Here is a 234,930-nt window from a genome sequence, read left to right as displayed (position 1 = left end):
TTCTTCCAGCCCTGAGACCTGCGTTCTGCCTCAGCTGTTCTCAGGGAAGGTGGAGTGGTTTGGGCTTGCAGCCTGTGCCCTCTTCTAGGCCCCAGAACTTCCAGAGCTTCAAGTCCTCCTGTCCCAGGGTCTCTCCGGGGCCAGGAAGCCCAGCACTCAGAGCTCACCCTTGGCGTTGGCTCAATCAGAAGGGCCACTGTGTGTCTAAACTGGAAGGTCCCCCATCCCTGGATGCTACTGATCCCCAAAGGAGCAGAGTGAGGCCGAGAGAAGGCAAGGAGCACATCCTTGGTCACAAGCAAGCCAGGGACCAGGACCCTCCCCACGGGATGAACCGCCTCATGTGAGCACCCCAGGGAGCCTCTCATGGGAGCACTGGGGACAGCTGGGGATGGGGGCCCCCCACCGTGCCCCGTCTCCATCATCATTGGCATCGACTCTGGCTCTGCCATTCTTCCTCCTCAGCGTGCCCTGGCTTTTCCCTCTCACGTTCCCTCAGAGGCAGCGCAGTGCCAGTAAAAAGGAGGACGCCAGGGCCTGGCTGCCGCATGAGCCGGGGTAAGCGTTTATTCCCACTCTGCTTCAGTCCCCTGGCTGTGGAATGGGGTTGCTAATAATACCTTCCCATAAGGCTGCGGGGAGGCTGTAAAGGGCTTAGCGCAGGGCCTGGCACATAATGAGCGCTCAGCAAACGCTGTTCTTCCTTCGCTCGTGCGTTCATTCACTCGTTCACTCATTCATTCGTTCTGTCCTGCCTGTTTCCGAAGGGATTTGAGAGGACTCACAGGGGAAAACATAGATGGGATAGGCCTTTAAGGTAGGGTTAAAGGCCACAAGGCTGGGCTGGAGGAGGAGATGGTTGACCAGACCCTTGGGACGAGCAGCTATTGTATCTGGACACCACTTCCTGCCGTCTGGTCCAGAGGTGATGCTGTCGGTATCAAGCTCTCCTTTTCTGCCAGAAGGAAACATACCAGCTTTTCAGGACAGTGGAAGGTTTTCTGGTTCGAATTCTTCAATGACACTAAGCAATGCAGTGAGCAGAGCCTCCCCCTTATCCCCCACCCCTCCCGGGCTTTCATCTTTTTTAACCAACCCCTGAGAAACTTGGCCTCCCCTTACCCTTTCCTGCTCCAACCGCTAGAGGACTGGGACCCTGGGGAACAGAACTGCTGCCCCAAAGCATGTCCTCAGCTGTCCCAGGAGAAGGTGTTCGGTGGCCGGGGAGGGGGCAGAGCCGGCAGGCTGGCAGCTTCCAGCCCCCGTGGGAACTCTGGGAAAGGTGAGTTCCCACGGGGCCAGCCATTGAGACACGAAGGGCCTTCCCGCTGATGCGGAGTCAGCCCCCGTCTGGGGGCTGCTTCCCAGCAGCTCGAGCAGTAAGTACCCAGGGAGGGGACCTATGAATGGTCCCTGAGAAATCCCAGAGCTGCCCACACACTTCCCCTTCTCTCAAATGCTGAGAGGATTCTTCTGCAGGCAGGCAAGGGAAAGGTGAGCTGAGGGAGGGGCTCTGTGCTGAGTCACTAGGAAGGTTAGGGGACCCTGTGGAGCAGGGTCTCATTTGTATTCTCCGGGCCCCCTACAGGGAGTATATTTCTAGGTGTGGCCTGAGCCCATCTGCACAGACTTAGGCGTTGAAGCTCCCCCCACCCCTCCCCACGCACGCACATGCGTGCACACTGCTGCCCAGCTCGGGGGACACTGGGAGTCTCTGTCGCCCTGTGAGCTCTGCCTCATTTGCAAAGGACTCCCCGAGTCCTGAAGTCTCACCCACTTCTTAGCTTGAGGATTCCACCTGAGTGACACCTGCACTCCCCTTCCTAAACCAGGGTTCCTGGGTGTCTTCCCAGCAGCCTCTGGGCTGCCATCCTTAGCTGTGGCCTTTGAGTGGTGGGAGGAACTGTCCTGCTTTGTCCCTCACTGCAGAGAGCCAGCGATGAGCCCATTGCAGCACACACCCACTCTGGGAACCACTGTCCCCTGGGGCCCTGGGGTGCAGCTGCCCCCCAACCCCTCACCCCCTGCTCCTCGAGTCAGCGGCAGGTGGCAGAGGAGCCTGCCCAACAGTGGGCCTCAGGGCTCTCCTGCTTGGTTGGGAAAAGCCTTTGGTGGCAAAATGTAACAGGCCAGTGTGGGATGACTTGCCCACAGTGAGGTCTGCCCATGCCCCCGGTCACGGGAACAGTTTGCCCAGAGGGATTTTTGAGGGCTGATGCCACACGTGAATGTGAGGGAAGTCCCAACCAGCCCTTGGATCCACTCGATGAAGCTGGCGTCACGAGGCCGGCGGTAATGCACGGGACCAGGGCCTGAGCTGGGATGAGGTCGGATTTGGGCCTGGGTGTCGGGTGCAGTTGCCGTCCCTCCTCTTCAGCCCTACTCAGTCCTTGTCTCCTCTTGCCTGGACTGTGGCCTCCTCACAGGCCTCCCTTTGCAGGCCTCGCCCCTGTCATTGCCCCCTAACTCTTGCTGCATTGCTTCCTGAAGGATCAAGAAGACAATGCCCTGAGCGCTGATGGAGGGCCAGGCGTGTTCCTGGTGCCTAAGTCTCCCGTGGCCCCCCATCGCTGACGAGACACAGGAGACTCGCAAGGCCAGGCCTTGCAGTGGGCCTCGCCATGTTCCCAGCCACCCCTCTCCCCCTCCGTTAAGAGAACCCCTGTCTCCACCAAAGTCTTTGGGCTCTTCAGGCTCCAGGCCTCTACTTCCCCAAATTCGAGGTGGAGCCCAAACCCACCTCTTCCCCAAGGCTTTGCCTGACTGTCCCACTGCAACCCAGAACATTCTCTGAACACTGGGAGCCTGGGGTAGTGTCTCAGCTCAGTTCTGACTGCAATTACTAGTTCAAAGTCACTTTTCTGAGCTTCCCTCCCCTACTCAGTTCCTGGAAATGAGTCCCTCCCTGCAGGACGCCTGGGAGTGCTGGGAATGAGTGACGTCGGGTAGTCTGGCCCTCCCAGTGTCCATTCATCTATTCTGTGATGACGTCACCTGGACTTTCTGTTGGGTATGTGGTCCAGCTGAGGCTGACCTCACTTTCTCTGGTGTCTGTGAGGCCTGGCCAGTGCAAATATTCCACAGTCACAAGGATGGACAGGTGACCCAAGCCAGGCCCACGGGAATCATACTTGGGACTTTAGCTAGAGTTGCCGCTGATAGAAGAAAAGCTGATGGGGGTTGAATTGTGCACCACCCCCCAAAGGTGCATTCAAGCCCTAACCCACTTCAAATGGGGCAGCATTTGGAAATAGGCTATTTGCAGATGTAAGCAAGTTTAAAAAAGCTCTGTTGGATTAGGGTACCCCTAACCCAATGACTGGCGACTTAACAAAAGGAGGGACATTTGGACACAGAAACATGCTGGGAACAGGCCACAGGATGACAGAGGCTGAGACGGGAGGGACGCCCCTACCAGCCAAGGAACAGTAAGGACTGCCAGGAGCCGCCAGGAGCCAGACGGAGGACAGGACAGTCCCTCCCTTGGGGCCTCCAGAAGGAGCCGACCCTGCCAACGCTGATTTCAGACCTTGGCCTCTGTGGCTGGGAGAGAGTAACTTGCAGTGATATTAAGTCACCCAAGGTTGTGGCGATTTGTTACGGCCGTCACAGGAAGCCCAAGGGAGAGACCGTGCCTGAGACTGGAGCCAACACTGGAAACCAGGGCCACGGACACGGACTCCGGGCACCACCCCACCTGGGCCCAGCAGTGGCTGAGGCAAGAGGGCTGCTTCATTTCATGCGCCAGTATATGCTCGATTTTACTTCGGTTGCTTCAGCTGAGTTTGTGTCTCTTGCAACTGAGAGAGACCCGACGCACAAAGAGACAGTGGATGTAGAATGCGTGACACAGCGCCCCGCCAACTGGAAACCTGTGTAGTTATTAGTAGTGATGTTCCACTCACAGCCAGACAGAGCGCTCTCAAGAGCAAGGAGCACTCTGCCCGAGTCACAGCCTGGGTTCCCAGAAGCCGGCTCTGAGACAGAGTTTGCCTGTAGGATGTTTCTTAGGGAGTGGCCTTTGAATCAAGTCCTGTGGACAAAGCATCAAGGGCTGAGCAGAGGGAAGCCCAGCAGGGATGCCCAGCGACCCCCTGTGCCAGCCCCACGGGGGTTCTGGAACCAGAACTGCTCTCTGGGGTCATCCCATGTCTGACCTCTGTGCTCTTGAATCCATCTGGCACTGAACCCCTGGGCTGCACCAGGAAACTGAGATCTTGGGACAGGTGGCTCCCTGCGACTGAGGCCATCCCTGAAGGAACAGACAGTGACTGGCCCTCCAGCAGCTGGGGCAACAAGTGCTTCACCAAAGGGGACTGGAGAGGGCCATTGCAGTGCCCACCACACTCGGGACATAACTGACAGCACCCAAGAACCCGTTCATTGCTGGAAACACTCATTCATTCACTCCAGGTGGGTGGGGCAGAGGCGGTGGCCTGGGGCCTTGTTGATGGAGTCCTTCGGCAGGGGGTCCGGGTGGGAGTTGCGGGCGGGATGAGAGCAGGACAGAAACGCTCCTGTGGGCTCGGGATGTGGTCAGGCTGGCTGCGATGGGGGCTGCTGGTGTGGCCTTGCCCAGTGCCTGGCACTGAGTGGGTCCAAGTCAGTGGTGAATGACCAGGGCACTGTGGGTGACCACTTAAATCCCTTCTCTTTAGGCCCCTGGGTCTAAATTTCTCTTAGGTCGATTTCTTCCTGTGTAGGGTGGTGGTGTCTGGGGGCTGGCTAAACCTTTAAAGCCCCCTTTCCCGAATCTTTCCTGTCCCACCCGCCCTCGCCTGCAAGCAGCTCTTCTACAGCTGGGATGTCCCACATGTCCCAGCCCCAAAGAGGGGACTCTTGCCCATGCTCCCAGGCCCAGGGCCTAGTGTTCAGTGCTGGCCCTGGGCTCAGCCCCTCCTGAAAAGCCCGGCGCCCCCTCTTATCAGATGAGAAACCAGAACTAAGAGAGAGGAAGCTGGTTGTTCAAAGTAACAGTCAGTGGTTGAGCCAGGAAGCGGGACCCACTTCTCCGTCCTCAGCCTTCCTGTGCGCACTGCAAACCCCAGCCTGAGCCACAGCCCTCGTCAGGGAGCAACCTGGCCCCAGGCCTGCAGCCGCTCTGCGCACGGGGCTGCCCTCGGGGCAGCTACCCCTCCCAGGGCTTCTCCAGGAAGTGGAGGCACAGCCCTAGGGCCCTCGGAGGTCACTCTCCTGCCCCTGCCCTCCATCACAGGTGAAGGGAGAGTCGAGATCCCTCAGGTGAGACCTTCCTGAGTTGTCAGCGGGGGGTTGGAACCCAGGCTGGTTGTCCTGTTTTCCCTAAAATTGTTCCCATCTCTGAGTTTACATAAAGCCTCGAGCTCTGTTTTGTTTTTCTTATTTTCAGATGGTCTTAACAGAGAACAACTCAAGAATTGGTTTTATTATACCACCTGGTCCACAAACTTCTTAAGGGCAGGTTGCTGGCAGCAGGGGAGAGCATCTGTGCTGGGGAAGGTAAGTCCCTTCTCCTGTGAGTCTCCTGTACCCCACTCTCTGTAACCCAGACTGCTGTCCAGGAAAGGGGGTCTGTCAGATGAAGGTCATTTTGCTCTGTGAGCACCTGGCTGACTTGAATGTGCAGAGAAGGGTCTAGAAGAAGTCAGACAGGAGGAGATGGGGAAGTGAGTGGCCCCCTAATGGAGGGAGGAGGCTGGAGAAGTCACCCATGGAGGGCAAGGGTGGGGGCGGGGAGAGGTCTGGGACTTTGGCTGTGACAGAGGCGGTGGTGGGGGGAGGTCAGGTGAAAGCCTCCCAACAGTAGAGGGAATGAAGGGCATTTGAAGAACTGAGTGTGCCCTGTTCAGATGCAAGCCATCTGTCTTTCTGTCCTCCACATCCATTCAGCAGTAAAGGCCTCCTCCCACCCGCCACCGCTGCCTCCACACCTCCAAGAATGGAAAGGGCTTCAGATGGAAACAGGCAAGGACAGACGCCATACCTGGCTAACAGAGTGGTGGGGAGAGAGACCGTTGAGGCTGAGGGACCCCAGAACCTTGCCCTCACTCAGGGAGCTGCAGAAATCTGGGGAGGGCCATGGAGTCCCTGGAACCTGGTGTATGGCTTCACACTGAGCTTGCATAGACCTCTGGGGGCAGGGAAACGGCAGCTCACACCAGGTTCCACCTGCATTTTCTAATTTGCTCTTTTCCACATTTCTCTGTGAGAACTATTATTATCCCCATTTTCCCCCAGAAGCACCGGGGGCCCGGAGAGGTCAAGTAACTCACGTGAGACTGCCTGCAGTTCATGGTCAAACTAGGATTGGCCCCAGTCCGTGCCCCCAGAGTCCAGCCTCGTTATGACTCAGCTGCACTACCCAACCTCACCCCAACCCCAGCTGAGTACTGGGCTCACTCCAGTGCCCAGTGCATGTGGGGGGAACAAAGTTCCATAGATCTGGGTTCAAATCCTGCTCTGACACTAACTCTGTTACTCTAGCTAGCTCACACTCTCTGATCTTAAGTTTCCTCACCTATAAAGTGAGGGTCCAGATATAGACATTTGCTAGATGCTGAATGAGTGTGGATAATGTCATCATTATATATATAGCCCTTCCCCCAGGAAGGACTTGTCCTGCTGAGGGGTCACACCCTTCCTGCCCTTGCCTTTCCCTCCCTGGCTCTGTGATAACTTGCTTTTAAGTTCACCCTGGCTTTTATTACAAGCCCTGTCCTTTGAGGAGTTAGGGTCCTACCCATGGGAGGGGCAGCCCTGGCTGGGACCCTGGGAAGGACCTGTGACCACACAAGGCTCCAGGCAAAGCCTTTGGGATGAGGACTGTGGCCGGAAATGGGTGGGATGGTGGCATGTGCTAGTGGCCGGTTATTTGGTTCCCAGCTTAAATGGAGAGCTGCAGAGACCTCCCACCTAACCGCAGGCAAAGGGCCTGTGCTTTTCCCTGCTCTTATGTCCCCCAGTTCCCAGTGTCTGGATGGTGTTCCTGGATCTGAGGAATGATGGATTACTGCCTGAAGGGACTGAAAAATGCATTCTGGGTCCCCTTTCCCTCCCTGCTCCTCTGTCTGGGCTGTAGGAATCCAGGCCCTGGCTCGCTTCCTTCTGCCTTGTGATCTGCCCTAAGCAGCCACCAGCCCTGCAGTGCAGGGTGGTCCTGGGCTCAGGGACTGGCAGGGTTCAGGTGGCCTGGGGCCCACTTCCAACTCTAGGAGGCATCATTACCCATTTTACAAATGAGACCTTCCTTTGCTGAGATCCATGCAGCTTGTCAGCAGGCCGCTGGGGTTTGAGCCTGGGGACTGGCTGATGCCTAAGGCCTCCTGAAGGATCTAGAAATGAGGAAGCACCGGGGAGGAAGGGAGAAGAAATATCTGGTTCTGCCTGTAAGCAGATTAGGCCAATCACATTTCTTGGGTAGTGTCTGTAAATGCCTTTTAGCAGCACTGGAAGAACATTAGTACAAATAATAATAGTGCTTCTGTTGGGCTTACTTTGTGCCAGGCGCATCTACTAACTCATTAAAGTGGATTAGTTCTAGGCTTGAGAGTAGGAAAACAGCCCCTCCCTCAGCAGCATGGGGTGGCTGTGCCCATTGCTGTGGCCTGGCCTCTCTCCACCCCCTTTCCTGAGCCCGGGAGAGTTCAGGGTGCCCTCTGCTCCCCACTCCCCCAGCTCCCCACTGCTGGGTCTGTAACGGGCTATGTCACCCTCATTAACAAGAAAAAGAAGTCACCTTCCACCATGGGGCCTTGTCAGCCAGCCAGGCCCCTGTCTGTCTCCCCTCTCTGCTGTCACACTCCCCGCCGGCGTCCAGGTCATGACCCCACTCACCTTGGCAGTGGCTCTTTGCCAGCTTCTAGGCACCCACCTGGGGAGATTCCAACACCCAGGTGGTCAGTTTATCCAAATTGTTGGAGAGGTGTCCTGACCTCTCCAACCCTGTGGCTTCTCTGCAGCAAGCCACCAACCTGGCCCGCATCGGGGTCTTGACTCTACCTGGAAGGGCTCTATTCTTAAAAATACCCCTTCAGACCACAACTTCCCACATGTCCACTCCCTCTACCACCCCTTCTCCCTCCCCTGCACAGTCACCCGCGCTGTTCCTGCCCCACCTACACTGCCAGCACCCGGCCGAGACACGGGGATGGATGCCAGGCTTTTCTCACTTCTGAACGTTGGTACACAGGTTCTAAGTAAAATATTAGTGCGTTGAATCACAAGCATCACATTATTAAAAGTACATCCTGACCAAAAGAGTTTATTCACGTAAAGTGACATGGTTTAATACTGTCAACTTTTATACTAGAACTCATGTTAATATATCAAGAGAGAAAAAACAACTTGGCCATTTAGATGGACGCCAAAAATGTATTTTATAAAGCTCAGCTTCTGTGCCTGCTTTAAAAAAAAAAAAAAAACTCTTAGTAAAATTGAAACAGAAGGATCTTTCTTTAATGTGGCTTTAAAATATCAAACCAACAGACAGAAGCACATGTGATGCTGAACACCAGGGGTGTTCCCATGAAAGTCAGGTACAAGAAGAGCGCGCCAGGATCTGCCGATGCTGTTTAGCATTATTCTGAAACGGACAACCAAAACTAGTGATTAGAGGCCATTGCCGAGGGGCGATGGCACCCCGATAGCAATAAGCCATCAAGAGCCAAGATCTTAGTTTTAAGGCCATTCTCCACTAAAAGGAACTAGAGCTAATGGCTGATCCCAGGGCTAGAGCAGAGAAAATACAAAATGAGATTAAAACATCTTTTATGCCTAAAAGTAAAGAAGTAGTGAAATAATAATGGGGACACCTGAAATCAACACAGGAGTCTACCTACAGGCTAAATCTGGGACATTCTGAACATGAACATAAATAGCTATGGTAACAGATTACAACCCTTCGATTAAAGTAAGAATCCATGAGTCCATATTGACATGAATGAATGAATGAATGAGTGAAAGAAAGAGGAAGGAATACTCTTCATTACAGCAGAATGCCAACTAGTAAGCGTAGAATGAGTGATGGAAGTAGACATTCACCACTTGGCAACTATCTTAGTTGTGGTTGAATAAGGCTGGAGGCATCAAAGCATGTGAAGGCTGGTGGGTGGAGATTTGATGAGGAACAGGATATTGCTGTAGTCTTGAAGTATCTCCCCACCACAAACTTACCAAAAACAAAGGAAAAGACGGTGAGTTCCTGGTGGAGCAATCTGGCAGGCACCAGGTGGACAGGTCAATATTGCTTGCCCAGATGTGCTATCCTAAGCAGACCACAGCATCCCTTCTGTGGTTTTCTTGCCAAGAAGGCACAGCCTGAGAGTGGGCACAAGGAAATATTGGGTGGATCCAGGTTGGGGGGCATCCTACAGAGTGAATGGCCTATACTCTTTAAGACTGTCAAGGTCGTGAAAGACGGGGCAAGACTGAGGACCTGTTCCAGATTGAAGGAAATGAATGAGGCATGACAATGAACTGTATCCCGGCTGGGATCCTGGACCAGAAAGGCCAACGAGGCATTGCTGGAGCAGTCGGAGAAGTTTGGGTGGGGTCCATGGACTGAGTGACAGCATTAAACTGATTCTGATTTCCTAATTTGGAGGGTTGAATGATAGTAATAATGGTGAGGAGAGGGTGTTGTTTTGGAGAAATACAAACTAGAGTATTTAGGGACCATGGGCCATGCAGTCTACACCCTGTTTTCAAATGGTCCAGAAAAAAAATAAAATAAAGGCATATCTGTACATACGTACATATGGAGAGACACAGAGACGCAAGTAGAGAGCGGTGCCACAGCGCGGTGAAACATTACCAGAGAATCCGCGCAGAGGGGATGGAGAAGTTCTTTGGTACTGTTCTTGAAATGTTTCCATACATTTGAAGTTATTTCAAAGGAAATTATTAGTGAATAACCCTAGCGCCCCAATTTCTCTGCAGGTAGCTCTCTGCCAGCAGGGCTCGGGGGTTCTTTGACTTCCGGTTGACTGCCCCTTGCGTTCCTGAGACAGGATTTCCAAAGTCTTACCACTGGCCTCAGTCCCCCAAGTGTGTCTCCCTCCCCGTTTGTCAGATGACCTAACCCGTTTTTTTAGAGAAAATACAGGGTAGGGGCAAAAGTAGGTGTACAGTTGTGAGTATGTGAAATACAGTATTTACTTGTGTGTTATTATTCATTAATTATTGTATTATTTTCCATAAGAACAACTGTGCATCTACTTTTGCCTCACCCTGCTTCAGCCATCTGAGGGTCTCTCCAAATCCCCCTGAATTATCTCCCCATTCATCCTTAGCCTTTGTTTTCAACACACTGCGCCGTGGCTCACCTGCCCAGTGACAGCGTGTGGGCCTGCCCTCGCTGCACGCACTGGGTGGGGGGCCACGTCCCAGCCTTTTTCAGCCACCGAGGCACCCCTCCTGGAGGCCCTCGTCTTTGGCTCTAGTCTGGTTAGGTTGTGACACAGCTGTCATCTGAGACTTCTCTTCACCACTCACCTGTTTATAGAGTCCTGATTTCCCAGATCTTCCCCTTTCCCCTTGCTTTCAGGGAACTACATCAACTAACAGCTCCCAGGGAAGTGATTCGTAGAAGGCAAACTTTGAGATTTTTGCATATCTGAAGATTTTGCATATTGAGATTTTATATACACAGGGGCTAGCACAAATAACGCCCCCTTTTTACTGCAAAATCATAAGCATGTAATTGTGTAACATAACAATATCACATCCAAGTGCACCACATGACATTTTAGGTGAAATGTTGAAGTTAAAACTATAAATTGTTACACCCATATCATTACCCTCCCGACCACATTCAAGGGGGCCTTACTTCGGCCGGACCCTGTGTATATATTTTCCATATATATTTTCCCTGGCAGTTATCAATTTGACTGATTATAGGTTGACCATTTTCCTCCATAATTTAAAAAACATAGCTCCATTGTCTTCCTGCTTTCAACATCACTGTTGAGAAATCTGATTTCATGCCAATTCCTGATCCTTTGCCTGTGGCCAGCTTTCTCCCCACTCTGGACGTTTTGGGGTTCTCCCCTTACCTCCACTCTGAAATTCACAAAGACGTTCCTGGGTGAACGTCTTTCTTCACGTGTTGCGTCAGGCACCAGGAGGGTTCTTCCATGGTGGTCACCCCTGTCATTAGCCCCAGGAAATTTTTCTTGTTATTATTTATTATTTCTTTGATTACCTCTCCCTTCCAACTACTCCACTGTCTTCTTCTTTCTGGAATTATTTCCAGGCAGATGTTAGAATTCTTGGATCCATTCTCTAGTTTTCTTATCCTGTTATTTTTCCTCTTTTTAAATTGTTTGCCTTTTTATTTGGTTTTCTGGGCAAGTTTCTCAACTTTACCTTCCAACTTTTCTATTGGATTTTTAAAGTTTTTCTATCACATTCATTTCAAAGAGGTCTTTGTTTTCCCATGGCACCTTTCTTATCACATCATCTTGTTCTCATGTCATGGATGCAGTGGCTTCTCTCGTCTCGCTGCACATTGTAGGTCGTCTTTTACCTCAGTCCCCTTGCGCCCCCTCACTAGTCTGATTTCTCTCAAGTGTGTCAGAGGCAGCGGCAGGCTCAGAATGCCTGGCTCCAGGCTCCCAGACTGAGGCCTCTCTTTTTGACAACTCCCTGCACCCCTTTATCCCATTCCCTTCCTCCAAACCTACCCATCGTGTGCTCAGTTCCCTAGCAACCTGCTGTCGCTGCTCAAGGAAACACGGAGGGGACCCGGTCCTGGGAGCAGGCACCTCAGCCCTTGGTCTCTGCATCTGCGGCAGGCAGGGCTCTGTGGGAAGCATGGGTTTCAGAGGACTTGCTGGTGACTGAGAAGGAGCAATGAAGGGACTACTTCGGGTGTGAGGGACCTGGCGTTCCCTGCCTAAGAGCTCCTCCTCTCCTCGGGGAACCAGGTCTCCGGGGTAGACAGTGTGTAGCCGCTGCCTTGAGCCAGCTTAAGGGAGCCAAATGTCAGGGTTTCAGGAATCTCGTGAGCTGGGTGATGTCACATCGGTAGCTTGAAGTCTGCCATGGTAAGAGAACGTGTATCATGGAAACTGGCAAACGCTACACATTCGAGATTTTTCGTTTTCAGAACTTATTAAGCATTTACCAGCATGCCACTGGCTGTCAGCGTCCGCAGTTCAGGGCACCCGCACCTGGGGGTGGCTCAGAGGGAAGGACAAGAGCTGGAGTTGGGCCCTACGGAGCCCTGGGGGGGATCCACGCTCTGAGGCGGGGTTTGCTGTGGACCTCTGCTGCTTGTTGTCCTAATGAATTGATTTTATTTATGTACCTGGGATCATGGCTCGTAATGCAAATAAGGGCAACCCGTGTTCAAATTACTAGCTTTGGGACACTTTTTTAAAAAATCCTCACCCAAGGATATGTTTGTCGATTTTATAGAGAGAGGAGGGGGGTGGGGGGCAGGGGGGGGAGAGAGAGAAATGTTTATATCCACTTATTTCTGCTTTCACTGATCGATTCATATACGTGCCCTGACTGGGGAGCAAACCCACAGCCCTTTCAGTGTACGGGACAATGCTCCACCAACTGAGCCACCCAGCCGGGGCTAGCTTTGTGACTTTTTAAAAATACAAATATATAACCACTGTGTCCACATAGCACGATGCCAGGGAGCCAACCACAGGTACTAGGGCTCCTGATTGTTTGCAGGAAGCAAGTGGGCCCCTTCCAGGAGAGGCAAACCGAGGACACTTTTGGCCACTAAACCCTCACTGGGGCCGGCAGCCTGGCAGCACCCGCCCCGTCAGTCTTGGAGCTTTGTGCCTCCTCTTCTCCCCCTTGGATGCCCCCGTAGCATGCATGGAAGGCCGGGCTGGCCTGGGTTCACCTGAGCCTGGATGTGCGCTCACCCTCGAGGTGGAAGAGGAGTTTGGGGATCTAAGAGAGAAAGTAGAAGTCTGTGCCCCCCGCCCATTCATGCCCTCTGCTCCGTCCCCTGTTGCTGCCCTCCCACCAGTCACCTCAGTGCCAGCCTCTGCTGCCCAGCCAGACCGGGCGCGCTCCCTGGGGACAGCGCCATGTGGAAGGAAGAATCAGGGAAATAGGTGACGAAGCATCGCCTCTGAGCCCCTCACCAGCTGTGTCCCCTGGCTGACTGGCCCATAGGGAAAGGCCCAAGGGTACCCTGGGCGCGGGGGTCCCCAGGGCTGGGGTGGGAACAGATTCTAGGCATAGTGGGCCAGCGTTTGCCTGCCTGCACTGCTCTGACCTGGCGTCTCTCGGTGCTTGGCTTTCCCATATGTGAAATGGAACTAATCGCCCTCAAAACACCTCTGCAAGGTACTAATTACTGTCTGCAGGAGACTTTGAGATCTCTGGGAGGAATATAACAGTACTAATAATGGATAATAACACTCTGTCCTTCTCCGCGGCCTTTCATCCACGGATCTCAAAGCCTTTTACACACCTTAATTAATTCCACAACACCCAGTACAGGAGGCTGATGGTCATTAGCCCTATTTTACTGGTGGGGAAACCGAGAGAAGCCAGGAGGCTGGCTTGAGGCCACGTAATAAGTTGGCAGCCCCGTGAGGGTTGGAACTCAGAGCCCCAGCCCCTGGGCGGGGCTCAGACAGCGTGGGCTTCTGTCCATCCTGGCAGTGGGCAAGGAGGCTGATGGGGAGCAGCAGAGCCTCCCAGCCGGCCGTGGCCCCAGAGTGGATGCCGAGGGGACCCTGGGCTACTGGGCTCTGGGGAAATGTGGGAATACATGGGGAGGCCCGTAGGCATGGGCTTTGGCCTAGCGATTTGGGAAGAAAAGTAACATTTATAGGCTACCTGGTGTGTGCTGGCCGCTGTACAAGGCACCTTTGTAGTATTTGGTCTCATTCTACCTGTGAGGTGGGGCATGACGTTGCCAGGTGAGGAAACAGGCTCATTGAAGAAGCCAGTTTTATTTGTTTATTCTTTTATTTATTCATGTATTTACTTATTCCCACCCGCTGCGGACCCAGCAACTTGCTTTTGCCTTCATCGTCACTAGCACAGTGCACACGTCATCCAGGCCGCGCTAGGTGGTACTAGCCACCATTTTAGAGATGGGGAAACTGAGGCACACAGGGGAAAAGCGACTTGCTCAAGGGTGTGACCGTGGACAACCTCTCCCTTCCCCCACCCCTCAAGTCCCGAGCGCCTGGCCTTGACTTCCTCTCAACCCCAGCGGGCAGGTGAGGCTGAATGAGATCATGTCAGGAAGGACTTTGAAGCGCTGGAGGCGGCAGCCCAGGTCGGCCCAGGGGAAGATGAAAAGCCTACTGTCCTGGGCTCTGTGTCATCCCACAGGAAGTTCTCAGAAGAATGGAAACAGCAGGGGCACCTGGGCTGACAGGGATCACCTGGGGACAGTAGCCTTGCAGCTTCCCTTCAGGCCTCTGGTGTAGCCTCCTATGTCCTGCCTTGGGGGTGGAGGGTCTCTCTAGGGAGGCCCAGGCCTCCCGGGCCTGAGGGCTGAGCCGTGTGCCTCCCCGCTCATACGGTGCAGGGAGGGTTTGCGGCCCAAGCAGCTACTGCCTCTGTCCTGGCCCCGTTCTCCAAGGGGGTCCCTTGGAGACCTCTGAGATCCCTTCCAGCTTGGACAGTCCCCACTACCCCAAAGCCTGATTCAGAGCCATACTCCCCAGAATCCTGTCTGCTCTGAATGATTGCCCCGTGTGAGCTTTAAGAGTTCATGACAAAGCAGATTCACCCCAGTGACAGCAGTAGGACTTGCGGGGCTGAGCAGGGGACAGGGCAGGAGACCTGGCTCCTGCCCCTGCCCCTCACGGACGTGCTGTGTGGTCTGGACAAGGGCCTCCCTTCTCCTTGCCTCAGTTTCCCGTTGATAAAAGCAGCAGTAGGCACACCAGGAAAGAAACGCATGGCAGGACGGATGGAAGGGCAGCTTGTGTCTTGGTGGGCAGGAGAGTGTGCAGAGAAGTCACAGAATCCGGCAGGGGTGGGGTGCAGGGGGCGGGGCGGGCAGAGAAGGGTGGAGTGATCTGCGGGTGAAAATGCTAAAAGCTCCATTAGTGGTTTTGCTCACAGCCTTAACCCTGAGAGAAATACTACCTCATATTTGTATAGCTTCAGCAAAATGCTCTCTCTCCTGTGCTCTGTCTTTGAATGCCCCTCCGCACCTGTGGCAGAGGTAGATGGGCACTCCCAATTTACAGATGAGAAAACGGAGGCTCAGAAAGGTGGAATAATCTGCTTGAGGACCCATGGGGAGCAAGGGGCAAGCCCGAGCCTCCAACCCAGGTCTCTCTCGGGGACACAATTCCTTAGAAGGTTCTGCTGGAGCCAGTGCCAGGCAGGTCTGTCCCAGGGCTTACGGGCCGAGATCACAGAGACCTTTCCCTCCTTCCAAGGCCCCTTGCGGTGGGGGCCTGGGCCTTTGGGAGGAATCTTGGATGGTGAGTCCAGGGTGCGGCCAGCAGTGGGCGGGAGGTGCTGGAGGCTGCTACTGGTGGGGCAGGGTGGGGCAGGGCGGGCACCGGGAACAGTGTGACCTGGACAGCCTGACCTTGGCTAATTGAGTGAGGCCTGCAGAGGTGGCAGCAGCAGGGAGGCCTCTGGCTGCCTGGGGGGCTGTCTCGAAGAGGCTGGGGGCTTCCCAGGCCTGCCCCACTGGGCGCCCTTTGGCCACTGCTGGGCAGCTTCCAGGAGGTGGTGTTCTTTCTCCCTCCCAGCCGCTCTCCACCTGAGAGCCTGCTCAGGCCTGTCCTCCTCACAAAGCACAGTAGCAACTCCCTGGGGCAGAAAATGTCTCTTCTGAAAGCAAGACAAGAGTTTAATTAAGCCCTAAATGCAGAGTTGAGCCTGAAATTAGGGTGGTGAAGGGAGGGGGAGAAGGCAATCGAGGACAGGGGGGCTTCAGCCCAGCCCTGCCGCAGCTGAGCAAAACAACCCTGCAAGCAAACATTACAGAGCCCGAGGGCTCGGTTACAAAACATGTCTGACCTAGAAAGGGGAGAATGCCTTGTTCCCTTCCCTCTGAACTTGAGCTTTGGGTAGGTATCGGGGTCCATGGAGGATTTGGAAAGTGGAAAGAGGGACCCCAGGAAGTCTAGACAGGCCGCCTCTGAGACTCTCCAGAGTCTCTGGGGGGGGCTGGTGGGGGTCTTGCTGCAAGTGGAGCTGGGGAGGTGGGAACCCTCCCTACCCTGGAGAGCTGGCTGGGCTCCAGGTGTGCCAGTCAGACCTCATGCACAGGTGTTCCAGCTCCTCCCTAGCTGGGGCTCCTGCCTAGTGCCCAGCTTGGCTTGCCCAGGTGGGCAAAGCTCACTCTGCAACCCAAGGAGGAAGGTAGCAGCCAGCTCTGATGTGCCTGCCTGTCTGGGCACCTGGCTTTAAAGGGACGAAACAGCTGAAACTTGCTTTACAAATGGCTGTGGGCATTCGGGCAGCCAGCAGCTCGGAGGGGGCACTGCGTTCAACCCCTCTCCCCTCTCCCCAGGTTTCCCCAGATTGCTACTAGGAGTCAAACCGCAGCCTCCGCCTTCACCTGGCAATCGAGCCTCCTTCACCCTGCAACTTGGGTTTGCTCTTACTTTGCCAGGAACTAAAGGCAAGGAGAGATGGGCGGGCGGGCGTGTTATTGCTTGTCTTGAGGCAGAGAGGCTGTTTCGACAGAGCCCGAGTGCGTGTAAAAGTGCACGCGTGTAGCTTTGAGAGAACAAGCTGGCCTGGCCCACTAAGGGCCAGGTGCTGCTGGAGGTTCTTTGACTTTAAGGGACAATCCACTAAAGAGGTCAAAGTGGGAGCCTTTGTTAGTGGCTGTCAGAAGTGCCGCTAGGGTTCAGGTACTAAATGGATTCCATTTGCTCTTCCTAACATGGGTCTTATACCTTGATGGCTCCCCCTCCCTGAGGCAGATGGGAAATCCCTGGACAGCTTCCTCAATAGTGAACCAAAGGTGTCACTGGGGCGTGGTTACCAGTAGGCAGAGGGTCAGGAGAGGCCCCCTCACCCATCTGCGCTTATCCCGCCTCCACAGCATGTGTGTCACGGTTCTGGAGACCTGAAGTCCAAAGTCAAGGTGTGTGTGTCGGCAGGGCCTCTTCTCGTTTCGGTGGCCACGGCGTCCTTAGCCACATCCCCCAACTTCTGCCTCTGCCTTCACGTCGCCTTCTCTGCTGTGCATATGATCTTCTCTGCCTCATTCTTAGAAGGATGCTTGCCAATGAATTTAGGGTCCCCCTAAAATTCAGGCGACCTGGGATGAACTTTTGTTGAGAGATCTTTCACTTTGTTACACCTGGAAAGACCCTTTTTCCAAGTAAGATCTCATTCACAGGTTCCAGGGGATTGGGAGGTGGACATGCCTTTTTCAGGCCCACCAGTCAACAGCCTACACCACCCAATGGCCAGTCCGCTGTGGCCTGGATACCTCCAACGGTGGGAAGCTCACTAGATCTTGAGTTGGCTCGGTTCACGTCCAGATACCTTTAATTATTTCAAAGTTCTTACTTGGGTAGAGATGAAATTCTACTCAGAATGAAGCTCTACCCACTGGCCCTGGTTCTGGCCTACAGAGCCCATAAAACCGTTTGACTAAATAAACTCTCTCTTCTCCCTACCCTCTGCCTTCGATTATAAAATGAGAAAAAAAGACGAGCCAGCCTAGTCCTGATACCCAGCTGGTGCACCAGCCCTGGAGTCAGGAGACCTTGACTCTCTGGTGGCTGTTTCCTTACCAGAATGCCAGAGGGCTGGCTGAATCACTGTTTCCATGGGATGCTTCTGGGAAACGCATCCTGAATATTCACAATTTGCACTGGTACATTCAAAGCTCGGAGAAGTCCTGAGCAAAGAGACCTACTTAAGTCAGGTACACAGTGAAAACACCATCCTTTTCATGGACGTCCACCTTCTCTTCTCACCCCACAGAACTTCCGTGCGGCTCTGGAAACGCAGTCTCTAGGATGCCTGGGTGTCTCTTCCGGCTTCCACCATCCACTGAGGGCAAACCAAACGGTGGAGTTCAGAGTTTTGAGTCCCAGCTCCAGTTGTTGCTAAGCGTTTTGCTGGAGGTAACAAGTGACCCATTACAAAAACGTGGAAAAGGAGAAGCCCCTCCCCATAGTTACAGACAGCTGGCCCCAGGCGTGGCTGTGAGCTGTGGCCTCCTCCCAGGGGCCTGGGCCTCCCTGGCCCCTGCCTGGCACTGCAGCCACGCGGTAGGAGGAAGCCGGAGGATGCGGGGGTGGAAAGGTCCTTTCTGCTGCTCTATCTGGCCTGACCCCCTGGGATCCAGACCTCACCTTGACCTCAGGGTCCACCTTCTCAGCCCTCCCTCGTTAGGCAACGCTACCTCTGAGCCTGGCTCTTCCAGAGGCTTTTGCTGAAGGTTCCAACTAAATCTCTTACCTTTGCTGGGAGAGGAAAAAAAATCTCATCGTAGTGGGATCTTATGAAACGGGAGCAAGAGAATACATGGATCTCCCGAGGGAAGGACCGCGCTGCCGGGAGGAGGACAGACCCTGAAGGCCATGTTGCAAGAGGAGAGCCTGAGGATGGGTCGGGGCGCGGGTGTGGGCTTCAGCCGGGACCAAGAGAAAGACTGAAGCCTCGACATGAACATTAAACAAGGCGAATGGAGTGAACTGAAGAGGCCACCACGTTTATGCCCCCGTCCCCAACTGAAATTACACCTGGGCTGCCATCCTCTCCTGTCTTTGAGACCCCCGGAAGGGTGCCCAGCTCAGATCCTCCTTGCTCCGAGCTGGTTACCTGTCAGTTTCGTCAGTGGGTGCAGGTCCCCTGTGCTCTCAGACACAGCTGCCGGGCTGCTGGTCACACAGGGCCCGTGCGGCAGGCACTGTGCTGGCGGCCTTCACACTTACATTATTTAATCCTCACAAGCTCCGAATTTCACACGTAAACACAGCGAAGCTCAGGAAGGTTAAGTATCTCACCAAAAGTCAAGAAGCAACTCAAGGAGCAGGACCAGCTCAGTCTGGCCCCCAGGCCCACCCCGCAGCTTTCGCCATCACTCAGCAATGCAGGCAGCCTCCTGGTCCCCGCAGCGTGGGCAGCCCTCCCCTTTCATCTGACAGGAGTCTCTCCATCCCTCCCACTCGAGGGGGGTGGATCTACTCCCCACCCCAGCCCAGGAGACATTGCCCGTCCTCCAGCACAGGTAGTGGTGGCTCTCCAGGTCTTGGGGTGGGGAATGTTTGCCTTCTGTTAATGAAAAGACATAGATGTGATAATAAGTAAATGCCCCACCCAGTGCAGTAATCGGTGTCCCCAACAATAGGGCTCTGTTTGCTCTGGGCTGTAGGCACTGCTCAGGAGCCCCTGGGCACGCCATCCAGGGAGGGGCCCCAGGCGCACTTACAGGGAGAAAGGCAAGCCTTCCTGCCTTAAGCTCTCAGTGTTCACCGGGGAAGTGGGGTTCTTACAGGCCTGCCTCAGGGTACCCCTGACCAGAGTGGGCGAAAGGCGCCAGGGGCTCCGGGGCTCTGGGCCATGGAAGTGGTGCCCTGCACTTGGCATCAGGGCACTGGAGCCTGGTCCCCCTCCGCCTCTGCCGCGTGGCTGACCCAAAGCGAGCCTGTTTCCCTCTGTGAGCCTCTGTATGACGGGGTTTGAAACAAAGGCTCGCCCGTGCTCCTTCCTGCTCTGACAAGCCAGGACCCTGCTCACGGAACCGCTCTATGCTTTAAGCACACGGCCCTTGCCAGTGGGAGCCGATCTCAGAGCTCCAAGACCCCAAGCTCTTCCTCTGGGAAGCACCTGGACATGCATTCCTGCCTCGGCTTCCCCTCCTCTTCTTTCGCATCTTCTCCAGCTCTCGTGTGTATGGAACGTCCCGGCGTGTGAGACATTTTCAGAAACAGTTTCCCATGTGAGCCTATGAGACAGGCACGGGAAGGAGTGCGGTGCATTCAGCATGAACCACAGGCCACGGCCCTCCCCTGTTGTCTCACTGAAGCTTCCCCACAGCTGCAGAAATCCTTTCGGGAGCAGGGCAGAGTACGATAAATAGATGAGGCAGGGATATTTAGGTCAGTGCGTATGCGCACAACCTTCCCATGGCCTCATCAGTGACGGCCCAGGTCCCTGGCTCTCAGGCAGCAGAACCAGGGTGGGGACCCGGGACTTAGGCCTCTTTGACCCAAGCCCATGGCCCTTCCTGTGCATTGAGCTATGCCACATCAGCACCCTTCACTCCACTTGGCAAATGAATGAATTGCACATATAGAGGTAAAGTGACTTTGTCAAGGTTTTGCAGCTCTGAGTGGCAGGTCAGGAATCCAAGCCCATCTTTTGCCTGCAAACTTAGGGCTATTTCTAGAAACATCACAGCTGCCCCAGACGACAAGTGGAGTCCCCGCCGCCCCCTCCTTCCTTCCTTCCTTCCTTCTCTCCAGGAACACCCCTTACCTTCTAAGTGCTTCTGTGTCCCAGGCAGGAAATCGCATGATGTGTTCACTTGTGCAGATAACGGAGCCACCACTTCCAGGTTGTCTGTGTCTTCAAAGGCTTGCGGGGGGTGCAGATCCCACGTGGCAGCCCGTGTGCCCAGGGGCCCCCAGCAGCTGATCCACGGGGTATCAGGGTAGGGCACGCTGACAGCCTGGGGGTGCTCAGGTGGGTCACGGGCAGCACCTGGCCCACTCTGGATGTCTTATACTGGAAGTGCTGGCTGGGACTGTGCAGGTCTGCCCTTTCTACCTGAGCGTAGCCCAGACAGAGTGCTGGGAATTGCCCAGGTACGAGCATCCCCATCCCTGGTCCGCCGAGGTCCCTCCCTGCCTCTCTCCTCTCCGTCTCCACTCTGGGCTCTTCCTGCTCTCTCCCACCCTCTACCCTGCCATTGGGGTGGTCAGCTTAATGCTAGATTTTTCAAATCCAGGCTGCAGCCCATTACACAGGGTTTGGCACAAATAATGCCCCTTTTTTATGACAAAATCTTTGATTACAAAAGCATAAGCACGTAATTGTGTAACATAACAGTATCACACTCAAGCACACCCTATGACATTTTAGGTGGAATGTTTAAATTAAGACTATAAATTATTATCCTACCAACCACACTCAAGCAGGTGTTACTTCTGCCAGACCCTGTATATGTCCCTGGAGTCGTGGAAACAAAATATGATTCCCCCCCCTCCAGGATAGCACTCCAAATCATTCGGGAAACTCACACTTATAAGCATAGTTCCGATCATGTCTTCTCTGTCTTAAGAAATTATTAATGCAGGAGCCATATTTGCTTTGGGTTGCTCTCCCTGTCACACAGCAGGGTGAGGAAGAAGTGGGTTCACACATGCGAGTGCACGAAACGCGGAGTGTATTCTTGTATCATTTAGTGTGCCGTTTGTCAGTTCATGTACCATTTTCCATACACACAACTGTAAGCCTACTTTCTCCCACCACGTGCATCACAATTCAGATCTTGCTCTCTCTCATAAACACACATGTACACAGGAACGTGTGTGGAAAATACAATTTCTCCCCCTTGCTGAAATGATTGAAATCAAAACTCAAACATTATATCATTTTATCCCTGTGTTCTTCAGCATGCATCTAAAAATGTGGGTGTTATCTTCTGTAAGCACAGGGAAATGTGCACGGAAATGTGTATTTCTAAGAGAAATTCACAGGTACAGGCGAAGCTCTCATCTCATCACTGTTCCTGCCTCCTTTTCTCACTCCTCGGGTTGGTATGTATTAGCATCACCTCTGGAATGGAACCCCGAACCTTCCGGAGATTTCCATGCCAGTGCCGAACTCACAGAATTGTCTGGACTCCCGTATGGCTTCTGAATCCTCTTTACAACACCCACCAAGTCACACCCTCTTTTTGAACAGATCCCCCAAACTTTCCGCGATATTTTCAGGCAGCATTTATTGCCTTCCTCCAGCTGAGGTCAACTCTGCCTCCCTCAACATCAGCATCCACCCTTAGCCTTGCCCTTCGGGGCCAGACCAAATAAGCCTCACTCTTTCCGCACAGGGAATGCCTTCAGAGATTCGGAGGCAGCTCAGGACCACCTTCTCCTCACCGCCCACTCCACAGACTGTGAATCGGAGACCACTTCCCCGCTCTCAGTCAATCCCATCGATGTATTCTTGCTCCCGCATTTGCATACTTTTCCTGAACCTGGACCCTTCCTACAGCTGCCTTCTCAGCATCCTCCCCCACCTCCACCTGTCAAGGGTCCATCAGGCTCCGGAGGCCAATGTCACTGCCACCACGTTTCCGAGGCCTTTCCTGATGGGCGCCATCTGGTATGTTCTTGCCCTCTGCATTAACCAGAGAACCCTGGTGGCTGCCTTGTGGCATTTGCTGTGTTCTGACTTGTTCTAAAATTATTTGAGAATCTTTTTCATCCTTCACCAGATTCCAAATTCTTTAAAGAGTCACTTCCTTACCTGTCTTGGTTTCTCTTGAAACATCAAGAAAATAGTAGGCGCTCTTTGTGTGCGCACTGCTCACTAGTCAAGACCCTCTTAGTTATAAGTGAACCCAGCTCAAACTGGCTTGAAAAGAAAAGGGAATTTCTTGCCATACAGTGGAAAGCTTAGGGCACAACCACTTCCGGGACCAGGGGGTTCAGGTGATCAAGCAACATCCTTAGCAGCTTCTTGTTCTCCATTGCTGGGCCCTGGTTCCTTATGGGTTGGCTTTCTTCCTTGTAGCCTCTCTCTAAGACAGTAGCAAAGAGGTAGTCCCTCATTTGAAAAAAGAGTGTTTCTTTTCCAAGGGTTGCGGCCAAAGCTTAGGTCTGACTCTCCAAGGCCATCTGACTCTCCAATCTCGGGCTGTCTGTGTAGTCCTGAACCAATCGGTGTCAGCAGCCAAGGAAGTGAGGTGTCCTGTTTGGCCAGCACTGGATCACAGGTCCTTGTGTCCATCCCTAGAGCTCAAGCATACGGCTGACCCATGGCACATGGGATAGGAAAGTGGAGGTTCCCCAAAACCAAATCAGGGTGCTCTTACCAGAAGAAGGGGGGATGGGTGGTGGGCCAGCCAAAAGACAGACAGACTCAGTAGAGAAGAAAGGCAAAAGGCCCGCCAAGTGGGAGTCTAGAGAACTGGGGACACCCTGCCCTGCATGGCAGGTTGCTGTGGCCTTAATTAAGTCTGTTACCTAATTAACCTGAATCTCATCTTCTTTATCTGGAAAACAGGGCCACTTGCCAGAGCCCTGGCTACTGCCTAGGCTGTTGGGAGGGTCAGGTGAACTCCTGTGCCAGCCACGTGTCTGTGTGTAGACACAGCTTCTGATGGTTCGAAGCCATGCCAGTAGGACGACTTGTTAACACCTTCTGTACCGGGGAGTCTAGGGCCGAAACGTGCATGTTCAAATCCCAGGTCCGGTGCTTTTGCTGCACCGCCTTGTGCGGGTTTACTGCGGACCCCCCCCCCCCCACACACACACCAACCTGACTTCAGTGTTCTTCATCTGTTGAATGGGGGTAATACTTGTAATTACTTCATGAAGTTCTTGGGAATGTTAACTGGGTTCATATGTATGACTCAGGTGAAACACTGCCTGGCCCAAGAGAAGCCCTGTAAAAGGTTTTCATAGGTGTCCCCATCGTTACTTGCCTCCTGCCCCCACTGTTCTGTGTGCTACCCTTTATTCTTCTCAACAAGCAGTAAGCTGCCTGAGGCCAGGGCCCTTTCAGGCTTCAGGCTTCTCTTAGGCTCTCTGCTCCTCAGTAAGTGCTTGGAAAAACCCTGGGGCTCGGTTGATGGGTGGCTGTGACAGTCTGGCAAGGTCCCGGCTGCAGCCAGATTAGAATTAGCTAGAGCCCACCTGGAGCCTCTGGCCGAGGAATGGAGCAGGCAGGGGAGAGCTCATTCCAGGGCCTGAGTAGCCCTTCCCCCTGGACTTTCAGAACAGGAGGGAGAGAGAGGCATTTCCGAGTGGGCCTTGCAGGCGGCTGGCAGGAGACCCATCCTGAATGGAGGAGTAGCGGGAGAAGAGTTCCCCGCAGGACTGCTGTGCCCCCCTGGCCTGATGACAGACCCTAGGTTCAGTCCATCCTCTTGGTGGCAGATGAGGAAGCAGAGTTCTTGGGATGTCAAAAGACATAGCCCAGGCCTCACAGCCAGCCAGAGCGGGGCCATCCTTGGCCCCGTCTCCCACCTCCAAGCCCAACCCTCTCCTTGGGCAGATCTTACACCCAGAAGGGGGGAGCGAGGGAAGCTGTCCTGTTCCCCCTCTCCGGACCCGGGTAACTTCTGTTCTGACTCATAAAGATATTTCTGAATAGCAGCACTAGCCACTTTATCTGTGGAATGTATCCGGCTTAAAAAAATGAAAAACAAAAAACTGGGGAAGTACCGTGTTCCTGCCTGAGTCTTTCTAGGGCAGTGGAAGTGGGTGGCCAGAAAGGCCTCATTTGCATATGCTTTCTGAGAAGTCTTCCACGAACCGCAATATAATTCTGAATGTGGTCTAAGGGGACAAGATGGTTTTTGTTGTTGTTTGCTTATTCTTTTTGAATTGAGGGTAACACACAGTCAATACAGTGCCCTCATCTTACGGCCGAGCTTGATGAATTTTTTACCAGGCGTAGCCAGCAGCTGCATGCAAACCACTCCGTCCCAATGCCACTATTACAATGGCCTCTGGAGCAATCATCTCTTAACTTCCCTCTTTGCCTTCTCCTCATGGGCATATGGTCCATACGTGAAATGGGAATCGTGGCACCTGTCACATCTCAGAATATGTAAGCTGGGAGGGTCCCCGTTGGAATCTAAGGGGAGCTGAGGAGGGGGTGAACATTGCTTGTTTGCCCAGCTGTCTTCTTCAGATGCTCATCTCTTTGGACCAGTGATTCTCAGCGTTTTCTTCTGCCCCCACACCTGAGGGGTACAACCCCTCCCGCTGGGATTAGTGGCTCAGCATATGGGTGATGTTTAAAGGGAGGGGAGGTGCAGTTTGAGGAAGCCATGCAGGTTATTTTGATGTTCATCCCTCCCTGGGATGCCATGTGAGACTCACTGATTGGCTGTGCTTCCTCCATCCTGAAATGCCACCCATGAGAAGATACATGGGGGTTTAATAGCATCCACGCTGGCTAGTCCCCATTTGCTGAGTGTGAGCCCTCCCCACCCCCACTGACCACACCCTTCCTTGCCCTGCTCTGTGCTCTGAGAGGCTGGCCCCCATGGACTGCCTATGGCCAGAGATGGGGGAGGAGAGGGGAGAGTGGGGCCTGGCATCCCCAGCCTCTTCAGTGTTCTCTCTGGCAGTGGCTGCTTCTTTCCCTCCTGCTGTGTGGCCTTCCTCCAGGGCCCAGTGCACACTCAGCTCTGATATCGCTGTCTCCGCCCCCTTCTGCCCCTAGAGGTGAGTGGTCACCCTTTCCAGCTGCTACTGGGCTCCCGGTGTCACAAGATCCTTGTCTCAGTCCTTCCCACACCTCTCTATGGAGATTCTCCATCAAAGCCTCTCTCTCGGAATTATTGTGTTGAAGTCTGTTTCCTGATGGGCTCCTGTCTGAGCCAGAGATTTTTGGACAAACAGAACACTTCCATATTAAACAGTCATTGATTATAAGGTGTACCTGGCTTTCTGACACGTTAAAACCTCACACAATGTACGGCTTACTACACAGAAATGATGGCAGACTCGCTACGGTGTTGTGGGGAGAGGACTGTTTATCATTAAGAGTGGGCTTCTCACCTGTCAGGGCTGGGAAGGCGGGCGACCAGCCCAGCACTGGGTGCAAAGTCAGGTGAGTTGGGTCTGAGTTTGGGCTCTGACGCCCACAGGCTGGGGAATCTTGAGTAGGCTGCCTGGCCACTGTGCTCCTCAGCCTCCTCTGGCAACCCGGAGTCACCCCAGCTGCCACCCCATAGCCAGGGTGTTGCGTGTGAACACAGGTGAGGCCACACGTGCGGAAGGGCTTCATGAACTGTCCAGCCCTCAGAAGGGTGGGCCACAGCAATCCAGAGGGGGCAGATGTTCTGGGATTTAAGTCAGGAGCCAGACTCTGGGCTGGAGGGACAAAGGGGAAAGCTGGCGAACGCCAGGCAGGGAGGTCCCAGAGGCGGGGAGACAAAACGAGAAGGCAGCCAGACTACACTTTCTTCCCCACCCTAGCTTACCACAGCCCCCTCCCCTCACTTGTTGTGACCTTTCCTTAGGTTGGGTGATGGTGGTAGGCTGTTTATTCAGCAGGGAATTCAGGAGCAGCTCTGAGTGTGTGACAAAGCCATGGGCCAGATGAAGTCCATGCTTTCTGGAGACCAGTACAGGAAACAAAGACATTCCAGTAGGAGGCGGGTCTCGCAGTGTTCTGGGTGAAAGCAAGAGCCTGCTGACACAGAGGCCCAGCTGCTCTTCCAGCTGGGTCACTAGCCCACTAGCCAGTTGTCACAGCCAAGTCCCTTAATCTCACTTTCCTGATCTGCAGTCAGGGAATAATACCTACCCCAAAGGTTAGTTGGGAAGACCGCACGAGACCATCCCTGTAAAGAGTTCGGCCTGGTGCCTGACTCGGTAAGCGCTCAGTAAAGGCTGGCCTCTGTTCCTCTCACTGTGCTATTGCAAAGGGAGCCAGAGGACCCTTTCTGACTGGGTAATGCTGGAATGATTCCCCGCGGAAGGAGCAGTGAACTGGGCTTGGAGGCTGAACTCGCGGTTTGGCAGGCACGGTGCGGCCGAGGCACCGGCAGGACCAGCAGGGTCAGTGCCCGCAGCACCCGGCCCTGTGTGTCTAGCACTCGGGGGACTGAAAGGTGCAGGCAGGCAGCGGAAGGCTGTACAGGTTCTGCAGCAGCGGAAGGCCGGGATCAAAGCGCTCCGAAAGAGGCCGGGGCGCACCGGAGGGAGGCTAGCGACTTGCATCAGCACAGATTCCGTGATGCTCCGCAGACATCTCGGGGCTGCTGGGCTTTACGGGAACCCACAAGAAAGGAAAGGGCCGGGGAGCAGGCGGGGTAGGGGCGGGGGCGGGCTAGGGCTAGGGCGCGACGGAGTGCTCCCCGCCCGCGCGCTCCCGGCGGCGCCTGCCGGGGCTTGGGCGCGCCCCAGACGGCGGAGGCCGAGGAGGAGGCTCGCGCTCCCTCTCCCCCTCCTCCTTTCCCCACCGCGTTACTGGAAGGACTGTGTGGGAGAGACCCAGAAGCACCCGGATTTTCGAACGCGGTTGGGGGAGGGCCGGGCAGCCACTGCTGCTCAAAGGAAAACTAAAAGTGCACCTCGTTCGCCTCTTCGACAGGCGGCTGCTCCCGGGAGAGCCCTGGATGTCGGAATCGCGCCACCCTTCGGCGCCCCCAAGACTTAGCCGAGTCGGCCGGCGGCCAGTGAGGCGCGGGAAAGGACTGAGAGGCGCATGAAAAAGTGTCACTATTCTCCTGCGCTTCCTCCCTCACGGTCCCCACCCCCAGTTTTCTGGGTTTTGCCGCTGCCGCTGGGGAAAAGGCTGATGGGTTTTGCGTCAAAGAACTGCATTTACTCAGTCCTGCTGGGAGAGGCACGCAAACACCCTGGCAGACAGGACTTAGGGATTTTTAACACGTCCATATGCACACCCCTGAGCCCCCGTGGCCAACGTGCGCAACCGCCTGCCCCACACCCCTCGCTGGGCTTTCAGAGTTGGGGACCCTGCCCGGCGGGTGGCGGTGCGGGCTCCAGGAGTGTAGCCAGCTTCGCCTCGCCGCGCGCGTCCTTGGGGATGGCGCTCAGGACAGAATGTGTTTTATAACTGTAAACAATGACCCCGAGTATTGTTTGGGATTACCGTATCTTGGGGCCATTGGGGCGGCCAGATGCCGCCAGCCGTCCCGGAAACGCCAGCGCTTTATATAGAGCCCCGGGAAAGCTTTGAGTTCCCGGCTCTATTTTTCTTTCCTAGCAACACCCCCACTTTACAGATAAGGAAACCGAGGACCGGAACTGTGATGTGTTATGCTGCACAGGGTATCACAGTCTTCACGAATCTTCCCTTTTGGTCCTCAAGAGGATCCTATCGGAATACGAATGGCGCTACTTATGAGCTGGGTAAAGACAGAGTAAGGCAAGAGCCTGGACCAGAGCCCACCTTCCTCGACTCCTAGTACAGCGCTCCTCCGGATCACTTCTGCAGATCGATTTAAGTTCCAGGAGGACGAGGACCCTAATAGGTTACCTGGCCCAATCCCTTCATTTTAGAGGGAGAAACTGAGGCCCAGGCAGGTCAAGAGGCTCCCCTAAAGTCTCACAGCTCATAAGTAGTACAACCTGGCATGGGCGCTCCAAGGTCTTTTCACCCCCTACCTCGACACGCCCGGCTCAGTGAGGCAGGAAGACCTAGGAGTCTGAGCTACTTGCTCCTTGAACTTCGCTCTAAAACAGATGAAGACAATGTTGGGCCACACCCTCTCCAGGGCTTCCCTCCTTCCTCGGTGTTTTTTTTTTTTTTTTTTTTGGTCACTCTGGAGTCTGCTTATAACGCTCAATTGCTGCTATTAGACGTGTCCTAATTGCTCGGAATAGAGGGCGGCCCGAATGTCTTGGCTGGTTAATTTCGTCTTTGAGGATACTCTGTAGAAATTACTTGTAGGGCCGGGAAAAAGAAGATGGGGTGGGGGCCGGGGGAGGAAGCAGGGGGATAACCAGTCACTGAGGGGAAAATGGGCAGGCCAGCTCCGCCCGGCGGCGCCGCGCCTCGCCAAGGCTCGGCCGCAGGGCGGCGCGACTACCCTGCGTGCCCCGGGCGCCCGCTGCCCCCGGCGGCGCCGCGGAGGGCGCGGACTAGCACGCGGCCGCGCCCTCCCTGCGCCCGGCTCTCGGCCCCGCGGTGGCGCCGCGCGGAACCGTCCGTCTCGCTCTTCAGGACTGTGATTATTCTCTAAAGCACTGCGCGGAGGCCCTAGGGGCCGCGCCCCTTCCCAGGGCTTGGGGGAAGGGGCCTGAGGCGCGCTCGGGAGCCGGCGAGGGAATCCCTCTCCCTCCACGTCACCCGAAAGCCAGGGAACCCGCACTCGCGTCCTCTAACGCAAATGACCATCTTTGGCATCGTGCGCCAATGGAACAGACCAAGGGCGCTGGGCCCGGGGGGGTGGGTGGGGGCGGACCAGGGCTGCCTCGGCTCCCCCAGACCGCGGCGGCCGGCTGCTCCCTCCTCCGCCACCACCTTCCTTCCTCGCGCGGAGGGTGATGCTGGCGTCAGCGTGGCCCCGAGCCCGGGCAGGGAGTGGAGTGCTGCGCCCGCCCCCTCCCGCGCCTCTTCTTCCTCCTCCTCCTCCTCCCGGGCCGCCTCCCCGCGCGCTCCTCCCTTCAAGGTGGAGTCTGGGGTTGACGTGAGAGAATCCACATGATACCGAGCAGGAGAATAAAGAGTGTGGAGTTGAACTCGTGCCATTGTAGTGACTCATCTCAGGCACTGCGCGAGGGCTCCGAGCGAACTGCGAGCCAGCGAGCGGCGCTCCGCGCGGAGAGAGGGAGCGAGAGACGCGGACCGGCGTGGCGGGCCGGTCGGGGAGCGGGCGCTGGGCAGGGGTGCAGGTCCGGGCGCCGGAGCCGCGGCACGGGGAGCGGGGCTGCAGCTCTCTCAGCTCGAACCCCACGGGCTGCGGGACAGGCGCAGGCTGCGGCTCCTCCTAGTCAAGTGTCCGAGCCGCTCCGAAACTCCAGCGGCGCGTCGGCCACAGGAAGTTTATTTTCAGCTCCTTTTCTAAAAGGAGGAAATAGAAGTTTCTCCAAGCGGGCAGCCTTTCTTTTCATCTTTTTTTTTTTTTTTTTGCCTTGCCCGAAATCGGGGGCCCGCAGACCTGGCAGGCGTGACTTGCCGGGCTCCCATTCTTTTTTAATTTCCAATTTTTGATTGAGCCGGCAGTCCCGGCTCGGCTCCGGCTGCGCGCGGGGGCGGGAGGGCGCGCGCAGGGGAGGGACCGAGGGACGCGCCGACTTTTTAGAGGGAGGGACTGGGTGGACGACCGGTCCCGCGGCGCTAGTAGGGCAGGAGAGAAGTGCAACGCTCGGCGCTCAGGGGACACTGCTCCCTTGTGTTGTCGCGCCCGCCGCCGTGGGGGACAAGCCGGGAGCAGAGACTAGAACCCAGGCGCGGCCCGCAGAGAGCGAGCGCGCAGCAGCCGGTGCGCGGCCGCGGCGAGGGCGGGGAAAGAAAAACACCCTGTTTCCTCTCGGGCCCCCACCGCGGATCATGTACCAGGATTATCCCGGGAACTTTGACACCTCGTCCCGGGGCAGCAGCGGCTCTCCTGCGCACGCCGAGTCCTACTCTAGCGGCGGCGGCGGCCAGCAGGTAGGTGAGGGCCCCGGGAGCCCCTGGTGGCGCGGGCGGACCCCCTCCTGCCTTCCACTCCCTGTCACTGCCTCTTTTGCTTTCTTTTCCCTTTCTTGGCTTGGCGAGAAAATTCCACGGGCCACCATTGTAAGTTCTGGATTTTCGTCTTATCCTGCCCATCCTCATCACTTTTCTGGTTTTACCACTGGAGCGAGGAGTGGGCTGCAAAGCCAACAAGCGCTTCCTTTCACACTACCTCTCATCCAGACAACGCTACTTGAGCACCAAGCCTGTTACCTCCTCTCCCAGGAATCCTTTGCCCCTTTCCCCCTCTTTCCTTGGTGGACCAAAAAAAAAAAAAAAAAATGTTTGCACCGTCCTCCAGACATCCAGGGACCCTATTCCCACGGGAAAACCCTCTGTTTCTCCACCAATCTTAGTTAATTTCTGAAAGACGTTGGGGACTCGGAAACATGGTTGGCTCCTTCCAAGTACAGTAATCGGGAGTGAGGGTGCGGGTTCCTGCTCAGGGAGTCAGGTGCGAAGGTCAGAAAGGAGGAGGTCAGCTTTGATTGGTTCCCGGTGGCGCCAGTGTGCCCCACTCCCATCCATCTCCTGTTAGGGTCAGAGCAGGAGCCTGCCCTGCTCTCTGAAGAGGCGCCTTGAGGGTCTGGAGGTACCTGGGGCAAGGACGCCTACAGAGAGAAGTGGGGGGGGAAAGAGACTTCGCTTCGGCTCCTGGGCGGTTTAGAAGCAGGAAAACAACTTGTTTCTAAAGCAGCCAGACTGGTTTGCACTGGAGGGGTTGTGTGTGTGATGTGTGTATAAACACCAGAAAGGTGCTTGTGGGGTGCCTGCACAGCCCCCCCACCCCGATGCCCCCAGACCTGTGAGAGCGCTGGCATAACAAAGCCACCACAACCTGAAGCCTGCCGGTCAGGATCTGCGGAGTCTAGCCGGTTTGGCTGCAGCAAGAGTTGCTCTGGTGAGGCCACTGCCTCTGGTAAGGCCACTGCCACTGCCTCTGGGGCCTTAGCCTCTGGAACCCAGCCAGCCAGCCAAAAGGGGCTGGGGTGAGCATCCAGGGACAGATGGACCTCGCCAGAGAATAAAATGGATACATAGTTCTCTTTGGGACCACAGTGATTCCCCATGGCTGGTGAGCCCCCAGCCATCTTCCCCAATGTCCCCCTAAGCACTCCCGGTAGAGAGCCTAGCCTGTGGGTGGGGGGTGCAGTCAGTGCACCCTCAGTAAAGAGCACCACGGTGATGAGTTGAAAATCCTGTCTTGAAAGCGTTTGATATTATTTGCTTCTCAGCCCTGTTAGTGGTTTGTATGGAATCAAAACATCATTAGGCAAGGGGTTGGAGTCACTTATACCCATTCCTTCACTCTCCAATTCAACAGATGCCCAAATGTCCCTCTCCCTCCCAAGTCAGGAAGGGATCTTTTGATTTCTCGTTTGGGCTTTGGCTGCTGTTTCTGTGGCAGTCATCACTGAAATATGACAATCTTGCCACCTGGCTTTGCTCAGACCCTGGGGCCTGGATGGGAAGTCGGACCGGACATCAGCGCCCCGATTGAATAATCTGTGTCACTAGGGCTTTGAGCCCAGGATGTGAGCGGAGGCAATTCCCTGTTTTGGAAGAAAATCAGACAGGAAACCAGTGCTAGGAAGAAGGAAAGAGAACTCAGTCCAGCAGAGTGTAATGGGGCCTCATTACCGAAGCAAAAAGCAGCTGTTGGCTAATTCCTAGCATGCTGTAACACATGAGGATTTTGCAATTAAGACTAACTAGTGCATGGGGTTCTTGAATATACGCCTGCCCCTTGGCCCAGCAGCTTGAGTGAGGTGCCCTTCAAACCAGAGGGACTGACAAGGTAATGCCACTGCAGACACGTTTTTCAGCCCCTCCTCTCCTGGGGGGGAGGTGGGAGGTTCCCATCATCTCTTGCCTTGGAGCAAAGCTGTTCTGTGGTCCTAAGGACTGACTCTTTGAGAGGCTTTTGTTACGTAACAAGTCTGTGCTATGACCCCACCCAATCTCAAGGTAACTTTGTTACATGTTAGATAAAACCTATAACCACTTTTTTTCTCTCAGCTTCCTTTATGGGGAGACTGCTGGCAATTAGAGATGGGCCTTCCTCCTTTCTGGCATCTCAATGGACCAATCACTGTAAACCACTGTTCTCTGGTTTTTCCTTGGGCAAGTGAATATTATTTTTTCCTGATCTCTTTGTTTGTGAGGTCTCCTGTTCCTGATGTTTGTTGCTGTTTATTCAACCCAGAACTTTCCTCTTGAGCTTCATAAAGCTTGATCTTAATATGGTCATGAGGTCCGGTGACTTGGGGGGTGGTGGGGGGGGGGGTGAGGTAACTTTTTGTTAAAACCTCTGCTCTTGTATAGAGCAGGAACTTGAAGCATGAGAAATATTTCCTGTTCCAGTTAGAGTTTGAATCTCAGAGGTTGGTCATTGGTGATTTTGTTTTGTCAGTAATGTTGCACATACCTCCCCCTCCTGGCTTTTTCTTTGTGTTGTTGTTGTTTTCTCTCTCTCCTGACTTTCCTAGGAAAACACCTCCCAGATATAGGCCCTGCCTGGCTGCTTGACTATTACGGTTTCAGGGCCTGGGCATTACGCAATCCAGCCAGTTACACAAACACAGGTCATTTCATAACTTGTTTTCATCAGCTGGGCCCCCTTTTAATGAAAGAAACAAAACAAAACAAAACAAAAACAAGACCCAGAACTTTTCCAAGGCTGCCATTTATCTGTTCCTTAGATAACTTGTGAAAATAAATCAAGGGGGACAGGTCTTTTATGGAATCAGGGAATAGCAGACTACCTCTCTTCTTTAGCAGCCACCCTTCCCAAAAGACAGACGCACACACAGAATTTCCCGGAGTGAACTTTTGCCAACTGTACCAGTCTGGGACATTCCTTGCATCAAAGAACTTTTACCAGAAATGACTGTGATTCCCAAGTCAGCCCTAATCATACCTCTCTAGTGCCCCCTACGGGACATTTGTAGAAGAACCATCTGGGGAATGTATTTTTCCAGCTCCGAAGATTTAACTTGGTGAGTTTTTGGAATTCTTAGGATTTTTTAATTTTGAGTTCAGGACAAATAAATGGCATATATTTAACAGCACTTAACTAGGAACTGCTTGACTTTGAGATGCAATTTAAAAAAATGTTTTCTTTTGTTCTAAATCAGGGGTTGCAACCCGCAGCCCACGGTTCGCATGCAGCCCAGGATGGCTGTGAATGCAGCCCAACACAAAATCGTAATTTACTTAAAACACTGAGATTTTTTTTTTTTTGCGTTAGTGTTTGCATGTTTGATGTGTGGCCCAAGACAACTCTTCTTCTTCCACTGTGGCCCAGAGCTGCCAAAAGTTTGGACACCCTTGTTCTAAATAAACCCTGGTGGAAGAGGAGTGCTTCTTTTTCTTTCCCCAGTTTGATGTCTGTCTGTTCATCAGGCTGCTGGCACGACGTCTTCAGATTCCCAGGGCTTGGTGTGTTTGTGTTCCCAGGAGACTGGGAATTGGTTTGGTGGGCGTGGTCTTCAGAATTGGCGGGAAGGTGGGAGGTATATATCGAGGGTCTGGTGCCCTTTCCTTTTTTTGGCCTTGATCTGACAGATGTCGTAGATTAGGATCAAACAAAATGTCATCCCAGGAATTTGTCTGTTCTGCTGACTCTTGATGGTGGAAGTTAGCGCCACTTTTTCATCAAAGTGAGCGGGGTGAAACAGCAGTCTTGTGTCGTGTGACTGGGGTTGGATTTTCCTTTCCAACCCCCTGCGTGGATTTCCATGGCCTGACTTCTGCCTGCCTTACTCTTCAAGGTGAGTGTAGAGTTAGGAGCCTCGTTTGTTTTTTTTTTTCCTCTTGTCTATCTTAACACAAACATACCAGCACTTAATGCACTCATATCACTGTTGCCCCTTCATAATTGCTGAGACTAAATGTTTGAATGCTGAGAGAACTCGCCAGGTTCAGAAGGGTTTTACAACACCCCTCTTTTGGAATTGCCTTTGGCAAATTCTTTGGAAAATCCTTCCTGCTAACAAATCTTTGTCCTTTGAGGGTAAGTTTGATATTTGGAAATTATCAAGAGATTCGACAAATAAGGAGCCACGTCTGAAATGGAAGGTGTGGGTGGTCCGGCCGGGCCCACGGCAGAGTGGGACCGCGAGTCCTGTTGGGCTCAGCGGCAGGGAGGGCAGGCGCCAGGATAGGGCTCACCAAAGCAGGCGACTTTGTCATCTATACCTTAGGGGTTTTTTTTCCCTCTTTGTTAAACAGGAATAAAAAAATACTGGTTTTGAGAATTCAGGAAGCTGACTTTCTGGTCTGTTCATTGAAAGAAAGAAAGAAAAATGGCATTACTACTTAGTGAATATGTCTCATTCATGTTGCGTATAATATCTTTTGGTGCCACACCATTTCAAAATGATGGCAGCGGCCCTGATTGAGGCAAGTATATCTGTTCCAAAACCCAGTTAGTAATGCTATCCCTCTTCAAGGCACGGGGCTGGAGAGGGAGGATAGGAGTTCTCTTGGCCAGCACTGTCTCACCTGTCACATGGCGGTGACTTGGCCACGCTCACCCTGTCGTGGTTGTAGGGGAGAGGGCATGGGCTTCCCATTGAGTGAAGGTACATCTGAGGATGCGGGGGGGCAGATGGGGCCCAAGGAGGCACAGGGAGAATCCCCTGTATTCTGGAGTGGGGTTTCTGGCCAGAGTGGCTCTGAGAGGACAGAAGTAGGACTCCGAGGGAGTAACTCTGTATCAGCTGCTTTCTTCTGCTCCTTTTTCTCTTCTTCCTGATTTCTTCAGCCTGGCCAATAGGTAAAAAAGGATAGGCTGGTTCTTTCAGGTGAACCGGAAAAAAGAGGAAGTTGAAAGGAGGCGGGTTACCTGAGACAGTGTCCTGTACTGTAAAATTTGGGGAAGTCGTAAGTTATTAGTAACTGTTTCCATTGTGACACGGTGGCTTTCCTCAGGCAGGAATAAAAGGTCAAAGTGATGTTCAGGGCTGAGTCTGTGAAGACTGGTTGAATTCTACATAGAAGGCTTTGGAGAATATCCCGAGTTCAGGAAAAATAGAGAACATTTGAGTCCAACTGGGCCTCACCAGGGAATTCTGGGGCATATGAGGGAACATTTGCACTTACCCTGTCCTCTTCCCCTGGACCGGACTTCGGGGATATTGGAATTTTCCTTTTCCTGTGCTGGGAATCTTAAAAAAGGCGGGGGGTGGGGGGTGGTTCTTAAGAGAAAGAATCCAGTCCCTTCCCAGACGTGCACAATCATACCCGCCTGTCTGTGGAGATGGCACTGGCATTCATGGGGCTCACGGCTTGTGTGGCTCATTCTAGAATCGGTCTGTTGGGAAAACATCTGGCCAAGGGGATAGGCCAAGAACACCGACCCCACTTCCATATCATTTCTGCCCAGCTCAGGAGTCGCCAGGCTAAGGCCTGCCCTCTCCGTGCCTGCAGGCAATGGGTGCCCAAACCCTGCTTCTGAGGCCCTTCTGTGGAAGGCCGTGGTTAGAACCCTCATTTCTGAACCCAGAGCCCTGGTGTAAAGTTCAGAAAGGTCACTTTCCCAAATCAGCAACTGCTGGGCTGCAGAGACCTCCTACCTGACGAAGTCAGGTGTCCCAGGGGCCCTGTGTTCTGAGCTGCCTCTTACAGGCAGTGGGAAGAGGGCATGCATACTTACTGAGCAGCCCGCGGCAGCCTTAAACACAGGGGGCAGCAGAGCAGAGGAGGTTCTGACGCCCAGAGACCCACAGCAAGGCCAGTGAAGGTTTGGATTTCAGCGTCAGGGTCTGAAGATTCATGAGCGAGAGCCCCTCCCTGCCGTGACCCCTTGGGTTAGAGCAATGTGTCAGGTCTGAGTTTTGGCTTCCGTGTTTCCTCTTTGTTCTTCTTCCCCAAACCTGAGCAATGGAGATGCAAATGGTCCTCCAGAATAGGAGTCACCAAACTGTGGCCCACATTTTTTTTATAAATAAGGTTTAATGGAGCCCAGGCCTGCCTCTTTGTTTACATGTTGTCTGGCTGCTTTCACGCTACAATGGCAGGCTTGAGTAGCGGCGACAGAGATGGTATAGCCCACAAAGCCTAAAATATTTACTATCTGGCCTTTTACAGCAAAAGTTTGCCACACTCTCCTCTAAGAGGTCAGTGGGGGCCAGCGTGTCCTTTTATGGGCATTCTTGCCCACCCAGAAATCGGCAGGATGGCACAGTTAAATACAGCGTTTGGAGGCCTTGCCAGGTTGGAATGCCGCCCAGCTGTCCAGCATCTTTGGTCCTGTCCCTAGAAGTGGAGCTTCCAGGGGGGCTGGAGAGCCCCAGCAGAGTCAGGCGAGGTCCTGGGTCACCTCCCCTGCCCCGCACTCACAGCACACACCTGGTACTGCAGCAGGGATCAGACTGCCCTGAGCCTGCCGCTGGGAAGCCTTATCTTAGCTTCTGTTCAGTGTTAACCTGTTTATAGAGGACCATGATTTGTCCCCAGCGTGACATTTGACTGAGTCTTGGGTCTGTTGGCAGAGAGGAATGCCAGGCTGACTTCTGGGACCACAAATTCCTAGCCTCACCTCTCTTACCCCGGTGTCGTCGCTCTGTGAATAATACCTTCACTTAAACTTGTGTGTGTGTCTCAGAGAGACTCCTCTTGGAGACAAAGGCCTCTTTATCAGAGCCCCATTCCCCTCTGGGGATGGGACATTGTTTGCCCTGCCGTTCACAGCCAGTGTGTTATCCAGATGGCTTCACCTCCCTCTCAAACAAGTTGTACACACATTCAGAGGCAGTCATTACCTGCTGTCTTGCTTTTATTGCTGTCTTGTTTTGTCTAGACCAAGCCATTGCTGCAAGGAGTCTGGCTGCTGGCCGGGGAACACTTCTGCAGCCTGCCATCTCAGAGTGAGGGCGCTGGGGGGCCCTGTGAAGGGCCGAGCGGCACCCACTCATTCCTAAGGGATCTCAGTGTCCAAGCCTTGCTTCAGATTTTTTGCTTGCTTTCCCCAGACTGAAACGGGAGCTCATTTGTTGGTTGGAACGAGGAGTGGATTTCTTGGGTGCTCTCCTGAAAGGGAAGCCGACAGAGGCGAAGGGTCCCGTGACCACTGCGCTGGATGCTCAGCTGTTCTTCAGAACCAGAGCCTGACTTGGGGAGAGAAATGGAGTAAAGGCGTGGGGTGCTCCCGGGAGTGGGAAGCTGGGTCCTGCCTGGAGCCACCTCGCGCAGAGGACGATGGTGCATAACGAGGTGGTGGCGGTGGTGGCGGTACCGCCTTCCATTTGTCTGGAGCCGCATTTCTCAACCCTGGCTGCACATTAGAGATCTCCTCAGGTGGTTTTCCTTTCTTTTTTTTAAAATACCTTATCAGAACCGCACCCCAAACCAGTTATTTTAGCACTCTAATGGGGAGGCTGGCTCCAGCACTGGTGTTTTTAAAAAGCTCCTCAGACGATGCTAATGCACAGCCAGGGCTGAGAACCACTAGTGTGCTTTTTTAATAGCCTGTGATTACAGGTAGCTACTAATTTAATCCTCAGGACAGTGTGGGGAGTTTGGTGTTAGTAGTCCCATTTACAGGCGGGGAAACTGAGTCCTCAGTGACCTGCCAAGGCCTCGAACCCAGGCCTCTCGACTCCAACTGCAGCCCCTCCTCACCGCCCGCCCCCACCCTCGCCCCTCACCATCCAGCAGTCAAACGACTGTGTGGGCCTTAGTGCTGCTGCGCATGTTCTCAGGACTCTGCCTCTGCGAAGCCTCACCCTCATTGTCTGTTTTTCCTCCTTGAAGATCATTTCCCAATAGAATCCTTCACCCCCGCCCCCCATACACCTTCTTTTCAGTCAGTTCCTGATAAAAAGCCCAGTTGTCCGTACCTTCTGACATGACACAACCCCTTGCACTGGGCAGCGCTCCTCGAGGAATCCCAGAATTCATTGCACTGTAGCATCACAGAATCCCGGGATGTATCGTAGCGGGTAGCAATCCTCACAGAATTCCCAGAATCCCTTGCGCTGGGTAGCATTCCTCACAGAATTCCCAGAATCCCTTGCGCTGGGTAGCGTTCCTCACGGGATCCCAGAATCCTTTGCGCTGGGTCACTCTCTTCACTGAAGGCCTTTGGCCTGGGGCCCCGAGGCCCTCTGGGTGGTGAGGTAGCCGCGTTCTGCCCCAGACTAGGTCAGGCAGCTGGGAGGGGAGTGAGCGAGGAAGGGTCGCAGGGACCTAGTGTCACCACCAGGGGCAAAGACAGTGGCGGTAGCAGCTGCCATTGCTGCCAATACTTCTAATCCGCGTCGGTGTGACTGTCCAGAACGGGGCGTTGCTGCGGTGTCCATGCGCACGATGGCGGGATTTCATCTGGGGTCACACAGGCCTGTGGGGCCTCCTGGGTGACAGGGAAGGTCTGCAGGGCCCCTTGGCTGTGACGGCCGGATGCTCTGTCTGAGGGTGCTGGGGGCAGGATTCTGGGGGGAAAGGGAAGGAGTGCTCCAGAAGCTTGTGTAGCGAGGGCCCTGTGTGAGAGTGCTGGCCTGTGTCGCGCTAACCTGGGTTTGAATCCTGACCCTGCTGCTTATGAGCAGTGTGGCCCGGGAGAAGTTCCTCTCTTTACGCCCCAATTCCTGCCTCTAGAGTGGAGATAATGGTAGCTCTTGTCTGAGGGGGAGAACGAATGAGTAATCCAGGTAAAGCACTACCATGTGCCTGTCACTTACTAAATGCTCAGTAAGAGTTAGTTATTATTATTTCCTTTATTTTACCCACCAGATTAGAGAAGAAAGGATTTGCAGACTCTTTGTGGGAATAGGAACCTTCTCAGTCTGAGACTTTCGTTCGGGGAGCTTTCCCATGGAAGCTGTAAGGCGTGGGGTCCGTCTTTCCTCCCTCCTTCTCTCACGGTCTAGTAGCTCCCCTGAAGAACCGTGCAGTCCAGCTGCCGAGGAGCATGGCCCAGTCTAGCTTTTGTAGTCTGCCGTCATCTTACATTTGAAGTAGAATGCTTCCTGCAGCGTGGTCTGGGCATAAATGGAGAGGCGGGGGGAGAAAACTCTGAGCTGCCAGCACCGAAGTTTCCCACCGATGCCTCTGCGGACACAGAGAGAGAGCGTAGATAGGTAGAGACACAGCATGTCCGTCCCAAACAAGATCAGGGTGAAGGGCGAGGAGGAGGTCAAGGACAGCAAGGGGAAGTCTGGCAGCAAATGCTACCACCTTTTAGTCTCGCAGGCTGGAGGCCACTGTTTCATGGACCTGATCTCACTGTGATCGCATCATTCTGATCCTGTTTGAAAAGTAACAAAGGCAGGCGCCCTAAGCTTCCTGATGATCTTTGTTGCTCCAAAGCTGTTGGTGTGCGGGTTTCCACAAGGGGTCCTGAGCTGGTGTATTCTGGAGAATAACTGGCAAGTGGCTCTGGGGCTCAGGCGGGAGGCCTGCCCTCCTGCAGATGTGGACACAGCTGGCCTGGAGGGATGCAGTGCGGGCCTGCTGAGTGTGAGCGGCTAAGGACCACATCTGGCCTGGAAGTCACTTGGGATAGGACCACGTTCTCACTAAGCCACCTAGGGATGGAGCCCCCAGGCCTTCATTCATGAAGCCAGTCTGACATGGGGCCCCAGGAATAGTTAAGATTCCCCTGATTCTTGGAGGTGCAGGACTTGTCCAGGGAAGACCACCAGCGTCCTGACCTTGGTGCTCCAGGCACCGACCCTGCTTTCTGCTGGGCTTTGCCTCCTGTCTCTGCTCGTCCTGTTCTATGCAGTATTTCTTGGCTCAATCCAATTTCCTCCTCCTTTCAGAAATTCCGGGTAGATATGCCTGGTTCGGGCAGTGCCTTCATCCCCACCATCAACGCCATCACGACCAGCCAGGACCTGCAGTGGATGGTGCAGCCCACAGTGATCACCTCCATGTCCAACCCGTACACACGCTCGCACCCGTACAGCCCCCTGCCTGGCCTGGCCTCTGTCCCTGGGCATATGGCCCTACCAAGACCTGGCGTGATCAAGACCATCGGCACCACCGTGGGTCGCAGGAGGAGAGATGAGCAGGTAACAGCTCAGATCAGCATAAAAAAGCCACATCGGTGGCTTTCAGGGCCTCATGACACAGTGTGTTTTCTGTAGACTGGTGGGGACCAGGGTCAATGGTCTGGGGCCACTGGAAAGAGGAGGGAACTAGGGGCCAGGAGCACATGACTCTCATCGTTGGAGGCAGAGCTGGAGACCTGAGCTGGTCAGGTCCAGCTCTGTCATCTCACCTGTGTCCCTTAGAACCTCTGAGCCTCAGTGTCCTCAGCTACAGACTGGGGGCTACGGTCCCTGCCAGCCAAGGCTTGTCGCCACTTGAATGCGATCAGGCATGGAAAGCACATTGTAAGTGGTGAGGGGTCAGCAGATGGGAAGGACTGTTAGGACCTGCCTACTGCAGTGTCCTTCTCTGACCCTTGGCAGAGTGGCCACAGGACAAGCAGCCAATAAACTTTGGCTAGGAGCTTATGAGCCCGTAACTGTTTTCCAATATCTGGGACAAACAAGCCACCTAGTAGACGAAGGGTCCCACTCTAGGCCGGTGCCACCCACAGCACTCTACATTCCACCTCGGCGGCCCAGGCCTCCAGCTCCAAGAGGAGCCTGATCCACGTGCCTGGAATGTGTGTTCTAGAAGTGCCGTGACTGGGGTCCTTGGAGCCTGCTCAGCTGATGTCACTGACTGGGGGTAAGGGTGGGAGGTCCGACGTCAGCCTTGTTTTGTCACAGGGCTCCGCTGGGAGGAGTCAGCCTGGTGGGAGGGACACCAGAAGATGGTGGGGCTTGTGCTCTCCCCAGCACCCACCCAACACTCAGAAGGCCCATTGTCTGCATCGACAGTGAGCTAGGGCAGCATCAGGCCCGCTGACTCTAGATAGAGACCTCGGCATCGTGCATGATTCCAGAAGGGAGGGAGTGGGCTGTCAGAGGGAATTTGTCCTTTACAAATGGGCTTCCTTCAGGGAGCCCGGTGCCCAGCTTTACAGTCTCTCACAAGCGGAATTCTCCCTCGTGTGTAAGCAGCTGCTGGGCACCGCCAGGCTCAGGAGAGGGGCTCTGTGGGGCTAGGAGGACACCGAAGCAAGATATGCTGAACCCTCCTCATTCTTTTCTGGGCCTAGCTCACCGCAAATTCAGAAGTTTATATATGGAAGGGATTTTGGAGACCAGTTTTTAAAATTTTCCCTCTGCACCCATTTTACAGATGAGGAAACTGAAGCCCAGAAAGGGGAGGGGCCGTGGCCAGGGTCACACAGTGAGTGAGCAGCAGAGCCAGGGCCGGAATCCACCTCCTTTGACCTCCAGCCCTGTGGTTTTCCCACTGCGCCTAGGGCGTGCCCGAAGACAATCTGTCTGGAAAACTTCCTTCCTTTTTTGAGAGGGGGAGAGAGAGCCAGGAGCATTTTATTTTGCGTCATTGTCAATTAAGAGTTCAGACCATCATCCGGCAGCTTGAAGGAAGCCTGGGCGGTAGGGGAGCACCCTCCACAGGCTCTTTGGTTCCTAGCCATAGGGTCTTTTCCCTGAAGCTTACTTCTGCCTTCCTGACCTGCACCCAGGGGGAGGGGCCAGTACCAGGAGCCAGCCTGGTGCCTCGCTGCCCTCCTCCAGGGCCTGCCCCAAGCCTCTCTCTGAGGCCTGTGGCAGGGAGGGGTGGGTGTGTGTGGCTTGTGGGTGGGTGCACGGTGGTGCTGACACATTTAAGCTGTAACCATGTTGATGGCACCGCCCCTGAACACTTCCTATGCCGACAGCTCCCATGAATTGCCCCAGACCTCACCAGATAGACAAGAGACTTCTAGGCCAATAGGGAGGCCAGAGTGGACTGTGGCCAGCCTTCCATCGGTGGGGGTGAGGGGCTGGCTGGGCCTGCGGGGGAGGCCTGAACCCAGAACAGCAGTGGGGCCTTCAGACCTTCTTGGTAACTCCGTGGGGCTCCGGGTTAGGAGCAGCAAGCACTCATGGCCTCGGCCAAGGGGCCTCATGACCTCAACCAGGCAGATGAGCCCGCACAGCACAGGCGGTCCAGGTCTGTGGACTCTGGTCTCCAGTCCACTTGGGCTCTATCAGGACTCAGGAAAAGCAGCAGAGAGGAGACCTTTGACTTGCATCTTCATTGTAGCACTTTCGAGTTTAGAGAGGGCTGTCATACTGTGTGTCATCTGATCGTCACACTTTGTGGAAGGCAGGGCAGGTCCTATTGGTCCCATTTTGTAAATGGGAAACCTGAGGCCCAGAAGGTTTGGTGGTTGGTTTGGGGCCACACCGAAAGCTCTCAGCAGAGAGAATGTGGGGCCTCTGGCTCTCCGGGGGAAACGGAGGGTCCCAGAGGCTGGGACAGAGTTGGGACTTGGTGGGGGGAGTGGAGCCAGGACTGGACTGTGAGATCAGGTTTTCGGAAGGAGCCTGTGGGACCACAGGGATGTCACCTGCTGGGCTGCTCGGTGTGTCCCAGTGGGAGGCCGCTGCAGGGCATGAGAATCACAGTGAGGGAGAGGCTGGTGAGAGAGAGGAGCTGGGCCTGGTTCTTCATCTCAGTGAGGTGGGGGCAGTGGAAGAGGTGAGGGAGCCTGGTCAGGATGTCCTGGGAGTGAAGGCGGTCCCTGGGGCCGACACAGATGGTGGGTGCACAGCCCCACGGAACCCTGGGAGTCAGGGACCTGACTACCAGGAAGCCCTGGAGGTCTCCCAAGCCTGCCTGGCTTCCCGCCTCCCTCCAGGCCCCACACCTTGACTGCTGGGGCTGGACCTGAAAGCTGGGAAGGTGGGTGAGCTTGTGTGCACTCGGGTAGCCTTGGAGAGACTTCGTGTCTGAGCGGTCAGTGGTCAACTGGCACATTTTCACGCCAGGGTTCATGGGATGTAGGTACAGGGCTCTGGCCCGCGGGGCTGCAGGCGACCTCAGTGTAGACGGGGATGGGCTTGTCCTCCCTGAGGCTGTGCCGTGCTTTCCTGTTCAGGACACCACAGCAACATTCCCAGGGACGCCAACATGGGCCCGCCAAGGGAGCAGCTCCCTCCCCACAGGGTGGCCAGGAGCATCTCTCGGTGGGACAGCGTCTCTGGTCGCCTCCAAGAGTGGCTTTGGCTTTCATGCCCAAGGGTTCCTAGAGTGTAGGACCCAGGTCTTACTCCCCTCAGAGTCTCCCAAGCCCCCACCAGTGCACTTAGCACATGGCTGTGCCATTGGTGTCTGGTAGCTGAATGGGATGGTCTTTCCTTTTGAGTTGCTTTCTGCCGTGGCCTACAGCCAACTCCTGTGTCACCTCTGCCTGCAAGGGGCATTGGGTCACTTCCTAGAAGTGCTGTGTAAACCGAGCATCAGCACTGCTTAGTGGAGCCGAGTTCTTGCCCTGTGACATGAGTCAGGCCCCTAACCGGCCTTGTTGTAAGAAGCTGGATTGTAAGCTTTGCAGGGGATTTTTGTTCATTCGGTTCTCTGATAAATCTTGAACCCCACAAACTGTGCCTGGCATGTAGAAGGTGCTAGTTTGCTGAATGAGCAGATGTGGTGGGCAGCAGCAGTTAACGTGCCCAAGGGCTCTCTCTCCTTTGGCGTGTCCTGCCCAGCCTAGCACTGTGCCAGGACACTGCCGGGTCCTGGGCTTGAACCGTGAGCGGCTGGCACTGCAGGGCTGGCAGAGGAAGTTGGAAGTTGGGTGGCATCCTTGACCCCCCTCCCTCTGGCAACAGAACACCCCCCACCCCACCCCGGGTGGTTCTTGTTCTGGGCCCAACTACTTAGCCAAATGGGGATAATGAGGCTTGCCCAGCAGGCTGCGTGATGAGGAGGAGTCATTAGCCCAGGTGTGGAAGAAGCTGCTTTAGTGGGTGGGGCCAGGCCCGGCTGGCACGAGGGGACTCGGGGCTGACATGACGAATGCTGAAGCCATGATGCCTGGGCCGGTGTGTCCCTCCCCCATTGCTGCCCTGTTCTCCCTTCAGGCATGGGTAGTATCAGCTGCAAGTGTCCCCCCAAGTGGGCAGACAGCAGCGAGCTGCGTGTGCAGGGACCTCTGAGCCTGGCCAGGCTCCTCCTGCCTTCCTGCCTCCCTCCCCTCCCCAGTCCCAGACGGGCTTCCTGCCCTACTTTAAATGCAGCTGAAAACACAAAAAGCTGGTGAAGCATTTACTGAACCTCATCGTGATCCTCTGCCCTGGCCTCTAGCTGTCCCCTGAAGAGGAGGAGAAGCGTCGAATCCGGAGGGAAAGGAACAAGCTGGCTGCAGCCAAGTGCAGGAACCGACGTCGGGAGCTGACGGAGAAGCTGCAGGCGGTGAGGAGATCTGTGTGGGGTGGGGACACTTCTCGGGGGGCCCAAGCAAGAGCCCCAGGGCCCCTGGCCCGTCCACCTTCTCCTTTCCCACTAGTGGCCTATAGCTGAGGCAGTAGAGATACACATACCTTCCCTTGAGCACGTGGGACAGCATTGGCCTGGTTAAAGTAAAGAAGGGGACGGAGGCAGCTGGCCTTTGTCACCAGCCTCTACACAGAGGGGAGAGCTGGACAACCTCATGGGGCCCAGTGCCCTTTTCACTCAGTGCCTGTGCTGCCCCTGCTCTCAGACCTGCTGGGGCCCGGGTGAGGGATGGCAAGCAGTGCTGGCAGTGCCAGGCCCAGGAGCCACGGCAGGCCGAGACCTGCCCCTCCAGGGCTGCTTCCCAAGGTTCCAGCCGCCCTCCTGCCTACCACCGGCAGGAGTGGCCCAGCCGAGCTTCAGGGGCCTAGTTTGGGCAGGGGAGGACCTGCTCTCTGGGCTCCTTCATCTCATAGGGGACTTGGTGCCCTCTGGGTCTCACAGCGATGGGTCACATGTCAGCCCACAGGTGCTCTCTTGGGGTTTTCTCAGAGCCTTCTTGGGCAGGAGGATTCTCTGCCTCAGCTCTGAGCCCGAATCTGTGGCCTTGGTACCTCATTCTGCACTTGTGAGTCACTCTTCCCTGCTGCCTCGTGGCCCACACCTGGGGGCCCATGCCTCTGCCCGAATGTTTGAGCTTCCAATGCCACGTAACTCCCTCCAGAGCCCAGTTCTGCAGGATGGGCCATCGCACGAGTGAAGGAAGCCCAGAGCTGGGACCGGCTCTCCTGGGTAGAGGGTCTTTAAAGGAGGAGGTGAGGGAGACTCTGTTGGTGGTCCTTACAGTGAGCAACCAGCATGAGGCTTCTGAGATCACAGACTACCTGGCACATCCCGTCACTTCTTTTATTGAATCCTCTCAGGCCCCGGTCCTCTGCCTCAGCTTCCTTTTGTCCAGCCTGGGCCCCTCGAGCTTGGGTCTCGCAGGTGCGCTGCATGAACTCTGCGCTGCCCGTCCTAGTGTCCCGTGGGGGTGTTAGTTAAAAGCGGGGAGGGGGAGTGGGAGTTCTCTGCCACCAGGTGAGGCGGATCCATTTATGGTCAGCACTCGATGGGGAGACTCCCCCAGGAGAGCCCTCTTCACTGCCAACCTTTCAAGGAGCCAGGCCCTCTGGGTCTACCCTGGGCGCTCCTTACCGCCAGCCCCAGAATAGCCCGCCCTCCGTGGCCCCTCTGCTTTCCTCCCCTCCCTCCCCACGAAGCCTCACACCCTACTCCCCCGCCTCCCCACCCCCAGCCCAGCCACGCAGGCCCCTGAGCCACATCCTCCACAGGAAACCTCTCATAAGCTCATGACGCTCATCAGACCCTTGAGATGGATGGAAACTTTTTTTCACTCCGAAATAGGCTGCACTCCACGTAGTGAAGCTCTGGCCCCACAGTGGCTCAGGCCTGAACGGGAACCTGTGTTAGGGAAAAAGTGGGGAGGAGGAGGCTGGTGGCACATACCTTCTCGCCTTCCATGACTGCCCCACCACGTGCGTGCGTGCGCTGCCTCTCTGGCTTTGTGTGAAAGCCAGAGCTGAGGTCGTGCCGTTGGGCCCTACTGTCCTCACAGGCTCGCTCAGGCCACCAGGCTCCTCAGCCGTTAAGCCCAGGGGCCGAGCTGAACGCTCTGCAGGGTTCTCTGAGTCCCAAAACACATGCTGTGGAAATCAGAGTGCAGAAGGGAAGAGGGGCTGTGATGACCCGACTGGGGCTGGCTGAATACGGCCTACGAGCCAGGCCGTGTTGGAGGCTCACGTGTCTAGATGGTCTCCGCCACCGTGCAGCTTGCAGTTCAGGGTGTCTATCCCCAGACAGGCCCTGGAGCCAGGTCACTGAGGTCACATCTGAGGTCAGCAGACTACCCACCTGTTGGCTCTGTGACTTCGGGCAAATTACTACACTTCTCTGAACCTGTTTCCTTATCTGCAAAATGGGTGGATGATAATACCCGCTTCAAAAAACTGCTAGAGGATTGACTGAGATAAGGCCCTGAAGTGCTTATCACCGCACCTGGCACAAAGTAAGCGCTCGGCCGTGGCAGCCACAGTGGTCACTTCACCTTTCCTCCAGGCCACCCGGCCTCCTTTCTCAGTCTGGAGCTTCGTCTATCAAAGGAATCGGGAGCCTCCAGATGACTCACAACCAGTGGGGTTTGTGGCCGGGCATGAACTGGCCATTTTTGCCATCGGTCCCCTGAAGACATTGCTGAATTTCCCCTTCTCGTCGGATTTGAACCACCACCACCACCACCACCCACTCCAAGCAGGTCCCTGGCAGGTTGCTGTCCCTTACATGCCTCTGTTTCTCCCACAGGAGACGGAGGAACTGGAGGAGGAAAAGTCAGGCCTGCAGAAGGAGATCGCCGAGCTGCAGAAGGAGAAGGAGAAGCTGGAGTTCATGCTGGTGGCCCATGGGCCCGTGTGCAAGATCAGCCCCGAGGAGCGCCGATCGCCCCCAGCCCCCGGGCTGCAGCCTCTGCGCAGTGGGGGTGGTGGTGTGGGCGCCGTGGTGGTGAAGCAGGAGCCCCTGGAAGAGGACAGCCCCTCGCCCTCATCGGCGGGGCTGGACAAGGCCCAGCGCTCTGTCATCAAGCCCATCAGCATTGCGGGGAGCTTCTATGGGGAGGAGCCCCTGCACACCCCCATCGTGGTGACCTCCACGCCTGCCATCACTCCGGGTACCTCGAACCTCGTCTTCACCTACCCCAGCGTCCTGGAGCAGGAGTCGCCAGCGTCGCCCTCCGAGTCCTGCTCCAAGGCTCACCGCAGAAGCAGTAGCAGTGGGGACCAGTCTTCAGACTCCTTGAACTCCCCAACTCTGCTGGCTCTGTAACCCAGCTGCCAGGGGCTCCTCGTCCTGCCTCCTTCCCAGGGACCAGCACCTTCGAGAGCTCCAGGGCTGCGAGGGCACGAGGGGGATTCTGCTGGAGAGCTGCTGGCTCTGCGGAGACCTAGGTGGGATTTGGCAGTGAGGCACTGGAGGGCTGGGATGATCTCTCTCGAAGTCATGAAAACTCCTCCCTCGTTCGTCTTGCAAAGCCAATCCTGTTTCTTGAAAACCTCGGAGAACTTAGTTTAGTGGACTTGGGCATCCCTGGCTTCTAAAGAGCCCGAAGCCGGTGCGGACCACTCCTGTCCCCTTGTTACGAAACGTCTCCGGAGTGATGGTATCATTCCCTGCCCCACCAAGCATGCGCGGTGCCTTTGATTTCACCTTCCCTCCAACTGCCCCTTCCATCCCCCAGTGTCAATTTCACTTCCTCTTGGTTTTTATGAAATTTGCCATGACATTTCATCTGGGTGGTCTGAACATGAAAACTCTCCATTTCTGGAGATGGGGCGGCCGGTGGCCCCTTGCTGGGGCTGACTTGTCCGGGAGGGGACAGTCAATGTGCAATACAGAACCTTCCCTCTCCTGGCACCGCCCGCTCCACTCCACTCCATCTCCAGAAGCACCCACAGAGCTCCCGGCCGGAGCTCTCCAGGAGACACTGCCATCTCTGGGAGGTGCAGAGAGAGGACCTTTCCTCCCCCATCCTCGGAGACCGCTCTTGGAGGAGCAGCTTGGCCAGAAGACAGGGTGTGAGTGAGACAGCCGGGGCACAGGTTGTGTTTGCCAAACACCTAATTAACAGGCCAGGAATAGTGCCAACAAGCCACACGGTGTTCCAGCCGGCTTCCCTTCACCTGGAGTCTTGAGCGGGACGTCTCCTGTAATTACTGCCTCGCCATTCTATCCGGGACCCTTCTCTCCAGACCAGGGAGGTGTCCCTCCCTAAGAACCACACAGCACTCCACTGTCCCTGCCAGCCCCGCCCTCCCCCACCCTTGCTCTCAGGGTGACGCCACCCACAGAGATTTAATGAGCGTGAGCCTGGACCCTCCCCAGGTTGCTGCCAGGTGGCCCCTCCCCAAGCTTCTAAGGCACCTTTGCTGTGGATGGGAAGGTGGAGGAGGGAGGCCCACGGAGTGGGATTCACCTCACACCAGCCCTGGTACCTGGCTTGCCCTTTCCTGGCTGCGCACCTCTCTGAAGTGCCCATTGCCAACTGGTGGATCAAGTGCTTTCTCTTTATACTCCGTAACCTCCTCGGCCCAGTATGCTCTGTGGGCCCAGCAGCTGGCCCGGAGCTGTTCCTACGGCTCTCGGCTTATCCACCATTCCTGGGGCTGCTGAAATGGGAGCTGAGATGTGATGTTTCCAGCTGTCCCCTCCCCACAGGGGGAGGGTGGGGAAGAGCTCCTCCTGGCCCCAAACAGCAGAGCTCAGCAGAGCTCAGCAGAGCTCAGCACAGCCCTTGCCTACCACCCCTGTGAGCCTGTTCCTCTCCAGGCCCAGCTCCTCCAATCCTCCAGAGTCGGCCTGCGCTGGGAGAGTGCTCTGTTGGGATTCAGCTCTGGAGACTGTTGTATGATAATGGAAAACTCTAGCTGTTGTTTAAATCAAACCCAGTGGGAGCTAAGGGAGAGAGCAGTGACTGCTTCAAGCTCACCTGTTCTTTTCACACCGAGGCCTCTGCGCTGCTCCCTGATCAATGCCCGCGGGCTCCACATCACGCACGAGACACAGAATGCAACGGCCTGTGCTTAAAGCACACCGCCACTGTGACTGGGAGTGACGTGTGGAAGGAGAGGTGATTAAAAGAAAAAAAAGGGATTTTGTCCCAAAGTACTCTTTAAATGTCATTTCCTACATTCCTCGGCTGTGATGCTGCCTTCCCAGTTTTCCAGCGGTTCTGGGAGAGGCGTGCCTGATAAGAATGGGCAGGTGGGTTTCTGGCTTCAGGTTAATCCAAGAAGCAGAAGTCAGCCAGGAGTGGCAGGAGATGGGCAAAGAAAACTGGGGTGCTCTCAGCTCTGAAGAGCTTAATCATCTCAAGCGGTGTTTGTGGCCAAGTGGGAACTATTTGCATATATGTATGTATGTTAAGTAAAGCTGCTGCCTGCTGTCTCATTTCTAAAAGCCCCTTTGTGCCCTAGTTTGCATGGCACTGATTCCAAGGCAGGGCACAATTTGCCACTTGGGGCCAGGCTGGTCATTTCCTGTGACAGAGTTGGCTTTAGTTTGGACTTCAGGCCGTGTTGGCTTTGGGACCAGCAGAAGGCAACAAACACCCCAGCCACCTCGGAGGCCTTTAGGGGCCTCCCAGCAGCGTTCCCATTTGGGACCCTCTGGCTCTGTCCTAGGAGGTGGTAGGAGGTTATTTGGGGAAGGCCGGCTGTTAACACCCAAGTCGCAAGCATGTCCTTAGTTACTTGCTCTGGCTTGCTCTCTTGAGTTTGTGTGCACACCCCCCACCCCTCGCTCTCGAATCACCAGGCCTGCTGCTTCTCCCTCCGTGACTCCAGCTAAGGGAACAGCTGCTGTGGGGGGGCTTTGCACTTGGCTGGGAACCGCTGTGCTTCCCCTGTGACCCTAGCCGTGAGGCAGCTGGGGTGGACTCCAGCTGGGCTGCGGGCAGCTCTGGGACAGCATAGGGCAGGCACTCCTTGACAAGCTAGTGTGAAATGCACTCTTGGCCACCTGGTGGCCTCTCTGGGAGCAGACCTCTTCCTGGCCAGGTGGAGGAGGACAGCTGCCGACACAGGAAAGAGAGGGGGTCCCAGGTGAAGCTTAGGACATTGCTAGAGCCAGCTCTGAGCAGAGAACACACTGGGGAGGTTTACAGAAAGAAGAAAAATTGTTCTGCCTGTGGAAAAGGCCGGGTGTGTCCACCGTGGCCAGTTGCACAGGCTTCTCAAAGCCGAGCGCCATCAGAAGCTGCTGCTTCCCTTCCTCAGGCTTTGGGGAAAGGCGTTTCCTCTCTGCTCCCACTTGGCTCCAAGTGTAAGGGTGGGCTCAACGCCACACATAGCATTGGGACCTCTCTCCCCTGTCCTTGACGGACCATCAGTGCTCCTTGCAACCTCACCATGTAACTTTCAGGTTGATTTCCTTCCTGATCAGATAGCTATGTGGCCCCTTTAAGAAGGAAAAGAATAAGCACCTACTATGTGCCAGGCACTGTGTTAGGCACTTTTATATACACCCTCTTTAGGATGAGACTAAGGGAAGAGGGCATCCCTTACTAAAGGTCCCCCCAAACATGGATAAACAAAAACTTGGTGGTGAGAAGGTCTGTCTGCAAAAATCCAAGGCAAGGTTGTCTTCAGTCTGAGGTTGGTTCTCAAAGAGCCATCCCCTACAACACCCTTCCACCTCCAGATTTCTTTTCTCTCTACCCCATGATGTACTCCTTTGCCCTCCTCCGATGGTCGGGGGTGGGAGGTAACCTGAGTCCTTGTAGAATTTGTGGACCAATAGGACATGTGGTGTGTGTAACTGTCTTTTAAAAATGTAAGTAAAGGGGTCTTGCTACTTTCTGCTTGTTGAGTCTTTGGCATTCATCTTAAAAGCCAGCATCTCACTATTTATTGACAGGTTGGGGTGTGTGTGTGCGTGTGTGTGTGTGCATTTCCAGGTGTGCCCGTGTCCTGCAGCTCTTAAAAAGAAGCCCAGTCATCCCACCACTAATTTGACATCTTCTCATGCTTGTAGTGTTTTGGCCGAACATCAACAAAGGGTTTTAATTTTCCAGTTTCAGGAGGGGCTGGGTCGAATTTTGAGAAGGGTCTGGGAAGGGGAGGGGGAGAAGAAATTGATGTTTATTTTATTATTTATTTTAAATGTTTACATCTTTGTGTTGTACCAAGCCTGAATAGAAACAGATAGCATTAAAGTACTCAGTTCCTCTCTCCCTCTCTTTTCTTCCTTATTTTTTTTTAAAAATTTAGGCTAATGATGCTTTTTTGTTCCTAAAATGATATGTGAGTTGTGCTGTATAAACTGTGTAAAAAGGTTCTGTTTTTAAAGGTGGATCGTCATTCCCCTGGAGACGGGGGTCCCCAAGAAGTCTGCATTGGAAGAGAACGTAACAAAAGATCCTGCCCTGTTCCTTAAAACCTATTTTGTCTGTATGATTAAAAAGTTTATTCTAGTTATTTTAGTTTGTGGTTACTTGGTGTCAAAGAAGAAAATAGTCACCTTTGTATGAAGAGTAGCTGTTGGGGGTCCTTGCTGCCGTGGGAGATGTACATAGAGTGTTTCGGTGTGTAGTGGAAAGTGAAGGCGTTGTGCATCTGTATCTGAGACAAGTCAGTGATGTAGAGTGAAGTCTGCTGTGAGATCCCAGAGGCCAACAACTGGGGTTCCTACAGCCCGATGGGGAATTTAACTACCTTCCTGAGCATCTTCTCTCTTTCTTTTTTATTTTTATTTTTAAATATTGGTGAAATGGACCCATGGGAAAGGCTTTTAAATAGGCCTCTGCAGGCAGGACCGTGAGCTCAGAAGTTTTTGTGTAATTGTGCAAATCGAGTAGCCCTGCTCCGAGGCATCCCTGGCGGTTCCCTCGTTCCGTGTCACTGTACTGCAAGCCTGCGGGGTTTGCACTAGGAAAGCTTGTTAGAAAAAGCTGCTGCTATGGAAGAAAGGACGTGTTGAGACTTGTTTTTCCTTTGCTTTTTTTTTTTTGTTAGCTTTTCCACTTTGAGTAGCATTTTGTAGAATAAAATGAATTAAGACTGAAGAGCTTCTTATGGTTGGTTTATTCCATCTTTTCTTCTCATCTCTCCTGTCACTTTTCCTTCTAGCCTTTTCTACCTTTGGCTTTCTGGGCAGAGTTGGTGTCTCTGGCGGGTGAGGGTGCAGGGAATGGTTTGCCTGCCGCCCCTTTCTGCAAACCCATGAGCTGGGCCCCTGGGAGGGGCTTAGAGCTGTCCCAACTCCTCTCGTGCCTTCTTCCTCCCAGTCCTGTTCCCTACTCTCAGGGCCTGATTCTCAGCCAGCTGCCAACTACCACCAACCTGTGAGCCAACAAAAGTTCAAGGTGCTGTCCCTTCCTGGGGGTATTTTGTTTTAACAGGTTGTCTCTGGAAGCCCAAGAATCTTCAAAGAACCAATAAAGGTATCACTCAAATGGTCCAGGTGGTCAAAGGAGATTATGCCTAGGAAAGAACCCTGAAAACGAAGAAGGCGTGCAAATAAGTAGACAATCACATCCCCAGATTTCCTTTCTGGATAAACACAGGTTGCTAGGTGTAGAACACGCAGAAGTACCAGCCAGCCCCCATTGTCCTGTCAACCAGGAAACCCGGGGTAAACGGGATATTCTGAGTGTGCTTGCCTTGTGTAAGTGGTAGGGAGGCACACCTGTCATTAGTTAATGCTCCTTCGTGGTTGGCAGCTGGCTGAGATTAGCCCCCGGCCTGACACCACTTGCTCCAGATCTGTTCGCACAAGCTCAGCGGGCTCGGAGTTCGGGCCTCATCCTCTGGGAGACCCAAGGACTCCTGTGCTAGACCGTGAGTCAGAGGGGCCCTGACTGCTAGGCTTCCCCCACTGCTCACTGGCTGCTGAGGTTGGGAGAAAGCCATTTAACCTCTCTGTGCCTTAGTTTTCTTGTCTATTAAGGGGGAGGGTAACGATGGCATCAGAAGCACCCACATTGGAAGGGTTACAATATCTCCTCCTGTCCCTTTTGAGGTCCTGGAGCAGTAGGGGACAGGGTACTCAGAAGTCTCAGCCCGGGCCCCTCCTAGTGACCACTTCCGCCTGAGAGACGACACAGAAAAGAGTCTGGTGTGTCTCAGTGGTACCTGTGCTTTCCTAAGCAACTCCCGTGCCTCCCTGTGGTGTAAGTGTCCGGGAGGCAGGTGCCCGTGCTGTTCGCCCTGGCCTCCGTGAGCCCGGGGGTCTCTGCTGTGCAGAGAAGCCGGTATTCCTGTGTCTGCTCTTGCCTCTCGTGCTGAGGCACTCCCACAACATTTTCCACCTTCCAGTAACACTTCGAAATCTGCTTTGTCTGAATTCCCACCTCTTCAACCCCGCAGCAGCTGGAGCGAGGTCGATGATCACCAGGTGCTGATTAGATCGAGGTATAAGCAGCCCTGCTTTCCGCAGCTGTTTGTGCCTTAAAGGCAACTAGACAGCTCTTTAGTCTTTTCTTGAGAAAAAACAATAAAGGGCCACCTTTGCTGGGCTCGCAAACCTAACCGGCTCCAACAGGAACTTTTGCAGCCACCTCTCAGTCTGAGCTGTCATGGTTCAAGCCCGTTCAGGAACCTGGGCTGGTGGCAAACTCTGTTGATTACGTTTCCAACAGAGTTGGAGTTTCAGAGGTTACGCAGAATCCAGTCCCTCAGGAAAGAGGTCTTGGTAAGGGATTCCCAGGACTCTCCGTTTTTGCTGAGCCTAGGGGACCCCCAGTGAACACAGCTTTGTCACCAGGCTGTCTTTGTTCCTTGCACTGCCACCACGTAAGGGGAAAGGAAATTGCTCCTGGAGTTGGTGTTTTCCAAGACATTCGTCTCTTGGGCGACTGAATGCGATGATGTATATGAAGGCGTGTAAAAAGGGGTGAGGTGCTAAAAAACGAGGAAGCTTAGGTGGTTAAACCCGACAGACCGTGGTTATAAAGCTGACTGATGCAACTTGATTATAGTACAGCCCTTGGGCTCTGGGTTCCAGAGCCACATGTGGAACGGTAGGGTGTGATTTCCCTTCGGGCTCTGCGTGTCTGAAGGATGGATGGGGAACTTATACGTGGGCAGCCCAGCCTCTGCTCCGGGTCAGCTGCACGCCGGCCTGGACGCTCCTCTGACACCTGCCCTTGCTCTCACTGACAGAGTGCATGCCTCCTCCGACAAGAAGACAGAAGGACAGTTTCCTGAGAAGCCGTGAGCGCTCAGGACAAGTCCACTCACCCTTCTTTACATGTAGCCAGCCTTAGCCCTTGCAGAGTCTGCCCGCTGTGGAGAGGAACTGGAGCCCACGACTCTGCCTTTTGGCCCAGATCCTCCTCCTCCCTCTTCACTGGGCCCTGGTGGACAGATGGCCCAGCAAAGCTGTGGGGCGTCCATCTGTCCGCAGTCTGCGAGTTGTCTCTGGAAAGTTCCACTTGTTTAAAGGAAGAATAATGAAAACCTGCTTCAGGCTCCACCTCTGGAACTAGAAAGTCCTTAATCGCACTGAACACCTCCCCAAGGCCTTGTGGCAGCCAGAGGAGAAAACAAACCAAAATACAAATACTCAGCAGTGGTTGGCCTGGTTGGGGATAGGTTCAGCGAGGTGCGTCTGAGGACACCTGGAGAACGTGGCCCTACTCGTACCTGGGGGACCCATTCTTTATCCGAAGGCGGAGTTCAGGGGACTGTGGGGCCTTAGATCTGGGAGCTCTTCTGCAATGCAGTACTGCCTTGTCCTGCCGGGCATCTAGAAAGTGCTCGGTGTTATTTAGGTGATATGTATTTTTTTTATTGAGGTGAAATTCACATAAGAGTAATGATTTTAAAGTGAAAAATACGGTGACATTTAGTACTGCATTCACGGTGTTGTACAGCCACCACCTCTACCTAGTTCCAGAACATTTTCATCACCCCAGAAGGAAACCCTGACCCATGAAGCAGGCACTCACTCCCCTTCCCTTCCCCCTTCCCCAAGTCCCTGGCAACCACCGACAGACACTTAGGTAGTATTTTTGAGGATCCGGCAGTTCTATTTTCTGAACTAAAAACAATCATGAAATGTTAGCATGGAAAATAAACTAATGGCTAGGAATAGCAATACAGTTGCTCCTTATTTTAGTGCTGCGTAGATTTCATACGCCTTCACATTTGTGGTCTCATTCAGAAGCATAAGAGACAAATGTTGCTGAGCGTGCTGGCAATTATCAGCTCTGGGAGAAATTCCTTTTCCCTTACGCAGCGGCGTGTCTGGTACCCTGGCAGCTACAGTCACCACCTCGATCCGCTGCGTGAGGCCTGTGTTTGTTTCTCCAATAAAGATGGAATAACCCTGAAAAGACAGACGTTGTTCACGGATGAAAACAGACACCTTTTTTCACATTGCAAACACAGAACTGCATTTAAATTAATTTTTAAAATGAATGTGTAGACAAAGATCATCACCATCATATTCTTATGGTTTTGGGGGTGTGTGTGGAAATAGCTCATTCATTCAAAAATGTTTTTGTGTCCCTGCTAAGCACACAACACCCTGTAAGGTACTATGGGGGACACAGTTGTATAAGACACTATTTATGTAAGTGTTATTTATATAAAGGTGTCTCTGCTTCACAGTCAGATGTTTTCATTTAAAATATCAATTAGGTACACACCAGAAGCTTCCCTCCAGGAGCTCACAATCTGATAGGAGTGGAAGTACTGAGAAGAAAGACATTTACGGTAGAAGGCGGTGCGTGCTCTGGCCTGAGGCAGGTTTGGGGGGGTTGGAGGAGATTCCACGGTGGCAGGGGCCCTGGGCTGGAAGAGGAGCAGACGTCTGTATGAGATAGGGCAGAGAGCGAGCAGGCTGGGGAGGGGACAGTTTGCGCAAAGACCTGGTGGGAGAGGAAAGTGTGGAGCACCTTTGGGGACCAGGAAGGAGCCCCAGTGTCTGGTGCCTGGGCTGATTTTAGGGGATGTGGAAGTATAACCTGAGATTGTGGGGGGCTTCACGACAGGCCTGAATCTTTCCGTCAGCTGGTTGTTCAGCTCAACACAGTACCTGTTTGTGCCAGGCCTTGTCTTCCTGCCTGAGAGACAGCGTGGACACGCATGCACACACGCACACACACACACATGCGCGTGCACACACACTACCTGCCATCTGCTCAGGGGGTGAGATCGGTTAATTCCAAGTGCACTGAGGCTCTCAGAGAAGATTGTAATAAGGTGTTGCGGAGAAAATAAAGGGGCTCTATGGAAAATAACCGCAGGGTGATCTGAAAATAAAGTCCCAACTGGACAGCTCATGCTGTGTAGTCCCGCCTCAGGCATATACCTTTTCAGTAAAAGGTTTATCTTTGCCTTAAGCAAGTCCTGTCCACGATTTCTGTAAATCTCGGTTAACACACTTTTGAAATACCAGAAGTAATACCCTCGAAGGGGCTGTTAAGCCTCAAGAGAGCACCTAGTCTTGTTAACTTTCCTATAATCCAATCTCACCTTGCTTTCTCCTGCCTCCACGTTTGCTCCCTCCTTTATTTCAAAACGCACAAAAGAAGTTGCAAAACTGTTATTCTCGGGAGCCTTTGAGCTCTTCTCCCTGGCACATGTCATCAGTTTGGCTCGAATAGACTCATAAAAATTCTCTACAGGTTTGAATGTTTCTTACGTCAACTGTGTTGTTGGCGCAGGTACCACTGAGACTTTTCTTAAAATGGGGAGATTTACTTTGAGGTGTTGGGAGCTGCAGAGGGTTATGGAATGGGTGGGAGGTGGGTGATGTGGCTAGAGTCACATGGGGAAGACTCCTGCAGGGTGCGGTGGAGGGTGTGGAGGAGGGGTCAAGGTCAGGGCATCCCAGGGAAGATCCAGAGCTGGAAGGGAAGATCCAGGACAAGAGGCTGCTCCCAGGAGTCCAAGCTGACTGGTTCCAGGCAGAGAAACTTGGAGGCAGAGGAGGAGCTGGGTCCAGGTAGGGAGGCCCGGGTCCTGAGTTTGGTTTCAGGCATATGGTGAGGAGCCGGCTGGATCTGCAGGTGTGTGTTCCGCTGCAGGGCAGTGGCGGGCCTGCAGCCTGGAGCAAGGGCAGGAATTTCCCTCTGGAGGAAATCACAGACGGTTGCAGATGGGTGCCGCCGTGAGTTCATGTTCCCAGCCGGGCCGGGCCTCGGCCCTCTTTCCCTGGCCAGCTGTCTCTCTGGTTCCCCAGAAGGGGTGTGCAGACTGCTTCCTCTCTCTCAAACTTTCCCTCAACCCCCTCGCCTCCTACTTCGCAGACAATGGAGGCTACCAGAAGGGGATCTCCTCAACCTGCCCTTGCTAAATCCTCAGGGACCCTTCGCAGTCAGTTTCCTCCTCCTCTTCTCCTGCCACTGACCTCCGGCTTGCCGAGGGCCCCTTCCCAACAGCATTAAAGGAGATCCAGGGTCGCCCATCTTAAAATTGACAGGAACCCTCCCTCAACCCCACACCCCATCTCAGCCTCCCAGGCAAGAGTCTCAGAGGAGTTATCTTTTCTTGCTGTACCACTTCCTCACCCCCCACTCTTCCCCTCAACCCACTCAAGTCTGCTTCCACCCACACTGCCCTGAGACAACTTCCTCTTGACCAAGACCTGCAGACACATCTCAGCCTGCCTGCCCTTGACCGTGGCACAGCAGCCGGCACTGCTCACCGCTCCCGCTCTGAAATGCGCTTTTCTCTGGCTTCCCTCTTCCTTCCCTTGACTCTCATCTCTCTGTCACCACCACCAAGCCCTGTCTCACCCCTCCATATGTTTTATGTCTGCATGTTCTACCCAGCCCCAGCGTCCCTCACCTGGACATGTACCGCCACCTCCAGTCCTCACCCTGCAGCCTGGTTGCGTGTGTTCCTGGCGAATTTCCTGCTGCTGCAGGTTCTGGGGTCCAGGGGTCATAGCAGGAATTAACTGTTTAGACTGCAACAGGCCCTAGCCCCTGCTTCTTGTTGTCCAGTGCATTTTCTCTAAAAGCTTAGCAGGATCCTGGTCAAGATGGGGAGTATGAAAATGTTGTGTTCACCTGCTCCCATGACCACATGAAAACTACAACTGAATTACAGAACCATCATTAAGAACCACCTGAGACCTGGATGGCATGGCTCAGTGTGTTGGGTGTTGTCTTGCAGGGTAAAGGGTCGCCGGTTTGATTCCTGGTCAGGGCACACGCCTGGGCTGTGGGTTCAGTCTCCAGTCGGGGTGCGTACGAGAGGCAACTGATTGATGTTTGTCTCCCACATCGATGTCTCTCTCCCTCTCTTTCTCCCTCCCTTCCCCTCTCTCTAAAAATGAATAAATAAAAATGAAAAAATAAAGAACCACCTGAAGACTGGCTGTGCAGAAGCCCCGTTACAAGGATATAAAGCAGCAGCCATGTCAAGACTAGACCTTGTGCCTTTTATCAGCAACGTCAGAAAACAATGCTGCAGGCACTTGGCTGGCAAGAGCATAAGGTCAGCCCCAAATAAAAGTTAAAATAGTGGGAAAAAATCTTAGCAGGCTTTAAATCTATCTGCTCCCAATTTATTTCTCATCTAAAAGCCACAGCTAAAGGTCTAGATTTGGACACTGCAGGGGAACCCAGAAGGGCTTGAGAAGGAGAAATTCAAACCCTCCCTGTGCCTAGCCACACCAAACCGCCAAGGTGCGAAGTCTTCTAGAGAGATGCACGAGGGGATCTTCTCCCAGAGCCTGAGAAGGCCCACGTCGAAGGTGCCTTCACTCCCTGGAACTCCAACTGCAAGACCAACGACTGGGATGCGCACCCGACTTCCCTCCATTCCTGCTTCACCTCTCGTCTCCTCCCCACTCTCCTCCGGACCAAAGGTCAGGGCTTTCTAGTCTGTTCTCTCCTTTAGGTAACGCTCTGCAACCCATCTGTCAGGCCTGCTTCTCGACATCTTAAAGAGGAAGTTAAAGATATCCAGAATGTCCTTTTTCTTAGCAAAGACTGCCCTTCAATGCCGTTGTCTGCCTGAAAAATCTTATTTCGGTTGTCAGAAGCTACATATTACTATCTCCTTCTTTGCACGTGTCTGCGTGATAATCTTCACTCCACTTCCACGGCGAGCAGATGATTGCATTAACCAGGAAGAAGGTCACACGGGCAGAAATGCAAAAGAGAAACACAAGTTATCCTGCTTTTCAAAATAGGATCTTATATCATTAAAGACTTCCCACTTTGCTTAGGGTAAGTCCGAAATGTGTAAGAGGGCCTGAGCCCCGCTCATCTCCCAGCCTCAAACTTTCACAGCAACTGCCATGGATTTCTCAGTTCCTTCAACACACTTTGCTCGGGACCTTCCTAAAATCTTTATGTAGTCTGGAAAGCTCTTCCCTTTCTGTTTCATTGAAAACTCCTATTCATTCCTCAGGTTTTAATTTAAATAAAGGCCACCGTATTAGGGAGGATCTCCCCGAGCCCACACCATCCCTCAGAGAACACTGTGGCCTTGAGACTGTCGATGGGCTGAGTGCCTCTGGAACAGGCCTGCCCGGAACATCCTTAGAGCATCCTGGTCTCTAATCTAGATTAAAAAGATAAGTTTCTAAAATGAAAATCTGCTTGAAACCCTTTGGAGTTTCCTCTTTTCACTGAGGTTCAGGTCAAGGTCCTTTACGTAGCTCCCAAGGCCCTGTGTTGACCTGCCCCACCCACCCCCACGTTCAGCGCTGACCTAGACTACACCGTCTTTCAGTGCATTACGGGGGCCAGCCTTTGCCTACAAGTCTTCAGGTGTGCTATTTCTGGTACAGACAACTCTCATTTACCCTTTGGCTCTTAGTTGAGAGCTGCACAGATTGATTGATCGATGGATTGAATTGAACAATTCATTCATCCTCTTCTGCGTACCAGGAACTGAGCTGAGGAGAAGTGCTGAGGAGACGAAGCGAATGAGACAGGCCGAGCCCCTAGTCTCCTCCATGTTACTTTCCTGGCCGCTCTCACCCCAAGGCTGGGAGGGCTATGTGTCTCTCCTCTGGTCTTCTCTCGGAAAAGCCCCAAACGCTGACTTAGCATGCTGTTGTAATGATCGATTGCTTGTCCATCTCCCCTGGTCATCCATGAGCTCTTTGTTAAAGGAACTGTGAACCATCAAAGTCCTTTGCTCAGAGTAGTTACAAGAAATAGGAAATGGCAGAGAATGGATGAGCTGGACCACAAGAGGCTATGGCCCGGGGCACGGGGCAACTGTGGCCCAGGGCGAAGAGACGGAGGCAAAGACAAAAGAAGAGGCCCCTGCTCCTCCTCCTCCCTCAGGGAGTTACAGAAAGCGTGGTCTGTGAAGTGTGCCTGGAGCCAGACACAAAAGGTCACATGTTGTATGACTCTGTTTATTCCATTACTGGAATAAATAAACCCAAAGAGACAGAAGGCAGGCTGCTGATTGCTGGAGGCTAAGAGGAGGGAGGGAGGGGGAAAGACAGGTGAATGGGTGTGAGCTTTTCTTTTGGGGTGATGAAAATGTTTTAGAACTTGGTTGAGGTGGTGGTTGTACAACATTGTGAATGTACTGAATGCCACAGAATTGTACACTTTCCAATGATTACTTTTTTGTTATGTGAATTTCACCTCAATAAGGGAGGGAGGGAGGGAAGATATGGGGAAGGGAGGGAGAAGGAAGGATGGAAGGAAGAGGAGAAGGACATAGAGCTAGAGGGAGGGGCTGTGAGTATCTTTTCTTTGCCTCTGTCCGTCCTGAGCAAGACCCCTCAGACTCTGGCTGAGATCTGCTTTGGCAGGAGAAAGGGCCTCCCAGAGCCACCTGGTTCTCCTCCAGGGACATAGAAGCTCACAACACCAGGACACTGGCCTCTGCAGGCACCTGGGCACTGTGTAAGAGTATCACACCTTCTCAGACACGGGGACTGGATGGCAGAATTAGTCAGCCATTCAAGGCTTTAAATCCCCTCTGAGTCACTCATTAGGTAGGTTCCCCTGGACAAGTCACTGAACTTCCCTGAACTTCCTACTTTTCATCGGCAGAATGAGATACAGACACCCGCTCTGTACGGTTGTTGTAGGCATCATGTGAGCTGATGTACTCCAGGTGACTCAAACCCAGTCAGCCCTGCATCACGGTTAATGCCGTCCTTCTGCAGGCATCCTTCCGTGTTACAACACGGGGGAGGTGGACCCAGAGAGTGGAAGCAGCTAATTCAAGGCCACCCAGCTGGCTCGGGGCAGGCCCGCGCTTCCTCTGCAATCATTTCTACCTGCGTGGTCAGGCCTTTTCTGCGAGTCCCTAACTGATCAGAGGAGTTGATAGCCTGCACGTCACACCCTAACAGCTACCCCCACCCCTCTTCGGCAATGGAATTAAAAAACCACAGGTTGCTACTATTTCCCAGCCCTGCCACTAATTTATGCGAACAGGCACCGAGTGGTTAAGTTACCTGCCCAAATTTACACAGCAAGTAAGTGGCCAAGCCAGGTCAGGAAACTGCCTATTTGCATCCTCTGCACATTTCTTCTGTGAGGTAGTTTATTGTCTGTTCTTTTGAATTTGCAGGGTGCATGGGCGCTCAGGCAGCATTATCTGGCGGAAAGTGTGAGGGGGAGCCGCTCCAGGACTCCTAGAAGAACATGGGCCAGGCTGGGCCAAGCCTGGGGTAGGGATATGCCCGTCTCCCCCCACCGCCCCCCGCCAGGCTGGCAGTGAATGCTTCCAGGGGCACACCAAGTTCCAAGCAGGAGGTGAGCCACCATGAGGTTGCGATGGGAAGACAGGTGCCCCTTTATTCACAAACGAGCACAGTCCTGGGAGACTTTCTGGAGCGGGGGCTCAGTCTGGTTTCTTCTAACCCTCAGGGAGCTATGGCAGACAGTTTTGCAGCTTGGGGCACCCCATGGACAGCGCTGGGATGCTAGCATCTATTCCCTCCATCTGCAAACCCAGATTCTGGCTTCCAGGTGCTTAGAAGTCCCAAGGAAGATGCAGGCCAGTTGCAAAGGACAGATGGCCAGGACTCAGCCAGCTAGTTACTGGATGCAGGTGGCTGGTCAGCATCCATGGCCGACGCAAGGCTTGCCTTGACCCAGCCCAACAACTCATTTTGGTCACTGGGGCAAAGGGGACTATAGCCCACGAGGCCCAGGCAGATCTCTGGCTGGCTGCCCAAGTCCATGGGCATGCCCCGGTTACCTCTCAGGGAGGGCAGATACTGACGGCCTCGGAGTGCTCAGCCCTCAGCACCTGGAGCTCCGGAAGAAGCTTCTGGTGTCAGACCCTCAGCTTGTGTGGTCTGGGGCCATCACATACTCCACATCCCTGCCTCTTGACCCCTTCTCCCAACTCTACCCTAGTCTGTAAGGAGGTAGAGACACTGAGCAACAACTGTCTCTCCATCCAATATGGCACCTGGAGGGGAATGCAGGGCATGAAGAGAATCTGAAATGGTTCCTATTTCAAGCGAACCTAGGCTCTTGGTGTGAGGAAGTGTGAATATCACGGAGCCCATTCGTCCCACATTCTTAGCATTCCAGGGGTTGAATTTTCTCTATAACATTCCAAAGGCAGAATGGTTACCCAATCATTGCTTGAATCCCTCCAGTGACAGGGAGCTTACCATCCTACAAAGCAGTTCCAGGCAGTTCTCACGGCGGGAGAGTTCATCCTTGCACTGGTCCTTCCCCACACCATGTCCCGTCTGCTTCCTGCTTCTTCCACCCGTGGTCCCCACAGAAGATGGCCAGTCCCTGTTCCTCACGGCTTTCCGAGATTAGAAGACAGTGAATGGGTCTCTTTCTCCAAGAGAGGACACCACGGGATTTAGCTGGAGGAAAGAAACCCACGGGCCCAGGGCAACCGTGTGGCGGCTCTCTAGGCTGTTCGGATGGCGGCCACATAGCCATGCGAGCTGGGGGACCTCACCCACTGTGGAGCCTTTCTGGGTCCCTGGAGCCTGGAGAGAGGGGCACAGGGTCCTGGAGAAAACACTGTCCTGAGAATCTGACCACCAGGCTCCAGTCCTGATGTGATCACTTCCTGGTTGGGATCCTTCAGACAAGTTGCTTGAACTTTCTGAGCTTTTTAGTTTTCTACTCCATAAAATGAGCAGATATCTGATTGCGCTGTTAGACGGGACAGCTGGCACATATGGGAAAAGGCTTCGTCGACCAAAAAAGCTCTACAAATAATTAACCAATTCAAGTGGCTGTGGAGCTGGGAGGCCTTGGGTCTGGGCCTTCCGAGTAGACGTAGGAAGTGAGAGTGAGTAAGTGAGCGTCTGTGGCAGAGTGCCTTTTAAGAGGGCTTTGGCTCTCCCTCAAGCCATGTGGCTGGTCCTTGGCACCCTAAGCGGCTCCCCACTGCAGGTCAGGGTCTGGAGCGATAGCCGGGCGGGAGGTGCCCCGCGGGGTCCCCTGGCTTCCAGCCGGTTCTCCCCTCTCAGGAGGCCCCAGGGCTGCCGTCCAGAGCTGCACCTGCAGACTCTGCACATCACAGCTGCCTTCACTCCCTGCCCAGCCTTTAAACACAGGTTAATTCTAATCCCCCAATTAGAATGGGTTTTATTGAGAGAAGTGCGGAGGGCCTGGGAGTCAGGAAACCCAGCCTAATGGCAGTGGGGGACTTAGGAAGTGAGGATCTCATCTAATCCAACCCCCTCGTGGACAGGACAGATGAGGCCGTGGGGGTGGAGTGGTGGCTGGGCTGAGCTTGCTGCACTGGGGTCTCCTATGTCCAAAGCCAGGGCTCTTCCTGGCAGCTGGCTGCTCTCGGAAGACTCTGTGCACCCAGCCCACGCCCGTGACCCCACCCTGGCTCTCTGGCAGGCCTGCGTCCCGTGGCCGGGCAGAGGTGGCTGCTGCTTTCAACCTCCCTCTGTCACGGGAGCAGAAAGGCTGGGGCCTCCACAAACAGCAGCGTGTCGCCACCCGCCTAACCCCAATCTGCTTTATCCTGAGTTAGCAGAAGCTCCCGGGGGATGTACTTCCCAGGTGGGGCCACGCGAGCAGCCCTGTCCTTCCTCAGGTCACATGGTGCCCTAAAGGTGACGGTGCTGCAAACAAGGGGGGACCCTGGAGGAAGGGGAGCAAGGTCTGGATTATCCTGAGGTGAGGCTGGGGGTCAGGCAGCCTGTCTCCGTGGGATGCATCCCTGCCCTAGGGGGAAGGCCCCATTCCTGGGTCAGCACCCCGAGCTGGCAGGGATGTTTGCCCAGCTGTGGTCAGACACGGGTGCTGGGCAGAGCCACGCTGGTGGCTTCCTTTCTTCACCCATCCTCTCAGCATAGGCTCCCCAGCTATAAAGCAGGAACAAGTCTCATCCCTTACCTGCCCGAGGGGACAGGGAGCAGGAGTGAGATAATGTCTGCCCGGCTCAGCCCTCCATGGAGGGAGGCAGCCTCTAAACATAATGTATTTTACTGCCTAGAGCTCAGCCTGGCTCCCTTCTGGGGGCCTCTACTGCACCCTGTCCCCCAAAGACAGGCTGCAGGTCCCATAGGCCAGTCCTAGGCATGGCTGAGGGAGCTTCTGCTGAGCACCCAGCTCCCTGGGGCCCGAGGCCCTGGGCCTGGATTCATTCCTCGCAGCCCATTGTTCAGGGTTCAAGGAGCCGCCACCCGCCCTTGGCATTCTGGTTCAACCAGGAGTCTGGGCGGCTGGGTGTGGCTGGGGACTAATGAGCAGGGCGCGCCCCCAGGAGTTGTTAGGAGCAGGGTGACAGCTGTGGGCAGGTCCCCACCCACGGCCGAGGGTGGGCCCAGTTACACAACAGTCACCTGTGCTAGGGGCACAGCGTGGCGCCTCGCCTGCTGTTTATTTTTAAAAAACAAATATTCAGCTTTGGTGGTGCGGGCAGGAAATATTTTCAAATATTTAAAGAGACACCATGCTAACACCTTTTGAAATCTCCAGATCTATTGTATTAGGAAAGCTGCTGCAAGTTTGAAGGATTCTCACCAATTGCAAAAAGGGTAGAATGCCCAAACCTTGACTGGCTTCACGTCTCCCTCAGCTGACCCTTCCCTGTGGTTCTCGAAAGGAAGAGCCTTTGCCCGCCCCTGGGTGTACCTGGAGGCTTGTGTTCTGGCCCTGCTGTTGGCTTGGGAGGGTTCCAGTTCAGAAAAAACAAGGGCAGGTGGGCCCGAGAAGGAAACTGTGATGGGAAAGTGTGCACCTGCTCCGCAGGTGGAGGCTACGGGGTCTGGCCACCCAGAGTGAGAGTGGACCTCCACGTGGAGTGGAGCCGGAAGAGGCTGTTCCTCTAGGACCTTGTCAATATCATGCGTGTCTTGGACACAGGGAGGGCGTCTGCTAATGCCCCATCATTTCCTTCGTCTGACAGCCTTGCAGTTCACTGGGGCAGGCCCTGGGGATACGGAAGGGCCGAGCAGTCCTTGGGAGAGCTCTCACCAACACGATTTCCCATCTAGCGCCTCTCTTTTGTGCCCAAGGCCCCATCCAGCTGCCCAAGACACCACACCTCCAGTCTTTATCGGGCTGCTGGGAACCCCATTGCCTCTGCTGAGAACCCCAGGAATGAAATGCACACGTTTTCCCTGTCCACCCCCCGCCCCTCATCGGTCCATGGCTCCAGACACAATGGCCCCTTCAGACTCCAGGACACGCTGAGCTCATTCTTCTTGCCTGGGCAGCCCACCAAACTGCTCTCCGTACCTCTGTTTCCCCAGTGCAGTGCAGAAAGTTAAATCCCACCTTCCCTCTTCTGGGAGTCTTCTTCAGCCCAGCTCTTAAAATCTGTCTCAGTGGAGGGGGTGTTGGAAAGAGGTTAATTGTTAGGGCAGGGAGCAGCGCAGTGAGGGGTCAGGGTGGAAAATCTGGAAGTAGGCTCAGTTTTGCGAGGAGGATGGTTATAGACTGTGGTGGAAGGGGTGATGTAAGGGGGGTGCGCGGGGGCTACACCTAATTTAGTGGGAGACCTTGAGCAAGACTATGGCCCATCCAGAGCCTCAATTACCCGTTTACAAACTGGGTATTGTGAGGACCACACGACATGCCCTTACGAAAGTTTTTAACACGGACCCGACCCACAGGAGACGCTTAGTAAACTCCAGTTCTCTTCCCTTTTCCCAGGAGGCAGCAATCTGCTACAAAGGCGGGAGAGCCTGTAAGTGCCCCTAAACCGCTTACTCCCCCCAGAGCACTCGTAGAACCCCGAGGAGGTAGAAGGCCTAATCAGCAAGGGCGCTGGGGACTGGGAAAACTGGGTGTTGACAAATCGCCCAGCTCCGTGGTCACCATGCCTGTCTCTTAATGAGCCTGAGTTCACAACAGCATGATTCATGATCTGCTGCTTCTTAATGATGTCCTTTCTGTTTGCCTTCCTCCCGCCTGGGCCCAGCAGTTGCGGCCACTCCATTCCACCGTCCACATCACACCTCAGCCACGCAGCAGGCCTGGGGTCAGCCCCCAGGCTCCCCAGCCCTGCCTGAACCTGGACCAGCAGAGCTTGAAGGGAGTCCTAGCCAGCGGCGAGGAACTCGGTGTAGAAAGCCCTGAGCTAGCCCCCCCCACACTTCTGTTAAGAGATACAGGACTTGGTAAAGGCCCTACAGTGTGTTATCGGTGGGGTTTAGGTTAGCAGGCTGAGGCCTCCCCGTGCAGGGCTTCCTCGTGCTCCCTCACCTACTTCCTTCCCTCAGTTCCACTGCACAGGACACGCACCTGAGACAGGGCCTTCCGCTCCTCGTATGTACCAGCCTCTAGGGGCTGGCTGGGCTTGTGGGCCAGGGTGTCAGAAATGGGTTCATGGAGAGAGGTCTCCTGAACCTTCCTGCTCCATCCCTGTTTGTCCTCTGGGGAGCCCAGGTAGGCAGGGACTGAGGTGGAAAGGGTCCTGATGTTCCTTGGCCCTGGAGCCAGGCACCCTACAGAGAGGCCTTGCACAGCCACACCCGTGCGCTCTTACTTCTCCACTACCTCCCAGGCCCACGCTTCATAAGTCACCGCCACGCCGCCGCGGTGGGTAGAGAAGATGCTGGCTGAGTGCTGAGGTATAGCAACAATGGAAGTAGAGAGCAAGATCAACCTCTAGAGAATTCAAGACCCCTCCTCCCTCCAGACTCCACTTTCTCCTGAATGTTTGCAGAGAGCAAGATGTTGGGCGTTGTAGTCAGACATACAGAACGACTTTGTCCTCTGCCTGGGACAAAGGGGAGGAGGGCCAGACCTGCATCCTTGTCAGGGAGGTTCACATGATGAGCACAGCCCAAAGGGCTTCAGGGCCCAGGGTCCCCACAGGCCAGCCGTCCCCTGAGCCCGGCTTGCAGCCCCCAGAGGGCAGGATGTGGGCTGGCCTGGGCACCCTGACCAGCTGTCCTTGGCTGAATAAGGTGGTATGTGGGTCCAGGGCGTGGGGTGGGAAGGGGGTAGAGACACAAGAAACCAGGCTCTTCAGGGTAGAATTCATCAGGGAGTCCTTCCGGAACTTTTTCTTCCAGTCGCTCAGGCCATGTTAGCATGTGAGAACTTCTCCTCTTCAAAGCCTGTTGTGGTGCCTGCAGAGAAAGCCAGGACCCTGCCGGGACCCTGCCGGGACGGACTCACTGCCAACAGTCAGACGGAGCCAGGGCCAGGTGCCCTGAGAGCAGGGTCATGGCAGCGCTTGCCTCATTTTCTTTTAGATGGGATTGTGTGGTGGTAACACGAGCCTAACCTGAGCTTTACCTCGGCTCTTCTACTTGAAGAAACTCCGTAACTTATATCAGAAATTGTTTGTGTGTGAAGCCTCATATGTAAGGTTTGTTAGGTTGTATGTGGTGGCATATTTTGTTTTTAAAATTGTGGTCAAGGACACATTAACATAGAAATTAGCGTCTTAACTGTTTCGAAGTGCGCAGTGCAGTCGCCTTAAGTATCTTTGCGCTGCTGTGCGAGCGTCTCCAGAACTTGTTCGTTCTTCTCGCAAAACTGCAACTGCACCGGTTAAACACAAGGTTCCCCCTCTTCCCCTTTCTCCAAGATCCAGTGTATTTTGACAGATGCATGCACCGATGTAGCTACATCTCCAATTAAGATATAGCGTATTTCCATCACTAACTTACCTTACCCCCCTTTCTGCTTTTTAAAAAAAGTATTACTAATTATAATTATAATGCTGCACATTAGAGTCTCAGAACTTTTCCGTCGATCCCCGCCTCCTACCCCGAGGCAACTACTGTTCTGATTTCTATCATCATAGATCAGTTATGCCTGTTCTAGGACTTCATTTAAATAATACTGTACTGAAAGCACTCGTTCGTGCTAACTTCTTCCGGCATCAGGTTGCTGAGCTTCACCCAGGTAGCACCTGTGAGCAGTTAGTTCCTTTCTATGGCTGAGTAGTGTTCCATGGAACGAAGGGACCCCAGTTTGTTCATTCACCCACGTCTAGACGGACACTTGGGGTGTTTCCAGTTTTTGCTATTGTGAGTACAACTGCTGTGAACATTTTTGGATGAGAGTTTTTGTGCCCCTATCATATGTTTTCATTTCTCTTGAGTAAATAGTTGGGAATGGAATTGGTGAATCACAGGGTAGCTCTATATTTAACTTTGTAAGAAACTGCCAAATAGTTTCCCACCATGGTTGTATCATTTTACACGCCCACAGATGACGTCTGCGTTGCAGTTACTCCAGGTCCTCGCCAACTTTTGGTGTTGTTGGTCTTTTCAGTTTAGCCATTCCAGTGGGTGTGAAGTGTTCCTGCACTGTGGTTTTCATTTGCATCTTCTGATGAACACGGTGACATTGAGCAATTTCCACTTATTTATTGGTCGTTTGCAATCTTCTTTTATGACATGCCTGCTCAAGTCTTTTGCTCCCTCTCATTTTTTGTGGGTTTTTTTTTGTCTTTTGTTATTGATCTGTTGGTATTTTTTAATATATTCTGGATATTAGAACTTTATCAGATCAACATTTCGTGAAAATTTCTTTGTAGACTGGCTTGCCTAGTTTCTTCACAGCGCCTTTTGCTTTTTCAAAAAATTTTGATGAAGTCCAACTTATCAATCTTTTTTCAAAAAATCGTCCCTGCTTTTTATGACCTGTGTAAGAAACCTGGCTGAGCAGTGTAAGAAATGTTTGCCTTCGGCAAGGTCTGAAAATTTTCTCCTCTGTCCTCTTTTAGAAGTTTGAGGTTGTATGTCTAGGTTTATAATCCATCTCAAAATAATTTTCAAGTATGACGTGAGGTAAGGGTCAATGCTCTCCTTTTTATATATGAATCTCCAGTTGCTGTAGCACCACGTAAAATGAGAAAAACTCTCCTTCTGCCATTGAATTTCCTTGGTGCCTTTGTTTATAACCAATTAAGCACGTATGTGGGGCCCTATTCCCCTGATCCCATTGTCTATTTTTATGTCAGTACGATACTGTTTGATTACTGTAGGTTTATAGGAAGTCCTAAATCAGGTAGTGAGAATCCTCCAGGGGGAGCATGTTTTTGAAACACCAACTCATTTCCCCCAGTATTTATCCTTTGCCCTTTGACCCTCAAGCAGCTTTCTCCTGAATGCTGAGGGGAAGTGAGCACAATCCCAAAATGCAGGGTTTTGAAAACCAAGTCTTAGGGGAACAGAGACACAACGTTTGGGGAAAACAGCATGATAGCCAGCAGCTCCCCCTCCCCTTCCAGTCAACAGCCCTGCTCAGACTAGGGAAAAATCCCCTGGGCTGAGTGGAAGGAATTAAGAGTGACGCTGCTCCCCTACACCCAGACTCAGGAGCCATCGGGGCCTCAGGGGACGTGCGGCAGCCTGGCAGAGCCTCCCCTCTCTCTGACGGCCCAGGAGTGGGAGTGCGAATCCTGGACCCTCCCCATGGCCCTGAGAGAGCTGTGCCCTGAAGGGGCCGTGGGGACAGAACAATGGCCGTCCCAGCGGAGGTATGGACAAGTGGCCCTTAGGAAGGTCACCCCAGTGCTTTGGCTCCCTGTAAACCTCCCAGAAAAAAAAAACAAAAACAGTCCTGAAGCTAAGAAAGGAGGGCAGGGGAACCATGAATTGACCGTGATTAATATCCTCCTGCTCTGGTGATGGGGGGGAGGGGGGAGGGGTCTGAGCTGAGTATTAGGAAAGGAAGTTATCTCTCTTCAATACCTGAGTTTATTGCTTAAGTTTTATTCTGGCTTTATATGCAGCTTCTAACAAATGACACCAGAATGACTAAGCCTAATGTTAGCAAGGAGTTTAGATGCGGAGAGGACCCATCCTTTCTGGTGGGTGCGGAGCTGGCAGGGAGGAACCAGGGGGCACCCCGTCCAGCTGGTTTGTCCTCCTCGCTTATGTTCCAGCCACCATGTTCAGGATTCATCCTCAGATGTCCTTCTGAGTTCTAGTCCCTCTGTCCCGGGATGCCACGATGCAGTCTTTCCGTTCTCATTCACGCTCTTGTCTCGAGCAATTCCAAGGGCATTACCCCGGGCCCTGAGTGACACCTTTGGTATCCTCGTGGAGCGAAGCTTGGGGGCGAACCCCATTTTCTGCGTGGGAGTGAGTGTCCGAGGAGGTGAGGCTCCGAGTGAGGACACCGTCCCGTCTCGGTTGCAGAGCACATTAAGGTGGGGCTGCCTCGTGCTTCACAGGCCTGGCGTTATTTTTCGTGCCGTCCCTGCCCTGACTACGCCCATTTTAGGTATGGGGAAACTGATGTTCAGCCCTACTTACTAAGTGCCGGGAGTCTAGATTGCGTGTTGTGTTGCTTATGTTAGCAGGTTCAGCTTGCACCTGAACTCCAAGAATGTAAAATAGACATTTCAAAATGCATTGAATGAATACATTCCTTTGCTGTGATCCCATTTCCACTAAACGTTCAGAAATGAGGCACATGGAAAGTGGAAAACAGACCAAAAATATTTGTTGACTGGCACTGTGGATCAGGGTGCACGGGAGAGTGTGAGCACACCCACCCACTGCACACCCTGCAGGTTGGGCCTTGGACTAGGGCTCTTGGAAAGCAGCCAAGGCTGAGCTGCCAAGTTCAGGGTTACTCTGGGCCTGGCGGTGTGGGGGTGCTTGGGTCAGAGTAACAATGCTCTGGAGCTCAGTGAGAGGCCCTGCACCCACAGTTCAGCCAGCCCAGAAGGGTGTTGTGTTGTCACCCCGCCCTGGGAAGGCCATCCTCACTCAGGGGTTGGAAGCAGGGTCACAGGACTTTGAGCTCATTGCTAAATAAAGCTGAGGGTCCTTCCCTTAGCAAGGACCCCAGCACGTGTCAAAGCACCCAGCTCAAGGGAGCGCTGAACTTGTTCACCTCCCAACAGTCGGGCCATGACGCTCGTGGGCCTCTTACTCATCCTGAAGTCATCAGTCTTGTTTCCAGGAGAGTGAGTAATTCAGGGAGGGCGGGGGAGGGGCAGAGGACTCCAGGGTGGGGTGGGATGATGTTGAAGACGCAGTGTGTCCCAGAATGAGCCCTCATCCCTCTTACTCCAAAGCTGGAAATGCTACTCTTTTTGAGAAGGGACGTATTCTTAATCTGCCCCAAAATGTGTGTGTGTAGAATGGCGGCAGTTTAAGGAGGCGGGAAACCAGAGCAACTTTTCCCTTTGTTCCCAGGTAGCTGAGGACGTGCAGACACCCAGAGCAGGCATGCCAGTGGGGTGCCTTTTGGACTGTGTCTGACACAGTGTTGCACTTGTCGCTGCCAGGGGAACTGAAGCTTGGCGAGGTCATATGAGTCGCTCGTGTCCCACCAGGGGACATAGCAGAGCTGGGATTAGAACCCAGGTCTCTCGCCTAGTCCAGCATCTCAACCTCTGGACTGTGAGAGCATCCTCTCACCAGAGGGCTTTGCCAATCTTTGGACTTGTTTTCTCTTCACGATCAGCTTTCCATGGCTGGGCTCCTGCTTTCCTATACCACGCTCTCAGAGGTCTTGGCGGTGGGTGCCCCTGGTGAGGTTCCACCCCAGGTCAGTTTCCCCTCCTCCTGCCCCAGGGCTTGGCTGCCTTCAAGGTACAACTTTTCCCATGTCAGTAACAGGGGGGAGAGCCAGGAGACCACACAGAAAATGGAGAGCCGGTGAGCTGGTCAGCCAAGACTGTGAGCGGTGACCGAAGGTCCTTCTGGCTGAAGCCTGAGGAGTTAAGCACAGTACCCAGGCATTTCAGCTGCCATCGGCCGAGCCCTCCCCTCCACTCCCTGCCCCGGTGCCCGAGTTTCTGATGTTTCCCAGCACACTCCTCCCCAGAGAACAGTTGGAATACACTCTTAGTTTTCTGGAAGAGGAAACCCTGCAGGAAATCCCTGGAAAAGGAGCTCCCACATTGTGGGCACCTACTCTGTTCCCAGACTTTGTGCTGTGTTTTACATTTAGAATCTGCTTGGATCTTCATCCCGCCAACCCCCCCCCACCCCCCCACCGTGAGGTAGATAGTATCATCCTCCTTACATGATGAGGAAACCGAAGCTTCAGAACTTATGTAACTTGAGCTACATCACCAACTAGTAAGTGAAGGAAGCAAAATTTGAATCTAGATCTGATAGCTCAGCGCTCATTCTACTGAATCATCTTGCCTTAGAAAGTCTACAGCAGCGTGGGGAATGTATCCGAACCGCTTCTTCACTGACGCTGGCTTCGGGTCTCGATCAAAGAGAAGGGCATTGCCAAGGGAGAATAACTTCTTGAGATCAGAGCCTCCTATCAGCTGAACTATTGAAAATGTCTACAGTGAAGTCCTGATGTGATTGAATTTGGAGATAGGGTCTTTAAAGAGGTAATTAAGTTAAAATGAGGTCATAAGGGCCCTTTTTCGAGGTGGCTGGTGTCCTTTATGAGAAATCAGCACACAGATTCAGAGGGGAGACTGTGTACAGACACAGGGAGGAGGCAACCTTCTGTAAACCAAGGAGAGAGACTTAAAGAAGAACATCCATGCAGACCCCTTGATCTTGGACTTCTTGCCTCTAGAACTGTGAGAAGATGAACTTCTGGGTTTAAGCCACCCAGTCTGTGGCAGCCCCAGCACATTCATTCCGAGTCCATTCTAAAAACCATCTCTGTGTCCCTAGCCTCTGCACACAGCAGGCGTGAATCCACGCGTGTTGACAGGCTGAAGAGCCGTGAACACCGTGCGCCTCCAATAGGCAGAGAGAATTCACAGTGTGATCGTTGCAACCAGCCCCAGCCCGCCTGTTGAAACTTCCTGTTTCTGAGGAACAGAGGCTTTTGCAGATCCCAGAGGACATCCAGTAAACCCAGCAACTCTTACCAAATAATTCTGGTTTTGATGAACTCAGCGGGTATGAATCAGAAGTGGGCAGAGTGGCGTTTCCCTTGAAATATATACCTAAGGTTGTATGTTAGAATGAGAAGCTAAGATGTGTCTGGGAATTTATTGCCAGCAGGGAAATACTGGCAATGTTGGCACCCTCAGCCACGCGGAAGTGGTCTTTCCTCCTTCTGCGCTACTGGGAGCCGCTGCGGGCTTGGGCAGGACTTGTTCCCGAAGGAGAAGCAACCCCTTGGTATCCAGGGCCCAGCCTCATGTCTCTCACCAGGGTCTCTTATTTTACAAACAAAATGCCAGCGATGAGGGTCACTCCTGGGAACCCTTGTCATCTCGGTGGGCTATGGCCTAGAAGGGGGATCTGGCTCCAGTTTCCCCAGGAGGAAGCCCTCATCGGTTTGGGATGGACAGAGCACAGAGCTGGGAGCCCCCCTGCCCCTGACTCAGGGAGCCAGGGGTCCTGCGATGGGATCAGCCAGGGCATGGGGGAGAGCGCTGAGACGGGGCGGGCCATTTGTATCCAGGGAAGCTCAGCTGTGCTGCAGGGCATCTGGTGGAACTGGCCACGGCCAAGGAGGAGCTGTAAAAAGTCCTGGAAAGTGATTTCAAGCAGGGGGTCCTCAGGAGGCCTGGTGGTAGCTGAATTTGGAAATGGCCCTGGCTTCTGAGTATGTCTGGGCCCCTGTTGGCTGAGAAGCCTGGGCAAGCTCCTTTTCACCTGTCTGCTGGGGGAAACTGGATGGAGCTCCGAGGGTCACGGGAGGGCGGAGTGGGGTGGTGATGTGTGATAAAACCTGCAGCCCAGCATGAGCTCCACCACCAGAGCTGGTCCTGTCTTTTGAGTGAGCCAGTCCCCAAAGGATCAGTCACTTGCCGGCTCTGCATGAAGAGGCTCCTCTCCCCAGAGGGTCTCCAACCCTGACGTCTGGGGTGTGTACCTTCTGGTGGCCTCGCAGCCTGGAGGATGGCAGCTCTGCCCCTTTAGGGTCTGGCTTCATCTACCTCCTCAATCTCATTTTTCGCCACCTCTTGCTTCACCCTCTCAAGAACTACTTACAGTTCCCCAAATCTCACCCCCCAACCCCCACCAAGCTCCGTGTTTTCAAGCACGATGCTCCTTCCTCTGCCCAAACTCCCTTCCCTTCTCTTGTGTGGCTCTTGCCTACTCCTCCCACTCGATTTATCCCCCGCCCCCTCCCTTGAGGAGGCATTCCCTCTGCGTGGAGCCCTGCCTGCTGGCCTGCAGTCACGTCCTGCCAGGCCCCTGCACACCTACACTCCACAGTGGAGCCATCTTTCCCTTCCAGGCCATTGTTTCCCAGGTCCTGTGAGTTCCCGCTCCCTCCCGGGCACCTGATCTCACGTCTGAAACGTAACAGCTCAAAAAACATGTGTTGAAAGAACTAATGACTTACTCAATGAATGACTTCTCCTGGATATGGGGGGCCACTCTCACAAATGAGTCACAGGGCCCGAGCCAGTGTGCCTTGCCCCCACCCACTGACCGGGGTGAAAGATGACGTCCTGAGTTACCCTTAATTCTCAGAATCACCCATGCCGTCCTCTTTCTTCTCCTTTTGCTCCTATCTGCTTCTCATCCCCCTCCCCCTCCTTCCTTTTCTTCCTCCTCTGGGGGCGGCACATCTAAATAAGGCAATGCTGTCTCCCGCCCCCTTCTCTGTATGCGGTCACCATTGTCACCCAGCTAGGTCCCTTGGGTAATGGTGAGATAGCATCAAGAGCTGGATCCCCAGAGAGGAAGTGGGACAGATAAGGGTCTGGGATGCCTTGAGCTGGACTGACAGGGAGACCTTGATGCTAGTGTGGGATCTGGGAGGATGGGCGGGGGAGGGGTTTTCCCTGAGAAGGCCTGGGCCAGGCAGAAGGGGCATGGGGTGTGGGGACTTGGTGGAAAGTTTTTGGCCTCTCAAAGCCTCCACATTCCAAGACACCCCTGGTTCTGGCATGGGTGGGGAGGGGTACCACCCTGACCCATAGGACTCACACCTGGCTGCCTCTGGTCCTGTGGGAAGGGCAACTGTTTCCCCCAACCCGACTCAGAGGGTCAGGCAAGAGCCCGGCGGTGACGACTCCAGCCTCCAGCCACTGCCCCTTTTATCTTGTTTTTCTCCCCGTTTGCTCCCCTTTCCTTTCCAAAGACTCCCTTCCTCTCATTAAATGTCTTAGCGGTATTTCTGACATAAGTGACGAGGGTCTGGCCCTTCAGACCACTGCCATTTTCCTGCTGTGCACTTGTCCTCGAGAACAAAAAAATAAATTAGGGCTCTGCTTCTGGAAAATTGATGTCTGTGGGGCCATGAGGAGAACAGAGGTGATATTTGTGACTCCTAAAAAAAATTCCACAAATGAGTGAATAGAAGGCAGCTTCTGGGGCTGGAGAAGAATCGCACTATAAAGAATAAAAGGATTGCCGCCTCAGGTATCTGTCTGGTGGGAAAGGTATGGCGTGAAAGAACCCCAAACGTTGGCTGGTAAATAAGTAAAAGTAAATAAACCAAGGGAGGCAGACAAATCAAAGGATGTTTCTTGGTATGTTCTCAATGGGCAGAGAGTGCTGGTTGGGCACCGAGCGGTGCCTCCGGGGGCCTCCCTTCTCTCTTGGCTCCCCAGTCACCTCCTGGTTGGTATCCTCACTGGGCTGTGAGGCCTGATGGGCAGGGCTGTGTGTATCTTTTCTCTCTCGGTCCCCAGTGCTAGCGTAGAACCCAGCACAGCACGTAGGCTGATCCTGTAACTTACCGTCCAAGCTGGGGCACTTCAAGAGTGAAAGGAGGCTATTAATAATGATGTCGGGACAAGAGCTGTAATCTGGGACTAATGAATTCACGAGTGAACGACAAATGAATGATTCTTAGGAAGACCGAGGCTGTTGGCACCGAGGCTCCCGTGACTTCCCACATCTGTTGATGCCACTGTCAAATAGAAAGTCCCCTTGTGTACACACTGCGTTTAAAGTCCATCTTCATTCTCCTCCTGCAGACGAGGGCTCTCACTACAGAGGGAAAAGCTGGGCTGAGCCCACAGAGGGCCCTCCCCGAGGTGCCCTGCTTGCCTGGGCACCAGGCACTGTGCTAGGCATTTAATTGTTCTTTATCACATTTAATCCTCACATCAGCCTTGCAAAGTAGATGCTCTTGTTACCTTTTGCAGGTGAGTCAATGGAGGCTGAGGGGAGTTAAATAATGTGCCCGATGTCACACAGCTACCAATATCCGAGCCGCAACCCATGCCCCAGACTGCCAGACACTGAAGTGTGTGGTTTTGCTCCTCCCCAAACTTGCTTTTGTGTGGCCTTCTCTCGGGGAGACAACTTAGAACAGAGGCCTAGGGGTAGAGGAATCCCACTTAAAACAGCACACCTGTTGGCCCTGCTCTGTGCCCCAGTAATCTCAATTGATTGGCTGAAGAGGAGCTATCTGGGCTGGAGCCAGGGCACTGTCCCATTGGGAACAGAGACTTTGCTCCCCCAGGCCAATCCTATGTCTGATTGCAGGGTAGCCTCCTGGAGGGCGTGGTGGCCAGGCCAGGAAGGGGAGAAGTGGGCTGTTCATAGGTTGCAAGCCCTCCAATGTCCCCACGGGAAAGAAGTCCAAGACTTCCAGGTTGTGCCTGGGCCCTCACCGATTGTGAGAGGGGGTTGAGAAGGAGACGGCAAATCCGGACTCTGGGCCAATGCTGCATCTCCTGCCTCCTGCCCCCTCCCCACCCCTTGGAGGGCTGTGGGATTTCCTGATATTTGGCCATTTTCCCAGAAAGGCCACCTGTGGCCCGGTTCCAGCCCATCAGGAGAGCAGGCCCTGGCTCAGGGTGGACCATAGCGCACTCGAGAGCCCGGCAGGGGCCTGGCCAGGCTAAAATGAGGAGGGGAAGCAATGCCAGGATCTCCCCTCTCTCATAAGATTCCCACGTCCTTGAGGGGAGAGGGCTCTTGCTCAGTTACTCGGGGTGGATGGGGGGAGTGAGAGGAGGTGGGCCTAGGCCAGCCTGGGCACTCCCCACGTTCCTCCTCTACCTGCCCACCTCTGCCTGCCCACCTCTGCCTGCAGCTCTCAGGGCTGCCCGCCCAGTGCCATCTTTGAGACTGCCAGCCAAGCATAGCTAACTGGCGCCCTCTAGTGCCTGCCTCTCATGCCCCAGTCAGCCCTCTGGGAATATCACATGCCACTGCCCTGAGGCAGGCCATGTGGACAGTCCCCCAAATCTACCACTTGTCTTCTAAACCAGGACACTTCTGGGAGGGACAGGGGATCTGCTGATAAGAATACTGGGACAACAGCATCCGAAAGGACTGTCCCAGGCAAGTTGGGCATCTGGTCACCCCACCCAGGCCAGAAGCACCCCCTCCCCACAGTCACCACCAGAACCATCTCTGGGAGCCACCTCATTAAGTAAACGAGGTAACACATGTGAGACAGCACGAGGCCTCGGAGGGCCGGTGATCAATGAACACCTGTTGGCTACATTTGGTGGGGTAGTAATCATCTAGCTCCGGGGCCCCTTTCCAGCTGGGCGGACTGGGGAAACTCCTGGCAAGAGCAGGGAGGACTCTGAAGTTCTGGAGTCTGGCGCCTCGTAAAAGGGCTGGCCGTGGGGCTTGGCATGTAGAATAGTGGCCGATAGAATGAACCCAAGACATCCCTCCAATTGTGATCCGGGTCTTGCTGGGGAGTCCAGGGGAAACCCGACCCTCCAGCAAGAAGAGGCCATTCTGACAAGGCGCCTTTCCACGCCGGATTTGCAGATGGGCCCTCCCTCTCGTCACCTGTCCCCCTTGCACCAGCTTCAGCGACGACCTCTGCTCTGCTGGCGTCCTTGGTGACTAACACAGGTAAGTGTGTGCGCTGACACGTGTCCTGGTCTCCATTCCCCCCTCCCCCCTCCATTTCCTCATCACTCCCTCCTGGCTTCTGACGACCAGGCCTCAGGGAGCTGTGATAGCTGCTCACTCCCCAGGGCTCTCTGACGTGGGCCGGGGAGCGGTGGCAGGCAGCTGTGACCCCAGCACCAGGCGTACCAGGTGGGGCCCCACGACCCAGCATGGGGACCTGAGTCTTCCCCTTGGGGAGCAGACTGCTGCAGAGGAAACAGCCACACAGGCAAATAAATCTCATGGAAAGCCCCAGGGTCAGAGCCAGGGCAGGGGGACTGAAGCAGGCTGTGGAGTGCAGAAGAGGGAAGTCTGGGGACGATCCCATATGAGGGGAACATAGGGCTTGGCTTGGGGGCTGCCAGGGGAGGCATCTGGGATGGCACTGCCTGTGTGTCTGGGTAGGTGTGACTCAGAGACATAGAAGCGACTTTGGCAAAGTCAGGGAGATTTGGGTGCTGGGTTCTCCTTGGTGTAGGAATGACAGAGCAGATCTGGTGCCTTGTGTGGGAAAGGGAAGAAAGATTCCAGTTGGATTTTGTGTTCCCCAAACCAGTTTGCCCACACCCTTGGCACCTGTGCCCCGTGAACGACCTGTTTGGAGCCATGCGTGTCTGGGCCTGAGAGGCCGCCACACCTACGCGAGGCCAGCGGTCTCTCCAGCAGCCACGGGGTCACCAGCCACAGCTGGAGTGGAGGGAAGGCCGACCTCTGCCTGCTGTACTACACTTAAAAGGCAAAGGAATGTCCCCCTGCTCCTCACACAGCCCCCACCCCAGCCAGAGGGCAGCCACAATCCTTGGTGAGTCTGCTGTGGTCTCTGCCCCGTGCTGACTCCAGTCCAGGTATCTTTCTCTGCTCCACCTTTTCCCTCCTCGGGGCCCTGGATCTAACGTCAGGCTTTCTTCTGCTCACTGTAGCTTTGCACAACCAGCAACACACACAGGCTTTGGGTCTGGAGCAAAAAAACCTGGGTGTGAGATCAGGCTCTGCCATTTACCAGCTATGTGGCCTTGGGCAGGTCACACTCTTGAGCCTCAGTTATCTCATCTGTAAACTGGGCATAATAACACTCAATGGTCCGTATCTCGTGGGGTTGTCATGCTGTTCAGGTGAGGTGATGCAGGTGCAAACACTTGGCGAAGGGCCCCGCCAGTGCACGGGATTGTCATTGCGTGTCTCATACCACACGCAACCCAAACAGAACCCTCACCCCAGAACAGAAACGCATGAACCGAGGGCTGCTGAAGTGCCTGGCACTGCTCCTTTACTTTCTGTTGAGACTACTGTGTGCCAGGCACTGTTCTAGGCACACAGGCTGTATCTGGATGTCTAAGGCCCAAGATCCCTGCTGTCTTGGAGCTCACATTCTAGGGGAGGAATGCCTCTGCCCCCCAATCTGCCCAGAATACCCCCTGACCTGTCTCCTGCATCCACAGACCTAGCCTGAAAGGCCCAGCAACATTGGCCACTAGAAATATCTTCTGCACTACCTCACAGTCACCTGATGTGGCAGAAGCCCTTGAGTGGAAAAACAAGATCATTCTGACCCTTGCTAGAACACTACTCACGGCATCACATTGAATCATGGTCTAATTGCCCATTTTCCAGATGAGGAACTTGGGGTCCAGAAGAGTCAACTGCCTTGCCCTAGGTTTTGCAACTGGTCACTAACACAATTACCCAGTCAGTCAACAAACAGTGAGCTCCTGCTCTGTGCCACCCACTGTCCTGGGCACGGGGGCCAAGGCTCTGCCTTGGCGGGACCTACATTCTGTTAGGAGGTGAACAAAAGAAATAGGTGAGCGAGTAAGCTCATTTCGGGCAGTGCTGAGTTCTGGGCAGAAAACCAGATAGGATAATGGGAAGGGGGTGACTGGGGATTAGGGTGGTCCAGGAGGCCACATGAGGAGGGCGCACTCCAGCAGAGAAACCGAGATGAGGACTTAAGGACTCCGAAGAACCCCTCCCTACACTTACAAGGCAAAGCAGTGCGTCTGCATGGCTGCCCAGTGGAGAAAAGAAACAGCAGAGGGGGAAGGGGCTGTGAGCCCCCTTGGAAGGCAAGGCTCTCTGAGCCTAGAGCTGGGTAACCGTGGAGTGAGGAGCAAGTGGTTCTCCTTATTTCACAGAGCTCCAGGGGGCTGGGGCTGCTTTTTTTTAGACTTGATCTTTTAGAGTAGTGTTAGGTTCACAGCAAAGTTGAGGAGAAAGTACAGAGAGTTCCCATCTAGCCTATGGTTTCACTCATACCCCCTGTCCCACACAGGTAAAGCCCCCTCCCCCCATCAACATCCAGCCCAGAGTGGTCCACCCCAGAGTGGTCCATTCGTTACAGTCTGTGAACCTGCGTTGCCAGGTCACTATGTCCTGGCGTCTGTAGTTTTCACTAGGGTTCACCTCGGTGTTCACGCTGTGGGTTTGGACAGATGTGTGGTGCCCTGTGTCCACCTCACAGTGTCACACAGAATAGCGTCACTGCCCTAGAAATGCCCTGTGCTGCACCTCGTCATTCACCAGCTCTCCCCTAGTCCCTGATCTTCCCCCGTCTTCACGCTTCGGCCTTTTCTAGGGTGTTACATAGTTGGAATCATGCCACGTGGAGCCTTTTCCGATTGGCTTTTTCCGATTAGTGCTTTGTGTTTAAGGTTCCTCTCTGTCTTTTCATGACTTGATAGCTCATTTCTTTCCAGCCTGAATGAAATTCCATTGTCTGGCCATAGGGGCTGCTTTTGTTTAGATTTTTTTTTAATTTGGACCTTTTATCTAGCTTTTCCTGCAGCAATTTCAGCCTGTGAGTGCTTTCATTCCCCAGTAATAGGCAGTGGGGAGGGGGAAGGAGCAGGGAGGAGCAGGGGTGTGGGTGGTACTGGCAGGTGGCCCAACTGGGAAAGTGTCCTCTCTGGGCCCCAGGCTGCACTACCCCTGGCACCCAGCAGGTGGCCACACCACCCTGTTCTGGCCAACTTCTAGCTGGCAATGACTCTGCAGGACGGGATTCTTGGGACATCCTGGGAGGGTACAAGGTAGAAATGGTTCCCTGTGGGCCACCCCTCTCTCAATTTCTCTAGGCAACTTGGGCAGCTGAGCTACGTGGTTTGGGGAAAGGAGAGGGCCTGGAGCATTTTGCCATTTTTGTTCTTCAAGGAGAGAAGTTGTAGTACCTGGGCCTCACACAGTGCTGTCTTCGGGAAGCCTGGAGACTTCCCAAAGTCTGGTCCTCACAGTGGGATCTGACGCCAGGGAGGTAGTTCCCTGTGTGAATAGTGCTGTTTACAAGCGGTAGCCTCCCGGGTGAGGAGAGGACAGGGTGCTGTATACTGTGCTCTTGGAACGAGCCGCCTAGGGGGACACCGCTGCTGCTGAAGGAGGCGGCGCCCTTTTGTGGGCGAGGATGGGCCTGGGCAGCGGTGATGGGACATGCAGACTGCGGTCTGTGCCTGCCATGGAATATTGTTCAGCCCTAAAAAGGAATGGGATTCTGATGCATGCTACAAAAGGAATGAACCTTGAAAACATTCTGCCAGCTAAAATGAGCCCGTCACCAAAGGGCGAGTATTGTGTGGCTCCACATTTGTGAGGTACTGGAATGGTTGAGTTCGTGAGACAGAAGTAGAATGGTGGTTGCCAGGGGCTGGGGGGTGGGGAACAGGCGTTGGTGTTTAATGGGAAAGGAGCTCATTGGGGAAGATGAGCGCATTCTAGAGGTGGATGGTGGTGACAGTTGTACACGTGAGTGTACTCGATGCCACTGAACTGCGTACTTAAGCATGGTTAGAATGGTGAATTTTATGTTGTGTATTTTACTACCATAAAAACGCCGTTAAGACATTGATTGGACCAGGATCACAAAGCCCATATTGTCTCTCCCTGGCTGCTCACACGACCTCCCTCCACAACGGTCAGCCAGGATGGTGCGGCTCCCACCCAACACTTCAGGGTGGAGGTCTCACTACCTCGGAAGAAACTTGAAACTCAGATGGCAAGATCTGTGTTGGTGCTTAATTGCTAAACCTCAGCTTCCTCTTATATAAACTGGGGGAGCCCTGGCTGGTGTGGCTCAGTGGACTGAGCATCAGCCCTGCGAACCGAAAGGTCACCAGTTCGATTCCCAGTCAGGGCACAGGCCTGGGTTGCGGGCCAGGGCACAGGTCACTGTTTCTTTCACACATCCGTTTCTCTCCCTCTCTTTCTCCCCACCTTCCTTCCCCCTCTCTAAAAATAAATAAATAAAATCTTTAAAAAAATAAATAAAATAAAATGGGGGAAATAATCCTCGACCTACCCCACCTTGCAGAAGTGTCACAGGATCAGTGAGGTGGCCCACATGACAGTACTGTGTAAACCGAAAGGCATTCTCTACAGATAAGGAATCGTGGACATTATCACCCTAACTGCCTCGCTAGGACAGTGACTCCGTTTGGGGACAGCTCTGGTTGTCGGAAAGTTCAGGCAGAATTAGGAAGGGTCAAAGGTCGCCGTTGGTGTCACTTCACCTCTACATCTGTCTTAGAATGTCTGTCCCCTTTTAGCAACGTCACACCCCACCCCAGCCCCTTGTTACCACACACGCCGACCTGCCCGTATTGTATTCCTTTGGAGCTGCGTGAGGGAACACCTCCTTGTCCCCTGAGTCTCCTTTACTCTCAAACTGCCATCACACTCACAACCAGAGGTGCAGGGATTTCTGTCCGTTCTCCACATGCCCTTCCCCTAGCAATTCTGCGACACCAGCTGGGTGTCCTACAAGTCAACTCAATTCTGACACTGTCTACCTGGAGGTATGTCAGATCCCACAGGTTAAGGGCTCAGTCCCACAAGACTGTCCCCTTTCCCAACTTCAGATGTCAATTGCAAGTCCAGGTTGTCACCTATGCTGTTGACTAACGGCTGTAATCACAGGTTCCCAGGATCCCCATCTTGGGTTTGATTAGTTTGCTACAGCAGCTCACAGAACTTGGGAATACCATTCACTGACTGTTTACCAGGTTATTATAAAGGCTATAACTCAGGGACGGCCGGATGGAAGCGATGCACAGGCCGGGTGTGTGGGCGGCGTGAGGGATGTCCGTGCCCTCTCTGAGCACTTCCGCCCACCTGCATGCTCTCCGGACCCTGTGATTTGAGGGTTTTCTGCAGGCCTCCTCACTTAGGCCCTGATGGATCACTGCCGCCAGCTCCAGCCCCTCCTCTCTGGAGCGCAGGGTCCTTTCTGGATCTGGAAATTCCAAGCTTCTAAGGATGGCTCCATCTTTCTGGGGACTGGCTTCCATCCAGGAACCCACCGAGAGTCACTTCATCAGAACAAACGACACTGCTACCACCCAGGAAAGTCCAAGGGTTTAGGAACTCTGTCAGGAACTGGGGCCAGAGACCAACTCTTAGAACAATAGATGCTCCTTGTGCTCTTATCATTTAGGAAATTACAAGGGTTTTTTGTTGTTGTTTGTCTGTTTGTTTTAGGAGCTCTGTGCCAGGAACCGGGGGCAGAGAACAATTCTTTATTATCTCACAGACATTAACGTGCCACCTCCTCCAGAAAGCCTTTCCAGGTGCTCGCTGCCTCTTTCTCACCAGGCCAGACAGGGTTTCACTGCTGTGCGATGCCACGGATTCATGGGTGAAACGATAGAGACCCAGGTTTGAATTCTGCCATGACCTACTATGCATTTGACCTGGGCAAACACTTAACTTCTCTGGGCCTCAGCGTCTGTCTATAAATCAATGGGCAATGAATTATTTCACAGGACGGTAATAAAGATGAAATGATGTAGTGTGAGGACATGGAGGTGCTCCCTAAGTAATAGTTGACTTCCCGTGAACGCTCCCAGCCCTTTATCTGAGCTTCAGCCTTGCATCATGGGTATTTTTCTGTCCATTCATCCATTCTTTCATTCGACAAATATTTCATTGAGTTTGAAGGCAATCAATGCTAGGACGGAAACTAACGCAAGATAAAGGAAGGAAGGGAAAGTGGGTTGCATTGCCAGTTTATTTAGGACGGTGAGGAACGGTCTCACTGATATGGCATCATTTAGGCAGAGAAGTGAGGGAGTGAGCCCTGTAGATACCAGAAAACATTACTGAGCCCAGAGAAAGTCCCTGAGGCAGGAACTTGCTGGGGCATTTGAGGAACAGCAAAGAAGCCGAGATGGCCAGATCAGAGTGAGCCAGAGAGGGAGGGAGGAAGAGCAGAGAAGTGGGAGGGGCCCCAGCACAGGGGCCTGTGTAGACTGGTCAGGACTCTCTCTGTGTGTTGTCGAGGCAGGGAACCAGTGGAGAGTGCTGAGCAGGAGTGAAAGAACGGACGGAGGTGTGAAAAGGGTCCCTTTGGCTGCTGTGTCCTACTACTGATGGCAGGGTAGCGAGGGTAGAAACAGGGAGGCTGAGTAGTAGGATGTTACAGTAATCCAGGCAAGAGACTTGGTGGCCTGGAGAAGGAAGGCAAAGGAGGGTAGAAAGGATGGTCGGATTCTGAATATCTGATGTGAAGGTGGAGCCGAGAGTACTTGCTGGGGAGTGAGGGAAGGTGCTGGTGCCCAGGTTTGTGCCCGGGAGCTGGGAGGATGGTTTTTGCTGCTGAGATAAGGAAAGCCACAGGAAAAGCAGGTGTGGGCAGAGCAGAGGGGAAATTAGGGATTTCCTTTGGTACTTACCTCATTATTTACCATTTCTCCTGCTCTTTGTTTCAACTGATTGAAATTGCCCTCTTGGATTATTTTCCTTCAGCCTTTGAGAACTTCGTTTAGCATTTATTATTATTTTTTTTGTAGTGAAGATCCGCTAATGGTGAATTTTTAAAGTTTTAATTTATCTGGAAACATCTTTATTTTACCTTTATTTTTGAAGGATCTTTTTGCTGGATATAGAATTCCAGGTTGAACCTGTTTACTTTCAGAACTTTAGAGATGTTGGTCTATAGGTTTTTGGCCTCTATTGTTTTTTTTTTCTTTCCAGCTTTATTACAGCAGAATTGACAAATTGTTGATATCTAAAGTGTACAACATGATGATTTGATATATGTTTCCCTTGTGAAATGATTCCCCCCCTCAAGTTAATTAGCGTATCCATCACCTCATATAATTTACCTTTTTTGGGTGTGGGGAGGGGGAGAACATTTAAGTCCTCCTCTCTTAGAAAATCCCAATGACAATACGGTGTTACCAGCTGCTGTCTCCATGCTTGCTGCACATTGGTTCCTCACACCATATTCATCTAATAGCTAAACTTCATACTTTTTCTTATTTTTTACCAATCTCTCCCTCCCTGGCAACACTTCCTATTTATACTCTCTGTTTCTATGAGTTCACCACTCCCTTCTTAAGAGTTCACATATAAGTGGTAACATGTCGTATTGGTTGGCCAAAAAGTCCATTCAGTTTTTTCCATTAAATAAAAGTCACATTTTTCATTTTCACCAATAACTTTTTGATTTGGATATTTTCAGTATGTTGGCTTATCTCCCACTATTGGCTTCTAGTGGGTAGAGGCCAGGGGTGCTGCTAAACATCTTCCAATGCATAAGGCAGCCCCATAGCAAAGAATTCTTTGGCCAACATGTCAATAGTACCAAGAAACTTCACAAACCACTTTCGTCAGGTTTGACCAGTCTCAGCACCTTCTCCATACACTGCACAAGCCTTTTTTTGTGTGTTTCAGTTGTGTATTTACCTTTCTTGAAATAATAAAGCATAGCAACACTGAAAATGGTGCATATATTCTTCCATCTTCAATATTAAAATGGCTGTACAAAAGTTCACCAATTTTGATGAAGTTTTTTTTAATACACACTGATATGACAGCTGTCACAGTATAATCTAACAAAATTGTTTCAAATGAAGTTAAAGACAACCAAGCACTACTAGAGCCATCTTGCAGAAAAAAAAACAGATGAACATTTTGGCCAGCCCAGTGTTTATCTTTCTCTGTCTGACTTATTTTCACTCAGCATAATGCTCTCCAGCTTCATCCATGTTGTTGCAAATGACAAGATTTTCTTCTTTGTAAAGTCTGCACAATATTCTGTCATATATACACCACACGTTCTTTACCCACTCACCTGTTGGTAGGCACTGCAGCTGTGTCCGCGGCTTGTCTACTGGGGAATGCTACAGTGAACACGGGGGTGCAGATGTCTCCTCGGGGTGATGGATTTGTTGCCTTCAGAAAAATACCCAGAAGTGCGGTTGCTGAATCACATGGTAGCTCTATTTTTAATTTCTCGAGAAACGTCGATACTGTTTTCCATAATGGCTGTACCAACTGATGTGCCCACCCCCAGTGTACAGGGTTCCTTTTCGCCCCATCCTTACCTTCACGTGGTGTTTGGTTTTTGATGACAGCCATCCCAACGCATTTGGAATAATATCTCACCGTGGTTCTGGTGCCTAATCTGATGGTGAGTGTGGTCAAACACCTTTTTCACGCACCTGTTGTCCGTCTGTACGTCTCCTTTGGAAAAATGTCTATTCGGGTCTTTTGCTCCTTTTTTAAATTGGGTTATTTGTGGGTTTTTTTCTATTTAGTTGTATGAAATTCTTGTATATTTTGTATTAACCCCTTAGCAGATACTGGCCTTTCTTGTTTCTGATGAGAAGACATGTGAGCTGTTTTTAACTTCCTATATGTACCTTTTTTTCTGGCTACTTTCAAGATCTTCTCTTTACCTTTGGTTTTCAGCAGTTTGACTAAAATGTACTTTTTCTTTGTATTTGTTCTACTTGGGGGTATACCGGGCTTCTTGGATCTGTTGGTGTGCATCTTTCACCAAGTTTGGGGGAAATTTTGGCTATTATTTCTTCAAAAAAATTTTTTCTGTCCAATTGTCTCTTCCTATCTCTTCTGCGTTTCCAGTCACCTATGTTACACATCTTGACAATTGTTTCTTGGGCTTCTGAGGCTTGGTTAACTTTTTCCCATTTTTTTTCTTTGTTCTTCAGATTGGACACTTTCTACTTATCTAATTTCAAGGTCATTAACTCTTTGCCCGATTATCTCCATTCTGTTACACCTCTCCAGCAAATTGTTAAAAATTTCAAACCTTGTCTTATTTAGTTCTAGAATTTCTATAAAGCTTTTTAAAAATAAAGTTTATTTCTCTGCTGTTATTTTCTGTCTTTTCATTTGTTACAACATGTAATTCCTTTCTTCATGAAGCATAGTTATAACAGCTACTTTAATAGTATGATCTGCTAATTCTAACGTCTGGGTCATCTCAACATCAGTCTCTGTTGGTTGTCTTCTCTTGAGTATGAATCACATTTTCCATTTTCTTCATGTGCCAAGTAATTTTGGGGTATTCTGGACATTGTGATCATTAAGTTGTGAAGACTTGGGATTCTATTACAGAGCTTCCTCAAAAAAGGCTAATTTGTTTCTTTGTTTTAGCAGGCAATTAACTTGATTGGGTCAGACTGTAAACTGTCTCTTGGGCCACAGTTCAAACCTCAGTTCAGTTCTTCTGTTCTTATTTGGCCTCATCAGCCTGCCTCACGCATGCGTGGTTCAGGAATTGGCCAGAGATCTGGGCGGAGTTTGCATACAGCCTGTGGTTCTTCCTTCCTGGATCTCTCCTGGATTCCTCCCCTCACTTTGCAAGGCTTGAGACACAGGTGTCTTCTAGTCTATTGTGGACCATTGCTGCCTTTGTTTCGCTTAGCTGAGAAAACTAATAAATAACTACATAATTTGAGATAATAAGTGTAGAATGTTCTGAGTATCACTGGAAGGATACTCAACAAACTGAAGACAGTGTTTCACTGGTGTGTGGGGGGTTGGGGAGGGGAGAGTGGAGGCTGGTCAAGTGGGAAGAGGAGGGAGAGAAACTTGCATTTCACTTACAATGAGAAGGTTCTACATTCTTTTTTTCCTTTGAATTTTGTAACCTGTCCATATATTACCTAATCCAAAAAAACTAGAAAAACTCATGAGGTTTTGAAACATTTGCTGATTTATTACTGACATTTGACTTCAAGGCAAACCAACCCTAGGCTTAAGTTACACGAGCCATACAACTTCCTAGCTTTTAATACCCATTCAGGGCACTCACCGTGAATAAGAGTGGGCATAAATGGCCTTTTGACAGAGCAAGTTCCAGCGTGAAAGGCTGGAAAGTCATTCTATAATTCTGCCCCAGCTCCAGTTCTTGTAAAATGATGTCTAAACAACCCGCTCCAGCCCTGAGTTGAGCCACAAGAGGGTACTCCTGCCACACAGGGACTGATGCCATGGTGTCTCCCAGGAGGGCCAGCTGCTCCTGGGGGCCAGTTCCTGCAGGGAGACCGGCTCAGCACAGCTCTGCCACAGGCCACGCCATTTTCTTTTTTTGTTTTTTGGCAGTTCCTTCAGTCTGCAGGTAATAGTAAATAAACCTGTTCCACAGGTTAAGTAATTCAGGAATCTGAAGGGAGAAGGTATGGACCACACAGATAATTTGAGGCACCTAGACAGTGTTGAGCGAAAGGCACCAAGGGGCTGGGATGGAAGGATCTAGGGAACAGATCTGGTCAAGGGCAGACTCTAGAGGCGCAAAGGGTGCAGAACCTCTGGCTCAGTCCCGGGTGAGGGGAGCAGTGTGGTCAATGTGGAAGTGCCAAGATGGGGGCTGTCACGATGGAGAGGCATGTCCACGGGTGGCAGGACACTCGGGGGAATGACCTCTCTCGAGACGATAGGCAGTGTCTTTCTGAGGGAAGGCTGGGGTCTGCCTGTGCCTCCTGCGGCAGCCTCAGCCACCCAGGAATGGGGCCGTCACCTTGTTCCCATCAGAACTGCCTTTGGTTGCTCTGAGTCCCACCAGATAAAATCAATCAGAGACAGGATTTGGCCTGGAGAGCAGGGACGTGCCCATTGTGTTTCTAACCCCGTAGCTTGAGCTTTCAAACTTTTTCCACCAATGTCACATCATAATTCAGTGCATGCACACATTTATATATGTATACATGTATACACACATACATATATACACACATATACATACACACATATGTGTATACCATATACAGATATATGAATACACACATATATTCACACCTCAGTGAAACAAAACTTTAATGAACATTTGTACTAATTACTTGTGATGTACTCTGATATTTTTTACTGGGTTTTTTAAACACTAGTTACAACCCACCAAATGATGTCAGAACTCACTCATGGGTTCTAGCCAGTAGTTTAGAAAACACCACTGGAGCCATACAAGCCAGTCAGCTCTGGTCTGATTCTCACAAGGTGGCAAACCGCGTAGGGTCCCAAGAAATCTCCTACCGCACTGGTTATCTGGACTTCTCTCTCCGTTCCCACAGCCTCGCATATAGGAGCTTCAGAGCACATTTCTGTAAACATGCTCTTTGTTCCCTTCGACCGGGCCTCACGCTCACCTCCCTGCACACGGAGAGCCACAGTGCTGAGCTGGCCCCTTCACTCCTCGTTCCTCTGGTGTGCTGCGCCCAGCACTCCAGCTTCCCCACTCCGACCTTGTGGGAGGTCCCTGAGGGTAAAATAGTTCAGTCAGAGAATGTCAGGGATGAAAGAGACCTTGAGAAACATTTAATACCACCACCCTCTTGATGCATCACAGTCTCCAGTCTCTGCTCGCCATCCTCCAGAGACAGAGAGCTGTTTACTGAGGCAGCCTCTTTCACCTTTGGACAGTAATTAACCCAAAACTTGTCTTCCTAGGGCTTCCATTTCTTAGTTTTCGTTTCAAAATTAGTGAGTCAGTGTGTGTTCTTGGACAAATACCTGGCACCCGGTAAGCACTGCATAAGACCTCTCCCTAGTGTTAGTAGTGGTGCTTGTGCTGGTGCTATTAACAGTGGTAACTCATTCCAGCCTTTTCCCACGTGATGGCCCTCTGTATGCGTAAAGGAGGGAATCACATTGCCTGGGTCTTCTCTTTTCTCCGCTAAACCCCCCAGTTCCGTCAGTCCTACCTGGCACCGTGGGGCATCCTGCCCCTGCACACCCAGCTCGCTGTCCTGGTACAGGCGAGTCTCTGACAGATGAGCGCTCCTCCGACAGGGCAAGCCTGCAGAATCGGACACTGGACTCCTCCTCGTGCAGGGCACCAGGGCTGCAAACAGAGACTCCCCCACACAACCCTGGCGACCCGAGTGCTTGGTGGCTAGTAACGCTGCCCAAGGTTATTAATAACTAACATCAGAGCAGAGAGACGCCTGCAAGCCCAAATGAAAGAGGAGTGGGAAGGGTGGTGGGAAATTAACAAGCTGGCATCCTGGAAGGAATGGGGCCTGCAGGAGTGTGGTAGCCCACCCAGGAGGAGCTCAATGCCCAACGGCTGCACCAGCTGTCTCAGATTCAAATAGCTACAGGGAGGCAGAGGGATGGCAGGGCCGGGGTGAGCTGGGTGACATGTGCTCCATGGGAGGGAGGAAGCCTTCACTCTGTGCAGGCGTGTGGGCCCTCATATTTCGAGATCATCCATGTTTTCAAAAGAAGCCAGAAATATGAAGTTTTAATTATAGAATGATCCCATTTTAAAATGTCAACTAATTCAAAAGTTTTTGAAAATGTGGCGTGAAGCCATAGTGTCCAGGCTACAGAAACCAAACACCGTGATCCTCAGTTCTCCTTTTGAGCCTCTGTCCTGCGGGGCTGGGGTTGGGTAGGGCCTGGTGATGGGCCCACCCACCGTCTCAGCCCAGTCTCGCCTTCTCAAATCGCTGCAGCTACCGGGGCGAAATTCAGGAGAACAGCTCTGTTCTCTGAGCAGCCAAGGGGCTTGCCCGAGTCTCCCACACTTTTTGGGCCGGAGGTAGACAGCTACTGAGCCTGAAGTGCCGCGGGGAGGAAGGCTTTGACTGGAATCCCCACCCTTCTCAGGGGACCCTTGTAAAGCGTCTCCCTGCCCGTTGGAGGAGAGGAAAACGGGCTTTGTCTGGCTTCCTTCCTGACTTCAGGCTCTCCTTCCCAATGCTGGTTTGCTTACGTCCTTGCAAAGCAGTGAACCTAAAAATGCTTTGTGTGTTTTCGGATATAAAACATGCAATGTTCATGCTAATCATAAAATTTTAGACTCATTACGGATCCACTGTGATTCTAAAAGCCTAGAATCATAGATTTTTAGAGCAGGCAAGGGGCCTTTCAACCAGTTAGCCAGTCAAATCAGGTAAACTGAGGCAGAGAGTAATTTGCCTGAAGTCTTGTTGCTGGGACAGTGGCCCCTCAGTTTCAGATAACCCTCCCAGGGCCTTGGAAAGACCAACCATAACCGCCCCTCACCCCAACCCATCCACTCACATACTTCACAGGGGGCCTGCCCGACTCACCTCAGAGAGGTGTTTCATGCAAAATAGGCCAGTGGCATAAAATATTAATAAAAATTAAACATTTTATTTATATATATTAATAAAAATATTAGTAAAGCCCCCATAAAATGATATGAATGCCCAAAAGTTTTAAAAATTCTTCACGAATTGCATGCCTTGAAACCGGGCAGGCCAGGTGATCCGTGAGCGGTGCCCGCTGAAGGACGTAACTTCAGCTAGTGACCAGAAACCGCTGTATTACTCTGTCAGGGCTGGTTTTCATGCATGTGAGCTGTACAACGCGCAGTTTCTGAAACACATCTTTCACAGACAAGGAGCTGCCCGGCCCTCCCCTGAACAGGTTTTGCTGTTCTCCCGATTGGGCGAAGCCTGCTCTGGCCTCCCCAGGTTCTTGGGGCTGATGGCTGGCTGCCTTCCCAGCAGCCACTGCTCCTTTCTCCCGTGCGAGTAGAATCCCGATTTTGTCCAGATATTGATCAACAACATGCTCGAGGAAGGTGGTACCTGCCCTGGGAGGTGAGTCATCCTTGGTCTGGGCCAGTCGTGGAGAACCCATCTCCTTTGCCAACGATCGGTTTAGGAGTGGTGATGGTGTGACCCAGTTCTGCCTAGTAGACCTGAGGTGGAGTCGTCTGGAGACCTCTGGGAAAGATTTCCTCCGACAAAAATGGAAAGAACACACGAAAGTTGCATTTCCTTCCTATCTTTGGGTTTCATTGTGTAAAAGTAGGCTGCTTGGAGACGTGGCAGCCATTTTGCAACCACGAAGGAAAGCAAAGAGAATCATGGAGAACGCCTATGATACAAGGCGGGACCCCCCTGCAAAACAACAACAACAACAACAACAACTAGAATTTATTTATAAAAAATTGTGTATTTACTCCTACATGTTTAAACTTCAGTCACCTTCAAAGTCCTCTCCATCCGATGCACTACACCTATGAAGACGTTTTTCCGCTGCTCAAAACAGTCTTTGAACTTCGTCGATTTTGATGCCTTTTAGTACTTATGCTGTTTTTTTTGTTTCACCTCTTCCACATGGGCAAGATGTTTCCCTTTGAGGACTTTTTCCATCAGGGAAACAAAAATGTCACTTGGGGTGAGATCGGGTGAATAGGAAGGGTGGGGCACTGAGGTCATGCCGTTTTTGGTCAAAAATTGCTGAACACTCAGTGTGGTATGGACAGGTGTGCTCATATTGGGTTCCCCCTCGTATGCCAGGCTGAAACCTGTGCTTCGTGGTGACAATAAAGGGAGAAGGGACAAAGACATAGGCACAGAAGAAGCATGTAGAGCTGGACCTCTCAGCAGGTCAGGACCCACACCGGGGTGACGTTGGGCTCCCCGTCCTCAGCCCCCGAGCTCCTTCTCCTCTACTATGGATGTGCACTGGGAGTGGGACCAAAGGGCACCCAGAGGAGTGTCCTGTGCACACTGAGGGGAGTGTGTAGGACACACCCGCCTGCGCCGTGGGCCACAGCAAGTGTGCCCTGGAGAAGACATGAATGGTTCACTGTGCCCCACAGATACGTATGGAGTTGTGTGATAATGTGGAATGTCCCTTGGAAATTAAGCCCTTCGTTAATCCACTCAGTCATTTTATGAATTTACAAAATGCTGACTTTGGGCCACACCTGAGCCACTTCTAGGAAGAGCAATCATGTTCAAAAATAATTAGGAGCCCAAACAGGACAAATCAAATACCAGGTGAAGGGACCAGGCAGCCAGGGCTTGGGGGTTCAGAGAGGGAAATGGCCCCTGGGACTCAGGTGGTCAGGAAGGGCTTTGTGGAGGTGAAGGGTAAGAAGAGGGAGTCAGGTGGTGGAGGTTTGGAGCCTGGAAGATAGAACAGAGTCTCTCAGATACAAAAAGGAGCCTTCACCTTACTGCTTCCTTGCACCGATGGGAAGAATATAATGTCTAAGTCTTAATCTATCTTCTAATGCATGGTTTCATTCATTTCAACACATTTTTATTGATCAGCTACTATGTGCTCATATGTACGGGCAGCTGGGGCTATAGAGAGGCAGATCCCACAAGGAGCCCCATGTCTGGGTTGAGACAGACCTGTGATCAGCCAAAGACCAGGGACAAGTGCTGTTACAGAAGGAGGGAGACCCAGGGTGCCACTGGGCCCGGTCAGAGGAGGGAGGGACACCATACAGGGTGGGAAAAATGGCAAGGTGGTTTTTCAGGGGCACAGATTAAAATCTATCTTGGGGTTCTAGAGATCCATCAGGCTGGGGAGGCTGCTGACCTGCTGATTAACTCACCCCCATTCAACTTCCTAGTAAAGTTCAGGCCCCTGGAAGGAGGTCACCCTTGTCTCTCTGTGTGGATGACCCCCAGGATTAGTCCAGATGGTTCTGGTCTCTCACCCCAGAGGAAAGGGCTGAGGAAGGAGAGCCTCGGCTTTGCCACCCTGAACAGATTCTCTTGCTTTGCCGTATGGACATCTGTAGGAAGATGCTCACTGTCCTAGGGTGAGGAAGGGTGTGACAGGTCAGTGTGGGTCCGTCTTCCTTGCATGTTCCTTTGTAGGCAGAGCTCGAATGTTGCTGGGAGGAGGAGTGCAGCTGTTCGGTGGCCCTGAGCTACTTCCGGAGCGTGCCACCTGCTCATTGGAGACTATCAACACTGACATCTCCAATGGGTGGAGGTGGCTCCACCTGAGCTCAGCTGGTGGGAAAGGAAACTGGGGGGTTGGGAAGGAAACTCCCTGAGTGTGGCATTCAGTCCGCCCAGCACAAAGAGATGAGGCCCTGCTGAGTGGCCAAACTGGGGAGGCAGGGTCCATCGGGGCACAGCTGCTTCTCTGGCCATTGTTGGGGGTCAGCCCGGCCCGTTCCTGCCCAGCATCATTGTGCTGGAGGGACAGAAGGGACCAGGAAGTGGCCAGAGTTGTCTGAGGCGCTGCAGTGAGGTGGAGACTGGGCGGCGAGCTGGTCTGGGCGTCAGAGAGCAGGTGCTAGACTCTGTAGGCTTTGGAGCATCTGCAGCCACGGGGACGTGTTTGTTCTCCCCAGGATGGGTCATTACAGGTCTGCCAACAATGTCTATTTCCATTCAACAAATACCTTTTGGGTGACACCCAGAGGGGCACACAAGGAGCTTCTGCTTTAGAGGAGTTTGCTGCCTGTAATAGATGGCCAGCTGGGGAGCTGACAGAGACCAGAAGTGCCCTAGAGCTTCAGAGGAGGGTGAGGTCACAGCTGGTGGGAGGGGACTGGAGACAGGCTCCAGTAGTGAGCATTCCAGAGTCCCTGCCAGGGTCCAGGTGCCACGCTGAGTACTTCACACACCTGACTTCAATGCATACTCACCTCTCTAAGGTATGGATCATCCTTTTCTTTTACAGACTGGGCAACAGGCTCAGAGGACATGGCGTGACCTGCCCAGGGGTACACAGCTGCCAAGTGGCCAAGCAGAGGTTAAGGTTGGGCGTCTCTGACTCCAAAGGGCATACCCGCACCTTTTGCTTGGCCACTGCAGGAGACAGGTGAAGTTTGAGATGAATCTGGAGGGAGGGGAGGAACTTGTCAGATGAAGGCAGGAGGAAGGCATCGCAGGCTGAAGGCACAGCCTGGGCAAAGATGGAGAGGCAGTGTGGAGGCAGAAATGTGTGCTTAGCTCAAAGGGAGTCTTAGGGTGAGGCCAGAAGGAAAGTGTTCAGCATACTGTGAAAGGCCGTGAGAGCCTTGTGCCCCTTGTGGAGGCCATGGGACTCGTCTGTGGAGGGAATGAAGAAAAGATGATGGAGAGAAGGTGTGATGACAGCAGAGGGCAGAGCCAGCCCTGAGAGTGGGGGAAGGAGGGTGTGCTGGGGGTGTGGGCTGGATGCAGAAGGAGAAGGCATGGAGTTGCCTCCCTCGTGTGGGCAGAGGATCTTCTTGGAGAAGAGCCACCCAGAGATGCTTGTCCAGCGCTGAAGGTGCAGCTGGCTGCCCTCAGGGAGGAGCCCAGCAGCACCCACCACCCCCAGGTGGAGAGCGAGGGGAAGAAAGGAGCTTGTGCATGGTCAAGGTGAGAAACGACCCTCTGTTGATTTGGTTGGGGGGACAAAGGAGGGGCAGTTCTGGTGAGGACCACCACACCGTCGACACGCAGATATTTCCCACAGATCCAGCCTGGCTGTGATGTGTGGTGAGTCGGTGTCTCTTAGGGCTGTAGAGACTCTTGAGGGAATGGGTTTCTACAGGATGATATCTGCGTTTGCTTGTCCCATGGGGCCCAGGCCCTGTGCCCTGGGCCAGGGTCTGAGCCCCGGGCCAGACTGAAGCAGCCATGCCCACACCCTGGTCAGACTCGCCAGGCCAGTCCCTTCCCTGGCAGCTCGCGGCTGACCCCCATGCCTCTGTTCTGACTCCTCCAATCAGCGCACTCCACTTTTTTTAATACCTGGTTCAAGGGCTGCCTCCTCCAGGCAGCTTTCCCTCAGGGGCTCACCCCTCGGCAGCTCTGTGTGTACTAATATGGTCTTTCCTGTACTTGTAGTCTCTAGATTTTATTTTTCATGTACGCTCATCTTATCTCCCCAAAGAGATGATAAGGCCTTTGAGGGTAGAGATTGTATCTTCTATCTGTTCTGTCTTCCACATAACACCTCAAATTGGGTCACAGAGGCCCAACACTCCCAGAGTGCCAAAGGAGGGGGAATTCCCTTCCACCCACTCTGGGAGTGTGACCCCAAGACCTGCTCAGAGGATGTGGAGAGATGCAGGTGTGGAGGAGGGCCAGGGAGGCGCTGAAGCTTGCCTCCCCTGTGATAATTCTCTTAAGTGATGCTCAGCTGGGAGGGATCTTGGTGAAGATCCAACCTTGTTTCTCCACTGAGGGGCAAAGAGAAGTCCCAGGTGGGGCTCAGGTGCCCAGGTACATGGCTGAGATAAGGCTCTGAGGAATATCACTAAGATGAGTGATGAGCCCCTTGGCTAAAACCCAGTGTCCAGGCCTCTGGTCCTTAACTTCTCAGCTGCATCCCCAGTTTGGAAAGGCTCTTCTCTCCATGACACAAACTCGCCATTGTTGGCTTGCTCTCTACCCACCCTCCTTCCGAGCTCCCTAGGCAGACTCACCTAGCATGGCTGGGGTGACCGCCACAAATGACTGTCATGTGGCTCGAGCTCAGAATGCTCTTTTGCATGTCGGATCCTTCTGTCCTTGGCATCTCTCAAGCTCCTGCCCTAAAGGCACCTCATGCTCAATATCTCCAAACTGGAATTTATGACTTCCCTCCACATGCTTCCCAAGAGACCTCAACCCTGCCCAGTTGTCCCTACTCAGTCCAGGAACCACGGCCCCAGCCTGGGCCCAGGCCAGACCCCAAGGTGCTATCTTGTCTTCCCTCTCACACATAAGCCATCCGTTTTACTCCCTAAAGATCGGGGTGACCAAAGGCTCGTTCGGTGTTTTCCATACAAGGGCTCTAGTAGTGCTTAGCTGTCTTTAACTTCATTCAAAGCAATTTGTTAGATTGTACTGTGACAGCTGTCATATCAGTGTGCATTAAAAAAAACTTTTCAAAATTGGTGAATTTTTGTGTAGCCATTCTAATATTGAAGATGGAAGAAGATACACAATATTTTTGGTGCATTATGCTTTATTATTTCAAGAAAGGCAAAAACTCAACTGAAATATAGAAAAAGATGTGTGTAATGTATGGAGAAGGTGCTGTGACTGATAGAACACGTCAAAGGTGGTACTATGACCACCTTTCTTGTTACTATGAATATTTTCGCCAAATAACTCTTTGCTGTGGGGCTGTCTTATGCATTGGAAGAGGTTTAGCAGCACCCCTGGCCCCTACCCACGAGAAGCCAATAGCGGAGATAGCTGACATACTCAAACTATCCAAATCAAAAAGGTTATTGGTGAGAATGAAAAATGTCTATTTTACAGAAAAAAAACACACAGATTTTTGGCCAACCTGACATCTCTCTTCCCACATCTCTCCATGTCCACTGCCTCCTGACTGGGCTCCCAGCTTCCTTTCTGTATCCCCACGGACCACTCCCTGCCACCCAGCTACCAGCCATTCCTTTTAGGTGTGAAGCAGGTCCTGTCACTTCCTCTCTTAAAACCCTTTATTGGCTTCTTGCTTCTCCTAGGATAAAGGCCCAGATGTTAGCAAGGTCTAGGAGGCCTTGAATAGCGCCCCCTACCTCTGCTGCCTCAGCTTCCCTCCCCTCCGCACACCAGCCCCGTTGGCCTTGATGGCCTTTCCCTTTGTGGAGTTCCCCAAGACCCCGCAGCTGAAAGGAGCCTGGGAGAGGCCCCTGGCCACGCGTTTCCAGATTGTCATTTTACATTCGTTTGTGGAACCAACCAATTCGTGTTTCTCTCTCTACCTGCCTAGAATATAAGTTCTGTGAGGCCAGGGGCCTCCGCTGGCTCGTAAAAGCAGCTCAGGAAGCATGTGCCCCACGCAGGCCTCTCTCAGGGATGGTGCTGCTGGGCTCTGGTCACCAAGCTCTGGGGCAATGCGTGTTGTCCCCACACTGGGTCAGGCGTGGCCACCTGGGCCCAGCATCGGAGGCGGTGGGCGGGGGACGAGAGGGCCTGGGGGTCATGGCCACAGGGAAAGAAAAGAGATGGTGACCAAGGGACATGGCCTTGAATCGCGGGAAGAGTAGTTTTTGGTTTTTAGCAATATGAGAAAGGAGGGAGAGTCCACTTTAAGCCTTTGTCACAAGGTGGGTGGCCCTTATGTTCTCTTTAAGTCATTGTCACGCACTGGAGTCTCTGCCACACCTGCGGCCCAGACCCCTGCTTACCGGGGCAATTACAGGGAGCCTTGGAGCCTTCGGCAGGTGGGGGTCTTACCTGCAGGAGCTGTGAGGGGCTGAGGGGGAGAAGGCTCCCCCTTTGGGCTTCCCCGCCCCAGGGAAGCAGAATGCTGCTGCTATTCCAGGGACCCCTGGGCTGTCTGGGCTCCTTGGTGCAGCCCTTACTTCCGGCACCCAGGGTCTGGTACCTGGAAGATTTGGGGCACTCATGAAGAACTTTTGTGACAGCCCGAGTTTTGAAATCTTTAAATGGGGCAGGAAAAATGGGCAGATCAGAGAAACTGAGCTGCAGCGTGAGACCAAAAGGCAGAAAGAGAAGCCGCAGGCCTGACAGTTGGAGGGGCTCTCTCTGTGCTTGTGTGTGGAGGTACAGCTAGGCTACCGACCCAGAGAAGCAGGTCAGGACCCAGGTGGCTGCTTTGCGGAGCGCCAGACGCAGCACGAGCAGAACCGCTCTCTCATCAGCACCTGCACACCTTTCTTTGGGTCCACTCTTTCCTGCAGGGGAACCCGAGGCAGCTCCCATCCTCCTCTGGTTCCTCTCATGTAGTGAAATGTCTAGCTCCCTAGGATATCAAAGCCCCACGCCATTGGAAAGGTCTCCCCCACTCAGGCTTGGGGAGGCTGGGCGGCAGAGGAAAGTAATGCATCCTCTTCTTTCTCCACCTGCTTTTCCCATTCTGGGAGAGCTAGGCTGCCTTGGGGGGAGGGGTGGGCCAGAAAGGGGAGGGGGGAGGGCGGGCCTGCATGGCTTCTACAGCTGTGTGTGGCACTGTGCCCTCAGTGGGTAGACTGAAAAGCTGGATTCTCTGGAAGGGGGGTCTGGTCACGTTGGGGCCTCTGAGGGTTTTTTATGTGGGTTCACTGACACAGGCTGTGACTCTCAGGCCCCCACAGGATCCACCTGCCTCCGCCAGTCCACACCTGGTGCTTCAGGGCCCTCTCTGCGGGGGTGAGGGGGTGGTCTGTATCTGTCCCTGTCCCTGCTCCACCAAACCCTGTGTGATGTTGTGTTTTATAATAAGAAATATACATCTGGTCTTTGTCCTGGTTCCAGGCACAGGGCTCTTAAAACCCTTAGTATGCAGAAGTGATAGGAACGGTAAAGGTGCCTTTTGTTATGCTAATGTGGTGACTTTTGGAAGGCCCCTAAGTCTCCAAAGGCTGCACCTAAGGTTGCCCGCCAGGAGATCAGAGAGTTGGCACTTTCAGTCCTAGACCCACTCCTGTCCCATCCCCACCACATCTGGGGAGCGGAGAGGGGCTGGAGATGGAGCCACCCACCGGTGGCCAGTGGTTTAGTCAGTCAGGCCTAGGTGATGAAGCCTTCGCAAAATCCCCTCAGGCTGCGCTTCAGGGAGCTTGCGACCCTCCCCTCATACCTGGCCCTGTGTGTCTCTTCCATCTGGCTGTCCCTGGGTTATATACACTTTTATAACAAACTGGTGAAGAGTGAGCAAGCGGTTTCCTGAATTCTGGGGGCCATGTCAGCAAATTATCACCACCAGGATGGAGTCACGAGAGCCTCTGATTTCTAGGGGGCTGGTCGGACACTCGGTAACAGCCTGGACTTGCGACTGGGACCTAAAGTGTGAGGTTGGGGTGGGGGTCGGGCAGTCTTGAGGGACTTAGCTGTTAGCCTGTGTATGGATCTGGCTCTGTCTCTAGGTAGACCGCGTCAAAATTGAGTTGAGCTGCAGGGCAGCGGCTGGTGTCGCAGACTTGCTTCAACCCACACGTCTGGGGTCAGAAGTGCTGGGTGACAGCAGTGTGAGGGTAAAGGGGCCACGCGGGAAAAGTGAGGGTTTCCAGCACCCTGGAAGCTCAGGCCCTTCCAAGGCGCCCTCTCGTTTTCCAGCAACTCCTTCTCACAAGGAGGCTTTTCAGGGGTCAGATACCACCTCTCAGGCTCCGGGGACACCTGCCAAATTCTGAGAGACCCCCTACCCTGGCGGGAAGGTGGGGGCGATACACAGTCCACAGGTAACTTCCCTTCAGAGAAAGCCTGGGCCTCCCCAGTCTCCTGCGGAGCTGGAGGTGGGGCACGGGCTGATGGGGGCACGAAGGATTTCTCAGACTCTGACTCCAACAGCAGAGGGGGGCCAGCACCCCGAATTCGGGTGTGGCATATTTGGCACCTACTGAATTATTCTTGGCCTTTCGGGGCTCTGCCTAAATGCCATGACAGAAGGAAGAGCCACTTATGTCCTCCCTTTCTGTGAACATCACCAAAGGCAAGGATTTGGTAAACAGCTGGGCAGGAGAGTGAGGCCAGTCCGGGGGCGGAGCCAGAGTGGGGAGGCATGTGTAGAGGTTGGGAGGGGAAGACACAGGGATGGAGAGGACGTGAACCTGACATTGACACAGCAAGGGGGAGGTCCAAAGTCTCTTGTGTCATTTGGTTGATTCTTTCCCCAGCCCTGGGGGAGGGTAATATTCCCATTTTAGACGTGAGATGGGAAAACGGGAGCTTCCAGCAGCAAGTGAACCATAGGGCAAGAACCAGAATTGGGTGTTAATCTAAATTCATCAACTAGCACCTAGAAGGTCCCAGTTGAAAATAATTTCTAGGTACCTGAGTCGTGTTAAAATACATCCCCCATGTGGAAAGAGAAACAAAACTTTAAGGATAAGCTAATGACCACCAAGCCTTAACCAATGGAATCTCCTCTATGCCCCCACCCCCACAAAACACATTCACGCATACACATGTATGTGGCTTTCTGTAGGATAAATGTAGTATTTTATTGGTTGCTTTTTGTTTGCTTTCTTATTCTTTTTACAAAAAAGGTCTCTCACCACACACACCTTTGGACTTTGTTTCCTCACTCACCATTATCCTCTGACAAGCCTTCATCAGCAGGTGCGACCCATTCTTCTTTATCACTGTGTAATGTGGTATTCTAGCACAGCTTGCTTAGCCACTCCCCTGCGGATGGGTAATTAAAGAGTTTCTAATAGTTCAAATGACAGAGGCATAGTTTCAAAGAACTGCAATGTTGCAGGAATCTATGTTAGCAAGTCTCAAGACTCAGCAGGGCCTGGTGAGGCTCACTGGCTAATGAGAAGGGTGACAGGTGGGGGTGGGGAAAGCCCTGCATTAGCTGTAAGGGGCCCGGGTCGGAGGCCACTTCCCTTGTCTGGGCTTCTGTTTCCCCTCCTCTGAAACCAAAGCGTTGGGACTCCAGTGGTTCTCAACCCTGGTTACTCAACTGACTCGCCTGGGGAACTCTAAAAAGAAAGAAAGAAAGAAATAACAATAACAGCAACAGTTCCTGGGCCCATCTCCGAGAGACTGATTCTATCTGTCTGGGACAGGGCTCGCGCACGGGTCATTTTATAAAGCTCCCAGGCAACTCTGATGTGCAGCGACCAGGGCTCTCTAACTCTGAAGTGCCCACAAAGCCCCTGGGAACCCCCTTAAACTGCACTTCCTGATTCGGTAGGTCCAGGCTGAGCCTGGGATTCCACCTTTCCAGCAGGCTCCTAGAGACACCAGTGTTGCCGTTTCTAGACTGTGTTCTGAGCAGAAGACTTGATTCTCTAAGATAACTTTCCATTCTCATGTCCTTTTTAACCACCCTATTTCTGTACTGACCTTTAGCCCACGAACGCTGGGCTCAGGTTGGTGGGTGGAGCACTCAGGTGTAAAACAGAATGGTTCTGCAGGACCAGGCAGGGCAGCTGGGGAGGCCCCGGCTTGGGCTCAGCCGTGGGTGTGTCAGGCCCAGAAGACAGCAGGCAGAGGGCTGACAGGGCTGGTGAGGCTCAGCTGGATGCTGCCATATCAGCCATGATTCAGGAAACAGTCACCCAGAGACCGCCAAGAGGAGGTCACAGGTGCCAGTCAGGCCACCTGAGCCAAGCTGTAAGGAATTCAGGGTAGTTCCGGGGAGGAGGCCTGCCTCTAGGAACTGCATCAGATGCCAGAAGGGGGTTCCCCTGACCAGACATGGTCTCATTAGCATCGTCTTCTCCCCTCCCCCACTCGTGTCCCTTCTGTTTACAGTATTTATAGGCGTCTTCATCCATAGGGAATCAACTAGAATTAGGACAGCCAAGTTTTATCTGCAAAGTCATGTGTTGTATATTGCTTCAGTTTCAAAGTCGTTTCGGAGTATTCCACTAGACGTTGTAGTTTAGACTTTCTGTTTGCACAAAAGTCCCTGATTTCAGGTTTAGCCCACTGACAAAGGGGGATGAGCGGCCAGCTTTGAGACTGACTCCTGAAGCTGGTTGGAAAGCCATTTCTAGTCTGACCCTAAAAGCTTCTTTTGATTCATCTTTTCTCTACTTGCAAGACTGAATCCAGATCCAACAAGTTTTTAAATTTGATTGTTTAACCAACTTTATTTTTAGAGCAGTTTTAGGATCACAGCAAAATTGAGGGGAAGGTACAGAGAATACTCATATCTCAAGACCCCTCCGCCATCCGCCATCATCAACATCCAGCCCCAGAGGGTGTATTCGTTACAACCAGTGAAGCTACTTGGACACATTATTACCCAGTGTCCACAGTTTACATTGGGGTTTACTTTGGGTGGTGTACTTTCTGTGGGCTTTGACAAATGTCAAAATATAACACCATAACGGCATGTATCCACAACCCTAGTATTACACGGAATAGTTTCACTGTCCTAGAAATCCTCGGTGCTCTGCCTGTTCATCTGTCCCTCCCCCCTAACCCCTGATCTTTTTATTACATAGTAGTTTTGCCTTTCCTAGAATGCCATAGAGTTGGAATGAAACAGTATGTAGCCTTTTTGATTTGGCTTCTCTCACTTAGTAACATGCACTGTAGATCCCTCTATGTCTTTCCATGACTTGATCGCTCACTTCTTTTTAGCCTGAATAACATTCCATTGTCTGGATGGACCACAGTTTATTTATCCATTTACCTACGAAGGATGTGTTGGTTGCTTCCAAGTTTTGGCCATTATGAATGAAGCTGCTATAAACATCTGAGCAAGTTTTTATGTGGACATGTTTTCAACTCTTTTGGGCAAATACCAAGAAGTGATTGTGGAATTGGATGGTAGAAATCCGTTTAGTTTTAAAAGAAACTGTCGTGCTGTCTTCCAAATGGATGCACCATTTGCATTGCCACCAGCAATGAGTGAGAGTCCCCGTGGCTCCATGTCCTCGCCAGCATTTGGTGTTGTCGGTGGTTTGGATTTTAGGCATCCTAACAGGTGTATAGGGGTACCTTGCTCTTTTACTTTGTGGTTCCCTAATAACATATGACGTGAAGCATCTTTCCATACGCTTATTTGCCACCCGTATATCATCTTTGGTGAGATGTCCATTCAGGTCTTTTGCCCACTTTAAAAATTAGGTTGTGCATTTTCTTCTGGTTGAGTTTTAAGAGTTCTTTGTGTATTTTGGATAACAGTTCTATCTTAGGTATCACTTTTGCAAATATTTTCTCCTTGTCTGTGGCTTGCCTTCTCATTCTCTTGATTCCAATCATTGTACAGGGAAGCTCCCAGAATTTACTTCTAGTAAATTTCTGATCTGTTTTCTGGGCTCTCTTGAAGCCTGTTGGTTTAGCATGTGTGCTGGAATCCCTGAAATCTGGCTCTGGATTAGTCTTTTCTGCTTTTTTCATTGATAATGTAGGATGATCCTACCAATATGTGAATTAGTTGGCAGAGATCTGGCAGGCCTGGATTACAGGCCTTGTGAGAGTCTGGATTTTCCAGTAAAGAGGTATGTGTCTTGTTGGTTTTGGGCTTAGAAATAGCTCTTAGTTCTGCTGAGATCAGGGTTTAAACTCTGTGATACACAGCATGTGTGATTCTCAGAAGAGGTGCATTTGTATAGGAAACCAATGTTTGGGAGTGTAGGGGCCTTGGTAAGAAAAGGCAAGGGGAAGGAAGAGGTAGAGGGTGGAGGAATTGGGGTCTGATCCACACCCGAGGGGATGAGAAGGTACGGTGAAGAGGGGGTGCTGGAGGGTGGCCTTTGAGTGAGGGAGGCAGTTTCATTCCAAATCGTTTTTATGCTTCAATCATCAAGTCCTCTGTTTAGACTTTACCAAAAAATTCTTGGTAGCATTGGAATTCTGCTTAGAAGCATCAGGGTACCGATGAAAAGATGCTGCTCGTTGGGCCTGAGGAATTTTATTCCGTTTTGTTCTAAGGCACCTCTCAAATGAGCAATTCTAGGTAAATGTCCCCAAAGTGTCCACCGAAGGCCCAAATCATCCGCGGTGAGGTTCTGCCCCCTAGAGAAGTCTGGGAGTTACAGCGGTAATGGGGCCCCTGGAAGAGGCAGGGCTTCCCGGAAGGGGACGTGGGTTAGACTGTGACGACTCCCGATTCCAGTCATTGAGAGTTCAGTCAGTGGAAGGTGGTCGTACCACATGTGTCTCGGGCCCCAACCTCATGGTCTGTGACTTCTGAGCGTGGACCCAGTGAGCTGAGTCCCTGGCAGGTGGAATACATCAGAGGGAGGGAATATGTCCTCTCTGAGTCAAAACCGAGCTCGCAGGACAAAGAGCCAGGATGGGAGGGCCATCCCACCTGGTTTTGTTGGTGACTCGCGGCAGTTTGTCCTCAGAGGCTGCTGGTCTGGAGAGGACCGCCTACTCTCTAGTGCGTGAGGTCGACTCAAACAGCCAGCTGAGAGGGCAGGCGGGTGTGCCCCACTCTACGAACCTCCCCCTCGTGACAGAGTAACACATAAGGACACCAGACAAAACAAAGAGAGAGGCAAAAGGAAACCACCAAGGACGCAGCCCCAAAGGGGAGCACTAACCAAATAAAGATACCCAGGATCTGGCAAGTGAATGAAGCAGCCGAGGAACTCGATGAAAAGAGCGGAGTTGAGGTCCAGTGCAGAATTCCTCACCCACGTGGATGATGCTTCCTGGGCCGTGAGGCTCAAGGGGACGTGGTGGACATCGCAGCCGGATAAGAACAGAACCAAGGTCCACAGTGAAAAGCAGGTCAGGCCGGATCTGAGTCACAGCACCAAGGTCACAGTCAAAAATCAATCAAAACCAGACACAATTAGCCAAGGCTGTTTGTTTATAAACAGGGAGCCACATGGGAATGTAGTCAGTGTCATTTCAGCAGGGGGTCAGAGGTGTCTCGAAAAAGAGTGAGTTTTATGGGAAAAAAAGGAGGAAATACTGACAGCCTGTGATCGGCACGCATTCTGTTAGCGGGGATGTTTGGAAGCGGGAGACTCGAACTGACCTCCAAGCACATCGACGGCAGTCCTCGATTGGCTCGCTATCTGTAATTTACACGACTGGGAAGATTTCAGGCTTCCCTGGGTTTTTTAGGAGGATGATTTTAAGAGATTTCTTAACTCTGGTGGAAGTAGGAGGGGATATCTGGGTCAGGCAGGGGCCCCCTTTCTTTGCACACCAATGTGTTGTTCCTGGTCCCAAGAGTGTGGTTCTTGGGACACAGGTAAGGGAGTTACAAAGATGAACGAAGCTTGGGCTACACCCTTTGCAGCCAAGAAGACAGCTCCAACTGAATGATTTTTTGATACCTGACAAGATGAAGTAAGTGATGTAATGGAGCCAAAGAGAGGGCAGGAGGAGTTAACCCACCAGGAGGGAGGACTTGATTCTGTTCACCAGGGGCCCCAGCAGGGTGACTGGGGCCAGGCTGGGAATTTTCATCCATGGAGCCATTGTTGGAAACCTGCTGACGTCAGGCCTGTGCTAAGTGCTGGGCACGCAGCCGTGACCCACTCGGTCCTCGCCCGTGGTCGGACAGACAGGACAGACTTTCTACAAACCATTACAAGTGTGTGCTAAATACTGGAAGAGAAGCCCGGAAGGCCAGGGGAACGTGGGACAGGACCTCGCATTGACTGGGCCAGAGAAAGCATCTCATAATTGTGAAGTATTTCAACTATCCACGGGAGGAGAGTTAGTGAGGCCAAGAGATAAGAAGGGGATTGGTGTGGCAGGAGAGTTCCAGGCAGAGGGAACAGCATGTGTTAAGGCTCTGAGGTGGCAAACTCCCAGGAAAGGAGCCCAGTGAGCCTGGGGTCAGAGAAAAAGGAGAGAATGGGGCTTGAGGCTGGAGGGAGAGAGGGCACGCAAAGCCTTCTAAACCAGCCTAAGGTGGCTGGACTTTGCCCACAGGCAGTGGGGAGCCGTTGGAGGGTCCTCTTTGAAAAGGTCGCTCAGGCTGCCGTGTGAGAAAGAGAAAATGGGTTGGGACAAGCAGGAGGAGACACAGTTCAGCCCTTGGGGGAAGCCCAGGTGGTAGCCGGGGCCCAGGTTGGGGCAGTGGAGGAGGAGAATGGCGAGTGGCATCTTGAGATGACTTAGGGTTTAGAATTGATGGGCCTCAGCAGTCGGTGCTCTGTTGGGGCTGAGGAGAGGGAGTTTCCGGGGTGGCTCCTGGGTCTGTCCATAACCACGGTTGCCATTTCCTTTAGGGGTGAGGAATGGGGGGAGATCCTCCCTTTGGTCCTTCACCCCTTGAGTGTGAGGTGCCCATGAGCACTGCAGTGGAGATGTGGAGTCAGTGAATGAGTTTATGGGGTTTGATGGCTAGAGGGGAGCGCTGGCTGGAAACAGGAATGCAGGAACCATGGACGCACAGATTTTAAGTGAAGCCATGGGGGTGTGAGAGGGCACCTTAAGAGACATGGAGGGAAAGGAGGGTCCAGGCCAGTGTCCTGAGGAGCCCTGGCAGCAGAGGTGAGCTGGCAAAGGAGGCTGAGAAGGAACAGCTGGAGAGAAGAAACCAAGGGATGGGAAGAGGGAGATCAAGCCCAGAGCGTTTGAGAGGAGGAGGAGAAGTCACCTGCCGAGTGCTGCTGAGATGTCAAGGAAGGTGAGGTCTGAGGACCTTATTGTCCAAACTGTTGCCCTTAGAGCATTTCCGGTAGAGTGGTGGGAGCAGAAGCCACACTGAGGGGGGAGAAGATGGGAAAGGTCACCCTGAGGATGGGCGAGGGCTTGGGGCAGCCAGCCTGTGGGGATGGTACAGGAATCCAGATAAGAGATGATAAAATTCAAGAGCTGGGACCCTCACTCTGGTTAAGAAAGCATGATCTCAGCGTCTGCAGAGAGGAACGATTGGAAACTGGCTCGAGGTCGCTCCCAGACACAAGGAAGGTGAGAGGGACAGAGAAGGAGCCATCTGGGACCCCACAGCGGCCACGCCAAGATGGTGGCTGCTCTCTGGAGCACCTGCGATTAAGGCACACGTCCCTGCTGCTCCTGGTCACACATGGCCTTGGGGCGCCTCTGAGGGTCCATTAAGGGACAAACCGAAGTGAACAGAAGTAAAGAAGTATTGTGTCTTGGGTTAAGAGAACCGGCCTTTGGAGCAGAAAACCCGGTGTTAAAAATCCGCCTTCACCACCTGCTCTCTGTGTGATGTGGGGCAAGTTCCCGAACATTGCTGAGGGTTGTAAGACAGAGCCCATCTTCAGAAACGTTGTAGTATGAGCAAATGTGCGTGGACTGGAGCAGAGAAAGCATGGAGTTTGAAAACCCCCATTCCTCGGGTTTTCTCTTTCGGGTGCTAGCCCTCCAGTTATGAACAAGGCCCTTCCCGAATCCATGAAGGAAAAACGGAGCGATAGGCTGGGCCACCCCATCCAGCAGTGCCCAGAGGCAGAGGCACACGGGCGCTCCCTGGGAGGCAGAGCTGAGGTGACAAAGCTCGGCAGTGCTGTGCACCATCCAGCCTGGCTGTCCTGATGGCTGGAGGTCAGATCAGGTCTGCCCTCTTGACCCAGCCCGGCCCAGCAGGCCCATCTGCATCAGGGCCTTGGGACAGAAGGCCAGCCTCCCCCTCTCCCCACCCACGCTCTCAGCCCTCACCTTAGGTGGGGCCATCAGAGGTAAATTGTAGGCCTGACCAGGGAGCTGGCAAAGCAAACACATTTGCGCATCATTGTTGCTAAAGCTAATACCATGTGCAGTGTGTGGGGGGGGCGAGGGCTGGCAGCCCAGCTGAAGACGCCATGCCACAGCAGTCCCCTGCCCCACAGCCAGAGGCCCGGGGCCCCAACCTGGAGCAGCAGCGTGGATGCAGGGATGTCCCCGGCTAGTGGTAGTTAGGGTCCCTTCCCGCCCTGACCCCTAGTCCAGGAGAAGCCTTCTTCCAGGGCAGGGGTCTGCTTTGAACACAGGCCAGGGAGGCATGTGAGGTTAGCACATGACGGCTGGGGCTGAGGAAGCCAGCTGCCTCCCAGCCAGGTCTGAAGCGCGTGAGACTCCCAGGAAAGATGGGGAGATTTGGTCATTCCCTTGGCTTTGTAGAGCCGATCAGAGCTCTCACACACGGGATGCGAAGGGAACTGAGAAGGGAAAGACTGGCTACAGGGCAGACGTTCCCTTGGGGTTTGCCTGGTGGGCAGAATACCCTCATAGCTCTTCTCTCCCCAGAGCATGCTGTGCGCCTGTCACGTGGGATCTCAGGTCTGGAAGATCCAGGGAAGACTTTCTCCCGTGTGCCAGTGGTCGCTGGCCATGCCGGCTGGCCAGTCTCCATGGCAGCCCCCTTCCCAGGATGGAGATGTGGGCCCTGCGCTTTACGCTGGAGTCTGCTAATGTGGGGTCTGTGCCTCGGAGAGAGATGGGCCCCGTTCATGCCTCATGCCCTGGGCAGCCCTGCCTTCTCATCGGGACCCGTCAGGGAACTTGATGGAGGGCCTGTGCTCGAGTCCCACCCTGGACCAGTTAATTCAGAATGTCTGAGGGTGAAGCCCAGGCACAGGTATTTGTCTTCAAGCCTATTGGAATCTAATCTAGGAGATTCCAGTAGACAGTCAGCACTGAGGACCACTCCCTGGGTGGACAATGGTATTATTCTTGTTCTTTTCTTGGGGAAGAGCCGTGAGCTGTGAACCTCAGTGTTGCTTCTCTAGTGTTTTTTCCACCAGGCCTCTCTCTTTTTCCTTAGTTTTCTATCCTAAAACATCATTTGTAAGTCTTTTGTCTTGCTGTTCTGTTCTGTTGAGCTGATCTTTTTTATGGTAGTCTTTGTCTCTTTCCTTTCATTCTGCCTTTCATATGGTTATTGATTTATATCCACCCTTTCGTGACTACCTGCTCCGACAGGCGGAGTGCTAGGCGGAGTGCTAGGCGCTGGGGACACGGCGAGAACCAGAAGGCCAGGTCTCAGGGAGCGAGTGTCTACTGCGATTCATCCTGCTCTTGCTTTTCTTTTTCTGTGATACTCGAAAAGTTTTTTATAGATGTACATCAGTGGTCCCTTCTTCAGTTTGTCTCTCTTTTCATCCCTTAATCAAACCGTTATCTTTAGTATATTGATTGTAAACAAAGCTGCTAAGGGAAACGAAGTCAGCTCAGTTACCTGCATGGTGCTGTGTGTGCGTGTGTACATGCACAGGAGCACTGTGCATGCATGTGCACACATGGTGTTGTGTGTGCACACAGGAGCACTGTGCACGCATGTGCACACATGGTGCTGTATGTGTGCACACACAGGTGTTGTGTTGTGCACACACAGGAGCACTGGCATCTGAAGAGCATTTGAGTCTGGAGATTCCTAATCCATGTCCCCTCTTACTTCTGTGACTGGGAAGGGTCTTGGAGAACACAGGGTTGGTCAAACCAGTTGTCTCTTTGCCCCTAGGTAATACCCAACCAATGAAGGAAGATTATTGAAGGCCTTACATGTGCAGGAGACCACACTAGATACTCTCTGGTGGGAGAGGGTTCTGGGGTGCCAAGACGGCAGGAAGAGAAAGGTCCAGCCCTGTCCTTGGGAAGCCCCCCTGCCCCCGGCACAGGCAGGAGTGAGCCATACAAGGGGCCATGGTGAGGGCTAGTAGGGGCTTCAGAAGAACTCAAGCTTGGGGCACACATTTCTCAGGGCATCGCTGGCATCAGTGCACGGTACTCTGACAGCACTGTGGTCCCATCCCTCCCACAGTTCTGGTGGGTACCCTTCCTCTCCTAGCTGTGCATCTTCTCTGAAGTAGGCTCTGATGGGCACTTGTCCTGGGTGATGGGCTACTGGCCCATTGGCCGAGTTCACCCAGGAGGCCTGGACTAGGTTTTTCTTGTTGAAAGAAGAGGACAATTTCACTTACTCTCTGCTCACAGCCATTACACATTTCTATTGGCACTTTCTTCCCCAGGTCCAGAGTCCACCACAGGCGTTGTTTCTAGCTCCCGGCACAAGGGAATTTGGTGTAGCTGCATCTTTTAACCAGAGGGAAACACAAACCTGCTTTCCTTTTCTCAGAGTCTAGGGATTTCTTTGTGGATCTGTTCTACTACTCTCTGAGGTAGTGGTTTTCAAATTGTTGTTTGTTTGGTTTTTTTAACTGTGATTAACACAGAAACACTTGTTGCATCACCACATGTAGCTGAAACAGAAGTTTCCCCAGACATTACTTACCCTTACCGAATGCAGTGCCCTGGAACATTTTATATTCTATTAAATTTTTTAAAGTAGGGCTTATTATTCACCAAATTAAATCCATGGGATAGTAATGGCTTATATGTAACCCCTAGTTTGAAAATTGTCTGCTTTAATCCACGTGCTTGGTCTAGTGCCTCCTTGTGGATTGCTGGACAAGAGCAAACACTCAGCTAAGACTGCCACGCCTAAAAGATTTGAATTTATGGGCCTATCCTTTTCCCCACAGAAACATTTGCTGATTGTGGCTAAAAACTAACATGGGGTATTTTTCCTCCTCTAGGACATGTCTTTTTAGGACATTTTAGCAGCAAAAATCAAAGAACAAAAATTTACAAATAAGTGATGGAGCCTGTCTCTGGCTTTTGACCAGTGCTTGACCCCTTGTTTTCACAGCTGCTAAGAGATCACATAATAAATAGGTGCTAATTAAACTAACGCAGGCAAACAGCCAGCAGCTGTGTCTGATAGCGTGCCCAAGGACGCCATTCCCCCAGTGCCTCATGGTCGGTGAGGATTTCTTGATGCACCGAGAGGACTCGACGATTTCTTTTTATCTAAGGGGACATTTAAGAATGTCTCCCAAAGGTCAACAGCGCTTTTAAGTCATTTTTCTAAATGTCAAAGAGATTAGGTTGGTGTGTGTGCCAGCCCAGGGAGGCCTGGTAAGCATGAAGAGAAGCAGGTTAAGAGACGAAGCAAATGCATGCCTTATTGAGCCGGGCTGTTTCTGCCCATTTCCCATCATGCCCCCCACCCCACCTCCAACTGGCCAAAGCAAGCGTGGAGACCTATGAATGCTCATCCCGTCCAAGTAGGTCTGGGGACTCTTAGTAGCGGGACAGCAGCTTTGGGTCTCTTGTAGGGCTTGTGGGCAGTCTAGTGAAGATAAGGGTCAGATGCTCAGGCACATCTGTGCCCAAACGGCCCCTGCAGACCTTGCCTCGGGGGTATTTTCTCCTTCCTTCTCTGCGCTGCTCTCTGCCAGGCTCCGGGACCAGCCAGCTGGGCTAGTTGTGTCTGTGCCCACACACCCTCTGTGCTGCTCTGCAGCTGAGCCTTCATCATGGCTGAATCAGTGGTCACCCACAAGCCACCTTTTTCTGAGGAGATGAGAAAGGAAAACAACACCTTAATATCAGGGAAGGAGGAACAAAGGGCCGCCTACTCAGTCTTTACTTTATCCTCGAGATAACCGAGCTCTACCTGCGATTCTGAACATGTGAGAGATGCAGCAGCAGGCCAGGAGCCAAGGTTGGGTAACAGCAACAGAAACCAGCTCTGGGTCCCGGATGCCAGGCTCTTGGCCTTGCAGCCATACGGGTGGCCGAATGCAAGGGTATTGTTCCTCGGTGTTTGTGGGGACATTTTAAATTTCACCCTGAGGCCCTTTGGTCACCCAGGTTTTACATTTCAGCTCTGCCGTCCTGAAGTTGTACAGAGTCTACAGCTGAGAGCTTGAGGCACCCAAATTCTCACAGCCTTGGAAGATCGGAGAGTCTAGTCCGGCACCCTGGGTCTCCCGCCCCACGCGCCTCCCAGCAGACCAGTCCCCAACAGTGGCAATTTCTGGGTCCCCACCAACCTGGGAGGCCACACGAAGGGCACTGTGTGGGCCTGGTCTTTCGATGCCTGAGTCTAGAACCTGCTGCCCATCTTTGACCCATCCACCTGCAGAAACCTCCTGCCTAAATGTTAATATTTATCATTTACAGCTGGCCACTGCCCCCTTTCAAAGGTGAACACAGTAAAATTTATGACAGGCACACTATCAGACAACAGAAGAGCATAAAAGGAGGAAGAGTGACAGGCCCCCATCTGCAGAACCTGTTCATCCGAGGCCAGCTGAAGGACTGGAGCATGGGCCTGCAGCCACGCGCTGTCCTCCTGGGGCTGCTGCTGCTTCTGGGGCACGGTAAGTCTGCCAGGGCGCGCCCTGCTGGCGGCCCCTGCTGCTGGGCCGTGGAGCTCGGGAGAGGGAGGTGTCCTTTGCGTGAGCACAAAACGCACAGTTCAGGCCCAAGCAGGCTGGAATACTGCGGCCCATTGCCCGAGGCTGTGGGGCCAGAGGAGGGTCATGGGATGGGTGAGGACAGGCAGGCAGCAGCTCCGTCGTGGGGAACAAAAGCTGTGAGTGTAGGGAGTCACCGGGATCTGGATTCCGGTTCTCCATGCTGTGTGGCCTGGGCAAATGCTCCCTCCCTGGACCTGGATTTTTTTTCCTCATCCTTAACATGGAAATACTCTGCTAACGATAAGCACATTTTGATCATTCTATTTATGGCTTTTGTTTTTGCTAACAGGACAGAGGAAGGCAGATTTTAGGGTGATAAATTCTAAAGGATCGCCCACCTTTAGCGCTCTGGAACTTGATGTTACAGAGTGGGCTCCCGGGCAGGGCTTTGGGCTTCTCCAGAAGCTAAGGATTAGAAGATTGTGCCTCTGGTGCTGGCCGTCCCTCCCTACCCCTCTTCCTCCGACCCCCACCTGGCTCTTGCTTTGTTTAGAAAGGCAGAGTGTAAACTGAGTTTAAACTGAGCGGGGCTTCAAAGATATTGTAGCCTCTCCAGGTGAGAGGCCTGGGCTGGGAGTGGAAAACACTTGTGTCGGAGGCCACCGAGGGAAAGGAGGAGGTTTGCAGCCGAAGCCTGGGCCTGGCTGGGCCCAAGTGCCAGTTCTGCTGCTCGACCCGGACAGGTCAGCTGCCCTCTGAGTGTGGGGTGTGTGAGTGCAAGGTGGGGAGGACCGGGGTGGGGATGCGATGTGGGTGGGGGGATGATGCACAGAGTGATTACATTCTCCTAATTGCTCATGAGGCTGAGGTACTTTTAAAAAAACAAATGTTTATTGGCCACTTGAATTCCTCTTTCATGAAGTACCTGTTGAAGTGTTTTCCCATTTTTCCATAGGTTTGTTCTTTTCTCATCGGCAGATATTGTATACTCTGACACTTGTCTTTCCACTCTCTTTAGAGACGTTAGATGAATCATCAATTCCTTAATTTGGGGGGAAAAATGCAGACCACCCAAATGGGAATAAATGGAGGCTATTTCCTCAGGGTTTGCTCTAGCAAGGAGGCCAGCCACTATCACGGGTGTTGGGCAGAGACTCTGAGGCAGGCGGGGGAGTGGGAAAGCCTGAGAGTGAAGAGGGGGAGGCTTCAGGTGTGCTCTGCTCGCAGGTGGTTGCCATGGGGAAGCTGGAGGCTCCATAACCAGAAGCGAGGTCTCTTTAAGTGATTTGCTGGGAGAACACACCTGGCTTTCTGTGGTTGGTCCTGAGTTGGAAGCAGGGATAAGCGTAGGGAAGCTGCAACCACAGACCAAGTCCTGACTGTGTCCGGGCTGATTGCCACAGCCGTGGTGGCTGCGCTTCCTGGGCAGGCTGCTGCAGATGTGGGGGTGGCCAGAGTCCTGCTGTTACCTGTGGTCTGTTTGTACATTGTCTCTCGATTTCCAAAGTTTTTAATCTTTTCCCTAATGGCCTGTGACTTTGCATCTTATCTGAGAACCCCTCTTCTGCCTTGCAGACATGAAGATATTATCCTATACTTCCTTCTAAAAATGTTGTAACTTTGATTTTCTTTTCGGGGTCTTTAATACATCTGGGGTTGACTTTTGTGATTAATCTTCTTTAGATCTTTAATACCTCTCAAAGTTTTATTGTTTTCTCTGTTGAGGTCTTGCATATGTTTCATTATTCTTAGGTATATGATGTTTGTTGTATGGTGAATGGCTTTTCAATTTTTCATTTTGAAAATGTTATTGATATCTAGAAATAAAATTGATTTTAATATATTGGTTTTGAACCAAATTAAATTCTCATAAATGTTAGTAAGTTACATGTATGTTCTTTTGGATCATCTATGTACACAGCCCTGCCACTAATGAGAATGTTGGTGCTTTCTTTCCAATCTGTGTACACTTCTTGCTGTTGCCTTCCTGTGCTGGCCAGTAGCATCCATGACAGTTTCCCAAAAGTGATGGGTGGAGGTATTCTTACCTTATTCCCAAGTTCAAAAAAAAAAGTCTTCAATGTTTGGTCGGAAGGTATGGTGTTTGCTACTGGCTTTTCTGTGGATACTCTTTATAGAACTAAGAAAATGCTATTTTATTCCCAATTTTCTAAGAGGTGTTTTGTTTTTTAAATCATAAGTGGATGTTGAATTTTATCTAATATTTTTCTGCACTTATTAAGATGATTGTATGATTGACTTCTTTGATCTGCTGACGTGGTGAGTTAAATTAGTTGATTTCTTCTTTTATATTTTCCAGTCATTGCTTGTTAGGTTAAGCAGAGATCACACGTGGCGCATACTTGCCCTGCCTCTTTCATCTCTGGAGCGGTTCTTTAGAACAGTGCTTTAGCCTCTTTGTCTGTTAGTTTGTCTGCTTTGCATCCGCGCAGACTTTAGGCTGGCTTTCGTCACGTGCACTTCAACTTGGATTTGTCCGAATAGTTTCTTTATTGCTGGAGTCAGATTAAACTCTCAGGATGGAAATGCCACAAGAGAACGTCACGTCCTAGCTGTCCCATTAGGCCCTACACCTGATGTGGGAAATACCCTACCGGGTGATGTTGAATTTGATAGTTTGGTTTGGGTGGTGTCTGCCGATTTCTCCCTTGTGAGGTGCCATCCCGCGTGTGATATTTAAGTTATCTGTACAGAGATGCTGTGCTACCTTGTGACTGTTCTTACAGCCAGTGGGTTTTAGCGCCCACTTCTGATTCTTGCCTGAATTATTACTATGATGAGTGTAAAATGGTGATTTTAAAATGTTTACCACCCCTTCTAATATTGTGAGGAGGAATTGCTCCATTAAAAAAAAAAAGATTCTCTTTTCTTCTCCACTGTATGTACGTTTTGCCTTTTTAATATAAAATGGACTTGTAGAGTCTTTTCTTAATCAATGCATTATAATTCAGTCCTATCATTTATTTTGATGCTCAAGCTAATACCGATTTGGCCAATGAGAGCTTCCTTAAGCTAACTACTGTCTCTCTGTCAATTTTTAAGCACTTCTGAATTTTATGGGACAAGCTGTTCCAGGCTAATCTTGTATTTTTTTTTTTTTTCCTACCTCAGCCATGCAATTAGCCGTTTCTTCCATTGGTAGGGGATTTTATTTAGAAAATGAGAGCTGGGTGCTAGGAGCATTCACTGGTCCTGGGGTGTCATTGTGTCTAAACCCTCTCAGGGGGCAGAGCTAAGAAATACAGTTTTCTTTTTAAAAAAGGGTTTTACACAGACATCTCTAATTTCAGTTAGAAATAGTCTTTTGTCTCCTTCCCCCATGCCAGATCTGTATTGTCTTCCCACAGCCCGAACCAGTGCTGTAAAATATCAGTAAATTTACTCATGTGCTAAGCCCTATGACACATTAACCATAGCATCAGAATCGTTACAGCAATAACATCACCGCCAACAAATGCAGCTCAAAATTCCTTTGCTGTTCTTTGTCCTTGGATGACATCTGCTCAGGGTGGATAATCAGAATACTTTGTTCAAAATCAGTGGGTTAATTTTCTCTCTTGTTTCCTTTTTGTGGTTATGTTCTCTGTTTGACATGTCGTTAAAGTTAGTCTGTATTCAGTTATAAGTCTTCTCCCGTTCTTGTGATTTTACTTTATTTTTGAAAATGTAACACATTAACATGGCTAAAAAATCAAAACTACGGGAAAAGATACAGTTCTCAGAGACACCCCACCCCTCCCCTAGACTTCCCATTGCAGGTCCACCCACCTCTGTCGGTGCCCAATTTCAGTATTTTCATATGCTCTCAGTGTTTCTTTTTACAAACATATTCTTATTTTTTTCTTTTGGCATAAAGGTAACCTACTATATACTTTTTTGCATTTTGATTTTTCCATTGAACAATATACCCGAAATGCCTGTTTGGCTCCCTTACTTTGTACACCACGCCTCACAGCTTCCCGTCCGACTCCAGCATCTCTTTGTCCTTCTGCGCTGCCTTCGAAGTAACTTACGGCAACACATGTTCTAGTTTGTTCATTCTTCCAGTTCTGTCCGATTTGCTGTTAAACCTGAAGCTTTCAAGATCACTGAAGATTTTGAAAACTGACTTTATTTTTCAAATTTAATTTACATTTAGTCATTTACCAAATTTGTAAATGTTGCTTATGTTTTTTTAAATCCTCAACTGAGGGCATGCTTAGGGAGGGGAAGGAAAGGAGAGAGAGGAAGGGAAACATTGATGTGAGAGAGAAACATCGAACCGGTTGCCTTCTCGTACGCACCCTGCCTGGGGACTAAACTCGCAACCCAGGTGTACGCCCCAGCTGGGAATCAAACCTGCGACCCTCTGGTTTACAGGAGGATGCTCCAACCAACTGAGACAACCTGGCCAGGGCCAAACGTTGCTTTTGAAAATGATTTTGTGTTCCTATAAATATCCTCAAGTTTATCTTTTTTTAAAACATAGTTTTATAATTTTTGTCTGATAATTTCAGTATCCAAAGTCTTTGATCTATTTCTGCTCTATTTTTTATGCTAATTTTTGCTCCTTGATGTCTTGTTTCTTTCTGTGCTTGGTTATTTTTGTTACTGTGAGCTGCTCAGACCCCTTACAAATGATCTGTAGGATTCTTTGGGGCCTGGGATAAAGATGTCTCTCTCCATGGACTATTACATGTCATTCTGTCAGGCACTGGGGGACATTACCATTCGAGGATCACTCCCAACTAAGCTCGTGGTGTGAAGTTTTCTAGAACAGCTAACTCCCACGTTAAGCACTGTACATATACAACAGCTTCGCTTTAAGAGGGATGAACTATTATCCCCATTTTACAGATGAGAAAACGGAGTCTCAGAAATTAAGTAACTTGCCCAAGGTTATCCCGCTAATAAGTACAGGAGTCAGAACTCAGTCCTGAGTCTGAGTCCAGAGCTGGGAACTCGGGCCACCACCCGGCATTTCAGTCCAGCCCAAGGGAGGCCAGAATCACCATGGGGCTCTGCTTTAAGCTTTAAAATGGACAAACAGCACGTAGGAAAACAGATTCTAGCTCTGAAAGTTGGGGTTTATAAACCTGCAACATTATGATCTCGAAACTGCCACTGGCAAAAGCAAGTTGGCAAGAAATCGCTGTGTTTAAGAAAATACAATTTCACCTGAATTTTGTTTTCCTGGAACGGGTCAGAAGTTCTGCAACAGGCTGCCATGCCTCCCCTGGTAAGGCCCCTATGCCAGGCCTGTCACCGCAAAGCCATAGGAGGGAGCTGGGTGAACTCGTTGTGAGAGGGAAGGGGGACCTCTTTCGTTATCAGAACAAGTGAAGCTAGTCAACGTTCATTTCACAAGGGACCAGACTCCTTCCCGGAGGTCGCCTGCCCAGCCTTCTAGAAATACTGTCTTTCCAAATAAGAGCAGAAAGCAACCTTGGAGAACTTCTGGTGGCCCAAGTCCTTCCAGTCACTGATAAGAGAGGGGAGGGGACTTGCAGGAGTCATATACGTAGTTGGTGGCATCCTCACCCCCACTCCAGCTGCACACGCGCCTCCAGGGTCCTGCTGTGGCAGTGAGCCCAGGGACAGGATCTTCTCTGAAAGCTCAGAGTCCTGCCTTCCTGGGATGTCACCTGTACCTTGTAGATTTTTAGGCCTTTATTGTCAATCAAGTTCATCAAGTTGCATTTTCGGGACTGTCAGTCAACTGTCTGAGCAACCTGCTAAGAACTGGAGCTAGGCTGAGCCTGGCTGGTAGGTAATAAACCAAGTGTAAGGAGCCCTCTGGGGAGACAGAACTGATCTGCATAAAATTGCTGGTGAAGAATTAAGTACCAAAATAGGGGCAAGGAGCTGTGATAAAAGCAAGAGGATTCAGAGAACTGAGGTGCATGTGGGCTGGGGAAGTTTCATGTAGGAGGTGAAACTTGACTACATGCTGAGGGCTGAGTGGGACTCACATAAACACAGAGGAACGGAGAGGACTTGCCTGTGTGGGCGGCTGCACAGCCAAGGGCAAAGCGGGGGCTCAGCGGGGTGGGCAGTGGGTGGTGGGCGGTGGGCATGAGGAGCAGGGCCCAGGCCTGAGCTGGGGTGCAGGGTTGGCGCTGGGGGGCTGATGTGCTAGATAAAGTGGAGTTTTGAAATCCCAAGACAAGGAGAACAGTAGACATGATCACAGTGTCTTTTGGCTCGAAGAGACTGCTGAGACAATTTTATCCAAATCTTTTCTTTTACATTTACAAAAACTGAACCCTACAAAGGTTAAATGACCAGCCCAAGGTCACGCAGCCAGCTAGAATTTGAATTTGCTGGAGTGGAAGTGGGGGCTATTAAAGGTTCTTCAGGGGGAAGTAGCCTAATGCAAGTGGGCAAGAGGGCTCAGCTAGCTTCAGACATAAAAGGCCATGACTCAAAGAGACCACACATGGGGGAGCCAGTGCGCCTGGCTCCCAGGACGAGGCTGGCAGGGAGTCTGCTGGGCTCTGGGAAGGACCCGTGGTTTTCTTCCACCTTAGATAACCGTTTCCTCTTGCATTCTTGCATCTCAGTGAGAAATAGTGCTCTCTGCTTCACAGCAGAATGTTCCAGTGGTTTCTGGGAGAAACTTCCAGACCTTCCTAATGGGGTCACTATATGGCCCCCACACAGTCCCCTGGGATTCCCGTCTGGTTGGAGCTCACTAATCATTACCATTGCTCCCTCCAGCTTTGAGGGTCCCTGCTCCCCTTTAAAGTTCTGGGTGGGGGTGGCCAGAGAAAAGCTGGGAGCGATCCTGGACAGAGTTGGGGCTCCAGCCTGTCACAGATGAGGCTCCACTTGTTCACTCTCACCAGGGGACCCTCTTCTTGAGGTTGTCCCTCCTGACTCTGGGTCTTTCTCAATTGCCCTCATGAGGATGTTGAGGAAAATACAATCTCAAAGCAAAGTATTCCTTGTCCGAGGTTGTGAAGTCATTCAACAGCAAAACTCAAGTCAGCTTTGAGTGCGTTCTCTCCTCTTGGGATGCTCCCCAGAGCCGCCTTCCCTGTCCGGGGGCGCAGGGGGTGGATGTTGGATCTCGGGTGCAGGCAGGAGGGGGCACTGGCCTCTGGCTGGAATGGGACCTGTAATGGGTGGTGGTGTCTCCTTGTGGTGGTCAGCACAGGACACTGAGTAGTTAGAGAATGGTGGCTTGGGACTTTCTATATCATCTCTGATGTTTCTTATAATCTCGTCAGACTAGAGGCTGTGTCTGCTCAAAGACTGTGACAGTGTCAATCACATATCATTCTTTGGCTTTCTGATGATAAACCTGGATGGACTGATGGGTAAGGGAGGCTGAAACTATTGGCCTAGTAGACACGGCAACAGAATAAATTTCCATATGCTGGGAACTCGGGTTATAGAACAACATACACACTAATAAGCCTTTTTATAACCTCCTTTTAAAAAGCCCTTGCTCCCGAGGAAAGCATACCAGGGTAGGTTAAGGAGACTTGAGCTCTGCACGTGACCCTTTTCATAACCTGCTGAATGGTCTTTGGCAAATCTGCTAACCTCTCTGGGTCTTAGTTTCCAGAGGTACTGACGAGATGACCTCAAAGACCTGCCCACCTCGGCCATTCCAGAGTTCTAAGACAAACATTCAGACTGGCTACCCCAGAAAGGTCCTCTGGCCCTCAGTGTCACCTTCCACTGACCATGGCATGTGACCCGCCCCCCCCCCCCCCCCCCGCCGCCAGCTAACATCCCATGTTCCTCAGAGCACTGGGAATTCTGGGGTGGGAGCAGCAGCGGGCATGGCTCATGGTTTCTGACGCAGCACCCACAGACAGATTCATGGTTTCTGCCACAGTACCCACAGACAGACTCGTGCCAAGCTGGCTCACAGGTTGCCAGCAGCACCCACAGGCCCTGGGTGTGAATGGGTGAGAGCCGAAGCCCAGCAGCTTAGAGTTCAGAACAGTACAGGGGCAAACACAGGCTGACTAGGAGTCTCGCCTTCCCAGCCCGCTGGGCCAGCTCACTGCTTGGTGGGTGCAGCGGGTGCAAGGCCTGCCCCTGCCCGCAGTCTGTGTCAGCTGGCGGGAGTCACCTACCTCTCCGAGCTTGTGAAAAATGCCACCAGGGTCATAAATTCTGCCTCATGCTGCTCTTTAGGGTTGCCGTGAGGACATTATATACTTTCCAAAGAGCCCACGAATGTTACGTACATGGAAGCGTGGCGTTAATTCCCTGTGTGTTGGCTGGGGCAGTCGTCCCCATTGCCCAGGGCAAGCGCCTTCCCTCACGCAGGAGACCACTCAGCCCTCTCGTGTGTGCGGCCCACTGCTGCTCACACAGCCCCTGCCTCTTCTCCGACCCTCACGGCCACCCCGTGAGGGAGGCAGGGAAGCCAGTCTTCTCCCCGTTTTACAGATGAGGAAGTCAAAGTTCAGACAGACTAATGCTGTCTTTCCTCAAGGCAGGGATGGGGTGGGGGGTGGGCCATGGCGCTCCAGGCTCAGTTTAAGTAGAAAAACATAAAGGAAATCTGTAAGTGACCAGGGCTGGAGCTGTTTTAATTCTGTTTGAAATCACCTTACCTGCCCCCTAGCCATCTGTTGGGCTGACACACTTTAGGTTTCTTTGAAGAGTGGGGCTGTCAAACTCACAAGTCCCTGGACAGCACTCAAAGGGCTTTGAACAGCTTGGTTCCTGGCACACCCAGGCCCTGCCCCAGGCCAGTCAAATCTGCGTCTCTGTGTTGTGACAATCACTTCTGTTCCAGAAGTTACTTCCCTGAGGGAGAGTGTGTGCGACTTCACCTAGCCAAAGCCTGAGACCTACGTGGTGGTAGCATGTCTGGCGTGGATGGCTGACCTCAGCAAGCCTGTGTTTCAGAGTGCTCACAGGTGTCTCTCTCACTCCCATCAGCGTGGAAAAGTACATGTTTTTTTCCCTTACTGGCCTTATGGAGGTGGGATTTTTTGGGGGGAGCTCTAAGTCTTTCATGGATGGTGAGCTTGAGGTTAAAACAACTGCTGAAAGGGGAAAAATCCCCCTGGGATTCTGTGATCGAGGTTCAAGCTTGTCACAAGTGCTCGGGTGATTTTTTCCACAATGCCTCAGGCTGCGGCAGGAATAGGTAAGAGATTTTCTTCCCCTTTACGTGGTGGAAAGCAAAACACTGGAGTTTCACTCAAAGATTCAGTGGGAACAGGACCTAGGGGTCCCAAGTTTCCATGGGGATCTTCAGGTCTGGACTTTTAACATTTATTGGGTTGGCAAACAGTCTGTTTAGTTTTTTCCATAAAATAAAAGACACATTTTTCATTTTCACTGATAACTTTATTGATTTGGATATTTTGAGTATGACACCTGTCTCCTGTGTGGTATAATGTTGATTGTTCTCAATTAATGTCTCAAATTGATCACTATCAACTTCCAGTGGTCTACCCAGCTATGGAGCATCATTCAGCAAGAAATCTCCAGCATGAAACTTTGCAAACCACTTTTGACATGTTCGATCGGTCACAGCACCTTCTCTATACACGGCACAAATCTTTTTCTGCATTTCAGTTGTGGTTTTACCTTTCTTGAAATAATAAAGCATAATATGCTGAAAATGTTGTGTAGTTTCCTCCATCTTCAATATTAAAATGGCTATACATAAATTCACCAATTTTGATGTTTTTTTAAAAATGCACACTGATATGACAGCTGTCACTATGCAATCTAACAGAATTGTTTCAAATGACATTAAAGACAACTAAGTGCTACTACAGCCGTCTTATGGAAAAAACCCAAACGAACTTTTTGGCCAACCCAATAGATTCCAGGCAGAACCCCTTTGTGACACCCCTGGGCAGTTAGTTATCATGGACGATTCGTATCTTTAAGATGAAAATATGAACTCTGTAGCTATATGAGGAAATCCCAGAACATGGAGCCTGGAAGGGTCTGAAAATTGGCCTGTGCTAACCATCTCTCTGACACGGAAACTACCATAATTATAACTACCAATTACTGCGCCTTTACCAGGTGTCAGATTACAGTGCTTTGTGTTTACACGTGTTTAATCTGTACAGCAGCTCCCTGAGGCTGGTATGATCACCCTCATCTTAGAGGTCAGGAAACGGAAGCGCAGAGAGATTGACTAGGCCAAGGGTGTCCACGTTGGTGGCCTCTGCTGGGGTGTGCCTGCCACAAGGCCGCCATGACCCCATCCTCTGCTTGGACCCACGCCCTGGTGGCCTGTTCTTGTTCAGGTGGCTCTGACTATTCTGCTAAGGGAGAATCTGTGGCCACTGGTCTGGTCCTTGTTTGGGGGCGTCACAAAGAACAAGGCCAGGCCCCTTGGCATCTGGCCCTTTAGATGCTGAAGGAAGTTCTCATCCACCTCCCCTCCGTGTCTCTCTTCTGGTTTTCCCAAGTGTGTTTAAGTATGATATGTGACTATTTAACACTTTCAATGTGTCCTCCCTGCTCTATGATTTTATTTCTCCCTTCTTTTATATTGGTGTTGGCAAGCTTTTTCTATAAAGGGCCAAATGGTAAATATTTTAGGTTTTGGGGATCATATATGGTCTCTATCATATGTTCTTTTTTTTTTTTTTTTCGCTAAAACCTTTTAAATACATAAAAGCCATTTTTATCTAGAAAAATAGGGTGTGGGCAGAGTTGACCTACAGGCAAGTTTTCTGGCTTCTGTTTTTACAGTCAATTTTATTCTGGATTTACCTACATATTTATTCTTTCTGTACTTCATTCCTTCTTACACGACCATGCTTCCCTCTGGAGCCATTTCCTCTTAGCGTTTCGAATGTGTCATCCCACTGTTTACTGGCCCCCATTGCTTCTGATGCTGAGTCAGTCGTAATGTTGGTCTCACGTATGTGAAAAGTTGTTTTGTCTTCTGCTATTTTCAAGACTTTCTTCTTGGCTTTAGAACTACACCTAGACATATTAGTTATTACAGTTGATGTGTCTTGGTAAAATCCTTTTTGTGATTTTATTTTTATCTGAGTTTTTTTTCAGCTTCTTCTATTGGACTCAATATTTTTCACCAAATGTGAGAAGGTTTCAGTCATTATCTCTTCAAATATTTTTCTGCCTCCTTCTCTCTCTGCTTCTTCCAAAGCTTGTTACCTGTATGTTTGTATGCTTGGCAATATGCACGGATCTCTGAGGCTCTTGTTTATTTTCCTCTGTATTTTTCCGAAATGTACTTTCTCTTCATCTACCTTTAAGTTTATAGATTCTTTTTTTTCTGACATCTTGAGTCAGTTGCTGAGCCCATCTAGGAAATCCTTCAGTGATCGTAATTCTCAACTCTGGAATTTGTTATATTTATCATAAATATATTATAACTATATAAATGTATAAAAGAAGGTATATATCTCTTCTATTTATTGAGTCAATCTATGTTTTTCTGTGGTTCTCTGAACATAGTTTCTTTAATTGTTTGAAAATTAATATATAAATATATCAACATATATTAAACATGTTAAATTTCAATATATAAAAATATATATTACTACGTAATTCTTTGGAAAAAATATACATTAGCTGCTTCTAAGACTTAGCCTGCAAAACCCAACATCTGAGCCCACTCGGAACCAGTTTCCACTCATTGCTCTTTTCCTGGATACAAGACCATCTTTCCAGGTTTGAAACATGTCTTGTAACTTTTGGCTGATAACCAAACATATTTGATAAAACTGAGCAATTCTTGATTGTGCTTTATTTTTCTGAGAGTCACTGGTTTATTTCTTAGTAACTTGCCTGGACTTGAACTGTGAAACCTGTTTCCCTCACTATGTGCAGCCACTGATGTCTTTGCTCAGTTTTTTATTTCTCGTGTTGATTTTTTTCACCCAAGTCCTAGGGGGCCATGCCTGAGTGTGCAGGTTTGGCAACCAGCCAGTGAGCTGGAGAGAGGTCGAGCTCAAACACTGCGAGTTTGTAAGGCTCTGTTCACTGGTCTGTGAGTAGGTTGGAAAAGAAACACAGAGTTGCAGCCAGTCCTCCAGTTTCTCTTTGCTTGAATCTTACATGGGGCTCTTGCAGGTTTCCGCATCATGTACATAGATTTCCAGTCAGCCTGAACTGTGTAAAGAGCATATCTCAGCCCTTCTCATTGCTGGGGTTTCCCCATTAAATTCCCTGATTGGCTCACCTCTATCCCAAACAGGGAACAAAACTGCAGGCTAGCAAAGCTGCAGATGTTACCCATTTATTCCCACAGTAGTCCACCATTTTTCACTGTCTATTGTCTGTTTTGTTTTGGGTTTTATTTTCTTTTTTGTTTTCTGTTTATTTTGTATTGTCTCCTGGTAATTTTCTTAAAAACTAAATGACAGGCATCATATATGCATAAGTAGGAAGATAATATCATGTTCTGGGTGGTGCTGTCTTCTCCCGTAAAGGCTTTACTTTTGCTTTTGGCAGCAGGTAGGTAGAGGCAGGTCACCTAAATCTAAGCTGGAGTCAGACTCAAATCTCTGATAAGTATACACAATGGAGTAAAAAAGAATGAAATCTTACCTCTTGTGACAGCATGGAATGACCTAGAGGGTATTGTGCTAAGTGAAATAAGTCAGATGAAGACAAATACCATATGATTTCACTTATATGTGGAATCTAGACAACAAAATTAACAAACAAAATAGAAATAGACTCATAGATGCAGAGAACAGACTGATAGTTGAGAGAGGGGAGAAGGGTGGGAGGCTGGCTGAAAGGGGTAGAGAGATTAAGAAGTACAAATTGATAGTTACAGAATAGTCACAGAGATGTAAATTACAGCATAGGGAATATACACAGTCAATAATGTTCTAATAACTATGTATGGGGCCAGGTTGGGTACCTGAAATATCGGTGGGGGGAGCACTCGATAAAGTACATGGTTTTCTAACTATTATCCTTACACCTGAAACTAATACAAATGTAAACTATAATAGAAACCTTGAAAAAATGAACCTAAAACAAAAAAGCCAGGCTTCAGTCTTTTTGGAGGCTGGTCTGTTTCAAGTTTATCCCTGCTCCAAGGGTCTAGCTCTTTGAAGTCCCAGCTGAAAGCCTGGGACACTGACCACAGCCCCTCCTCCTTGATGGGCACTGAACTCCCATATTTTCCCCACCTCCATGGAGCTGCCTGCAGCTCTGCACAGCACACTAGCCTCCTACCTTCTGATACTGTTGCCTGTGATGTGGCAAATGCTTCAGGAGTAAAAACAGCATCCAATGTTGGGCTTACTCTCTCTATGTCTCTTTGACTTTGGGCCCCTCAAATTCTTGCTGCAGTTTCGACTCTCAACAGATGGTCTTTCTCAATCTCTCTCTCTCCCCCACACAGCCCCCGACCTCTCCCCCTCAAGGCGGAAATATGTAATAATAGAATGTCTACAGAGGAAAAAAATAAGGTCCAGAATAGTCCGGAACAATTGTGGGAAAAATTGTAGGAATCCCTTGACTCTCTTCAGAAATAACCTCTTTGAGCCCCGTTACGACTTTTTAGAACTAGAGTCAGCACATAGGATCTCTCAGAAGCCCTGCCTCTTTAAAGAGAAGTGTTTACCTTTTGCTGCTATAAAATCATACTGATAGTGACATCTATCTCCCTGGATTGTTTTGATGGTAAAACAACAGCACCTTTTACCAAAACTAACATAGTTCAATAAATATTTTGTGCAGGCACTGGGCTAGATATTCTGCTTATATTATTTAATTTAAAATTTTTATAGAGTTCTGAGTATATTCACTGTCATAAAAATCTTTTTCAAAAATGTTATTATTATATTTTTATCGTCACCTGAGGACGTGCTTATTGATTTTAGAGAGAGGGGAAGGGAGGATGAGAGAGACAGAGAGAAACATCAACATAAGGGAGAAACGTCGATGGGATACCTCACGCATGAGCCCCAACTGGAGACTGAATCCGCAACCTAGGCATGTGCCCTAGCCAGGCATCAAACGTGTGACCTTTCGGTTTATGGGCTGATGCTCCAACCAACTGAGCCACACCAGCCAGGGCCCAGGATCTTTTTCCTTCCCTTCCCTTTCCTTTTCTTTTCTTTTTGAAGAAAACTACTGTTTACATCAGGGGAACAATGACTTTCTTTGAGGAGCGTTGTTTTTTTTTTAATTCTCAGACTTGGAGTCTGAGAAGACTAGAGGTGCTGAGTGGGGCATTTCTCAAAGGCCAGGAAGAGTCGGCTTTTGTGGTATCTGTGTCCCTCTGCCTGTGAAGGTCCTGGCAGAGCCCGGTGGAGGGGTGTGGCAGCAGCAACCAGTCTGGTGATCTAGGAGTAGATCCCAGGTTTCTACCTAGGCTCCCTGGGCTGAGGCTGCTGCTGATCAGAGAGCCTCCTCCCCGCCCCCCCCCCGCCCCGTTGCAGCTTGACGACCACTTTTCTGTGGCAGGCCCGGTCAGGCAGGCACTGGGGGGCAAACCATGGCCCGCAGTACAGATTCGGCCTTCTGCCTGTTTTCGTACGACCTATGAGCTGAGAATGGTTTTTACACGTTTTGATTCATCTTTCCCATGTGGACGTCTAGTTGTTCCAGCACCATTGGTTGAACAGACCATCTCTTCTCCATTGGATTACTTTTGTTCTGTTGTCAAAGGTCGGGATGCTTTCTTTATGTGGGTTTTCAGGGCTCCACATCCGGGCCCATGGAGCTCTTGTCTGTTCCCACGCCACGCTGCCCTGAACAAGCCTTGAAGTTTTGTGGCATTAGCTCTCCGACTTTGTTCTCCTTCAATTTTCTGCTGGCTTTTAAACTTCAACATCAGTTTGGTGATACTCACAAAGGCTTTTCCTCTTTTAAGTAGTTGGGGGTGAAAAGAGTGTTTCATGACACATGGAAATTTTATAAAATTCAAATTTTACTCTCCATAAGTAAAGGGAATTTGTCTGCACAGTGTCTGTGGCTCCTTTCACACGACAACAGCAGAGCTGAGTAATCGTGAAACAGACCCTATGGTCTGCAAAACCTAAACTATTGACTGCCCGACCCTTTGCAGGACAAGTTGGCTGAACCCCGGTCTAGATGCTAGACTCGGACTTAGCTTCTTGGTTGTGAGCGTGGCCCGTGAAGCCAGACTGCCCATGTTCAAGTCCTGTCATCATCATTCGCTGTCACCTTTAAAATGCTGCCCGACCTTGCTGGGCCCTCATCAGTCCAGCGGGGACAGTGGTTAGCTCCTAGAGTTGTTAGCGTTCGGTGAGTTATTCTGTGTAGGTGCTTAGAACAGTGCCTGGCACATAGAAGCTGCATAGAAGCATTGGCTACCATATAGATTTTTGTTGTGGCTGAAAAATATTAGGAAAATAGTCTCAAATCTCTGCCCTGCTCATTCATCTGCCTCACTACTCCCAGAGTGATGAGCATCTTAAAATACTCCTTCACACTCATCCCTTCAGAGACCCGTCACGGCTCACCGCTGCCCGTGGAGTAGCCTGGCATCTGCAGCTCCGCAGCCTGGCTGCTGTCTGTGTGCGAAGCCCCATCTAGCCCGCCTTCCTGTCCCCTACCCCCAGTCACATGCCCTGTCCTCCAGTATTTGGTAGTGCTCCGTGCTTGTCCACACCTTCCCGTCATGTGGCTCTTTCTGTCCAGGAGCTTTCTTCTGGTAATTGCAGGAGGGTCGCTGAAACCTGAGGGCGGGTGACAGCCACCATCCCTGTTATGAGCTTTGACACAGAAATGAGTGTCTGACCGATCTCTCAGGGGCATGAAATGGAAATACATTCTTGTTCCTCATCAAATTCCAGAAAAAGTCTTTTCAGGGCCCAAAAAGTAAAGCTGCAGAAGAAGACTGGGGTGGAAAAGAAATTAAGCTCCAAGCCAGACCTCCCTTTTGCATTGCCCAGCACTGTTTGGGGGACTCACATGGCACGACCTCACATGGTATCCAGAGCAGAGGTGGGGAGAAGTCAGAGGCGGCAAGGGGCCTGGGTCTCTGATTACACGTCAGTGGCATAAACATATCAGGAAGCTGTGGAAGGAAGCATCAAGATCATATAACAACGTGAAAAATGCTCAAGGTTCAGCATTAGAGGGAGCTTGCAGGATACAAAATTGCATCCGCATTGATTACAGCCAGATGAAAAGTGTGTCGGATCAGGGGCAGGCCTGATGGCCACACGAGAGTGTCAACAAAGGAAACGCTTTGGTTGTAGGGGTAGAGGCACTGTGGGTGGGGCTCTGTTGGCGTCTTTACTTAGAGCACTATTATTTGTACTATACTATTATTTGTATATTTATAAGGTTAATGAGTCTGTTTTGTTTTATTGTATGTAAATTTTATTTTTTAAAAGTAAAAAAAAAGTTTTAAAAGACCGGGTCCAAAGTAAGCTGGGACGAGGGTAGTGTCTTTGCGGGCTCCCTACCTGCTTTTCTGCCCCATCACCTACAGTCCCAAGGCCCCATGATGCAGCCCCTGTCCAGCCGTCCTGTGTGGTCACGGCTGCTGGGAATCCAATGAGCAGCGCTTCTCCTAAGCTCGCATCACTCATCAGCCTACTCCAGAATGTCCTTCACCTCCCTGTCTATGTCCTGGCCTCCCAAACTACAGCAGCTACTTATCCAACATCTCCTGTCTCGGGAGGTCTGCCTTTTGCTAAGTGATGTACATGTGTGTGTGTGGGGTCATTGCTGACCCTTTGCAGGTGACACGTTCACTTTCCGCCCAGGGATTTGGCTTTAATAGGCTGCGTGCATGGAAGTGCAGCGTTCCAAACAATGGAGGTGATAGTTGGAGAAATGGAATCTAGATTTTCCCCAACAGGAAGGATGTCGAGGAGCTGGGCGCAGAGCTCTGGTGGGAAGGGCAGGAAACGTACAAATCTGGGTGGGAGTCAATTCCAGCTAAATAACCTGAACTACATATTTTTGCTTTCTTTTAGGGACCACTCAGGCCCATGCCTTTCCTGGAGAGAATTCATTGGAAGAGCAGCTGTGTCCAGAGGTGTGGGCTTTGTCCTTTTTGGAGGACTGGCGGGGTCTTCCCCAGTGGGTAAATCCAAGTATCAATGCAAGTTGGCAGGTTCCTTCTTGAGGGAATGGGCTGGATGAGCTGCTTCCCCCAGGGGCAGTCTGGCTGCCTGGCAAGACAGAGACAGCACACTGTCTCTCCTGGAATCTGGGGGCCCATCATTCCTGAAGACTGAGTGGGTGGTTCCCAGAAGTGTCCAGAAAGAGCCGTAAATGGGCTTGTTATCTTTGTGAACCTTGAAGCAGATTCTGTGAGTTATCTGGAGGCAGCTGGGTAAGGGCTTCCCAGAACATCCCCAAGATAAGAGTTGAGAGTAAAAGCTTTATCTCTTCCTGCAATCAGTAACTGAAGAGGATTAACCTGTGAGCATGAGGTGTGGTCCGGGGACTCAGTTACTGCTTGTTTTCCCCTGTTGGAGAACAGTGAGTTCTCACTTAAAGTTGTAGATAGGTTCTTGTAACTGCAGGGACCGACCTGTAATGAAACCACTTTTACCACAGGCTAGTTGGCATAAACAAGAGTTAAGTTGCTATGGCATCTCATCAACCTTACAAGTCGAACAAGATGACTTTAATTAAGGGCCTGCTGTATTTCGTCTTCCACTCTCAATTCTGGGGAGAAAACATCAGATCTCCCTTCCCAAAGCCTGTCACGTGATTCACAGAAGCAGAGGCTGCTCTGGACCCCTGCGAGCCTCTGAGGAGCCCGGGTGGCCTGGAGGACCCGAGCATGGGTCGCCCAGCCCCTCCTCTGTTCTCGGCAGCCCTCTGGGCTTAGGACAGGCCAGTCTGGGGGAGACACGGGTCTGTAGTTTGAAGTTCACCCAGTTTCTCGCAGCACACAAACATGATGCCTCACATACCTGCTTTTGTGTAAAGAATCAAAGGAGAGAAAGGAGGTAATACAAATCAATATAGCATAGATGAATCTTTTAAATATTTTATTTATTTGTTTTTAGAGAGAGGGGAAGGGAGGGAGAAAAGGAGAGATACATTGATATAAGAGAGAAACATCGATCGGTTGCCTCTTGCACACACCCAACTGGGGACCAAATCTGCAACCCAGGCGTGTGCCCTGACCAGGAATCAAACCAGTGAACTTTCGGTTTGTGGGACGATGCCCAACCACCTGAGCCACACCAGTCAGGAAACATAGATGAATTTTTTTAATCTTTTAGTCTAGGTACTCTGGGTCTCTTCGTAAAGATTTTTTTTTATTGTGGTAAAATGTACATAATACAAAATTTACCATGTTAATCATTTTTCAATGTATAATTCAGTGGCGTTAAGTTCAAACATTCATATTGTGTGACCGTCATTACTGTCCACCTCCAGGACTTTGTCATCATCCCAAGAGCTGATCTTTATTCTCCCTGCTGCCTGCTAAAATCACTGTCAGATGACATGGGTGCGCTTATAGCGGGTGGACAGGGATTAGTAAGACCATGACTGTGGACAGTCGTTGCGTCTGGGTTTCGAGCCTCGATAGAACAAGTACATGGTCGTTGCTACACCAAGCTCTCTGGACCTGCAGCAGCTCCACACAAGGCAGCTGATGTTCCTGGTGTTTGGTTGTATTTGCAGAACCAGGAGAGTTTTCAGTTCCTGTGCGACCCAAAGAAGTCAGGCTCCAACGTGCCTCCTAAGTCGGGTAGGTGACCCTGAGCCATGATGCTGGTGTGGCCAGCAGAGGCTCTGGCCCTACTTCTCTTGTAGCTTTTGACCATTCAACTCCTCCCTCTTTCCCATCCTTAGCCCCTCAGCCCTTCTGCTTTTCCCCTCATTTATTTCTATGGAGGGATGCAGACCCATGCATCAGTCAGAGCTGAAACCAGCATGGCCCACGGTGCCTGGCTGACGAGCGCAGCCTCCGGGAGCACTCGGCTGGCTGCAGGGGAAGACAGTGTCGTGGGAGCGGCAGGTTGGAGGCCAGCCCCTGAGGGGCCTTCCCCAGGCCTGTAAGGCAGCCACAGTGGCTGCTCTTGGCATTTTTTTCCTAAAACGGGCTATGTTTGTCTAACGCCTGGATGCTCTGCACGTTGCTCTTGAGCTGGTCATCTCCTCTTGTTTTATCCTGCCAAGAGGCCACATCATCATACACTGTTTAATGGCTTTATTTATGTTTGCATGGCACTGACTTCCCGGGGTCTCCAGTTAAGCGTGTCATCCTTAGCACCCTGTTTTATGAGGAGTGCAGGCAGAAAAAACATCTGTGTACGTCTTAGGAAACGGCTTCTTTGGGAGCCCCTAACATGACCAGAGAACAAGTCAGTGGTTTCTGGGGAGACTTAATTCTAAAAGTGCCGGCCGTCCAGGTGGGTCAAGGAGGCTTCCTGGGGGACCGTTTGCAGGCCTCCGGCATCCGATATTTATGTGCGTTCATAGCTCTGAGTGCTGTTCTCGGGCCATCCTCTAGCCAATGTGACTGTGTGCCCAGATGGTTTGCATTTCAATTTTGCCGTCTTATTAATCGTCCAGAAATGCAGAGCCATGGAACAGGTGAGAGGGGAAATGAGGGCCATGAGAGACCTTCTTTGGGACTCGTTTGGGAGACCTTGACTTCAGTTCACAGTGTGGCCTCCAGAGAGGAGTGAGCCTCTTCTGAGCAGGTTCCTAGGCCCCCAGTGACCACCTGGTCTTCGGTTCCCTGCTCCTGTGGCCAAGAGACTCAACCTTTGCCTCTGTCCTCTGACAGGGGGCCATGGGGCTGCGCCTCCTATTTGGTGTCCCTGGCCCACATTGTGGGAAATACAGACCTGACCTTCTTACCTGGGTTCTTGTCTTTGCAGTCCACTCCCTGCGACCTTCTGATATTAAATTTGTGGCAGCCATCGGCGATGTGGAAACTGTGAGTATTCCAAGAAGGTGGAGGTGGGAGACAGGATTTGGGATCGGCGACCCTCCAAATGAGCTCCTGGTCACCGGGCAGGGTGTTCTGTCTCGGGAGAGCAGCTTACTCTCTAAGTTGGAGAAATCCTACAATCCAGGGGGTTCCGAGTCTTTCTTTTTTTTCTTTAATCAAATCAGTGCCTCCCTTTATGTTCAGGTTAGAAAACGTTTGAAGTTTCTCATTAATAAATTAAACCCATTGATAAATTAAGTCAAGGATCACACAGAATTTTAAAAGTAATCTCTTAAACTTTCTACGATAAAGAAAAACATGTCCTTATCTGCCTGGTAAGGTTTTAAAAATACATGCATCCTTGCCAAAACATTTTAAGTGGTGTATTTCCCATGGTCAGAGGGAGAAAGAAAGCGATAAAAGAAAGGTGGGGAGAGAGGGACGAGCACAAAGACAGACACCTACAGACAGGAGGGCGGCAGAGTGCATGCCCGTGTAACTGCCCACCCTGGCCTCCCACAGTCCCCCCTGCCCTGGTCTGAGTAAGAGCCCATGGTCCTGCTGCCCCCGGCTGGACAGGCCACTTACCAGGTATCCTCTGCTCTGCCCCAGAGCCCTGCTGTACCTCCCACACCCAAACTAGGACATTCCTCTCCCTCCAGTGTCCTCTCCTCCCCAGTGTCCCTCCCCTGGTCCTGCTGCAGACGGTACTCCCGGAGACCTCAGCCCCTTCCCCTGGGCCACCTGGCTGCAGGCCCCAGCCCACCGCCCCCAGCATAGTGGTGGCCGTATGTGAAGTAGGAGACTTCACATGAGAAACCCCAGTGAAACTGGCAGGCAGAGCTCCCTACCCTCGTTCTCCCCTCGAGGTGCTGGTGGTGTCGGGGCTGCACGTGTGACTGTGGGCGTGTGTGTGCGCGCGCGTGTCAGGGTAAGGGTGGAGATTTACTGCTGGGAGAGACGTGAAAGGGGAGGTGGGAGTAAGCGAGAAAAGAGGTTTCACATACAAGGACCAGCTCATTGACGTTGCTGAGCCCGTGCATCCCAGCAGGCTGACGGTTACATTCCAGGGCCTGGACTGCGGGCCACGCCCCGGAGTACTTGTGTTCTTCCACTTCAGGCAGGAAGTTCACTGCAGGAAAGTCTCCACCCAAGTCAGGCTTCCAATTATGTTCAGCCAATCAGTGACCCCCACTCTGGCCCCAGCGCTGAAAGAGCCCCTTATTTATGAATTATTCATGAATAATTCAGACCCCCCAGCTCTGGCCTGTCACTTAGCTCATCCTTTCTCCTCCTGTGAGCCAGAGGCCCTGGGCGCTGGGCCCTGCCTGGGGTGGGGGCGGCGGGGGGCGGCGACTTGCTGGCTGTTGTGAGTCTAGCCTGGCGCCTAAAAAGCCAGGCTTGGGAAAAATAAGACCGTGAATTTCAAGTGGACAAAGTCCACAACGCAGATGCTTTTGCTTTGAGTTCCTGGGACTTTCTGCAACCAAGGACAAGCACTCACCTCCGACAGTGACCAGCACTTGCTTGTTTAATTGCTCTGGACTCCCTTTTCCTCAGAGAACTAAAATATCAGATCCGTAAATGTCTGTAAGAATTGTTTTCAAAGTAACACGTGTGATTCATGTTTAATGGAAGCAAAATCAACCACAACACATGTATATAGTATAAAACACTGAAGACCCCCTTCAGCGCTCTTGCCCCTCTGCCTCAGTGCGTGTGTGGGCGCACGCACGCACATTTGGGGAGGGGACAGAGGCTGTGCTGTGTGTGTGTGTGACCTAAGTAAGGTCATCCTGTAATGTGCTGTCTGCGACTTGTTTTTGTGACTGCGTGTCAGAGACATTTCTCTGTGCCAGGGACGTTACTATCCACTCTGTCAAAGCCTTGAGAGCGGGGCCTGTGTCTGACTTCCCTTTGGGTTCCCAGTGCCAGACCTGCCACAAGGTGGGTGTTCAGCCAGTGGAGTGTGGGGAGGAAGGGCTGGCTGTGGGCACAGTGGAGACGCAGGCGTGTGCTGGGTTTGCCCACCTTACCTTTCTCCCCAGCTCTTCCCCCCACTCTGAGCCTTGTTCCTCTAGCTCTCCCCTTCCCTTCCCCTCCTCACCTACCCTGCGCCTCACCCCCCACCATCGAGCTTGTCCTGAGCAAGAGCTCTGCTGTGGGTCAGGCACAGCTGTCCCTGTGGCCTCAGCCCCGGGGGGGCGGGGGGTGGGAGGAGGGGGCTGCTTCCCTCAGGACTCCACCTGCTGACATCTTTGTTTGTGATCCCTGACTGGCGTTGGGGTGTGACTTTGGTTTAACTGGCTATTCTTCCCCGGAAATGTTGCCTTTCACACTCCTTACTGAGGGTAAGGGACTCCAGAGAAATGACATGGTCAGCCTGTCCTGAGGGGCTCCTCAGGTGTGACCCAGTTCTACAGACTGGCTGTCATTCACGCTGGGTGGGTACGGCGAGGGTATTAAAGGGCAGCAGCGGCAGGCCAGGTGTGGGCAGGGTGGGTACTGCTGTCACCACCGTGCCTGGAGACACTGTCTGCTAGGAATTAACGTCTCTGAAAAGAACAACACTGACAACAGCTCCTGTGCACTGAACACTTTCTAAGTCCGGGGCAGGATTCCAAACGTCCCTGGGACCGTGCAAAAGACCCTATCCCCCGGGGGGTCACCACGACCTCACCTCCAGCCCTGCAGCCAGGGCACGTCTCCAATAGAGGGGGTCCTGTGCCACCCAGCACTTTACCAAGAGGAGTATCAGGAACTTACTTCATTCATTCAAATAGTATTTATCGAACCAATGTTTCCTGAGTACTTAGGATGTGTCAGGCGCTGTTCTAGGTCCAAGAAACATAGTCCAGAGCAAACCAGGCGGACTCCTGCCCCGGTGCTGCTCACATGCTACCCAGGGGCTCAGGCAATGAGCCACGTTAACTGTAGAGGATGGACAGTCACGCACGATCTCTTTTGTTTCTAGTTAGAATATTCATACGGTTTTACCATGCATTTAAGTCTATGCTCTCCAGCCCGTTTTCTGTTCTGAGGGAGATGCACCCACCTCCTATTTCTCTGGGCTCTGACCCCCCCGCTGCAGAGGAAGCCTGACCTTCTTCCCTCCCCACCAAGCTAGCATGGGCAACTGGACCTTTCTGTGACCCGTGGTGAGAGAGCCTGTCTGGCAGGCAGCTGGGGTCTCAGGAGGACAGACAGGCTCTGCCCCCTCCCCTGGCTGGATTAACACTTCCTATCTCTTGCAGCGTCCAGACACCGGGACGGCCGACACAGAGAAGCAGCCATGGTAACTATGTTGGAGTCAGAGCGGTAGAGCTGAGCAGAGCCTACTTCATCAAGGGGATCCGCTCCCCTTGCTTCACTGATGGGGAAACCCCAGGACCAGGGAGAACAGGCCTTGCTCCAGGCTCCCTCAGGAGCAGGTGTCCCTTAGGAGCGGGGACAAAACCCAGCCTCCTGTCTCCCATGCCATTGAATAATCCCGGGCTCCTCTGGGTGAACAGGCAGAAAAGCAGGAAAGGCCGCAGGTGGGATTCTCACTTCCCACCAGCAGCCAGGCACCCTGCTCTGCTCAGGGGGCAGCGTGCGGGGTGGCCCAGGGCCAGTCTCATTCTCTACCGGGGGCCACAGGCCCTGTCAGCTCCGGGCCAGAGGGAGCTATGCACCCTGTCCAGGTGGCTCCATTGCCATCTGAGCTGTGTCTCCAGCCCTAGGAAGGGTCACCGAAGAGGCAGAGCTGGGCTGGGCTGAAGCTTGGCAGGAAACAGACCACAGCAGCCCGGGAAAGGGTGGTGGGCAGCTGACAAACACAGCCTGACCCGCGCCTGTTTGCTTCTAGCTGCAGGACCGGATCAAGGCTACAGCAGGCGTGCATGGGCATGGTGACAGGTGAGTTCTGGGCATTCATGGCCAGACTCCAGATGGTCCCCATCTCTCCCGACACCGCAGCGTTGTGCTAAATGAAGAGAATGTCCCTGTTGGCCACTTTGTCACGGAGCCTAAGGAGAAAAGGGGAGGACAGACAGGGAGCCCCGGTATGAAAGGTCAATGCACCCTGAAAGGAGGGCGTGAGAACTGTGTCTGAGGATCCCCAAGCAAAGAGGAGCCAGGAGGCTTTGGTCAGTTAGAGGATGTTGGAGGGGTGTCGGGGTGGCCGGGCCGGAGTCCCAAGGCTCCTTCTCCCCCATGACCCCAGAGCTGGACAAGTAGTGCTTCACCTGGGGAAACTGCCCCCCACCCCCGCCAGGAGAAGACCTGGTCTAATTTTCACTTTGTAATAATTCCCTCACTTATAACTATATCAACTGGATTCAGAGTAATGAAGGAAATGAAAGCCAACTGTATCCCACTGTCTTGAGATCATCATTGCAACATTTAGGCCTTTTTACATATGAATGTGCTCATGATAGGCCACCTGTAACCTGTTTTTTTCCCGTTTAACTCAGAGCCCCCTCTGACTCTATTAGGTCATCCTGAAACCTCCAGTCCCTTAACGCTGGCTGAATTAGCCTAGCAGGACGTGAGAGTCACCTGTTTGGTGCTCACAGGCACTGCCAAGGAACCCACTGCTCCCAGTTGGAGTGAGCAGGCTCAGACGCAATGCGTGTGCTCTGCAAAGGGGACACTCCTATGAGAGCGGTGGTGGTGAGGGGCTAGTGCCCGGGCAGTTCAGCCAGTGAGCTTCCCCAGGGGCCTGGGAATCACTAGGCCACCTGCAGAGGACAGGGCTGAATAAGACGCTGGGCACCTTCAGCCCTCCCCTTCCAGCGGGGGAGCTGGGGACCTGGTGTTCAGCCCCCCAGGATCCTATTGACAGTTGAAGGGATTTTGGTGGCCAAAGTGGTAGGAGAGTCCCCTTGGAAAGGGTCAAAGGGTTTTGAAAGAGGAGACCCCCACTGACTGGGTGGCTGTCCCAGCTCTGTCTGGGTTTGGTCCTGTTTTCCCTTAAATGGAAGGGAAGAAAGAAATGCAGGGGTATATTTGTGGTGTCTGGGAGGACAGGGTGTAGTTCAGACCCTGAAACCACAAATACAGCTGCTTTGCCTGATTTTGCAGTTTGCCTCCTCTTTGTGTCCCTTACACACCTGGTAACAAGTCCTGACTGCCCGTCCTTAAGCAAGGTGACCAGGAGTCCCGCCTGGCCAGAGATGCTGCAGAAGGCAGGACAGTGACAGCAGAGCTGGCACCTGAATGTCCTCAGAGGCAGGACTCACCTGTAGCCGCCAGTGAATCCAGCCCACCTAATGCAGGGGAAGGGGGCAGGAGTGCAGTGCAGGGCCGGGAAGCTCCACCCGTGGCCAGACCAGCAGAGGAGTGTGAAGTCTTCCCAGCGGAAAGTGCTCCACGACAGCCAGGCCCATGCAGTGTGTGACAGGCCAGCCCAAACTCAGCCTCCCTGTCCTGCAGCCCCAGGACCGCAGAGCTCTCCAAATCTAGCCGTGCCCTCACCCACCACAGCCAGTGTGCAGATGGGGAAACTGAGTCGGGGTGCAGAGGGACTTTCTCAGTGCGAGGCAGGGTCCCTGTGAAGACAGGTGGTCCAGCCCCTCTGAGAGCCAGAGAGGGGCACACAGCACAGAGCAGGTGCACAGCAGATGTAGAACAGAGTGACAGCAGGCAGGTGTGTGGGCAAAGAGCCACGGCCCTGTTCGACCAGAGAAGCCACGTGATGCAAGTGCCGCTAGTTAGAAAGCAATTGTCTTTCAAAGACTTAGCACCGGGTGGGTCATCCGCCCTCACAGACAATCCTGGTGCCAGGGAGGAAAAGGTCCCTCCCACACACTCAGTCTCACACACACACTCTCACACTCATACACACACTTGTACTCACACACGGACACATGCACACACGCTGTCCTGTAGTCTTCCACTGGCCTCAGAGCTTTCCATTTTCTCCCCACGGGTGAGAGTGGGCTCCTTCCCAGGCTGGCCAGGGCTTATACAAGGAAGCTCATTAGTTTTGGCTGAGGATGAGGAAGATTGAACCACATGTGACTCGGGTGGCTGCCCAAGCTGACGATGTCGAGTGGCCAGTCTTCCGATGCCCAGCCTAGCTCTACTGCCCCCACGCCCTCCTGCCTGCTGCCTGCACAGTGTCAGCTCCTTCAAGGGAGCCTTCAGCCCTGCCTCCTGGATTCGGCTCCCACGGAGCCCCCGGCACTCCTGGATGGGGGCAGAAAGAGGGGGGAACTGAGGGTGGGGGTGGGGGCACCTCCCTCCCGTGACACCCTCCCTGCTCTGCCCTCTCCTCTCTTGGGAGCAAGACACGACTTCACTGCTCCTGGCAGCGCTATTTTTAGCGGTCCTCTGGCTGTCAGCTCTGGGACGCATCCCTGTCACTCCCCGGAGCTTTCCAGCCTGCTGTCACTCTCGGGAGGAGAGAGGGGCTGGGAGGCAGCCTGCCTGGGCGCCTGTCCCAGCACGCTTTCCCTCCTGGGTCGATAGCACACAACTCCAGTTAGCCTAGGGACCTCGGGTAGGCTGCGTACCTTCTCTCAGCCTCAGCTTCCCCTTCACATATGCAAGGTGCTCAGCACTGAGCCTGGCCTAGCCCTTGAGAGATATTAATTTTTAGCTCAGTTCACTTCCAGGGGCCTGCTGTGAGGCTGACCTCACTGCCTAAGGCAGGTGTGAAGGGCAGGGTTTTGGAATAGGGGCAGCCACCCTGGGCACTTCACCCCAGAGGGGTCAGTCTCTACAGGTGACCCCTGACTGTCAGAGCCACAACCCTCACACCAGCTCCCCCTTTAGTCCTTTCAGACATCATCAGACACTTCAATCCATCTGTTCTGACGCCCGTGTGCCCCCTGGGGAAGAGAATGGTGCCCCACAGTGGTGCTGAGTAAGTCCCTTTGCTGGCTCTCTCCAGGGCTGTGCACCCTATTGGTCTCGGGCATCTGGGCAGGAGGATGGGGGGGTAGGGGCTGGACTAGTCAAAGAGGCTTAAAAATAGAGGTATGTATTAAGCCAAGGCCAAAATGCATCTCCCATGCTGACCTAAGTCTTCCTGATGGGCCTAATTTTAAAAATCAGGTCAAGGTCCGCCCTCCAGAAGCCAGGGGAGGTACAGTGCAGCCTTGAACTGAGAGACTGGCTCCGGGGCTGGGGCAAGAGTCAAGCTTCCAGCCCTGGGCAAAGTTGTATTTAACTGGTCTTCTCTCTACCCACCTCCCTCTGTGCAGAGACTTGTGGACTCAGGCAGAAGAACTGGTGAGGAGCATGCAAGAGAACCAGGTAGGAATCCATCCGCCCAGCTCTGGGGCTGGGGCTGCCCGTGCCTGCTGCAAGGCAGTCAGACCAAACACCTAGGTTGCTGTGGCCCCGCAGCCATTGTGCCCTGAACTCAGCCACCAGCGTGGCCTGGGCATTCCAAACATGCTCTTCCCGGAGACCACTGGAACACGGATACTTCATAGGTGCACGGGGGTGTTGTGTGGTAGCAGAGGGCCTAAGTGACTTCCCACTTAGGGAGGTGGGTGAGAGCTTGGGTTCAGAGCGAGAGCGGTTTAAATGGGAACCCTGAATTCTTCACCTGTTCCCTGTATAATGTTGGTTAAGGCACTTAGCCTCTCTAAGCCTCAGTTTTCCCGTTCTTGAGGTGGGCATAATGAGGGGCTGTAGCACAGGACTTAGGGAGTATTAAGTGAGGCGTTGGAGGTGCCTGGCACAGAGGCAGTGCTCAATGAAGGCCTGGAGCTGTCATCGTCGTAGAAGTGGCAGCGGTGGTGGTTACTAATGACCGTATTCGTTTCAGTTCTCAGGCGGAGGCCTCTGATGCCAGCTGGCTCTAACCAAGCTCTGAGCCTGGACTGCTGGAACCAAGGGCGGTGCTGTCCCCGTCAGCCATGTGCTCATTAAAGAGCTCAGGTGTTAAAGCCGGGTCACTGCAGGTTATACAGGGACAGGGACAAATGCAGGAGACATGATGTAGAAAGTTGGTTTCCTACCCTGACCAGTGTAGCTCAGTGGGTTTGGCATCATCCAGCTAGTGAATCGTTGCTGCTTCGATTCCCAGTCAGGGCACATGCCTGGGTTGCAGGTTTGATCCCTGGTTGGGGCATGTAAGAGAGGCAACCAATCAATGTTTCTCTCTCTCTCTTATTCCCTCCCTTCCCCTCTCCCTAAAAATAAATAAATAAAAGTTAAAAAAGAAAAAGAATTGGTTTCCCCCTAACAAGAGAACGCCAGAATTTCTGGAGTAATAACAACATTCCAGAACATACTTGGGGGGTCTTGAATCCAACCCTATGGTTTTGTAGATGAAGAAACTGAAGTCCCAGAAATTCATGCAACCTATCCAAGTTCACACAGCTAGTCAGAGCTCAATCCAGTGTTGGATTTGCTGTCTCGCACTCCTCAACTGCACCACAGTGCCTTTAAAAGAGCAAAACAAATGTTTACTTTTTGTTCCACAAGTGATACGTGTTTGTTACAGAAAAATCGGAAAGCACAGGCCAACCAAAGGGATATTGACCAGACATAATTGCTGTTGACGACTCAGGGTGTAGCCCCTTCCATATTTTTTCCAAGCGTGTTTATTCTGAACACATGTGCATATTTTATAAAACAGGGCTGTTACTAGATGTAGATGCTTTTTATAACCTGCTTGTCTAAATACGATATTTTTCCATGACAATATTACATTTTCCAACACCATTTTAACAGCTATACAGTGTTTCATCTAATGAGTGTTTCACAATTTCCACAGCAATTCCCTATTTTAGACATTCATGTTGTTTCCAGTTTTTTAATGTTAGAAACAAGGCTTCATCAATGCAGCTAAAGCTTTTGTGTATCCTTACTTCCTTAAAATACATTTCGAGAAATGGAATGGTTGGATCAAAGGGTATGCCCTTAAATTTTTTTTAAAGTAGATTTTGCCAAATTGCCTTTGAGAGCAGTTATACACTTTGAGTTTCCCACCATATACTTTTTCTTTGAAAAAATCCATAAATATGATTTTATGCGTGTGGGTGTACAAAACCGAAGAGTAATGAAAAGAACGTTCTCTTGGAATCAGGTCTTACCACTCTCTCTTTGATGCCATTGCCTTTTTCCTCAGCAACTGGACTTCCAAAATGACTGGAAGCTCATCAACGTGTTCTTCACTAACACAAACCAGTGCCACCTGTGTCTCTTCACCCAACAGGTGAGCCACGGGCTGGGGTCGGAGGGACCGCAGATGCCATGGGGGGTGCAGAGCCAATGAACTAAACCTGCCTGATCTACAGCTGGGCGGAGCCTCATGGCACCGACTGCAGAGTTTGGATGGGTGGATGAATGGGCGGATAGGAACCGTACACAGGGACAGGTGTTGTAACTTACCGTCTTTCTTATCAGATGAAGGGAATTGAGCTGCAGAGAAGCTCAGTCAGTGGTCGTTCTGTACTTGAGAAGAATCAGCCTCCTAGGGAAAAATCGTTGTGGCTCGTCTAACTCTGATTTCATTTAAGCACTGAATTGAGGGAACGATGCAGGAATGTAGTCTTGCCTTCGCCTCTTGAACCGTAGTTCACCACAAGCTCTAGTTGTGATGGGAGGCCTACTGTTCACATATGTAGACCATCCTGCAGGCTCTTTAGTGTTCCTGGATGCAGGACACGAATCCCGTGGCTTCCTTTGCTATTTCTGTAGGTGACTATCTAGGACCTAAGTCCTCACGGGCGATCGCCCAGGTTAGGACCAGTTGAGAGTGGAGGGGGCAGTGCAGATACCTAGGCTATGGTGTCGTAAATGGCACGCACATTCTTCTCCAAGGGCTTGCAGCCTGGTTGCCACCAAGCTGGCCTTGCCACTCATGGCAGACCAATGACCTGCCCCTGTCCTCTCAGCCACCTTAGGGCCTCTGCCAGACCATGGCACAGGCAGGGGTGACATTTTTGGGGTGCTGTCTTCCTCTGGCCTATGCCCTTGCACGACATACACTCTGGCCTTCTTCCAAATGCCTGTGTTCCCCCTGAGTGGGACTGAGGTCCCACCACCCAACCCTTTCCATTAGTGATGCCGGGCCCTGGGAAAGTGCGGATGGAAGCCCACCTTGCCGGACCAGCTCTTGTTGATTGATAGGCCTACACATTACCTGGGTTTGTAGCATATAGATCCTGAAGGTTTATTGTTCTACTTCACGCTCTGTTTTCTCCCATGCCAAGTGAAGTTTACAAGCCCTGCTTATTCTATGCCCCTCTTTTTGGAGATTGCGCACACCGAAGTTTCTTTTTGAATTTACGCATTCTTGCGTTAAAGTGCTCAAACCAGCGTTTAGGCATCACCGTGTCCCTCTGTGCATCCACTCGCCCACCTAGCCACCCATCAGTGGTGTCTTCCTGCAGGAATTCGCTTTCCCTTTTTACAGGTCGGCACGTGCTGTTGTAGGCACTTATGATGAGTTACGTTCCTGCTGGCTTTTGCTTGATTTTTAAATGTTTGAGTGCATTCATGCTGGCGCACACTCTTTCATGATTTCTCCCGTACGCTTTTGTGTCCAAGCATCCCTGTGTGAATTCTTGCTTTCTTTCATGTATTTACACTTTGAAGCATTCTTGGCTATGTGATACATTCCTGTGCCTGCATGTACCCATTCATGTACTGTTACTAATTTTTAGTTAGATAACCAATGCACAAATGTTTTATCCTTAAAAAAACTAAAATATTTCAGTTAAAGCTAAAATGCCACCTCCAATCCTCTACCTCTTTTTATTTCCAAGCCTCTTACATATCTATGAATCTTAGTATATAGTGTTTTGTGTATGTGCAAGAGAAAGAGATTTAACACAAATAATATTATATCATGAGCAATTTTTTCACTAACCAAATATTTTTTAAGATGTAGTCATGTTGATACACATAGATTGAGTTTATTCCTGTTACTTGCTGAATAGTATTTACACAGTGAATAGTATTCACTGTGTAAACTTACTAAGTTGTGTTTCCTCATTTCCTTATTGGTGGCCATGTAGGTATTTCTAGTTTTGTTCATTTGCTGGAATGTGTGTGTTTTCCTAAATACAGTGATTTTCAGGTTGCAGATTAAAATATATTAGTGGGTCAAAATTAAAGATTGCAATCAAAATTATAAAAATAGAAATAGAATAGACTGTAAAATGTTACAGTTAATTACATGTTGTAAGTGTTGATTCATGGTTTTTGGGCTTCATTTTCTGCATAGATAAGTGTGTTGGATTGTAATGTGAAATATATGTTACTCTGTGGGTCATGCTCAAAAGAATTTGAAGGAAAGTACCTAGAATAGAGTCTTAAACAGAATTGCTAGTCATCGGGTACATACTCTTTAAGGTTTAATAGAGACTGCCAAGGTACCTTGCAAAGCAGCCGCACCCATTCTATTCCTCCAGTGTCGGCGAGTCTCATCCCCGACAAGTTTTCCAGCACTCGTCATCAAACTTTCCATCAATATGCGAAATTCCTCCAGTATGTGAAGAGCCGGTCATGTTGACAGATACGGGTTTATTCACATGTAGGACCTCAGGTGACCCCAGCTCCATAAATTGAGCTCATTGTGGCAATGCTTATTTGCATCCGCTCAAGTTTTCCTTTTCACTGCATTTTTTCTTTCATTTTGATTTTCCTTTTGCACAAAGACCGCCAAGTCTTTGGAGCTGGGAATAAGTCCCACCTCCACTTCCATTTCCCACAAAGGACCCTGTGACTCCCAGCTGTGGCTCCCGGCCTGCGCACTGTTAGTGAAACGAAGATGCTTATAGGGTCTGGACTCTTATCGCTGTTCCCTGAAGTCTAGTTTGTTGTGAGTCAGATGAAAATGTCAGTCCAAAGAAGGGACAAAATGAAGAAAAAACCCATAGCCGGGGCACCACAAGAAAACCGATGCGTTTATTTGTTGCAAATGCCTTTAGAAGCTGGGGCAACACTGTGGAGGGTACGCTGGCATCTTCTGACTGAACAATCCTGCTCCTTGGAATAATCCCAAGGAAACAATTTATTAGAAAAAGTTAAGTTTTGTCTCAGGCACACGTTTGATAATAGAACATTCTTCTGACTCTGAAAGCAAAAGATATAAATAAAAATGTGCAAATCCATTTGGGTAAATGAGGTTTTCCTGACTTTGGGTTCAAGGAGGACTTTATCGCGTGTGACCTTCTAGACAAGGGGCATTTTATAAGAGTGTAATGTCTTCCACTAAGGACCAGGGACAGCTGGGGCCCAGGAGACGACCATTCAGTCCCTGGAGTGACTGGGTGGCCCCAGTTGCCTCTGTAGCCGTGGATGTAGCCTGGACTGAGAGGCTTCTAAAGCGGGGTTTGCGGTCAGGAGAGCACCACCCAGGGACCCCCGGTTTCTCTGGGGAAGATCAATGACCTGAATGTGGGCAGCGAGGAGTTTTCTGGACTGAGTCCCCAAGACTCTTCAGAAGGAAAATGGAGACGCTCAAGGTCCTGTTCAGAGAGAGACTCACTGAGACTGGAGAAAACGAGGCAGCAGGCTTTATCGCCGGTCATGGCAACAGAGCGGGCTGAACTGGCTTGCAGAGGACAGCCTCGCTCCAGAGCGGGGACTCCTGGGGTGGGGGGCTCCGGAGCGGGGAGACAGCCGTCCACGCAGCCACAGCCTGAGTGATTGGCAGCTGTCTGCAGAATCACCGCCTGTGTTCCCCCAGGAAACGGAACAGCTCCTGGGCCTCCCTCGTCTTCCTGTCTGAGCCAAGTCCCCTCAGGGGACAGCTGGTTAGCAGGCAGCTTAGGAGTTTGTCTTGGTGTAAAAGTTTATTTTTGTTTTGTGTTTTTTTATTTGTTTTGTTTTTTTTTACCTGGAAAAGGTAAGCCAGGGTCTGCTTTTGAAGTGCTCTCATTTGCTTATTTATTTTCATTACCTGCTAGGTGTCGGGTAGGAAGGGGGTTCTTTAAACACCTGATAGTGGAGAGAGGTCTGATAAAAGAGTGCCATGTAGAAATTTTAGGCCTATCTGGGTCCTGAAATCCAAGGGTAATTGTGTTCCCCCTTTGGACCTGATTTTCGTCAGACAGAAGTGACTCCATCAGCCTCTGGAGTAAGTCCTGTCTCCCATCCCTCAGTGTGAGCTGTAGAGTTTCCTCGACCTTGAGTTTGGCCTTCCCTGACATGGAACTTCTTGTCTGGGGGAGTTTGATTTTTTCCTGGTGGGTGATGTGTTGGGGAAGTCATAATGGACAAACACCCCAGGGAGCCCTGGGAACTCTCTACTTGTTTGAGGGGAACTGGGGTCTAGTAGGGCCTTTGTCACTATCACCTCGGGGGCGGGGGTGGGTGGGGGGTTGGCTTGGGGAGGGGAAAGCATAGGCGAGCGTGAGCCCAGGCATCCTCGGCCCCATGTTCCCTGTCCCCACCTGCACTCAGCACGTCTCTCCTCTCACAGCAGACGCACGTGACAGGGGGCATGGACAAGCTGACTGGAATGCTGGACTACCTGCTCCAGGAGGTGAGCCTCGCAGCTCCCCCGGCTCCGTGGGACCATGCTCCGGGCACTTCCTTGTGGGTGCCTTCCACAGATGGGGAGAGCTGCCCTTCCGAGAGTTGGCAGGGAAGGGTCTGGTTACTCTCAAAGTGCCACCACGGGGTTGAGGAAGTGGCGCAGTGGCAGGCATCCACGAGGGGGTCAAGACTAGGGAAGAGGTCTGGAGGAGCCGGTCTTTCCACGCTTCTCACAAGAGCCTGGGTCAGCTGTGGAGCCCTTCTCTCTTGCAAAAGGTATTTCCGAAGAGGCTTCTGGGCAGGAAGAAGGAGCAGAGCGCAGTTCGCCCTGGGGACTCATGACCCCACTCTGTCCTGCCCGGCCTGGGGCTGTGATGAGTTGGAGGTTCCCTGAAAGCCTTCGAGACTTCCCTTCCTAGAGTGACCACGAGAGCGAGCACTGCAGCTTCTGCAACTCCTGGGGGGCAGCTTCTCTGCTGGGCCATCATGGTCCCCCCTCCTTGTTGTCACTATGGTGGGGGGGGGCGCCCTGCCCACCACGAGCAACGGTGGATGATGCATTTCTGCATAACCAGCAGTGCGGGTGGCTTTGGACCACCCCCGACCAAACTTCTCCCAAAGAGGCACCTCCCGCTCAACCAGACCCCAAACGGGCCTCCAGCCAAGGGTTCCAGGGAAGACCCTGGGCAGCGATGGTGACTTTGCAAATGCTCTTCTTCCCCCTTGTTTCCTCTTAGGTCCCTAAGGCATTCGTGAACCTGGTGGACCTCTCTGAGGTTGTGGGGATCTCTCCCTGGCATCAGGGGACCCAGCTCAGGTGAAAAGGGGAGTGGAATGGGACCAGCATTTGTTGAGTGGCTGCCGTGTGCCAGGCACTGGGTGGGGCACTTCACATGCACTAATCCTGTGAGAGATGTAAAGGATGGAGGGCAAGAGAGATTGAGCCACCACATGCGCGAGATCACACAGCTAGTGAGAGCAGCAGCGTTCTGCCGTCTGAGTCTAGGATGGACTACTCAGCCTGGGTGATGTAACCAGATGGCATGCCCCCAGCAGGTTTGACACAATATCCATAAGAAGTGATACTTCTGGAAATTAGAAACAAATTTTTAAAATGTAGCCTATATGTATCTTACCTTCACTGAACTGAATTCCCATGTAGTTCTGAAAGTGGTCTTAGAATTTAAACTCCTTGAACCCAAATCCTAAGATTTCTGGCTTTGCCCCCCAAAAGGAAGTTCATGTGGCAAAAGCCAGGGGAAGGACAGCTGGAGGTGCGGGCAACGGGAAGGAGAGGACAGAACTGAGAGGAAAGGAGGGTTTTGAAGAGAAAGGACATGCAGGGCAGGGGGAGGACGAGTTGGAGGCGGGCTTCTGATGTGGAGGCAGTGAGGGGCGGTGCATTGGGAGGTGGAGTGAGAGGCAGGTGTCTCCACCTCCCTTCCCCACCCCTATGGAGGGATAGACAGGCAACCAGATCAAAAAGTGCCTTTGCACTCTGTTCTCTTCAACATGGACTTGTTGCCTTTCCCTGCGCCCTCTGACACCTCCAGCTTCTCCCCACTCCCTGAGCCACGCCCAGGTCCCCCAGCCCTCTTATTTCTCCGTGGGGCAGCCTGTGTAGCCCCACTGTATCCACGCCCTCCTTTCTGGCTTCTTTTAACACGCAGCCCTGCAGCAGAGCCCTGTACGTGCTCAGGGGACACCTCGAAGCTGTCCAAGCTTGTGGCACAGTGGGCCTACCAGGTGAGCCCACTCTGGGAGACTGGTGGCTTGCAGGGGCAGGGGTCGTGGAGGAGAATGGGGGCGATGGGGACAATGAAGGCCTAAGTCTGCGACTACAGGACTTCTGCGACGGAGTCAGGAACCAGAGAGCTGCCTTCAGTTTGCTCCTCAGCGCTGACTTGACTTTCCTGTGCCTAAAGTGGGGGCGCCAATCCTGGCAGGCTGGGGTGGGGACGGGGCTGGGACTTCAGATAGTGAAGGACTTGGCAGATTTGTTTGGAAATGGTTTTGATCACCGTCACTGCTTGTACCGCCGCATCTGTGACTGCTGAGCCGATTCTGCCGAAGCTGGGCTGAGCCCCCAGACAACAGCCCAAGGGCACCTCAGAGGCCCCAAAGCTGTGCTTTCTGATTCAAAGAAGAGACCCCAAGAGGGCGAGGATGGCTCAGTGGAAGCCATCATCCCTGTCAGCAAACAGCTCAAAGCACAGTTCTCATTGTCATATGTTGACATGATGACTTTTGTTTAAGAAGTTATATGTGAAGCTGTGTGGCACTTCGCTCACTCCAGAGGTGACATGTTTTATGCCATGAGTGGCACATTGCTCTCCGGCACATCCTTAGCCCTTGGATGGAGCATGGGTGCCCTGGTGTATGGTTCCTGAGCTCCCTGGGAACATACGTCAGCTCTGTCCCTGACATTGGTTCAGAAGGGCGTGCGGTGGGCAGCTGCGATGGAGGGGCGGCTGCGAGCTCCCTGTCAGGGGATGGGGCAGCTGTGCCTTTCTCGTGCTCCTGGGTGCACGTCTCTGTCTTCCCTTCAGGAAAGCTGGGAGCGTCTGCTGGCCTCCAGCAGGTACAATGAGCAGGAGTCCTTCGCGGTGGTGTTCCAGCCCTTCTTCTACGAGACAGCCCTGTCACCACTCTTGGTGGGTGAGGTGACCGTGGCCCACAGACACCCTTCCCCTCCCACCCAGCTGGGACTCCCTGAGCCCAGGGTGTGCGCTCTCGGCGAGACACTGCTGTGTTCTCTTATACTTCCTCACGATTTCCCATGGGGCCAGAGAGCCCCGTGTGGCAGGTTCTTAGAGGCAGAGCGGCCCAGTGGTTAAGAGCGTGGGCTTGAGCCAGGTGGCTGCTGGCTCTGCGATGGGCTAGCTTGGGCAAGTTGTTGGTGTTCTCTGTGCCTTGGTTCCTCATCTATGAAGTCAGGGCCATTACTAGTAGTCCCTCCCTCTAGGGCGATGGTCACATTGCATGAGTGAATGGGCGCCAGGGGCTTGGGAGGCCCTCAGTACCTCTTAGCTGTTGTGACTATTCAGGGTAGAATTTTAGCGGGGACATGTCACCCTCCTCCATCTATAGGCTCTCTACAGCCTGCCCCCCCCACCCCGGAGGGGAGGGTTGACTTGCCCCCACCCCCCAGGTCACTGGGCCAATGCCCCTTGCCCAGAGGGGCGCCCAGACCATGGGCACGGTGGTAGGTCAACACATGCTCCGTAGGGTCTCTGACGCCACTGAGCCTTCAGCACTGCGTGTCTGGGACAGTCCCTCCCTCCAGGCTCCTGGCTCCTGCCTGTTGGAGTCACTGTGCCCCCTCCAGGACTTACACGGTGCTTAACAGTGGTTTACAAGGAGGAGGAGGAAAATTAGTTCCCGTCCACCTCCACTCGGACCACACATGGGTCACTTCCCTGTCACCGCTGCTCTGCTGTTTGGTTCAGTTGGGAGAACCCCGTGATAAAGGGGGGTTCTGACGCACTCCTGCAAGCCCTGACCCCAGACAGTGGTCCTATAAGTGCCTGTCATTGCTGATGTGGAAAGGGGCTGAGAGAAAAGAGTCTGGATGGATCAGGGACACCGCATCTCTGCCAGGGACACCCTCAAAGTGTGCGGCAGGTCCACCCCATGCTTGGGGGCACACAGGGGTTCTAATTTGGTTCTCTTTCAGGAGGAGTGGCCCCTCCAGGATGCCACCACACTCGCCTTGAATCTCTGGAACAGCATGGTGAGTTGGGGGAGCCCTGGGATGCTGCAGGGTCAGCCTGGGGACCTGGCCTACAGGAGGGGTGGGGCTCCAGCAAGGTCCCTGGACAGTGGTTCTGGGCCACCAGGCATCATGCCCACATCTGGGTCCAGCCTAGCTCTGACTGCCTGGGAGTCTCACTCCTTGTCCCAGAGCTGTGACACAGCCCCGGTGATGTGCAGGGGTCACTAGGCTTCAGTCCCGCTCTCCCCAGGGGCAGGGGCGTGGCCTCAGAGTCCGCAGGGGAGACTGCGCATGGAGGGGGGCACAGGGGATCAACTCACACCACAGTTCCAGGCCAGCTCTTCCTCACGTCCCACTTGAGCACCATCCTGTGGTTTCAAGGCCCAGGCTGGCCCCCGAGATGAACACAGGCTTTCAAGTGATGCAGGCCTGGGTTCAAATCCTAATTCTGGCTCTCACAAAGTATGTGAATGTCGGGTCTCCACAAAGCCCAGATCATAACACCTGGCCCAAGCACCGGCAGGTGTGTGTCTCACTCCGGGCCCATGTGAGCACTCGGCACGTGTCGGCCCTTCTTCCCGTCACTATGATAGGTTTGGCCCACACCTCCAAGGCCCCCCAAGGCTACCTGGGATGAGTCGGTGGATGGGGTGAAATGTCAAAACTTTGAACTTTTCCAGGGCACCAGACAGACACCTGGTTTCGCCATTTATTTTTCCCCATCCAAGCTGCCCTATTTTTAGACTTCCAGTGACAGACACTTGGTTTTCTTCTTCTTTGGTTTAGAAATTTTTTCTCCATCTTTTCAAATACTGAGTACAAGGAGCAGCTGTGTTTCAGCGTGCGTAAGCCAGCGAGCCAGAGAGCAGGGCAGGATGGGAGGCAGGGCAGGGGGCAGGGACTGGCTCCAGGCAGCCCTAGTCAAAGGAATCACACTCTCCTTTAAGAAAGCACTCGATTTCTTGGTTGGTGGGTCAGGCCCTTAGGTGGGATATTTCCCCCAGGAAACCACTTTGCTGCTGATCTCCTACGAAGGGCAGAAAAAGGGAACTCAACCCCTCCAGCCGGTGCTGCCCTCCCATCACCCTCCCACTGGGGGAGAAGGGCTAATTATTCCAGCTCAGCCAAACCCATCTCCTTCCCCTCGTATTTCACCCCTCTCCCTAGCAACAGAAAGGAGCCTACAGTGTGCCCTGTGCTGGGTCTGGGGAAGGTACAAAACACACCCCAAGTGGCCTTTGCCTTCACCAAGCCTAGGGTATAGCTGGAAGGGTCAGGCAACTCAGAGAAACAAGAGTAAACTTGAACTCAGCCAGCAGCGATTTGCTGGACTGTGCACCCGAACGCAGTATGGGCAAGAGGTCAGGGGAGCCCCACAGTGGTGGGATTTGAATTGGCTTTGTAGGGTGTGCCAGACAGGGTCAGGGTGGGCATTCCTAGGCAAGAGACCTTTGTGAGTGAAGGGCATGGAGGAAAAAAATCCAAATGCATTATTATCAGGAGGTAGCAGAAGCTGGTCTGATAAGACAGGATAAGGAGGCCCCGAGAACAAAGGGAGCACTTTGAGAGCCAGACAGAGAGAAGCTGGAGAGAGCAGAGAGGGAGATGGGGCCGTGCTCCCCCACTTTCTCCCTTCATCTTGCTGTTGAGCATCATCAGTGGTGGTGGCAGCAGTGACAGCTGCCTTTATTGAGCCCAGGTGATGTCCTGTCCATTCAAACAGGCACTGCAGCCTTCTGTAACACACTTGACAGTGAGGATGAGGATGAGCAGGTGTGCAGGGGACAGAAGGTCGCACACTCAAGGCTAAAGAGCTGGGACACATTAGATGTCACAAGGGCTCTGAGGAGGCAGAGGTGGCTTTTCTGGGTGGAAGTTCCCCCTTTCTCTCCAGACCTGTCCCCCAACCACCAGTCGTTCCTGGTGAGAGTTCTCGGGGTTCCTGCGTCCAGGCCAGCAAAGAGGGAGGGCTCGTCCCAGGTGTGTCTTTTGTTTTTTTGTTTGTTTGTTTTTTGAGGTGAGTCACATGGTCTTTTTGGGTCTCCATTTTATCTACTTGTGAAAGGGGTGTAATAACTGTTAGTTGGCCTCCGGGGGCCTTGGGAGTGGTTCACGCTTGGGTTCATCTTGGGTCCTCCCAGGGACACGGGGAGGCCAAGAGTCTGCCTTCGCCCCCTTGAGCCCCTGCTGTGTTGGGCTTCGTGGAGAGCACAGAGCTAACAGTCCGAGGTGTTTGTCTATGCCCACACTCACAGGCACACACAGCCCCACCTGAGCGGAGAGCAGAGCAGGGCCCGGAGAACCACTGCGACCACAGGCACCCACGTTCTACGCCCCTCTCCTCCCCCACGGCCAGGACTCCAGGGGGAAGGGTGGCTGTGCGGGGCCACACCAGGGTCTACTCCCCTCCCGCCTCCCACTGCCAAGCCCCAGCATGCGCATAAGCTCTGAGGGCCAGCGACCAGTGATGGAACCTCCACATACCTGGAGTCGCCCCAGCAGAATGCGCCCCCCTAGACTGAAGCTGAGCTCCTAGAGCAGAGCCGAGGAGGATCTTGTGTTGGGCACATAAGTTATTCCCTAGGTCCTTTCCGCCTTCTCCTCAATAGTTTCTGATAAGTTTTAAATCCCCCACAGTAGTTTTAAGGAAATCTACCTTTGGGGAACCCAATTCCCAGGTCCTTCCAGCCATCGCTGACCCCCACCTTGTGCCAAGCCCTGGGCAAGGTGCTGGAGCTGCAGGGCAGGGTGGGAACCTCAGCAGCTGCTCACAGTTGAGTGGAAATTGTCCTTGGAGAGAACGTTTGAGGTCACCCTCCTCTCCCACGCTCCAGGTCATGTCAGGGTGGAAGGGAAGCTGTGCCGAGATGTGAGCGACTAACGACACCAGCACCAGATGTGCCTGGGGCAGACGTGTGCTGGTGTGCCCCCAGGTGGCAGGAGGAGGAGGGACATGATGGTGGTCACTCTCCATCCCCTCGAGGACGAGGGCCAGAGCAGGTGGAAAGGGGATGAGTGGGAGCAGGAAGGATGATGCAGGTGACTGAGAATGATGTTTAGGACAAGGTTTTTAAGGGAAATGGGCTTGTTGGGAAAACCTATGAATTTTCCTTCTTTGAGGTCCTTTAAAAAAGGGTTGCCATATCCATTCTACCAGAATCATGAAGATGTGGATCTTGCAATGTTTCTTTCCAGATCCCATTATTGATTAAATTTTTGAGAGATTGGAGAGAAGGAAGCAGGCCAGGTCGACACCTGGCCGCCAGCCCAGGTCCACTCGACACTCCCTTTGAGAATGGGCCTGGACACTCTGGGTGGGCCCTCCCATTTCTAGGAGTGTCCACCATCAAAGTAAAACTGAAAAAGGGACCTCAGTTCCTCCTCCAGTCCTTGAGCTAAAGGGTTGCCACTCCTCGAAGGGTAAAGTTCTTTTCCTGCTTTTTGCTTAGTGGGCATAGATTCTGGGATAAGATATTGCCAAAGACTCTACAATCCTCACAGAGGATCGCAGAGCCTTTAACTGAGCCAGACACGGTGCTCCATCCTGGGGCCTCTTGTCTCTCGTGTCCCCTGTCAAGGTCCTCGGAGGGATGATGAGGGACAAAGGTATAGTAGGAGCCTAGACGCTGTGGGAAGTAGCACTGACAGCAACTGTGAGCCCTTCCTGCCTTCTCAGTGGTTTCTGATAATTTGTAACTCTCCACAGAAGAGTTAAAGAGATCTTCTCCAGGGGTGGAAGATCACTGTGCAGAAGAAAAATGTGATGTCTCAAGGCCACTGCTTTTTTCTTTTAAGTGTTTACATGCATATAATGAACATGGAAAGATAACAGAAGGCACTTTTAAAAAATTGCTTCCACATCAAGTTCTTCACCGTCCTCGTCTCCCCCTCTCCCCTTCGATGCTTCCGCCTGCTGCTCCACCCTGTGCTTTTTGTCCAGGCCGTCAGATGGGCTTTGGTCATCATTCCAGTGGCTGCCTGTGTCAGAGCTGGTGCCACTGCTCCTCATTCCTGAACCAATAGACACAGGAAGCTGTGCACCCACCAAGAGACAGGTGGTTGCAATGAGGACCCCAGTGTCTGAGTCCCAGCCTGGCCTCCCTGGCGTTCAGTGTCTCCTGTGACATCAGGAGGCGTGGGCTAGGAATCCCTGATTCCTCGTGTGCCCTGAGCCTCAGCTTGAGAGGGTGCCAGGTTCCTGGAAAGGGCCTGTTAAATGCCGAGAGCTGGACCGCACCCCAGGGTTTCCGACTCAGCAGGTTGGGATGGGGACTAGAAATCTGCCTTGCTAATGTGTTCCCAGGTGACGCTGAGGCTGCCGGTCCACGGTCAAACTCGGAGAGACATTGGACCAACAAGTCTTTCTCAGTGGCACCTGGAATGCTGCCACCTGTGCACGATGTGCCTTTTCTAGCGGTCACCTTCTTTTGTAGATGCAGCCGGCAGGACAGAAAGATGAGCCATTCCGTGCAAATGAGAACAGGCTGACGAGATGTCCCTCTCAGGTAGGCCAGGACAGGGGAGGGGAGGACATCTGTCACTGAATTGGGAGAGAAATGGGGTCACCAAGAGGGCTTTGCCGTGCAGTGAGGGCTTATCTGGCTGAGCCATTAGCCACTATAGAGTCTTGGGTCTGTTTTTCTGTTCTGGTCCCAGCTTTGCATACTTGGTACACCTAAGGTTTACACAATTTAACCATTGTAGCAGAATTGAGCCATTTTAGTAGAACCATGGCCCCTTCCACACCTGTGGTGGCATAGGGACAAAACCATATTTCACCTGGCACCAGCTGTCCCAAATGTGAAGATGGATTTCTTAAATAAGTGCCAAATATGTAATAGGGACATAATTAAAGCTGCTGAATAAACAGATGAGAAAATAACATAAATGAGTAGAATTCCTTTTATCATTTAATGGTAGTCAACGTTTCAGCTTTCTTGATGAGTTGTAAGTTTTTTGTTACTAGGCTATAAGAACTATATCATTCACCCTGTTTCCCTCTTTACTTTGGCTACCAGGAAGCTTACAGTTATGTTCTTCTTCCATGGAAATATATGTACCTTGCTGGCAGTATGCACCTCCAGGTAGAGAGCAAGAGATGATGACTGTTTCACCTGGGAAATTTTAAAGCATTAGTGGGCTCCATCAGGGGATCCCTGGGCAGGACAGAGAAGTGAAGCCAGAGAATGGGCTTCATTTGAATGATGGTATGAAAGTTCCAACCAGGCCAAAGGCATTGTGGGATGATAAAGCCTGAGGATGAAAGGGCACAGATTTCTGGGTCATGGTTACAACACCTTACTTTTCTCTGCAGGAAAATCCCTATCTGTTCACCTATAGAAACAGCAACTACCTGCCCACGTTGACAAATCTCCAGGAGAAGTTGGAGGTACGGAGAGGTTTTCTGTGGTTGGCTCACATGTGAGTGAACCAGGGGGCCATACACCTTGCTGAGTCTGTGGAAGCTTCCATGTGGTTCTTTATGTCCTGGAACCCCATGGGCAGGCTGGGGTGGGTGACAGATCAGGTGTGTGGCTGTCTCCTCGGTACCTGAAGCAGGTCTGCCCTATGGCTCTGTCTGGAGACCAGCCTGGCAATCGGCACCCTACAGCTTCGTGAAGAGTGTTGGGTGCTCAGCTCTGCCTGCTGCCTGTCTGGTCTTCTGGTTCTTCAGTCCCTTCTCAAACGTTGGGCAAGTCCTTTGAAACTCGGCTGAGGCCTTAATCTGAAGGGAAAGTCAAGAAGAAGCCAAGAAGTATGGTGAAACCAGGCAGTGTAGAGACCAAAAGTCCCCAGAAGTTGGCCCACACCTCAGGGGCCGCCTTACACTTACTCAAGTCTTGCTTATTGCTTATCTTGTGACTCTGACACTTCCTGAGTGTCAGATTACATAGGTCACCCTTCACTGCTCCAAGAGAGATACTCCAGGTTGGTGTCCTTGTTCTCCAAGGACTGGGGACTGACATGGGTTGTGACAAATTCGGCCTAGCGCCGTCCCTGCCACCTTGTTGTATAAAAGACGGCGAGAGCTACTCCAGGTGGAGGCAGAGCAGTGACCTGGGCCTGCCCCACAAAGAAATGCAGTGTGAAACACGCTTTCCTTCACCGGCTTGCCCCACACTTCCCGACCAATACCACAGCAGTGAGGACATGCGGAGGGGCAGCGTGGCACCAGGAGGGGAGAGAACTGGCTCTGGGTTCAAATCCACGCCCTTCCACTCACTGGCTCTGTGTCACGGGACGAGGCACTTAACTCTCTGTGCCTTGTTTATTTTCACATCGGAAGTGCCGGAAGTCATGGTCCTGCCTCACGGAGCTGTCATTATATCCTAGTAAACAACGAGGGTACAGCAGCTGCAGTAGTGTCTGGAGTGCTGTGAGTTCTGGTACGAGTGTTGCTCTTACTATCATCCGATAATAGGGAGCGACACATTCCTGCAGGATACAGCGATCGATTACCTACCTGCTCTGTACCGCCTGGACTCAAGGCCAGGGAGGGCGGAAACTTGGAGCAGCTAACTAGCCATTATTTGTTGAATGACTAGATAGGTGGGCGGGCAGAAGGATGGATACCAGGCATAGGAGGTAAAAACGTCAGTAAAATACTTGCTTGTCCTAAGGAACTCAGTCTAGTGGAGTCAACCAGCAATTATTGCACAGTGGAATAAGTTCTGTAATTGAAGTTCCCATGGAGTTTTCAGGGAGCACAGAGTCAGAGCAACTAACTCTGGGGAAACAGCCAATACCCCAACCAGACAAACATCCCTGCTCTCACTGAGAAGGTGGGCAGGGGAGTGACGTAGTTCATTATATTGAGAGGGAGAGAGAGAGAGAGACCCCTCTGAATGGACTCAGAAGCTGGGGAGGAGGCGCAGGGGACTGAAGGAGGTGGTGCTGTGAATACTGCAATATTCTGGGCAAGAAGCACCAGAGGCCTGGGCGGAGGCAGAGGGACAAGAGAAGGGGACAGGGTTGGGAGCATGTGGAGAGGGTGTTGTGGACACCCCACTGTGAGAGTTGCAGGAGAGGGAGACCCCACTTCTCACCCAATTTCACCTGTTCTATTTCTCCTTATCTCTCTATGTGTCTCATTCCAGGTAAGAGACAGAATGGAAATCACGTGCCTCGACAAGGATCCTTCCAACACAGTTCCCACCTCAGGTACGGGGCTTGAGTCAAGGGGCTTTTAAACTCGTTGGAGACCTGAACTCAGCAAAGCAAAAGCAGCCACAGGATGACGAGGGCCTTCCACACAATCTGAGATTCACTGAGAGGGTTTTCGAGGACAGTAGAAATAGCGCTGTGTGCACAGGCAGACCTTGTTCTGTTGTGCTTCACGGGTGTTGCTTTTATGTGTGTGTGAGTGTGTACATACATAAATACATATATATAAATTGAACGCAATATCCTCCACCAGCAAAAAAGGTTATGAGTCACTTTGTTGTGACTCTCTGTTGTCACAGTCTGGAACCAAACCCGCCGCATCTGAGGTATGCCTGTGTATTTGTGAGTCCACGCCTGTGTCTGGGTGTTCTGTAACTGATATAGGAGATGATATGGTATGCTGCGATACGATATATACGATCTGATAGCATTATCAACAAGCATTTATTAAGCAGTAACTGGGTGCCGGGCCACATTCCGCAAAGAGACAGCTCATGTCATTGTCCCTACCTGTAAGCCTCGATGAGGTGAATTTGTTCTCAAAAAGCAAAACTGCCTTGAAGCCAGAAGCAAATAGAGCCAGTCCACACTCCCTGCCAGAGCCACTTGCAGGGCACCCCCAAACCCCTCACAGAGTGGGAGGGCACGCTGTCTTAGAAGGGTGCCGTTTTTACTGCTGCTCAGTATTTCCAAAATGACTGGTGTTGGACCATGAAGAGGAGAGTCATGGAATGTCCAAGGCAGAGACCTTGCCAGAAGGGGGCTGCCTAGGGGCTGAGCCTCTTCCTCCAGGCCAGCGGTCGGGCAGTCGAGTTCGGGGACTCGCAGGAATCAAAACGGCAGCCAGGAGCATTTCTGCAGCAGTGAGACAGGATCCTGGAGGGAGACTGGTTTGTTCATTGGTTTGCTCCCTTGTCCATTCATTGATCGGATGCTTGTTGAATGCCTCCCATGGGCCTTGCAGGATTGAAAACTAAGCGTGGAGATGCGTGGAGATGCTGCAGTGCCTGGTGGAACTGCAATCTTTCAGGGATGCAAATCCTTGTGGTCACGTTGCCTCCTTTTGCTGAGTGTTAGTAGAACACATAAATGCTCTGGCTGTTGGTCTATCCCTCACCCATGTCTCAGCCCTACACACTCTCATTAAGCCAAATGAATGGGGAGTTAAAAATCTCCCCCAAATTTTGGTGTGTAACTGGCTCTTGTTCTGTACTGCAGAATAAAGGAATATATGATTGAGATCTTACACACACACATGCACACACACTCTCACACTCGAACACTTTTAGTCTTTGACTCCCCCCCCCCCCCCACGGTAACACCCACTCCTATTGGTCAGTTCACTAGGAGGAGTTTAGCAGCAGAGAAAGTATTAACTTCATATGCAGGCCTTCCTATGGCAAAAACTCAAAGGTGTAGGTAATATATGCATGTGTATAGAGAGAAGAGGAGGGGGAGAATGTCTGTTTTAATAGCCGTAGTCTTTGCAGTGAAACAACACCCAGCCTCTTTTTAATCTTATCCTTCTGGCTGAGTGATGTATAAAGCATTTCGCAACCTGTCTAGATTACGCCCCTGCCGTGGCAGTGACCGCCAACCCGTCCACGAGAGCATATCTCAGCCTCTGAAAGCCAAACAAATTGCGAACCTCTTCTTCATCCCCTGCCCCCGAAGGTTGTTGTTTACTGGCACGTGAACATGGAAGTGCCAGCGATCCCACGACCTTGAGGTCTGAGATACTCCGGTGATAGGGCGCTGTTTGAATGTGCAGACGCTGGACTTAGGCCTGCCCGACCTACCCAAGCACGCAGGGGTCCAGCACCCTCTCTCTCCAGCTGCATGGGCGCACTCACAGAGCAGTCTGGGCCTGCGCATCTGAGTCCCACCTGGAAAGTGTCCTTTGGACAAGGGGCCACCACTAAGGACAGTGGTGAGAAACACACTGTGCATGATCTGTGATTGGACATTTTAAACCTGCTTGTGACCATGGGGGCAGGCGAAAGGACTTAGCACAAGGCCACATTATTATTTGCGCTGGATAATGACCATATTTCTGGTGAGGTCGTTGCCTCTTCTGGAGGTCATGTTTGCAGTTTCTTGTGGAGATGCAGGCATCTGATACATACTTAACAGATTATCTTATCTTTATATCCCCCTGACTCAGCACCTGGTCAGGGCCCATGCCTGTTTGCTGAACCAATCTGAATCATCAAATATTTCTGACTCAGCAAATCAACAATTTGCAGGGTCGAAAAGACTTTCAAAACTAACCAGACCAGAGTATCTTCCGTCAAACCATTTTTCTTATAAAATAACTCTTTTGTCTTAGGAGTTATTTTCAGAAACCTTTGTCAGTCCCCTTTTCTAGTGCTTCTCTGAAACCAGTACGCAGATATGTAACTAGCCAACCAAAGTGATGTTTCAAAACAGGACACTGCCTTCCTCAACAGGCCAGGGGCCCTGGCAGCCAGGCTGCCTCACTCTCGTTCCACCAGAGCTCACGGGCGATAAACCTCTTCCACTGATCTGTGGGGCTTTGGAGAGATATACAGGGTTGATATAATTTTTTTATAACAAATTGGACATTTGGTAGCCAATGAACGAATACAAGCCTCTAATTTTTTCTCCAGTTCAGTTCACACAGTGTAGTTTGCTAGGCGCCCTCTCCCGTGGGCTTTATAACTCCATAAATACTTGTATCATTTTATATGACTCCATGGCCCTCTCCCTAACATAACTGGGATAACTTTAAAAAAAATGATGGGACCTGGCAGCTGACTTAAGGCTTTCCCAGTGAATAAAGGAGTAGCATTTTGCAAACAAGGGTGGGAATGATCAGAAGCCAGAGGGCACATGGTTCATTGGCTGTCCAGTAAAGCTGCTTGTCTTGGTATTTGAACATAGGAATCCAAAAAGCTACTTATGTAATTATAATTATAATTATAGTATATGCCACTGTCACCGAGAGTATGAATCAGAAAAATTCATTCATTTAAGCCATTGATTCCTAAGTCCCTGAAATCATTTATTTTACCCATTTGGCTGAAATGAGCCACTCGAATGCTGATATGAAAAATGCCCCAGGTTATAGCACTGTGTAATCACGGACGGCTTCACTTCATTGTGAACCAGCAGTGTGACCGCCATTGTAGACCCTGAACCCTTTCTATAGTCACCCACGCTCATGAGTCTGGCAGCTTAACCTAGCCCGTGACTAGGAAGTACTCATGCCCCACAGGGAGGAACAGCCTGCCTGTCCCTAGGCAGGGCCAGCCTGCTAAGCAAGTTCAACTCACCCCGAGACATCTGGATGAATAAGCGTTTCCCTTCCTCATAGTTTCCGTCCCTTTGAGCTTGGAAAGCGGTCAAGTCCCTGACGCAGAGCCCCTCACTTAGCCTGTCATTTACTTCAACACTTTCCTTGAGGTCCTACTCTGTGCAAGGCACATATGTTTTGTATAAACTCACACCAAGAGCACTTCAAAGGCAAAAACGAGGTTCCAGCCTGGTGCCAGCAGTTTACCACCCCTGAAGACGTCTTTACCTCTGTCCCTGAAATCAGAGAGCTTATGGGCTGGGCAACGCTGGCTAACAATGAAGAGAAAGTTGGAGTTCAGATTATGGACCCAAGTGGTTGAAGTTGCTGGGTTACACAAGACAAAACCCCAAAGTGCCAGGTCTTTCCCCTGGGCATCCCTCTTCATGGGCAGAGAGCAGTTTCCCCAGTTCTGCGCACTTGTCTGTCCTTCCCTTGCTACACATGGTGTTTCATCATCGCTTGGATGGCCTTCTGATAAGAGGTCCGCTCTGAAGAAATCTGGATGATTTAATGATGTGTTTATCAATTTCTTTCAAGGTGGTGCACAGTTCGTACCAGATAATGTTTAGCTAATCAGCCCACACAAATTTAATCTTATCGCTAAACAGTTCTTTCCCCAAGGAGAGCAATTGCTAAAGTGCTTTGCTGTGTTTCCAAGCTGTGTCTTTGTCACATACGTTAATATTAGCAAAACTCGAATCAAGGTCAATAGATATTAAACCGAGGATATGTGTTGGGCGCTATCTTAATAAAATCCCAGATAAGCCAAACTCCTCCTATCTAGGCTTGGCTCATTTGGCTCATTTGGTTTATTATCTCTTGCAGGAAACCCTTTAGAATGACCAACAGGAGAAACCCCCTCCCCCAACACATGTAAACCAATCTCTCTACACAAACACACATGTATTGATACACACACATACACACATACATGCCCGTGTGTGTGTGTTCTGTCTGCTACAAAGTTTGGGGACAGGAATGGCCAGTTTCAGCTGCCTCTGTATCAAATTGTAATGTGCTTTTGATGCAAATATATCCACTTATTCCACATTCATCAACCCCAAAGACTTCCTCTAACCTTTACACCCTAGAGTGTTCACAGAATTCACTGCATTACCTGTTGTGGCAACAAGAATATGGTGATTGATTGTCATTACCAGGAGCTACAGTGAACCCTCTAGAGTTGGGGAGAGGCGGTCTTGGTTGCCTTTTTTTTTTCTTTTTTTGCACAGTCTGATTACTTTGAGAAGAGATCGTTTTAAAGTTCTTGGGCTCAGCCTTGTGGATGTGTGCAAATGTGTGCAGCTGGCTTTGTGATTTGATATTGTCCTTACCACGTATCCTCGGGCCCTCTGCAGACCTACTAAGTCCCCAATTCTGAGGGTGGGGACTAGCCATCTGTGATCTAACCAGCTCTCCAGATGATGCGGATGCATTCTCAAATCTGAGGACAACAAACCTACGTATTTTGCATGTGCTCATTCACACCTATGTGTGTGTTAGTTTGCATGCTGTGATAGGAAGAGGCAGGATGTTCACTTTTCCAATGAGAGCAGTTCTGGGGGCGGGGCATCGGTTCCCCAGCTGCAGACCACGTGGAAGTCAGGTAGACAAGATGTCTCCATGGAGGGACACAAGGCGTCGTCTGCCCTCAGTGTTAATACGGCTTCCTCCACGGGCGTAATTATGCAAGCGTGATCGGGTGTCCAGGAGTAAAGTGGGCATAGGTAGTCCAGATGTGCCGAAAGCACCTTGGCCTCTGTGTTATGCTGCACGTTTAGGGAGGGGGTTGGCGAAGAAGCGCTGGCGAGAAAGCCCCCTCGCACACAAGTTTCAGTTTACCCATCTTAAGCAGTGGCCCACTGAAAGGATGGGCTTCTTCCCTCTGGGAGTGGGCCGCCCCCTGGTACCAATGATACATTAGACTTCTCCCAGGGCCTGGAAGCTAGCTGACAATTTAGTTCAGCATTGCAGCACTGGAGATGGGGGGGCACATGTAGGAGGAAAGTGGGGCTATGGCAAGTCAGGGAGACGGTGGCAGCAAGGCCCTGTAAGGAAGGGGGAGCTGTGGGGGCCATGGGGGGGTGAGCCTGTGATGAGACGGGGCAGCGCCACACACGGCAGAAAGACTCTGAGGTGTGGTCCCCAAAATGCACCAAAATTGGGTAGATAAATATAGTGTAGCGGTACACTTGCAAGTTATTATAGATACAGGGTGGGGCAAAAGTAGGTTTATAGTGGAGAGTATGCAAAACACAGAGTTTATTCTTATATTATTAATTATTGTATGCTTTTCCGTACCAACAACTGTACACCTACTTTTGCCCCACCCTGTACAGCAATGTTCATGTTCGCCAGGCATAAAAGGCCTGTGGCCCTAACCTACTTTTCAACGTTATTTTTGTTAGTCTCCGTCGGCGCCCATCACTTAGGCCAAACTGTACAACTGCCTGTTCTTCACAGACATCACACACTTTACCATCCTGCATCCGTCCTTTATGCTCTCCTGCCCCACCCGTCTCTCCCTCCTCCCCACCTCAGAGTGCCCTGAGACTGGGTTCAAACACCACCTGCTCCATGAAGCCTGGTCTGAACCACCCCCGCCACAGCTGGCAGTCCTGTGCCCCCAGCCGCTGCTTGGGGTTGAGTGTGTCTGTCCTGTGAGCGGGCAGCTGCTCAGCCACAGCGCAGCATGTACATAAACTCGAGAACGAGAAGAGAGGCCGCAGGAAGCAGTTTGGTGTCACCTCAAAATCCTAAACACAGGATTATCAGAGGACCCCCCATTTTTACTCCCAGGTGTATCCCCAAATAATGGAACACAGGCATGGGAATAAACACCTGTATTCAGTACACGAATGTTCACAGCAGAACTATCCAGAAGAGCCAAAGGTGGCAACAACCCAAGCGTCCCCCAGTGTAGTAAATCCGTACGACAGAATACTATTCGGCCATGAGAGGCATGAAGTACTGACACACACATGGGAAAACCTTGCAAACACTGTGGACGTGGGGGAAGCCAGACACAAAAGGCCATAGGTTGTACTGACGCTGTTTGTAGGAAATGTCCCGAGTAGGTAAATCCAGGGACAGGAGCGGATTGGCGGTTGCAGCGGGGGGATGGGGCATGGCTGCTGGGGGTACGGGACTCCTCTGAGGGTAGTGGAAATGTTTCGGAACTCAGAGATGGTGGTTGCGCGACATTGTGAATTCAGCACTAAGTGCCACGGGATTGTTGGCTTTAAAGCGGTTAATTTTGTTCTATGAATTTCACCTAGATTTTTAAAAATAGTGGTATGAAAGCGTTTCCCTTTTCACTGTAGAGAAGCTGAGCTAATTTTTGCAGTAGGATGATACACTGTATCCCAAATACGACCAGATCCTGGGAGAGATTAAGTATTGGTCGTGGGTTATGTCACACCCTGAGGAGGGCTGCTCGCCCTGTGGCACCGGGGTCATTGAAAGCCCGCAGACTCCCCTCAGAAAACTGGTCACCGTCCAGCCCTGAGCCCGGCGCCTGCGGAGGAGACCAGCAGTCAGGCTCCTTGGCTGCAGCTGCTAAGCCTTGTGACAGGGATGTGCTCTTAATGTTGTTGTCCAAGCTGAATTGCTGTTAGAGACTGACTTTCTCTCGGTCTTCCTGGGAGATCTTCATTTGTTTTCAGAGGAGATAGGTCCCTCGCTCTTCCATTCACTCCTGCTGGGTTTTCAGTTCACAGGCTGAAGGCTGCTGACATCAAGGTGATCGGCGCCCTGGGGGACTCTCTCACGGTGAGTCACCCTGACTGCAAGAGGAAGGACAGGGGAGGGGCTGACCTGGATTCCCACTAGAACCTGGAGGGAGGGAACCTCATGCATAGCTCTTAAATGTTGCCATCTTGAGTCCCGATCTTGGTTCCTCTCCATCCCCCAACCCACCCTGGAGTCCGGCATTCCCTGCCCATCTCGCTTTCCCACCTTCACTCCGAACTCGTCGTTCCTCTCCCAATGCTGGAACAAACAAGAGGGCAGGAAGTGGGGGGCCCAGCGGGAGCACCGTGACCGAAGTGACCCAGCTCAGATCACGCAGCAGAGCTGGAGCGGGTCTCCCACCCACGGAGCAGTTCCCCCTCAAAGACCTGGGGCTGTGTTTGTCCATGTAGGAAAGTTGAGGGAGGGGCAAAGAGATGATGAGACAGGAGGAAGTGCTGATGGGGCTAGCAGGGGTGGCGATGGGGCAGAGCCATGTGAGAAAACGGGTCCTGGAAGAGTCAGGGCTCCTAAAACTGATCCCAGCCCATCTTTTCAGCTTCTCCCTGGTGGCACCCAGCCCTACAAAGAGCTATCCATGAAAAGCCCCATCAGGCCTCAGAGAGCCTGGCTGGGGTGTCCCAGAGGGTCCCAGACAGAAACTCGCATTCAACAGCAGCTCCTTGCAGGCGAGTCCTGCTGTGGGCAGCAGCCCCCAGGGCCTCCAGCTGAATTGTCCCCCAAGACCAGCCGACACCCTTCATGTCTTCGGCCTGTTCACATTGATATTATTATCTCACTCAATGTCCTCAGCAAAGTCCCCTGAAGTCTGACACTCCCTAAGCTTAGCCAATAAAGAAGGTGACGCCGAGTGGCGAAAAGTCAGTGTCCGCAGCCACACGGTTTGTAAGTGCTGGACCAGGACCAGAACTCATGGGTCCTGCCTCTACGTCCAGAATTCTGTCCCTGGGCTGTAGCTGCCTGCTCCCCGAGCCCTCAGTGACTCTTCACCCCAAAGGCCCTACTGCTCCTAACCGTCAGGGAGGGACAGGCAGGCTGTTTCGTAGCACTGCTTGCCCCAACCACTGCCTGCCAGGTGTGGCCTGATATCACCTGCCTCCGCGATCCCCCCACCCCCACTTGGCTCTTTGAAGATGTTCTGGGAATAAGAAGTGAGCAAGAATCAGCACAGATGTTCAGGATTTCCTGGGAAGGCAGTGCTTCGAGTGTGGCATACCTGGCAGGTGGCAGAGGAACTGGGCACCAGAGCAGGGATCACGCCCTGGGGGGTGGCTCTCATGCCCTTTGGCATGGCCCTGCTCAGAAATAATGTGCTATCGGCCAGGGCCGTGCACCTGCAGAGCGCCGTCCAGACTGTGGTTTAAAGACCCTGCTCTTTCGTCAGATGCAGGGTAGGTACGTGGCAAGTCATTTGATGACTACTGTTTAAATCTCCCATACGTGAAACAGAGTGATGTAAAGGGGTTGTGATTCGCTTTCCTTTATGAGAGATTGCACAGCTTTTTACAAGTGCAGAACACAGGGCCCTGAAATGTGTCCTCTTGGAAAACGGATGCCGCGGTCTAGTTTTCACAGCCCTGTCTCTAGACCGGTGTCACTGGCGCTCGGTCTGAGCAGGGTTTCTTAGCTGCGCCAAACGGTGGCCAGGCCAGCATTCCCAGCAGGGGCTGTCACCCATCTCTGAAAAGGGTGCCGTCTGGACTCTGGAGAGTGCCCAGGCGATCCCAGCCAGAACAAGGTGCAGCCCTCCTGGACAGCGGGCAGGGAACTCATCGCCTTGTTGCTCCCTCTCAGGCAGGTAATGGGGCCGGGTCCAGGCCTGGGGATATCTTGGACGTCTTCACTCAGTATCGAGGCCTGTCCTGGAGGTGAGTGATGTTGTGGCAAGGCCCGGAAGGAGACCCCTTTGTGGCAGGGCTGGGAGGAAGAGCCCTGGGCATCGTCGCAGACCATTCCTCCAGCAGAGGGATGAGCCACCTAGCACTTCTCATGAGAAACTTTTAGGTTTAATAAGAGGAAGGTATTAATCAGCTTCCCCAAACCACTGCACTTCCCAAAGCAGGAGCTGGGACCAGGGAGAGTTTGGAGGAGAAACTACATAAACGTTTGGGTTGGAAAAGCTTCTCTAGCTCCCATTACACCCCCCGCCCCCGAAGTAATCTTGGAAGGAGGCAGTAGCCTTTGGAACCAGAGTTGTGTCTGAACCCTGGCTGCCCCACTCTGTGCAACTGTGGGCCAGTTACTTAACCTCTCTGAGCTTGTCTCCTCACCTTTGATGCAGAGGGGTAATGCTGCATGAGCAGTGTTATGAGGATTCCAGTACCCCAGCACAGTGCCCACACAAAGCAGGGATAAGTGGTGGCTGGCGTCATTACGAAAGGGCCTCCAGTTAACAGATGAGGCAGCAAAGCTTGGAGAAGGCAAGTAACCTGTCCGAGATCACACAGCCGAGATCACACAGCCAGATGGTCAAAGAGCAAGAAGTGCAGTAGATGCTCATTGACACCTAACCTGGTGGCTCCGCCCACTGCGTACAATGGCTTCCTGCGGGCTCATTTCTGCTCCAGCTGCAGTCAAACCCAGGCCTCCCCATGCTGCAGTGAGCAGAACGTGACCTCTGAGCTTTGAAGGCATGGGAGGGCAGGCTTGGGGCTTCCTCAGCCTGGATTCCCGCGTCCCCGGCACCAGTTGAGTGTTGAATCCCTGGCATCTTCCTTCGTGATGCCGCACAGGGTTAAACCCCAAATACTTTGAGAACCTTGAAAATGTTCCCAGACATATTTGGCAGAGAATGAAGGAATATGAAAAGCAAGGAATTCAATAAACTCTGGAATGTTTTATGTTTTCATGCCTAGAAACCCATCCAACTTTGATTTCCCTGGAGTTTTAGACGTGGCTTGGAACATGGGTTGCTCTCAGAAAGATGCCTTTGGAAAACAGGTTTGGCCAAGCCGAAGAGGAAAAGAGCTATGAGGGCATCTCGTTTTACTGTGTTTTCAGTAATAGCAGCCCTGCGCAGCTGCAGCGGCTAGTGGGGCAAGGCAGGACTCTTTCCCTTTGGAAGTTGGGAAGAAGAGGGCCCACTGTGAAATTCACCGCTGCCTCAAGGTCAACACTCAAAGTTACAAATCAACAAAGTCAGCCATGACCATTTCTTATCTGGATGTTCAGGCGTGTGGGGAGAGAGCAGAGGAGTTGCTGTATTCTGGTTTGTTTTTCAAGGTTTTTACTGAAATCCTAAGTCAAAGTCAGGCTGCAGGCCCGCGGAGTGTTTCTCAGAAGCAGAAAGGTCTGTGTTGGTAGTGTCTGAGATATTTCGGAATTGCCAGCATTTTGAACCTTCATTTTCTTTTTTGTTCCCACCACCCAGCGTCGGCGGAGACGGGAACCTCAGCACCATCACTACCCTGGCCAGTGAGTCCCCACGCTCTCTCTCAGGTTTTAGGGAGGGCTCGCTGTCAACCTGAGCGTTTCTGCAGCGCCCCCTGGCGGCAGCCTCGGGCTTAGCAGAGAACCGGCGGTAGGAGACAGCTGCATTCGGCAGGGGGCGCTGTTTCCCCGATGTGATCGCCCTACGATAGAAGCCTGGGAGATTTTTTTTTTTTTTTTTGAAATTGTATTTAGAGATCTCAGGTCAAATCTTAGCGCAAGTCATTATTAAGAAATGACTCAAGAGAGGAGGGAAAGGAAACCCTTCTCTGCTACCTATGCCTGTCATTCTGAACAGAGTACCTTTCTCTAACTCAGAGGCATTGATCCAGGTTTGGGCTGCATTAGGCACACTGCACGCAGACATTAAATTCCTGTGCGTAGCTTTAGGAAATGCTACTGTTGCTGCAGTAAAGATGAAGTTACCTCGCTCAAGTGCCTGCTTGGGATGATTTTTTAAAGCTTGTCTTATTCACCTTTTTATTTTCAGTGCACACACATCGCTGTGCTTGTTCTTAAAGACATACATGCAGTAAATGTTAAAATTGCTTTCTTTCCCCTTACAATCTTATAGCTAATAATTATACCTGAGAGGAACTTCACTGGTCCCATTTTCAATTATTCTTCTTGTAATTATCCCTTTGTAATATGTCTTTCGAAGCTAGGAGGTTATTTGAGCTTTAAATCACTAAGAATTTGGCGATAGGGACTGCTTAATCTCCACGCAGGCAGAGCCGATTGGACTTCACGCTTGGTATCTGTTTTTGCTCTTTGCAAATCCTGTTGAATTTAAGCAGGTACAGTCCTGTGGCACAAGTACTCCCTGTCTTCTTTATTTCTAGGTGTACACACAAGAGCTATTAATAAACTCCCCTATTGCTCAGAGATGGTTTGGGTTGATTTTGTAAGTGTGACGGACTGGTTGTGAGCTGGCCCAGCCTGTAGAACAGCTTGCTGGGCTCTCTGATTCCCGTGCTACTACCATGGAGAACATCACTGAAATCAGCAGGCTCATGATCTTTCACCAAAGTCACTTACAAAGGATTGAGACAGTGACACCCCTTAGGAGGACTCTCCTGACACACGTAGCCTATGTGAAGACTATCCAATGGGGGAAGAGTCCTCTTTTCAGTAAATGGTTCTGGGGCAACTGGATAGCTACATGCACAGAATGAAGTGGGACCCCCACCTCACACTGTACACAAAAATTAACTCAAAACGAGACATAGACCTAAATGTAAGAGCGGAAACAAACTCTTAGAAGAAAGCAGAGGAGCAAATCTTTATGACCATAGGTTGAAGGAAGCCTTCTTAGACACGATACTAAAAGCACAAGGGACAAAAAGAAAAAATAGATATATTGGACAAAATGAAACACTTCTGTGTTTCAAAGGAAAAAGACAACCCAAAGAGAGGGAGAAAACATTTGCAAATTCTATATTTGATAAGAAACTTGTGTCTAGAAAATATAAAGGTTTCTTATAACTCAGCGATAAAAAGACAACCCAATTAAAAATGGGCAAAGTTAACATGAAATATTTAATACCACTGAACTGTGCACTTCAAAATGGTTAAGATGGTAAGTTTTACTATGTGTATTTTACTATAATTTTTTTAGAGGACAAAGGATTTGAATCCATGTTTCTCAAAAAAAAAAAAAAAAAAAGATACACAAATGGCCAATAAGCACCTGGAAAGAGACTCAGTATCAGTAACTGCTATCGTCTTTCCATTGCTGAGTGAATAGCACAGGGAAGGGCTGTGGGAGGGGCTCTGCTCGGTTCTGAACACCCACTGCAGCATATGGGAGGAATTGGAACATTGCTCTGGACTATACTAAACACTCTCTTCCTTGTATTTCCAGACATCCTCCGGGAATTCAACCCTTCCCTTAAGGGCTTCTCTGTTGGCACCGGGAAAGAAAGCAGTCCTGGAGCCTTCCTGAACCAGGCTGTGGCTGGAAACGTAGCTGGGTAAGCAGCACGTGTCTTCCAGGGACCTGCTTAAGACCTTGGCCTGGATTGGGATTTGTGGCTGACAGTGGGGGGGTTGGTCTGGGGTAGGGTCTAAGAGTCAAAGACCGGACTAGAAGGGCTCCCTGGGGGGTATCTCTGGCTGTGGGACGTACAAAGCCACTAGTCCACCCCCAATGCCACCCCAGGGCCTAGTCACAGTTGGCTCTGATGCCAGGTGTATGCTTTGAGCAAATTACATTTTCTTGTCTCTGAATCTCACGTCCACATAAGACAGTGACTGGAAGAGGGCCCACTGTGAGACAGCATTCATTGTTTTGCTAATCTCTATTTTTCCTGTCCTCTTCGTCTTCCCTCCCTCAGACACGCTTTTCTGAGCAGTTTTCTCAGCCCTAGATCTTGCCTCCTTCCTGGATCATGGAAAGATCACCGGACCCCTGAGTCTGGCTCCTGGCCCCCCTGTTACCCCTTCCCCCTACCTGGCCTCACTAAGCCTTAGCCTAAGTGATGGGACCCCCAGGGCAGTTGTGGGACTCAATGCCACATTGAATGTGGAAGTTCTGGTGAGCTGTAAACAGCGCTCACCTATTGGGTCAGGCTGGTGGTCCAAGCCTCAGGGCAGCAGAGATGCAAGACCCACCCAGGGAACCTGTTAGTGAACAACCGAACCCCCACATCATGGTCCATGGGCACGGAATGAACAGGGTTGGCTTTCCTGGGTCCATTTCTCTCTAAGGTCCCGGGGCCTTGAGCTCTCCATTGGGTTTGATCAGAGAATAAGTGAACGCTACTCCCAAACTAGGGAAAATAAATGGGAAGATCCTGTTCTGTATCCTATTCTTCCAGAATAATCACAAACTTCACTTTACCATGTAGTTCCTAGGGATTCCTGTGTTTTGGCTCCTAGATTCCCTAACTTTGTCCTCCCAGTTCTCAACACAACCCTGTTCTATGAGCCACCCAGGTAACGCTCAGGTATTCAGGACAGGAAAGGTGATGAATTATCCAGGGCAGAGGCCTTGCAAAACCTAATGTGGTTTAGAATGAAATTCTGCAGCTTCATTGTCCTTCTGGTGGGGGCGGGTGAAAGGCTACTACTCTACTGCTTTAAATTTTTGGCTTACTTTAGTATTACTGTGATTTTGCTTCTTTCTGAGCACATGACAGCTGGTGGTGTGATAGGAGAGGCAGTTCTAAGCGTGACTAGGTCAGGAAGGCATCCTAGAAGGAAACCTTAGTCATAAAAGCAACCAAAAGGGAGCGTGATTCATATGGCCCTGGGATTTCTTCCTGCTTTCCCAGAGACCGTGGGGCTCTTCCGTTCAAGTAATCCGTTTGCCCAACACATCCTGAGTTGTAGGGATATCGTTCCCATATCACAGAAACTGTAGCCACAGAGAGGCAAAGGGGCCTGAACAGATGCATCAGCTCAACCACAGGGCCTGCTGGCTTTGTGCCCTGCAGACTTTATCCCAGGTTTGATGGTAAGTCCTCAGACACACACAGCAGTGTGCGGGGTACAGAGTACCTTGGTTTCCCCTGTCCCTCGTGTTCCATGCGGGGCTGTGCGGTGGACAAAGCAGAGGGTCAGGTTCCCATGCTTTCTTAATGGGGATACTCATGATACAGAGAGGCCACACCCAAAACTCAGGTCCGTAGACAGAGCAACTTCTCTGATAACTTCAGATGTCCAGACGAAGAAACCTAGGCTCAACGAGCTTATGTGGCTTATCCAGAATTCCCACCCAGGTTAACTGATATCTGTTCTACTGTGACCAAGACCAGGCCAGTTGGGCTGATAGTTAAGAGAGGAAGAGGATGATGGCTAATGTTCCCTGCTAGCGGCTGTACCAGAGACTTTATTGATGACAATGCTGATGATGGCATAAATAATTCACTGGCTGATTTATAATATGGATGCTGACCATGTGCTGTTCTAAGTCCTTTATGGGCACCTTATTTAATCTGCCCAGCAACTCCATGAAGAAGCTGTGCTCACCATCCCCATCTTACACAGGAAAACACAGAGGGCTGGCAAGCTTGAGTACTTTGCTAAGGTCTCAGAGCTGGTCAATGGCGGGGCCGGGATTCAAACCCATGCTGTCTGGCATCAGTGAGGGCTCTTGCTCCACGGGGCTGCTTTGCCCATCTCACTTACTGCTCCTGATGACCCTCTAAGACTGGGGATTTTGTCCATGTTTGTAGTCTTTTTGGACTGGGAACTTAAATCACATTCCCACAGTTAGCAAGAGGTAAGTCAAAGTCAAACTCAAGTATGTCTTGTTCAACTACGTCACCTGGGGGGTGAGGGCCCCTTGAGGCCGAGGTCATGGCGTGAGCCATGCATGACATGGAACACTCACACGCAGCCTTCTGTCTGCCCAGAGTGAGCTTGGCGTGGGAGAGAAAGCAAAGCAGGTGACCGAATGCGCCCATCAGGACACAATGCCCCTGGCAGTCACCTCCTGACGTGTGTGGAGTTCTGCTCTTCCCACCCCCGCTCTGTGAGAGTAGCCTGGCCTTCAGTCCAGCTTTCCTGCCACAGATTTCATTCCTGTTCTCTTGGCTGAGTCCCCTCCCAGCCCCAGCTTCACAGTCCCTGCTCCTCACATGACTCCTTCCTGTGTCTGCCTGCAGGGATTTACCTGTTCAGGCCAGGAGGCTGGTAGATCTGATGAAGAATAACACTTTGGTAAGTCTGGGGGAGGTACCACCTGGGACCACCTGCAGTAGGGATTCCCAGAGCAGGGATTAAGCAGGAGAAATCCATGGAGACAGACAGACAGGGAGCTTTAGGGGAGGACAGGGCTACCTGGAAGTCCAGAGAGTTCATCTTTAAAAAACCAAAAATAACCAATGATAATGCTCTCTAAACCCTTGGGTGTGTGAGGACCCGTTCCTGCCAGTGTTCAGCACTGTGTGTTTTCCTTGACTTGACCCTGGGGTAAGACATTTACTTGTTTTCTATTCATTTCAGAAGATAAATTTTCAGGAAGACTGGAAGATAATAACCATGTTTATAGGAGGCAATGACCTCTGTGATTTCTGCAATGACCTGGTAGGTCCCAGGGGAGGATTTCCGCCCCAGATCCCTGAGCAGTGCAGTGGGGTTGGGACTTGGGGCTTGTGGTCTGGCATGGGTCCAACCTGGGCTTAACCCCGAGACCCAGGCAGCATTCACCTCCTGAAAGAGCGTCAACAGGATCAGCAGGAATGATGATGAATCCTGATTAGGTTTTCTGTCCCGGGAACCTGAGCATATCATTCTAGAAACCAAGGTGACATTCCAATGATCTCCGAAAGTCTGGCCTATCTTCATGTATAGGTCAGCTCCTTTCTCCAATATCCAACTGCCTCACCATCTCCACCTTTCTGCTGTTGCTTGTATGGGAAAGTTGAGTTCCTGACGCAGGCCCTTAGGCTGAGGTCAGAGCCCCTGGATTCTGGGCTGATGGGAAACCCCAGAGCCAGGCTGCCACCCCGTGGCAGCGGTGCTTCTTCCTGGGATCCCTGGAGCTCTGAGCGGGAAGACACCCCACCAGCCATCCCCACCAGCCATCCCCACCAGTCCCCACCCGCAGCAGAGGTGCCTTCCATAGAATCCAGTTGTTGAACATTTCCAGTGATGGGCAGCTCTTTAATTTGCAAGGTAGCCCTAGCTAGTAACCTGAGTAGATGCAAATTGTTCTGTGGTGTTTCTTTGTGTGAAGCCCAAACTCCTGCCTATGCTGACAAGCCTCTTCTACATTCAGTTCAGCTGACCTTTTGCTAAATCGTTTTTTTAATTGTGCAAGTAATACACACAGGAAACATATCAAAGTGCAGAGAAAAAAATATTGCCTGTAACCTAATTACAACATCCAGAAACACCATTGTTAACTTAACACTTTGGTAAATGCCGCGAGCATTTTCTGTGAATGTGGAGAAAATGCCTTATTGTTTTCTAAAAATGATATCATTCCGAAAATACTTTTTGGTAACTCACTCTTTTTCAATGGCTACACATTGGGGAGATATTCCTATATCAATATTTATTTTTCTATCAAATAATTCTTAATGACTATATTATAGTAGCGCATAATGTAGATTGGCCATAATTTACCTAACTGTTCCCAATTACCGGGTACTTAACTTACATTACTTGTAATTATGCCTATTATAAGTGAACACCAGGATGAACAACCATCTTTAGCTGCACCCACAATTGTTTCCTGGTGTGTGTTCTGGGGAGTGAGCTTTAGAAGCAAAAACATATGTATACGCCCCCCAGTGTTGTATTTCCAAACACACCGAGGCACTGGGAGACGTGTGTAGTGAGTGCCCGCGTGCCCACTGCCTCGATTTCACACGTGTTAGTCCTGTGCTGTATTAACGCACACCTGTCCGTCCATCTGTGTGGTGACCCTGCACATTGTTGATGCTTTGGGTACATATCACCAAATTGCTCCCAGCGTGTGTATGCCCATTAGGCCTCTTTCCCCACATTCCAACCGACACTGTATGCTATTTCATAACTGCTAATCTGATAAATGAGAAAAATGGAATCTTGTTTTCAAATTTTGCATTTTTTTTTACTTCCTGCATAGGAATAAACTTTTGTTTCCCCTGTTTGAATATCTCCTTTTGGTAAATTCTGTGTTATGCCTGTTGGCCATTTGCAGTTAAGGTGTTTATCTTTTCATTATTATAGAAACCCTTATTATTATTTATAATAATAGAAACCATTATTATTTATAGAAACCATTATTATTTATAGAAACCCTTTGTCACAGGTGTTGCCCACTTGTCGTCTTCCGTTTAGTTTGGTTGCAGGGCTTTCTGATAAACAGGATGCTTTTTATTTCTAGTATCGTTTGCCGTGTGTGTTACATGCCAGGCACCGCCCTGGGAGCCAAGCAGGCGAGTGAAACACAGACTCTGTCCTCAGGACGCTCAGCCCGTGGGGGCGGGGGTGGGGTGCACACAGACAGTCCCCCGTAACACGGTGTGGAAAACATCGCGCTGTGGTTCTGGTGGTGCACACAGAGGTCCGAAGGCAGAACTCCTGCACCGGGAGTTTACACAGAGCAGGGGACACTTTCCACCTGGGACCTGAAGTTCAGGACCTTTGTCAGGCAGAAAAGGGACCAACTGAGTGAAATTTAGGACATGGTGCGTCTTGCTGTGGCCTGGGAGCCCCTGGCCTCAGGGGTGAGCCTGCTCCCCGGACCCCTCCTTTCCTGGTATCAAAGTCACCAGGGTGTGGGGGTTTCAGGCTATGATGTGAAGGCCCTCTTCCCCCCGCCCCCCCTGCCCCGCCCCATGGAGCCCTGGGGCTGTGGAGGGGGGGTCAGGAGGTGGGACCATGGGCCCTCCCCTACTCCCCTGCCACTTTGCTTCATTTGGTAGAGCAGGGCCCTTAGTTGGATTTCTTTCAGAAAGGGTTCCACTGTTCCTAAAAAAGTTTAAGATCCACAAGTATCAAAATCAAGAGAAATAGCCATTAAAGTGTGTTTGTGCTTGGGAGAGGGGTTTCCCAGGGCCCTGTTGCCCTCCTTCAGTGATATGGCTGGGCTTCGGGCACCCGAGGTCTAAGCAGAAGAAACCACGGCACAGGACTAGAGTGTGTTCAAGCTGCAGGAGACCTCAGCGGTCCTCGCTCCAACACCCCATTTTGGAGGAGCCCAGAATGGGATGCGCCTTAGCTAGGGCCCTGCGTCTAGTTGATAGGCAGTGGATCTGGAGCTTTCCATGGCTCCATGCAGGAGAAGGGCATCTCCCCCGCGGGAGACGGGGGTCATAGCCATGATGAGCCTGAGGATTGTGGGGGTAGTATGGAGTCTGGGGGCCCCAAGGCAAACCTGTATTTCAGGGTTGCTCATTCTGGCTGAAATACAGGAAGGAGGGGACACCAGCGAAGCGGCCCTGGCCTGCATAGAGCTTGGGTGACAAATGGCGTTGGACATTTCCTCTTCCCACAGGCCCGCTATTCTCCCCAGAACTTCACGGACAACATTCGGAAGGCTCTGGACATCCTGCACGCTGAGGTGCGGGGGCTGGGGCACAGGCACGTGGCCTCTGAGTGGCCCGACCACGGTTCTCCTTGAGACTCAGACCCAGCCTGGAGGCGGCTCTGGCTTCTGGCTGAGACCTCCGTGTCAGGCCCCCTTTACCTGGAGACCCCGCATGACTGTGCTGTCCGCCCTGGTCCCAGCAGCCAGAACACATAGGTGCTGATGGGGAGCGGAGGAGTGTGGGGGAGTCAGGGATGCAGGAAGTGGACGGAGCCAGACAGAAGGCCGTAGACCTGACCCCCAGCAGGAGCAACTGCCCAGCCCCGATCCTGTTGGTGACCGACATTGCCTTTGCTCAGGTTCCCCGGGCGTTTGTGAACCTGGTGAAGGTGTTGGAGATCATCAATCTGAGGGAGCTGTACAATGAGAAGAAAGTCAACTGCCCAAGGCTGATCCTCAGGTAAGCTTCTCCCTCTGTTCCCAGAAGGGCCATAGGACCCTTAGCAGAAAGTGACTCTGAGGAGATAGAAAACCTAAGGACAGAAGCGAGAGGAGCGTGGAGACTGCCCATTTCTTAGGCCGACAAGGTCTATGGAGGAGACTTCTATGACCCCAGTGGAGACGTTGGCTCTGCCCAGACTATGCACCTGCAGCCCACACACGCTTCTGTTGTCTTGGCCACTTGGGGCACCTTCTAGTCCCCCGGGGGAGAAGAGTTGAGCATGAGGAATGGAGGGGGACTGGGTGGGCCAGGCTCACTGGCCGCTGCTAGGGCTGACTTTTCAGTGTGTTCAGCTCCTCCCCCACCCCCAGGGACTCCAGTCTAGGACTGAGGGAGCCTCTGTTTGGCACCGTGCTCCAGGCTGGGCATTCACAAATGCAGGGCTATGTTTGCTTGATAAAGGAGAGGGTGGTCAAATCAGAACCAGGAGGGTGTAGAGGACAGAGTCTTCCCCGGAGAACAGAGAGCCCAGGTCCTGGGGTGGCCCCTGGGAGGCCTTCTTCATTCCCAGTCTCCACAGCCGAGTGAAGGTGGCTCCCTGTCTAGTATTACTCGTCTCCGCCACCCTCAGGAATAAGATGTCCTTCTAACCAAGCATGAACATTTCACACAGCATTGCTCCTTGCCAGGCCTCCTCCAGACCATTAGCTGAGGTCACTGTGGCTGTGCCCATCCCCCTCCACCTCCCCAGCTCTGTACCACCCCCCACACACACACCATAGCCCCAAGCGTATCACATGATAATTATTCATGTGCCTCTCCCCCAGCCCTGAACCCTGTGTCTGAGTCACTGCTAGCACAGCACAGGGGCTCAGTGGCTGTTGGCAGAATGACTGAATGAATAATTCACAAGGGCCAGATTTGCTCTTTGAAATGAAGGGGTATCTTGGCTGCTCCCCCGAAGATCCATGCCAAACCTCACCTGGGGACCCAGACTGCACGGGGCCCCCTGGGAGGCCCGAGGGTGCTAAGAGCAGGAGGATGGCTGCTGGATGACACATGCCTATTAACGCAGCTGGTGTCAGGCATCCTATTTTCAGCTGCTGACTCATCCCCTGGCTCCCACTTTCTCCAGTCTCTGGGCCTCGCGGGGCTCAGTGTTTTCATTCCATTTCAGAGCAGCTCACCCAAAACTCTCCTGCTGCCCATCACTGCAGGCTTGTTAGACAATTAAAGCTACAGGCTCAGAGTAGGCATTTGCCAGGTTGGTTCTCAGCTCTGAAGTGGCCGAGTCACTGACTGTGGGTTAGGCAGGCTCAAGGTCACCTTGGCCCACCACCTCTGCAGTGCACTGCCCTCCCTGCCTCTCTGCTGTTCATCTTGGTGGTGGCACTTTCCTTGGTGACGCTGAGTCTCCCCAGGGCCATCCACAAAATATTATCCCCTTATCTCTGAGACCAAAAGCCCGGATATGCAAGCTGGTTGTCCAGATCAGAGCCACAGACTGGACAGAAGCGGTTTAACCAGGGATCAAGAGCTCAGGTTCATCCCAGAGAGACTTGAGTTCAAGTTCTGGCTCCTACACTTAACATCTGTGTGACCTTGAGAAAATGACCACACTGAGCCTCAGTTTTCTCAACTATAAAATGAGGATACTGATAATACAGCTTCTAGAATGGCTAAAGGGGATTGAACAGGTTAATACCCATAAACCCCTTGGCACAGCAAGTATTCACCGGGTGTTAGCTGGTCTCATTGTCACCATCGTCACCACTGTCGTTCAGAAGGAGGACTGCCTGGCCTCCAGCTTCTTTCTTCAGACAGTCCTAAGGTAGCTCAGCTCCATGAATGGCACCTCCTGCAGATGTCAGGAGAAGTAACTATTTCATTTTCACGAGCAAATCCAGGTCTGGGAAATTTCCTTCAGCTTCATCCCGTACCGTTGACAGGTTAGCCAGCCAGGGTCCCTGTTAGCACTGACCCCTGATACCTCCACGTTAAATGATTCTGGATCTCAAGCCACCGTTTCTGCCTCATGCACTCAGACGGTGATTTGGGGGTACGGGGCGTCTCTTCTCGGTCTGCAGGAATCTGTGTCCCTGCGTCCTGACGTCAGAGGATAACTCACCGGAGCTCGCTGCCCTCGTGGAACTGAATAGGAAGTATCAGGTGAGGCGGGAACAGGCTGCACAGGAACTGCTGCGTGACGTCGTTGCTCTGGTTGGAAAATGAGCACATCCTACGTGTTTTTGGACCCCGACTGGATGTGAGGTTACCTCCGACCAGTTTGCATATTTAAAGACACCCTGCAAGGCAGCAGGGGCTGTGGTTCTATTTATTTGATTCAAGCTCTAAAACCAAGTCACTGAACACATTTCACCAAGACTCGGTTCCCGACCTTACACAAAACTGAGTATTTCTCGTTGTCCACGGGGAATGTATATGAGCCCGACTCCCAGTGGGAAGCCTTTTCCACCCACGAGAGCCTGGACGATTCCGAGAGGTAACATGCACTCCCTCTGCCCTCCCCTCCCAGGGGAAGAGGCGTTACTGGGGAGCAGGAGGAGAAAGAAAGTGGCAGGTGCTCTCTCAACATCCTGTGGGTTGTGCTGCATTCCAAGCCTTTCCCGTCACAACTTTGACCAGAGCAGCTGACTCCCTTGACTCTATCTTGAGTTTCCCCCCCAAATAATTGTCCAGTCACTCAAGAGGACAGTGGTAGCTGTCTGGCCCTTCTAGAATGGACTGCAAACAGCTTCCAGGGTGGATTCATCCTTCAAGTCCACGGACTCCTTAGAGCAGAACCACTTCTCAGCAGACTCGGGGGGCAGCCGTCCCCGCCAGGGGCATCAAGGCCCAGGAGAATGAACCCCTCTCTCTCATGCTCTGGCCCCACCGGCCAGCCCTGCAGATGCCTCCCCAGCTGTACTGCCTTCTCTGTGCACAGGCACCTGTGTCCCTATGGCTGCACCAGGACAGGGAAGGCCGCTGAGACCATGAGAGCAAGCCTGTTCCAGGCGGGCGTCTGGGGTGCACGCAGCAAAGGCTTATGCAGTTCTGGTTTATTTAAGCGGGTTTGTTATTTAAGCACAATATCTGGAAGAGCTAGAAAGCTGGAGTCAGAGGCCAAGCCACCAGAATCATGGAATTTTAGGGGCCAAGCCATAAGAATCAAAATTAGACTGAAGAACTAGTCCAGGATGCAGCGGCCACCCTCAGCAGAATGGAGTTTGTGCTGTCCTTCCATTTTCTTCGGGGTAGTTTCCGCCCCCGGGGTGGGAGCATTCACTGGAGACCCTCGGCGCCTGCCCACTGCCCAGCGCTTGCCTTTCTCACCTGCTACAGCGAGAGGCAGGCTGCTCTTCATACAGCGGAGCTTTTCAAACATAGGAAGTGGGTTCGGATGCTGGGTAGACAAAAAGAGGAACTATTCACCAAAACTGCCTTCACTGACCTTTCTAGATTGGCTGGCTGTTCCCAGGTGTGATGTGGTTACCCCTGAGACCCTAACTTAGCATCCTGGAGAAGCTCGCAGCTCAGCCACCTGAGGCTATCATGCTCTCTCTTCGAATCCTCTCACTCCCCACTTCCTGCCAAAGCCACGGCTCCCCTCGTCCTCCCTGGAGACAATTGCTGCTATTAGTGCTACCCTGTGCCAGGTGTTCTAGACCCAGTTTCTTTCCTTTCCCCAGAGATGCACGGTGCCCTGGGAACCAGTGTGGCTGGCCCATGGGGTAACCAGTGGCACTGGATTTAAGGGATGGTCCAGGTCTTGCCAAATAGAGCTCTGGAGTGGGAAAGCATCTTGTCACACAGTTAGTTCGTGGCATTGTACCTTCTGCCTCATGGCTCTGCCTGTAAATAGGAGACTTCCTGGGAGGTCAAAATTGTGGTGTCTCCAGTATAGGGGCTCTCTTTCTGGCTGACTCTGGGCAAAGAAAGTGCTTGGTATCTTCTGAAATGGCCACACTAATGTTCTCGGGTTTGCAGACCTGACTTCCCTCTCTAGCCAGGGTTTTGGCCCCAAATGGCACGGACCTGGCAAGCTGTGGGATGGCCGTCTGGCACCTGTGGGAGCCAGAACTGGGTTAATTGGTGCTCCTGGAACTGAGGCCAAGTGGAAGCTGTGAGAGTGACAGCTTCATTACTCTCCCAGACAGATCTCAGAGTCTCAGGAGTGTGCAGGCCCAGGAGCCCACTCGCTCACACACGCCATGTGCAAGCGCCGTGATAGGCATCAAATGTCGCTGGTGATTCACCTTTGATTTTCTGAATAAATGTAGGACAGAAAAAAAGTAAAAGTAAAAGAATTATCCAAAGAAGTCATTTAATCAAATACTTGCCCCCCTCCCCCAAGTTTTAATCAGGAGCTTTAAGGGGGATCAAGCCGATGGCCTCAGGGTTTTCCTTATGTTCCTTTTTTCACGGCCCAGGTCAAGCATGCGATGGCAGCAGAGCTTGGGGCCGGGGGTGGAGTTAAAGGCTGATCTAAAAAGTCACTAGCTGGCTCCTGGTCAGTGGAGATTTCGCTGCAGAGTGATTTCACTCCAAGGCAAGACTCCATCTAATTCTACGGCAGAGAAGGAGACCGCACAAAGGCTGAGCAGACTCGGAGAGCCCCTGACCCTTGCCCCGTTTGCCTCCTGCAGGAGATGACTCACCAGCTGGTTGAGAGTGGGCGATACGACACGAGGGAAGATTTCACAGTGGTCGTGCAGCCATTCTTCGAGAGAGTGGACATGCCGAAGACCTCGGTGAGTAAAGCAGTCGTGGACAAATGGGGGCGCAGGTAGTGCCCAGCTGCTTCTGAGCATCGCCTGCGTCACCTGGTGTCTCCTAACACGGCCCCTCTTATCTGCCCTGTGACCAGGAAGGGTTGCCTGACAGCTCGTTCTTTGCTCCCGACTGTTTCCACTTCAGCAGAAAGTCCCACGCCCATGCAGCCAGTGGTCTCTGGAACAATATGGTAAGGTGACCGAGGTGGGAAGAGCGTTCCTCCCTCTGACAAGAAAAAGACTCCAGAAAGCTTTCGCTGGAGCTCAGAGGCCCGTTGCTCAGGCAGTGGGAGCCCTGCACAACAACGATAATCAACCCATTTCCTTTGTCCCTCCCACCCTCCTCCAGCCCGGACCCCTGGCCTGGGCTTCCACTCTTGCCACCTCTTTCTCACTCCCCATCTTCCTACTTTTTGGTTTAGCTGGAGCCCGTCGGCCAGAAGACAACGCAACATCATTTTGAATATAAGATCAATATCACGTGTCCAAATGAGGTAGAGTGAAAAACCCATCCTTGCAACGGCTCCACCTAAAGCATTTCTTCCAGCCTTTTAGAGTCTTGTTTCGGTTTCTCAGTTCGTTGTCTAGCAGGGTCTCACCCTCATCCCCAGCTCTGTTCACCTGCTCAGTCATTCCAGACTCCGGGTAGCCATCTGCAGTGTCCCATCCAGGTGGACTGGGATGGATGACAGTCCCTGGTGGCCAGGAGGCCATGGGCACTCCTCTGTCTCTTCCTGTCACAGCGAGCCCTGGCACAAGTCTGGTCTACACGCAGCTCTTTCTAGTCTGAAAGAGGAGCATGGTGTTACCATCCAGCTCTCATTGGGAAGTTTAGGGGTAGGGACAGCATCGAGGGCAGAAAGGGACAGAAGGACACTCCATGTAGCTGTCTCCATGGCACAATGGGAGGAGCAAGGAACAGAGACCCAGAATAATATCTGCTAGGATGGTGGTGGGGGTGCGGGTGGTCATTTTGGAAGCTGGAGCTAGGAAAGCAGACATTAACCAGGAAGGCAAAACCAATCAAATCCCCTCATTCACCCACATGGGGTTGAAAGATTCTTGGATCTCTGCACCTGCACCCTCACCTCCATGAGCCCCTCTGTGTTCCCAGTGGGGTCCCCCTGGCCTGGGCTTGCCTGAGGCAGGACCTCAGAGATCCTGATTTTCTTGCCGGGGCAGGAAGGAACCCAGGCTGCTACAGGGTAGGAGTGGCATAGAGTGGCAAGGGGGCCTAGGGAGTAGGGACACGGGCTTGTGCTAGCAGAAAGTGGTGCTCTGCTGGCAGGCGGCAGGGGGGAGAAAGAGGTGAACAGCCACCTCAGCGAGCTGCATAGGAGGTGAAGAGCAGACATGGTCATTCTCCTGTGGGTTCAGGTTGGGTCTGGGTTGCAGAGAAGGCCCTAGTGCACCTTGGGAAGGAGTCCCCAGGGTCACCCTCGCAGTGAGGGGCTTGTAATGTTCAGCGGGGAGGCTGACCGTGTTTAGAGTGCTTATGCCCAGGTCAGTACCTCTTGAGGGCGGGCGAACAGAGCGCGATGCAGGAAGCAAGCGTATTCACTGCAGTTGATCACCCCCCCTTTCACAGGCCTGGCCGTTCCTGAGGACCTACAAGAACAGTGTGCAGGTATCTGCCTGTTGCTTTCTTTCCTCTCACCAGCCTGTGCAGTGGGCAGCCCCGGAGCTGGGACTGGCCCAACAGGGTGGGTGAGAACGAGGGGTTCACACTCTTTTATAAAGTCCATCCACACACACCTCAGAAGGGGTGGAGGGCAGAGGAAGCTCCACCAATAACAGCCCAGAATGGGCCCAGCCAGTCAAATGTCAGCCTCAGCAAAGACGTAGGTGAAGACCCTATCCTCCCCACAAAGTCGCTATAGAAGGGGTGGGGTGGGGTTGTTGATGGCCCGATTCTTGCATTAGTTGATGGAGAGGTCTGAATGACATTAGCCGATCTTGGGGTGGCTGATGTTCAGAATTACCTAGGGAACCCTCTTTTAATGCCTTTCTGGCTCTTCCCTGGTTGGTAGGGGTAAGGGGGTATACAGGAGTCTGTGTTTGTTAAGGTCTCTGCATGTCTGACACCCAGCTAGTCTTTTTGGTCCCTTCCACCCCTGAGATCCATTCTCTGCCCTTAGGGTCATGGGAGCCACCTGCTGTGCCAGGACAGAGCCCCTTCTGCCTCGCTGCCCACCTCAGGTGAGCCCTGTGGGACACAACAGGACACAGGACCTCTCCATAAGAACTCAGGAGCCCAAGAATGTTCTGACAAAATTTCCACATGCAACTCAATGATGCAGTTACGACCAGTGCTTGTTTCCTGTCTGGGTGGTCACCTGGGACAAGTCCCTGATTTGTCCCCCTGTGCCCTGTAGAGATGCCTTATCTAGCAGGCTTCCAGGTGGCCAGGCCAGGAACTGTTTGGGCCTTAAGGGGAGCACAGTGAAGGGGCCACGTGAGCTCCCCATTCAGTGACCTAGCCCTGTGGTGTGACCTCATGAGGCCAGAGGTGGGGGCCAGGTGCAGAGGGAGTCCCAAGAGGCAGCCAGCTCCTAGGTTGTCCTGGGGCTCCTGGCTCTGCAGTCACTGCCAGTGCCTGCAGGGCTGGAAAGTTCCTGGAATCTTAGAAGACACTTGAGGGCCCAGAAAGGCCTGGTATGATTGTTTCTCAGATTCTTGATGGAAATCCAGACCCCAGCTCTAAATGGGCTGTGCATCAGGCCCTGAACCTCATCTGAGTTGGTCCAGTGCCCATCTGGTTGTCCACACAGGTCACAGCTGGCATCCCACATGAATGCTGGCACTGCAGGGGTGGGATCCCACCGAGTCATCCCTTCTCCTTCTCCCCTTCCTTCTTTCTCCCTCCCTCCTGCCATTTATCCAACCCCGTTCCTTCTCCCTCTCTCTCAGCACCCTTCTCTCCCCATAGGTCCAGGATGCCTGTATTGAGTCTCTTATAGGGAAAGCCTGTCTTAATATAACCTCTGCCTCCAGGGCACCACGGACACTGAGTCCTGCGTGGCCCAAAGCACAGGCGAGTGGTGTTTCTGCTCTTGCTGAAAGAAGCACTAGACTCTGACTGCAGCTTCCTTCCCGTGGACTCAAGTGTGTCCCTCTGTCTCTCCAGTGCACTCCCTGCGACCTGCAGATATCCAAGTCGTGGCTGCCCTGGGGGATTCTCTGACCGTAAGGACTCTTGGGCCCTGGGGTGGGGTGGGGGTGGCTTTGTCAGTTCAGGTCCCAGTCCTCCTACCTCCAGGGCCTGCACTCCTGAGCCCCCCCCCCCCCCTCCGGTCCAGCCCGCCATCTCCTGGCTTTGTCAATCCAAGAACATGGCGTGGACTTGTTTTGCAGCTACTTTCTCACTCAGGTGTGCAAAGGGAAGTCTTTTTTGGGAGTGAACTGAATTATCTCAGATAGTGAAGCTTCCAAATACCTAACAACACTGTTTTAACAATTGCAAAAACATGTCATTTTGACTCAAAAAATCTTCTACACCTACCTGTGTGGGTGCCCTTTTCCGTTGGGATGATGCATTTCCAAGCAACTCAGACCCTCCCACCTGCTTCCTCTCTGCATCTGCACAGGAAGTAGCAAAGACTCCCGAGCTGTGGCTAAAGCTCCTCTCCTAAGTTCCGAGGGATGGGGCTCTTTGCCACCCCAGAGGACCGCTTTGTGGCAGCATGCCTAAAGCCATAAGAGCGCCTTACAGACGGTCCCAGCGGGAAAGAAGAGAAATGTGAAGTTGATGAGGAATCCACCCCCAGCAGTCCACTCAAATCCACGAGCTCGTTCTTCATTGCTCATGAAGAACTGAGGAGCATGAGGCTGATAGTGATGTTAGGACAGCATCTCATGTTCGTAAAGCACTTTAGAGTCTTCACACCCTTTCACAACTCCCATCCAATTTGGTCCTCAAAAGAACCCTGTGAGGTAGTCAAGGCATGTCCTCAGTGCAGTCAGGAGCCAGCTGCCATTTGCAGGAGGCGAGCCCAGGTCCTCTGACCCCCCGGCCCAGAGTTCTGCTCGCTTTTGGCGCCGTGTGTTGGGGACACCTGCAGACGCCCTGTACGTGGACAGCCTCCATTTTCTTTGACTTGCTGATTTCCCTCTGGATTTTGGTATGTTTTCAAAGGCTGGCAATGGAATTGGCTCCAAACCAGGCGACCTTCCTGATGTCACCACTCAGTATCGGGGGCTGTCATATAGGTAATGACAACCCTTGACCCCTTGCCATCCTGTGTTCACCCCCAGAGATTGGGAGGGGTTTATCTCCTGTGAATTCACAAAAAAACAAAGAGCAAGGACCAGTCTGGGAGGGGCTTCCAGAAGGATAACCTGTGTTATGCCTGCAGAGTGTGAGTGTGGTGAGTGTTGAGGGTCTTTTACTATTGATGACCTTTTTTCTCTTTTTCTTTTTTTAAGTTGTGCAGAAAAAGCAAACCAGGGTTCTTATCAGGCTCCTGGGTCAGCAAATCCAACATGAAATGCACCCGAAAAGCACCAAATCTCTGAGTCTTCACCTGCCCGTTTGCGTGTATACGTCTCTGTTTCCTGTTTGTATGTGTTTATTTGTGTCAGTCTGTGGTCACACCTCTGCCTTTACATGTATGTACACATCTTCATAGAAAACGCCACAATGCAACACACTTCAGGAGGAAATAACCAAGACAAAATCACAACAACAGATGCTGAGTGAGGGGCCTGTGTGGGAAGCCCAGGCAGACGCCTATGCTCGCTGGGCAAGCGCTCTGTGGACTTAAAAGGTACCTGAGTGCTGCCGGGGAGAGGAAGGGGAACACCCAGCCCTGGCTTCCCAGAGGAGCTGGTAGCCCTGTCATGTCCTGACAGAATAGCAATTAGGTCACGGAACGGGTGAGGAAGAACATTCCAGATACAAGGTGTCAGGTGAGCGGCTGGATATGGGCATTCTTACATTTCTTTCTTAATAAAGCTCAGATTTACGTGTGCTTCACAGCGGCCATGAGTTCAGACTTCAGAACAACTAGAGCAAAACCAGCCACCAGAGGGCAGAGTGTTAATGAGAAACTGTGCGGGCAACAGTGCGCTTGCCTCCTCCCTTTTCTTCCAGGTGAATTCAAACGAGATGTTTCTTCTGAGAAAGTGAGAGGGAGCACTGATGATTAGGATTGTGACAGTTTTCTGGTCAACCCTAAGGACAGCCTCAGAGAAAGGTTTTCCTGGGTGAGAGAGGGGTCCTCACTCAGCCTGTAGCCATCCGCAGAGAGGATCCAGAGCATGGGAAGCATGAGAACATCACCCCCTGAGAGCTGGGGTGCATCCCTGGAAGCCCCTAATGGCCCCTAGGTTTCCACTTACCTCAACCAGGTAGGTGGTCTCGAACAGGCTGCTCTGGATCAAACAGAGCCTTCCTGCCTGACCGCTCTGCCTCAAATGTTCCTGAGGCTGCAGGAAACAGAAAAGCCAGAGGGAGAGAAAGCAAGCAGAGCATATTCCAACCCGGGAAAAGGATGGGGTTGTGGCAGCTGCATCTAGTCTTAGCTAACAAAGGCAGTGGCCACGCATCACAGTGCGGGAAGATAGAAAAGAGACGAACCAGCCACCAGGTGATGGAGAAGCTGGGCCCCGTGGTGCGGTCTGGGGAAGGGAGGAGATCTGCCCGACTTTACCCATGGGACCGCTGGACAGGCCCTGAGAGTCTGACTCAGGCAGGTGACCTTCAGCTAAACGTTTCTCTGCAACAGTGGAAACATCCAGCCGCTGCTCTGTCTCTTCCTACAAGTGAAGCCCAGTAAGGCCGAATGTTTCAGTCTTACATATTCAATGGCTCATGTACGCAGCCTCCTATATGCAGTGGCTGCTATCCCTTTAAACCCTTTGCTTGCTCTAAATGTTTCACATACCTGCCCCCAGATCCCCACGTGTTAAAAACAAGCTCTGAGTCGCAGTCTGAGAGACAGCTCAACACGCGGTGGAACATAGAGACTAACGTTTCCCAAAGTTTGTTCCGTGGAGCCCCAGCCCCAGCCATGGTCCTGAAGAGGGCAAAAGTCTTTGTATTTTTGGGAAACGTTACCTGCTTTGTCCTTCCTCTGGGGATTCACATGCATCTTAGCATATGAAAGGCTCTGCGAATACCTACAGTGGAAAAAGGTTTTAAAAATTGTGTCGGTTTAATCTAGTGTTTCCCTTAATCCCAGAGTGCTTTCTTTGTCCGCATGCCTATTAGCACCCCCTGGGGACTGCCCGCGTGTGGGCAGCGACTTCCAACCCGTGCGGTGTAAGAGCTTTTAGAACAGGCCATACCTGACTGTCTAGTCGGGGGCACTGACCGCCTTTCCCTTAGACTGTCAAAAAATGACAAGTGCCAACATGACAACAGCCATTTAGTGTGAATGGATCGATATCATACCTATTTTCTTGTGAAGTCATCAAAAAATATAACGTATTTCTTGGCGTGCCACAGAATGCTAATTAGTTTACGTGTGCCACGAGATGAAAAAGGTTGAAAAATTGCTGCGCTAGACTAGTCTGAGAAAAGCAATTTATGAAATCATTAAAGCTTCCAGATGAGAAAGACTCAGAATGAATGATTCTAAATAAATTAAAAATGTGATTTGAGCCTCTTCCTCCAAAAAACACAAAGTGGAGAGAGTGGACCTCATGGGCTGGATGGGAGGCGGGCGGCTGTGAGCAGGGCCTGCGGAAGGAGGTTTGGCTGAGAGGGTTTCCAAGCCCATGAGGATCACGTAGCTTACCAGTCTTCGGGGCATTGCCTTTTCTTCAGTTGAAATAAACTGTCTTGTTTGGCACCATTCAAAGGACCAAAATAAAATTTACTTAGCGAAACAAATGCGTTTCTTTGTCTTGTGAATTAGAAGTTGAATCTTGCATTACTGAGACTCCCAGAACAAATGTTATGAAACATCTACTCTGCGTTTCTCTTCTCTGTGGTCACGACAGAGGAACAAAGCCCAGCCGTTGAGCTCATGGTGTAATTAATACACATTATGTTAATTGGCAGGTCTCCTGTGGACTAGCTGTTTCGTATGGATCTGTTTTCTTTCATGTTTCACGTAGATCTGGTCAGAATGCGGGCTTAACTTTTGGTCTCACATTTATTTGTATAATTTTCTCTTTTCTCCTAGAACTGTTCACTCTAAAATGGGCTCAGAGAGAGACTTCCACAGCCTGTGGGCCTGGGTCAATGTAGAGAGTGCAGTTCCTGGCTGGGCACATGGTTATTCCAGCTAAGCACTCTCACTCCTGCTTTGGTGGAGAAAAGAAACAGCTCTCTTTTCACCTTCTAATCCTGGATTATGGGGGAACCAGCCCACTGGGGGATTCAGATTTCCTCAGGCTCTCCCAGACACACAGAGATGGGTCTGGCACCGCTTACAGGTGCTGATGGTGAGGGCACTAAGAAAAACCTATGTACTGATTGAATCTCATTGGCTTACTCCCTATAGTTCAGGAGGGGATGGCTCCCTGGAGACCGTGACCACCTTACCGAGTAAGTAACCACCGGGCCTGAGGCTTGAGGGTACCTCTCAGCTAAGAAAGGAGGAAACAGCATCTTCCTTCCAACTACTGTTAAAATGGGAGGAGAGGCCCGTGGACGGGTGGCTTAGGAGGTGGAATAAACACTGTATTTGGAGCCCAGGGACCTGGGGTCAAGCCCTGGTCCTTCTGTGTGCTTGCTAGGTGACCTAGGGCAAGTCACCAAACATCCTGAGCCTCAGGTTTCTCCAACCGGCCCAGAGCATGCAGATAGAATCAAATGAGATAGTGAAGATTCTCTGCACAGTTCTCTGAATTGAGTGAGAGGGAGGGAGAGAGAGCCAGCTGAGACTCCTGCTGCCCTGGCCCACTCTGTCATCCAGTCATTTCAACAGAGAGGCCCCAACTCCTGCTGGGCCTACCCTCCGCTGCCTCTCCCCAGGCTGCCTGAGAATGGAAACGCAGCTCCCTGGGGGGACCCCAGACCAGAAAAGATCCCCGGCCTTCTGTCCTAAGCGCTCTGTGTCCTGTTCACCCCCTCCTCTTCCAGATATCCTTCGGAAGTTTAATGGATATCTCACAGGCTACGCACTGGGCACCGGCAGTGCCAACGACACAAATGCGTTCCTCAATCAGGCTGTTCCTGGAGCAAAGGCTGAGTATGGCATTTGGGGGAGGGGGGTGCTGTAGGAGGCACTCCCCTTTAAGGTTGCGATACTGCTCTCCATGTGCAAAGGTCACATTCATCCATTTGCACCAATGATTTGAGAGGCTCTGCGCCACTCCCTTCCCTGGCTGCCCCTGTCACTAAGCTGGAGAGGCTGGAACTTGGACAGGGCCATGATCCTAAAGGCCGAACTCCTGACCTCACTTTCGTGTGCAGCATGTTCTAATCATTCGACTAGCTGACCAGCCTCATCCAGTTTTTAAAACTTACTGTGGCATGACGGTGCTGGAGAGATTCACCCTCTCCAAAGCCCTACGAGCTTCAATCCCCCCCCCAAAAGGTCAGAGTGTGCCAGACATACGGATGGGCAAGGCAGAGCCTCCTTCCATAGAGGCCACTGGGGCAGTAAGTCGTGTCCTGTCACTAGCCCACTGTGGAGCTAACAGGAAGCTCAGTTGAGAAGCCAGAGGCCGGGAAGCAGAAGTGCTCAGCCTCCCAGGACCATCCCCCATGGAGGCCCCTCATCCTGCTCCTAGAGGGCCCAGCAGCTGGGTCCCCTCTTTCGGCCCAGTCGTCTGAGCCTCTGTCACACTGTGGTCTTCTCTCTCAGACCCACACCCTTCTGGTTGATGGGCACGGTCCTCAGACCTGTCCACTCAGTGGGGTAATAGAAACAGCTGGGGACAGGTGGACCTGCCTTCGGGTCCTAGGAGGTCACCCTGCCGTGGATCCATCCCACCCAGGCCTGAAACAGAGCCCTGGACTAGTGGGGAGCTCAAGATGCCTGAAATCTAGTCCTTCCATGAATTACAAACCCAGGCATGTGTACAGGGTATGTTTATTCTCCATCTCTTTCTAAAAGAAGAATTTAGATAAGTTTATTTTTAAAATAACACAATTAACACATACTTAAGAGAAAAATCACAGCCACTGGGGGGAAAGAGAGGAAGCAACTCTGTCAGTCTGAGCATTTTTATAGTTACTGTGCCTGAGGATCAAACTCTCAGCTTCCCAGGAGCCAAGGTAAAAAGTGGAAGCATGCTAAAGCTTTCATAGATCTAACTTCAGGGGCTAAACCAGTCCTTCAGAGATGGAATCCTAAAAGACACTTTGCACATGTAGTTCTAGAAAGGAGATTATGAGTGACAAATATAAGTGGCTATACCTTCGATTATAGCTTTAGGACAAACACACAATTGGCTTTTCCGAGAGTTATTTTTTGTAATAACTCTCCAGAACAGGCAGGTAACTCCTTGTCCCTTAGCCTCAGGGTCTCTACCAGCTCATGCAGTTGGGTTAATGCTACAGAAGCCTCCAGTTCAGACCTTTTAGGGGGAAAAATCCAGGCACTGTTCCTGAATAGGACTGATTTCCTCTCCTTTTCAGGGAACTTGCCAGCCAAGTCCAGAGTCTGGTGCAGAGAATGAAAGATGACCACGTGAGTCGGATTTATGGTTACTCTTAAACATGAAATTTCTAACTCACAAAAGTCCCTAAATGGATTAGTCTACCATGAAACCAGTGAGCTCCCTGTCACGAGAGGCATTCAAGCAGCGGTAGGGTAGCGCTTATTGGAGGCCTTCTGGAGGAGATTGTGTCAAAGGGAAGACGTTTGTTGCTGATCACAACGACCTTGAAAGTCCCTCCTGGTGCTAAGATTAAGGTCTATAAATAAACCTCTCAAATTCTTTCAGCTCTGAGATTCTGAATCTATTATTTCAAGTGGGCAAGGAAGTCTGAGAGGGTTAAATGGATTTCCTAGAGCCGGGGCGTTTTTTATTTGCTTGTTTGTTTGTTGGAAATCATCAAGCGTTTTCCTCCCTCTGTGTAGAGAGTAAATTTCCACGAGGACTGGAAGGTCATCACGGTGCAGATTGGAGGCAGTGACTTATGTGACTACTGCACAGATTCGGTAACGGGGGCGGGGCGGGCCCCTTCATTGCCCCTGACTTTGACCCGTAGGCAGGCCTTGGAGATCCTCTTTGAAAACAGTCCTTAAAGTCAGCCCTAGAATTATACAACTACACCTCTGTGTGTGCATGCACACACTTCTTACCCTTTGGCCCTCAGGCTCCGCCTTGGTGTCCCAGTAGTATGAGGTAGCAGCTGGAGGATCAATGGTGCTTCTGCCTCCCTCTTACCATTCCTGAGAACTCAGAAAGGGAAGTTGTAAACCTCAGGCAGGAAGAAGGAAGACTTGCTACTTTCTGCTCCTGAACTAAAGCTCTGGCTGAAAGTGCCAGTCTTCTGGCTGGCCCATCTTTTATAACAGCTAGTGGTCAACTGCTCGTCTCGGATTCTGGCATGATGAGCTGGCGACAGCTGGGGGCCAGAGAGAGAACAAGTCCTCAGGGCTGAAGCCAAATGGCTGGGGGGGGGGAACCTGCAATGGCCCCCGGGGCCCCTCCTCTTAACCAGCTCCTCCTCTCCCTCCTGTCTCTTTCCAGAATCTCTATTCTGCAGCCAACTTTTTTGCCCATCTCCGCAATGCCTTGGACATCCTGCATAGAGAGGTGGGTGGTAGCAGCTCACTGCATTTGGAACCAGCCCAGAAGGATCTCAGGCTTGAAGAAGGAAAGCCGTGTGTGCACTAATTGTCCCCACACCACTACCTGGGACATCCCCTGGTGGCAGCAGCTGGCACTGTACTCTGGGCCACTCAGTGTGTCTAGGGCAAGCCCTCCTCTGTCCCCACCCCCGGCAGCAGCAAGGCACTGCTGTACTCTGACCACCCAGGGGGTTCTCTGGTTGGCTGCATCCCTGGGCCTGCTCAGCAGTGTTAGTCCAGGCAGAGCTAGAGAGAAACGATCAAGGGCTAATGTCCTGCCGACGGGGGTGTCTGTCCCACTAAATTTAAAGCTGGCAGACTTGGGTTCAGTGGGGCTGAGCTCTCAGCACTCAGACTTGAGTCTGCCATGCGGTCCCATTCCAGGAGGTGCCATTCCCACCGTAGCCCATGGGGGCGCACAGCCCGCAGGGTCCTAGGGTGGCCCAGTGTGGACGCCTCCTCAGAACTCCACTCGGGCACATCTGAGCGGGAGTTCTGCGGGGACCCTGGGGCCTGTTCCCACTTCTCAGGGCCCTAAGGCAGCTGGAGGGAGGAGCCCCTGGAGCCCCCTCTCACCTACGTTCTTGCCCTCAGGTGCCCAGAGCCCTGGTCAACCTTGTGGACTTCATGAGCCCCAGCGTCATGCGGCAGGTGTTTCTGGGGAGCCCAGACAAGTGCCCGGTGCAGCAGGCCAGGTAGGCAGCGCGGGCTGTCCTCAGTCCTGGTCTGGTTTGCACAGCAGTGACTCCTTGGGGTCTTTGTGACTTGGTCTGTCCATGTGCCCAAGTCTGTAAAGGGGTACTTGAGCCAAGACCACCCCTGTCTGGGCGGTTGGAGCCATGCCCCACCCCTTGTCCAACCTCAGGGTGTCAGCAGGAACCTGTGTGATTTGGGGAGCCCAGAGGGAGGGGCTGGGGCAAAGGCCAGTGCTTGAGAGATGGTGTCACCCAGCCAATGAAGGGGCAGCATGGGGTGGTCACACTGAAGCACAGGTGAGGAAATGACCCACACAATCTAGTCCCCGTTAGCAGAAGTGAATTAGGGAGGGAACTTCAAACTCGGATTTTGTTTCTTAAGCTGGGTGAGAGGATACGTAGGTGTATGTTTTATTATTCTTTGTACCTTACATGTACGTTTCCTTACTGAGCAAACACTTTCACAAAACTTGCTGTGAACCAGGCACTGTCCTGAGTGCTTTAGAGATAAAGTCTCTTTTAACATTAAGTATATTTCATGGGCATGAAACAATTCATAAGCAAAGACGCAGTGGGGCACTAGCATCAGCCGAGGAGCTGTCTGGGGACCTGAGCCACGGGAGGCCCCCAAATCCCAGCTCCAGTACCAGAGGGTGCATTTCTATTTTACTTAAGAAAATTGAACACTGCATTTCCATTGCCTAAATTCGTTCATTCAATGTGCTTTGCTTCAGGCCCAGAGCCTGCAGCCAGCACTGGTACTCCGTTACTGTGAGAGGCACTCATCCACGCCCCCTTGGGGACTTACCCAGGCCCTGTGTCAGGCCGGCAACCTGCCTGGGACATGCGCATCTGAGCCTCCCAGCACATGTGCTCCTAAGCCCAGGCTCAGATGAGCCACCCTGTATGGCAGAACAGCCCCTGACCGCAGCTTCGGCTCGGCCCCCTGCCTCCCTCTCTTTGTGCAGCATTTTCTGTAACTGTGTGCTGACCCCTCGGGAGAATTCCCAAGAGCTGGCCAGGTTGGAGGTCATCACCGGAGCCTACCAGGTGAGACCAAGCAGGGCACCATTCGGTGTGCTCTCCCCCCACTCAGTGCACACACCAGCCCCGAGCCCCCGAGCAGGGCACACAGGGGAGGGAAGAGCCGTTCAGGGTTTGAGTTGGAACTTCACCATGGAGGCCCCTTCTTCTGCCCCACCTGGCTGACGCATCTCAGGTAACCGGCTGGTTGGCGTCATCCCAAAGAATCTAGGTGGCAAAGCCCCCATGGCCCAGACGCCCATGGTGGCTTAACCCTAATGCTTGACCTGAGGAGGACGGTAGCCTTGGGTGCCCCACAGGAGCCCCTGTCCTGCACCCTGCGGGTCCAGCTGCACCTACCCCACCCGCCCCTCACCCCCTCAACAGGCAGGCTTGGGGCTCTCTGGAGACTCTTCCCAGGGTTTTATTCCTTGTGGGACTTCCTGCCTGGTCCTTCAGAGCTTGCAGTTCACATAAAAGCAAAACATAAAGGTGACCCAACCTGTTCCCAATTCTCTGGAAAGAGCTTTGCAACCAAGTGTGTCTGCCTGCCCAAGGGAAGGGCTGAGCCGGCACCCCTCTGTTTCCCAGGGAGGCGGGGCTCTGCCCACCACTCCCACCCTGCCCCACTGGGCTCCTGGGCCACCTAGGGCCTGTGCTGAAGGCACCTGTGGGTGTGTCCCCAGAGCAGCATGCGTGAGCTGGTGGAGTCAGGCCGCTATGACACGCAGGAGGACTTCTCTGTGGTGCTGCAGCCCTTCTTCCACAACGTCCGTCTCCCCCTCCTGGAGGTACGTCCCTGCCCTGTCCGATGGGGCTACCGGACAGGAAAGGAAGTTCAGGGCACAGAGGCCATCTGCTGCCATCAGAGTGCGAGTACAATGGGAGAGACAAGGGTGGCTCTCCAGGTGCTGGTCTGGTGGGTACAGCTCCTTGAACGTCTGAGCTGCCTTCGCAGAGGCAGGCAGATGTGAGCAAGCAGCCTCCGCTGTGTGAGCATTTACTAGGTGCCAGGCACTGTGCTTGCCAGACGTAAAATCTTTACAGCTACCCTTTGAGGTGAGTTTTATCATCACCGTATAGCGCAGGTTCAGAGGTACCAAGAGTCTTGCTACAGTCACATGGGAAACACGGGGCTGAGAGGGCAGATGTGAACGTTTCCAGCTCCAGAAATTCACTTTCTGCCACATGTGCACGACACTGTAGTCATAAAGGAGGGCTTGGGGTATTCAGTCTGCACCCCTGGCTGTGCTCTGCACCTGGCACTCCCACCCAGAGCAGGAGAGCTCTGTGAGTGGGCCGGGGTGGGCACTCAGTTCTGCCCAGCTGGGCCTCCATCCTAAGGGCCCCACTTAACTGGAGGGAGCTTTGAGCACCCCTGAGTGCATTGAGGAAGAGGTAGGTGGCCCACTGCCCTGTATTGGCCTTGCCCAGGCCTGCCCCGAGCCTTGGCCCCATTCTCCTCACCAAGGCCACCAGTTCTATCTGGCCGATGGCTGGGAAGTGGCTTTTCCCAGCAAGGGATCTCATTCCCTCAACCATGGCATGGGCCAGGGCCTCACACCCACGTGCCTAAAAACAAATGCGGCACTTTTCTTTATTCAATAGGGGAAACTGGGGCCAGAAAGGAGGATGGGCATTGGGGTCACCCAAGGCTTTGGCTCTGTGGGATTGCTCTGATCTCCCCCTTGCAATGAGCAGGCCCTACAGAAGTCCAATAGCTCAGAGCTTCCCTGAGAGGAGGGTGTCAAGGGGTCAAGCCCAGGACTCAGGCCAGTGATCGTGGCTCCCTTGCCACCCTCCGTACCAACAGGATCTTGAGGAAGTCTGTTTCTCTCCTCCAGGATGGCCGCCCAGATATGTCTTTCTTCGCCCCGGACTGCATCCACCCCAGTCAGAAATTCCACTCCCAGCTTGCCAGAGCCCTTTGGGTCAATATGGTAAATTAAGTGGGTTCCCCCTGGGGTCCTAGTCTACAGCAAAGCACCAGCCCCCATAGGATGGAGCGCTCTTGGCCTCCCTTTGCCAGCAAGGTACAGAGGAGCAGTGGCTGGCTGGCTGGAACATCTGTAGGCGCTTATAGAATTGAAATTACAGCCCTAAGACCCCAGGGTCAGCTACGCCCTCTCCTCTGTGACTTGATCCCTGCTGAGGGACTCTACATGAACACGAAGCAGACCCCTCACCAGGCGGCTTAGGCCATGTTACCTCATGGAAGCTTCCCAACAGGAAGCTGAGTCCTAGAGAGGCTCAGAGACTCGCCCAGTATCCCACAGCTGACAGCTGGCAGAGCCAGGAATGAAGGCCAAGACCCCTGAAATGGTGTTTGGAGCTTTCCCACGGCAGGGTGCTGCCTGGGGAAGTTCACTTCCATGGAAACAAAAGCATACACCTGCGTCTTTGTTTTTCCCCAATCAGCTTGAACCACTAGGAAGGAAAACCGATACCCTGGACCTGACAGCAGATGTAGCCCTCTCCTGCCCCACTCAGGTAATAAGGCAGGACCTGCTTTCCTTCTCCCCAGGAACCCGGAAATCTGACCTCACCCTACCCCCTGCAGCCTCCCCCACAGTTTCCTCCTTGCCCATCTCGCCCCTCATCTGGAAGCAGATGGACTTTGGAGGATGGAAGGAAGTCGATGAGAACAGAAAGGGGAGAAGCAGGTGGGAGCAGAGGTCTGGGCCCAAGCAGAGGTTGAGGATCAGGATGAGAAAGGTGGATTCCTGAGCAGAGAGTGAGAAAGCCAGAGGATGAGGAGGAGACTTGTTTTAGTGGCAGTACATGGGCAGGTGGGAAAGCCAGGCTTCAGGTGGAGGCCTAGCGAGAAGCCTGTGGATCCGAAGTTGTGGTTCGTGGTGGTAGAGCCTGAATTGGGAGTTTCCAGCAGGAACAGGGTCAAAGAGGACAGCCCTAGAGCTGTGTGGAGGAGGGGCAAGCCAGAGTGGCCTTGGTGAGAACTCAGCTCCTTTTAAGGAGGAAAATGTAAGTGGTTGTTCAGCTTGATTTCAGGCCTGGGGTGGGGGCAGGTTCATGTTCTGCCTGCCTTCAGCTCCCTCTTCTAGGCCCTATCTTATGACTTTTTAACCAAATAAGGCTGAGGCCCAAGAGCCCTCAGCGGCAATAAAACCAGAAGGTTCTGACCCAATCTGGGAGGCTGGGTTTCCTTCCTGGGTCAGCTGTGTCAGCGTCAGTGGGTCCTACCCTCCAGGCTGAGCAGGAATGGCCCCACAGCTCCCCCATGTGTCTGCCAGGGCTCCAGAGGGGGTGGCAGCCCTTCTAGGCCCCATGTGCCCTGTCTACTACCTTGCCTACCCATCTGTGGCCCAGGTTCAGCCTGCGTGTCCTCAGCCTCGTCAGGAGAGCCAGGGCTGAGGAAGTGAGGGCAGTGGCCACAGAGGGCTTGGCTGCTGGGTCTGGTGCGTGGAGCAAAGGAGATGGTCCAGTGATGGAACAGCCAGGGCACCATGGATGCCCCCCCTCCAAAGGCCAGGTGCTGGCCAAAGGGTTGGGGCACAGGCCTAGAGGGCTCTGCTGTGCCAGGAGTAAATGGTTTAACTGCTGAGTCCTAAGCAAGACCAAGGGGTCCTAGGGGAGGAACCAGGCCACCTCTGCAGTGGGGGCATTTGGGGACTCAGAGCAGAGGCTGTAAACCATACTGGAGGTAAGTGTGTCAATATTTTTACAACACCTATGGCTGTTCTGAACATCAGCCATGGAAAACCCTCTCCAATCTGCCCGTTCGACCTTCCATTAAATAGTAGAAGTTATAACAACCCATTCTGGGGAGCCGTCATTGCTCTCCCCGCCCACAATTATTAAGTACCAGGTTAGAGCTGAGGCACTGGGTCAGGGAGAGCCTGCCACCATGGGCCTCAAGGTGACCTGTGCCACTCTCCGCCCCAAGCCAGGCAAGGAGCCCCGAGAGAGTGCCGCTCCACCAACACTCAGGTCACAGTGGGCTCTTCTCCTCCTCCTGGACAGAGCCACTGGAGAGCAGAGAGCAAACCCAGCCTCCTAGAAGCCCAGCCTGGAAGAAGCGGTTGCCAGGCAACCCCAGAGCCCATTCCCAAAGGCTCCATCTGTTGGCCAGCCCAATTTCACCACACCAGGCAATGTAGCATTCTGTGTTCCCCAGGTCCCATCTGCTCCCTCCCGTGTGCCTCAGAGCTATATAAAAGTCCACCAGATCTCAGTGTGAGCTGACAAGGGCCAGGCAGCACGTATTTTAGTGCTAGCTGTGTCTAAACATAGATGCAACAGGCAGGACCCACTGGGAAGGAGGGGGCCGAGACGGATGTGAGTGAGCACTCGGGAGCTTTCTCAGCTTCCTCCCTGCTGCTCCCCCACCCCGTCAACTGCAAGTCCATCCTGCCTGGCCAGGTCAGGCTCTTAACAACACTTCATGGATTTCTGGTGGACTTCCAGGATGGACAAATGATTTTACAGCCAACTTGTGAATAACTGCTCTGTGGGCTATGACTGCCGTCCCCTCCTGCCTTCAACACTTCTCTGCCCACTCCTTCCCCAACCCAGGGCAGCTGGCGGTGGCTCCGCAGGCTTTGAAGAAAGCAGCTGAAAGACCAGCACAGTCCTTTTTAAGCTCTTATTCATCTGGCCTTCTCTAAGCATTTGACAAAGTTAACTCCCTCCTCCGTGAGTTTCCTGGGTGCAAAAGCACCTCACTGTCCTGTTTTCCTAGTTGCTGCCCCATTTTGTCTCGTTTAACAACCCTCCTTCCTCCTTCCAGCCTTGAAAATGTGGACGTTGTCCAGCTGTCATGTCTCAGCACTCCTCTCTCTCCCCTGTCCCCTCCCCCTGGCATTTGTCCATTTCCAGGAGATCCTCTTAAATTCTTTGTATGAGACTCCCCAACCTGTGTCTTTATTTCTTGTTCCTTTCCCAAACTCCACCTCTGTGCTTCTCACCCTTAAGAGCTGCTTTCCCCTACGTGGTGTAAGGTTTACCCAGGCGGCAGCTTACAGGAGTGGTCCAGGTGTCAACAAAGCAGGGGAACCAAAGAGAGATGCAAAGAGAGAGGGAGAGACAGAGAGGCCGAGAGAGAGAGAAGCCAAGATAATTTCAAGTGGTATTACACCCAGTCTTTCATTTTGGAAAAAGCAGAGGTGTGTTGGATTCCATTACACGTATTGTGTCGCAGTGTTTCTATTTTGAAGTACATACAGGGGACGCTATTATCTTTGGAATGCTTTAGACTCCTGAATCTCCTCAAGTCCTGCCCTGACCTCCCCATCACCTCCAACTCACCAAACTGTCATTCAAACAATAACTTTTGAGTATGGAGTGTCAAAACAGGAACTATGTATCTATCTTCCCCAACTCTCTGATCCTTAGGACATTCCTATTTCTGTCAGCGTTACTGTGGTTTCCATCCTTCTGCAGCCATGGGAGCTCAGGCAGGAGCCCTACCCAATAGGACTCTTCCCCGAGCGCCTTCAGCCTGCTCCTGCCTTCCACTCCCACTGCCACCCCTCCCACCCCCCAATTCAGGTCCTTAGCACTTTGTATGCTAAAGGTTATCCGGTCTGACCTTCCATCATAAAACAACAGAGGGTTATATAACCTTAGGATCTCAGCGGGGAGGACCTGGGAGTCCCATTGATGTAGTTCTCATAGAATAAATGGATTATTGTACCACATCCCTCCCAAGACATTACCATAGCCTCTACTTAAATTTCTATACTCTCAAGGCCACGCCTTTCAAACTGCCCAGTGGCCAACCATCAACAGGTTGTGAAATTAGCCTAGTAGGTCACGCACCAGCGTTCAGAATGGCATGGCCTGTTATGTCCTCCTCCCTCCTACCGTCCCCACCACCCTCCCCTGAGTCTTCTCCTCGGTTCCCTCAACCATTTGTCATAGACGAGCTTTCCAAACCCTGTCTCGTGTGGTACGTATGCCTCCTTGGGACTCGGCCCCTCTTTGGGTGGTGCCCAGACCTGCCTGTGCACTCTGGTCTGCTCTGAGCAGCTCGGAACAGAAAAAAAAGAACCACCACTCCTTCGCTGTGGAACTTTAAACCTAGTGGCACAGCCAAGATGAACATGACCTTTTCCCGAAGCCTCTGGCTCACGTTGCTGACTCACATCAGGTGGCTGTCCTGGCTCTGCCCCAACCCCAGGCAGGCCACACCATCTTTGCACAGACTTCCTTGTCCCGGTATTTAAGGGGTTTCACCGTCTACTCACTGGTGTTACAAACAGAGCCTAAGAGAGCCGGTCGCAGTAAGTGATGGAATCCCTCCTGCAGTCATCAGTCATCGGCTCACCTCCAGGCCTTTGCACTGCTCTGACTCATGCATGCACCATCCGGCCTCTGGTCAATAAAACAAGCCCCAGGCAGCCCAGGCCACCTGTCTGCCACCAGCCTGGACCTGTTCTTACTAGTCCTGCTCTGGCCTCCCTCCCCACCGAATTCCAGTGCCTCCCTCACCTCCCACCCCTTTGACTCAGTCTGTCTCCCTGGTCCCTCCCCCAACCCTTGGGTCACACAACTGGGTAGGCTCTCCAGTTTGACTTTTAGCGCTTCTGTAAGGTCAGGGTGCTTCTCTGTCCTGTGCTGGCCACTCTGGGACTAGCTCCAGCCCCTGGACCCTAGGCCCAGTGAAGGCTCCCTTGAAGTGGGGGGAGTATACTCATTAGCAACACCCCCCCCCCTCCAAAAGTCTGGTCTTTGAGGACCATACATTCCCAGATCTCACTGAAGGCCGTTCCTCATCAGTCATTGCACTTAAGGCCACAACATTCTTTGATGTTTCACTGCCACCACCTAACTTCTCGCCCTCCCTGCCTGACTGGGCTGTAAGCCGCTTTATGTCCTCCCCTCACCCTAGCACTCCGAACAGTGCTGTGAACACGCTGGGGCTCGGCGACTGTGGCTCAGTCATGTACAGGGCACTCCCAGGTTGCCCTCCTGTGATGGTGAATGCTCAGGGGAAGCTAAATGACATTCGCTGGAGACAAGCCTCGTTAGCCGTGGTGACATGCCATGGTAAGGCCTCTTTTGCCTTGCACTGTCGCAGACAGTCCTGGGTGCACTTCCTGCCCTTGACCCTGAGTACTCCTCTGGCCCACATGTCAGCTAGAACAGAGACTCAGGAGGAAGGAGAGACACACGTGGTGTTCCGGGAGCCAGGGGGCTGGGGACTGGGAGATTTGTGTATGTAGATTTGGTCTTCCAAGGTGACTGCTGAGCCCCTCTCTTCCCCTTCCTCTCTGACCACACAGGGTCCGACATCAGTGTGAGGAATGGAACCAGGCCATTGCTGGTCAGGAAGGCCTATCAAGTCAGGCCAGGCCCTATTCTCACTCACTACTTGCTCTCTAGCTGGAACAGGTCCCTTCCACATGCTGGACCTCAGTTGCTCCTCATCTGTAAAATGGGGGGTTTCATGGGCTGCAAACTCACATTCGAGGCCAGGCAGGAACATGACTATATGAGTAGGATTGGGCATGCGTCCAGAGGAAGTGGTGGGGCCAGAACTGAAGAGCACATGTTGCTTCTGAGAACACTCAGGTTCTGGCTCCTCTCACTCCTCCCCCCGCCCCCCCCCATGTTAACACCATTCAGTCCCAAATAAAGCAGAACAAATTGAAACACCTCCTGGGTGGGCTCAGCCCGTGAGCAGTCAGTTTTCAACCCCTGGAACTGATCTCAATGACCTCTTCCCCAACATTGTGGTTCTTTCTTCTTATTCCCAAATTGCAGACCACGGCCCTTCTACCCCACTCTTTGCACAACTTGTGAAAGAGCTGACAGCCCTGGGCCTTTTGGTACTTCCTGATCTCGGTCCTGTTCACTGGTTCTTGCTTCACCATCATTTCTACATGTTCTCCTTCCCTTGCTTTTCCCATTTCTCCTTTGCCTCTGTTCATCCTTCTTGATGAACCCATCGCCTGCAACTAAATAGACTTGGATTCTTGACTGTGCTTGTGTGAGAACCAGTCGTGAACTAGATAGGTGGGCAGGGAATGGAGAGGATGTCCATGTGAAAAGGTATGGCCAGACTATATGAAGCCAGTCTGAAGGGGGTAAGACACATAGTTCAAAAGAGGAGGAGAGCAGATATTAAAAGTAAATTGATAATCTCAACACTCTAATATGAACCTCTTGCCAGAGAAATTACAAAGGAAAGGAAACAGATCATTGTGATGATTAGGGAGATGCTGGGTTCAGGTGCTGGGGCAGAAACGGAAGCACAGAACCCCGCATAAAACATACATGGAACCCTTTTCAGGCCTTTCATTGTGTGTCCCTCACCAAAGCTGATGTGTGAAACTCTCTAGGTAATGAACAAAATTATGTTCTTATAGCTCTTTCTATTTGAGTGCAGAAAAATCACGTTAAATAAATCTAGAAGACAGGATTATTAGTTCTTATCTTTCCTAAGCAACCTTCGGTGTTGTCAGATAACCAACCTCCCTCCCCGGTTTCTGTTCTCTCTTAGAACGAGCCTTTCCTGAGAACCTTCCGGAACAGTAACTACTCCTACCCCACCAAGCCAGCCATTGAGGTAACTCCGGACTCATGTCTGCCTCTCTCCGGGATAAACCCTTTCCACCAGCCAGTGACTCAGGGTGTGAGGCAGGTTTCAGAGGATTAGCTTAAGCAGAAATGTACCCTTCTTACAAACTGGAAATTGGAATGTTAAAAAAAATTTCCTGAACCACAAAGTTCCAGGACTGTCCTAACATGTTCTCAAGTGCTTACCTGACACCAGCAACCCACAGGTAGAAGTGCCCGTGGATCTGATTTCTTTGACCTTTGTACAAACATCACCTCTGATTAGGCAACTCAGCCTTTCAAGAAAGGATGACAGGGAGAGAGTGGGTAAGATGTGCCGCTGACTTGCTGAAAGGTGGAGGCTGAGTGGAAAGTATCTTAATGCCAGAGGCTGGGCCTAGTGGAGAGCTGATGCACATCCAGGTGGGTCTCCAAGTCTGGCTTGGTTCAAGTCAATCCTGCTGGCTCTGAGGAACCCCAGAGGAGTCAGGGCTTCAAGGACTACTACTCCAAAGACGGCCTGGAGGATCCTGGACCACACCAGGCCTTGCAGGACAGGCCTGGTCCAGATCAGGTCTGTCGGCCACCAGGACAGGGGCTCAACCACCAGTTTCAGTGGAGCATCTATGGTATATCCAATCTTGTGTTAGAGGCTGGAGGGACTTTAGGGATATATCAGACATTACCCTGACCTTGGGGAGCTACATAGAGGTCATTTCCATACTGAGTACCTACTATGTGCCACGCACTGTCCCAGGGGGATAAAGCAGAAGACCAGACAGATGGGTCTTATCCCTCATGGGGCTCACAGTCTATGTTTTTAAAAGAGGCACTCAGTAAATAGATAAACACAATCATTTCAGGAAGTGATGGACACTCAGAGAAAAGCAACATGAGAAAGCACAATGGGGCAAGGGAGAAGTGGTGAGCTCCGATGAGTTGGGCAGGCCAGGCCTCTCCAAGGAGGAAAGATTTGAGCTGGGACATGCATGATGGAAAGACACTGGCTCTCTGGAGAGCCAGAGTCTCAGGCAGGACCGCGAAACATGAAGGTTCAGAAATGGTGCTGAGTTGGGTGTATTCGAGGAGGAGAAGGAAGATCAGGGTGGCTGTGGGCATGTGAATTAGGTAGGGGTGGGGGTGATGAGATCAGAGGAGTTTTCAGGGGCCAGATCATCCACAATCTGAATCCCTAAGTAGGAAGGTTGGACTCTAGGTGGAGACATGTGGGAAGCCATTGGAGGTGCACAGAGAGGGTGACATATTCTGGTTCACCTTTAAAAAGGTGCCCCTGGCTAGTGTGGAAAATGGATTGGGGAACAGCAGGAGTGATTGAGGAAGGGCCTTCTATAAGCTCGCTGACGCATTGAGACTAACCTAGAGGAAATTATTGAAGAACCGTTAGATTCTAAGTTCTGGGGTCCCAACCATCACAGCTTCATGGCCAGGTAATGCCAACCTTCCAGCCTCTCTGGATTCTTTCAGGCTCACATTAGCCCAACAGAGGCTTGTCCCAGGCCAACTATTGACCAAAACTCATTATAATTGAAATGTCAGCTGCATCTTGTCCATCAGGCATCTAATGATTTAACATTTATTTATTGGATGCCTGAATGAAGCAGGCACTGTGCTAAGTGCTGATACGTAAGGTGAGTCACGTGGGCCTGGGCCTGCTCTCTTGGATCTTATAGTTTATGTCTCTTTGCTTATGCTACTAGAAGAGTTAGGAACCCAGGCCTAGAATGTGTGTGTGTGTGTTTAATACCTGCTGTTTTAGCCACAGACAGGCAACATCAACATTACCTGGAAACTGGTTAGAAATGCAGAGTCCTGGGCACCACCCCAGTCCTACTCAATCAGAATCTGCATTTAACAGGATAACTAGCGTATCTGAGCACACTGCAGTGCATGGTTCTCCCCTGTGATAGGAGCATGCTTACATTCCCACCTGTGTCTGCTAATCTGCACAGCACTGCTTGGCTCTGGCTCACCAGCTGGCTGAGGTCATTCTAAAGTACCCACGGCTATGGAACTTTTCTTTTCAATTGCATTTCTTCTGACACTTGTCATTGGCACACAGCCCATTCTTGACTTCCGTAGAACATCCACACAGAAGAAGGAATCCATCGGTGTGATGAATTGAGCAGTTCCTTGGAATACACTAAATTATATCGAATTAAGCAAATGCTATTTAAAAGAAGTTTCATTTTTGCTCCCTTGTAAGAGGAATGTTTTAACAAGGCTTGTCTTCCTCATCATCTGACTAAAACAGAAGAGATGAGCTTCCGAAGCCTCGGCAGAGAATCGGCCAACCCGCCAGCCCCTGTCTGGGGGGCTCTGCTGTGTATTCAGCACTGGGCTTGTCTTTCAGGCCATCTTGGGGACATGCAGGTGTTTGGGACTCTGGGGAAGAGATTTGATTTCTCCCCCAGCTTGCCGGTATTGGCCATTTCTGTGCCCTCTGCCTCTTACCCCATCCCTTCCTGTAGCACCTGGAAAAGTTGTTCTGTATTTTAGCTACAAAGAAATTTGACTAAAGGAATCCAGGTTACAGACATTAATTTTTACACATACAAGGAATTGGTTGGCTATGAAGTTAAACCTCCAAAAAGATATACATATGTACAGAAAAAAATACACAGAAACCAGGAACTTTGCAATTGTAAAAATGTCATGTTCTTTTCCTAAAAATATTCTAATTATTGTTTCAGCCCTAGCGTGGCAATCAGTGTCCATTAGCTTCCTGTTAAACAACAATCCCAAACCTGCCTGTGATCTCTCATCAGGCCCCGAGTCTGTGTTCCCCCGGGAGACTGCTGCAGTGTGACTGCACTGTTTCTCCCCTGCTTTGGTAGGACTGGGGCTCCATTTAAGGGTGTAGAAAGTGGAGACGGAAAAGGCTGTGTGGGTGTGCATGTGTGTGCCCACCATGGTGTGCTTTGCACATAGGGAGAGGCAGACACTCATTTTCTCCTCTCTCACGCCCCTCACAGTCCATCTACAACCAACAGGTCTTACCCTCGCACGATCCCCTGCAATGACGTAGTTCCAGCGTCTACTTATAATTACTTAGCTAATTCTTGGGCTGAAGCTAACTTCCCTGCACAATGGGTGTTGGGCGTTGTATCTTTCTTCCTGTTGATTTAGAACTGGGGCAGTGACTTCCTGTGTATGGAATGGAGCCCTTCCAGCAGTGTTCCCACCTCGGGTGAGTGAAGACGTCATTCCCCACTTCATTTAAAGGCCTCGATGAATGTGCAGGTGGTGGGAGCCCCTTACGAACATACTTTGGATCTGCGAGCAGGCCTTGCTGACTCCTGGGCAGTGCAACCCACGACCAGCTGGCCTGCAACCCCTGCTGGGCCCCCATGCTTCTCCACAAATCCTACTTCTCATGTCCACTTAGTCCCATTGGCGTCCCCCAGGCCTCCCTGCCCAGTGAGGTGGGGACAGTCAGGGATTGGGGGTCCTCTCTGCCTATGCCCATGACGCCCACAGCCAGAACTTTCCTGGACCACTCCATTGTGAAATGGGCTCTCTTGGGATGGACAATAGCCATCAAGGCCATTACCTTCAGTGCCTGGGTTGCTCTAGATGGATGTAAGAGTCAAAGTTGCTAACGTCCTAGGCTGGAAATAAGTGTAATGAGAACCTGTGGGACTACAGCAGAATCTCAGACTTCCGGTCAAGTTTATGGTTTAAAAGAAAGACCTCCCCCTGACTATCCATCTCGCTGCCTGTCTATCCTAGTCCATGAGCTCCGACCAGCAGACATCAAAGTGGTGGCCGCCCTGGGTGACTCGCTGACGGTGAGTACCGAACTGCGCCCAGCCTGGGCACCAGCCGAGCCCTGTGCAGGATCACCTCTTCCTCAGAGCTGGCTCTGCATTTAGCTGACACGAAGGAACACCTACCTGGGTCAGGCACTGAACCACAGCCATGCAGCCACAAGACATCTCCAGGCAATGTGGAATGCCCCACTCTCTGCACTTCCACAGTCCAGCTCAGGCACCACCTCCATCTCTGGGTAGAAGCTGCCTACTCTCTGTCCCCTCTGTCCCCGAGCATCACATCTGTGAGCTATGGTACTCATCCAGATCTGCCTGCCTTTATCAGAAACTCATCTCCATCTGCTGGACTCACAGAATGGGGGGTCTTACCCACACATTGCCCAGTGCCCCTCACCCCACTTAAAGATGTGTTCTTTGGGACAGAGGGAGCCCAATTCACAGAGGGAGCACTCAGAAAGCACAATTTCACTACATGAATCATATTAGCCAACTACGTAGCTACTGCTGTGTGCAAGACACTCTGCCGGCAATTCCGAGGGGAAAGAAGTACGAGGCACAGTTGTGACCCTCAAGAAATCTGTTCAACTGGGAAAATGAGAAACTTACACAGAAGGAGCTACATAATCATGTAGATAGCATACAGGACTTTTAAAACCAGGCACTCATTTCTGTAAAAACAAACAACTTCCCCATAGATATGTGAATGTGTTTTAATTTTGGTATGAACATGGAGAAAGCTATAAAAGGATGTGTGCGTGTGTGTATACACACATACAAAATATACACACACACACCAGGCTCATCACCATTGATTAGCTTCAGTGGTGTGTATATGTGAGTTAGGGGTGAGGTGGGGATGGGGCAAGATTACTGAATCATTTCACTAGTTATGGTGCATATGTATTATTTTTGTAAGTTTCAAAGAAGAATTTCCTTTTTTAAGATGGGGCATTGAAAGAAAGCTTTATAGAGAAGATGGAAACTGGCAAAGGCCTTAGAGAATGAGTTAGATTTTCTGGCTGGATAGGAGGGAACTCAGCATGCCTGGAAGGGGTGGAGTGGGTGGCGTGGGGCAGGCTGGTCCAAGGCCTTCAACCTTCAGATCAATTTGCTTAGACCGGGAGGTCTATGTGGACAGGAAAGGAGAGGGCGAATGAAGGAAGGAAGGTGGAAACCAGGCTATGGTGAACTCAGGAAGTTGGTGAAGGGCTTTGGCTTTGGCCCCATGGGTGAGGGAGCCCCATGGCAAGGTCGGCGTCCAGGGGACGTGTGGAGAAATGGCGCGCTCAGAGGAGCAGATGGACAGCCGGGTGGGAAGGGAACAGATGCTCGGGGACTGTGGGGTCAGGTAGGAGGTCGGAGGGTTGTCCATGGCAAGAAGATGGCAGTCTCGCCTCAGAATATGGCAAAGGAAGCAAAAAGAAGGAGATGGGATCTGGAGAGGCTGGGAAGGAGGAAGCTGGGTTCTCCTAGCATTTGGTACTGGTTGCATGTGGCGGACTCGGGAGTCAGGACAACTCAGAGACTAAGTGTCCTGGAGAAAAGCTAGTACCATTTTCAGAAAAGGTGAGTCCAGGTCCCGGCAGTTGCAGGGGGCGCAGGGGCCCTTCCCCGTGCCCTGAGCCTGCCCGGGGCCCAGCCCAGGTCTGCAGCCTGCTTGCTCTTCACCTTTCACAGACGGCGGTGGGAGCCCTCCCCAGCAACTCCAGTGACCTGCTCGTGTCCTGGCGGGGGCTGTCCTGGAGGTGAGGACTTCTCCACTTATTTTCTACTTATTTTGGGGTAACACTCCCCCAAAGGGACGTGAGAGGTGTTTCTCTGTCAGCCCTCTAGAGACGGGGCCAGGTTCCGTGGTTCAGCTCTGAGATGAGGCCTTGGTGCTCACATCAGTCCTAAGGGTGATGGGGATCCCCCACCAGGGGTGGACTCTCTGGTTCTGACTCAGCAACATGAGCAGCAGGTCGGGGGATTTGAATAGATGTGTTTCTCTCCCCCAGCGTTGGAGGGGACGGGGCCTTGGAGACCCACACCACACTGCCCAGTAAGTAGCACCACGAAGAAGCACCGTCACTGCGGCCACTACAGCCCCTCGTGGGGACCAGGGCCTTCCCTCCAAGACACGGCAGAGAAGGTTATCTGCAAGGAGGGAAGACAGCCAGCCCCGAAAAGACCCAAAACTGTCCCGCCCCCCACCTGTGCCCCAACACTGCATGTCCATCTCCCACTCACCTGTGCTGTCTGCTTTCTCCCTCTTAAAAGACATTCTGAGGAAGTTCAACCCTCGAATATTCGGGTTCTCCACCGGTACACAGGAGGAGACGGCGGGACTGAATGTGGCTGTGGAAGGGGCCAGAGCTCGGTGAGTGGACGTGAGCACAGGAGGGAGAGCGGAGGGCAGTCTGGGAGACCACGGAGGACATGGAAAGGGGTGTAGGGAGGCATCTGGGGGCCTGGCCCCAGGTGAGCAATAATCGCTGCCACGCATGGAGCTCTTCCGTGTGCCTGGCCCGGAGCTGGCCCCGCACGTGGATGATCTCACGTAATCCTCACACCCTTCAGGACACTGGGGCTTAGAAAATTTCCTGAATGGTCCAAGCTTATCAGAAAAAGTTACCAGAGATGCCAGGATCCAACCAGGCTGACTCAGGGCCTCTGTTCTGCCCCACAATGCTGTTACTGCCTCTCCCTGTCGGGGCAGCAGGAGGAAGCACACAGCCCCCTAGGTGCTGCCATGCTGACCTCCTGACCCTCTCAGAAACCCGGGAACTTAGTGTGTGACCCTATGGGCAGCCACCCTTCCTCTCTGTCCCCTTGGCTCGGAGCCTCCAGTCCTCGATTCCGAAAAAGCTATGATTTTGGCATCGGGGGTCAAGTGTTTGGGCCCCTGGAACAGCACAGTAGTGGTTTATTTTCACTCAGATTTCGGTTGACAACAACCCAGATAATTACAGCTGAAATGCCAGACAGGGTTCATTGACTTCCTGCACAGAACGAGCTGGGATGTGCTCTGTGGCAGGAGGGCCGCAGTCAGATCACCAAGGAAACGGCGCTGTCTCCACTCACGGTGTTTACAGGGAGCGCTCCCTTCAGAGCCTGTCGGGGGCCCCATGCTCCCTTGGGTCTCTGAGCCGCAGGAAGCGATGTCAGTTCCTCAACGTCATAAGCAGGAAGAACTTCTTTTTCTGCCAAAAACTGGGCTTTGTGGGGTCATAATGTCAACACCTAACTGCTGTTATGACTATTATAATAATTATTGCCATCGTTTCATCATCATTGCTGTCATTTAATTATTATTCCGCAGCCCAGGTTTCATTAACCAGGAGGTGACTCCTCAGTCTGCGGACATTTAAGCCCCTTTCTTGCTTCACTCTTCTCACTGCCATTTCTACTTTCCTGCTACTCAGCGCCTCCACCAGAGCGAACCAGTGGCAGAGGAAGTAGCCCAGACACGCAGCCTCTTGTTCCGTCTCTGGTGCCCCAGGTTCAGGGAAAGGAGAGTAAGCCACTGACTTAACTAAGCAAGGTTGGATAATTGCTCTCTCTCTCCTGTAGCCATGCTCTGTGTTTAGGATGGTGTAGTCAACGATAAGTTCACCTAAATAGAAAGGTAAATACCTCAGCTGAGCACCTAGGATAATGGGACCTGGGGTCAGACCAAGTGTGTCCAGCTGTCAGTTCCCAGACTTGCTAGCTGTGTGACCTTGGGTAAGTCACTTAGCATCTCTGAGTCTTAGTTTCATCATCTATTTAATAGGGATAATAACAGTATCCACTTCGCAGGGTTGTCGTAAGGATTGAGTGAGATAATAATCCATGGAAAGCACTCACTACGGTATATAATACATTTGCCAAAAAAAAAGTTTGCCATTATTAGGGTATTTAGTTTCAAGGCTTTATTAAACATCTAACCTCCCTTCAATCAATCAATAAGCAAGAATTCATTGGAGACCTGCCAGGGGCTGAGCTCCAAGATCATTACTAAAAGATACAAAACAGTCAAAAGGTGAACTTTCTCCCTGCGGAGAGCTTGCCTTCTAGTTAAGGAGATGAAACAAATACCTTTGGGGGGAAAACGGTTGCGTATGGCAACATTGCAGACTGAAATGATTTTGTACTTGGGAGCGCAACCAAGAGAACTGAGAAGTGTGGCATGAGGACTAGGTACTCCAAATAGAGAGGCAGACCCAGAGGGACCCCAGAAATCATCTTGTCCAACCTCTTCATTTCAAAGGAGAGAAAAATTCAGCCCTGGTTGGACTTGGTAACGTGGGTGAGCTCACACAGCCAAGCAGTAGCAGAGCTGAAAGGAGAGCTCCAAGAGCAGGGCTCTTTGCAGGGACAGAAAAGGAAATGGAGGAGGTGTGGATAAAGGAGCTCAGAGAGAAGGCTGGGGGGAGAGGGGTGCTGGTGAGACTTGCTCTGAGCCTGAAGAACCTGGCTGGGAAGAGAGGAGGAAGTGGGCATTCCCGCCTTCCCCCCTAGTGCTCATGTGGGCTTATCCCCCGTGAATTCCCCTAGGCACACCTTGAACCCATTAAAAGGTTATAGGTTACCTTTAACTAGGACAAGCTTGCTTTATAGCTTTCCGATGTACCCAGCAACAGCAATAGTGTAGGGGTGCGATCCTGGATGAGCAAACGAGAAACAAAGGCAGGGAGGGTGCCTGGTGTGCTTGGCCATGTGCTCGGCTCATCGTGGGCATGCAGAGATTTTAAATGGCCATCCTGGACCAGCGACTGCTTCTGACTTCTTCCAAGGAAGCCTCTGTTGCACAGGTGGCAAACACAAGACCCGAGGGCCAAATCCAGCCCTCCACCTTGTTTTATCCAGCCCTCCACCTTGTTTTATCCAGCCCTGCACCTTGTTTCTACTCGGTGGCAGAGCTGATCTCTCGCTTAACTGTTAGAGAGTAGTTACATTTATACAGTCCTAAAATTACATTCAGCCCTTTAAAGGCGACCTCGAGGCTGATGTGGCCCCCGTGAAAATAAGTTTGACGCCCCTGCTTATGGGCTGCATCTCTTTGCTCACATACTTCTCATGTGCATGCCATATACTATCTTTAAAAGTCTGCGTTTGGTAAGTTTTACATACGCACGTCCCTGCGAAACCATCAGCAATCAAGGTGGTAAACACGTCCATCACCCCCCAAAGTTTCCTTGTGCCCCTTTGTCATCTCTCCCCCTCTTGTCCCTTCCTGTCCCCACCCCATTCCGGGCAACCACTGACCTGCTTTCTGTCTCTATAGATTAGTCTTAATTTTCTAGAGTTTTATGTAAATGAAATTGTAGACTATGTATTCTCATCTAACCTCTTTTATCCAGCAAATTTACTTGGAGGTGCATCCATGGCGTTGATTTATCAATGGTCCGCCTTTATTGCTGAGTAGTATACTGACATACAGATCTCCTATCCAGAAGCATCCATTGCCTTATTCGCGGCAGACATCCAGGAGATGAAGGGAGAACTAACCCTGTCCGCTTTTGTCTCCCCCATCCTGTTTTGTTGGGAGGGGTAAAAGCGAGGAGACAGAGAGCGGTTTAGAAATCCAAAGCAATTACAGAGAAGAAAAACAAAAGGATTAAAGGGACGTAGAGAGTGAGACTCAGAAGTAAAGATTAAAGGAGTCGTGAAGCCTGGAAAGGAAAAAGCCGAGGGATAATTTAGGGCTATGACTTTTTTCAAATACACAAAAGGTTATTTTTAAAACAGGCAGCCAAATAAGTGAACAGACTCAGCGTGCGATGAAAGAGCTGGATGAACCATAAGGGAACATCCCTGATGGTGAGGTTGAGCAGAGGCCACCCCAAGTGGCCCAGGAGGACTGGCCTACAGAAAGATTAGGCATGCAGACTAGCCCTAGGCAGGGCCAGGGTCCCTGTGTCTCCAGGTCTGCAGCAGATCTCTGATGATTACTTGGTTGAGAACTTTTGAGCATCAAGCGTCTCAGTACATTCTGAAGGAATAAACTTAACATTAGTCTTCCTGAAACACATCCTTGTCAGGCCAAACTCCTACAGCCTCAGCTCTTGCTCCTGAGCCAGCTCTGATGATCCCTTCTCTCCTCCTGCCCAGGGACATGCCAGACCAGGCCCAGGACCTGGTGGAGCGAATGAAAAACAGCCCTGTGAGTACGGGACCCCCTGGGCACTCTGAAAGGCACCGGGTCCCCAGTGCAGGTGGTTACAGCAGCTCTGAAAGAGCCCCCAAGCTCCACTGTAGCTCCTGCTCCTGGGTTGCCTAAAAGAGGGGCCAACGAGCCACAAGAAGCAGGCCTTACCACAAAGGCACCCTCTTTGCTGCACCCCCTGACCCTGTCTCTGGCACCCCGACCCCTAGGGCTGGCAGCAGAAGGGAGAGATAGAGCAGAGTCGGAGATCGATGGCCTTGGCCTCTGGCAGCTTCCCACTTTACCCAGAGCTGGCTTCACAGAGCCCCATTATGTAAATGCTGGGCTCTAAAAATAGGCTTCTCATTCCAGTCCTTCCCCCTGCCGGCATCCCCGGCCCCTCTCAACCTTCTCACTAGTAGTTTTTTTTATGCTCTGTGTTTATGCCTTGGAATTCAGCTCCTGGCAGGACTCCTATTATGGTGGTGGCTGAGGGGAAAGCAGGCTCCTCGGAGGGCCTCCCAGCCCCCACCCCACCTCTCTGTCCACACAGGGTTCCCCTTCCTAACCCCTCCCCAGTCCCACACCTGAAGAGCTCTCCGAAGAGGCAGCTCTGGGTTTCTGCTTCTAGCTGCACCTTTTGCCCTCCGCCCCTTTGAAGGCCTTTAGATCACGTTTTCAGGGGTGGGTTCATCCCCTCCTCTTCGTGGGACTTCGGCTTTCTGAAGACGATTTCAAAGGGAGAACAGCCCCTGCACTGTGTGAGCACACGCACACACACACACAGGCACGCACACGTACACACTTTGAGGAGCCCCCTGTGCAGCACCAAGGTCAGGGTGAGGGAGGCTCCACTCGACATCTGCTCTCCATTGTGATACAGAGTGAGAGATACGTGGGAGGCTGTCTGGCCTGGGAAGCACCCCCAAATGTGCCCCCACCAAGCCCTAAACCTAGGATCTTCTGTCCCCTCAGGAAATCAACCTGGAGGAAGACTGGAAGCTGATCACACTCTTCATTGGGGGCAATGACTTGTGTCATTACTGCGAGAACCCGGTAGGCCCCTGACTGGCCCCCTTTGGGACCTGAGACGGGAGTGGCTGACCAGTGGCATTCTCTGTGCCCAGGGCCCTGAGCTCCCTCACGGGAGTCACACTGGCCTACTCGCCCTGGCACCTGTCTGCCCTGGCTCATACGTGCTCTAGGAGGCCTGGCATTTCCCGCTGCCTAGAGGCTCCTTGGAGACCAGCTTCATTGGTTTCCTAACTCCAGAAGGGTCTAGAAGCACCCACACTTCAGACACTGCTGATGGGGTGGCCTCTCTAGTGCACACACATAATGTTTTCTGGTGTCCAGTGGATAACTAGTGAGGTCCGCCCCACACCTGCTTGCAGTCTCTGCCCCGTGTGTTTTTTCGTGGGGGAGGGGGCTGAAAGAACGCCCTAAGGGGTTGGGTGAAATTGAGCCAGTCCCCACAGGAGGGCTTGCTGCGCTGCAGGGACATCACGAGATGGCTGGCCTCAGCCAGCCGGCCTGGGAACCCGACCCTGTCCCTAACGTTTCCGTGGGGAGACATGTCCAGACTTACGAACTTTGGGAAGCTGTGACTTTTGGAATACATCTTGTTCTAAGTTGAGGACGTCCTGTGTTTTATTTGGCCAGAAAAAGACAGCTGCCATTACTCAGAGATCATGGTAAAATGTTTGACAGTCACAGGCAGCGGGGAGAAGGCCCTTACTGTTCCTCGTGGCTCAGAGAGACAGCCACGGAGGGCTTGATGAGAATTCCCTCCCCGCACAGGGGTGTGCGCGCTCTCCTGGGCCTCTTCCCCTCTGCACTCTGCCTCGCTGCACAGGCTCTGGGGGCACAACCCCATGGGGATTACCGTGCCATTGCAGCTTGGACTCCACGGGGTCCAGGAAGCCAGAAGTCACCCCACAGCCACCTGTGGACACTAGGTACAGGAAAATGTCTCTACCAGCTTCAGAGTACCTGTCCCTTGTGTAAACAGGTTCATACCCATGAGAACATTTTTGTGAAAAGGGCCTGACCGCCACCCCACAGGACTAACTAGGAAGGGGTGAAGTCAGCCCCCAGTCAGCAGATGGGCCAGGGAGGACACCCCTCCCCCGCCCCGAGCTGAGTCACAAGGGACCGTAGGAGCTAGGGGGAGGCAGTGGGGCCAGCATGGCCTGGAGGAAAGAGAGAATGTCCATCAGGGGCACCGGAGACGGTGGGGGCTGGTGACGGGTGGGACTGGAGAGGGAAGGGGCAGGCCCAGTGCCACTAGGGTCTGAGGTCCCAGGAGCGGAGTGAGGTGGGAATGGTTTGTGGTGTCCAGCAGGGGTCTAGGGATGACTTCTTCCAAGAGACTCTGTCCGCCAGCAACAAGGGCTGGGCTTCCCAGCCTGTCCAGTGCCATCAAAGCCCCTCTGCACCCTTTCTGCCACCATCCCAGCCCTCTGCTGGGCATCAGATCGCTCTCCCCCTCCCCTGAGTAAAACCCGGAGGCCGAGGAGAACCCCTTCTTTCTTCACAGGAGGCCCACTCAGCCGGGGAGTACGTTGGGCATATCCAGCAGGCCCTGGACATCCTCTACAAGGTAGGAAGGAGCAGTGGCACATGCCTGGGTCCCAGTACCTGCCAGTAACCTGCCTGTCTGCTTGCTCACTGGGGCTGCTCCCAGGGTGCATCTGGGCAAGTTGTGTTCGGTGAGCTGCATACTAAGCAGGGCCCTGCCATGAGCAGGCAGCGGGATGGGACCGGAGGAGGCAGCTGCCCAGCTCCTCTGCAGGGAAATTCTAAATCAGACTGTATTGTTGGTGGCAAGGAGCTTGCCTCTGGAGCCAACTGGCCTTGGTTGCAGCCAGGTGCTGGGGCTTAACAACAAAGTGACTTCAGACAAGTGACTTCTCTGTGTCTCGCTTTCTCAATGTAGAAAGTGGGGCTGATAAAGGAGATTCAGTGAGATTAATACAAGTCATGTTCCCTCTGTGGGCCTCAATTTCTTTATTGGTAAAATTGGGGAGGGGACGTTGGCTTGCAGGTGATCCCTTAGGCTCACTCCAGCAGTAGTCAGTGCCCCGGCTCCCCGCAACTGCATGGGGACTCATGAAGCCCACCCCTCCGCTCCCCACAGCTTCCAAGAGCTTTCGTCAATGTGGTGCAGGTCATGGAGCTGGCTGGCCTGCACCAGGGCCAGGGCGGGAAATGTGACACGCCGCTGGCAGCTCAGTAAGTACATGGCCACGGTCCCCGGGCAAGGGGAGACGAGGGCTCACAAATGCCAACGATGAGACCATTACAGGCACAGCAGACAGTCCTGTCTGTAAGACAACTAGCTAGGAACTGGGAACATCTTTTGGAAATGCCTGTGCATTATGGAATGCCTATTGTATGCAAGTCACTTCATTTCTCAGGACCCCCCTTTGCTTTTCTGTAAAGTCCAACCAAATAATCCTTAAAGCCTCCTGACACTGTCGATGATCCCAAACTCCAACTCCAGCGAGCTGTTCCATGTTCCAGAGGCAGCAGAGGGCAATGAGCGCTCACGGCCACTGTGTCTGGCGTCGGATCCTGGCTTGGTGGACTCGGGGACCGTGCCCAAACCACCTGACCCTCTCTGGCTCTTTTACTCCTCACCTGTAAAATCTCCTTGCAAAGTAGTCAGGAGGTCTAGAGGAAACACATGGAAAGTCCTTGATCCCCATGGGGCAGGCTCTCAGGAAAGCGTAGGTCTTGTAATGTCCTTGACATGACTGTCCTTGCAAGCCAGCGTGAGACTAGAATTTCAGCTGGGGGGCTAGAATTTATTTAAAGCTCAGCTGCAACCCTAGTAGGAAGTTGCCATCCTCTGAGGCCAGAGGATCCCCAGAGTTTTGCCAACGGGGGAGGAGATTGTGTAGGGGGGGTCGAAAGGTCCTAGCTGGGGTCAGATGGATTTGCTGGGAAGATGACAAGCTAGTTCCCGTTCTTGCCAGGAAGGTAGCCCCCGGGTGGAACAGCCAATACCCGGGGGTATGATGGGCTTCTCCAGCCTCTGCTGCTCTTGTATTATACTTTGGCAAGGTGCCTCAAGGTACTGACCTGTCCTAGCTTCTGAAGGGTCTCGCTACTCTGGATGGAGCCCCGAGGAAGAGTCCCAGGCAGCCGGAGGTGGAGAAGGGGAGGTGTCAGGAACATGAAGAAAGACTGGGCTACCATGTCAGTCTTCCCCAAACTCCAGCCCTGCCTGGTCCTTCCCTGGAGGAACCCCTGAAGCCACAAGCTTGGGATGGCGCAGTCAGGCAGCACAGGGAATGGGCAGCCTGTCCACACAGCGGCCCTGGCATTGGGTGCCAACTCTTCCACCTTCTCTCTCAACAAGTACCTGCTGAGTTCTGTGACCTGGGTCCACAAGTCAACACAGCTGTATTGTGGGGGTACAGGTGTCACACCTTCCCATGTGAGGCAGCACAGGGTCCAGGGTCCAGGCCCCTGTGGGTAGCAGCTTCCTCTGTGTGTGTGTGTGGCTGGTGTCGGGGGTGGTCAGCCTCCCTGAGGCCCAGAGCCAGGCTGCTCCCAGGGAGCTTCTCCATAGGACTCCTTGTCTTACAGGAGCAACTGCACTTGCTTCAGACGCTCCCAGGAGAACACGTTGGAGATGCAAGAATTGAAGAAAGTGAACTGGAACTTTCAGGTAACCTGCACCCCTCCTCTTCCTGCCCCAGATGGGAGGCACCTTTGCTCCAGAGCAAGGATTCCAAAGTTGTGCACTCAGCAGGGCTTTCCTGAGAGCCAGGCTACTCCCTAAGTCAGATCACAGCCTCTGAAATATGTATGCAGGTGACTCCAACACCAAGGCTGGGGAGGGGAGGGGGGCATGAGAAATCTCAGCAGGGAAACTGAGCGAACTCCCCCTCCCAGCCCTGGGTCAGCCCTGAGCAGGTGAGGCAGGTGAGGCAGGTGAGCAGCACTCCGCTGCCAGGGTACCTGTCCTGTGACGGCCTCCACCCCCACTCAGGCAGGGAGGGTGGTATTCACTGCCTGTTGGTCTCTCTCCCTTCTTAGCCCCACCCACTCACTGTCCCCTCCCTTGACATGTCCACTCTGAGCCTTTCTGCAACTTACCCATCTCGCACACAAGGTGTGTCGTCTTTCCTCTTCCCAGCCACTTGCCCTGACCAACTTCACCAGCATGCACCTCCTTACGCCTGCTTCAGCCCACACTCCACTGACCCTACATTGTTCTCATGCTTTTTTTTTTCCACATCTCATCTCATTTTCCCAAATGCATTATCAGCTCCTTAAGAATAAGCACACCTGGTCTGTCTCTTTTAGAGTCCATTCTTTGGCACTTAAATCCAGAGACAGTGGACACCCATCCCCTTAAGCTCATGCACATTTGGGGGAGCTGGCATGGAAGTGTGCCCCACTTGAGCAGGACCTGAACTAGGGCCCATGCCCTAAGTCCCCTCTTCGTGCTGTGAGAACAGGGAGGCCTTTGGCCCAAGCAGGCTGCTCAGCAGCTCAGGCCCAGCCCTATGGAGACTTCAGAGTGGAATCAGGTGCTACTGCTGTGTACACCCTTTCAGTCACCTTTGTCCAGGGGGAGTTGGTCCCCGTCGTGACCCACCCAAGGTGGCAGGATTAGAGCCTGGCCATCCTTGCCGGGAGGGTCGAGCAGCCTCTCTCCCCCACCACAGAGCGGCATCTCCAGGTTCTCCTACTGGCACCAGTACCTGCAGCGTGAGGACTTCGCGGTGGTTGTGCAGCCTTTCTTCCAAAACACCCTTATCCCCCTGGACGAGGTGAGCGGCGGGCGTGTCTGGGAGGCACGTGTGTAGAAGCCATATCTTAGACCATGGGTTTTCTTCAGTAAGTACATGGCCACGGTCCCTGTGTGGGACCGGTTTCTCTGTGTGGGCTTTTATTTTTTTTTTTGCTTCCCCTTCACCCATTTTTGGAGTATGATTGGAACCTAGCTGCACTAGGAAAGAAAAGGAGAAAATCAATGTTTGACCAAGCTTCTGAGGCACGGCTCTGCTCTTTGCTGGATTGGGATAGAATGGAGATCCTCCTAAAAATATTATTCTTTTTCTACTACGAGGGCAGGGATGCTGAAGGAAAAGGATGGACTGTGGGTAGCTATGATTCATGTCTAGTTAAAAATAAAAATTCAAGAATTGGGGAATTTCTCCAACAGCATCCGAGCCAGTTGCCAGCAAGGTTGGAAAGAGAGGTGCCCAGGGTGCCTGCCAGCTGGGTGGGGGGGCAGGCAGCAGCGCCCTTGTCCCAGGAAGATGATCCCCTTCCCTTTGGTCACAGAGAGGAAGAGCCGACCTGTCCTTCTTCTCTGAAGACTGTTTCCACTTCTCGGAACGTGGCCACGCCGAGATGGCCATCGCACTGTGGAACAACATGGTGAGTGCCCGACACCAACTGCCTCCCGGCTGACAAGGCGCCTTTCTCCCCAGAGCTCGACAGGGCGGCACAGCGTGTTTGTCCTGACAGATCTGATTCCCTCAGTAATGCCCCAGCACTGTGGGCGCCAACTTTGTAGTCAGATAGACTGGATGGAAGTGACAGCGTCAGCCCCTGACCGTGCGATCTTGGGCAGATGATCCTCTCTCCGGCCATCTGTGTCAACATCTGTAAAAACAATGAAAACGACACAGAAATGTGAGACAATGTGTGAGCAGCACCCGGCGCAATAATTAACATTCAACAAATGTCAGCCCCATCACTCCAGTCTCAGCACATCCTCAACTAGCATTTCTTTAAACAGCAAAGAGGAGAGAGGCTCCCAGCCTGTTTTTCCAGGCTGCCACCTATTCTCATCCTTTCTTAAGGTGGTAAAGGGGACCTTATGCAATGAACGGAGAGCCCCGGGGCTACAGGAACACCTGGCCTTGCCCCTGCCCTGTATGGCTGGTTACTCACTACTGGACAGTGAGCCACATTTGTACCGAGCTTGACCAGTAGCCCCCCTAGCTGTATCCTCTTGCACAGAGCAAGGGAATGCCTTTCCAATCCACAGGTGTCTTTTGATTTAGTCTCAGTGGGTAACCCAACCACCCCCAAATGTGCACATTCCCTCTTTTCTCCCGTGGGGTAAGCACTCTGCACCCTTGCCCCTTTCACCGCAGTTGAGACCTGCCACCCCCGCTGTGCAAATATTCCCGCACCTGTCAGCTCACGCAGGAGGTCCGGGGTCTCACTCAGCGGATGCACAGCATGGACGTTCTCCGTAGCTGCACCCCCTCCTCCTCTCTGGCAGCCTCCCCTCCTCAGAACAGAAGGCACACTTGGCCCCAGGGCACAGTGACAATGCTACAAGACGGCCTGTGGCCGCCACCCACCCCTGTCCCAGCCATACTCTAAATTTTAAAAACAGCAAAAACAAAGCAAAACCAAACTACAGTCCTCAGAGAATGTCTTCTCCTATGCTACATAATTTGGGGAAATAATTATATAGTCCAGTGTTTTCATCCAAAATCATCTCAAGTATAAACCTATTGCATTATGCCAACTCTTCGGATTAGTTTCTTACTGGAATTTCACCCCTAGAGGAATAAATAATAGGTTCGTAGAACTAAAAGGGCTCTTAGAAGTTATCTAGCCAGAATTCTCGATAACTACAACACAGACATGAAGCAATTTGTCCAGGATCACCCGGCCAGTTGTGGCAGAACCGGGGATAGAACCCAGGTCTAATGGCCTCGTGCTCTGGACGCAGCACCACCTGGCCCTCCCACTCCCAACCAGATAAGCACATACGTAGCCGGTGAATTCATGTCTCATAATTAGAGTCCTATGACATAGTGTCTGCAGGCTTTGGCTGATGCTCCCAGCGTCCCCTCCTGTGGCAGTAAACACACTTGAAACTTTTCATCTCCTGCTCCTCCTCTCTTAACAGATTATGCTTCTTCCAGAGACTTTTGAAAAGCCAGAAATGTTAGCAGGAAATGTCTTTGTCTTCCTTTTTATTCTTTTGTATTCTTATCAAGTTTTTCTTTATTTTTTTTTCCCCCTGATGCCTATTCTTCCACTGCTGGCAGCTTCCTCCTATCAAAATCCCACTCTCAGATATTCTTTGCGTCTCCCCAGGGGGTGACAGCCTAGCCTCCTGATTGATGTCCCTGTCTCCAGGCTGCAGCCCTTACAACAGCAATTGTCAGCTCTGGCTGTAGAGTAGAATCATCTGGAGGCTTTTAGAAACAATTTAAGCCTACAACTACTTGGAAAAACTCTTTGGCCTATCTACTAAATCTGAACGTACAGATCCCCTGTGACCCCGAGATTCTACTCCTGGGTACTTGCCCATCAGAAAGGAACACATGGTTTCACCAAAAGATGCATACAGCCTTTTCTTAGCCGCACTACTCATAATCCCTAAACGTCCACCAGCAGGAGGATGGATCAAAACAACAGTGACATGCCCTGGCCCCGTGGCTCGGTTGGTTGGATCATGGTCCTGTACACCAGTAGGTTGCAGGTTGGATCCCTGGTGAGGCATGTATGGGAGGCAACACATTGATATTTCTTTCTCTCTAAAATTAGTACACATATCCTCGTATGAGGATTAAAAAAACTGTGACATATACAATGGAATACCTTACAATGAGGACAAGCAAACTTCAACAACACAGAGATATATACAGATATCTAGACATATATAGAGAGAGATAGAGAGATAGAGATAGATAGAGATAGAGAGATACATATATTTCAAAAACAAGCAAATTAACATATGGCCTCCTTGAGGGTGACTCACACCTGAAGAGGGCAGGGGGCCCTGGGCACTGGTAACATTCTGTTCCTATGTGGATGCGTGGTATATGCTATGTTCACTTCGTCACAAGTCATCGGCCGCTCACCGATGGTAAAGGGGAATGATTTGTACTTGTTTATAATGTGCATGAGCATCACTAAAAAGTTTACTTAAAATAAAATTTTCTGGGCCTCACACCCAGAAACTCTTCGTCTGGGGTGGCACCTGGGTTTAGGATGTTTGAAAAGCTCCCCAGGTGACATTATTATAGAGGGAGACGATTGCCTGAGATTTATTCGTACAGAGCAACCACAGTAGTCTGCAGAAATGAAAATATGACCAAGTCACACCCTGCTTTCCAATTCACAAGGCCCACCCCTCCGCCAGGAAGAAAGGCCAGGGCCCTCAGCACAGCGTGCCAGGCCCTCTGGGACCTGACCCTGGTTGGCCTGTCCGGCAGCCACTGTGCCACCCTCTGATTTGCGCTTGGCAATCTAGTAAGGAGTGACGTTTCCTGCACTGCCCGTGCTGACTCCTCCTGTGTGTGTCTGCTGTCGCTCAGCCCTTACCCCGGACTGCCCCCCCACCCTGCTCTGCCTGACTCTTACCCACCTCACCCCTCGACTCTGGTGCCAGCTTCTACAGGAAGCCTTCTCTGAATCCCCCCACCCCCACCCCACTGTGCCCTGGCTCAGGCCTGTCACTTGCCCTTCATTGGCATGTCTGGCTTCAGAAAGGTGGGCTCTAGGGAAAACAGCCCCATTTTCTGTAGCCAGCCCCAGGCCTTCTGCCCCTGAGCTGCTCCATGCAGGGCTGTGCGGCTCCTCTCTGTCCATCCCCTCACTCAACAACTACTTATTGAGCATCGCTGTGTGCTGGGGACGCAGAAGTAAAAAGAAGATGTCCCTGTTCTCATGGCGCTTACAGTCTAGTTGGGATGAGACAGATAAACAAGTAAATGAACTAGGTAATTTCTGATCACATTCAAAGCTTTACAAAAAAGGCAGAGTAATATGACAGAGTAACGGTGGGAAAGAAGGAGGCATCACGGGAGAAGTGACATGAACGGGAGAGGCTGCCAGGCACGCGGGGTCAGGGCCAGAGTTCCAGGCCAAGGAAACAGGGCCTGTGCAGGTCCGGAGGCAGAAATGAACTTGAAGTGTCTGAGGAGCATACAGGCCGGTGTGACTGCCGGGCAGTGAGCAGGTCAGAGAGGGGAGTAGAGCCTGGTCCTGGGATGGCTTTTGAGCCACATGAGCCGGTTTCCTCTTGGGCTATTGAGTAGCAATGGGCTAGAAGGAAGCAGGAGTGGACTTGGAGAGACCTTTAGGAGGCTGCTGGAGTCCAGGGGCAAGTTGAAGATGGCTGGGACTGGAGGGATGGCGTGAAGGAGAAGAGACTGGTCAGATTTGGGAGATGTTTTAGACTGACCCATGAGGTAAAAGAGGCATAAAAGATAACTCCTCAGTTTGGGGTTGAGGAAATTGGGTGGATGGTTGAGGTGGTAGAGAGAAGGAGGCTTGGGAGGGGAAAGTCTCAGTCCTATGTTGGATATGGTAAGAGTTGCCTTCCAGATATCCATCCTCCTGTGTTATCAGATAAGCTGTTAAATATGTGAGCCTGGCGCTCAGAGAGTTAGTCAGGATGGAGAGCTGGGGAAAAACATGGGGGGTATTAGTATAGGGGTGGCGTTCAAACCCACAGATTTGACTGAGAGCTCCTGGGGAAGCAATTGGTGGAAACAAGTGTAGGACCAACTACCAAGCCCCAGGACATTCACCCCAACTTCTGACACCAGCAGAGGAGGATGAGAGAGGGGGGAGGGAGGAGGGACACGAGGAGAGAGCTGTGTCCGGGAAGCCAAGAGAAGTGAGTGGTTTGAAAGCGAGACATCAACTTTGACAAATGCTGCTGAAAAGTCAAACAAGATGAAGGCAAAAAACTAAAAAAGTGACCATTGTCTTTGGCATAATAGAGGACATGTGACTCTGACCAGAGCTTTAGTCACACGAGGAGACTGACGACTGATGGGAATGGGTGTTGGAGCAGAGGGGAGGTCCAGAAGGACAGCCAGTGGCTACAAACGACTCTTCCTCCTAGGGTCAGAAGTAAGAGCAGAGGTCGCAGGAGGGGATGTGGGATCAAGGAGGGGCAGTTAAAGGCTGGGAGACGGAGCGGTAGGTTGCGCTCTGATGGTGAGGAACCAGCGGAAAGGAGAAACTCTTGCAATCCTCAGACCCGAACGGTCATTACCTCCCTCTGCTCCACTTAGTTTCTGGGTTCCTGGAATATCGTTGGGAATCCCCCAACCTGGCCTTCAGCATCCATGAGGTGCTTCTGTTACAATAGCTCTAAGTGGAAATAATAATATCTTACATGTGTAAGCTGCCTCCTGCTTCTTGGCATTTGATGCTCACGATAGCCTGTGGTGGAGAGGTTGGGACAGGGTTTAATGCCCTGCATCTAACCTTGGGGCAGTTCAGGAGCCTGGCTAGCACCATATAGTCGGTATCTGCAGAGCCAGGACGCCGGCTGCTGGGCCCGCTGTGCTCTTTCCCGTCACCATGCTGTCTCTCCCAGAGCCAGAGCAGCCCTTCCTCTTCTGTGCTACTCAGGAACAGGTAGAAAGGCTTTAAAACCACAAAAAGCAAGATCGTGAGCCAGGTGTGGTCGTTAGCTGGCGGAGTACTTTTCACTTACCTCATAGGCAGTCCCCAGGGGGGTCAGGCACGATGAGGTCAGGAAGAGGCAGGGACGCAGATTAGAAGATAGAGGAGGCCAGATGTCCAGGACAATTGAATGGGTGAGAGCGCCAGGTGTTCATCTTCCTTGGGGCTGGCCACATGTCAGGGGACAGGCCACTGGCTGAAGATGCTGGGAGGAGGGGGTACAGCAGCTTCCAGCTCATTCTCAGAGGGTCCAAGGATCAACAGTATTAAGCAGAACCTCTGCGAACCACAGTTGCTCTCGGGAATGTTTCGAGTAAATCTTTTACTCTATGGGAAAAACATACAAAGATGCTCAGGTGAGGAAACCAGATTTCTTAGAGTTGACAAACCAAGTGTGGTAATGGTGTCATGGTAACCAATGTGTTTTCAAAGTTTTCCTGAGATTGGCTAGCCCCCCCACACTTCAAGAAGCTGGTAAATAGAATTACCACCATTTTACAAATTGAAAATGCACAGCGTCTGTGATCACAGCCACCACGAGGGAAGCAGGACAGGAAGGTCTGGGCCTGCATTCCCCTCACTGTGGCCTCTAGACTGGTTGGTCATCCAGGACACGGACTTGGGGACCAACCCTGATTTTGGTGGACTCTGACCTGTCACTCTGTGAGCGAGAGTCAGGTCCAGCTCTGACCCTGGGGCCACTGGTATCTGCTCGGGATCTTGCCTCTTTGCTGGTTTCAATCTTGCAGAGGGAGGGAGTCTGGGGTGAGACGCTCCTCCCAGCTTTGGAGGGAATCAGGGTGTCTCTTTTTCTCTCGTCAGCTTGAACCAGTGGGCCATAAGACAACCTCCAACAACTTCACCTACAGCCGAACCAAACTCAAGTGTCCCTCTCCTGTGAGTAAACATGCTGCCTGTCCAGTGTGGACCAGATGCCTGGGGAGGGTGGAGGGGGCTGATAAATCCACCTGGAGACAACAAAAGCCCCCTGGGAGGCTTTGGCATTGTGCACCTTTATTCACAGCCTCCGTTCTCAAATCTCATCTCCCCTCTTCGCCCCTGCCACTTCTCAGCTCCTCAGAGCGCTCGTCCAGGGGTGAGGGGAGTGAGAAAGCAACAGGCTGAAGCAGGAAGAGGCACTCAGGGGAGGCACACAGTGCTGGCCAGAACCTGAGTCACCCTCTGCCCTGAGGGGTCTGAGTCATGCTCTGTCTTAAACAACGTTGAGGAGCTCTCCCAGGCCAGGCACGCCACTGGGGAGGTGAGGGTGGGGGTGGGGTTGGGAGTGGGGAGGAAGGGAGCCACAGAGAATTAAGACACCGTTGTCTGTTCTGGGAGCCTGCCAGAACATCCTCTTCCTCCCTTTCCACCGCTGCTGTATTCCAGGCCCGTACTGCCTTCACCCGCACCATTGGCAAAGCCCCTCACTTGCTCCCCAGCTCCCCTCTCTCCCTCCACCCCGCACTCATTGCTGGATGTGGAGCAGCGTCCTGGAAGTAACTCCAGTGTTGTCAAGACTGCTTAAAACCCTCCCTGTTTCCCGCTGCCCGTTGAAGAGAGGCACCTTAGACCCTCTCTGTTCAGTTGCCTTGGACACTCTCTGCTCCTGAAGCTGCAGCAGCTTCCCAGATGAGCCCCAGCTGCCCTCTGCTTCTCCCAGAGGCTCGGCCCCCAGCTCCGCCTATGGAAAATTTTCACATCCTTCAGGCCTTGTCTGGGCTACTGTTCCGCCTTATCTCACTCTGTGGTTCCACCCTAGACACACACCTGCCTTGGCCTCTCTTTTCTGTTTATACCTCTAGTAAGACACTGACAGGCTCCTTTTATCTCCTGGTCACATCTTAGCTCTCAGGTGCTCTCCCAGCTCCCAGCACAGGGCTCCACAGGCAGGCGCTCAATTAGTGCTCCCTGGGAGGAGGTGTCCAGGGAGGCAGGCCCAAACACCGCCTCCCCTGCCTCTCTCATTTTCGGTTCTCCAATCTACTACAGAACCAGCTGTCCTTCTACATGGAGCTTCTCTGCTCCCTAGGCATCCCTGGATGGGAGGATGGGGACAAGGGGGCCTAGAAGAAACAGAGTTGGGGGCTCCCCTGGACTCTCTCATTGGTCACCTGTCAGCTCCCAATCTTTCAAAATCGGGTCGACAGGAAAGGAGATGCAGTGAGATGCCCCAAAGAGGTTACAGCGGCCTGTTGCCCACTCTGGATACCCTCCTCCTTTAGAAGATCGGGGCACGGTGTAGATGAGGGAGCCTTACACACGGAGGTGCCATGGAAATGTGCAGCATCTTCAGGATGGGGATTGGCAGGCCTAAGGTGGGCAGATGCGTGGTTTCAGAGGCCCTTAACCCTCGACCCTCTCCTCCTCCACAGGAGAGGCCTTACCTCCACACCCTGAGGAACAGCCAGCTACTCCAAGACCAGGCTGAAGCTGGCCCCAAGGTGCTCTGGTGGGCCGCGCCAGTGGCAGCAGGAGGTGGCCTTGTCGTTGGCGTCGGCACGATGATGGCCTGGAGAGCCGTGAGAAGGCGCCAGAGGGGAAATCTTTCAACGAGCTTCTAGGCCAGCCAGCCGTGTGGGGGCACTCATCCAAGGTGCCCCCAGCCACACCATTTCTCACCAGCCCTCTACCTCAGCCACCCCCAACCACCACAGAGAGCCTGGCTTCAAACCTGGTGACGCAGGACACCGAAAGGACCGTCGTAACTCATTGAGGCCTGGGGCCTATGCTCCTAGAATTGGCAAATTTAAATAAAGGCCAAAGCCCTTCCACTCTTGGGTTGACTTGCTTGAAGCTCTCGCCTTCCATCTGTTGAGGGAGGCAGTTGTGAGAACTGCCCAAGTGATGGCCGATCAGAGCCAGACCAGTCCCTACCCGGCTCCAGCCCAGCCCCGGAGGGACAGCTCAGTCGCCAAACCCACTATTGCAAAAGAGGGAAAATATTGGTCACCAGATGGTGGCTAGAACTTGGGAGCTGGCTGGCCACCATCCAGTACAATCCAACACACACCTGTCGCATACCTGTTTGGTACCCAGGACAACGCAGAGCACCGCAGTACCTCCAAGGCCAGGAGGTACCTGACCGAGAAGACAAACTCCTTCAAAAGACAAGAAGCTCGGGGACAGGGTGAAACTCAGCACTGGGACGTTGATGGGCGAACGTGTCTGATCACTCTCAAGATGAGGAGCAGTTCCTTGGGAGAGGTTCCCTGGGAGAGGGCAATTTTGAAATGTCATTTTTAAAAAATAAGAGGATTGGAGCATGCATAATTCACGTATCCTTAACCTGATTTCCTCAAGGTGCTAAATTTAGGAAAGACTTTCTCTTTCTACATTGCCAGGTTGCTGAGAGAGAGCTGGAGAGTCTCAGGATACAGGCCCCTACCAGGAGCAAGGCCCGGAGCTGCATGGACGCCTCATCCAGATTATTCCTCTTGTCCTGCACAGAAGCCCAGGGAGCGGGCGCTGGCAAAGTGTTGAGTAGAGGTGGTGGTTGCACAGCATTGCGAATGTACTAAATGCCACTGACTTTTCGCTTTAACACGGCCGATTGTAAGTCCTGTGAATTTCACCTCAATAAAAAGCAAACAAAGAAACAACCCATTACTAACTGTGTTCTAAGTACCTCTCTGGTCCCACAGTTCAGGAGGACAAAGAATGTGAGTCAAAACCCCGGAGGTATCACTTGAACGTGTGGCCCTTGCAGCAAACCCTGTCACCAGCCTGAGCCCCAGTTTCTCAGACGCCTCACCTGTCAACGTGGACTCAGGGTACCGCGTCGCCGGCCTCCCAGCACTGCTGGAAAATGAGAAACACAGACACACGGGCTCTGTGACTACACGCCACACACACGGAAAGGAGTGGTTTTCTCCTCTCTGGAGAGTTGAGGCAGGGTCCAGGCTGTCAGGGAAGTGGAGGGGTCCCGAGACGGGTGTGGGAACTGGGCAACCGTGTGGATGAAAATCATTTGCCTTCCTCTTGTGAAGGTTCATCATCTTCTCTCCTTTGTAAAACAGAATAGAGTCCCAGAAGACCTAGTTCCCATCCCAGTGTTCTTTTAGCTTCAAGTTCTGTACAGTGGGGACGGCATCCCAGCTCCATTTCTTCCTAGGGACCAAAAGACATAGTGACAGAATCACATGTCCTAAAGAACGGCCACATCACCGCTTGTGCTCCTAGCTTACCACAGTGTAACAACAAAGAGAACCCATTAAATCCAAAAGTTCATTCCCCCCATGCTCCTTTTCCCTCAAGTTTCCATTCTTCCAATAGCTCCTACTTCAAAAAAGCCTGGGTCCCCTCCCTTGGGTTGGGGTTGGAATTTATACTACATGAGTAATCTTTGAGCCTTCAGTCTGAAAAATTAACAATAATAACAAAAAAGTGATCCCAGGGTCATAACCAAGGAACAGTTGTCACAAAGAGATGTCCATTCTGAAGGGACATAAGTCAGGCCCTCCAAATATATACTAAACAGCCAAAATTTAAAGATATGTAAGAGGACCTACTTGGACCTGGCGGGAGTTCACATACACTGGCCACACGCCATGTCCCTTACCCATAGGAAAGGTGTTCCATCTCATTAGGACAGCACCCAGGGCCTCGCTATGAATGAAGCCACCAAATCCTGGGACAGCTACATTCCACACTCCTCTCCACAGGGGCTTTTTACATGCAGAAGAGATTAGTATGGATTAAATTTGGGCAAAAGCTTCTTAAAAGACATTGAACTTCAACTGTGCTCTGAAGGATGGAGAGATGATTTAGTTAGAGGCCAAAAAGAAAGGGGTTGTGGAGACAGCAAACTCTATTAACTGGAAAGATGAATGAGCCTGGTGTATATAGAGGACAGCAAGAAAGCCAGAGCAAATGAGGATGGATGGATGAGCCAGATACACTGGCGCTAGTGGGACGCTCTGGGAAAGGTAAGGAGTTCATAGTGACTATGTTGTTATAATGGTTGTGATATCAGGCTGCATTTGATTTGGGTCTGTAAGTGTTATTGGGGAAGGTTAATGGGAAGAAAAATAATGCCAAAGAGAGTTGACAGAGGGTTTACACCATGACGGACGCTGTGGTGCACAATAGTGAAAATTTCTGCATCCCTCTTATCATCCCCTCTTCACAGAGGAGAAAACCGAGGCTCAGAGAGGAGGTAGCTGGCCCAAAGTTATACTTCCATTACATAATGGGACGTTCATCAAAATGAGACTCATGTCCGGGGCAGGGGGGAAACCCCAAAACATAAAACGGATGATTCCTGCAGTGAATTAGGCCAAACTGCAGATAAACATGGTATAAAATGAAAATCCAGAAAAAGAGGATACCGTCTTCACGAGGCTGTGATGGCACCATGAGCTCCTCTGCTTCCAATTGGTCTAAAGAACTCTCATTAATAAGCTATGATTTTTTTTTAATTACTGAAAGGGACTATGATTTATTTTGCAAGGCGTATGTGTGGACTTTTAGCAGCAGACAAATCTTTTAATGAAGACACAATCCCTGTGAGAATCGGCAGACACAACAAAAGGCAGTATTAGACCCACATCTTACATAACAGTCTTATAACGGTATTAAAGCCAGACTATAAGTTTGTTTAGAAAGATTAAAGACCAAAGGAATTTAAACATGAGACGAGAATAAGGCATTATTTTTTCAATAAAGGCAGAACTATGAAAGAACTAAGAATCAAATAGAACTTCTAGCAATCAAATACATTGGTCTTAAAGAAAAATAAACTTCTGGAGATACAACAGATTAAATACTTAGTAAACCAACATTACTTCCTGTGTATCTACCGTAGACCAGGTGTTGCTTTTAGCTAAGTCTGTATTACTCATCAGTTCCCACGACAGCCCAGTGAGGTACATACTACTATTACCCCAGTCTTACAGCCAGGGGAAACTAAAGCAGATGCCATGTCTTTCCAGTCTCTTTGCAAGAATTAAATGAGATAAAAACTACAGTTTAAAAGACAGGTATTCGATCATTAACTTCCTGCCCACATCAGTGTTAATTCCAATAGATTATTCAAGGGGCATTGTAAAATAAATATAATAAGGAAAAGATATTTGGCACTGCCTCCTTTCTAGTGCTGTCATCTTGGGTGGGCCCTAAATGTGGGGAACACTTCCGGGCCCAGGACACCTGTCCCGGGCGGGACAGGTTCTCACCACCTAACCCCCAAATCATCTGGGAGGCAGCTGCTTTCTCCACCCACTCTGCCAGGGGACTGTTACATACAAATGTCTGGTTTTAGGGGAAGTTTATTTCTAAACTTGATGTCAAAGGTTGAAATGGGCCCAGGGTTCACAACTGTAGCTGGAACTAGTTCCCCAAGCCAGCCCTCCCCAAGACTACCCCATCACGGCCTGGACGAAGGACTGGCTCTTCTATCTGTGGGGTCCAGTACAAAATTAAAATACATGACTTCTTTGCAGAAAAACTATTAAGAATGTTAAGACAGCGACAGCAGAGCATTAAACCAAGTGCAGAGCTTTTCAGAGCTTTTCTGAGCCCCTCACAGGCCACATATCCCCCTAGCTGGCCTAACTAGACCATTTAGTCTTCGTGTTCTCAAAAGCCAGAGCAACTGAACCCATGTCCCTGTCTATGGGGAGCAGAAAGGAGTAGGCCAGGGGCTCAACCCCCTAGAGAAGGAGGCGCCCTGGGCCCTGCGGCAGAGCCTCCTAGGTCAGAGTCCTACAAGGCAGCTTGGTTTTTTTCCACTTACTGAAAAATAGCTCAGAGCATATCTCCTGCGACCAGTAGATCGATGATAAAGTCATTATATGTGGAGGTTCAATTTCGACCTTTCTTTTCTGCTTCTATTTTTGTAACTCGTTTTTCCTAGCAGGGGATGAGATCAGGATCTCTTTGGGTCTGAAATCCCCTGGGGAGACAGGAAACATAAGCAGTTTCCAAAACTGTCCCTGGGGCCACCGTCCTTCTAGAAGGAGGCACAGGTGCCTGGGAAAGCAGCACAGGCGCTGGTTGGTTTCTCATCAGGCTGTTGTGAGAATGCGGGGAGGGCCTGGGTGTAAAGCACGGAGCACCGGGCAGGGTGGACACAGTGCACTTAGCCACTGTTAGTGCTATTCAGACAAGCAGCCCAAATGAGAAAATTGAGGACCCTTTTGGTGCTCTGCCAAATGTCTATTTATTTATTCAGTCTTTTTCCCCCTGAGTTGGTATTTATATTGTTTCTATAACAGAACACTTCATTCAGACCATCAGTCAGCCCATCAGCCTCCAGAGCTGAGCCTCACTATCATGTGTCCTGTGTGAGCCAGCAGAAAACATCGATGAGGAGGATACGGGGCCCCTCCAGAGGTTTTACTGTCGCCGCTGGGGTCACCCTGCTTTTTAAATTATGTGCCCACATCAGCAAAAATACTTTAGCATGTAGATCCCAATATAGAGATATTTATTTATAAATTATATATACAGGGTCCTGCAGAAGTAACACCTGCTTGAGTGTGGTTGGTAGGGTAATAATATGGGTATAATAATGTATAGTTTTAATCTGAACATTTCACCTAAAATGCCATATGATATGCTTCAGTGTGATATTGTTATGTTACAGAATTACATGCTTATGATTTTGTAATAAAAAGGGGCATTATTTGTGCCAGACCCTGTATAACTGTGCTAATATATAAATCACAGAACATTCACAAAAATAGAGGTACAAGACAACATAAAGCTGAAATGAAGTTCTGCTCTTGTTAAAATAATAGTAACATTTGGGGGAAGGAAAACATTTTGATTTGAATGTGTTTCTGTACTTTTGAAAATCTTGATTTAAAGCTTCGTGACACAGTCGTTTATTGGTCTGGGGTCGTGTTGATTTTGTTTGTAAACTTGCTTTCAAAGGTTGTCGTAGCGGAACAAAAAATTCCTCACAAACATGGGCGACTCCAAACAGAAGAGGCACCTTGGTGGTTGTGTGAATGGTCACTCAGTTGCACAAAGACTTTTACTGAACTGTCAATAATCAAAGACCCTCCTCCCTGGTTTCAATCTCCCCTTTTCATGTCTTAGCAAACTAATTGGGAGATGTCCCATTTTTCGCAAATGGGTTCAAACCCCGCCGATACTCTTTCTTTTGAAATTTTCAAACCAGGTTTTAAAATGTACTTCTTAGTGGGTTTTTAATTTACAGATATGAGAGTGTCTACAGATAGAGCTCATCACTCAGTTACAGAATCACAGAACAGCAGCAACATTCCCAAACAGCTGTTTTCTAAGTCAATCCCCTCCCTTATCTTTTTTTTAAAGCGTACCTTCCCACATTGCACTACACAAGTCACTTTTGAAAACCAATTACTTCTTTTCCATGAAGTGAGGTTCTTTTTTCTCTAAAATATTTACTAGGTGACATATTACTGACAACCCGCTGTCATACTAAAAAAGGTCAGCAAGTGTGAAACTGTGGTCCATGGATTTAAAAAAAAAAAATGTAATTTGCCTTCAAGCTTAGTGGCTCTTCCAAGCATGTTGCCAAAATACTTTCATGCTAACTCTCTATCTCATTACAAAAATGTTGTAAGCATTCCGTTATCCTTAAAATCTTGTTTTTGTAGCAGTTACTACCTTGATGATGTCATATTTTGTGCACTCCTGGCTTTGAAGCAATAGCTCCCCAACGAAGGTTCGGGGAAAGAATTTCATGGATGGTGCTAGATCTGGGCTCTTACCAAGGAACCTTTTTATCCAAGCCCTCAATTAGTGAGGACACGTCCACAGTTTTTCCAAAGAATTATTGTTATTAAAGAAAAAAACTGTCTATTGAGACAGACATTTTTCACTGGTACATTTTTCTTTTAATGGTATACATGCACACAGCAACTGTATGTATAGTTCATAACTGAAACAATCCAACAAATCCCACAGGCTAAAATGTGGCTGGGGTTTTTAGTTTATATTATATCCAGATGCCCAATGCTTCAGAATTTGTTCTAGCGCTTAGTGATGTTTTCTCTGCCTCTTCCAACAGTGTGTCCAGACCAGCACCCATTCTTCTGGTGCTGTACGATTTCCCTTGTTTTCTTTTCCTCTTTATGGCATGTGATTCTTTGCCTTTGCTAGTAAAACAACTTTAAAAAGATAGAAAAAGCCTTTGAACATTTGTTGTTTAGAGAATTTTGTGAGGTGTTGAGTTGACAGTGCTATGATTTCAAACATTGCTTTTAAAAAGCGTAGGGGGTGTATTGACGTGTACTGAATATCTTGCTAATCCATGTAGCTTCAATCATTCGCTTATGTCTGAATGCAACATGTGCCCTGAGGGAGGGGTGCACATAAATCTATATTCAATACAATCTTCATAATTTCAATGTTTTGTCTTCCCGTCAGGTCTGATTAGATCGTCATTGTTTTCATTTCGTGATGTGGCTGTGAGGAGCCCGACTGTCAGCTCCGGCTTTAATTGGTCTGACAGCTTGTCGTCAGATTTCAGTTCTGATTCTACCACTTGCTAACTCCATGACCTCAGAGGACAGGTGTCACAGCATGTTGAAAGTAAATGACTGAGCGAAGGGCCACTTCTAAGCTCTCTGTGTTGGGTCCGCCCTGCCACTCTTGGGTACCCACCTATACGGTATGTGACATGTGACACTTGAGAGTGCCAGGGTCAATCCACAAATAAAACACGAGGGAGGTAACTTATCACAGGGTCCAGCAATGAATTCCTGTGTTTGCAAAAAAAAGAAAAAGAAAAAAAAAAAGAAAGAAAGAAAAGAAACATATACCTACACAAAGAGTTGCACAAAAGTTTTGACAGCAGTTTTTTTTTATAATAGTCCAACACTGGAAACTACGGAACTTCAACCAGAGGTGAAAGGGATGAACAAATTGCAATATGTCCATACTGTAGAACCTACTCAGCAACAAGGCAGAATGAACTACTCATCCTCACAACAACCTGGATGGATCTCAAAACATTGAAGAAGCCGACCTTCAAAGAGTGCATACTCTTTCCCTGTGAAGTTCTAGAAGAGGTAAAACATCTACAATGACAGAAAGCAGATAAGAATATTTCGTGGCCTGGGCTGGGGGACCTGAGGATAAAAGGGCATGAAGAGGGGAACTCTTGGGTGATGGGACTATTTATAATCTTGATTGCGGTGGGGTTACATTTTTCAAAACTCAGTTTCTACACTGAAAATGGGTACATTGTATCATACATGTTATATTGGGGAATAAAGTGGATTAAAAAAAAATCTTGGGCTCTTTCCATTAAATCACATTGCCTCTTTCCCTAGCTCTACCCTACATCACACACGCCACCCACAGGCCAAGGGAATGGTAAGCCGACACCCTCCCAATGAGAAGAGGGAGCCAGCAAAACAAGTGAGATCAAGCAGGACAGCCCAAGGTCAAGGACAGAGTAGCCTGGTGGTGTGTCATCCTGGACAAGCTATTCAACCTTCTGAGCCTCATTTTTGCAGCTGTAGAATGAAGATTAGAAGACAGGGTTATAGTCCTAACTCTTGCCCATGTACCACTGCAGGTGTTTCCCCCTTGCCAGCATTTCATGTAAAGGGAATCATAGAGTAGGTACTCTTTGATGTCTGACTTCTTTAATTTTTTTATTCATCTATGTTGCGATTCATCTTTATTGTGGTGTTCTTCATTGCTGAATGGTTTTCCAACATACAGATATACTGCCATTTATTTACCCCATTCACCTGTTGGACACTTCAGTAGTTTCCAGTTTGGGACTATTCAATAATTTCCAGTGAACAAAACTGCTGTCAACGTTGTACACACATCTTTGTGTACATCTGCTCCTTTTCTATCGGGTAAATACCCAGGAATGAGATGACTGGGTCATGTGATAAGGGTACTTTATTTATTTTTAACTTTTTTTTGAGAGAGAGAGAGAGGGACAGAAACATTGATGTGGGAGAGAAACATCAATTGGTTGCTTCTCGTACACTCCTCGACCGAGGACCAAACTCACCACCCAGGCATGTGTCCTGACCAGGAATCAAATTGCTGAGCTTTTGCTTTGCAGAATGATGCCCAACCAACGGAGCTACACTGGTCAGGGCAGGGGTACTTTTACTTAACTTTTGGAGAAACTGCCAAGCTGCTTCCCAAAGTGGTCGTACCACTTAGTATGCCCAGCAGGATTGTGGGAAGGTTTCCTTTTTCCCACGTCCTCACCAACCCTTGTTATTGTTAATCTTCTTCATTTCAAGAACACAGGTTTTGAAGCCAGACAGACTTCAAATTCTAGCTCTGTCACTTCTAACCCCATAAACTTGGATAGGTCACCTGATAATACTTGTGCAATGGAGTTCTATGTGGCGAGTGAAGATAAAGACTCTGTGTTCGATTCAATTGATATGCTTAGCATATCTAATTACACCCACATTATATTAGTTATTCTCAATTCTGAGGGATAGTTTGTCTGAAATTCTAATTTAAGAGCCCTATCTAGATGCCTCTGTATAAAAATATCTGAAATCAGGTGCAGCCTGACACCTGAGGGCTCAGGACAATGGGAGGTAGCAAGGATCAGGCAGGGGCGTTAGTTCTGCCTGTACTCTTACCCCCAGGTGGAGAGGGAGGGAACTTATCCACCAGATCAGGGTGTTTACACTTACCTACAGCTTTCTCTCCAGCACGGGATAATGGGAAAATTATGGGACCTGAAGTCATCAGCAAATTTCTTAAACCTGAGCCACAGTATTTTCATATATAAATTGGGGCTAATACTCCATAGAATTATTGCTGAAGATAAACACCTGATGAACTGTCAGTGATATGCAAATGATAGTTTACTTTCACTAGAGGGAAAAAAGTATATGACCAGAGAGAGACCTTCCTAAAGCTAATCAAACGGCCAGTACAAGTTTTCCTCTTCAACTTGCCTGGCAACGTTGGAGGTGATGGGTTTCTGTGGCAACGGGAAGTTGAGGAAGCTTGCTGCAGGAGCGGCCTCCATCCCATGATAACCTATTTAACACCAGAGGTTAGAAAAACAGGTCATCAGAGGCCAGGCCAGGAGGAGGCTGCCGAGACACAGACCGCTGGCAATCTGATTCAGGGGGACAGAGGCAAGTCCCGGAATCTCCACATTACCAGGCTTCCCCGCTGATTCTGAGACACAGGTTTGGGAACTACAGACCAGCAGGTCTCAAAATCGGGTCCTCTGACCACCAGCAGCAGCAGCATCAGGGACTGTCACCGAAATGCAACCTCCCAGGTTCTATCTCAGAACTATTCAACCAGGAATCCCGGGGATGGGACCCAGCA

At 51.7% G+C, this 234,930-nt stretch overlaps 2 protein-coding genes and 1 long non-coding RNA gene across 4 annotated transcripts; 2 read left to right on the top strand and 1 right to left on the bottom strand.

The window, feature by feature from the left end:
* The first annotated feature begins 29,273 nt into the window (after nucleotides 1-29,273).
* Nucleotides 29,274-51,605, top strand: FOSL2 (FOS like 2, AP-1 transcription factor subunit). Its single transcript, XM_024552606.4, has 4 exons — nucleotides 29,274-30,216; nucleotides 40,050-40,301; nucleotides 44,449-44,556; nucleotides 46,939-51,605. Exons 1-4 carry the CDS (start codon nucleotides 30,115-30,117, stop codon nucleotides 47,455-47,457), a joined length of 981 nt encoding a protein of 326 aa, XP_024408374.1. The 5' UTR covers nucleotides 29,274-30,114; the 3' UTR covers nucleotides 47,458-51,605.
* An 877-nt stretch (nucleotides 51,606-52,482) lies between these two features.
* PLB1 (phospholipase B1) lies at nucleotides 52,483-232,590 on the top strand. 2 transcript variants are annotated; one of them, XM_045189289.3, is made up of 60 exons: nucleotides 52,483-52,967; nucleotides 112,359-112,558; nucleotides 129,487-129,548; nucleotides 131,159-131,225; nucleotides 132,364-132,422; nucleotides 135,671-135,711; nucleotides 136,264-136,313; nucleotides 139,176-139,266; nucleotides 139,607-139,658; nucleotides 141,487-141,573; nucleotides 145,792-145,854; nucleotides 146,585-146,664; nucleotides 147,518-147,593; nucleotides 148,397-148,501; nucleotides 149,524-149,580; nucleotides 153,996-154,067; nucleotides 154,877-154,951; nucleotides 156,660-156,723; nucleotides 163,758-163,816; nucleotides 165,590-165,663; nucleotides 167,166-167,209; nucleotides 169,089-169,197; nucleotides 171,835-171,889; nucleotides 172,175-172,255; nucleotides 175,158-175,223; nucleotides 175,550-175,650; nucleotides 177,720-177,801; nucleotides 180,282-180,386; nucleotides 180,503-180,598; nucleotides 180,830-180,901; nucleotides 181,996-182,034; nucleotides 182,546-182,606; nucleotides 183,535-183,593; nucleotides 184,543-184,616; nucleotides 187,859-187,902; nucleotides 188,440-188,548; nucleotides 189,943-189,994; nucleotides 190,388-190,468; nucleotides 191,004-191,069; nucleotides 191,699-191,799; nucleotides 192,768-192,849; nucleotides 193,509-193,613; nucleotides 194,667-194,762; nucleotides 195,241-195,312; nucleotides 201,287-201,352; nucleotides 204,490-204,550; nucleotides 205,093-205,151; nucleotides 206,811-206,878; nucleotides 207,131-207,174; nucleotides 207,393-207,492; nucleotides 211,209-211,260; nucleotides 212,218-212,298; nucleotides 213,782-213,844; nucleotides 214,382-214,476; nucleotides 215,839-215,920; nucleotides 216,927-217,031; nucleotides 217,549-217,644; nucleotides 223,486-223,560; nucleotides 225,036-227,588; nucleotides 232,021-232,590. In XM_045189289.3, exons 2-59 carry the CDS (start codon nucleotides 112,504-112,506, stop codon nucleotides 225,222-225,224), a joined length of 4,377 nt encoding a protein of 1,458 aa, XP_045045224.2. In that variant the 5' UTR covers nucleotides 52,483-52,967; nucleotides 112,359-112,503; the 3' UTR covers nucleotides 225,225-227,588; nucleotides 232,021-232,590. The 2 variants fall into 2 exon arrangements, with proteins under 2 accessions (XP_045045224.2, XP_071077673.1); XM_071221572.1 differs by lacking the exon at nucleotides 52,483-52,967 and adding an exon at nucleotides 61,776-61,825.
* LOC139440934 (uncharacterized) lies at nucleotides 217,173-218,947 on the bottom strand. The gene is made up of 2 exons (XR_011651264.1): nucleotides 218,409-218,947; nucleotides 217,173-217,872 (listed from the first exon to the last, which is right to left on the bottom strand). It is a non-coding gene; the product is annotated as an uncharacterized lncRNA (long non-coding RNA).
* Nucleotides 232,591-234,930: the final 2,340 nt, after the last annotated feature.

This window comes from Desmodus rotundus, chromosome 5, assembly GCF_022682495.2.
Source record: "Desmodus rotundus isolate HL8 chromosome 5, HLdesRot8A.1, whole genome shotgun sequence".
Classification (NCBI taxonomy): Eukaryota; Metazoa; Chordata; class Mammalia; order Chiroptera; family Phyllostomidae; genus Desmodus; species Desmodus rotundus.
This window is presented reverse-complemented; position numbering and strand designations above follow the sequence as displayed.

Excerpts from the sequence above, each read along its gene's own strand:
- FOSL2 (XM_024552606.4), top strand. The coding sequence starts at position 30,115 with ATGTACCAGGATTATCCCGGGAACTTTGACACCTCGTCCCGGGGCAGC. Across the intron at positions 30,217-40,049 it reads GCGGCGGCGGCGGCCAGCAG|AAATTCCGGGTAGATATGCC; the intron begins GTAGGTGAGGGC and ends TCCTCCTTTCAG. Across the intron at positions 44,557-46,938 it reads TGACGGAGAAGCTGCAGGCG|GAGACGGAGGAACTGGAGGA; the intron begins GTGAGGAGATCT and ends TTTCTCCCACAG.
- PLB1 (XM_071221572.1), top strand. The coding sequence starts at position 61,791 with ATGCTTCCAGGGGCACACCAAGTTCCAAGCAGGAG. Across the intron at positions 61,826-112,358 it reads CACCAAGTTCCAAGCAGGAG|CTGGCCACTGCCCCCTTTCA; the intron begins GTGAGCCACCAT and ends TATCATTTACAG. Across the intron at positions 112,559-129,486 it reads GCTGCTGCTTCTGGGGCACG|GGACCACTCAGGCCCATGCC; the intron begins GTAAGTCTGCCA and ends GCTTTCTTTTAG.